General features: G+C 46.8%; 1 protein-coding gene across 1 annotated transcript; it reads right to left on the bottom strand.

Moving 5' to 3' along the window:
• Nucleotides 1-93,556: 93,556 nt before the first annotated feature.
• SH3BGRL2 (SH3 domain binding glutamate rich protein like 2) lies at nucleotides 93,557-281,108 on the bottom strand. Its single transcript, XM_069606297.1, has 4 exons — nucleotides 280,937-281,108; nucleotides 175,925-176,110; nucleotides 106,532-106,612; nucleotides 93,557-97,307 (listed from the first exon to the last, which is right to left on the bottom strand). Exons 1-4 carry the CDS (start codon nucleotides 280,979-280,981, stop codon nucleotides 97,293-97,295), a joined length of 327 nt encoding a protein of 108 aa, XP_069462398.1. The 5' UTR covers nucleotides 280,982-281,108; the 3' UTR covers nucleotides 93,557-97,292.
• Between the last annotated feature and the right edge of the window lie 7,250 nt (nucleotides 281,109-288,358).

Raw genomic sequence — 288,358 nt, 5'->3', positions numbered from 1 at the left:
TATCCCTTTGCGCCCACCTCGTAATGAGGCTCTAAGTGTCAAATCGACACTATTTCTCGACGGATGGCATACATTTGACGGATGAGGAGAATAATTGTTTTAGGCAATATTCTAGTCCTACTTTATGCTTCACAGTAATGTACTGCTTTACTTTTGTTTTCTTATAACATATACTTTCTAATTAATAAATTATAATGTGTTTCCTTGGCTAAATAATGTATTTCCTTGCGCATGATGCGTGTTGTGTGCTAATGTTGGCTGAATACTGTTATTGGAATTGTGGGCTTTCTTGCTTGAGTGTATGTTGGAATGTATACACGCTGGACTTAAGTGCATTTGCTGTGTGTTTATGTTTGAATGTGTACGCTGTGCCAGTGGGTGCATATGTAGTGTGTGTTGCTGCGTATGTTGTGTATGGGTGAGTTGTGGGCGAATTCTATCTTTTCTTGTTGTGTGTGTTGGTGTCTATGTTGTGAGAGGGTTTGTACACCATGTGGGGGGGTGCTTATGTGTCTATTGTGATGATAAATCCTGTGGAGCGATCACTGATCCCCAGCCAAAGATCTCCTCCCATGTGGCCAGGCGACGGCAGTCGCTACCGATCCTGACCCAGGGGGTGGTATTTTGAGGGAGGATCACATGGGAGCAGATGGCCGTCGGGGAGATGTGCTGACCCCATGAGGAGAGTCATGGTATTCTTCCCTTATAAATGAGGAAGACCTTATAATTCCAAAATTCCTAATGGCATGTTGTCACTATACAAAACCCTCCAGATATAAAACCTTAAAACTCCTTCATAACAGACATTCTGGACAGAAACCCATTCATTTCTCAAATACACATAACCCACATTTAACATCTTTTTCCACTGATGCTTTTATTCTTAACAAAAAAATCCTATGAACTCCCATAACATCTCAAGTACTGAGAACAGGACGAAGAAGTTAGTATGGATCAAAAAAAAACAAATCAACCCACAGACTAGTTGTTAAAATGATATGATATGATATGGCATTTATAACGCGCCCATACACAAGTGTTTCAAGGCGCGACGAGGCAAGGGAGGGGGAACAGAAGGAAGACAGACAATGACTACTAGGCCAGGTGTCATTCAGATTGTGCAAGTGCATGGGAAGGTGAAGGAGGAGAAGTGCGGGGGCAATGGAGATCAGAACATTTGAAAATGGCTTGCACTTTCAATTAGGAGTCGGAGAGAAGAGAAGCAGAGCTGGTGAAGCAGGAAGCAGGACCGCAGGAGAATGCAGACACAGGGGAATAGACATGGCAGCAGGAGGCAGGTGCTTTCAAGCTGCTGTTTGTCAGCATTTCTTACCGGAGTGGTGGGAGACCAAGGGAATCATGGCAGGCACCAGGGAAGACCCACTAAATAGAGGTGGTATTTCCCTACCGAAGGAAACTAAGGATAGTCTGTGTCATAAAAGTTCAACTCAAAAGTCTATCTGTATCCAAAACCTATACTTGCCCTCAAAACTAAATATATACAATGTGTAGGGATGTCAGCAACGAAAGAAACTGTTCAAAATAAAGTTTTGAGCTTCTTCGAGCTCTGGGCTTGCTTTCAGCTTCCCCTTCACCTAGTTCAAAACAGTTCAAAAAGGCATCAGGGTTCCCTTCCCCAAGTTCAACACAGTTCACAAACTCTTGGGGTTCCTTTCCCCAAGAAGGCCGCACTAATAGCTTCAAATTCACAGTTAGTTCAACTTTGTCAACTTTCAATATTGCTTCCAAATCCACCTTGTAACCCTTCAGACTTTGCAGCAATTCCCTTAACTTGTTTGACTCTTTAGTTACTTTAACACTTGTTAGGAAAAACAGCTTCAGTATTTTAACTTTCCTTGGTTCACTCCAAGTAGAGGTTACTCGGTTTAAGCGCAGTTATCTGACCACACGGTCCACCCATCACAGGTCATGCAACCAATAACCCTTGGCACTTAATAATGTTCATTGATTCTCATTGGACTTGCTTGCCAACACAGGCTTCCTCTCTGCCTCTGTCAATAGTCCATGTGCACTTCTGTTTCCCTTTGTCAGTGTCTTGACTCTGCCAATATGTGACTTTCACACAACTCATTTGTCCAATAATGCTTATCATTTGCTTTTCACTTGCTTCACAGTCTCTCATTACTGGCTTTCTTTTGGCTTGAATTTTCACTTTGTTGACAAATGCTTCTGACTTATTTTTACTTCGTTCGTAAATGCACACTACTGTGTTTTCATTTATGCTATATTTTCATATGATTTGCATATCTTTCCTTTAGTTTGGTATGCAATAACTCATTACGTACTTTGCAGCTTGTTCGGTATTCAATGTTCTTTCAATACAAACCAAATCCAACCAGAACCAATGTCGTTTTTTGTGGAGTGGATACTAGTGTGGAAACCCCAAAACATATTTTACTACTTTGTCCAGCCCTAATCAGAGAAAGAAGGAAACAACTTGGCCAGCTGATGTCACAATTTATCACACTTGATGCATACGATTGGTGGACTACCCTGATGAATGGAGAAAGGACCTCATATGTAATAGCTGTCGTGGCATTCATTAATCAAATACTTCAATAAACGAAGAGACTTGATGGATAACTTTAAGGAACCACACATTGTTTTTGGGACCATTTTAACTATCACGCAAAAAAACAAAAATTGGATGAAATATAATTCTTTTTGCTAAAAAATTGTAATCAATTAAAGCAAATAAAAAATAAAATAAAAAGTTTATCAATTCGGTCTCCAGACCCATTCATTACATGTTTTCACGATCAGCATCTTCCTTTGCCCACACCAAACCCCTGGAGCACCCTGGCACGAGTGAACCCTCTCCATCACTCACCGTTGTACGGCTACTTCTCCAGGTGCTACCGCTCGCTCTCCTCTCTCTCGTCTAGAGCTCCATCGAGCAGCACTCGCCTCTTCCGAACCTTCTTGCTGCGGTCAGCGGCATAGTGGAGGCTTCTGTGTCCTCCAGCTTTAACTAGAGACACACGGTTCAGGGATCTGCAGTGCTCTCGACCTTCTCGTGGCCTGTCTTGGCCCTGGCGTCTTTCTGACTCTCCTGCTCGCGGCGTCCTTTTCACCGGCCCCTCTCCAGCCTGCTCCACGTCGGGTTGCCACGTCCTGCTACCCTGGCAAATCTCTCCTTCCAGGCGGGTCTCTCTTCCATTTATGCACATGTAGCCTCTCAATTGGCTTCAGCTGCAAGTCATTGCCTGACCACAATTACTTGTATCAATGGGACATGCCTGACCATTATAGTGGTGTTCCACAGTCCTCTTCCTCGTCCCAGTACCAAAGTGGTGCGCAAAGATGGGAGTGTACATTATTCCTAGTTGCCTCTTCCTCGTCCCAGTTTTAAAGGGATAGGAGTGTGGGATCTTTGGTGTGTGTGTAACAATGGGGAAGACTGGTAACCTACAAAGGCAATGGGAGGGTAGGGTGCATTTTGACAAGGGAACGGGAAATACCATGCCTCACCTAATGGCACCTTTCCTCCACTCCCCAAGGCCCCTCCACCCCGGTGATCCTCTCTCGCATATCCACCCCCAGGGTCAGGATCCAAAAGCAATGGCCCTTCCTTGGCAACCTGAGATGAAGACCCAAGGGGAGTAGATGGGAGGATACCCTCCGGTTCTTCATAGTGGGTGTGTATATTGTGTGTGTGCCATGTTTGAATTCTGCATTTCCTTGCGTGAGTGTATGTTGGCATGTGTACGCAGTGTCGGTGGGTGTGTATGTTGTGGGTGGGTGTTATGTGTGAATTCTGTAATGAATGTGTTTTCTTGCTTGAGTGTATGTTAGAATGTGTACACCAGTGAACCCCAACGTGTAGATCAGGAGCAACCAAAACATTTTCCTCACTAGTTGCTTTGGGATACTATGTGGATGCCCAGAATGATGAGGTTCTACAGTGATACAAGAAGAATGGCAGTGTAGCATGGGATGCAAAAGTGAGGAAAAGCTAGCCAATCAGTTTTTCATATACAGGCTTCTTTTTGGCTCATATAATTCTTAGCATCATCACCAGTTTGCCTTGATTCCCTTTTAGGCTTTTTTTTGCCAAGGATTCTCTCTCTGAGGCTGTCTGCTCTTGTATCTTGTTCACTGGCGAGCTTTATCTCGTCTTGCTCATTATGTGTTTCTGGGTTGTACTTTCTCCATCTTGAAGATATAGGGTGGTTGCTCTTCCTCCCAGAATGTTTGCTCCCAGTCTCTATTGGCTCCCCACCTGGGTTGTGTAAGGACGTCAAGAGAAAGACTCTGACACTATTTCATTTTAAGTTTTGGTTATAAGCTTTTATTGTCAAAATAATGAGAGGGGTTGGGGAAATCCTATCTATCCTTAACTCTATGAAGGGTTTCCCTACCTCAAGAAAACGAAGGAACGTCTTTGTCAGGATGTTAAACAAAGCATCTTCAGTCCTGTGTCCAAAACTATAGAAGCTGAAAATAGGGATTTCTTTGAGCTATAAACCTATAACTTATTCTTGAAGTTCCAAACATAAAGTTATAAGATGCACAAACGGAAAGAAAACAAAATTCCACCAGGGAAGGGGTTTCACTACCCCTATATTTCTTCAAGTGCTCTTGATAATATTTTATCATAGCTCTCTTGAATCCACAAAGGGGCATACATCTTCCCTTATCTGATAAACACTTTCACATATAGGGGTGCTGACACCTGAGCTCTCTTAATCATTCTTCCTAACCCAGCTACACTCTACTGTCAGGGTATTGTGATGAATCAGTAATGGTTCCCCCAGAAAACCTGTCCAGCCTTGGGTGTGGCGTTCTGCGGGAGGATCACATGAGGGGGGAAGCAGGTCAGAAGGAAAGAAAACCCATTTGTTCAATTTACCCGAGTTAGAAAAACTAATTTTTTCATTGGGGTCTTCAAGTCCCATACTACCCAAACTACTGGGATGAAGAAGTGGGTTAAAGAGGAACAAGGCTGCAAAGTGCAGCTTGTCAATGGAAATGACCCACACCTGAGGGAGACTGGGAGGCCTAAAAATCCCCCTCAGGTGCAGGCCATAAGAGAGCAGAGAGAGCAGTGTAAGCAGAAACTGTAGGAGGGAATAGACGCCAGGACCTCTGCCAAGCAGAGAACAGTAGCCGGTCCTGAGAGGGTCTTTGCCTCCAGAAACCTTAATTGCAGAGGTCGCGCAGGGAGAAGTGTTCAAGGGGGATGCTTGCCCTCAGAAGACCTGTTTTGCAGAGGATGCACAATGGGAAGCGAAAGTGTGGAAATATTTCTTTCCCACAAGGCTGTCCCCGGTGGCCAGAAAGCACAAGAGAGCCTCCAGAGCAAAGGAAGCTCTGTGTGCAAGTCGTGCGGGCAGAGGCAGACCAAAAGCAGCACACTGCCGGGTCACGAGGAGCCGCTGAAGCAAAGTACATGTGAGCAGCAAGTGCATCGGACGCGCACCTCTTACCCGGTGAGTCCACCAGCTGAGAATGACACCGGAACGCTGTTTGTTTATGGATCACTCTGTGCCCAGGGCCACATGATACAATCTGTGCCAAGGGAAGATAGGGAAAGACTTTTGGGGTAGGAAAGTGTTGCAGCAAGTTGTGCAGCACCCACAAGAAACCAACCTGTGTTCCCTCTATACCCGCCCAAAGACACCTGGAGGTAGAGGGGGCAGGGAACTGAAGACTTCAATTGAGGAAGGACATGTGGCCAGGTGCCACCCACGGATGAACTTCTAGAGCCTATATCAGTGAGGCTTCTTAACGGACACTGATAAACTATGCCCATTTTTGGGTTACACAGAAATGAGGATTTGGACACTTTTGCCACAGAAATGATCAGGTCCAGGAGACCATTGTCAGCAAGAAAGAAATATGTTATACTCGGTCCAATAATAACTGTGGCAATGATAACTGTCTTTTGGGTACTAGAGAATGCACACCATCTCAGAAAACTGTTGCCCATGTACATCCCACCTACTATGCTATGCTGTGCTTGCTTTCTTTTCAAGTACACACATGCTTGATCAAACACACACACACACAAACACACACAATTGATCATCTTCATCTTGAGCACCAGGTTGATATATATATATATATATATCCTGCATTTGTCCACAGCTTTCTTTGCATCCTTAAGAGTAGTGTTTTCAGGTAAATAGAAAAATAGAATGACAGCACCAACATTTTGTCACCATTGCAGTGCTTAACGTAGTCATCGTAGGAGGCTGCCTGTGTATTCAATAATTCCCTGTTTTAGTTTCCATGTTATGTACATGTTCCAGAGATCTGGCACACTTAGAGGCCATCATGGTAAATTGCCAAAGGTTTACCTTCTCTCACCAGGACACTACTAATAGAGTTTCACTATGCTTTTTCAATCGTGGTACTGTCTCAGTATCACTATTCCCCTGCCTATGTTACTACATGAGTGTCTAGCTACAGTTCCTTTTAATCCGTTTTGACTGACCTCCCTGTCATGTAACTTGCCTGATGTCAATGCACTGTCTCCTCCACACTACTGCCCAGCATTACTGTCCTAGAATTGATTAGCTCATGCTAAAAAGGAGTGTTTGTGAATCTGCCTTCTTTGTGGTTTTCATAAAGCTAATCCATTCATTCATTAATGTAATGGACTGTTTAGCAGTATGGTTTGCACTGTGCTATCATGGATCAAGATTTGCTGAGAGCAATACAGAAAAATATAATGTATTATACTTGTTATTTTTTATAGCGCAAATTCTAGTTTCTAAGCGCTTAATGTGTTTGTGTGCCAATGCGAAAATGCTGAACGCAGCTGAACACACTGTAGAGATGTTATTTAGAAGAGTGTGTCTTTTGGCAGACTGTCAGATATTCTCAGCACAGAAAACAGCCTTGGAAAGAGAAAGCATGACAAATGTTTTCATTTTCGGCAGAATTGGAATGTCTTGTTACCGGAGACAAAATGCTCGCACAATAGGTCTTGCTTTCTCAGAATACTTCGGAACTACATATTATGTTCCAACACAGTGCATGCTACAATGAAATATATGTACATAAACAAAAGAATGATGTCTCTCTGAAATGCTTCTATGCATGTAATGTACGTTACTGCCACTATAAAGAGTACATTTCTTTTCTGTAGAAGAGGGGCTTGGCTTGTTAGTACTTAGTTGGCTTAGCTCGAGAGCTCACTTCACTACTTCCCCTTGGGATGTGTTGAACATGTTTTTCGTTTACTATCTCTGTGCCTCTTGTGATCTTATTTTATATTCATAGAGTTATAATTTTGGGACTTACAGGAAGACCACATTGTTTTGAGCAATTGAAACATTTTGTGTATCAAACCTATTCTGAAGGTGGCAGACTTCAACAAACTGTTTATTTTGCAAGCTGACGCCTCACATATTGGTCTTGGGGCAGTATTCTCTCAAAGTCATGATGGTATAGAACATCTTATCATCTATACTAGTAGGAAACTGTTTGCCCAGGAAAAGAACTATGCTTCCCTAGAATTGGAAGCCCTCACCATCAAATGGGCTAGAACATACTTGAAATACTATTTAACAGGTAGAAAGTTCAGATTAATTACTTATCATGATCCCCTTAAATGGTTATGTTTAAGGAAGGATACCAATGCTAGAGTCATGCGGCTATTTTTAGATTTACAGCCCTATCATTTCTCTGTTGCGCATTGGAAAGGAAACGAACAAGGCAACGTTTATTTCCTTTCTCGTTTCCCAATAGATGCTGAAAAAGCCAGTGACATTAGGGAAATGGTATGTCAGTAATGATTCCCCTAGATAAAAGACACTTTCTGGTCTCGACCCTGGGGGTGGTGTTCTTTGGGAAGATCTCTTAAGGGGGGAATAGGGTCAGGAGGAAGGGGACAGACACCCTGTGTTCAACTTCTCCCAAGACCCCAACCTTCTAATGGCTTATTGCAAAACAGACGAAAAACACATTTTTTCATTAGGGAAGTCAAGTCCCATGATTCCTGACGTACAAGATGAAGAAGATGGCTAAAGAGGAACAAGGCTGCAGAGTGCAGCTTGTTAATGGAAATGGCCCACACCTGAGGGAGACTGGGAAGCTTAAAAAGCCCCCTCAGGTGCAGGCCATTAGAGAGCAGGGAGAGCAGTGTAAGCAGCAGAAGCAGAAACTGGAGGAGGGAAAAGACGCCAGGACCACTGTCGAGTAGAGAACAGTAGCCGGTCCTAAGAAGGTCTTTGCCTCCAGAAACCTTAATTGCAGAGTTCGCTAAGTGGGAAGCTTGCCCTCTGAAGACCTATTTTGCAGCGGCTGTGCAGCAGGAAGCAAACGTGTGGAAAGCTTTCTACCCCACAGAGCTGTCTCCGGTGGCCAGCAAGAAGAACAAGAGAGCCTCCAGAGCGAAGGAAGCTCTGTGTGCAAGTCGTGCAGGCAGCGGAAGACCAAAAGCAGCAGATTGCCAGGTCGCAAGGAACCGCTGAAGCAAAGTACCGGTGACCAGCGAGGGCATCGGACATGCACATCTTACCAGATGAGTCCACCCCAACAGCTGAGAGTGACAGCGGAGCGCTCCACGAACGCTTGTGCGCTCGATACATGTGGTGTCAGATTAGAAAACACTTGCGTGTGTGTGAAATCAATACCAAAGGCAATTTTTAATACTGAACGGTCTGAAACCAGAGATAACATTATTTTGCAAAACCAAATGACTACTGCTTTAAACAAGCAAGTTTGTTTAGAACCCAGCAATCAAATGGGGCAACACTATTCAAATCCAATGCATACAACCATTACCCAAGCCAGAAGAAAGCAACAGAAAGGCAATTTAAAACCAAAATATATTGCCAAAGGCTAGAGGGAACTAATGAAAGTTCCAAGGTTGTATAGCGTATTGCCCATATTTGAATTACATAATCAAAGCTGGTATAAACACGCATTGCCAAAGCCAAGGAAAAAGCAGAAGTAAACCATATCCTTGTCAGTATTTGGTTAAGAACGCAGTGCGGGAACAAGAGTCTCAAGAAGGCTGGCCTTCAGGAAGAGGTTCTTCAGAAGGAGAGGAGCATAACTTGCAGAGGTTTTGGAAGGTACAAAAGAGTACTAAAGAGCACCAAAGTGAATCTTGCTTTCCCTGAATAAGTGCATAAAGTGTGATGTTGTCAAGTAATGAACACTACAAAGCTGATTCTAACCACAGAGGCACTTGTTTGTAAATTACTGTACGGGTTGAGGAGTATACCTGAGCAGCGAACCCTTGAAGTAGTAGGCCTGGCATTGAAGTAAATCAGATAGAAATTGACGAAGTGCTGTGAAGTAGTGTTGACAAATTATTCTGACAAACTTTCATTGCTGAAGCAAAAGCTGTTACAGAAGTGTTATGTATCTACAGAAAAGAAAATCAGTTGTTGAAAAAGCATCCCGACAAAGACAATTTATGTAAAAACTGTTGAACTAAGGAAGATAATTTTGAATCATACTATTACAAGAGGAAGAAAAATTTACTTTTTTTGAAACACTGGAATATTGGAACACTTTGTTGTCAAGTTGGAGTTACAAAGCACTGTTAAAACTTTGTTGCAAACCAGGATTTTCTTGTTTATTTTTTAAACTGTGGAGCAGAATCCTGCTTGAATTTGGGGAAGGGGAATTCACCCAGATTATAAGGAGAGACTGTTGTAATATTGTGAACTTAACTGTTATTTTATTTTTGCTTTTGAACTGCCATGCATTACCTTATTAAGTGACTGCATGTATAAGTGTGAGGGACAGAGTGTTTCCTTTAGTTTTTTTTTCAGGCAGGGAAATCCTCGTCAGGATAGGGATAGTGAGGCTTGTATCCAACCGTTTGAGTTAATAAAATGACATCTTTTGAAAAACCTTCACAAGGTTATCCGCCTCACATTTCTGACCCTTCACAGTATTGTTCCTTGTTCGTGATGAACCTTCCATTTTTTCCTTTATACTCGTCACCCCTGGTTTACTCGCATGTCAGGGTGTCGGTACTTTCTTGCTTGGAATTGAGTCCAAGTCTCACTGGTTACTTGGTTCAATAACCTGCCAGGGCTTCTCTGATCTTTGTTTCACTTTCTCTTTTATCCAGTTTACAACAATATTCCAATATCAACACTTTCTTACTTTCAGCAGCTTTATCTAGGCTTTTGCGCTTAACACTGTTCGTACTTGCAATGATGTCACGGTCTTCGCTCAGGTTCCTTCTTTTAAAAATGTTCATGTCAGAAATATTTGCACTGCCTTTACTTAGGCTCTTTCTCTGAACAAAGTTTGTATCGATAGTACTTGCATTGCCTTTACTGAGGCTCTTTCTCTTAAGATTCGTATTGGTAATATGATGTGATATGGCATTTATAACGCGCCTATAAACAAGTGTTTCAAGGTGCGACGAGGTAATGGAGGGGAATCAGACGGAAGCGATCCTACTAGGCCAGGTGACATTGAGATTGCGCAAGTGCAGGGGAGGGTGGGAAGGGTAGAATGCGGGGGAAGGGGAGGGGGCAGTACATAGGATAACAGTAAAATAAATAAAGACAATAAATAAAAGTGCAGCCAGCTGGTGGCAAGTCCAAGGGTAAGAGCAGGCATCAGGGGTGAAGCACTAGTAGGGGCTGTAGGATATAGAAACAGTCCCTGAATGCAAGTGTTGCCAGGGGGCAGTGCAAGTGTGCAACTGGCGGGGAGGGGGCCTGGGCCCGAGGTCAGAGGGTAGCCAGGTAACCAGTGCAGTTTCAGCCAGGAGAATTAGCATGGGAGAGGAGGAGAGAAAGCAGAAGCAAAGAGGAAGGTTTTGATGTGCTTCCGGAACTGGAGATGGTTCTCCTCAAGTTTCAGAGAGGCAGGGAGGCTGTGCCAGAGGGAGGCCCCAGCAGAAGAAAGATCTACCACCAACTCGCTGCTTGGAGAAGCGACTGACCATGAGGGAGTTGGAGGCAGATGAGCGAAGGGCTCGAGAGGCAAGATATTTAGGAAGAGAGTGTTGAAGGTATTGAGGTCCCAGGCCCCAGAAGGCCTTATGGACAATGCAGAGGGATTTGAACTTAATCCTTGCGGCCACTGGGAGCCAGTGCAGAGATTTCAGTCCTGAAGAGATACGATCCCTGGGCTTGAGGCCAAGGACAAGTCTTGCAGTCCTGTTTTGGATGAGTTAAATAGGGCGGAGAGTAGAGGCAGGCAAATTTAGAAAGAGGCTGTTGCAGTAGTCCAGCCAAGAGAGAACCAGAGCTCTGGAGACAGTGAGCTTCTGGGGGAAGGAGAGGAAAGGAAGAATACCTCTGAGGAGGTGCAGCTGGTAATGTGACTTTTTAGAGACTTGCACTGCCTTCAGTTAGGTCTTCCTTTAGCAATGTTCATAGTGGTAACATTCATTCTGACTTTACTTAGGCTTGTTCCTTCAACAATGTTCGTATCAGTAACATTCACTCTGCCCTTACTTAGGCATGTTCCTTCAACAATAGTACAGCATTCACTTAGACGCTCCCCGGTGATCCACTCTCTCTCTCTCTGGGCTTACAGGTCGTGGATGGCATCTTCAGCGTTCGTGTTTCCCCAGTATCTGCGATCCCGGTCCATTGACTGGTCTTGCGTCCGGCGAGTTGTTCGCTTCCTGCTTCACCTTCCTCTGACTTTGGCAGCTCTGGCTACCTGTTGTCAAAAAGCAATGAACTTCTCCCAATCTGGCTCCTCTATACGCCATGCCCGTTGGCATCTGCACTGTGCTCTGCAGCCTGCTTGCCTTCGGCGTCCTCCAGTGTCAGCACAAGTGAGGTGCCTCTCCAGTTTCTGGCTCTCTCGTTCTCTCAGCCATCTCGCTCCCAGCTGCTTCTCTTTCCTACTCCGATCAGCTGTGACACTTTTAAACTTCCCAGCATTGGTCAAAATTCTCCAAAGACTAGACCACAGCATTGGTTTGCCACTCTTGACGATCTTCCTTATGCCATCCCTCTCTTCCTTGTCTCATTGTTTCTATGGAAATAAGCATGGAAGTGATTATTATTCATACTTGTGTGTTGGGTTCTTACATCATAATAAACCATATAAAGGTAGGAAGGTGACAGATTATTATTATTGTCATTGTTGCTCTTTAGGGAAAGGGGGAATTACCATGTCCTATCCAACGTGTCTCCCTTAATCCCATGAGATTGGTCTCCCCCCAAGTGATCCTCCCGCAGATAGCCACCCCAAGGGTTGTGTCTGTTAGTTTCTGCCCTTCTCTGGCCACAGTGAGGGGAGACTCTCCCTGGGAAATCAGTGGTGCTTTCGCTGGATTCATCACAGTTGGTTAAATATCTCTTTTATATGTTGCTCAGATCCTTTGTGAACTGCTTTCTTTAATGCTATCTCGTCCTCCGGACTGGGATGAGTTTCTCTCTTCAAGTGACAACAGTCTTGTTATTTGCTTTCTTGGGTTTTTAAAGTTCCAATCATTCAATTTTATATTGACTTTCTCATCCGTAAGACTGTGACGAGTTTCTTCATGCATATGATTCCCCGGCAGGATCCAGCTATCCCCGATTTCCCCCTGTATCTCTCGTGCAGGGAAAGGTTGCGGGGCACTGTTTTCGCTCAGGTACTGCTTCTTGCACTTCTCACTGCTCGGATTCCCATTCTCGGATCCTCGTCAGGTGCCTGCTTTCTACAGACACTGGCAATCAGAAGTTGCTCAGGCTTCCCGACTTAGTAATCTCAGTGCTGTTCGCAGGCGATCTGCCCACCACTGTGCAAGCGTGGTCGTGCCACGTCACTACCAGGTACATCTTCAGTCTTTCCCTTCTCATACCGCTTCCTTTGTGGTTGTATACACTGGGCCTCCAGCATCTCCCACTGTGTTTCTCTGGCTCGTCAAAAATTGCGGGCTCTGCAACCTGCCTGGACTCCACCTTCACAAGGCATGATGTTGGGGGGCATCTCCTGTGCATAGCACTCTCCTTCTCCCCTTCGGCTCAGACTGCTCCCAGTCTGAAAACACATCTCTGTTTATAGAGACATGTTCCTTTCTTTTTCCGCATGTTTTTCTTTTTGCATTGTCTTCAGGCAAACAAAGTTGCCACACTACTCTTCAAAAAAGATAGTCCCATATATTCGGCTGTGGTAGTTGACTTAGGGAGTTGCTTACAGGAACGTGAGTCCTTGTCCCCAAATGGGGAATCTCTCTCAGTGAGATCCCACTTGCCTCGAACCCTAGGGAGGGTCTTGCGGAGTGGTTTCACCTCCCTAGCCTCACAGGGGGAATGCCTGCAATTCGTCACAATCATCACAGTAGGATGAAGAGCAGGTGTATGGTGGTGACAAGGGTCTGTACAGCATAGGGAGCCTGGTAGGATGGGCCTGTGAAAATTGAGGCTGTACATTCGGGAGGCCTCAAAGATCTAACTATTAAAATTGGATGCAATAAGGTGGCTATTCAGGAAGACCTTGAGGCCAAACACTAGACAAATCTGGCAAGCACTGGGATGATCAGTGCTACTGCTGCTGTAATCATCAGTAAAACCAGCCTGTGAACCCTAATTTCTAATTTACATGTACAGCCTACCTTATTATTAGAGTAGGTATTGAGTGCAGGCCTAGCTTCAGGAAGCAACATAGCAAATCATAGGACGGGAAGAACATGGTGAAGAAAGCAGAGATACAAGGTAATGAGAAGCTAACAACGGGGAATGAGGGGGGCAGGCAGTTTGGCTGCAAGGGTTCTACAAGCAACCAGGGGAGGAAACAAGGGGAGGCAGTTCACCCAGTCTCAGGGTAGGCGTGGAGTAATGTGTGGACCTCAGTGTTGGGGAGGAGCCATTTCTTGAAGAGAAGGGTCATGAGCTCCTTCCTGGAATGTAGAAGCGAAGGGTAAGTCTGCTGTTGTGGGTAGGAGGTCCCACAGTATTTGGGCATGAACAGAAAAAGCCTGTCTTCTGGATGTTTCCTTCCTGCACTGGCAGAGCTCAAGTCTGCACGTGTTCTTACTACTGGTGAATCATAGGCCTCCAGAGATGTTGAGATTCTCAGTGAGGTAGCTTGGGGACTTAAGGTTGAAAGCCTTGTAGATGATGCAGCAGGATTTCAAGATGATACGTTCTTGCAGCGGGAGTGTGAGGGGTCAGAAATTAGAGAAGGGCACAAAGTTGTAATGTTTTCAACATTAGACATTTTATTAAACTAAAAAGGTTTGGTTAAAGGCCTTTCTGTCCCTATCCTAAAGAGTTTCCCTGCCTATGAAAACAAAACTAAAGATCAGCCTGTGTCTCGTCGTCAAAATTAGGCAAAATGGGGGACTGCGCATGTGCGGCACGCTCATGCGGTCGTAAGCTACCTCGCTCTGAGAAGCCGCTGACATCCTGGTGCAATATCCTAGTCTCAAAGCGGAAAACCCCATAAAGGACCGGTGGAACAGTGCAGCTACATGCTGTGACAATCCCGACAGGAATCACTGCCAGGAACCCCATCAAGGACTGAACAACCCCTCTGAGGGCTTGACGGACACCAACTTGGCTGGCTGGGTGCCAGGCCGAACTTGCTGAAGGCTCCCATCCCTCTACATCAGTGTTTTGCAGGCATCTGGCCGCCCACCCTGAGACCGATGGTGGTGGCTGGCGGCTCAAGGAGCCAGCAATGATCGGGTGGCCCCGAAGGTAGGAAGACTTGTGTGGGCTTGTGGGGGGTGTGCGTGGAAGCCAGGCACATCGAGGGGACACAAAGCAGCATGTGTGCAGACCCCTGCTGCGTTGCTGATCGGCGCTGTGCCCTGCTGGAAGGGCAGCAGCCATAAGATCGGGCTGACTGGTGTGCACTGAGCCGGGGGGTGTTGGGGCTGCACATCTGCCGAGGGAGAGACTGCAACTGCGGCCCGGCCACGCACCTCAGCCCTCACGCAGGATGGGAGGGAAGGAGATGCCACGCAGTGGCCAGCAACTAGTGGAGCTTGGGAGGACAAGTGCGTGGTCTCCATAGCCCTATAGGAGCTAAAGAGGAAGTGCTCTAACATCGGGCTGTGCTGGGGATGCCTGCATATTTTGTAATACTATAACAATACCTGGACAAGCAACTAAACTCGTGGTTAAACAATAAGAACCACTGTGTTCACGCAGAGAATACATTACCACAGAGGGCCTGCTGCTTTAGCTTGGGGAGGATTGGCTTCCCACACCAGACCAGACTTTTATGAGTGGGCGTTGAGTATACCCTGCCCTAAGGTGCTCCCGGAACCTGGGGAAGGAACACACTATTATCCAGGAACAGCTCTGGGCATAACACTCACCCCCGCACAATCTCTCCCCACCACCCGCAATCACTCCCAGATATCCAGACATCCCCACTGGTGAACCTGATTTTGTACAGCAGTACGGATCATAATACGCATACTACCCCATGAGTAAATGGGGGGGGGATCCTCCCACACAGCTGAGGGAACCAACGGAGACGGAGCCACTACTGTGGGGTGCCTACGTTGGAGGTTGAAAGACTAAGCGGCAGTGACCAGGACCAGGCCCGCATAATGGTTAAAGAAAAAACCAAGCAGCAGGCCCATCAAAGTAAAACTGACAATTTCACAGTGGGCCCCCTACCCCCCGAAACCTCCCAGCAGCCTATGGCCTAAGCCTCTGAGACGGTAGACATGGGCGACAAACCTCAGGACCCCTCTATCTCTCTCGCTGATGTTATGTTGTCCATTAGGGAATCAGGGTCGTCGCTGGGGGGCAAGATCGGCGGCCTGTCTGCAGAGCTGCCTTCCCTTAGACAAGATCTCTGTAACCTGGCCTCCAGGATGGGGGAGACAGAACAGCAGATCTCAGGCTTGGAAGATGCCATCAAACAAATGGAGAAACAATTGGCTGCAATCACCCAGAAGGTAACCCAACTTGAGAACATAGCAGAAGATAATGAAGGGCAGGCACGCCGCAATAACATATGTATCCTGGGGGTCCCTGAAAAAGAGAAGGGCCCAGTGTGGAACCTTTCCTCGATCAATGGCTCCATTTTTTTTTTTTTGCATTTTTAAAGCGCTCACACAGCCCGGGGGCACCGAGGCGCTGTTACAGAATTTTTGCTGTTGTTGTCTTAGTTGCATATTTATAACGCGCTTAAATACCCAGAGGTTTCTAAGCGCGGATCCGGGGATCAAACCTGTGTTGTTTCGTGCCATCTTGCTTCCAAGGCGAGCACACTTTGCCACTGAGCTATCCTCCCAGGACAATGAATTGTTTGCCCCCAAGAAACTCTCCAAGTTCTTCTCGATTGAACAGGCGCACAGAATCCCGACTGGACGCCCGGTCCCTGCAGCCCCACCACGCACTATAATTGCCAAGCCCATGAAGTTCCAAGATAGGGATGCCATACTCCAGATGGCCCGGACTGCCAGCCCCATCACCTACAATAGTTACCGTATCAGATTTTATCCTGACTACACCAGTGAGGTCCAAAAAGCCCGCCCATCCTTTCACTCTGGGACGAAAAAGCTTCAGTCCTTATCCATAAAATACGCACTGTTTTTCCCAGCACAGTTTATGGTGCATCATGAAGGAGTCACCCATCTGTTATATTCACCCAAAGACGCAAGGGAATGGCTCGAAACTCAGATTCTTAAGGGATCCGCGCCACCGCGGTCACCCAGGGGACTGCATGGGAAACAGGCAAGAGGGGACCAATCCCCACACCTGCCGCACTCCCCAACCATGGAATCATCAGCCCCTGCACAGACAGAAAGAGACGGAGACAGAAATGGATGATCAGAATTGCCCCCCTGCCTCTGCCCCTGAGAGGCCGAGAAAGATGGGCGCCAGTGGGAAAAGTTCTGGATGTTTGTACTTAAAGTTTGTTTTGGTCAGTCGCACGATTTGGTGGAGGGGCTGAACGCAGGGTGCAGATAGGCGCTTCGCGGGCTCCGGTTAAACGTAGGAACAGACAACATTCATATGGCCCGTTGATCGGGCACTGATCTATATGCCACCCGGGGGACCCCTGGGGAGTAGGCAATTGAGAGCGGTGGGGGATCTGCCTCACACCCTACCAGCATTTTCCCTGAACCCCAATGACACATGAGGGTGCTCCAGTTCCTAAATAGACACTCATCGCACTCCTTACGGAGACACGCGGCACAGAATGCAGGTTCTTTAAAAAGTCTAACTGTGCAACTGCCTTCCATGCGGGATTCTCTAGATGGGCAAGGGGGATGATGATCCTTATACACAAAAGGGTTCCATTCCGCTTGGGGGGTCCAGGTGGATCTGAGAGAGTGCTTTGTGGTGGTAACTGGTGACATTGGAGGCAGCATGTGGGGCATTACGGCAGTATATGCACCCCTCCACTCACACTGGAACTCCTGAATGACCTTCAAGCGGCAATGCTAGATAAACAAGCAGACTTCTGGGTGCTGGGGAGTGATTTTAACGAGGTGATGGAAGTGGATAAAGATAGAACGCATAGGAGCTCCTTCGCAACATCGCTTGGATTGGTGGATGATTGACAGAAGCTACACCCCACAGACTCTGGATTCTCTTTCTTTTCTAATGTACATAAGTCCCTGTCCCATACAGATTACTTTTTTTTCCCGCATGTCATGATGCACAAACTACTCACAGCCACGTACCTGGCCTGGGGTATCTCAGACCACTCCCCCCTGAGCATAACGCTAAAACATGGCTGTGCCAAAACTAAACCCACCTGGCATCTCAATTCATTTTACCTTGGTATCCCGGTAGTGGCAGACAGACTCTCCCAAAAAACAGAAGAATACTTCACACTTAACGAAGGCTCGGTCACCAGCCCGATCATGCTATGGGAAGGCTCTAAGGCGGTTCTCTGCGGGCAGGTTCTTTCTTTGGTGTCGGCCCATTGCTGGCAGAAAGCCTACGAAATAGCAGAGGAGCAGGTGGCAAGAGCAGAGGTGGGTTGCCTAACATTAGGGACGGATTCCTCATGCGAAGCCCTTACTACAGTGCAAGAGATCCTAAAGAATCTGGCGTAAGACAATGCGCAGACTGCCCACTGGGCTGTACACAATCAGATATATGAAATGGGGGACAAGGCTGGGAAGACCCTGGCATGGCTGGAAAGAAGGGACAGCAATAAGGGACACGTACGTGCCATACGCTCACCCAGAGGGGAATTATTGACCGATAATGACGAGATCACAGAGGCATTCGCCACCTTCTACGAACATCTCTACTCCCCCTGGGTTGTCTGGGAAATGGGTGGCTCACACTTCCTTGACACAATAACGATCCCCAAGCTCTCAGAGCACCAGGCACAGAAACTGGAAGAAGATATCACAGAAGAATTGGCGGCTGCCCTGTCCCAGCTGCAATCTGGGAAAATGCTGGGACCCAATGGGTTCCCAGTGGAGAAATGGAAGCACCTAGGGGAACCAATATTAGGCCACATGCACCACATGTTTGTGCACTGTCAGGAGGAAGGGTGTCTCCCCCATGATCTCAGAAAGGCAGCCATTGTGGTGATACCAAAGCCAGGGAAAACACCAGAACTCTGTGCCTCCTACAGGCCAATATCACTTATCAATGGTGAAGCCAAGGTCCTTGCTCAGGTCCTGGCCAACATATTGCTGGGGGTCATACACTCCCTAGTACACCCGGACTGATGTGGCTTTCTGCTATCTAGGTCCACTCGTTTGAACCTGCAGAGGGTACAGTTTCCATTGACCGAGTAACTGCAATTCATGATCCGCTTGCACTCTTGGCTGTGGATTTTGGAAAAGCCTTTGATTCGGTGGGTTGGGCGGCATGAGCTTTGGGATTAATTACATGTCCTGAGTGAATTTACTATACAACTCTCCCGAAGCAGTGATACGAGTGAATGGGACGTCATCCAGGCCCTTCATGCTGGGGAGAGGAACCAGACAAGGCTGCCCCTTCTCCCCCCGCTATTCACACTATCTATAGAGCCACTGGCGATTAGACTCAGGGCGGCTATGGACTGGTCAGGATTTGTGTGGCCGTGGGGAGGGGAAGACCGGGTTTTACTCTATGCCGATGACCTACTCATACACATGAGCAACCCAAGGATCTCTTGCGCAATAATATCAAACATCCTCAAAGAATACCAAGACTTCTCTGGCCTCAAGGTGAATAAACAAAAAACTGTACTTTTTCCCCTTCAGGGTGAGGCTGAGGCGATCCCACAACACTGTCCATACTAGATTTCCATCAGGAGCTTCGAATACTTGGGCATCCACATCAACCCCAGCTCGGACGACTTCCTCCATCGTAACCTACAGCCGATAATAGATAGATTCGGGACCAACGTAACCCACTGGCAATCCCTCCCACTAACACGAATGGGCAAAGCGGCTCTTCAAAATACTATCACTCCCCAGATTCTTATATGTTCTCCAAAAAGTCCCACTTCATATCCCACACTCGATCTTTACCTCTGTGGACGTCATCCTTTGGAAGCTCCTGTGGGGTGGGAAACAACCTTGCATAGCCCTCAAAACACTGCAGAGCTCCGTATGGGAAGGGGGAATCGGTCTGCGTTGCCTACGTACATATTACTGGGCTGCACAGCTTAGAGTGGTAAATGAATGGCTCCATGGGGACTTGGGACTCTCACACATATGGGGAGAGATTAGGAGCATGGGCACAATCCCGCCCCTCGAGTGTTGTACAGAAAGTAGAAGGAAACACTTAATATGTCTAGAATGGTAAAACATGTCTGACAAATTTGGTTAGAAACTCACTAGCATATCGGGTGGGTGGTGAGACCAACCATGGACCAACCGCAATGGAACAATATGCACATCCCTGAGGTTTGAAAACTGAGGCACTTCATAAGGTGGGAAGAGCTGGTGATACGCACCCTTGCAAGACGCAGTAAAAGATGGGCACCTCTTGATGTTTGAGGCCGTGCAGGGGAAGTATGCACTACCCCCTGGGAACATTACATAAACATACAATTCGCTCATGCCATTCGTGCCCAATTCCCCACACTGGCCGAGATCCCTTTTGCTCCACATTAGAAGCTAATATCATGCATGCTTGTTTCCCGACAAAGTTCACATCCACGCTGTACCAAGGAACTAACCAGACTTCATGAGAAATGGGAAAGGGTGGTGGGCCTGCCGGAATGGGAGGAATGGGTTGTGGCACTAATGTTCCCTCGGGAAGTGGGTATTGATGTCAGACTCTGCTTGATACAGTATAAAATACTGCACTAGGCGTATTACTCTTGTGCAGCAATGGCTAGCTTGGGGGTGGTGGATAACGGAGAATGCCTACGCTGACGGTGGACCGAAGGGATTTTCTACCACATGGTATGGGACTGTGATACAATACAGGACTTCTTGTGAAAATGCATCCATAAAATCTCTAGTATTATGGGGACCCCAGTTCTGCTAGATCTGAAACTTGTAATACTGGGAATCTTGGGGGAAACAGCTCACTAAGCATGAAAAGACATTTCTATTGGTGGCTTTGGGCCAAGAGGCTTATGGCCTCCAAGTGGGGATCTTCAGACAGACTAAACCTCGGCCGCTGGACTAATGAAATGGACCGATGCGCATCCCCAGAGAAACGCATCTACATCGTCAGGGGCTGTCTGGGAAAGTTCCAGAAGGTCTGGGGGAAATGGACAGGAGCGGGTGAATACTTGGCAAGGGTATGCCCACGGCATAGAATTTATTGGGCCTGTGAACTCCGGTGACTTGGGGCACTCCACCTCCCTCCTCCGCCCGCAATTTATTGTTCTTCTATGTACCTCTAATTCTTTTTTCCAGTGTTGTCCTATAAATGTGTAATGTACCTGAAATGCAACCTTTTTTGTTCTTATTTTGTTTAATTGCTTGCCTGGTTTGCTTGTTTGTATAAACAGATTTCTAAAAAAAATAAAGAAAATAAAAAATAATAATACAAATAAATTGGCAAACTAGAGAGACCACCAGGGGGCGCAGACGACGTGGCTTCCTGAGCCATTATCATCTCTCACACCCACGCAGGAATGGCGGCGTACAGAAGTTAACCCAGCCCATTTAAGAAGTTAAGCAGGTCAAAGCAGAGGGGAAGCGGCCAGCACCCGGCAGGACTTTTGCTGGATGAAATTGGAGGAGCAGTCCCTCCGCACAAGGCACGCACTAGGTGCTCCCCAGTAAGGCCTGCAGAGGCTCTCAAAAGAGTACCCAGGCCCACCCAGCCTGTGGAGCGACGGACCACCAAGGACACACAATAGGAACAGAAGAAGCAGAGGCAAGGGTTTAAAGCCCGCCAGGAGGTTCAAAAAGCTAATCAGGCAAACCGCACTGCCAACATGGGACGGCAAGGAGAGAGGGAGGAGGAGCGAGTACTGCCCGGAGCCAGCGGGCGAGACGTGCCCCACGAGAGGTTAGTGTCGAGGAATAGCATCGGGTGGAAAAGGTGAGAAAGCCAACAGAGGCGTGCGTTTTAGTCGAAGACCGCAAGGCTCACACAGCCTGGGGGTGCTCTCGGGGTCCAGCCACAACATTCCCGCACCTCTCCCTCTGGACCATGCAGTAGAACGAGCCTGCAACATAGGCCCGCCCGACCGTTCTCACGCACTCGTGGAGCTACGGCCACGCAAGTTATCGTGCAATTACAGAGGTCCAGGTGGGGCTGGGCCTGACCCCTTGTGAGTTTGAAGCGGATAACTCAGTAAATAAGAAGCCCTGCATGCTGTCAGCCCCTTTGTACATTGTGGTAAACTAAAAGCAGGCACCATAGTAGTATGGCAACATCATTGCAGAGAGGGCAGAACGGCTCCAAAGGCACACTTCCCCCCCCCCATAATACCTCCCCATAGCCGCCTCCCCCCCGGGACCAGCGGTAGGCAGGAACAGTGCAAGCTCCAAAGTCAGGAAGGCACTGGGTGTGTGGAGCAGTACGCCGCAATAGCCCTCTCGGCACCGGAGAGTTTCTGACTCAAAATAATCGCTGGACTGTGGAGAAAACCCACAGGCGAGACCCAATTGAAGGTGTGCGTCTCAAGACTACCGCAGGCACCTGGGAGAAGGGTCCAAAACGCTGGCTCCCACACGCAGTTAAAAAAGGCAACCATCAGTGCTGTCCGCCAAAAGTGGTGATGCCAGGAGACCTGAACGCTACAACTGCACAGAAGCTACAGGGGTTTCACTGCACAGAAGCAAACATGGCATCTCAACCCCCAACAGAGCTGCCAAGCATTCTGGCTGCAGATGAGGAAGCTACCACTAAGGCAGACATTAGGCTACTCCTGGAGGAAATCACGTCCCTGAAAGGCAGTATGGCAACTATTGTGACAGCCCTGCAAGACAGTCGACAAAATCGAGGACAAAGTCGAAGCCCTGGAAAACTATCAGTTGTCAAGTGACTTGGTGAAAATGAAATCGGAAGCCCGTTTCCAGGACCTGCAACAAAGAAACGCGGACCTGGCAGCCAAGGTTGATGACCTCGAGAATCAGGTGAGAATATCCAATATTTGCATTCAAGGACTCAAGGAAGCTCCAAACAAAACCCCATTGAGGCTCGAAAGGCAGGTGAAGGCCATAGTCAATTCTCTTTTCACCTCCCCCCTTACGCCGGACTTGGAGTTTGAAAGAGTACACCGCGGGGAGGCTCCTCAAATGGGCAGAGACCAGTTCTAGAAAAATGCCACACACTACAAGTACAAGGTCGAAATTGTGCAGAAAGCAAGAGCAGGACCACATCGATTTCGAGGGCACACGTGTAAGAATTTATCAAGACCTCTTGGCCACTACTCTCACCAAAAGGAGGGATTATTGCACACTCACCACTTGGCTACGTGACCAGAGAATTCGCTATATGTGGGGCATTCTCTTTGCATTATCTATTATCTCAAAGAATAGAGGGTGGTATCGGCAGAGGAAGCAAACAGTTTACTTCAAGGTTTAACAGAGGGAGCAGGTGGAGTCGAGATAGAGGAACTTCCGTCCTCCTCAGAACCATCCATGAAGCCAATGGGTCCCTGGCCCAAATGAGGGCGCACTAAGAGTACCAAAAAGTACAAAAGGTTCCGGGAGGGGGAACGACTGGTCAGGCACAGGCATATTGTTTCTTTTTCTTTAAAATGGTAAGGGGTGGGCCAGGGCAAGCGAACAAGTGATCTCTGAAATGCCTGAAAAACCAGCCGTGGACAGACTGGGTTGTTAAGTGTGGATTGTAAAATGGTGGTGCTGACCAAAAGAGCACATGTTAAGATTAACCAATTTGTGGATTCGGGGTGAGTCCCCATTAGTGTGGCTCTATATTTTTTTTAGGGCATCTCCAACCATGAGGGAGTCTTTGTCTCTTTGTTTTTTGGGGTTGAGGGGGGAAGAGAGGTTTAAGGGGAGGTATTCCAGGGAGGATAAAGGGAGGGGGAACAGAAACCGCAGGACTTCAGTATGAATCACACATCCACAAAACAGCATGCAGCACATTCATAGGGACAGCAATCACGAGGAGGGACAGGGCGCCTCAGATCACGGCAAAAGCCACCTCAAAAACACACGCTAAGGCTAGTTCTTTTTGGGTCATTAAAAGTGAAATGTCTGAACTCACCCCAAAAAAGATCCATGCTGTTGAGACCTTTCACCCAGTCCAGCCTAGATGTCCTCTTTGTGAAGGAAACCAAGTTTGGGTGTGGAGAGGAGTTCACCCAAAAAGAGAGACAATTGGGAGGAGCCATTTGGGCATCAGGACCTGTAAAGAAGGCTGGGTGTGGGCATTCTATATTGGGCATCCTTAGGAATGCAGATTACTCAAACCCATAGACTCATAGAAGGGAGGTATCTGGTAATAAATGGGACCATTCGATCTAGAGCAGTCACTTTATGCCCAGCCTATGCGCAAAATAGCCAACAAATCGCCTTCAGTAGAGAGCTTTTAGCCTTCCTAGACAAATGGAGAACAGGGCCACTGGTTTGTGGTGAGGACTTTAATATGTGATGGAGCAGACCCTGGACTGGGTGTCAGAGGGTGGGAGCTGTTCCATCCCCGGGGACAGGGGTTTTCCCATCCCTTGTGCAAGAATACTTCCTGGTGGATATGTGGAGAGCCTGTCACCCACAAACTAGGGCATACACTTTTTACCCTCCCCCACACCAAACGTTCACCCGCATCGATTACATCTTCCTTGAGGCGGCGCATGAACATAACCTTGTGAAGGCGTCAACTGAACTAGTCGGTTGGTCAGATCAAGACATGAGCACCATACACCTAGATCTAGGCTGGGTAAAGTGACAGACAAAAGATAGATATGCAATGACGTGCTATTCAAAGAACAGGTTTTTAGGGAAATCAAAGGATTCTTTACACTAAAATGACATAGACGACCCACCACCCGTCACCCCACAGTTTGGGAAGCAGCAAAAGCCATGGTAAGGGGCCTACTGATAGAGCAGTGGACGTCGACAAAGAGAACTAGGCTGCTTCAGGAAAAATCTCTTCAGAGCGAAACAAAGAAGCAATCCTAGCAAACGAAAAAGGTAACACAGCAAATACACTGGCAGAATAAAAGAGCTCAGCAGGAGCTTAAAGAGCTATGGAGTGGTAAAGCATTAACACACCTCTGGCACATCAAACAAAAGTTTTACAAAAAAGGGGACAAAGCCCACACGCTATTAGCAGCTAGACTCAGGGGGCAAAGGGCTGAAAGAGCAGTGTATAAAGTCAGGGACCAACAGGGTGCAGTGCTGAACAAGCCTACTGAAATCACAGTCCAGTTCACCCAGTTTTATGAACACTTATACTCCTCAGATAGCCCATTGACCCATAAAGACATGGAGAAATTCATAGAAACGTTGACGCTCAAATCACTGCTTACCTCAGACAATGTGCAATTAAGTGCTCCAGTACAGGTAGAGGAGGTAAGTGCTGCTATTTCGAATCTAAAAGCTGGCGCCATGCCAGGGCAGGATGGCTTCAACCCAGCGTTCTATAAAGCCTTTAGTGGAGCTTTGGCCCCCTTCTTAACTCTTCTGGAGACAGGCCAAGCCCCAGATTCTTTCAGGGAAGCCTGCAATATCGTTCTCCCCAAAGAAGGGCGAGACAAACTGGAGTGCGGGTCCTACAGGCCGATATCCCTGTTGAACGTCGATGCTAAAATATATGCTAGCATCCTAGAGAGCAGGCCGAGTGGGGTTCTACTGGGGCTTCTACATAACGACCAAGTTGGCTAGGTGAAGGGGCGACCAGGATCTGAGAACGTCCGCAAAACAGTCAACATAATAGCATTGATTAGCCCCCAGGATGCAGACCCCACCCTAGTTCAGGAGATGCTGAAAAATCATTCGAAAGGGTGGAATGACTGTTCATGTTGCGGGTACTACGAAAAGCCAACCTGGGAGAGCGCTGGATTAGGGGCGCGCAGGCCCTATATTGTAAGATGAGAGCAAACATAGTGGCCAATGGCGTGGCTCCCCCCCTTTGCTCTAAGCCAGGGATCGAGACAGGGCTGTCCCCTATTGCCTTTGATTTTCACATTAGTGATGGAGCCTCTAGCCCAGGACATCCGGGGAAAGGCTTCTATTGCGGGAATCACCAAATTTGGGAAAGAATACAAATTTGTGCTGCTTGCGGACAACGTCCTAGTATATTTGACACACCCATCCCTGTCCATTCCAGTTCTTTTAGCAGCAATCAAGGAATATGGAACCCATTTGGGCTCCTGTATCAATTTAAACAAGACTGTCATCCTCCCACTGAAGGAAAACGGATCCCTTTTAGAAAGTCAATTGAGGGGTTGGGGCTTGTTAAGCCACGGCGACATGCGATATTGGGGGGTAACTGTTAGAAAGCAACTAGGGAACCTGTTCCAGGGTAATTTTGTGCCACTCTGGGCGGAAATAAAAAGATATTCAGAAATGGTCTAAACTAAAACTCTCCTGGGCAGGTAGGTTCACAATTATTAAAATGAACATTCTCCTGCGGCTTCTCTTCTCATTTCAGTGGCTTCCTGTTGTGCTCCAGAGTTCCTTCCACACGGACGTCAAGCACTCTCTATTAACCTTTTTATGGGAAGGGAAGAGGCCCTGGGTGGCCTACAACACGTTAATCCTGTCGAAAGACAAGGGAGGCATGGCATATCCAGACTTTTACGAGTATTATAGAGTAGTGCAATTGCACCTGACCATCTGAGAGAATCAGAAGATAAGCAATGGGTTTAGCTAAAGGAGTATTTTGCTCCAGTCACCTGGGGAGAGTGGTTATGGGTGCCCCAAAAGTCGCTACTGAGGAGAGTGCGTGAACAGCCAATCCTAGGAGTAAAAAAAAGGTTTATAAACCTTTATAAAAAAAGGTTTGGATATGAACGGGGTCACCACATGGCCATCCCACCTAAGCTGCATCTGGGCGCCTCCAGTACGAGATCCAATAGCAGACCCAATCCGTTTCCAACCGCAATATGAGCAGGACTGGTAAGAGTGGGGCTATTGTGGAAGGAGGGGATCTTCCTGACCAAGGAAGAGTTAGACAAGGTCAACATATCCAAACATTGCTATACTTGCAACAAAAGAGTGCACTTGCTGACCCACGGTGGAACAAATTGCCCCAGCAGCGTCTCACCCCTTTTGAAAGCGTGCTCAACACTCACTTGGGCTCTAAAGGGTTAATTACAAAGCTTTATGGCGCTTTGCTCGAAAGGGGATACCTAACAGCACCAAACACTCAGGCGCTGTGGGAGAGGGATCTGGGATGGGAAGGTAACCCAGAGGGATGGGCCGCAATTTATAGAGCCGTCTGGAAGTCCACAATTCCGGTCCAATATAAAATGCATAATGGTAGACTCCACATGCAGTGGCATCTCAACCCCAAAGACTGGCGAAAAAGCACCCGGGGATGAGTCTGTACTGCTGGCGGTGATGCTCACAGATTAGCACCTATTGGCAACAATGGTGGGAGTGTCCCAAAGTGCAAACTTATTGGAAGGAAATCCTGGGCTGGATTCATGACAGACGGAATAGGGAGTGTAGTGACCCTACTCCTGGTCTTGTTCAGAAAGGAGCTCGTAGGAGACCAATATTTGGTATTGCCACACATGCCCATAAACCTACTCCTAGCAGCTCGTGTGTGTCTGACCATATATTGGAGGAATGCAATACTCCAGTCAAAAAAACGGAACGGCTGTGTAAAGCAAAAGAGATATATGACATGGAAAGCCTCACAGCAATGTTTTCTTTTTTTCTTTTTTTTTGCCAAAACAAATATTCTTTTCTTCTTTATTGTGATACGGTTGATCAAAGTCTACCTTACACAGTAACAAGCAAAACAAAACCCTTAGCACATTCATTAGCTCTAAAATAATGATTAACATAGAGATTATATTGTACATAAAATACTAATACAATTATTAAAACGAGAGCACTAAACACAATTTATTTTTAAGTCAAAGAATATCCTACCTAATCTATTTGTTTTAATTATTCTCAGGGATTTTTAAACATTCTCAGAGAGGAATAGTCCTGCGCAAAAAATGTATGAATGCTTTGCCTCATACTTTATAAAAATACTCAGAACTGTTTCATATAAAGTATTCACAATTCAACATTTCATTTTCTTTTTTTTTATAACATATTTTTTATTGTTTTGCATATATAAGATGAACAAATTACGGGACCTCAGGGTCAAACCTGGTCCTAAGTGACCATCTACGAAATATCACTCATGCACATAAAGCATAGGAACATAAAAGGAAAGCATAGAAAAAACATACAAACATAAAGATTGGGTCTCGAAAAGTCTCTCATTGCTTACACCAGAAGTTGATCAGGCTTTCCCCTACGTTCAGTACTTTAGGTCTCTCGCCCAAACAATTGCAATACTCATTGCGTGTCTTCCCACCTCTGCCATCTCTTATCAGCCTTCCTTGGACAACCTCTAGCTGTATATACTCTACGTTCCATCATAATGCACACATTCACGTCTGTAATCCATTGTTCGTATTGGGGACTACCGCTGAAGCCCAGAGCCTCGCAATGTTCCTTTTGATTAGTGCTGTGGTCGTTGATAAAAACAGTTTCTCATATCTAGACAGATTTCCCTCCTCCTCCATCCCAAGCAGCAGTAGTTTCGGGTCTCTGCATATCTCCCTCCAGAGTACACGTGAAAGTTCATTGCAGCATTGCTGCCAGTACCATTGGATGTTGTCGCATTCCCATAGTATGTGAAAAGATGCCTTCTTCCCTTTTACGTCGGAGGCACTGCGGATCAGTAATTTTCCCCCACCTGTAGAGCGCCACTCTAGGGTAATATATCCTATGCAGTATTTTAAACTGTATAAGTCGGAGTCTGGCAGAGATTGTCACCTCCCGATGGGTACATCAGGGCCGTCACCCAATCCTCTGATTGTATTGTTCTGAGATCTCTCTCCCATTTCAGTTTCAGGCTCGATAGTTTGGTCGTGGCAAAGGAGGTTACATTATACATTGTGGATGTGATTTTAGCATCGATTCTTGCCTGAACTATGTTCCTCTCAAGAGGAGGGCTTTCAGGCATATTTGCCAATTCTTGGAGTTGAGACCTCAATGCGTGTTGTAATTGTGTATAGTGGTAGTGTTCGGTGAGTGGGAGGTGGAAACGGGTTACTAGGGATTCGAAAGGCACCAGTTTACCTCCAGTGATGATGTCCCCTACTGTGTTGATCCCAAGGGTCGTCCAACTGTGCCATCTCGGGAGTTTATTCACCTCAGGAAGATTCCTATTACCCCACAGCGGTTGTAGTGGGGAGATTATTACCTCCCAGCCTACGTATTTGTGCGCTGCTTTCCAGACCAGTGAGATATGTAACAGCATGGTTCGAGGGGATGTGAGGATTGTTACATTGTAAAGGTGTTCAATCTGGGGCCTGCCTTGTTCTTCAATGCTTGAGACTCTATTCTGTGGCAGTGATTTTTCTCTGTGTAGCATATCGTTAACCACAGCCATTTTGCTGGCCCAGTAGTAGGACTGTAGGTGTGGGAGACCAATCCCTCCTTCCCATATGGAACGTTGGAGGGTACATAATGCAATATGGTCCACCGCACCACAACAACCTTCTATGCTGTCGATGTTTTGAAATTCCTTCTGAGGGATGTGTAACGGGCGTTTTGTAATATGTATAAGAAACGGGGGAGTGTCATCATTTTGAAGAGCGGTGCTCTACCCAGCAGGGTCAGTGGGAGGGAGACCCAGTGGCGGGTATCCTCTGTGAATCGAGCCGTGATCATGTGGAGGTTTTTGTCCACATAGTCACTCAGGTTACTTGTGACTTGTATACCAAGGTATCGAAATTGGTTCATCACAATTCGGTATGGACAGTTATCTGGTACCACGAATTTTGATTTGTCTACTGGGAATAGTGTTGATTTGGACCAGTTCACCCAGAGTCCACTAAATGCTCCATATCTATTCAGGAGGTTCGTTATCACAGTGCAGGAGTTATGCGGGTCTTTCAAATAGATTAAGAGGTCGTCCGCGTACAAGGAGACCTTATCCTCCCAGTTGTCTGGCCAGCAGAAGCTGGTACATGACGTTGATGTTCGGAACAGCACCGCCAAAGGTTCAATAACCAGTGCGAATATTAATGCAAATAGGGGACACCACTGTTGTTACGCTCACCTGGTTCCCACAGGGGCGTCGATCGGACCCGGACAGCTGCGGTCTCCACCAATGTGATGCATAGTGAAGACTCGTAGAAGTATTCTCCTGCAAGTGGAGAAAGGGATTTAGCCACCCGTGGACTTTAGTGATGGCCCCCCAACAGTTCTCGTTCTCCCCACTAATCACCTCCGATATCCCCTCCTGGCAACCTCACCTTATGTTTTTAAATGATGAGCTCTCCATCCTGCATGGCATGCAGGGGCGCGTAGATACCAGTTACTTCACTGGGTTGAAGGTACTGGAGGAGTTCCGGAGGAATATTGACTCCAGTGTCTATAAAGTTCAAAGAGTTCAATATGCCCGATGTTCACTCTTGTTCCATTCCCTCGTTAGGTTGCAGCTGGGTCCAAAAGAATATCGCCTGGAGGCAGCTGATGGCGTTCAGGTATGAGTCTGTATTACCAAACACTGTCCGGTAAAAGTTGCAGGAGTTTAACTTGCTGTTTTCTCTCCCTTTATAGGTGCGGCATAGGAAGATGCGGCGAATTAAAGGATAATACCTCCGGTGGTAAAGCAGGTAAGCCTATGGTGGCAAAGTGATTGCCTTTGTTGGTTTTCTCGGCTCACCTTGTTATTCCTTTTGTTTTCCCCTCAGGTGCTGGGTTTCACCGAAGAAAATGATGGAGGTAGCGCCGAGTCGAAAGATGCAGTGGACTGGTGAGTATAATGCGGCGCTGCTGCTGGCGAAGCGACGCGTGCTGAAATAATGTCCTTTCCAGGCTCGGAGATGTGCTGGGTCCGGAATCAGGTAAGGAATCAAATAATGTCCATGATCTTACCTCTTCTCCTTTCTTTTCCTTTTGTCTAGGAGCTCCGGATTCGAGGCGGGCGTGGCAGAAGACTGGATGCTGACTTGCAGACACAGTGAGCGTCACGCTGCTGGATGCAGAATAACGCAAAGCATGGGCTGCTGTTCGGGCGTGGTTTAAATAGCCTGCAAAGTAGTCCCAGGTAAGAAGTTCCCCAGAACCACACCCGAGTTAAAAATAGTCCCTGTAATAAAATAGTCCCATCCAGGCCGCACGTTGGCTTGGACTCATTTGCAGCATGGTCTGCATAAGGTAAGTAAAGTCTATGAGCCTGGCGCCTATGGCGCCAGGACTGATTTCTATGATGAGCCTGGCGCCTAAGGCACCAGGACTGAATCCAAACAGCCCCCAGCCGGGGCTGTTGGGGTTTTAATGAGTATCTGGATGCCTGCTCCCGGGGCTGATGGACTCGATCCGGATGCCCGGGGGTAGGTATCATGACACCTGTTTTGTCCCTTTTCCCAGTTTGAAAGTCTTCATGGGCCAACCATTAACTCATTTCTGCTTCAGGAGACTCATACAGCAATTGTACCCAACTCAGATATAGTCGCCCGAATCCCATGCAAAGCATTATTTCCCATATTGCCTCCTAGTGCACCGAATGAAATGCCTTTTCAAAATCTATTGTGAGTAATGCCAGGGGGCCTTTTATGGTGGAAGCCTTTTTTAATGCTGAGTGTAATCTATGGATGTTCATGCGGGTAGACCTTTTCGGCATAAATCTGCATTGGTCAGGGTGAATCAGTGATGTTATAGTCTGTTGCAGTCTATTAGCAAGCACCTTTGCCAAGATTTTGGTCTTGCTATTAATAAGGGAGATTCTTCTATAAGAGCTGCAGTGGTCCGGCGGTTTGTCTGCTTTGGGAATTACTATTATTGTGGCTCTTCGCAGGTCTACGGGGAAGGCGCCCTGGGTTTTAGAGTGTGAGAACATTCACAGCAGATGTGAAGCAATCACATTCGTTCCCAGTTTATGCCACATTTCAATTGGGAAGCCATTTGGTCCAGGAGTTCTCTCGGTTTGAAGCTCAGACATGGCTGCTGTGATTTCCTCTTCTGTGATGTCTTTTTCCAAAAGGATCTGTTGTGCCATGCTGAGGGAGGGAAGTGTGACCCCATCCAGAATGGAAACGTCAATCTGTGTCATAGGGGGTTTGTAGAAGTCTGGAAGTAGGAGGCAAAGCCTTCTGCTATGTCACTGTCAGTTACCAGTGATTCTGAGTTCTCCGTCCTGATCATCCTTAATTGGCGACTACCCTCATCTCTCTTTTCCAACCATGCTAACATTTTGCCCGCTTTGTCGCCCGTTTCATAGATTCTGTCTCCCATCGTTCTATGGGCCTGCCTAGCGCAGTCTAATGCCACATTTTGGAGGTGTTTTTGGGCTTGCATTAGTGTGCGGTGGGTCTCAGGCTGGTCGAGATTCAAGTGATCTGTTTCGGCTTGTGTGACCTGTCGTTCCGCCTCGATCATGTTTTGCAGGTGTTTTTTATTTTTATGTGCCGCGGTCCAAGAAATAATCTCGCCCCGCAGTACCATTTTATATGCCTCCCAGAGCACACCCGGGTCGTCTACTGATCCAGTGTTCAGTTCAAAGTATGTCGTTGTAGCTAGATGTACCTGTTCCATTAGCTCCCGGAAACCCAGATAGTAGTGATTTAGGCACCATGTGGGAGGGAGGGCGTGGTCTGGTCGTAGTCAGCTCAATCATCAAAGGGGAATTATCTGATATGCCTTGGGGTAGTAAGGTCGCCTTGGATGCCCTGTGTATCTCTGGTGCTGGGAGGAAGAAGTAATCCAGACGTGACAGTGAAGCATGCACCCAGAGTGATATGAGTATTCCCTCACGCCCGGGTGCAAGTCCCGCCACACATCGCGTAGTCCTAATGCCGTGGTAAAAGTGGCTAATTTGGTGCGGATGGAGGGGTTTCTCCCCCTTAGGTGTGTACGGTCTGTTTCTACTTCCATAACTTCGTTGAAGTCCCCACCAATAATAATAAAGTCGGACTCATCTCCGGCGATTATGGGCTTAATATCCTCTATTAGCGCAGGTAATAGTGCCGGGGGGGGTAGACCACCAGCATTGCGATGGTCTAGTTCCATAGTGACCCGGTGACATGTGCAAATCTACCGCTAGTATCTTGTGTCACTCCTGTAAGAGTGAAGGGCAGTCTTTTATGTACCTGTACAAGGAGGCCACGGGAACCCATGGTGAAGCCAGCGTGTATTGCCTGTTATGTAATTGGTACGTTTGAATAGATTGCACGTGGTACCAGCCAGGTGCGTCTCGGGCAGGAAGACTACATCTGGTGCGTGTCTATTTAGAAACTGTGTGACAAGTCGTCTTTTGATTGCTCCACCCAGCCCATTAACATTCCAGGTCAGGATTCGGAGGGCTCTAACTTCAGTGTTTATGGGGGCCATTCAGTATGGTGATTGGGACAGTAAGTATCTTCTCACATATTGCACGAGGGTGCATCAACAGTTTTACCATGCGTAGGGTTCTTACAGTGTGCGTGAGAGTCTCCTTCCGGACCAAAGGGGTAACAAAACTATCAACCATTAAACAACCCATCCCCCGCCCTATACTACAGCCAACTAGAAGTATCTGTCGCCCGAATTATTCACAACAATCAATACCGGCCAAAGTGGACAACAGCTAAACAAACCAGTTCTCCTCCTGGCTTGGTGCTCCTAGAACTCAACGCGGGGGGGGGGCCTTCCTAGTGGCCGCCATAATGTCTTCCATCCTTGGTCAACATGCAGCATTGTGTAATCTGTGCCAGATGATTGTCACCCACTGTCACCCCATCTCCTCGTCCTGGGGGTCCACCACTGGTTGCTGTGGCAGCAAACGGCCTCTCTCTTGTCGGGCTTGCGGGTTTCTCCGTCTGTTTCTCAGAGTTCTCCAGTCTCCTTAAATGTGATTCTCTTGCCATCGCCAGGCCTCTTTTGGATCAGTGAAATGGACTGTTGTTCCATTATGATATATTTTAAGATGGGCTGGGAAGAGGAGGACATATTTGACATTGAGGATGTGCAGTTGTTTCTTCAGGTGATCAAAAGACTGTCTTGCTTTCTGGACCTCTCTTGTGTAGTCGGGGAAGAAAGCAATTCTAGCACCGTTGTACGTCAATGTACCCTTGGTTCTCGCTCTCTGAAGCAATGCGTCCTGATCTCTATAATTAAGGAGTTTCGCTATTACAGTATGGGCAGGTGCCCCAGGGATCGGCTTTTCGGATGGTATGCGGCGTGCCCTCTCGATCGAGAAAAACTTGGAGAAGGAGTCAGGTTCAAACATGTCCATGAGCCACTGTTCAAGGAATATCTCCATGCTAGGCCCCTCTGTATTCTCGGGCAAGCCGAGGATCCCGACGTTGTTGCACCTAGATCGGCCTTCGCTTTTGTCCATTCTTTCAGCTATTGTTTTAAGTCCTGTTTTGACACCGGCGAGTTGTTGTTGCATCTCTCGTATAACATAATCGGCATCAGAGATGCGCTGCTCTGCCTCCCCAGTGCGGGACGTCAGCTTTTGTAGGTCATGACGCAGGTGTGACACGTCCATACTTATGCCGTCCGTTTTTTGCTCCATGGAGGCACGCGAGTCAGCTATGGCAGCCATGACGTCTTTCAGGGACAGTGCGATTTCTAGGTTGGAAGCGCTGGTGTTCGGCTCTAGCTCGTCCTGACTTTGTGTGGACAAAGTAGTATATTGGTCCATTTTGTGTTGTACAGCTTGCTTCTTAGCTTTATCCTTGCCCATGGTAGCTGTGCTCACCATCCCTGTTACCAAGGTCGGCTAGTGTTAATTGAGGCCGGTGCACCCAAGGGCACACGTTCTTTCCCACAGCGTCCAGATCCCAGCCGATATGCGCATTGGTTCAGAGTTGTTTGGATCAGCCAGTTATGTATGGTACAGCTGTTTCCTTATCGGGTATAGAGGGGGTACGCAAAGATCATTTTCTCCAGGGTGCTGGGGGCACAATTTTGTAGTTCAGTAGACAATATTGTTAGAAGCGAGGTGGTCTCTGTGTGGTAAACTGTACTCTGCAGGCTTTACGGGCTCCACCCCCCATTGGCCAATCTTTGCCAGATCTTTACATTGGTATCAGTGACGGGAGCTTCGGCTGGGAGCAATCACACTGCTGTCGTAGGAGTGTGTCCGGTTAGGCTGTTAGGGTAGTGCTGGTTCTCATGTCGGCAACGGCTCCATCAACAGCATGTGGCCTTTCCCGGTCCGGTACCTCCTCGAGCTGAGGTGATCGCCGTGTCTGCGTAAGGTTTCAAGAGCTTGAGGCAGTGTCGGTTCAGGTGGGTCCGGCACTTTCAGGGTGCAGGAATCAAATCTATGCCACGAGGGATGTGCGGCCAGGGCTAGATTCAGAACATAGGCCCGTAGCCCCTACTCCAGTGTCTAAAGTTGCAATGGGTGTTGGGTAGCAGCGTCAGGTTGAATGTCTGTGGTACGGAAGGGGCTACCCTTCCGTGCACCGGGCCAAGGCAGCAGCGTTCGGCCAGTGGATCCCGTATGGACCTGGGGCCGGTTTGGCAGGTTTATTGCATCCTTGTGAGGTTAGGGCATCCAGGACCCATCCGCACCCACCGACTTCCCGACCCACTGCAGAAGCTGCTGGAGAAAGGGGTCTTTTGTGTCAGATTCAGTTCCTTCTCCAGGCTATCCTACACTCTATTTGGCCGGACTCAGCAGCAGAATGGGATATCGTTTCTTGAACATGGGTCTGTGCAGTTACATTGCTGTCTGAACAGGTTGTGGGGCTGTTGCAAACAGTTTATACTTTTTGGGTAAAATCCAGTAAGGCGTCTTTTGTAGCTCCACTATGTTCCTTATCCCACGTGTATGCGTATCACAGTGCAATGGGATCAGATTAGTTCATCAGCGCTGGCACTGGTATTCACCAGAGCTCAGTGTGTGAAGCTGTGCCTCTCGCGTTGATGGGAGGGGTGGCCTGTCGCCCACCGGTGCCTAACTCACTAGATGGAAAGGGGCGAGGAGGGGGTGCTTCTCTGGCAGCACAGCTCTGTGGCTGCCCATGTCTGACTATCACAAGCAGACAGGGCAGAGTACAAGTCGGCACAGTCGTGTGTGCAAAGCCCCAGACAATCCCCCACGCCACACTTGCCTTTAGTGTCCGTTCTCTGCCGTCGCACCTCCTCTTCTCCCTCTCGTTCCCCACCGGTGCGGGTGTTGTCACCTGGGCAGAGGGGGGCCTGGATGGGTCGGGTTCGCCTCTCCCTCCAGGCTGTCAGCCTCGCCTCTACAGCAGTGCTCTGCAGGGCCTCAGGGGCCAGCTAGTGGGGTTCCGAACACTGTGGGAGCTCGCTGTCGGATGTTTCCCGCAGTTGTGGCCGTCGGTCCTTCTATCCTGGATCAATCCCACAGCAGGGTTAGATCCAATCAGCAGTGGATCAGTGGTCGATCTGCACGGGTACGAGAGTGTGTTTCAGTGCTTTGCCAGTTAGGATGTGTCTGCTTCAGGGCTGTCAGTTGTCTGCAATTATCGGCTCGCCCCGTCTGCCATTTTGATGGTTTGTGGCTTTGTCGGGCCGGAACTTTCCACTGGTCAATCTCCCTCAGCAGAGCCAATCCTTCAGTTTGCCTCAATCATCTGTCTCTATGCTTTATGTCCCATTGCTGCATGCATTTCTTTTCGTAGTTTGTGCTGCTTGGGCAGGATATTAATCAGGATGTTTAACGGCGGCCGCAGGAGCTCACAGACTTCACGTCCGAATGGTCTGCCTAGCTGGCCACGCCCCCCCTCACAGCAATGTTGATGGAATCACATTCGCACACAGACTCAATGTGGCTCCCATTTCTGGAGTATAGGGAACAGAGCAAACTAGCGTCCCAATGATTCAACTCTGAAAGTCCCTTGTCCATAAAAGTGGTGACATTGCTGCAGGTAAAATAAAAAAAAAAAGAAATCAAAAAATGTGAAAGCAGAGGGTTGAGTGCTGACATGCACTTACCATGCACTGAAGATCTGTTCTCCTGAAGTTTATCATGTGTTAAGGGGAGGGAAAAGGGTGCGGGGAGGGGGAGGCTGTTGGGGGGGGCGCATGAAAACATAAATTAGATTGAAATTGCTGATTGACATTACAGGGGCGGTCTCCGCTAGGGTCGGTGCACGGACTTTTAAGGGGATTCTGGGAAGAGAGTAAACATGTGCAAATGTGACACCTATATGGATGCTGTTTACTTTATGTTTTATAATAGCTGGCAACTGTGATGTAATGTACTTTCGGTTAATTGTTGAATATCTGACAATAAAATCTCATTTCTTTTAAAAAATTGAAAAGAATTGGGCAAACTGTCCTGGAGTCAAAACGTATCTGACCCTCACACTAAAAATGAACAAAAAAAGGTGCAGGGTAAATGCACACATTTTGCTGAGTTCAAAACGGAGACAAAAACCTAAATATGTAAATCTAACAAAACAATCCTTGTATCCAGGGGATGATTCCCTTCCCCTGAACTATTCCAGGTGGAATATTGAAATTGTTCTGTTCAATCAGTGCTTCTTTAAGAGTAGTAGAAAAGTCTCCTTCACATAACACTTTCAATAAGATGACAAAATTCTCTTTTCCAAGCAATGGGGTTTTTACGGATGGCAAAAGTATCTCTTGGCAACTTAAGTAATGGTGTTTTTTTCAAGGATGGATAAAGTATCTCTTAGCAATTTAAGTAATGGTGTTTGTAAAGATGGCAAAGTATCTCTTTTACATAACACTTTAAGAATAGCTTGCAGGCCGCCTGGAGTTGGATCAAAGAGGATGATATCATCCGCAAAGGCGAGCCATTTTAAGCTCATAAGGCCTAAGAATAACAAAGTGTCTCTTTTCCAAGCAATGGCATTTAAGGATGGCAACAGTGTCTCTTCCACACAACAACTTATTAAAGATGGTCTCCTGGAATACTCTCCTGCCAGTGACCTTTCACAATGTTTTTTCCTTTCCAACTCTAGATGGATTACCTGGTGTACTCCCCTGCCAGATATCTTTCGCTCAAAGGCTCACTGCCTAATGTACCTCTTTCACCAGGTCTCCTTACAATCTTTTCTTTTATCTTTCAATTCTCTTTCTCTTTAAGTATAACAAAGTTGCACTATTTCACTGTTTATACTCTATTGGCTTCAGGTATTAATTGTTCCAACAATCCCCATATTGGCAGCTCATATATGCAGATTTGTTCAAGTTTTGTTTGTTAACTTCATTGTTAGTATTCATTGGCTTGTTCCATTCTTCCCCATATTGACTTTTTATATATGAAGATTTGTACAGATCTTGCCTTTCAATTGCTTCATTTAAGGTCAATTGCTTATGACATTTACTCCACCATTCCCCATATCGACATCTCATATATGGAGACTTGTGTAAATTCAGTCTTTCTATATTACTTGGTTGATATTCAAAACAGGTTTTCAATTGTTTGTACGCCTGTCGGTATGCCCCGTGGGTCCCATTACTCCTGGGCAGACTCACCGGTGTAAACTGGCGTTTCTGACCCATGGCGTCTGGCTGCAGTGAAGTCTGTGCTGTGGGAAGTATCACCCACTCTGCAGACCCTCTTGCGGTTCTCCCACCATCTTATCCTTCACTCGCTGGGGGAATTGCTGCTCTTCAACGTGACTGGGTCCCTGACAGCCTCTCTGTTGCTGCCTGCTCCTCAGTGGTCTCCCTTCGGCACCCGCTATACTGTTCCCGGTCTCTCTCCTTTCCAGTAGGAAGCTCCTGCCTCTTCCAGAATAGCCCGCACACGTGTGTCTGCCTTCTGTTCTACAGTCCACTGCGCTCGCTCTGCATCTCTCGTCTCCTCCTTTTATACATTATACATTCTATTTGAAAAGGCACACCATTTTTCTTTCTATTCACATAGATTTTTATTGGCATTTTTCAAACAGATCAACTTTTCCCAGCTCCCCCCTTCCTGTATCCACCCCCCCTCACCCCCTTCCTGATTCCCTTCCACTGAAGTTCTCCAGTCCTTTGGTGTTAAAACGTCAACATTCCACTTCTTCATCTTCACCTTACTCCTACGCCTGTCTCTGTACCTCCTCCTTGTCCCTTCCCTAAGGATGACCCACTGTATTAACTCAGTCCCAGGAGTTTTAATCTTCACTGGGCACCACGCACCTCTAGAGCCCTTCTTTACGAATTGTATCACCAGGTCCCAGTCTGCAAGAAAACTTGCATAGTCTCACTGAAGAGAGTAAGACACCCACTCCAGTGCGGCGAAGTGCCATACCTTTCCCACCCATGTGTGTTCCATCTGTGGCTCTTTCAGTTTCCAGTTTTGTGCAACGACCAATGCCCTGCCATCATTAATATCACGTACACCTTTCGCTGAGCTTTCGTTGCCAATTCCCCAAGTGCTCCTCCTAGTCCCAAGATAGCCAAGCCTCTATTTCCCTTTCCTTTCAGCCCCAACATTTCCTCAATGGCCCCTTCTATGTTGTCCCAAAACCGAGTAGTATGCACACACTCCCACCAAATGTGCTTCCATGTCCCCAACACCCCACACTCCCTCCAACAGTTCTGAGATACCCTCGAGAAACATTTGTTGAGTCGTACCGGGGTGAGATGACATTGGAACATTAACTTTACCCATATCTCTTGCACTTGGATTGACCTCGTGAGTTTAGGGATATTTAACCATAACTGGGCCCATTCCCTCTCATCGATCGGTCCACCAACTGAAACTTCCCACTGCTTCATATTCCGTCTATGGCTTCCCGCCGCATTCTGTTTGATATGTTTGTAAATTGTGCCCACCATATGTTGGTCCCCAGAATCCGATACAAGCAGTTTTTCAAAGGGTACTGGGGACCTAGTCGCTGCTTCCCTAATCGTAGGGTGTAGCACCAAGTGCCTTCATTGTGCATAGTGGAATCTCTCCCCTTCCCTCACCGAAAAATCTAGTTTTCACTGATTGAAAGACTTAATCTCTCCCCTCCTCAAACAAGTCCCGTAGTTTAAGACATCCACCTGTTACCCATTCATTAAATGCCGACCCACTCATTCCCAGAGAGAATTGTGGGTTGTGAAATATCGGGGTGAATGGCAATGGGAATGTTGTGAATCCTGCTCAGTTTACTACTTCATCCCAAGAGTCTCCTGCTAAGGTTCCAATCTTGCTATGGTACATGTTGCTTGGTCTATCCCTTTTGGGTTTCCACAGCACCCCAAGGTGACTCCCCACTATGGCTTCGTCCATTTGTCCCCAGACCTTCTGCCTGTCGTCTTTTAACCAGTCCCTGAGCACCCTTGTTTGTGCCACAAAATGATATGCCCCGACATCTGGCTCTCCCATCCCATCGCTATTTCTTGGCATCATCATCACTATTCATGCTACCCTAGGTTTTTTACTGTTCCATATGAACTTTCCTGTATGCCTCTGAGTAGCTTGAAAAAAGGGATTCGGTACCTTAATTGCCAGTGCTGTTAAGTAATATAGCAGTTTCGATAAAATTACCATTTTCAAAACATTGATCCTACCGATCGAAGGACAGTGGGCTACACTCCTTTCGTTTTTCCCCAATTTCATCTACTATGGGGGGATAGTTTGCCGTGTATAATGAGTCAATGTCTTTTGTGAAATTAACCCCTAAGTATCTTATCGCTTTGATGGCCCATGAGTACCTGAAGGACGTTTTGAGTTCCTGTTCCATCTCCACGGGTACGTAAGGTTTAGTACTTCTCATTTATGAGTATTTATTTTTAACCCTGCTACCAGCTCAAATTTACTCAGTTCCTTGTCCAACGCCCTTATCGATCTTTCCGGTTCTCTCAGTGTTAATAAAAAGTCATCCGCAAATGCAGCTACTTCACGTGTGCATCCCCCAAACAGAACTCCCACTATGTCCCCCAAGTCCCTATAGTGGCCATTAGAGGCTCTAAATGGGCCGCATAGAGTAATGGAGACAGAGGGCACCCTTGTCTAGTACCTCTTGAAACTCTTGCAGCGCCCGGTAGTTGTCCATTAATCAACAGTCGCAGGGTTGGATTTGAATAGTTAGCTTTTATCTTTTTTTTTTTAACTTTTGTTTATTGGCAGACGGCTAAGGCAGGTACAGCACATTTTACACAGAGAGAAACAAGAATCACAAGTTATAAGTAAGCATTACATCATGATCTATTACAAGTGGCTCCGATTGGGGGAGAGGGAAGCATGGTGGGATGGGGGGTCATGAGGTGCTCAGTTCTTATGACGAGTCGGACGGACCAGTCGGGGGGGGGGGTGGAGCTCCACTCCACCTCGTCTCTGCTATTTAAATAACTGCAGAATTCAGTCCACACATTTTTGGGGCAAGATGGCGCGGGTAGTGATCCAATATACTCTACTTCACATGTTTGTACCCAAGTAAGGGCTTTCAGCCACAGCTCCATGGTGGGGGAGGAGGGGGGGAGGGGGGAGCGCTGCTTCCAGCATTGTAATATAATTTTTTTTGCAACACAAGTACTCACATTTAGGAATTTTGACATTTTTTTGGCATTTTCTCCAACCCAAATTCCAAATAGCAAGGCCAGTGGGTCAAGGTCCACCGGGGACCCAATCACCTCTGAGAGCGCTTTCGTCACATCCAGCCAAAACTTACTCAGCGCAGTACAGGACCAAAACATATGTATGTGATCTGCTTCTTCAGATTTACATTTTGAGCATTCATGAGTCAGGGTATGAGAGAATTTCGCAACTCTGAATGGTGTATAAAAAAGTCTGTTAAGAAGTTTGTATTGTATGCAGCAGAATGTAGCGCTTTGCACGTGTGCGCACACATTTTACTCCAGATCTCTTCAGTGATTTCCCTTTCTAGCTCCCTGGCCCAAGCTTCCTGCGGTTTTGGGGATGCTTCCTCTAGTTTCCCTAGTTGCATTTTATACAGAGAGGATATTATACCCCTTCCTCCTGCAGAATTTGATATGTATTGGAGTTCTAGTGAGTCTGGGGGTTCATCTGGGTAGGAGGGCCACATAGCACGGACCGCCGCTCTTAGCCTGAATTATTGTAATAGCTCCAGCGCCGAGTTGGAGTGTGCAGGCCGCCATGTTTGAGGGGTAATGAATTTACCGTCGGGGAATAGATCAGTTAGTGCACAATAGCCCAGGTTTCCCCAGTGTCGGAGGAGGTGTTGGTCGTGTGTGGGGGGGGGAGACCAGGGTATTGCCATATGGCAAGCCATTTGTAATATGGGAAATGCTCTCGTTTTGAGTCCAGAATGCTAGTCCACGCTCTGATCGTGGTGGCCACGGGGTCTGCAGGGGCATCCGTCTGGTACGTACGGTGTAGTACTAAGGTCATGATATTGTTCCCATTGCTAGCGAGTTTCTCTAATTTGACATGTGGGGGCGGATTCTGGTATGCATACCAGTGTGTGGCATGCTGAGCCTGTGCCGCAATCCAGTACATACAATGTTAAGTCAGGGGCTGCGAAACCACCTTTTTCGTAGTGTAGGGTCATATGTTGCCACTTCTTACGGACGGCTCCAGAATGCCAGAGAAATTGGGCGCACGCAGAGTGGAGCCTTTTGAAATAGTGTTTCCCGGGCCACACCGGGACATTGGCAAAGATATAGAGGAGCTTGGGAACCACGATCATTTTAAGTAGGGACAGCCTGCCTGCAAGGGACAATGGGAGATTGCGCCATTTGATCATTCTGGACTCAATGAGCTGTGCCGCGGTCTCATAATTATCCACCAGCAATCAGTGATACTTGCACCCCGAGGTATCTGATGCCCCCTGGGGACCAACGTAGGGGGAATTTGCAGGATTGTTGCTGGGTCGCTGCAGTGAGAGGGAATATTTCTGATTTAGAACAGTTGATGGTGAAGCCAGAGTATGTGCCAATTTTAGTTATGTCTCGGATGATTGGGTCTAGAAATGTAGAGGGGTCCCTCACGTATAGAAGTACATCATTAGCGTACAGTGAGATGATTTCAGGTGTGTCCCGTAGACAAATACCTTTACGAGTATGTCTATTCCTAAAATGATCCGCCATGGGATCGATGGCTAGCGCGAAAAGGATGGGGGAGAACGGACATCCCTGGCGAGTGCCCCTATGTAGCACGAAGGGAGAGAAGACTTTGGAGTTGACCAGCACCCTGGCCATAGGGTCTGTATACAGGAGTTTTATGTAGGAGATCATATTCGGTCCAATATCAATTTTCTCCAACACGGCCCACAAGTATTGCCATGAGACCATGTCAAACTTTTTTTGGGCGTCTAGTGTGACTGCCACTGCGTCCGCCTCTGGGTCGATTCTGGCCATCACATTGAATATACGCGGATATTAAGTGCTGTAGATCGGCCAGGGACAAATCCATTTTGGTCTGCGTGGACCAGATGGGGCATGAATGGAAGGAACCTGTTCGCTATTATTTTAGCAAAAATCTTCGTGTCCGTGTTGATAAGCGATAAAGGCCTGTAGGAACCGCATTCATCTGGGGGTTTACCCGGTTTAGGGAGGACAGTGATCAGGGCTTCTCTTAAGGAGGGAGGGAGAGTGGCTACCCACAATGATTCGGTCCAGACCCCATATAGTACCGGAGCCAGAACGGCCACATGTTCCTGGTAGAACTCAGAAGAGAGGACGTCTGGACCAGGGGCCTTGTTCTTGGGGAGGTCTGAAATTACCCAAACTATCTCATCTACTGTGAACGGGACATCAAGTTGCTCCTTGGTGCTTTGGGAGATGATACTCATGGGAATGCTTTCTAGTAGGTCGTCCAGGTCATGGGCTGTGTGTTCTGGCTGGGGGCCATATAGAGTGGCATAGAAGCTGGCGAAAATGTCTATGATGGTTTGGTCAGACCAGTGTCGTAAGCCCTGTTCATTGAGAATGCTATCCACCCGACCTCTACCCCCTTCTGCACGCACTAGTTTAGCCAGGGTTCTCCCAGGTCTGTCTCCTTCACCGTACCTTTGGGCAGCCACGGGGCGAGCATAGTATTGCACCTCGCTTAGGGCATGAGATTCGAATAGTTCTAATTCCATTCTAATTTTCGCTAGGGTTGCTGGGGCTGGTGTAGAAGCATATTCCTGTTCCAATGCTTTAAGCTTAATTTCCGAGTTGTTCAGGGCCTGCCTTACGGACCTGAGAACCCCTGCTTCCCTGGAGATGCACATCCCCCTAATATATACTTTAAATGCCTCCCAGCGGGTACCCTCAGTGGTGTCTTGTGCATTGTTATTTTCAAAAAAGGCGTTTATGTCCGATAGGATCTCAGCCTTAAAGACGATGTCAGACAGCGCATCAGATTTAAAGCGCCAGGGGGGGTCGGGCGGTCCGAGTCTTACCCAGTTGTATCTGTAGCAATACAGGAGAGTGATCAGAGAGCGTTCGTGGAGGGATCTTAACATCTGTCACCTTACCTACCTGGCACCCTGACAGTAGAAACATGTCAATTCTGGAAGAACTGCTATGTACTGTTGAGTGAAAAGTGTAGTCCCTCTCCTGGGAGTGGAGGACTCTCCACACATCATGTAGATTTAGGGAACCCATATGCTTAAGGAGTTGTTTGGCTGCACGGGAGGTGACCCTGCGTGAGGTGGTCGTTCTATCCAGGACATTGTCGAGTATAAGGTTCATGTCTCCCGCCCATATGATGGGGACCTCTACATATCTTGCTAGGATATCGATTACTGCATCTATGAATTCGGGGGAATCGGTGTTGGGACCATATGAGTTGGCTATCAAGAATTCTACATTATCCAGCGTGCAATGGAGGATCACGTATCTGCCGTCTGTATCAATGTGGGCTGTGTGGAGCGTGAATTTATCCGATTTGTGGATAAGAGTCAAGACCCCCCTGGATTGAGTAGTGTATTGGGTATAGAATCTGTTGGGGCCCCAGGTCTGTGCCAGGTTTGTTGCTAGGAGTTTCAGAGTGTGGGTTTCTTGCAAGAGGAGCACCTTGACCCCGTGTCTTTGTGCATATGCCGTGATCCTGCGGGACTTTGTGTAATTTGTTAATCCCCGAACGTTCCATCTCATCATTCTAATAGCCATTGTGACAGATTATGGAACATCCCAACTAAAGGATCCATCTCTGTCTCCAACCATGTGTGGCACACTTCCCTTCAGAGCATGTCATAACCTTCCTGCTAGTTTTCATGAAACCTTCTCCAACTTCCCCACTCCCCACCCTCACCGCCCAGTCCAAACAAGCAGTGTGATAGTGCCCACCGCCCCAGTGGCCAACTGCGTGTCTCCCCAACTTGGCAACGCTTGACCAGTAGCCCAACAGGGGCTCATACATGAACATTCCGCCTCAAGCGGCATTGCAGCCGCAGTGGGGGCTGCCGCTGTCATCGGACCCACAATATTAATGCATATTGAGCAAGCAAAACTTCAAACCGGCTGATGGAACATAGGTTACGGTAAAGCAAACATATTATTCAGTAGCTAGATCAAAGCAAGTGATGCCGTAGGGCGGCATCTAACAGTGAGGCTCAGTTTCCTAGGAACGGCCAGGAAAAGGACGTTGCAAACAGGCCAAATGGGGATATGTTCCTTTCCACAGGCAGTGTTCCTGAGATGTTGATGCAAGGTATTAGGCCCACAGAGGAGCAAGGAAAGGGGAAATAGTCAGCCCACCGGGGGGCCGTTTGCAGGCTTACCACGGCCTGTAGGGGTTGCCACTAAAGCATGGGAGCCCAGATCTTAGTCATCGTCCATTGGATCCTCCGGGGGATCCACCAGTGGGATTTGTGCCTCGATGAACTTAACTGCCTCGTCCGGAACAGTGAAAAAGTACCGTTTTTTTCGGCGGGTAGGGAAGAGCATCGCGTATTCAATTTTCCTGTCTCTCAACATTTTTTTTACACCGCCAAACTGGCGTCGCTCCATCTGAACCCCCACTGAGAAGTCGGGGAAGATCCTAATAATTTGTGAATCTAGCCTCAGCTCCCCTTTCTCTCTGGCCAGACGTAGTATGAGGTCTCTGTCCTTGTAGCTTAACAATTTAGCGATTATTGGCCTGGGGAAATCTCCAGGCTTAGGCTGGGGTGCCAGCGATCTGTGTGCTCTTTCGACCGTAAAGAATGGTGACATCACAGGACTACCCAGGAGGTCTTTGAGGAGTTGTTCGACCGCCAGTTCCATTCGCCCTTTTAGCGCCGATTCGGGCACCCCTACAATGTGAATGTTATTTCTTTGCGACCTCGATTCGAGGTCATCGCACTTGGCCTTGACCTGTTTCCTGTCGCGGACGAGCTCCGTGACCGTCTTTTGCAGGGCGTGGACATTGTCCTCGTTATTTCCCATTCTTTGCTCTCTCTCGGTGATCCTGGCCCCATGATGATCTAGTTTGGCTCTTAAGGCGGCAACGTTCACATTAATGTCATCCAATTTTTCATGGAAGGCCACAAAGTTTTTGGCCATGGACTCCATCATTGCAGATAAGTCAGGCTGGGGGGGTTCCGGCAAGGCATTCGCATCATCTTGTGGTGTGGAGGGGGATGCTTGGTCCACCCTGGGCGTCGCCTTGGCAAACTTGTCCATAGCACCTACTTTGCTGGTTCCCCGCATCCTATTGGGCATGCTTGTAGTAGGGGGTAGCTCCCAATCTGTCGGATTTGGTGGGGTTCATATGTTAAGAGGCTCAGGGTGAAGGTGACAGTTAGCAAGTGGTTGTGGCGTGTAGAGAAATGCACCCAGTGATGCAAGTGTTTGCCCTGACTAGTTGGGGGTGGGCAGGCCGTGGATGGGCAATGGCGTCAGGGGAGCTGCAGGCCACAGCTGGGCAGAACCGTCATATCCTGGTGGGCTAAGCAAGTGATTGGCAATAGCCACAGGTGCAGCAGACAGTAATAGGGGGGCCTGGAGAACTCCTGGATAGTCATTAGCGCTGTGCATCATGCCGTTGATGGAGTGGACATGGGGGGCCACACAAATGACAAGGTAGTGTGTTTTGAGCTGCTTGCGCTTATATATTGGCGTTAATGCTGACCTAACAGCGCCCGCTCTCTCACAGTTCTACCAGAGCAGACTAGCAGCACATGGATGTGCGGGGCCTCCAGATGCGAAGGTATTCTAGTGTTGAATCCACTTCCTGAGAGGTCGGCACGTAATAGTTCTGACAGCTGCGCCCACTGTATGGGTTTTATTTGCTCCCGTTCAGCGGAGCCCGGACACCAGGAAAAACAGGCAGCCCGCACGCGGGGGAAGCCGGGAGCACCCCGCGTTTGCTTGGTCCTCTGCGCCGAGCCCCCCAGGTAGGGGCCGGCCGCGGCGAGTGCTTCTGAGCTCCGAACCAAGCGGAGCGGCACAAGCTCCCCCTCGTGCCCAGCAAGGTGGCAGGGAACGCCAGGGCCGAGGGAGGAGAAGGGAAAGCCGCGGCCCCCACCGCCGATAAGCTGGGGAGTACAGGGGTTCCAAGCGAGGCCACAGCGGTGATGGCAGCCCCGCAGCCTCTCCCCTATGATGCACCTGCCATCGCCACCCGCCCTTAGGAGGGCCCTGCGGCGGAAAGGCAGAGGCCGTCCCCAGCGGAGGCATAGACCAGAGGCGATATCCCTCCTTACCCACGGCAGCTCCGGGTTCCGGCTGCAGGTCAGTGGGGCACCTCAGCGGGCTGCCACGCCGTCTCGTCAGCGCGACCCTCAGGGCCGCCGAGGCCACACCGCCCTCCGGTTCACAAGGAGTTGGGCCCAGCAGGCCTGTGCTGGCGGTCGGCGTTCTCGGCCGTATCTCAGGAGGCGCAGGGCCAGCAGCAATGTTTTTTTTTTTACAGATTGTGCCCTGTGTAGAGGGGGCAGTCAGGCTTCGTTTTGTAGGGCACAGGTGGCCGGATTGTGCCGTTTATTGCAGATTGTAGCTTGTGGGTCCCGGAGCTTACGAGCTAGGCGGCCATCTTGCTGGTCGCTCAACAGCACCCCCAGTTAGCTTTTATCTTTGACATACATTTGGGGCCGAACCCCATTTTTGCCATGGTCTGGAACAGGAACTGCCACTCCAGTCTATCAAATGCTTTCTCAGCGTCGAGAGTGATCAATAAGGCCAGAATCTTATTTTTATGGACTTTGTCGATTAAATGTGTTATTCTCCTAGTGTTATCCCCAGTTTTTCTGGCCCTTATAAACCCTGCCTGATCGGTGTGAATTAATCTTGGAAAGAAGCTGGTCTATCGGGGAAGTTAGTATTTTCGTATACCTTTTTGCATCTATGTTGATTAGTGCAATGAGTCTATAAAATGTACAACATGCTAGGTCCTTTCCTGGTTTCGGGAGTAAAACCACCTTAGCCTCTTCCATCATGGGGGTGATCCTTCCCACTGCCCCGAAGTTATGGAACATTGTGACCATATGTTGGAGCATTTGTTCCCTGAATGTTTTATAGAAGTCGACCAAAAAGCCGTCCGGCCCTGGGGATTTATTGGTGGGGAGTTGTAATATAGCCCTACAAACCTCCTCCACCATTAGATCTTGCTCCAACTCCGTTCTCTCTTGTACCGTTATTGCGGGAAGGTCGCATCCCTTCAGAGAATTCACTTGCTCCTGCTCTACAGGATTGTCTGACTTCTATAGTTCTGTATAGCATGACGTAAATTCCTGGATAATGTCGTTTGACTCTGAGCTCTCCCCGCCCTTTCTCGGTTTCATTTGCATAATCGCTCTTGCTTCTTCCTCCTCCTTGAGTAGCCGCACTAATAGCCTATCTGCTTTATTCGCAGGCACACTATTTTTAAATGTCCCACACAGCTGATTGGTATTACAACAACTAGTCTGCACATTTAGGTTGGTGTGTTTTTTGCTCCACATTAACTCCTTTCTCCTCTTCCTCGTCCCAGTACTGGAGGTTTTATGGGAGTTGGAGTCCATAAGAGTTTTAGACTTTGTAGAGCTGTTTTGCTTTAGATCTTTGTTCAAATTAAGACGGTCAGAAATAGGAGATGCTAAGTGAACATTATGTACATATGAAGTGTGAATGATATCTTGCCTAGGCTGTCTTGCAAGAAGAGGTCTCAGGGTTTTACCACTGGAAGGATTGGTATAATGACAACATGCCATAAGGAATCTAGGAATTATAGGGTATTCTTCACATGGAGGGGAAGAATACCACAGCTCTCCTGATGGGGTCACCACATCTTCCTGACAGCCATCTCCTCCCATGTGATCCTCCCTCATAATACCAACCCCAGGGTCAGTATCAGGTAGTGGCTGCCATCCCCTGGCCACATGGGAGGAGATCAGGATTCATCACATGAGGCAGTGCAGTTCAATGAGGGTCGGGGTTATGCGGATGTATTTGTGAACTCCTTTGAAGAGCTGTGCTGCAGCATGTAGGACATATTGATATCGATATTGTATTTCTATCACGTTCATACACAAGTGTTTCAGAGTGCGGCAAGGGAGGGGAACAGGGGAGAACAAAACAACGACCTTACTAGGCCCATGGACATTGAGAACGCGCAAGTGCATGGGAGAGGGAGATGGGGAGAAGTGCATGGAAGGGGGGAGAAGTGGAAAGTGCAGAGCAAAGGAGAAACAGATAAATAATAAATAAATAATAAAGGCAACAAACAGTGGTAGTGCAGCCAGCAATTGGCAAAGGGGGAGGGGGCTGTATGGGTACAGATACAGATCCGAGTGCGAGGGGTGGCCCGGAGGTAGTGCGGGAGGGTTGCAGGGTGGGCAGGTACCTGGGAAGGTATCTCGGGTCAGCCAGGGTAGTCCCCTTAAGGCCTTTTTTAAGGGAATTTCCACCATCCAGGTGGGAAAGGATCAAGACTTGGGCAATGTATCAGACATTGTTTTCTGGGATGAAGAGCTTGATTTTCCACAGGCGAGAAAGTTGGCACCAACCATGTGTGTCTTCCTTGATATGTGCTGTTTGAAGTAGAGGTGGCTGTCAATGTCAAACCCAAGTTACTTGGTGCAGGTAGCCAGCTGGGGTGTGACGCCTCCGAGGTTCATAGCAGAGAGCCAGGTCTGAATGTCAGAGTGTTCAATGATGTGGGCAGCAGTAAGAATGCTGTCTATGAAGAGGTTGAGCTTCAGGTAAGCAATGGGCATCCAGGACTGTATCAATGTGCCTACACATTTCTTCAATGGAGGATATCTTGAGTTAGACCTGAAAATCATCTGTGTATTGATGGATGTGGAGGTTGTGTGGAGCCAGGAGAGTTCCAAGCATTCCCATTTAAAGACTCACGGATGATGGGTAAAGTTGATCTTGAAGAATCCATTTTGACGAACTGGTGACAGTTCCAAGGTAGGATTTGAATCAGCTGAGGAAAATCTCGCTGATGCCCATGAGACAATATAGAACGTCAGTGAGTATCTTGTGATCTACTGCATTGAAGGCTGTTGGGATGTCAAGAGAAACCAGGAGGCAAGGATGGCCAGCATTGAGGATTTTAAAGGCATCGTCAAGCACTTTGATGGTAGCTGCTTCTGTGCTGAATTTGGCTCTGAAGCCAGATTGGTAGGACTGAAGGAGGTTGCTGGCTCTTGTGTTGGAGGATTTGTAAGGCTACTGCTTTTGAAAGGATCTTTCCTGGGAAGGGAAGATGGTTGATTGGGTGGTAGTTGCTGGAGCCGTAAGGGTTCAGTTGTTAGGCAGAATCCTGTGCAGTGCCCTTAGGGACCACTACACACAATTAAGACTACAAGTGGTAATACAAGTTCACCTTTGGTACTCGCCTGTACTACACTGTTAAAGTGGTAGCAGTAGCAGAGCAGCCAGACTTATCTCAAGAACAAATGAGCAGTAGTAGAGATTACACAAGGGACCACAATTACTGTGACTCAAGCAAACACTGACTCAAGGTTTTTCGTTGAAAAGTAAAAGTACATTTATTTCTAGACCATCTGTTTGTAAAACACTTCACTTCTATTAATGTAAAACCACATTTCAAATACACTACACACAACCAATTCTCTTTCTGCAGAACAACTCAAGGTAAGTACCTATGATTTGACAGACCAGTGTTATGAAACAAAAGGCATTACCAGGAATACATATGCGATCACTTTTTGACAGTAATGACAGTTCGGTCTTACTAAAGATACGCATACCCGCGGGAAGAAATGTTACCAGAGTTAAAAACACACTTAGCACCTGAGTTAACAAAAGAGAGTTGGGGACAAAAATCATCATAGGCAATACTTTTGTCAAGACAGACAGAATCAGAGAACCCTTTCTGACAGGAAGATAAAAGTCAATAGGCCTGCGCCAGTGTCAAGTGGAACCGGGTTCCTGTTGTCGAGGATCACACAGTCAGATAGTTCATGAATGAGGATTTCCAGGAGAACTTGGATATTGTCAACAGAGGAAGCAAAAGTTATAAGAGGGAAGGAAGACAATGGCAAGCCTTGGATGAGGAGAAAAGGGATTCACCCTAGTTCCTTGAGGTCGGAAACAGTACCTTATTCCCGTGAAGAAGTGCTGGTGCCACGGCAGTTGTTCCTGGTAGTTCCTGCAGACTCACAGTTTCTGTGACTTCAGTCGTGGGGACAAGAAGGACGACGTCTGGAGCAATCTGCACTACCAAGGGATGAGGCCAGCAGCAGCAAAAGCAACAGGGAATAAAAGGAGCGCTCCTTTAAAACAGGAGAGGCCCTTCAGATGGCTATCCGGACCACTACAGCTGTGTGCAGCGATTTCGACCAAGATGAGGATCCTCTGCCTGTGGAAGATGAGCTGGTTAATCTCACCAAGCTCAAGGGAAGAAGACTCCGGACTGGATCTTCTCTTGTCGTCAAAGGGTAGATAGGCCAGGACGGCAGCAGGGCTCCACCGGGACTCAGTAGTTGCAGCAGCCGTCTTCTTCTCTGCTTCTCTTCGGTTCCTTGCAGTTCCAGTGGCGACTGACTTCCAGCCCAAGAGTCCTGCCTTTTATGCGAAAAAAACCCATTTACAGAGCCTGGCTGTCAATCACCCAGCAGGGGGGTTGTCCGGCACAGACAACCACCTTAGCCAATCATGACAAAGTGCGACTTCGGTTTCCAAGGATACCCTGTGCAGGGGGTGACTACACCCCTCCCTCACATACAGCCCACCTAGACACCCAGGCGCCAAGAAGAGGGCTTCTTGAGAGAAGCCGCCAAAAGACGGTGAACAAAGAAGGCAAACCTGGTTTGCCGCGCAAAGTAAAACACAAGAATGACTTTAACAAAAAGAAATGGCGAATAAACCCGACCGGAGTCAAAAGAAAGAGCATTTGGTGAAGCGGGTTTATGTTCAAGGCTACTATGATAGCCTGGAACAGTACCACGTTTATATAATATAATCGCGGTAGAAAAGATAGGGTAGATACCACTGCCACCAGCCAAGTCTGAATGTTAAAAGAGCAAAACAAAGCTCAGAGAGGCACAGACAAAAAGGGATAGGAGTTAACCCCTTTCCAGTACTCCATATAAGATGGGGTGTAATGGGTCTGTAATTTTAAATGACTATGTAAAGTAAATGGCGACTTTACCTGTTTTGTGGGGGACAGTAGTCAGCCCCAGAAAATAGAGTCAGGGGGAAGTCTCAAAGGCAACCCTGTGTTACTGTACGGAAGGTGCTGTGTAACACGAAAAGTGGGGTTCATGGAGTGGTGTCCTCCAGAGCCCACTATTATTTGGTTTCTTGAGAAGTGGGAGGATTTGTCCAGTCTTGAGGGTCGAGAGGAAGATGCCTTGAGCTAGGAAGCTGTTGATGATTGTCAGGGAAGGGAGGCGTTATTTAGTCCGAAGGGTCTGGAGTACGGGGGCAGGGAGGATATCGTCCATGTACAATGTGGGCTTGGGGTAGGCTAAGGTGGAACTGAGGTCTTCCATAGTGATTGTCTTAAAAGTTGTCCAGGTAGTCGTGGTTTTGCAAGGTGGGATGTGTGGAATTGTTAACTATTGGTTGGAGGATCATGCTGATCTTTTTGATGAAGAACAGGCCCAATCGCTACACACACAGTTGTTTCAAGCATGTGCTCAAAACAAGTGATACCAATCTGAAAAGTGGCAGGCAATGCAACGGCATTTTTTTTGATCATGCAATTTGAAGGCACTTTTCAGTTTGGTATCACTTATTTTGAGGACGCACTTGAAAATACATGTGTGATGTATGTGCAATAATAACAAATACAGATGTTATAAGGATATTTTTTGAAAGAGGGATGTATTTAAAATTGAAAATGAGTGCAAATTACCTAATCACCAAGGCTTCATTTATAACTTACTGGACTGTCTAGTGAATCACAGCCTAGACTAGGTATTTGAAGTTTTTTTTGCTGTATTTAACAGGAAGTAAAAACTATAAGTTAACAAAGGGTTGGCGCTGGGATTAATATTCACTCTTCTCTGCCCAAATGCTTCTGTAGTTAAACTGGTCTGCATTGGTACAACCAGCCTGGATATACTTCCATTCTGTGTCATGACATTTTTTACTGCCTGGGGGTTCTTATATGGTAATACTGACATATACTGGTGCACCCTGCATGGGCATGTATGCTCACTGCCAGCATGAACATATTTTTTATTTAGTGTGACAGGGCCGAGAAACAGGCTCTGTCAGAGGAGGGAGGGATGGAGGGAGGAAGGGAGGGAGGAAGCCCTGATTCCCGACACCCCAGCAGGTGCTGATATGCCTGTGAACAGAATCCTCCTCCCAGCCCTCCTTACGTTCATCTGCAGTAGTGGGGATGACGGTGTCGCATCGAGATGCCGGACGAAGGCAGGCAGCGGAATGCGGGGAAATCAAGCTGTGCCAGTTGTCCCAGCGCAACAGTAGCCTGCAGAGCACCGGAGCGGAGAGAAGGCAGAGTCAGCACCGGAAGGACCACCATCGCACAACACAGCAAGAGCGTGGCCCCAGCAAACAGATTCTACTCGAGCCTGTGCTCAGGGAACCATCACTAAGCCACCAGGGACTTCTATTAATGAAAGGCCTTCATGGGGGCTGTGGTAATAACTCCACTAGCCCACCAGGGAGATGCAATAAAAACTAGGCCTGCAAAGAGACATAGGGAACGCAGTTTCCTGTGGATCACTACATGACCTATGTTGGAAAGGCAGCAGGACTACATGAAGTGGTGGGGCTTACAAGCTCATTTAAGTCCTCGGCACAGCCTTCCCCTGTTACACTCCTTCAGCCAGGTAAACTATTAGATGATGTAAGTGGCCAATCCTAGGAAGGGGTGGGGTATTTAAGTAAGCTTGTGTGAGTGGCTTAGTGTTGGTTAGTTGGGTGAGGACAGGAGGTGGAGTATTATGCCCGAGAGACCAGAGGAGGAGAGAGCAACAAGAGTGCAGAAGCTATTGGTGAGAGGGGGTTTGTGGAGTGTTTGTGTGCGAGAGTAAGGAGTGTGTGAAATAGTGATAAAGTAGAAGGGATTAGTAGTTGGGAGTAGTAGGAAGTGTTAGTTGGTAGTAGTGGACAGTAGTGAGCGGTAGCAAAAGTATTGGAAGTGACAGTAGTGAGAGAGTTAGTTAGAGTAGTAGGAACAGTGGAGAGGTAATTGTGGTAGCATGGAAGTTGTAGTAACAGAGTGAGAGTGGAAGGTGGAGTAGGAGTGAGAAAGGAGGAGATATTAGCAGAGGTATTGGTAGTAGAGTGGTGGTTGGAGATAGAGGAATGAGGAGAATGGGTATATCCAAGGGTGGAGGTAGGAAGGTGGAGTGTGAGATCGGAGGGACAGTAGTACTGTGGGAGAACTTCTTGGGGCCTAGTGTAGGGAAGGGTCAGATGTGACCGTGTTTGCATTGGGAACAGGTTGTAACGCTCACCTGACTCCCACGGCGGCGCTGGTCTAGTCTGGGTTGCTGTGGCCTCTTCGAGCATGATGCGCAGAACTCGGAACACCGACTGAACAGAACCCTCAAATCTTGCTTGTCTGGCCAGTAGGAATATCCTTCTGCAGATGAGAAAGGGGATTAACAGTCTGCAGAATAGTGTGCTTGCTCCCCCCTTCCCCCCTTCGTTCTTCTCCAACTTCCTCCGAAATCCCTGGTTGAAGCTCACCTTATGGTTTGAAAGGATGAACTCTCCATCCTGCTTCTGGTGCAGGGGCGCGTGTTTGTCCAGTTACTTCACTGGTTTTCAGATGGCAAAATCCACTTGACTTTTCCGAGCGGAACGCGGTAAATATGAATATTACAAAAGTTCAAGTGTTGAGCCTCCTTTTCTGTTGTCTTCCTAACCTGTGATCTGTCCTTTATTTCAGGTGCAGAATGAAGGCGATGCGTTGAGGGATTGAATTGCCAATGGTAAACTCAGGTGAGTTAGCGATGGGGGCGATCCCTCTTAATGTCTTTATATTCCCCCAGTAATGTCTTTTGTCCTTTCCCCATAGGGGCCGGGGTGCGGTACCTGCCAACGAAGCGGTGCCGACCCGAAATGAGGAATGGTCCACCAACAGAAGACCGGTAAGTGTTATGGCGGAAAATTAGGCTTTCCTCATATGTTCCTTCTGCTCACCTTTTGTCTCTTCTTCTCTCCCCTAGGCGCAGAGATGTGGCGACCGGTGCAGACAGTCGCGGTGGAGCCAGAAGAACTCCCGAGGACAGGTGAGTGAAGCACGGCGCTGCAGCGAGCAACGCAGTGCTTTTAAATGAAAGTCTTTTCTCAGGAACGCTGGCGTGAAGGTTCCGGATGCAGGTAAGAAGTTTGATAAAATTCTTGGTTTTCACCTTTCTCTTCTCTTCTATCCTTACAGGTGTTCCAGGATCGAGGCGGGCGTGGCTGGAGACCAGATGCAGGAGCAGACACGGTGAGCGTTCAGCTGCTTGGATGCAGAACAACGCGAAGCGTGAGCTACTGTCTGGGCGTGGCTTAAATAGCCCCCAAAGTGGTTCCAGGTAAGTATCCTTCCCTGGCCACGCCCGAGTGGCAAAATAGTCCCAATGAAAAAATAGTCCCTTTCAGGTCTCAGGGAGGCCTGAATCTTGCAGCATGGTCTGCATCAGGTAAGTGCACAAAACACCTTCCTTTATGAGCCTGGCGCCTATGGCGCCAGGACTGATGTCCAACATGAGCCTGCTCCCGGGGGTGCTGGGCCTGGCGTGATGCTCCGGGGGTAGGCATCATGACACAGGTGGAAGGGGGTACCATCCCATAACACCCCTACAGTACGAAGCGGGCTAGGTTAGGGACAGCTAGAAGACCCCTAGAGAGACCGGTAGCCATCTTCTTAGGTAACACATCATTAGTTCCAGTCAGAGGACCAAACAGACAGGTGGCACTGTTCACTAGAACAACATCCCCGTTATGGGTGCCTGGGCTAGGGAGGAGAGAAAAGTTTGGGAAGTAGAAGCCAGAGAGGGACAGCCCTAGCGCCCACACCTCCAAGTCCCGAGAACGCCAGAGAACACTCAAATTCTGTGTCTCGTCTGTCTATTGAAAGCCAATAAACACCCTTGACTTGTTTAGTTCGCTTTTACCTCATTTATAAGAGCGCTCCAAGTTCTGTATCAAATGAAAAGTATGTCACCACTTTTTTTTAAAGAAATAAACAAAGTACACATTTGGATTTTGTAACTTATCATATCCGAATTTTTTAATATATGTATCTAAAAAAAAATGTTTATCACAGATTCATGTATAACTTCATAAATAAATGAAGTATCTCAAAATTATAATCTTGTTTAGTACTGTGGTCATATTTATACAATAACACATTTTTGGCTTTGTTCTGTGATTGAACTCGTCCTGTTATAATTCTTAGCCGACACATGTTTCAATCCTTAGGATCTTCTTAAAGGCTAACAAAATAATAGTGACCGAATAATGAAAAATTATATATGTTGTAATTCCAAGTGTTTTAAAAAAAAGTTATGTTACATGATCCATTACAAGCAAAATCAGATCATGGTTAAGAAACAATCTAAACCTAATGTTTCTAAATCCGGCGAACAGCCATTTCTTAGTTCTTAATAACTAACCAAATTAGCCGTAAGCAGTATTCACTTAAATTACTACATGTATCTTGTTTTCAAAAGTATTCCTATATTTCGGTGCGTCTCATTCTATTTCAAATTTGCATTAATTTTTATACGTTCATTTTTCACCCTGTATCACAAAATACTTGTTTAGTGTATTACCCAATAGTATGGTTTTCTCAAAGATAATACAGATTTACCTCAATGAAAAAGTCTTCTGTCCTTTCAGCCTTCTTTGCACAGAGTGTTAGCTGAGTTAGGATATGTGTACAGTGTTTTGGCGTTAACGCAATGGCGTCATATTACACAGTGAGGCCATGACATCAGTCCTTTTTACATGACATTATGGCGCATAGTAATGCGTGAATGACATGTTCATTAATACCATGTTTCTTATTGTGTATTATATATCTCAATTTGATACTGGAAATAGTTTAAGATCCCATGTTTGATTGAGTTAAAACATGTAGTAGACACATTTAAGTATTTCAAAATCTTCTGTCGTCCTAACTTCATTAATTCTTTAGATAATCTCAACATTTTTCAGTGAATGCAATTATTTGTGTGATTTGGTGCACTGCATATTGAACATGGTTAGTCATTTAGATTCTATTTTTCTTTAAACGTATTTGAACAATTTAGGATCCCATATTTAATTAAATGAATTCATAAAACGTTCATTTAAGGGTCTACGTAATCTTTTATTATCCATATTCATATTTTCAATTTTCAGTTAGTGCATTTACTCGTGTGATTTATTGCACCTTACATTCTACATGGTTTCCCATTCTTAATGAAGGTTTCACATTGGTTGCATTTTCAGAAGAGAGCACAAAAGAAAAGGATTACTTCTATGTGAAACACCCAAATACACCATGTATATACTTCTTAATATGTAAAGAAGGCATTGATTTCCCACCATTAAGACCCATATTAAGTGGAATAGGTGGCATGACTGAACATCTATCAGAATACAAAGATGGAATTTTGAATCCGATAGCTATCCAACAACCATATTATCTAAAAGGTACTACCATTTTGAAAATATATAGTCTCCGATAGTCTCTTAAGGTGAAGTTGCCCTTTTCAAAAATCCTCCATCTTAAAATAGTGACAAATTCCCATTAATTTAAATGCGGAGCAATAATTACGCTGCAACCTGATCAAGAATTTGTTTTCTCAACCCTTGGACTTGCGTCTGAGTCAGTGGTTATTTGTTGCGGGCCACCCTCTGTCACAAATGGCCTGTGTGGTTGGCAAAGACATGATGAAATGCAGGAAAATGCTCCTGGGCACTGTGGGTGACTTACATGTATTGCGTTTTTTCATGTACTACCGTAAAAACTGATTGCAAACTGTGTGGCTTTTTGCCCACATTTTCCTAGAAAGTGTGCTGTAAAATGCACTATTTTAACCCATAATTTAAAATAAAAATTAGCGGGGAAAGGCAAGGAAAACCTCCATTCCCTTAGTTGGTTTGGGCTGCCTCGTTCCAATCGGTCACACCTGGGTATTCGGGGCAAACATTTACCACCCTCCAATATAAAAATTCATAAGCATCCACTACTTGGTTGCAGTGCCCTGGTAAGAAATGGTAATCTTCTGATACTTTACCCATCTGGCATTTGGATAATGTGCAAAAAAGCATAATGGTAACCGAATTGTCCATGATTGGATAGATCGCATATGCCAATGAACTTCGTTTATAATTTCTAATTCTAATGCCAATACATTCTTCCAAAGATCAAAGTTAGAACTACTAAACCACTCTGTACACTGGTCTTTCAAGGCTCCACTATGTGACCATTATTATTGGCTTAACATGCTCACAAATGCCTCATTTGCCAAGGTCTAGCAAACTTTCCTTCGACAACATCGCTAAACTCTCAGTAAAGTGCACTTTAAATCTTATATGTTGGACTCGTGTTAATGGTCTTGTGTGATTGGAAATGCCCCAGTTGCCATTTACATTTCTTGTCAACACCAACTAAATCTCAAATTCAGTTAAAAACCTTTGCAAATTCTCTTTGTCTAGATTTGCACCTTGACTTACTGTTAAATTGCTGAACATTAACACAGTATCTGTAAAATTAAATTTACTACCGTTACAATTTGTGTTGCAATCAATTTGCCACCACCTGAACAACAATGTATTCATCAGGGCATGGTTGTTGTTCAATAAACCAATGTTGCTCACTGCCCACAAAAGGTTGGGGGCCCCTGACAGACCATAAGACTGTGCGGCTGCCACCCAGGTATGTATTCAGAACAAGGGTACACAACAAGTAGGGATGTGGACCATCAGTCATCAGAACAAGGGTCAAGCTCGTTCCAAGCACAGCGTGGGTTTCACGTGGGTTAGTGGCTATTCAACAACTTAGTCTTATGTGAGGGGAACAGGTCATGTGGTTAGAGTAAGCCAAGACGTGCTAACTGAAGACGTGGCTCCACTTGTATTGTAAGTGAAAGGATGTTCAATTGTCAATAACTAAATGCATCGCATCCATGCAGGATTTTAAATGTCTAAAACCCTATACAAAGTTGAATTGTCATGTGGGCATACCATTTATTCAGGACAGGTATACTGTGTGTTTTTACCGGTTTGTCACCTGCTGCTGTTGTGAACCGAGTATCTATGTTTTGGTACATCCATAAGACTCTTGAGATTGGCACTGTTCTCCACTGCAGTGCCCCTCGCGCCGGGTGCCCTTCCTCATCCTCCCAGCAGATGATACCCTGTTGCCATTGTGAATCCCTGCAGGCACAAATGGCTACAGTCTAATTGGACTGCTGGGCCCCGGGAGGCTTCTGTTCATTTACTGGGGCTGGGGTCTCTGAAAACTGCAGATGATGCAATTTAACCTATATGCATGCATGTAGAGCAGGGAAGTGAATCACACGGACCATATGTACATGCCGTCTTTCACTGCCAGATTGTGTCTCTCATAGGGTGCTGGCAGTGCCCCTTTTCTCTATGGTGCTACAGAGCCAAAATGGGGTCTGTGTCGAGATCTCCCTTTTTATTGTGGGCCCTTGGCATGTACCAAGCGCACACGTCTAGTTTAGAACTGCAACACTATCGAGCGTGTTACTCTGGTGGCTGTTGTGCTCTTGTAGAGGCCACAGTCATCTGCTGCTGACTGATTTGGGAGATGCTATGGCCCCTTTTGCAGTTCCAGGCAGGGGTGTTGCGAGGTCTGGAAAAGATCTGGGGCTACGCTAATGTTGGGACTCAGGGCTAGCCAGCCTTTTGGTTGTAGCCCCTGAGCTTCTATCCGGGGTTACAGCCAAAAGACCTGGGGCTATATCTCCCCCAACCCTCACACTCCCCTAGTGACGCCTCTGGTTCCAGGTGTTCTTGAATTGTGCATGAGCTGAACACGCCTGGGATGGAAGTCTCCTCTAGCTGTGCTTCTGCATCCCATTCGTGTCTGGTCTCACAGTACTCCTGAATCAACTGACGCTATCTGGCGTGACAGAACACTAGTGGGTGGGTGTGGTAGGTAGTCTTATTCTTGGGATGGTAAGGAACAGTCTGGCCTGGACTTCCCTAAAAAATATGTTGGGATAAAACTGATAATTGCACTAAAGCTAAACTACATGAACCACAACCTGATCCTACGCATGGCTAGGGATGTGGACTGCCTTAAGTAGCAAGAACGGAAATCTTGATCTGACTTCACATCTGCCATGCACTATTTTATTGTTTTTTGTTTTATTTGTAACGCGCACCATCCGGCCCGGAGGCATCAGGGCGCAAGATAAGACTGAGACCTAGGGCTAAAAACCACCATGGTACTCTTAGCACCCTTTAAAGTGATGTTGATCACAATAATCCCTTCCTCATATCCCCTGAGATAACCTGACATCTTAAATTAACTTGAAAGGCATTCCTTGGGCGCACTAAACTCAGGTCTGGTCAAGTGAAGGCTGCAAGGGTTGATGGAAGGTTCCCGTGGTTAATTCACAGCCCAAGATGGAGGTATACAGGTCAGTGCATTGTGCATTGTACTGCTCATTTGATGGTTAAGTCTTTGCATTATTCTGTTGTACTGCCCCTTCCTCATAATACAAATATATTCTTCCAGGCCGATGGGTGGGTTATTGTTGTGATGCTCTGTGCTACGATATACTTTCTAATAATATGAAACAATTAATTTACTCACAAATCTTGCAGCTGCAAGAGGAATTGAGATGTTGGGCCATGGGGTGCACATCTGCTGGCATTCCTGGGCTGCTGTCTACTACACAGGAGGTGCTGATTTATATCCTCCGTTTTTTGTATGCTGGGTTACACTGTACAGTTTGGTGTAGCAGTGAGGTTAAGTTACAGGAGAGAATGGGGGATTCATTGAAAATGCACTGCACGTGCACGACAGGCTCTTACTGGATAGGAGTCATGGACCCCACCATAACCCCAAGGTCTCCCATCACTGCCCACTTAGATCAGGAGCAGCCAAGTGGAAGTGGTGCCAATCCTTCCCATCCTGGGGTCAGGCATAGGCCAGTAGGGCCGTTTGGTGCACTTCTGGCACTAGAAGCAGCTAAGTTGGATACAGTGGCAGGATTTTTAAAAGAATATTGAAAACGGTTCTATGTTCATTCATCTCCAGTTTTATTTCGTATCGTCTTTTGACGCAAATATTTGCCCCTAAAAACACATCAAAAATGTTATTTTTTTTATTTTGTTTGGGTGATCCCCTCCCCTACTATTTATTCCCTATTTCCCCAACCTCACCCTACCCCTTACTTGCCCTTAACCATATTTGGAAGAGTTTTTTCGTCCCAAACCTTTCGGCAAAAAATGTGACAAAACAAAACCTCATGTTGAATGAACATTATACCATTGAAAACAACGTTCCCTAAACTAAGGCGTTGCCTACCTAACCAAACTAACTAGGGTGCTCGTCAGTGAGTCCCAAAGATCGATCTATCCTCTGTCCAAAAACGAATCTCTGCTGACCCTACCATTATCAAAATAACTAAGGCACAAGAGAAGGACTCCCTTCTCATGTGGGCTGCTTTGTTAGCAAGTTTGGTTTATCGAAATATTTGTAATTCCTTTTACAAAGACGTCAATTTCAGATATTGGGCTTTTCCAGTTCTCCTTTTCACTTGTTTTGTTCTCTTATTATCATATTGGTTTTGTTTTACCCCCTGTCCTGGGGCTCTTACTCTTTTCTTGTTATACAAACTTGAGACTCTCTCTTAACTCAATGTGCAATCATTTTCTTGATTATGACAAACAATACTGTTTCAATTACAATTCACACTCTTCTTATGTGTTTCCAACACTTGCTGTTTACTGGCACGAGCATGAATGCTCCAGTAATGATTCACAGTCTTTTTTAAGCTTTGTTCTTTACTGGAACGAGTAGGAATGTTCCGCTAGTAATGCTAAGATTTGTTCTTCACTGGGAAGAGCATGAGTATTCTAGTAATAATTCTCACTCTTCTTCCATGCCTGTTCCTCACTGGGACGAGTATGAGTAAACAATTATCATTCACTTTATTTTTTGGTAGTTGGTCTATTCTGAGAGGAGTATGCACAGTTTAATAATTTTGGGATACTTGGTCTCCACTGATACCAGTATGAACATTCCCAATAACTTTCAGGGTTCTCCTCCCGGGTACCCGTTTTCCTCGGAGGTATCATCCATCACTGGGTTGCCTTCACAACGGGGACCCACTAGTTCCACTGTCAGGATAGATCTCCTTTCTTTCTGGGTTTTCACAGAAGTTCTCTCCTGTGTCCTTTGACGTCCTGGTTGGGCCCTCCTTTGGCCAAACATTATCAGCGTTGTTTATGGACTGCCCAGTCCACCACAACTTGCTCGTCGTTATGCCACCATTACTTCTTCCCTTCGGGTAGGGACCACTTGTGTCCCTCAGCTTGCTTGCTTCTTCCTTGTCCCTCTCCCTCTCTGTGTGGATACAGTTCTCTCCGAGTTCCTGGCTCATTTGGGACACACATCACCCAATCTTCCGTCACTGAGCCTCTGCAGGCCCATTTGAAACTCCCGGGCAACCTTCTCTCTCCGTGTCTCTTTGTCTTCTATTTTTATTACACTCTTTTAGGGCTTCCCCAGCGTAACATAGGTGTCCTTTCTTGCCCTTTTTGTCATAATCGTTATGCTTCCACCTGGTTTCTTGGCCTCAGTACTTTTCAGGTGCATATTCATTTTGTAACCATTGATTTTCTCCGTCTCAGTACATGGTGAGTTTTCATTCCTAGGTAACAGTACTTGATTGACGGCTTTCTCCTCCTCTTCACAGGGTATCTTAGAGGGACGGTGCTGGGGATGTGACTAAGGGAGTTCTTCGCCAGAACAGGAGTTCTTGCCCCCAATGGTGGAGTCTTTCCCAGTGAGCTCCTGCCTGCCTCTAATCCCAGGAAGGGTATCGCACAGCCGACTCACCTTCCCAGCCTCACAAGGAAAGGCTACCCTTTGGGGAGAAGTGACAGAATCCTGCGATGTGGCACAATACTGAACTATAATAACCAACATTCTTTGTAATCCTGTGGTAGCTTGAGTCTCTAAGCAGCCATATTGGTGTTTACACTAAAAAAAGCCTCACCCCACCAATCCTCATGCTTGGCATTCTTGAGCATCTACTGGTGCCTTACCTGTCCCGCACTCCTGCATCTGGACCGGGTTATCTTCCACCTCAGTCCGATTTACTCCTTCATCCACATTTGCCCCTATGGGCCAGGAAACTGTCAGACTGGGTGGGATCATAGTTTATGTGATAGCACATAGCACCAGGACACTCCGGGCGAGCCGCCAACAATTCTGAAGATGCTAATAAACACTGCATGCCTCAATGTGCGAGTGCACTTATTTGTACGATGCATGACTTCCTTTGGGACTAAGTCCATGGACTCGGCTGAATTAAGAAAACCAATGTATGAATCCTCAAGAACAGCATAAGCATGAAGAGTAAGCACATAAGTGTTTTCGAACTCTACCCAAAAGTAAACTGCACATAACAGTGACGGTTCACCAAGACATGAGCAACCTAAAACACAAGAATCCGGATACAGCCATACAGCCATAGGCCCTAAAGAGTGAAGGAACAAACAGCTCAACACATCAATCCCCTCCACAAATACTAAGGGGGTATCATGGGTTTGGGGATAAGGCAGCTCAAACCCCTCATTACGTGCAAAGGGAACAATGCCTGTAGGCATTCATGAAGGCCAAGCTACCCTGTAGGAACAATCACTGTTTCCCCCAAATAATGCTTTTCCCACACCATATTCTCTATTGGATCGGGAGCATTCACACTGGTATTGAGGGACTTCAATGCAACAGAGTGAACTCCAAATCACCCTCACACATTTTCATGTAAGGCGTCACAGAACACCAAGCACACAGATAGCACCCTTCAGCACCACAGATTGGCCAATGACTTGAGACCTAGTAGTCCTGATTTACTACTTACAAGCTGAAGTTAGGGATAGTCGCTCTGAGGTGCAATGTACCAGGATGAAGTGACCACTTGATCATCGTATGCATATACTCTACAGGCTAAACAAACACCTTTGCCACAGAAGAACACTTGTCCTTAATCTCATGGGGAGACAGGAGCCTCCGCTAATCCCACACTCATCTAGGTCTCAACCACACCAACTAGACCACTAGCCTAGCTCCATCATAGTACTCCACAAAGGATCTGTTAAAATACAGTTTTCATTAATCCTGCCAGCAACACTTCATTTGAAAACCACAGGCATTTCCATACTGATAGTTCACAAGTATTTTTGTATTATCTCCCATTTGATCAAGCCCTTAGTGGAAAGGGATAATCCAATATTATATTTTCAGGAATTTAGAAAAAAGATTTTTGAGAAGCTACTATTGAAAAATGCACATTCAGTCATTAGACAATGAGCTAGCTTTCAGGGAACCAAAACATGATCTCCAACATCACTACCATTAACAGGTTGTTTGTCAAGACAAACTGGCCCGAAGAAAAGCAAATGTTCCTTTTTTTACCAAGAGTTGAAGGTGTGGAACTAAATGATGTTGACAAAATGTTGATAAAGGGTTAACCTACCGGAGTCTTAAGCAGAGTACATCAACCCTGTAGTCCAGAGAGACCACAGATTAAGCAAGAGGCAATGAACGGTGCAGGGAACCATTGTGTAATATTTAAGGTCAAGACGGATAAATCACTACGACGACTAAATGAAGGTTCCAGAGAGGACAACTTCCTGGCCATTTAACGGTAGAAAAGAGGGAACACCAAAGAAAAGACAGCAACAGCCGTGTATGTACTGTAGTTGTTGTGGACATTTTGTATGTGAATGCCCCCCAAGACCAACGAGTCTGTAAAGCTTTGAGGGAAGTTACCAAAGAAAAGCTGCTCATTCGCCCAAAGCAGGGAAACAGACGCCTGGCAGGAAAAGGGTGACTGGCCAAACAGGTCCAATTCAGGCTTCTGGTAACAGTAATCTTCATGAACATTCCCGGCTGTTCGTGGCCGATATGTCACAGTTCCATACAATAACTAGAGATGCTTTAACATACGTAAATAGTGGAGTCAAAGACATTTATTTGGACTGGTTACCCACAAACATATGATATACTCATTGCCATCTCCATTCATGCAAATTTGGGAGAAACATCCTTTGTTACCATGTTGGGAGTAAGGGGGTTTTGTAAAGTGGAAGGGGGCGCTTCTGAAAATTGGGGGACCCATTTGTGAGAGGATAAATAAGAAGCTTTCAGGAATGCAAGGTAGCATTTGGACTGGAGGGAACTGACAGAATGCAATATTTGCCGGTAAAACATTGGGCGAGTCGATGCAGCACGAAACCAGAACAGGTGGGACTAGAAAGATCGCTCCCTTTGAAAAGGTACTGCCACAAGCTACGGGTACAAGGCGTTTAATATCAACAATTTGCAAACTACTGTTATGTGAGAACAAATGCAGCTCAGAAAGTTACGAAAAAAAGATTGGCAAAGAGGCCTAAACAGAGAGATTAGTGAGGAAACATGGTAAGAGATACATGAAACAAACAGGCCGATTCATGGATTTTTTTTTTTTTTTTGCTTTTATCATTTTTATGATTTTGCAAAATAATTGTTACGTTTCATTTCTTTTCACTTAATTTCCTTTTTTCGTTTGTTTTTTTCTTGTTAGCCTGTCCGTTTGTGGGTATTTTCAGTTAGCAGTTCGTTTCAGTTCGATTCAGTACTATTCCCCGACGTTGACCAAACCTTTCTTTGCGCATTCGTCCAGCGCAGCATTAAGAATTTTGGCTGTTGCTATAGACCACGTGGTCCGTGAGCCACTCATTAAACGGGACCACCACACTTCTTCATCATACTGTGAAAAGGGTTTCAGTAGAGGACCTAAAAACGCTCTTCTCCATTTGATGGTCTTAGGGCATCTCATGAGAAGGTGTTTCACTGACTCCTTTTCGGATTGTGTGTTACACAGTCGACAGAGGTTTGAGTCAGAAAGGCCTCTTATGGCCCGTATTTCGTTGGTAGGCAAAAGATTCAATCTCGCCCTTAGAAGGGTTAAGCGGAGAGCTCTGTCCGGAAATCTTTTGATTATTTCAGGAATCGCATCCAATTTTTTAGGTTGAGACGGGAGATGTTTTAGAGGTTTGTTCTTTTTGGCCATTGTGTGGGTTTCAACCCAGTCCTCTTGGTCCATTTTTTTTTTACTTTGACTCGGTTACCAATCAATGTCTCTTCTGTGCATGCGATGTTCTCAAGAATAGCTCTTTGTTTAGACGCCCATGTGGTCAGCATTTTACAGGTGTTGATGCTCATTTCTGTATTTAACAGGTTGTATAGCGGAGGTGACTCGGGCATAAGTATTTTCCTAAATAGTGACATTTCTCCTGCCTCTTTAGCTGCTTTCAGCGATCGAAGACCTAGCTCCCTTCTGATACCTGCAATCGGTGCCGAGTTCGGAAGCTGGAGGACCTTCCGCCAGAAGTACCCCTCTTTTTTTTTTTTTTTTTTTTTTATTTATTATTTGTTTTAGCTGGTAAACCAACTTTTCAAATATTTACACTTATTATCATTTTTGTAGTTACATTTCCATACTTACAACGTTAAAAGAAAGTCAATCATTCTTTGTATCTCATTACAAATCATTACAAAGCAGCATAAAACAATAAAATGTATAATGTTATGACTACCAGATTGCCTTTTACTTCACATAGATACAAGCAGTCTTCGTATCAGGAAATATTTGATTAAGAAATTGCACAATTGCAAGCTGTATTGTTAATCTTGGGTTAGAAAATAAGAGATTCCATAACTGTCTGTGACTAGTACCACTCTGGACCAACAATTTATTTCCAAAGCATTTTGCTCTTATGTTATATAGGGCGGGGCATTCAGTTATAAGATGTTGCAATGTTTCGCATTGTCCTTTGTCATTACAGTGCCGACAGAAATTCTGATCCTTTGATATTACTCTCCTTCTATATAAAATCTCATTAGTTTCATATTGATTTAGTCTGAATCTTAGATATTTCTGACGGCATGTAGGTGATGGATATTTTAGTAGATACTCTGATATTACCCCATGCCTTTTAACACCAAATGCTTCGGGGTTAAAATCCTTAAGTTTTGAGCAGATTGACATGTTGAATATCCAGTCTGCTTGGTGAATTTTGTTTTTGGCACGATCAGGATTTGTCAATAGAAGCTCAATCGTTACTGAAGCATCAGAAATCGCATTTAGCGTATGATTTCTCCACTTCAACGACATACCAATTTTGGTGGTTAATAAATTTTGGGCCAATACATGTAGAAGGCTGCGTTTCCCCATACCATCCAACATTTTTCGGAGAAGAGCGCATTGCTTCCATAATACATGGGTATATAGGGAGATCAGACCCAATTCATGTCGCAATATGGCCAAAGGTGTTCCTGGCGAAAGTGTTAAAACTTTTTTCCAATATCTAGCTTCTATGCTATCCCAAAATTTACGATTTTGTGGGACCAGGGCCTCAACACCATATAGCAGAATTGGAATTGCTTTGGCCTTATAGAATTGCACAACATGTTTCACTGTGAATTTCCCATATCTTCGGAGAATGATTTTTGATTGTGAAATCAAGGAGTTTAACTTTACCCTAGTTTCAGTTGTCGTGGTACTTAGGGTTTTTTTTATGTTCAATATAAACTCCAAGATATTTATATTTGACGACTTTGGTTAATACACAGTTTTGAAGAGACCACTCAAGGTGATATTTTTTTGTGAAGTTGTTCTTGCACACTAATATTTGAGATTTAGCTGTGTTGATCACAAGGTTGTTTGATGTTGCATATGTGCCTAATTGATTTAACATGTTTTGTAAGCCTATAGGTGTACAGGATAATAGTACCAGATCATCTGCGTATAGTAGATAGGGAACCCTTTGAGAGCCTATACGAGGCGCATCTGTTACACAGTTCATTAGGACAGGGCCTATATCCAGAATATAGAAGTTGAATAGGAAAGAGGCAAGAGCACAACCCTGCTTCACTCCTCTGTGGGTCTGGATGGCAGGTGATAGTCTTATTCCCATGTTTCATTTAACTCGCATAGATGTAGAGGTGTGTAGTAATGCCACTAGATTTGTGAGAGAAATTGGACATCGATGTTGTCTGAGTTTGGTTATTAACATGTTTCTGTCAATGTAGTCGAAGGCAGATTTGAAATCAATGAACCCCAGATATAAGGGGAGCCCACCATCTGCTTGCTCCGATTGAATCATCGAAAGTGCTAAAATGTTCGGTATTGTGCCCATGCCTTTGACAAAGCCTGACTGAAATAAGTCTCTTAGACTGTTTTGATCTACCCACTCATTAAGCTCTTTTAGTATTATTCTACAAAATATTTTCGCCGGAGCGTCCAATAAAGAGATTGGGCGATAACTCGTTGGCAACTGGCGGTCGCCTTTTTTATAGATCGGAACTGTAACGGCTTCCGTCCAAGTTTTGGGTAATTTCTGATACTTATTTATTGTGGCGAATATCTTGTAGAGAATTGAGCTCCAAACTTCAGGATGTTTTTTCATTAGGGCATTTGAAATCCCATCGGGGCCTGCTGCACGCGAGTTGCTAGAGGTCATAATTAGATGTTTAATTTCCTTCTGATCAATGTTCAACCAAAACCTCATCACTTCTTGTTCATTTGGGGTCGAGATCGTGTTTATAGGTAAGGCATATAGGGATTGGAAATGATCTACCCACTGATGTGCCTCAACTACTGTGGATTGCAGATCTAACTGTCGGGTATTAGTGGTTTGATTTAATATTGCCCACATTTTTGAGATGTTTTTATCAGCCAGAGTCGACAACATAATGGCTCCATCTTTTTGATAAAGATTTGCTCGATGTCCTTTGACCCAGTTGTTGTAACTCAAACGTGCTTTTTTAGTTAGATCCAGTCTAATGTCGAGAGGAAGCCTTGCTAAACTTCTTACCTCGGCACGATAAGCCCTTTTCCTAGTGAGTATAGAACTGTCAAAAACATGGATATGGCTCACTCTTTTGGAATGACCCGCCTTCTGTTGGCTAAATAGTTGCATTGTGTTGTTATATGTCAATCCTATGTCTGAGGTTTGGTAATTAATGGAGTTAGTTGAATCGTGTAAAATTTGATTGAAGTGCCATAAGGCGTTCTCTGACCATCAGAGTCGATTCTTACCACCATTTACCACAATGCAGCCGCCACCTATTGGCTCTGGTTTACTAACCTTAGTTTTGGCCCTGGCCTGCCAACTAGCACACAACATATTATGGTCACTTAACGCAGACGAGGACACACAAAAGGAGCACATTGCTGACCATAGGGCACAGTTTACATATGTATAATCAATTGTAGATGTAGAGTTTCCTCTCTTCCAAGTTGGTGCGGGGGGCATGTCAGTGTTAAATGCACCATTCAGCATTTGCAGATTTCTGTGAGTAACCATTGTGTTCCATTGTATCAGTTTCTCACTCTTATGTGACCCATTTGCTGCCAAGCAGTTCATATTCAAATCCCCTGCTAAAATGAAGTACAGAATCTTATCATCCGCAGACACAATGTCAAATATCAAATTCAGGTCCCTAAAGAAGCACTCCGTAGTAATAGCTGCTGGATTCCAATATATGTTCAGAATTGCGTAGGTGTCATCGTTGATCACCGCCCTTATAAGGAGCATATGAGTATTCGGCATAGCCCATATCTGTGACATTGTTCCTGGTTCATCCTTTACCGCCACCAGCAGGCCCGCAGTGGGTCTGCCTATAATGGGCTTCCTAGCTGGGTTCAAGTGTGTTTGATATCCTGACCAGAGTATGGGACTTCGTAACCAGGTTTCTTGCAGCAAAATTATGTCGAATTTGTTTAGGCCACTCTCATTGTTATTCAGCAAATGTTTGAATCCCCGCGAGTTCCAGCTCACCAAAGTGAGGGGGGATAACTTTGTCAGATTAGATAGCTAATTTGAGTTACTGATACAATTACATACACACATATTCCTGTCATTTGACAATTGATTTGAATCTTGGCCATTTGCAACGTCAGTTTTTACCCTTGACATGAGTTCTGCAATGTTTGACGCATTAGGTTCTGATGTGTCCTCCATTTCTGTATCCAGCTGAAAACCTAGGTCGAATAATGAGTTCTTCGCCTGCCATACCAGATTACGAATTGCTCTGGATTGAAACCATACTCGTACTGCATTTAAGTTCTGATTTGAGATAAATTCCACCAAGGTTAAATCAGCTGAGTTTATGTCTTCGAGCAGCGGTATGTCTGAGAAGATTGCTAGTATCGCTCTTCTATTCAAGTCATATTGCGTGCATGGTGCTGGTCTGCATTTCACAATCATAGAGCACGGTGCCACTCGAGGAGTGACTTTTCCCATTCCCAACATATCATGTGTTTTTACAGTTTTTGTAGGGATCACATTGTTCGTTTTCTCTTTTGTGTTCACAACCAAGTCCCCTAGTGCATTTTTGATCAGCGTTAATACATCTTTTGAAAAGTCTGTAGGTAAGCCCAATGATGGATGGGAAGTTAAGTCAGAATCGGGTGTAGGAGTGGGGATCCTTAAAGTGTTTGCATTTAGGTTTGTGGCGCTGGTCACTGATATTGCTGCTCCTTGGATCATTGGGACAGACCCTCCAATTTCAATTCCCTTCTGTGCTTGGTTCCCAATTTCCACGATTTTATCAACATCATTATGTGATTTATGGTGATTAGTTAATGAAGTAGGATTTGTGAGTGGAGGAATGGAGAGACCTTGCATGTAAGCATCTACTGCTTTCCTGATTTCAGATCTGTGGACCTTTGCATCCTCCCCACTATTCCATCTTGCTTCCATGATGTCATTTGTATTTCTCGTTCTCACTGTCGGCTCTGCCTCCAAACGCTGTAAGCTCTGTGACTCCCTATGTGAGATTACTTTTACCAGAGCGTCCAATGGTGAGTATGGTTGGGCTCTGGCTCGCGAGCTCGCATCTGCACTATTATTTGGTTCACAGTCACTCGGTACAATAAGAATCTGTCGGGCACTATTTTTCTTTTTCTTCAAGAAGATTGGCGCAATCTTCACGCTAGACTTTTCCACCACCACATTTTCACCAGCATTTAGTGACACATTTGCTCAACTTTTGTTTGCCTTTCAAAAATATGGGGGCCCAAGGAATTGACTTCTTTGGTTTAGATGGTACATGAGCTATAGCTGGTTTATCCGGCGGGTTTTCTGTTTGGGATCCCTTCGTAAGCATATTGCGTTCAGCCATGTCTTTAGTGGTGTTCGATAGTTCTTTGTCATGAGCAGATTGAGGAGGATTTGTGTGGTAATATTTGCTCTGTGAATCCCCCCCCTTAATGAACAGATGGGGGGTGTTAGATCGCCAGACTTCTTCTCCTCCTCTGTGGGTGCCAAATGATTGTTTCCAATTCTCTTAACAAAAAGGTTGGTGACCGATTTGTTTTGTTTTGCCTTACTCTGGTTCTTTGTTTTTTTTTGTGAGTTGTCTCTTTTCCGTTGTGCGGATTTTTCTTTGTTTCTTTTGGTCCTTCTTGCTGCCCTCTTCCTCATTTTCTTTCTATCTTGATGTGAGCTTGCAGGTGCCACTTCTTCTGTTGCAACCTCTTGAGAGTCCAGCTGACTGGCGATATTGGTTTTTGAGGGTTTTTCCATTGAGACCACTTGAAAGAGGTCCTCATTCATGTTTGCCAGTCTCATAAATTCTTCCAATGTGGACGCTGAAAGAGATGATTCGCCATCATTTGTGGGGTCTGCCTCCGTAGACTCTGTTCCCACGTGTCCCTGTGAGTTTCGATTATACATTTGGAGTTGGTTTAGTAGTTCCTGTGTTAAGGATCTATCGGCCTCTTTGGATTTATGAATATCTGCAATGGACCTGTGTATTGCAGTGATATCCAGACCTTGTTTGGTGGATTCCAGTTGTATCAGTTGTAACTTCGGCAAAACACATGAATTAACGGCATTGCAGCAACCTGCTATGGAACCATCCAAAGTGGCTACCTCTTTCGTTAATTCCATCATGGACCCAGATTGAATTTGGACTTCGGATTTCAGGAGCTCAAAAACAGAGACCAAAGAATTCAGCACGTAGCTGAGAGCAGTTAATGTGTTGATATTCGACTCTGTCTTCTCAGCTACAGTTTCTTCCTGTGTTGCATTTGGGCTAAATACAGCAGGTGTTTCAGCCAGTTGGAGAACCTGCGCTGGGCTTTCAAGTATTTGGATGTCTTCAGTGCTTGAGAGATTTAGAGTGCTCAGTCTTGGAGCATTCATGTCCAGAGCAGAGTGGCAATTGTCAAACATCCTGCTGGCAGGCATCCTCTGAGGGGATTGATAATATATCATTTAGTTCACGAGTGGCTTTCTCAGGCACTATTTCAGTGGCCCCAAAATGGTCTTTTATTTTTTTGTGAATTTTGTTTGTTGTTATCGTGTATTCTAGCCCTTTTTTCCACTTATCAGTTAGGGAGGGTTCAGAGTTCAAGGTCTCTACACATCTGGCAGGCGTAGAGGCAAGGGAGAAGCATGGATTTACATGCACAAGCGCTTGGATTCGTGTTTGCGATTCCCCAACCTCTGCCATTTTGTCCGTACTGTTTTCATCAGTAGGGCATTTAGCTCCACTTTCCAATTGAGGTTTCCTCAATTGCGGATCCTCCCATTCTAGGGGTCCCGTCTCATCCTGAGATGGAGTGCTCCTTAGTTTCATGAGGCGGTTTCACAAATAGAGAGCAAAAATGAGATTAGATGTCAGAAATTTCAAAGGTCCGCCAGCAGGGGGAAATGTAAGGCACAGAGCAGCTGCGTCTTTTGCGTGTGTTAGAACCAAGCCCACGCGTGGACGCAGAGCACAGTGAAACTGTGAGAGCACACTTCTGCGGCTGCAATGTTTAGAGGCGCCGCTCTACTCCACCCCCGCTTTGACAGTTAAGGATCAAGCCGCAATGGAGCCGATCGGCTCAGTTGTTAGGGGGCCCAGCCGACGCCAAATGACGCTCCTCCCACGGCCTGCACGTAGAGTAATCGCAATACTACAGCCGGCGGCTCAAAGGCTTCAAAGCCCGCAGTCGCCGCTCAGCCCCTCTCCTGCGTCCCGCGCTGAGATGGAATGGAATGGAGGTTGTATTCGAACGGGAATGTATCCCGTAACAGTTCTACAAGGTATCTCTAACTCCTCACGCACGCCGGCTCATTCAGATGTTTTAAACGTGTAAAGGAAACACCGACACGTTTCAATTACTCAAGCAATTACAGTGGACACTCGCTGAGTTTAAAAGACGGACAATAACAAAATCCACCAGTTCCACTGCACTAATTCGTAGATATCGCAAAAATGTCAATAGGGCAGTGCTAGTTTAAGGCAATGCAGATTTTACCTGGAAGTTATGGGTGGGTGGATAGTCCAACGGAGTTCCCCGCCTTGCCTCCGCCGACTGCACAGACTGCAGTGACTGCTTCCACTTACACACCACTTCGCTCCGCTTCGCGGTCCTGGGAGTTTTTAACTCCTGCACAGCCAGTAGTGGTGAACAGAGAGGTAGGACTCCAACCAAGTTGCTGCACAGATTTCCAAACGAAAAAGCTGGAGACTGCAGTGACTGCTTCCACTTACACACCACTTCGCTCCGCTTCGCGGTCCTGGGAGTTTTTAACTCCTGCACAGCCAGTAGTGGTGAACAGAGAGGTAGGACTCCAACCAAGTTGCTGCACAGATTTCCAAACGAAAAAGCTGGAGACTGCAGTGACTGCTTCCACTTACACACCACTTCGCTCCGCTTCGCGGTCCTGGGAGTTTTTAACTCCTGCACAGCCAGTAGTGGTGAACAGAGAGGTAGGACTCCAACCAAGTTGCTGCACAGATTTCCAAACGAAAAAGCTGGAGACTGCAGTGACTGCTTCCACTTACACACCACCCCTCCAGTTTTCCCCATAAAGCCATCAGGAGGGTGGGAAGGGCTTCGCCTCCGTAGACCAGGCAAGGAACTACCTTACCCTTGTAGAATATGAGCACCGGCATCAACGAGAAGCGTCCGAACTTCCTATCTATGATCCTCGCCTGTGTTGTTAGTTTTCGGGTTTTGTCCCACAGATGGTGCTGCATGGCGAGTTCAGATTTGGAGCTGTCAATCATTACGCCGAGATATTTGTAGGTTTTAATACTCTCCAAGGGTACTTTGTCAATGTTCCAGCTTGGTTTTTTTCTTTGCTTCTTCCCCTGGCATTTTTCTATTATCAATATTTTCGTCTTCTCCTTATTGATTTCCAAGTTGTTAGCGGATATATACGAGGCCAAGTTGTTAAGTTGCCTTTGTAGGCCAATTTCTGTTTGATCGAGAAGGATAATATCGTCGGCGTAGAGAAGCCTGGCTAAAGGTGTTTGGCCAATTTTAGGTGGAAAAGATCTTATTTGGCTTGCGCTTTCTTTGAAGTCCCCCATAAAGGAGATAAACAGGGCCGGTGCAAGGGGGCAGCCCTGCTTTACCCCTCTGAAGGTCGATATGGCTTCAGAAAGTAACCCTTGACGGTTCAATTTTACTCTCATAGAAGTTGCTGTATGGAGAGCTTTAATCGGTGCCAATGATGATGCCGGGCAGTTCCAGGCAGATAGTTTGGTCCATAGCAGCTCTCGATCGACTTGGTCAAAAGCCTGGGTAAGGTCTATGAAGGCTAAAAAGATCTTCCCGGACCCTTCGATGACTTTGCTCTTCAAAATGCTGAGAATCAATATGTTGACTTGGGTTCCGCAGTTTTTCATAAAGCCCGCTTGGAAGGGATCGTTACATTCTGCTGATTTGGACCACGATTGAAAGCTTTTTTGGAGAAGCGACCCGTAGATCTTTCCAATAGTGTCCAACAAGGCGATTGGGCGGTAATTGACCGGGGCCGACCTGTCCCCTTTCTTATATATGGGGGCAACAACTGAAGTAGACCAGGACTCCGGAATTGATCTAGACAGAGTACAGTTCTTGAACACTTTGCTAATAAACAAGGCCCATTCTGCGGGATGGTTTTTTAGGTCGATGTTAGTAATTCCGTCGGGGCCCGGCGCTCTGGATGGTTTTAGCCTTTTTATGGCTAGCCTGATGTCGTCAATGTCAGAAAGATCCTCCCAGGCGTTGTTTGCAACTGGCGATATTCTGTTCTTAACTTTCGTCTCAGGGGGTTTGAAAATGGACGAGAAGTGGGATATCCATGCTGCCTCTCCAACACAATTTGAGGTTGTAGATGACATATCGGTGCCGTCGTTTTTTTTTATCAGTTGCCAAAACGCACCCGAATTTTTGTCTGCTAATTTCTTAAGCATTTCTTTGGCGTCCTTTTGGTATAAAGCAAATCGATGGAATCGTAACCAGGCTTTGTAGATTTTTTGCTCTTGGATATAAAGTTTCACAGCGTCAATCGTTCTTAAGTTTGTCTTTTCAATTTCCGGAGCTCTCGTCTTTTAAGTACTAATTGTCGGTTGTACTCGTGAAAAGGATTAATTGCAGTTCTTTTTGTTTGAGTTTTAGAATAATATGGAATTAGCAGAGGTTGGTAGTCTGCTAGATGGTTTAGAGGATCCACTTGTCTGTACTGCTGCCTTTCATACGCACTCATCAGTTCTCTAATCCTTTCGCTCGTGAGTTTGAGTCGGTTTCCTTGCAGGGTAGGTTCCGAGGCTTCAGATAGAAAAAGTCTTGCGTCTCGCTTGGATGGCCAGCTGGATTTTTAAGATGTTATGGTCGCTCGCCCCAGAGCGCAAAGTTTCAAACGAGGTCATCCGGGCTAACAGGGCCTCTGAGGAAAAAATGTAATCTATTGTCCCCTTTTGCTTGCCTCTTTCCCAAGACGGGATCGGGTTCGTTGGGAGGAGTGCTTTCTCAATGTTGTGAAGGTTTCTGGTGTTCATAAGTGACTGCCATTTATCCCCTCGAGAATCTGCCTTGATTTTTTCTTTTGTGGAGATGTTGTCTTGTCCCTTTCTTGGGCATCTTGCATTCAGGTCTCCCGTTATTATAATCAGCGTATCTTCTTGGGTTGTTAGAATTCGATTTATCTCAGCTTCAATGATGTTAAGGAATTTCTCGTCCGTAATGGACTGTGGGTTCCAGTACGTCGTGATAATGGCGAGGCAATGTGTCTCTTTTTGTTTGTTTTTTCTATTTTTATTTTCATCAGTCGTTGCTTCAGAGGATTGTGACCATTCGACAAGCACAGCTAGATGATTTTGAGTGGCTCCCAAACGCTTCTTGATTGTGAGACCTACTCTGTTTCGTACTGCTATCGGCAGACCGGAAGAGGGGCGTCCCACACGACCCTTTCTAGCTGGTGCTACCATGACTGAGAATCCATCGATTCCTGGTTTTTCTAGGAGCCATGTTTCTTGCAGGGTGATAATGTCATAATCTGCAAGATTAACCTCACCAGGTTTTGTAAGGTGGTTAAATCCTCTTGTGTTCCAAGACATCAGCATAATATCCGGGCGTTCTTCGGGCGTTAAGGCTTGTGAGTCTCTCGAGAGTAGTTGAGAGATGGAGTCATTATTTCTCAGACTCACTGATGATGATTGATATTTTTTCGTTGATGGCTTTGGTGCCTGAGGGAGCCACACAAGAAGTTGTTTTAAAGGGGCAAATGATGATTTGGTGTTTCCTGCTTGTTGGGGCCTTGACCTTGACTTTTCAGCTGTCGTGTTTATCTCGGTACTTGATGTCGCCGATAAATCTTTTGGAACTGGGCTTGTACTGTGTTCTTCTCTTTTATCGCTTACTACTGCCACAGGTGTTTGGTTTACTTTCTCTTTTGGGCCTCCCCCCTCTTTATCGTTGTTAAGTCTGAAGAGTGTCTGTTGACCTGAAGGTTTACTGTAGTCACCGGTACTCCTGTTTCTTTCTCTTTCTGATTTGCTTTGAGTAGCTCGTCGGTGTTGCCCAGTCTTGGTTTCTTTATCTGCTGTGCATAACCATTCAGTGATGGTATACCCGCATTTGCGGAGATCGCTGGAATCGTCACTATTACTCCTCCTTACCGCTTGGTGTTTGACATGAAAAAAAGCCTTAGCTTTGTTTCCTTTATGATAGGGTTCCACTAGGGTTAAGTCTGCCGTTGTCAGGTGTTTTAAAATCTTGGAATGCTTCAGAATTTTTAGGATTGTACCTCTGTTCAATGTTATTACTTCTGAGTTTTGTGGGATTTGTTCAATTTTGAAGATAGTAGATGGAAGTTTTTTTTTCGGATCTATGGACTCTTGAAAAGACTTTTTGTCTAATTGGGCTATTTTGTTTTTTTGAAGTGCGGTATCTTCTAGGACTAGTAGAAGATCTTCTCCTGTTTGAGTCGCGGCAATTGTCTTCCTTTGAATCTGGTTCTTTCCGGCGGTGTTTTGTTGGAGATGGAACTTGACCTCCTTCCTTCGGACCTCTTGGGTATCTTCGCGGATAGTCATCAATGCATGTACCACTCCGTCTTCTTCGTTTTAGCGGTAGGGAAGAGGCAGGTTTGTTCTTTTCAAGTGACAAATACTGTTTTTCCTGGTGCCAATTTTGTAGTTCCACTTCACTTGCCGGTGATGAATGAATGGTGAGGTTCATGAAATGGTCGTCTCTCATGAAATCTTCCGTTGTGATTGGGGACTTTCTTTGATTAGATGGAATTGCTGGGTTTTCTACAGCTGAATTTCGAAATGGAAGTTCTTTGACCTTAAGGTGATTATTTTTGGGCCTGGTCGAAGGTCCCGTTAAAGGTGATTGCGGAGTAGTGGTCTCTTGTTCTCTGGAATCTGTATTTTTATCTCTGTGTACCAGGACCTTCGCTGTGTCCCTCCTTGTTGAAGGGAGTGACAGGTTGTTCAGAGTATCCATAGGTTTTTTGGGGATGTTCGTTTTCACTGGACGTTCTTTAGGAAGTGGTTGAATGGTGGAGGGACCCCTCCCCCCGTTTGCCGACGAAAATGAATTAGTTGTACCCACCAAAACAGAGAAGGACTTGTTCTTTTTATGTTTAAGCTGGGACACGAGAGAATTGGCATCGGGTAGGTTACTGGCCGCCCCACAGAGGCTAGTTGTCAACTGATGCGTCGGCTGAAGAACAGGTTCAGCTTGTGAGCCTTGGTCTGTAGAGTCTTTAATTTCAATCGGTCTCTGGCTTGGTTGTTTTGGCGTCGAGACAGTTTTAGATGATGTCAGCAGGATTTTATTAAAGAGTTCAGAATCCAGTTTTTCCTTTGCTGCGATATAACCTTCCAGGTAAATCAGTTTTGTGTGGATCATTGCTAATAGGGTAGTATGGTCTTTTGATGAATCACTTAATGCCTCGTAGAGTTTGCCAAACGGGGCTAGGGCAATAGTGATTGCAGACATCAGCGTTGCTAGATCCAGCCGCTTAGGATGCAAGTCTTCCTGATTTTCTTGTTGAGGCTGTTCTCCTGATTTACTTTTTCTTCTTGGGGTTGTTAAGTGGGGAATTGAGGGAAGCTGAGGGTTTTGCTCCTGACTCTTTTTCCCCGCTCTACAACTCGGGGCCTTAGCTATCGGGGATACAGTCCCTTGATGTGGGGAGCAAGTTCTTGGGGAACTGGTCTGGTTTCTCTTAGCGTTTCCTTGAAGTAGGGTTCCGTTGTAAAGATCTGTTGGACTTTCTGGATCCGTCACGCTTTCCAATTGAGATGTGTTTGGCAAAAGGGATTGCGGTTTCAGCAATATTGTTGAAGTAAGCGATAACGGAATCTGTGGTAAAAAATTTGGACAAACAAGACCACAGGTTTTGTCATTGGTGTTAACCGTAGGGTTAACATTAAGAACTGGACTTGCCGGGGCCGGTAAGGTAATCGAGCACACTGTCTTCAGGGGAACCTCTACTACACTTGAAAAATTAAACGGCCCAAGGACTTTATTATAGTTGTTGAAGCCAATTGAATCAGCCACGCTCTGAGATGGTTCTGTTAGATGCTCACAAGAGACTTCTAGTATCTCTGAGTCCGTAAGTTCTTTTAGGACGTCGTATTTCCTTTTCCCTTGGCTGGTGAAGTATTCCTTCAGGGAGTTGCATAGCACTGCTTTCGACACAGTCTTTAGTGCAGGTGGTTTCTTTTTTGTATTGTTTTTTTTTTTTGGGCGTTTTGCTGCATGCTTTTAGATTTTTTTAGCACTGCTGAATTAGACACTTTTGGCCCTGGCTTTCCTTTGTTGATTTTTTTCTTTGGAGGAGGGGTCACAATGGAGGAGGTAGAGTCCTCCGTGGTATTCATTTCAACAATGGAGTCATCTATTTGGACGCTGGACTCTGAGATCAAAGTACGGTGCTTTTGCCCTTCCGGCGCTGACCAAAACATTTTCTTTTGTTTTTTCTCTCTCTCTCCTCCTCTTTCATTTTCCTCTTCTTCTAAGTGGCTCTTGACTCCACCTTCCCCTGGGGGCGGGGCAGCATTTTCCGCAGCGTGGAATAACACGGCAATCCGCCGCAGCTCTGATGAAGAATTTGGCTCCTCCACCGTATCCGGCACCCGCGGCTCCTCTATAGAGTTCATCGGCGGGATGTCGGCCGTGGGGAGCACCACCTCCACCGTCGAGACACTCGATTCCGCGGGTCCCAGCCGAGGTACCCTGAGTGGGGACCCAGCGCCTCTCCGAGGGCGACAGTCTTGCCCCTCAGCAGTGCAACTCGAACCGGCAGGCCAGTCCCTCGCAGTCAGCCCTTCGGCAGACTGCACTGGGGGCGAGCCGGGAGTATATGCTGCTGCGGGCAGTGGTAGCTGTGAGAGCTCGGCTTCGCCGCTTGGAGATGCTGGAGACGCTGTAAGCGCAGGAACATCCTCCGGTGCCATCTTCACGTAAGTGTCGTCGGCCACAGGCTTAGGCGAGATAGCTTGCGGAAAAGTGAACTTATTAACTGGGGTAGGAGACCCCAGTTGTGTAAATGTTTTGTCTGCCGACGAGATTTCTCCAGAAGAGTTAGATTGACGAGCGTATCTGGAGTCTTTGGTGAGGGATAGGGTATGGGGCGGGCAGCCTCGGGATAAGGAACCCCTGGCTGGCTCTAATTTGCTTAGCGATACACTCACACTCCTCGTCAGTCTTCGTCCATCTTCCCGATCCCGGCCCGACGGTGGTTTAGGTACCATCCTGCTGGGCTGCTCATCCTGTCCACGGACTGCCACAGACTGCAGCTTCAACTCTGCTGCCAAACTCCGCGGCCACTCCGCGGTTGTGGTGGGGTTTTATGCACCTCCCACTCACACTGGAAATGCTGGTGACTGCAACTGCAGAGAGACTCAGTTCTGACAGGGTAGACTGCCACAGACTGCAGCTTCAACTCTGCTGCCAAACTCTGCGGCCGCTCTGCGGTTGTGGTGGGGTTTTATGCACCTCCCACTCACACTGGAAATGCTGGTGACTGCAACTGCAGAGAGACTCAGTTCTGACAGGGTAGACTGCCACAGACTGCAGCTTCAACTCTGCTGCCAAACTCCGCGGCCGCTCCGCGGTTGTGGTGGGGTTTTATGCACCTCCCACTCACACTGGAAATGCTGGTGACTGCAACTGCAGAGAGACTCAGTTCTGACAGGGTAGACTGCCACAGACTGCAGCTTCAACTCTGCTGCCAAATTCCGCGGCCGCTCCGCGGTTGTGGTGGGGTTTTATGCACCTCCCACTCACACTGGAAATGCTGGTGACTGCAACTGCAGAGAGACTCAGTTCTGACAGGGTAGACTGCCACAGACTGCAGCTTCAACTCTGCTGCCAACTTCATGGAATTAATGTGCGCTGAAAATATTGGTGCAAGCGTGCGAAAACGTGCGATTCGCAGTGAAAGAGCGAAAATCGCAGTGCAAGTGCGAATATCGCAGGGAAACCAGCGCACATCTATTCATGGAAGTCCGTTCGCGAATAAAATCTGGGATGTGCGCTGAAAAAGTGCGCGGCGCAAGCCGGCGCACAGGTCATCTAACGACGTGCGCTAAGGCCACAGCGAAAGTGCACATAGCACGGCGCACATAACAAAAGTAGGCGGAACACGGGGCGGGACACGCGGAATGGGGAACAACTCGTGAAAATGTGGGTGTCACGGGGGAAGTACAGGAGGCAAGTGCGTGGAACGCCCACACACTCGCCTACAACACCTATTCATGGAATCGAATAGGGTAAAACAGCGCACAGGCAAAGACGCGCACAGGCCTAAACACGTACGCCACACGAAGGCAGGCGGTTGCGTCCATGCGCATGAAAAAAATGTGCGCCAAAATGTGCGCCCACAAAAAGCAGGTATATACAGCTATGTAGAATGTCCCATACTGTGGGCCTCTAGGACAAATGACGTGCAATGGGGTACGCGACAAACACGGACACCCGCTGTGTGAAAAATAGCGTGTGCGTGTATTTCAGGGGGTGCGCGGGAAGTTCTACATGCTATTTGCCCTGTGGGAGCGGGGTACGTGTATTACAGGGGTGCGCGTGAAGTTTCACACGCGAATTGCCTGTGTACGTGTATTTCCGGGGTGCGCGTGAAGTTTCACACGCGATTGGCCTGGGTACGTGTATTTCAGGGGTGCGCGTGAAGTTTCACAAGCGATTGGGCCTGGGCGAGCGAGGTAGCACTCACCGTCTGCTTGCGTGTAGAAGAACGCGTAACCAACACCCACCCGCTGTGAAATAATAGCGTGTGAACCCCAACGCCTGGAAAACACACACACCGCACCCTACAAAAAGCACGTACAGGCCTGTGCATGATACTTCACAGACGCGCTTACGCGCTGAGGACCTTTGGACCAATGAAATCGCGTATGCGTGCTGATGCGCCTACGCGCTAAGGGACTTTCCTCGAATTACACGCTGACGTGCAAGAATTTCACGTGCCACATCACTCCGTATCAAGCTGGCCACGTGAAAACACACGGAAGACCACGCTCCTGCCCAAAAGGCCGAATTATTGCCCCCCAGAGCCCCGACCAGCCTCCCATGAGCCATCTGCTGCTGCCTGCCTGCTGCCATCGTGCCCTGCCATTTTGTGCCTGCACATCTGCATCTGCAGGGGTCCAGTTGCTGTGTCCACCCCTGCTGGAACAGAAGACTCCCGACTGGTATACCATCGCTCCACAGCCCAGCCCCAGGACCCAGTTGCCCACCCACGCCTGCCTCGGGGGTCGCCATGTCGGGGCAAACACCATCTGAGACCACTGGCGACCCCCAGCCAGAGGGGCAGAGGGCCACCAGCTTCAGTCAGAAGGATGTTGGTGTCCTGGTGGAGCTTGTCCTGGGGCATTATGATGCCCTCTTCGGATCATCACGCGCCAACAAGGAAGGACGGGACAGGATCTGGGACGACTTTGTGGTTGCCATCAACGTGGAGGGGGTGGCAACCCGCAACATCAAGCAAGTCAAGAAGCGCTAGGAGGACTTGAGGTCCAGGACCCTCTAAAAGGCATGGCGCCTCGTGGAGGGGGGCCTGGGCCGCATGAGTACCATCCAGCTGAGGGCCCTGGAACGCATACGCCCAGCGCTCCACGCCCAGATCCTTGAGAGGCAGACCCGTCTGGAGTTGAGCGGTAAGTGGCCAAGCATTGCTGTGTGAGACAGGGCATGTCGCAGTGTGCTGGTTGTCTGATACTTGCCTGTATGTGTGACATAGGCCATGTACGTATGTGTGTGTGCAGGGACATCATGGTCATGCATGTGAGACCAGTAATGTGTGAACCACATGGTTGGTGCATATGTTTAAATGCAACATTGGGAGCTCTATGCGGAATGGACACATGAGAGAATGCCAGTCTCTGTTCCCAGACATGGGTGGGGGTGAGGGATGGGTGCTGATGCCATGTACATGTATGGTGTCCATGTCTGTGTGTCTGACCTGCGTGTCTGTGACTTGTGAATGCCATGGATGCATGACACATGTCTGTGACAATGTTCAGATTCACTGATGCAGCCTAGTCATCCTTGTATCCACTGTGCCTGGGGTGTACGAGGCCAGATGGATGAAACTACGGTGAAGTGTGTGCATGCGATAGGCATGACCCATGATGCATGTGAGTTTCAAACCAACATTGTATATTTCAAGAGTCCCTTGGGCATGTATGCCAATGTCCATAGCATGCGCCATGCCTGTTACTGATTGTGTTTTGCCTGCACTGACCCATGTGTTGTGGAGGGACATGATGGAAGTGATGTTTGACAGTGCCACTCATCTGCCATTGCTTCCTGTCTAGGGGACCATTGTCCAGTACCCTGATGCTTGTGTTCTATGTCTCCCTCTACACAGCGGCAAGTGAAGAAGAGGGCGGAGACGGCGCTGTGGAGCAAAGCGGCGGGGATGCCCCCACGGCTGCAGCGGAAGGGGTGGGTGAGCCCCCACAGGGGCTTGCAACGGCGGAAGACGGTGTGGAGCCATCCAGGTTGGTGGTTTCCACAGAGGAGGAGGAGGCCGCTACTGAGCTGCACATAGGGCCTGGTGGGGGTGGTACCACTGGTGCAAGTGGTGCAGTCCAGGGGCAGGAGGCAGCACAGGTCGCCGTGGAGGAGCCTGTGCATGTCACTGTCCCTGACACTGTGACTGCACCACCATGCACCAGCAGGGATGCCCCATCCCAGGCACGTCCGCAGGTAGGGGGGATGTCCATGTCATCTGACACTCCTCTACCTGCGGACGAGGGGACCCCTGGCCGTATGGAGAAGGTCCTGATAGGTGTCGCGTTGCGCACGGGTGTCATTCGTGATAACGTGCGTGCTTTCCGGGGGGAGCACGCACGTCATCACGAAGAGCAGGGTGCCAACGTGGCCCAGTTGGGAGCGACCATGGTCGGGGTTTCGTACATATGTCGGCCACTCTGGCGACCCTCTCCTCCTCTGTGGAGGCTATGCGCCATTCGTTCTCCATGCCGTCCTCTGGCCCAGATGCCACCAGGGCCCCCTGTGGACCTGCCCCGACCAACGCAGCCAGCTATGTGGGGCTCCCATCCCTGCCACAGTCGGGAGTCGGAGGTCCAGCAGGGGTGGACACACGAGCAACTGGACCCCAGCAGATGGAGGATGTGCCGGCATTATTGGGCAGGGCACGTGAACAACGACGTCGGTGGATTCCATCAGCCTGGATGCCGTTGTGCTGGCAGAGGCAGTTGCGTCAGAGGCAGCGGCAGGCTCGACGTGGGAGGCATCATGGCTCGGGGCCATCTACATCAGAGGGGCAGGCATAGGCCGGAGGGCAGGAGAACCCTGGAATGGGAGTGTCTTCCGTGTGGCAGCGGTTGGGCCAGCTGTAACGCTCACCTGACTCCCACAGAGGCGCTGACCAGGCCTGGAATGAAGTTGCTTCTTCTGGGGAGGCGCTGGACTCAGAGTATGGCAGGGCCAGTTCTTCTGTATGTGAAAAGGGAGGGGCGTTAATGATCTGCGGGGCAATGTGCAGCTTCCCACTCCCTTCACCTCCTGAACGAACCCCCTTTCTGTAATTCCCCTAGAATCTCACCTTTGGTTTTGTGATGGCGAGCTCTCCTTCCTGCTTCTGGTGCAGGGGCGCGTTGAAACCCATTTAATTCACTGGATTCACTCTCATACATCCATGTTGGTTCTGCTAATGTCCGAGAATAAAAAGTCTCTATTGTCTTTCTTTCAGGAGCAGAACGTGGATCCCGAGAAGAGCGATGAAAACGATGAAGAATGCTCAGGTTAGTGTTCAAAGAATGTTTTTCCTCTGAGTGCAATATTAAACGCTAATGCAGATGTCTTTTTCCCCATAGGGGCCGGGGTCAGAATGCTGAACGAGCATAGACCCGAAACGAGAGGTAAGTTCCAGTAAGTCTTTAATGAGAGTCTTTATTATGTCTTTTCATTCTCTCTTAATTCCGCTGTCTTTCTTTTCCCCTTAGGGGCCGGGGTCTGCAGGTGCCTGTATGCGGCAGAGACCCGAAATGAAGTATGACCCAAACATGTAAGTCTAAATGGAAGCTCTGGCTTTCCTTATGCTCTTCTCACTCTCACCTTTGTTTTCTGTCTTTTTCCCCCAGGTGCCGGGTTGATGCAGCGAATCCGGACGAGCGCCGCTGGCAATGGAGGCTGGCAGCAAGGTGAGTGAAATGCGGCGCGGCAGCGACGGGTGAGTTGACCTTTTAAAATGAAAGTCTTTCCTTTTCAGGATCGCCGACGGGACGACTCTTGGACGAGGTTGAAACAGGTAAGGGCTCTTCTTTTGTCCAATTATTTCTCCTTCTCCACATGCAGGTGTTTCAGGATGCAGGCGGGCGTGGCAGAAGTCCAGAAGCAGGAGCAGGCACGGTGAGCGTCCAGCTGCTAGATGCAGAACAACGCAAAGCGTGAGTTATTGATCGGGTGTGGTTTAAATAGCCTTTCAAGAAGTCCCAGGTATGTATCCTTCCACTCAGGCATGTATTCTTCCTCAGGCCACACCCGTGTGGTTAAGTAGTTCTAGAGACAAAATAGTCCCATCCAGGCCTCAAGGGGGCCTGGATGTTGCAGCAAGGTCTGCATCAGGTAAGTGTACACCCAAGCACTTAAACACATGTCCTCGATTATGAGCCTGGGCGCCAGGATTCAGTCCAAAGGGTCCCGACTTGGGCCCGCTGAGACCTTCCTGGGGGAAATGATGGCTGCCTCTGGGGTTGCTGGGCCCGGCCTGGTTCCTTAGAGGTAGGCATCATGACACCAGCAGATAGGTGCGGAGCGGCGGCGGGCGGAGGAGGAACGGCTCACAATGGTCAGGGCGGAGAACTCCATGCGCAGGGCGCTGAGGTGAGCCGAGTGCCTCGAGGGTATTTGCAGGGAGTTGGAGCTGGACACTGCATTATCCCTGCAAGACCTCAGGGCCAGTGAACATGCCCGCCTCCAAGCCATTGAACAGGAGTTCGATGATGCCCTGGCCCATGACATCAACCAGTGAGCCATTGGACTTGCCCTTTCTTTTTTTCTTCCCTTTGGGGCGCATGGACTATGCCCCACATTTTTGTTGTTTATTCTGTAGGCTTTTTTGTAGGTTTCCTTTGGACAGTTGGGCTCATGGACCCAGGATTTCATCCTTGTAAATAGTTGGAGTGTGCATTTGTCGTCTTTTTCTTTTTTGATTTTTCCATGGAGCAATGGAATTTACTTTTTCATTTCGGTTTGGATTTGCTTTGTTGGAAGGAGACTTGAGACATTTTTGATTTCATATATTTTTGATTCCGATTTCCTTTTTTTATCATTATGTGACATTCTGCATTGTTTTCCTAATGTTCATTGTTTGGTATTTGATTTTCTTTCACCACATTTTTTGTTCAATACATTTGTTCCCGTACTTCAATGTGTGGTATTCTCTCATTGGTTTCATGCATGTCACGATGTGGGTGTTCACATTCACTGGCACCCATTGTGTGTGTGTGTGTGACGGAAATGTGCTGATGTACATACATGCCATTTGGCTTGTTTCATGTAATGGGCATTTCAATGTGGGGTGTATGTTATGCTTGGTTGGTTATTTGGGCAGGGGTGGGGTGGCGTGCCGTGGGATTTTGGTGGACACGAGGGCCATGATTGTGGGTCATGTTGACATGTTGGGGGCGGGGGGGACATGAGTGGGACATGAGTGGGGGCCTGCTGGCAGGTGCCCCTGACTGCTGGGGGGTGGGGGTGCTGGGGGACATGAGTGGGGGCCTGCTGGCAGGTGCCCCTGACTGCTGAGGGGTGGGGGTGCTGGAGGACATGAGTGGGACATGTGTGGGGGCCTGCTGGCAGGTGCCCCAGACTGCTGGGGGGGGTGCTGGGGGACATGAGTAGGGGCCTGCTGGCAGGTGCCCCTGACTGCTGGGGGTGCTGGGGGACGAGTGGGGGCCTGCTGGCAGGTGCCCCTGACTGCTGGGGGGTGGGGGTGCTGGGGGACATGAGTGGACATGAGTGGGGGCCTGCTGTCAGGTGCCCCTGACTGCTGCGGGGTGGGGGTGCTGGGAGACATGAGTTGGTGATCATATTGCAACGTGACATGTGGCTTGACTGAGGGGCATGCCCATGGTGGATGGGCTGCCTGCGGGACATGACCAGGGGTGCAGGGTAGTCCTCTGTGGTGTGGGCTGCCTGCAGGGGCCGTGGAGGGGGTAGAGGGGACACCTGGGAGGACCCGCACTGCCAATTCACGTGTGAAACTTCCCGCGCACCCCTGAAATACACGTACCCATGCCAATTGCGTGTGAAACTTCCCGCGCACCCCTGAAATACACGTACCCAGGCCAATCGCGTGTGAAACTTCCCGCGCACCCCTGAAATACATGTACCCAGGCCAATCGCGTGTGAAACTTCCTGCGCACCTCTGAAATACACGTACCTAGGCCAATCACGTGTGAAACTACCCACGCACCCAGGCCAATCGCGTGTGAAACTTCCCGCGCACCCCTGAAATACACGTACCCAGGCCAAACACGTGTGAAACTTCCAGCGCACCCCTGAAATACACCTACCCAGGCCAATCGCATGTGAAACTACCCGCGAGCCCCTGAAATACACGTACCCCGCTCCCCCAGGCCCAATCGCATGTGAAACTTCCCGCGCACCCCTGAAATACACATATCCAGGCCAATCGTGTGTGAAACTACCCGCGAGCCCCTGAAATACACGTATCCCGCTCCCCCAGGCCCAATCGCGTGTGAAACTTCCCGCGCACCCCTGAAATACACATACCCAAGCCAATCGCGTGTGAAACATTCCGCGCACCCCTGAAATACACGTACCCCGCTCCCCCAGGCCCAATCACGTGTGAAACTTCCTGCACACCCCTGAAATACACGTACCCAGGCCAATCGCATGTGATACTACCCACGCACCCCTGAAATACACGTACCCAGGCCAATTGTGTGAAACTTCCCGCGCACCCCTGAAATACACATACCCAGGCCAATCGCGTGTGAAACTTCCCACGCACCCCTGAAATACACGTACCCAGGCCAATCGCGTGTGAAACTACCCGAGCACCCCTGAAATACACGTACCCCGCTCCCCCAGGCCCAATCGCGTGGGAAACTACCCGCGAGCCCCTGAAATACACGTACCCAGGCCAATCGCGTGTATAAATTCACACGAACAACAGTTATACACGTACCCCGCTCGCACAGGCCCTTTCGCGTGTGGAAGTTACCGCGAAACCCATAATGCATGTTCCCCGCTTGGCGTTTGCTGTTTGGCAGTCCGGTAAACTGGTCCAGGGTTGGCGCAGCCCTTTGCGCTGGATTGGGTATTTTGATGGCTTTTTCTTGCGCGAGGGTGTTCTTGGGGGCGTAACTAGCGCTGCTGCAGGGTCGCTGTGCCACTCTGCGCCACGGCTGCTTTTGGAGGCTAAAATCCATGAACACGCTGTGCGCGGAAATCGATTTTAGCGCACGCGGCTGGCGCAGACATTCGGACGGGAACACTGTGCGCCAGCCACGTGCGCCACTTTTGTGCGAATTTCTATAAATTACCCCCAATATCTGCACAAGCCCCAGATCTGACCACAAATATGCTAAATGAAAAATACCCTAACTGGACCAGCTTATGCTTGAGGAAACATGAAAGGGAGGGAACCTTGGATCATACATGGTGGAAGTGCCATGCATTCTTGGGGTTCCGGCTTGCAGTCCTGTGAAGCATTGCTGAAATAATAGGTTGTGTGATTGGGGAAGAGCAGACAGCATTGCTGCTAGGTGGTGATCTGGCACCCAGACCATATGGATATGCTAGTTCACAAGGGACATATATCCAAGCTGCAGCTGGCCGCGAGTGAAGTGGCCAACGGGAGTATGGGAACTGCTAACAATGGAAAACATTACAGGTGATATACATAACACAGCCAGAGACTTGTATTTGACAAAGTATCCATTTTTAATTTTTGCTGCCAAAATCGACAAGTCTAATCGGCTCTACTAGAGTAAGAGCTCTTGGGAGGCTTCATTTTTAAATTCACATCCATCACGCTATTTTCAAATGCACATCAAAATATCTATACATGTTCTCAGTTGTAAATGTTTATGAATAATGCTGTAGTTAAAGTGCTGTTGTCAAATCTCTATGAGACTGTAAGCTATGTATAAATATGTTGACGATGAAATGCGTCTTGATCTCAAACGTTGGTTGGAAAAGGTTTGTTTGAGGAAGCATCTCAAAAGTTTGAGCCTTCTGTAACTAGATCAGTGTGGGAAGGAGAGATGCTTTTTTGTTTTGGGAAGTAGGTCTGGAAGCCAGGGCCAGCCATGCACTGGGAGAAACGAGAGTGGCTGGTGCATGGCGGTGGCAAAGCTATTTTACTGCATTGATTTATTTGTTTTAGCTCCTTCAGAAACAACAGAGGAATTGAAATCTCTACATCAGCGCTGTTGTGTTCTTCCAATCATAGTGACCAAAGGTCAGCGTGGGGTACTCCTAGGGCAATGAAACTGGCGGAAGCATCAGGTGAACTAGTGCTAAGATCACTGCACACTAAAGTAGATGCTACAGAACCTCAATACCAATCCCAATGTCGGGTATTTCTGGCATCTTAAGGTCAAGTCTGGCATTGGCATCCAGCCAATGAAGATGCTCTGCCAGCAAAGAGGACTGGTCTAGCAAGCGTAAAGCTAGAAAGACATGATAATCAGGACCCAGAAACTGTACGAAGTGGATTTGAGTGTTCCAAAAAGGTGCGCGACTCCTGTAAGTAGTACATTCCTGGAAAATGGGGGTATGTTGACAGGGTATGGCGGAGGATTTCCCAGCTGACATGTATAAGGCATCTGCTGCGTTTCTTCCACATAGCCACTATCATGCATCGCTTCATCTTCCAGACATCGTGCAACACAGGAATCCCATTTACCATCATGGATTGAATGAATACCTGCAGATGAATATACATTCCAGATCTCCTATGTCCTGCGATCCAGACATCGTGCAACACAGGAATCCCATTTACCATCATGGATTGAATGAATACCTGCAGATAAATATACATTCCAGATCTCCTATGTCCTGCGACAAACGTTGCTCCTGTGAACATCCTTTACTCAATTATGAGCTCCAGCTCCTTAATGGAAGACGTTCCTCTCAGACATTTCACCTGTTGGGACCACTCAAGCCAATCTACAGGAAACAAGTTTGAACCAATCTCACATTAAAACCCAGCTGAACTTCACAAACATGCCTGCATGAAAAACGTAAGTGACTTTAACGTGGGATGTCACATGATTTGCTGCCCAGCACGGAGTAAAATTGCACTTGTACAACAAAGCTGCATTGTTCTGAATACCAACCACATCCCACATCTTTTCCAACCCTCTGGCCACAGAAAATTAACTGCACATCTTTTTACTCCTGAAGATACTCTGAATTCGCCCCCTTTTGCAACAGACAGATTATGCTATTCGGGCAGGTTACTTGCTAATAATCTTGTGGAGAAGGGATAGTACCTACTACTTCAGGCTGAACTGACACTCCGGAATTGGTAGCAACCCTGATTTGCATATGGCAGGTGGAAGAACAGTGGTCTGGAGGGTTGTTCAGAGCAATGTCAGAGGTTATGGGACATGAAGAGAACTGGGCACAGCAGAATCGGTATGGATCTTCAATCGGAGAACCCCACAGCCATCACATCCTGGGTCACCAACTGCTGTTAGGGACTTCACTGCGTTCCAGTTCACCTGGCCATGATGTCCTAAGGGTCTAATGCAGTGCTCTATATAAGATTTTGGAGTGAGTATGTTACTCTGTATTTTTTTAAGTTGGGAGTAAAAATATTCTTTAGGGAGTAAAAAAGTCACATTTCCAATGGGAGTATTTAATAAGCAAGTAAAATATGTTTTAACTGTAAAATAGAAACGTTTTGAAATAAATATTTCTTTCCACCCAGTTATTCCTGCACATTAAAGGATACATGGTTACCTTTTCAGATTGCGCAGTGATAATAGTAGAGTTTCTTCCTGTGGCACTATGTACACTACTCATCCAAACAGCTATGTAGGTGAAATCAGAATGCTAGGCTCCTATGTGTCCGTTTCCTCTTTTTGTTGGGAGTACTTTTACTCCCTAATTACATTTTTTAGGAGTATTTCCCTATTTTAAGGGAGTAGAAGTGGCCAATACACGCCTCACCTGCAGGGCTGGTCTAAGGTGAAACACACAACTGTACATACGATTGTATGCATACATAGGATGTAAACTCCAGCTGGAATAACACATTGAGTCCAGCTACAACATTATGATTCACTCGAAACCGCCCAGCTATCACCTTTGTTTTGCCAGAGATACTTATAATAGACATGATAACATTAAAAAGTTCAGTCACTACCTAAACATTTAACAGGACTGCAGATTATATGAGATGCATGACAGTAGAGGATGTAATATTAGAAAATAAATATGCGCCGTTTTACCACTAGGCAACATTATTTATAAAATACAGCTTTTACTATTCATCCTTCAATGAAAGAAGTACTGCAGTGCACACACAATGCTTTGGATTTCATTCTGCTTGGAGTCATCAGATTCCTGCTTTTTCTCCAGTTTGGTTTTGTTCTACACATCATAAATGTGGCAAGATGCTTAAAAATGCATTCTTTTCGCTAAACAAAGGATTACATTTCAAGTGTTCGGTTAGGCAAATGCGTGCAATCGTTTTACCGCTACAAGATGAGTTCACAAGGACTGTTTCCCCCAAATGGCCTGTGGACAATCAGGCAGTGCGTTGAAGAGCCAAGACACCTTACCTGAATCCAACAATTCCACTGTCTCCACAGAATTCAAAGGATACAGGACAAGGTTAGCAATCAAGAGTAATAAAACAGGGGTTTAATACCCAGTATGTGTCCTCCACAGGGCGGCCCTCATTGTAAAGGCAATCAAGCCGGGTCACACTCAACCAATATTTTGGCCTAAATAACATAATAGAATCTGAAAGAAGTATGCAAACAAAAAGGTGATCCTGACAGTGCGCATGCTCACATATCATTAGTGTCAATGGAAGTGAAAGCAAACCTCGAAAATAAACAAGCAGAAATAAAATGACTAGGCACGAACACCATTAACAGTATCATTCAACCCCCCACCCTCAGCAGTATAGGAAAGGTAGAGCGGTGGAGATTCTGAACTGTGAGGACATATGGACTGAACTGTGAGGACATATGGACTGTGTTTTATCTATAGTGACAACTCTTTGAAAAACTATTTTACATAAAAAACCATCAGCAGGTTCCCTTTTCTAAATGTCATATCCCCCTGTTGTAGCTTCACAACAGAGATGTATGGCATTCATAATCCACTGATTGTGTCACGGCAGAAGGAGATGGCATTTTCTCTTCTCCCTCCTAATACCAAAGCAAAGCAGAGAAAGCCCAGCCTCATGAATCGGCAGCTGCCTCGGACCTCCCACCACATGCAATCCTGGTCTGAAGGGACGGCACCTTGGGGTGGGAAAAAGAGACAGCGGGATGTGGGGCACGTCAATAATTGCATGCGTTTTTACATCAGTTTCCTAGCTGACTGAGAAGTAACTGGGGGAGCACTGGGACACCGTAACATGCAGTTCTCCATTCCAATTCATAGCGTTTCATTTTTCCTCATTGGTTTTTCATGGTGGGTGCACGGTGCCGTTGACTGCTGAGCTAGAATCAGCCCAGTGTTCCAGAGGGTTCAGGCCTCGTGCTCTCATCAGGAGGCAGGCCAGGTTTGAGGGCAAGTACCACTCGGAAGATCTTCACTGCAGTAGCTTTGCAGTACATTTGCTCATCAACACCATATCACTGGAATGTCAGACCAGCTGCCCACATCACAAGGATACAAGAAAACAATACTGCACCAGGTTTCCATAACTTTGGTTAAAAAAGACCTTCATGAAAATGTACATGAAGCCATCATATGCATATATTTCACACATTTGCTTCCATCGGCCCTTCTTTTGATCCAGTCATTTTCTTTTAACTCGTCCTCTCAGATCATTGTCACCAGTGAATCTATACTCTTTACTGCAGTTTTTTTAATTTATTTTTTTACAAAATCTTATTTACGCTGGTACACAGTCTTTACCTATTGCTCTTTCTCACTGGCCAACCTTTGTGGACTTTCGTACCATCACAAATCACTCAGTTATCTTTGCCTGATTCAATGATCTACGCACAAATTTGGACTTCTATATGGTTTTAGGACCTCGGTTTTCGTATCCTTTTATTTACAAATGCACTTTGGGAAGATTTTTGCCAATTTTTCCACCAGTAGCAAAAACCCAAGCCCTGGTGTTCATTTAAACATTTTAAAAAAGTGGATTAACCCCTCATTACCCCACCCTCCTCCTTATACCCAACCCCATCATGGCTAGGGAAAGAAGGGACTTGCATTTTTACTGATAACATTTGAAAACGTGCAAAAATACCTTGCACCCAGTCACAGACCCTGCCCCACCAACCTTCTCGACCAACTGATGCCCAGCCTAATTTTCCAGATTATCTATGATGGCCTTAAAACCCTTAATGCTCAAGGTTCATCCGTCTGCCCTTGAGCATGTTCTGCCACATAGCACGTCACTTGCTTTCTCAAATTCACCTCTCACTCAATTCTGTACAGATGTGTATTTTTTGCAAAGTAGTTTGCACGAGCACAATCCAGGTCCAAATAAAATAAGCCTGGCATGTGCCAAGAGGGAATCGACATACACTGCCACGTACCATTCTATGGGACTTTAAGTGTGCCATGTTGCCTGGAAGACTTCTTGCATGATTCACTGACATCCAGCCTTTGCTCAAATGTAACAATGCACATTTTTGGAAATGGGGCTCGAGAACAGGTTAACAGAATCAAGGCAAGAAGGCTAAATGACGTCAACAACTATGCATGAAAAACTTCCCATATTAGGGAATATATTTACACACCGAGGACATATGGACGAATGCAATTTTATCACAATTTATTGTTATTGAACATATAAAATACAAACACAAGACAGATGCGTGGGTGAAACATGCTCTAACAACTTCCCCTTGGTGCAATATTACAAAATATACACATTTGAACACTGGTGACGAGCAGATGGCAGCTTGAACACTCCAGAGACACGTGGAAGAGTATCTTAAAAGGGCCGACGAGCAGGGACTGTAAAGATGCTGAAAATACACATGGTCGAGGTTTGCTATGGCAGTGTTACTGACTGACTGTGCTTATTGAAAACTTTCAGTTTCTATACTTCGCTGCGCATTTGTTCATCGAAAGCATGAAGAACCATGCTTTTGTTGCCCCCGGAATATCAAGCTTGACCACTGCTGATCAACCAGGATGGTCGTCCATTTTGTCAGTGCTTCTAATGCAGGTTGTGCCATTAGCTTTAGTGGTCTACCCAAGAAGTTCATTTGAGGAAGCGCTCTAGAGTTAGAGAGACCCATCAATCCTAATTGGTCACCAACATGCAGGACACCATTTCTTTCGCAATGTAAATGGGTATCAAAAGTTTGAGCACCAATGGTAAGGAAGGGATGTAAAGTAAAAGGACCCAAGAAACACCAACGAACATTCTCTGGGACATCCTAGCATTGCTCTTCATCATCAAACTCTGAATGGAAAACATTGTGCCTCGACTGCTGTGGAAAGGGTCAAGTTCATGTAAATTGGTGAAAATGTAGGATTGCCACAACCCGCATTGTGGTGCGATTTTAAATGTATGGCTACCAAACACACCAAGTAACAGGACATCTGCCTCGATAGGATGAAGGCAGAACTGTCCTCAAGGGATTCAAACCCTTGGCACAGGTACACGCAGACCTCTACAGAAGGTGCATAACCCATAGAGGCGTTTTACCAGAATGCAGCAGTGGGTTTAAGCTTAAACTGCTATTGCGATGTGGCAGAACAATGTTAAAACAAACCCAAAACACAGAACTTGCTATTAAAACAAGGGGATTTTACAACTCCCTCCATTTGTGTGTGCTTTAAAACCAAGACATGGCTGATCTTCTGTAGACATGCACAGAGAAGCTAATATTATAACTACTTGGTTTCCTTCTGAATTGTGAGAAGCACTGGGAAGGGAATGTCTGTGAGCGACCACTACTGATGAACTTTCCAAAGGAAAGGTTTTGGCCGCTAGGTTACAAGAACACCACAAAGATCAAAAAGAAAACCAGATGGTTCTGATGAGGTGGCTTTGCTTTGGCTGAACGCTGCCCCTTGATGACAACTCCAATATTAAGACATTAAAACAGGAATGGTTTCATCATTCGCAGAGAACATGGCCAAGGACTGTCTTCCCAAAGTTAGGAACCACAGCCATTAAAAAAAATGGAAAAAACGACAACAATAAATTCATAATATGTTCTTTGCGCAAAAACTAAAACTGACACAGGAGAGTTGAACAGGCACACAGCATATGGCACAGTTGCATCATCACTTCAAATGACTCCAGGATCACAGTGAGTAAACAAATGGGCTTGTTTTGAGGTAAGGAAAGGCCATGATTTGGGAAGGGTGTTGGAGGGGGTGGCGGTGGACCTAAAAGAGGACTCAAACCAAGAACAACTAGTATGTTAAATGCCAGACTATCAAAGCCGATGTCAAAATCTGGCCTTGTGAGAGCCAACTAAAACTGCTGAGCAGTCTACCCAGTTCAAATCAGTCGCTTGGTTCTATTCAGCAAACAATTCGTGAAGTTGCCATTGCTGCTTTCACAAACAGCAGAGAATGAGAAGTACTCATCCCATATACACAATGCTTTCCAAACATAAATGTCTTTCCTCTTTGTCGATATTCTACTTAAAGCTCAGTTATGCATCCAACAAATCTCTCGGTTCACTAACAAGGCAGGAATACCAGAAAAGGTTTTTTACGTACCAGGAATATCAAACCATAAAGGTATTCTTTCAGTACCAACGAATTGAAGAATCATACGCTATATGCCACTTTATGGACTGTGTGAAAAAAAAACCTACCCGAAGAGAAGAAACCGGATTGTAGTGGTTCTGAAAGAAAAAGTCCTTGCACCAAAGAAACCAGGAACCTCATGGCTGCTTTATGCCACGGCAAGACAAACTAGCAAATGGCCAAACGGTCAGCGCTATAGACTGGAATGATAATGCACGTCATCATTAGTCACATGATGAGACGAATAAGTCCGTGTTTGGCACAGACATGAGGATTGCTTTTGTGACACCCAATTAACCACTCCAGTAAGAAGCCCGGTCTAGATATAAGCTGTTTGGCTCTTGGAAACAGAATTACCATTGGGGGTATTCTGCCCAACATATTCCAAGATGGGGCAAGAGATATGAAAAAATATAACTTGAGCTCACCCCACTGCTGTTTGGATCTCCAGGATGAGAGAGGAGATAAATATCTGCAATCTTATGGGACATCGTACTAGGCCATGCCCAGAAAATCACGAGGCCACACTTTGGTTTAAACCAGAAAACTCTAAGCACCACAAAGTGGAACTGAAGGCAAGCTAAAACCAATATAAGTGGAAGCTCTTCCTGTGCTTGCTGATCGTGGTTCATTTTAGGTCCACAATTTTTCTCTGCAAAATTAGGCAGGTTTGAGCAGATATGCTTTAGGTTACATATATGTTTTAGGTTACAGAGCTTTTTAGCACTGCAAGTCTGCCTTTGGTGCAAGATATTTAAAAAAAAAAGTTAGTATTTTAAGGTCTGAAAACTGGATGTTGTACACGAAACTTGAAAGGAGATAAGCCACGATGAATCAGTTTATGCAATGTGCTACTTTGTAAAGGGGCGAAACACTACATTTGGTCCACAAAAAGGTAAGTGATGGTAAGATCATGTGGGTACACAAGTCTTCTGCGAGACAGGCCAACAGGCTGCATTATACAAACAATGGCAGACCCCCAGGGAGTAACAAGCCACACTTTAAAACCAGACTCAAACATTTTGTGCAAACATTCTCTTTAGCAGGAGTATCAATATATGCATTTAAGTATATGCTACATTTGAAAAATCACCTGAAAAAACCACCAATATTATGGCAAACAAAAACTTTCAGTGTTCGTGTGAAAAATGATCTTGTCATTAAGCACAGCAATCCACCAAAATCCCTGCAAAAAGTGGTTTTCCTGTAATTATTTGTAGAAGTGTTGACCAACTAAATCAACTAGCTAGCCCACCCTACAAGGCCTCTGAATGATTAACAAGATCCCCATCAAAACAGCTACTTACTACCCCAATAACGAATAGCCATAGCAAACATTTTCTTAACACCTGTTTCAGATGGTCCGGATTCCTCAAGTACTCAAGTATACAATTAAATCTGTCGCACAATGAACAGGAGACAATAACACATGGGGTGGGTGATTGACAAGACTGAATTGGCCCAAAAACTTCAGTTGGGAGATAGGACTCCACGCCAATGCAGGTGCCATTGGTCACAGACTTGCACATTACTCAATACAAGACCTCCGTGGAACATCCATGAACCAGATCTGCAAAAAGCATCACAGCCGCCATTTTGTCCATGTGCCACACTGTTCCCTCACAGTCTACAGTCTTAAGAAAACTCCTCTTCTGTAGCAAGCAGCACATATTCGACGCATGTTGACTTAAATCACAGTGATCCGATTAGGAAGAGTGGTTTGTTCTGCGTAATAGCGACCATTAGCACGTGATCGGCGTAAACTCCCAGGTGTTGTTCTAGAGCTCAGCAGCCTGCAGAAAAATAAAAAGGCGAGAGGAGCATTAGCGTCCAAGAACACTGCAGACTACAAAATAAGGAGTAAAAAGGACATATTTTTGGGGAACAATATTGAAATAATTGGTTTTGTGCTTCAGCAAGGTAAGTTGTTTGTTTATTATTTGCCAGCATCTTTTTAAACGGCAACACAGGTCCCCTCACTTTTTTTATTTATTTTTTATACACTTCGATTCACAGTTGGTCTCGGGGCTCTTTGAAGGGCTCAACAGAAAGGAAAACGTATGCACTCCCAACTGTTGCGAGACTAGTCCAAATAACTCCGTTTGATGGAGCTATTCTAACAGCGGTTGCAAACAAGTTGGGTTCATACACATACTGAAAGGTTTTATATTGCTCTAAATTAATGTAATCGATTCCTTTGTTAATATGTTTAACAAATGGATGCGATCAGAATGTGACAAGTCTTTCTGGATTACATTAGATCTCCTGCCAGCACGTATCTGTTGAGTCTGAACAAAGGCTTAACTAATGGACAACTACCAAAACAGCCAATTCCGCCTTCATCTACAGCAACATACTCGTTAACACCCTAATTGATCATGAACTATGATAAGCAAGTCTTCAACCTCGGAATGCTGACCAAAATCTGGGACTCAGCCTTTGTCTAGAGAAGGGTAGGTGATTGTTATGCCCTTGCTGTTCAAATGGCACTGTTTTTTGAGAGGTAATGTTTACATTCGTGATCAAATTAATATTATTTACAAGCCCTGGATGTGATCCCTAGCATACTGTTATTTAAGCTATTTATTATAGACGCTATTCTGGCACAATGTAAATCATTCAGTATTTATAAACCATCACACTTCGAAACGAGAGCTACAGCTACAAAGACCTTTTCTGGGGACACCACAGACTATGCCCATAGGAAGAAAAAAAATACATTTAAAAAAGTCAGACCGAGTCCGAGCACAGAAGTAAGTGTGAGTGTGAGTGTGTGTGTTTATTTTTTAAGGTTTTACACAAAGAGGCTTATAGCGAAAGGTTAGTCAGTTGCAGGTAAATCCTCCTCCCTTGGAAGGCATGATAAGTTCATTCTCCGTGCATAGAAGGCATGGATTTGGGGCGTGGCCTAGGCTCATGTAAGGAGGGTGTAAACTGCTAGGGCTCGCACTGGGATTCCAATAAATGAACCTTTTGGAGTGTGAAACGGCGAAAAGAATACCACTGCAGATCCCTGCTAGTAGGGCATAACTGAATAGTTATTGGTGTTTTCTTGCTGGAAGGAAACCGAGGCTTGAAGACTCTGGGAGGAGCGGCGGCGAGCACCCGAACACGGAGCCCCAAAATGGCAGATGGAACACTCCCGAGACACTTAGAGAACTGCTGTCCCTGCTCGCGCCTGTTGGGCTAGAAAAGCTGATGGAACGTGGTTTGCGGGGGATCCGAGGTGCAGACGGTGGCACGAGTGCTCTGGTGCCGGTGTCATTTGGGCAGATACCCTTGTGGCGCCTGCGCAGAGTTCTGTAGCAGTGATTGCTGGAATTCGGGGGACGGTGCATCGATGGAGCCGGAGATTTGAGATCTCCCGTGGAGATGCCCTTGGGCCAGGCGCGCTATACAAATAAAGAAATACAAATACAAATACATTGTATTGTAGCAGCTGGGGACACAGTGGTGGGATTGCCGCGGCTGGCCCTTGCATGGCCCAGATTGGAGGCGAGAGGCCCCCACTGCTCTTGAAACGGTGAGATTCATTGTATGCGAGGGACATACACCGGGAGCAGCGCTGCCCTTGCCGGGACTCACTAATACAGTACACTGAATAAATCAACCACTTGGGGGCTGCCCTTGATGCCTGCATCTGATAAGAACTTCTCTATAGGTGGGCCGTCGCTGTGAACTCAATTGTACTTTGCTCTGGCAGGTAGGAACTTGACTCGTGGGCGCGCTAACCGAGACCTGGCGCTGGGCAACCCATCCATCCATGTGGACTCTACAACTAGAACGCAATTACCTGGCAAAAGCGTGCATGGCTGTGGTCGCAGAGGGCCCCACAACAGATGTCGCTTTTTGCGCTGGATCACTGTAGATAACGTTTACTTGGGTGATACATGCTCTGTTCCCACTTGGGGGTTTAGTGACAGTCACATCTGGGACATACAACCTGGAGCCTTAGTCCAAGAGGTTTGGCTAACGGTATATTATTACTGTCCAGATCTTGTGGCCAGATCTTGTGTTGCCTGAGAAGTGGGGGTGGTGCATTCCACAAACATTGCTGAAATTGTCATTACCATACATTTTGGCACGTTCAGAGAAATTGCACTAATTTGAGTGACATAGGTCAGTACTGGCAAACGACTTTGATATGTCACCCACCAAGAATAAACACAATGACACAATTATGGAGTATTTTGCCAGTCAGGGAAAGCCTCGAACGCCAGACCCAAACGCAGACACACCACAAGCTGCGGTACAGGCATCATAACCAGACCCTCGGGAAGACAAAGTGCGTATGGGCATAGCTGCTCTGAGATCCTCTTTGGAGAACAAGATTGAGGAGGTGAAAGTAGATTGTCCAACTACTTCACCAGGATGTGCGGTCACTTGTGGAGAGAGAGACCACAAAGCAATTATTATTAAAAGACACTGCCACAACTACAGAAGATCTGGACGCCCAGATGAAATCACTGCAGTCGAGAAATGCTATCCTGGAATGGAGGGTGGAGGATTCAGAGGGCTGATCCCGGAGAAACAATGTACAGGTGCTGGGACTACTGAGAGGCACTGAGGGACGGGACCCTATGGCCTACATCGAAAATCTACTTCAGGATGTGGGAACTGGGAAATTGTCACAGGGATTCACAGTTGAGCAAGCTCACCTATCTCTCCAAAAGAGACCCCCCCACCTGAATCCCACCCTTGACCAATCATAGCTATTATACTGAACTTGAGAGACCGGGAAGTGGTTCTCTAGTTCTCAAGAGAGGGTAGGAAAATACAGAGAGGTTGCTCCAATATCGACATGTACCTGGATTACACCCCCTTAGAACAACAAAGGAACAGGTTTGTGCCAGTCAAGGCACGGCTCCGCCAAGCAGGACACATGCTTATGTATCCAGCACGACTGAAGGTGCTATATAATGGGAAGGCACACTTCTTTGGAAGCCCAGAGGCTGTGAGCATGTGGATGGAACATAATCTAAAAATTAAGGGAAATACAGAGGCTTCGAGCAGCAGGTCTCCGACACATTCGGTCATGGGTCAAATCAGACAACAGAGTCCCAGTAAGGAACTTTAAATGCTATCAGGTGCCACTGTAGTCTGGACAACCGAGCTGCATAACCAATCCTGGGTGTCACTTCGAAATACCACCGACATAAGTTAAGACAGACTTGAGCGGGGACACACAGGAAGATGAGCACCGGTAATTGGGTCTGCAGTGACTATGTTATTTACTGCCAGGATAAGCGGCACATCAGTGGGGGCGGTCAAGGTCGTCCACTGGATGAAGCTCAGACAATCCCAGTCCACAGGGACAGTCGACAGCAAATTGTTGCCGACTCACTACACTGGTCCCTGCTAGCAATGCCATACTTGGAAGGTACTGGGGGTGTCTGAACGGAGGATCTCTGTTGGGCACTGTTTGTAAACCGCGTTTAGGGGTCTGTTTTTGTTTTGTTTGATGCACCCAATTTGGAGTGGGATGCTTGAAATGTATTTTATTGGCCACGGGGGTAATTGGGGAGTTGAAAACACTCTGTCCCTGGCAAATATGGTAGCAACATGTATGCTGGTTATGTGAACGTGGGCGCCTGTTCCGCCGGATGGCAAATTGCATTAGTTGTCTCCTTTACTATGACCACATAGAAACGCATAACAGGCTACGACACAAATTAAATTATCGACTTCGAATGTGAGGGGTCTTGGAAGATATATGCGCAGGAACAGGGTGAAATGCTACTTACACCATAAAAAGATTTCTATTGCTCTGCCTCAGGAATCCCACTTAATGGCAGAGGATCAAGAGGCTCTTCAGAACTGCTGGGGTGGGACAGGCTATGGGGCCACATATTCTAAATTTGCTAGGGGAGTCCTTATATGGATAGCTGACCATGTGCCATGCCATGTATTGGACTTGGATAGAGATCAGGAGGTCTGATATATAATCCTGAGGGGTTATCTTGGTAACAAAGAAATATCCATAGTGAATTCTTATTTCCCCGAATCATACCATACCCTGCCACATTCGGAAACTGTGCACCCACATTGTCTCAAAGTGTGATGCTTACTTCATATGGGGTGGCGATTTTAATTGTGTATATGAGGCAATGCAGGACAGACCTGTACCACCCCAAGGTGCCCCTCCCAAGCCACTAAAGCCTTGAATAATGCAATAACTCATTTAATTTGGTGGATATTTGGAGGGAACATGCATCCAGGAGTTAGAGGGTACTCATTTTACCCATCCCCACATAAACTGCACACCATAATTGACTACATTTTCATGGGGGCTGGAGCACTAGCTGATTTTGTCAGTACAGAATAAATGGGCCGCTCAATATCTGATCATTCCACCTTGGTGGTTACATGGAATAACGGTACACCCAGAACCCCTATGCCTGCATGGAGAATGCCCACGGACGCACTGCTGGATCCCCTTTTTAGAGAACAGCTTCGAACAAAATTGGTCTCCTTTTTTAATATAATATTGAATGTGTAGATAGTTTGGGAACTGTTTGGGAAACATTGAAAGTGGTTACCAGGGGAGAAATCATTGCTGGTGCTGGAGGTATTTGCAGGAAGCCGAGGGAGGAGCTGGATATTTTGGAGGGCAAAATATGCAGGCTTGAGAGACTGCACCCTGAGCCAAAGACAGCAGAGGGGGAGCTAAAGGGACTAGGTCCCATTGTTTACAGGCATGGGAGAGACTGTCAAGGTTTGACTACGCCACGTGAACGGCTTGGGCACACACCGACAGTGACAAAGCAGGGAGGCTATTAGCTTGGCTTTGCAGGCGCGAACAGCCCAGACCACGTTACTATGAGTGTGGGACTCAGTGGAAGGCTCAGGGAGAAATTAATGATATATTTGCTACTTATGCTAAATTATACAAACACGACATTCAAATACCTCAAGGACATTGCGGAGGTCTCTGCACTGATCCGACTCGTGAAACTCGCTGCTAACCAAAGGGATCTTCTGGATCAACCCATCACATTAAGAAGAGCTGGGTGAGGCGATATCTTCCATCGCCACAAAAAAACGCCAGGAAGCGATGGCTTCCCGGAAGAATTTTATAAAATGTATCACACCACTTTGACCCCTATACTACTTAGGATGTTTAATGAGGCTTTCAATAAAGGTATGCTACCGGCCACCATGCAGGAACCATTGATAATACCTATACTCAAGCCCAGAAAACCCGCAGAGATGTGCGACTCATACCAGCCTGTAGCCATGCTGAATTATGATGTAAAACTACTCACTACCATATTAGCTGCACACCTCCGTAGATGCATTTCAACTCTGATACACACTGACCAAAACCAGTTTATACATGGTCGAAACACTAGCCTGAATCTGCATAGACTGCAGCACATTGTCGACAAAACTAACTATTGCACTGAATCTTGCGTAGCGGCGTTGTTGGATGCTGTCAAAGCTTTCGATTCACTATATTGGGAGTGGATAACCGCAGCACTACATGGTTTTGGATTTGGAGGGAACTTTAGTCATTGGGTGAAACTCTTATATACCACCCCAACAGCAAGGGTTACGTCTGGCAAACCGATATTGAGACAATGGACCATACAAAGGGGAACACGACAGAGGTGCCCACACTCGCCCATGCTCTATATATTAGCTTTAAAGCCAGTGGTTGTGTACTTGAGAAAATAATATTTGGAGGCAGGCATCAAACTTTGGGGATACACACATCTTATTTTGTTATATGTAGACAACGTGCTGCTCCACTTGTGTGAACCACAGTAGAATTTACAGATAGTATTGGATGTGGTGGAGGACTTTGCCAGGCTATCAGGGATTTCCTTTAACAGACAGAAATCATGTATTTTTTCTCTGGCAGGACTAAGTGAGAAAGACATATCGTTACCTGAATGGGGGCTGAAATGGGAAACGCATTCCTTTAAATATCTGGGAATACAAACTGCACATACCCCCAGGGAAATGCACGTATTCAACACGAAGAGGGCGGTGGAGAGTGTCAAGAAGTCGATAACATTCTGTTCTCGGCTACCCCACTTTCTCATGGGTAGGGTGGCCATCACTAAAATGATTATTCTTCCAAGATTGTTGTATGGTTTCAACCATTGTACATTACTACATAGAAGCTGCTTTCTTTCGCAACCTTGAAAGCATACTTCAGGACTTTTTGTGGGGCCCCAAAAGGCATAGACTGGCATTCAATGTTCTATCCCTGCCCTACGGGGATGGGAGGGCACAATTTCCACGGCTGGAACTTTATTATCTGGCCGCTCAACTAAGTTTTACTGTAAAGTGGTTGTCAGATGAGTTCACATCAGAGCATGAGTTACTCCATACACTGGCGAGACCCGCGTGGCTCAGGGAGGCCTTGTGTGCCCTGACAGATTGGACTGACCCTCGGCCCTGACACTACAGGGAGGCAGACAGATTTGGTCCAGGACACTGAAGTTACTTCGGCTTCAATACCCCTACTCTTCTAATGCTCTGATACTAGCAGGTACATGTGTTAACCCAGAAGAGTTGAAGGCTACCTAATGCTGGAAAAAGGTGGGCATAACCACATGGGGTAGTATGTAAAAAGAAAATAGGTCATTCAAGGATCTGGCCAGTCTCACGCAATGGGAGGGATTACCTAGAGGACAATTCCTGAGGTACATGAGAGTGGCAAAGGTTGCTAGACATAACTGGAGTGACTGGCCTGCTGAGCCACCAGAGAATACTTTTATCACTCTAGTGTACGATTTGGGAGATGGCTGGAGGACGGTATCCAGACTGTATTAACGGTTGTTAGATGGAGCTAGCGTTAAACCTACAAAATTGAGAGCACATTAGGTGGCTAAACTTGGTTCAGAAGTCACAGATAAGCAAATGGGAATTAGCGCTGAGCTTTGTTAAGAATGTGTCCTGTAATGCTAGAATCAGGTTAATCCAAATTAATGCACTTCACCGCACATATGACCCACAGCTGAGTGGCTAGATTTAGAGTTGGTGCGACTTCTGCCTGCCCTTGTCATGGGGATGATGCTCACCTTATGCATGTGCTGTGGAAATGTATAATGGTGCACTGCTTCTGGTCCCAAATTAGTTGGGTTTGCAAGGATGCTGAAATTAACAGATATTATTGGAATCCACTTGAATGTCTACTGCGCATATACCCTAGACCGTGCAAACACAAACATGCCACTAAATTAATGGATCTAGCATGCATACTAGCTAAACGGTGGCTGGATATGTCATGGAAATCTAAAAAGGGCCCGCAGTTTGATGTATGGTTTAGAGAACTTGGTGTGAGGCTGAAACAAAAGCATGGTTTAGGGCGTTACAGACATATGATGATGATCTAGCAGTTAGTTTTGAGGCATGGAAAATCCTCACTGAATCTGTCTTTTATCGCTCGGATAACAAACCACCCTGAATGCCACCCACTTGTATTTGTATATCCATTTTTTTTTTACTACTGTATAAACTGGAACGTTGGGTTTTTAGAACCCCTTCACAGGCATGACCACCGCGGAGCACCTGACTGGCCTATATTAGATTCACTGAACTACTCACTAACAGCCAGCAATTATTTGTACCAGACATGCAAGCGTTAGTTAATTGTTTGAAATGTTTATGTTTATTGGTTGAACTGACTGTAACATCAAACACTGGCTGCTATACTGCACATTGACTAATGATCAGTGTGTAATGTAACAACAAAAATTTCACCAATAAATAAAAAAATAATTTTAAAAATGGAAATCATGGCTTTACAGCACCATTCGAGACCTGTACACTAACGCTCGGCCTACCCATGTGACATGACCATGGCCTCTAATAGGGATTTTCCATTACTTGTATAAAGCGTGATCCGGCACCTAGTGCCAGGTGACTTTCGTTCTGGGTTCTCAGGTGTGGTATGTACCTCTTTGAATAAGGACACTTGAGCCAGGAAGTAGGCGTACCTGCCCCCTGGAAAGACGGACGTTACAATTGCATGGCCTTATGGGCTCCTGTGTGCGTGCCAAACAATCTGATCCCTGTCCAAGCCACCTCCCTAAACATGGTTATGGATGCAACATCATCTAGTGTCATGGCTGCAGTTCTGCTCCGTCCATAAGTCCTGTAAGTCCATGGGTCATGCAGAAATAAAACGGTGTTGGCTTCGGCATCCAACACTTGTCAACCTGATGATTATCTGTATTGGTTTAGAACTTTTAATGAAAAATATGTAGCTGCGTTTGTTGTTGGCACAGAGACTTCATGCACAGACCAGGAGAAAAGAAAAAAACAGTATAGTGTCCGCGCCCCAGTTTCTTTGTGAGTGGGGACAAAGGGACTACGTAGCTGTGTAATGTTGAATACTAAATCGCAATTAATTTGGCATCACATACAGAAAGAACTAGGAAGGTGGTGTAGGGACAATCACCATTCAAAAAGAGCCAGGTTGTGGAACAGTTACAACATTCCTACAGAGTTAGTTGTGCCTGCAAGTTCTGACAATTCCTGGGGGTACGCTGACAAGTAAGTTCCTTGGCTCTAACTCTGTTAACCAGGAAAGGGGGATCGACAACCAATATGGAACACCAGGCACATTCAGCCTGCCTACGTCTAGTCTACTCCTGGCACCCAGGCCCTTAGGCGTTCTATCAAACCTGCCCTCTACTGCCTTTGGCCAACCTTCATAAGAAAACTACGTTCTTGAGGTATTGGTAGTGCATGTTATTGTACTGCATGGTACTCAATGTCCTAGGTGTGTCGGTGAGTGACTTCATGGGATATAAAGCAACGGGTTAAGATGAGAATGAAGAGTTAGTTTAAATCTGCCGCTTCGCCAGGAGACCTGTTCCAGAGGCCGCTGCCCCTCTATCCAGTAAAGTGGGCCGGTGTAGGAAACTGCACCCTTTTGCATCGTCACAGTTCGATCATATTTTTACCAATTGGTAAAGTGCAGATTGTTATCAATGACAGGAAATGCAATCCATGAAATATATTTTTTTAAATGGTATACAAAAAAAAAGGGGGAAATCACCTTTGTAGCTGGCCGAGGTTTCAGACCTAGGAATGAAAATACAGTGTTGCTCTCCTTGGCATCGAAAAAGCAATCGTAATCCTAAAGACAACAAAAACAAGGGAAACATGAATTAGATCAAGTCTTTACTTAATCACAAAATATTAGATTAATTCTCAAGACATCTCAGGGAAGAAAGTGGATAATGTTGTGTTGATGTGAATAGGTCAATCGTTTCCTGTGTATTGCCGCAGCGGCAGCTACCAGATCTGGCTGGAAAGCCAACACAATGGAAACACCATCTCAATTGCAAGTAACGCAAGGATCTTCACATACAAAATCCAGAAAGCAGACATGTTAAAATAGATTAATTTGATGAAAACGAGTGACGGAGCACAAGGAGGGAACGCACGCTTAAGCCTCAGGATACTGAATAGTTGAACAGACGTCACAAAGACAGCATATATAGACAGGGTATGCTCGGCAACTGTATGCAGAAGAGACAGCTTTAGAGTTCTGAAAATGTACGCCTGATTCTTGAAAGCGGAAAAGGTCTGTGTGATACCGGGACATGAAGGGGAGAAGAGAGATTGACTATCCCTGAATGGGTAGTCTTATCCTCAATGAGGCTCATGAGTGAGCCGGTCTGGTAAAAATGCCGAATAAATGCTGGTTCTGGCATTTTTAATGGACCGGCTCACTCCAAGTCTACCAGTAGGGTCTGTGAACTACCGGCAGGCCTGATCTGCTGGGAGCTCAGGCCCCTACCAGCAGATAATTACTGCGATCACTGTCACCGGTATCACAGGTGCCCGTGATTGCGGCAATCCATTCCCATGAAGTCCTGGAATGGGAATTTACCGTTACTCCGCCAGCCACATTATCCCAGACAGCAAGGCAGGTTTGATGGTAGGCTGTCGGATTTACCGGCGGGTTACCAGCAAACCCGTACTGAGGGCCAATGTCTGGCTTAACTTCCTAGGGCACACAATGGAATATCTACCTAAAGTTCAGATGAGAGGCCAGCTAGGAGACTTCAAAGTTTTTGCTGGGGACTGGGTGGACTCTTCAGGGCCTTCTAGGATTTCACTAGCGCTCATTGTTGTTCAGGCATACGCCTTTTGAAATACTAGACCGAAAGGATTGCTAAGTGTGTCCTATTTTATTGGTGCCATCTGTTTGCTGGTAGGCGGGTAGAATATAAGGAGGGGGAAATCGCACATGCTCTGACAGCAATTGCCTTGGAAGGTGGGGTGGCCGGCGGACATGGAGCGGCATGGTTTTATGGCAGTAATCTACCTTGTCTGAGGGCTCTATGTGTGGGCAGTAAGCATTGTACCAGCCCTGCCTGCCTGCCTACACCAGCTCAGTTAACCTGCTTTGAGGGAGGAGCGCTCCAAAATCATGGGATGAGAGGCTACATGGGTTTTGGTGCGTAGGTATCTTTTTCTGAGGTCAAAGACTTCTGTAGCATGGAGTGAGGACTGGACATTGCCACCAGCCCCACATCTGGAGCACAGAGCCCAACCAACAAGAAGCACCAGTGCAGAGAGCCTTGTAAACTGCCGTTTCAAGTATCTACTTACCAAAGTGTGCTCTCTGCATACTCTTTTCACCCTGGCCATGCCATTTGCCACTGGTGGGCACTTCCCTACTAGCCTTGCAGCACCAGAAACTAGGGCTTACTAAAACAGTTTAAGCAAAAGAACCAGATATTGAAGAGAGCCAACAGCCTCCCTTCCTCTGTTGTCCATCCTCACTCCTCACATGCTAGTCGTTGTACATCCTCGGAATCGCCTGCCTCTGGACTTGAAAAAAATCAGCTACATAGTAGCTACACTACCAGTGCCACTTGAGTGTGGGGATGGGGAGGGAGGACTTGTTTTAGCTGTGCCACAGTATGAAGTGCATGGTTATGTGCCTGTGTGTCTATATGTTTGTATGCGAGTGCCTGTGCCCCGTTCTGTGTCCAGGAGGCATGCACACCTACTGCCAGTACTGCACGGGTGTATGTGAAGGTCTGTGAAGTTGCGTTGCCTGTTGTGTGTGTTTGCTGCTTCCTATCCTGCACCTACCCTGTATATGAGAGGGAACCTTCAATGTATCAGACTGATGTACATATAATCTTGTGAAGGCATACACTGATGTTGCAAGTACTGTACAGTTGTCTACATGTAAGACTTTGTCCTGCACCTACCAGTGCTGCAGTTGGTAGGCATTTATGTAAAGCTTGCATTGTTGCTATCCATACGTTACCTTGTCTATGTAAGTTATAGGCGTGCTCTTCAGCTGACACCAATGCCCCAGGGAACGGTTGACTCTGAAAAATCAGTGTCATGCACTGACACCACCGTTTTCAATTAGCTTCCTCTTTGTCCAAGCCTTCTGCACGAACACTACGGATTGAATCAAATGGAGGCTTACCTAATGCATAGTCCTCTGGCTCTGGCCTCATACTTTAAGATACTGAGAACATACCTGTGTCCAACAGGAATCCCGTTTTAGCACAGCCCTTTCGAAGGGTTACAAAGGTTTTCAGAAAAATAGCAATATGCTGCCTATTTTCTAGAATGCAGGACCACCGATGTCCTGCTAGCATGACGCTCCACTTGGGGCAAATGGGGGGGGGGGAGCCTCCTGAGTAAACCCATCTAGTGAATGTGCTAATGGTCTAAAGGAGCTAGATTGCCAGAATGGCTTGACTACTTGGGAGTGATGCACTGATGCAGTTCATGAGGTCTCGATAGATTTGCTGCAAATGATGCCTAAAACACTTTCGCAAAACATCACCAATCATCTGTTCACTTAAGGCAACTCATGTAAAAATGGTACAGGCAAACACCCCTTGATCCAGACAGAATCAACGCTTAGATGATAGTCTAGGGAACCTAAGTTGGTAATTTGAAGCATCAACAGCAAGCGGCGATCCACTTCACGGGCCCCTTGCACTCATACTGGCATCAATCAGAAGCCCGCCCAGCCTCAGTCTTTCAAACGCACCAGAGAAAAAGTCTCAATAGTCTCTGTCAGAATCTTTGCACAATGAAGATCCTGATGAGAAAAGCACTGAATCAACACTTCAGCACCAGCCAAGAGGGCTCTAACCAGCAAGGGATAAACACCAGCTGCTTCCAGCAGCTATATCCAACCAAATGAAGCTCATTGTGTGTGCTGCTTTTTACCACAATCTTTTTCATCTGTGCCAGAGATGAAGCTCCATTCCAGTGGATGCCAAAATGTATGCCGCCCCCCTCCACCCCTGCCCCCAATGGAGTAAAAATGTTGTCCGGGCCGCACCAAAAGATAGAACTGCTCACATTTTTTATTAAATGCAGACACCAACCATCCTTCCGAAAGAGCCTGAGATCCCCCCTTAGGGAGGTGAGCCCTACAATTGACAGCACAGACTTCGCAGCACTGGTTTCCAAACTGTTTACAAAAAGTAAGTCTGGGAATGTTGACCAAGGGCTAGACTGCATCAGATTGTGAGCCAAATCCATTCTTCCGTGCTATATGACAGTATAACAAAAAAGGAAATCCCTCCAACCCACAAAAATGCAGGGGGTGGTGGAGGCAACATGGATCTCCCTAAAATGAATTACGTACAGCATGAAAGATCTGTCTCACTGCTTCCCCCAGGGGGCATACTACGGTTCCAGAGGTAGCGGCATGCACATAAAAGAGGAAGTGCGCATCAAGCATATGTGGAGGAAAACTCTGCTCCCCTCCATCGTACACAGTGGAAATACCACCTGTGGCAAGATAACCCGGATCGCCTAATGGCCGCCCACTGAGGAAGATACAGTGTACGCCTGATTGGCCTCAGCTGTTGCTCTCTCAAAACTGTAAAGTTCTATCTCACTGCTTTTTTTGTGCCTGAACACTTATTTTCAATCTTACACCTTTCAGCCCTGAACCACTTCGCCCATTCGGTTCCTTCCAAGAGTGGTTAGTTTACTGTATTACTGGAGTAGTCCCCACTTTTGCAGAATGGCAATGTCATCGGATTCTTTTTTGCCTAACTTTTTTCCACCACAAACTTGCAGATGTTAAGTTTGGGTAAGGCATACAGTACGGAGGCGGGGGGGGGGGTGAGGAATGAGGGGTATCGCAGGGGCCGACCCCTCCCCCCTCTGCTTGTGGTAAAAAATAAAAAATGTTTAAAAAATCAGCAAAGTTGACAAAAAACAAATTGATGATTGCCATTTGCCAACACAAAAATAAAAGAAAAATAAAAGACACCAACAGTTATAGAACCTTACTGCCTATGTTAGATTAATACAATGTTGCCCGTTTTTAAAGAATATGTCTGGTTTTTCATTCCTCATTGCTTTAATTTGACTGTTAATCACTGTGGAGGGTAAACCTTGTACTCGTTCTTTCTTTCTGCACCCAAATAGTCCATTTTGACTTGGTCATCTTGATATTAGTGGGCACATTTTGCGCTCTCGTCTAGGTTATTCACCTTTCACCCATCTGACCTCTTATGGAGGAAAATAAAAATCACCACATTAGATTCGATTTTTACAAAGTGTGGTACGTTTTACATTTCAATCCTCCATAACCTGCTACTTGGGATATGGATGGCTCCTCTTATACCCTGCATTCAAGAATTCAAAGATCTGCTGTGGCTGGCACTAGAGCACGTAAAACATAACATTCATGCAATTCAATTCTAATGGGTCACATCTCGAGAAGAAAGCATGGCTTCACTTTACAGGTCCTATAAATTCAATTCATTTTGCTCCTCTGTCTCCTTAAAAACAACTTACTATTGATCGTGCTCTAAAAGGAAGCCATTATAGGAGGAATTGGCGCGGCTCGCATTAAGCGGTTCATCTACTGGAGCACTGGCAGGCGAGGCTTCCAAATGATCAGAACATAATACATGGCAGCCTGCAATTCCCGCATAATTGCCTGTGAACAGGTGTCTTATTACAGGCTAGTTTTGACATCACTACTGACCTGTAAGAGGAATATTACATCTTTACTACAGAATTTCAGCTACCAATGCAGCATTTGACGCCATAACTAGCTTTTCAAATTTCTTTCTTGTAAAATAGTTCCATAGGACCATTTTACTACACATCACACCATAAAAAACATACACCACTCCAAGATGGCATTACATGTGAGGAGGAGGTTCTCTATGGCAGTCACATGACAGAGTAAACATGGGAGTGACGTACAGAGCATTAAACACGGAAGAAGCATTTGAAACGGTTTATTTAAACGACCTGATCCGCATTGATTGTGCATCTGTTTTGCCAATCTTCTGTTTTGTGATATGTAATGCACCATTAATACTTTTTACTTTTACATCTAATCTGGCCCCGGGCTGGGCTACAGCTGACACAGCCCGTGGTTGCCTGGACTGTTGTCTTCGTGCAGCCTGGACCAACGGTAGGTAAAGGGGGTCACTAGCACACAAGGCCTGGCTCAAAAGTTCAGGCCCCAGGGGGGCCGCTCGAGACAGCGCCCCCCCACAGAGTAGTTTCTTTCTTCTATCTCCCTTGCTCTTGCCCTTTCTTTTCTAACTGTTCTCGCCAATGGCTCTAGTTGTTCAAAATTGTATAATCTTTACTCCCCTGCCGAGCCCATTCTTGGGCAGGAGAGTGCTGTACTTTTGTTTGTCCTCATCTTAGATTCCATTCAGGCCCATGGTCGGTTGGACGGATTCGTCCAAAAAACACACACAAAACACATAAAAAACGACATTAAATAAACTATTTTATTATAACCCTGGCGTCTGCCTTTATTTTGTACGTTTCTCTTAGGGGACACGCATGTAGTCGATCCAGCTGGGCCCCACGGGGGTCAAGTTAAACAAAACCCACACGAAGAATTATTTTATTAATGCACATCTGGAGAAAGGGAAATGCATGCACTTGCACTATGCAAAGAGATCATACGGACAAACAAGTAAAAGTGAACTTTTTTTTTTTACTTTGCCCTGAGCTGAGAGGGAAGGAAGGATGGGGGACAGGGCTCCTTTTGGTCAAAAGCAGTATTTTCTTAAATAGTCATTTAACCAAATGGGCCCATTTGGATTGTACCCTAGCAGGGCACACCCGAACTTTATTTTCTGCCACACTAGTCACCCCATTGGTGACCAAGACAAAGATTGAGGTCCTCTGAGGACTTGGGGATTTGGGCACCAAACCTGGGCAAGAGTCCAGCTGTGGAGGAAAAGGGAAATAGGACCTCTGCCCCTGGCAATGCTGTGGGGAGTTTGTGAGGCTGCTTTACTCTCTGGATTATGCCACTTTTCTTTGGTACACTCTTTCTCCTATGGGATTTGTGGCTCTTCGATGTGTGCAGTTTCGAAGACCGCCCTTTTAGCAGTGTTTCAGGCATATGTTTCTTTACAAGATGAGCCAATTTCGAAGTCTGCTGGGATTCAGCCGATTTCGACGTGACTGTAGATTGTAGTTTTTCGGCGGCTGGGCGAGCCGGAGCCACGTCGCTCGACGTTCGGTCTTCGGCAGCAGTATTGGACACAGCGCCTGAATCGGATCTATCTCTCGACTTCGGAGCCTGTTGCGACGCAAACGCGATTGCAAATGCCCAGAGGATAGGGAACTGGTGAACCTTCCCCTCAACGTCGTGTGTAGCCGGAGTCGACTTCGACTTATGTCCTTGGGTTGTGTGCTTTGTGTAGGATTACTTGTTTGTGACGATGCCGCCAGGTGTCGTCCCTGTAACAGGGCCGCCGGCCTGTCTGTTGGGGTCGGGGGCTTGCACGTGGGAATTCGATGGTTCCCTTTCGCCTTAGTCGTCACTGAAGACCCGATGCTGCCGTCGCTAGAAGCACCCTCCACATCTATGGCAGCCTCGGCCTGCATCGCGTGGTGAGCCCAGGGCTTTGTTTTTCTGTCCTTTAGGGTGTTGGGCTTAAAAACCTTGCAAGCTTTACAGTGGTCCTCGTTGTGATCCCTCGGAAGACAGAGGTTGCACACCCAGTGAGAGTCCTTCCAGGGAAAGTATTTGTTACAATTTGGACAAAATTTAAAAAGGTGCATTTTCCGTGTCTAATTGGAAGGCCAGCTTGGCGATTAGAAGGCGAGAAGGGGAAATATGCATCCTCTTAGCTCGCTAAAATATGTACCACCCCCCCTCCCCACTCTCCCTACTGTATGGGCTGAGGGCTGGAGCGGCCTTCCAAGGCCGTGTGGAGGTTCGACAAGGCAAATTCTGCTTCTGACTAAGGTTGACCTCGAAACCGTCGTCGAAGTTGTTGTCGAGGAACAGCTATAAAGGACAGAAAGAATAGCTAGCTCTAATTTCTTAGTTAATAAATGGCGTTAGCCGGAAAGGAACTCCGTGTTTAGTTTCCGACAATGATGGTGGAAAAAAACAATCTGAGGGACCTCGACAAGTGAATGACCATGGGTACAGTGGACGTTACACTAGGGGTGCCCTGTCGATGTCCCTTTTCGAATTTCGCAAATCTATAATACTCTGCAGCTTCCAGTAGATGTCGGCCTATGCAAAGCATGTGATCTAAGCAGATTCCACAAGCCTCAGATATAGATATATATATTTATAGTAAGCTTGCAGCAACAAAAACCTCTAGGATGTCGAAACTGATTCTGACTATTTAGGTCTAAATGTCATGGGGCAAGAGAGAAGTACAAAGAAGCACTAGGGAGATACACCCCATCATGACATGGAAACATACATTGGGCCAATGCAAAGAGGGTGAATGGTAGGTGTGAGCATGAAATGGGGACCCATCAGAGGCCCTGTCCAATCAGAAATAGCCACATCAAAGGATGTTGCATGGGTGGAGTTGTTAAAGTTAAATGCATGGCAAGTTGAGAGCGGTCTTGGGAAAGCAGCAGAGGAAGAGGGCTTGTCCAACATGAGAAGAGCCGATTGGGCGTTTCTCCTGGATATAGCGAACGGAAAACCTCCTTAAGAAGACTTTTACAGAGGGAGCCAAATACTCCCAAGATATAATGGGATTGGCCAAGAGGGATTTGGGGAACGGAAGACGGATTGAAAGTAAAAGCACCTGGCGGAGTTGCTTTGAGCCATTAATGACCTTACCTATTGTGAGCCTTTAAAAAGGCAAACCAAAAATCAGAACAAGAACCACAGTACACTTTGATACATGTTCCATGAATTAACTAAATCCCAGATATCAATTGCAAGTATTTTGGGGGAGCCATGTTTACAGGTTAGGTCACTAGAGGGAGCATGGCCTTTAAGGGAACCTTTGTGGAAGCATGTTTAAAATAGAATGCCCTTGAATTGAAAATTGAGCAGAGCATATTGGTCTCTGATAGTAGTCCAGTATGTATTAATTCCCAAAGTTTTCACAGAAGCAATTTAGATCTGGGTTTGTGAGCATGGTGTAAAACGTGACTCAGATTCAAGGGACGACATACTTATTGATCTGTGAAAACCATAGTTTACATAAAATAAAATCCCGAATAGTGTTTTCTACTCCTCAAGTGTAATAGAAAATAATGTCAATTGGGGGGAGAGGTTAGGGGGCGCGCAATACCTCTCTAAACTCCTGCATATATATCTTGTGTCTGGCAATGGTGGTGCGATGTGTCCCAATGCGCTAAATGCTGAACGCCTTCTGAAGCTGGCAACCCGGTTAGTTTTCGCTGGGGCCAACCATTTGGCTGACCGGCACCCTCCGTCCCCGCAGTGGAATTCAATGCTGGAAACTGACCCACTGAGAGGCCCAGAGCAGTGGGGGCGGGCCATCTACTCGGTTGGCCCGCTGTGAGTGAAAGAGCAGAGAGTGCAGAGGTGTCGGCCTGCAGAGGTGTCAGCCTGGCCGGCCCTAGTCACTGAGGGATAGCAGAGCGCTTGACTGCAACCTCACTGTGGCTGTCCAGGTCCATCATGCGTTCCTGATGCCGGAAAGTAGAAGGAGCACGACAGGCCAAGGCAGAGAGCGCACCACAATCTGCAGGATGGGCAGCTCCACCTGGTGCCAGGGTCAGCTGACACTTGGGGAGGCCCATGAGTTTGGCGCTCCCCGTGGGTGGGACTCCCACACTTAGAAACCTTCCTCTTGTATTAAGCGCATCATAAAAGAACAATTATAATTATATCCAAGCTAGTGGTGTAAAACATTTTAGAGCTAAATCAGCCGAGTAAAAGAAGATCATATGTGAAACCAATATTTTCCTCTGATGCCAACAATGGTCAATGGTGTCAGAGAAAATGAAGTGATGATATTATATATAATATGGCATTTATAAAACACGCCTATACACAAGTGTTTCAAGGCGCATAAATTGAATAAATATTGCAAAGGTTATTGGTTATTTTATTTTTTAAATATGGTGTATGTTTATATTGGGGAAGATTGCATTCTTTTCTCTAGAATAGTTATCCTGATTTGCTTTTAAACAAAAGGATGTTTGGGTGCCTTGTAAATGTAAACATTAGGGGTGTAATGGCAGGTAGGCTAGCTTTCTTTTCTGCAGACAAGCCACCTGTTTTTATGGGATTTTACTGAGTGACTTCCCCAGACCTGAAGGTTAGGAGACCACCATTAATTTTTTGATTATTTAAAGAAAACAGGTTATTCAAATTAACAAAAGCATGTTTCTTGTACCATATTCTGGGGTGGGATTGTCATGGCGTGTGAGCTGAATAGGAGATATTGCTCTATACAAATACCAAAAATATAATTTGAAATATATTCTACAGTTTGAAGTCATTACAGCATCAAGCGTAGTTTCCAGACAAAGCTAATACAAAATGTAACTGCAAGTTTAAAGAAAATGCCACAAAACAGCAAATGCCACACATTTTAAAATACTAGGTTAGGTGACTCAAACTTGATTCCAGAGTTTTGAAATCAGTTCAAGATTTCATGTGATACATAGGGCATGTGTGACCCTGTACAGAGGCTAGGACAGTAGACTGATTTCAGAAAACGTGCATGGCACCATTACACCAGGTTTAAAATTAAACAATAGTCCATTGTGTACTTACAGATGTATCACATTTTCACCAACAAGTACAGGTCAGACTCACCATGGGCGGTTGGTTCTTTCCGTTACCTTGGAATAGATGTGTATCACACGGCAGAAGAGGAACATAGACACAATACCGAGATAGCCCTTGAGAAAATCCGTAAATGTATGAAGTTTTGGGAGAAGTTGCCCTTAGCAATGATGGGACGAGGGGCAATGCTTAAGATGGTGGTCCTGCCTAGGCTTCTGCATTATTTTAGTAATATTCCACATGTGATACCCAAGAAGTTTTTTGCTAAACTGAACAGTTTATGTAGGGACTTCCTGTGGCATGGTGCCCGGAATAGAGTGGCGCTATGGAAGTTACAGAACCGCTATGAGGAGGGGGGTATCAAACTGCCTAATTTTGAGGTTTACTATGTAGCGAGTCAACTACAATATGTGGCCAAATGGCTCTCTGATGAAGCGATCCCAGAACTTAGGTTGTTTGGGCAGGACTGTGCCACGTTTTACTTAAGGGAAATTATTTGGTTGCCTGAGACAGAAATGAAGGAGCGCCCTGGAATGATGGTGCTTGGGTGGAAAATGTGGCGTCGAGCATGCCGTATGATGGAAGACCCATTCCCGTGCTCCCCGCAGGTGCCGCTGGTTGCTTTAGCAGGGGGAGATAGGCAGCTGAGGGTGATTATTAGAACCTATTGGGAATCAGTTGGGTTGGTAACGTTGGGGGATATTTGGCAAGAGGGGACATCAGGGATTTTGAAGGACTGGGGGAGGAGGTGGGATTGCATATGGGCCAATATGTTACGTATCATAGGTTGGTGCAGACAATTCGGAAAACATGGCCTGAACAGTGTTGACAGAGGAACCAGACGCTATTATGGGGACAATATATGACATATCGGAAGTGGGGCATGAGATCTCTAGATTGTATGAGATGCTGATGGCTAAGGTTGGGAAAGAATTGACGAATTTGAGACTGGACTGGGAAGCAGAGGCGGGAGGGCAGATGGAGGATGGGATGTGGGAGCGTGCCCTGGGATATCATAAGAAAGTGTCAAGAAATGCCAGACTAAAACAAATACAGCTGTACATAACGCATAGAGCATATATGACTCCTCTGAGGATATCCAAGTTTGGAAATGCTAGCGACAGGCGTGTCCCAAGTGCGACAAGGAAAACGCTGACATGACACATGTTTTGGTCATGCCCAGTAATTGAGTGTTTCTGGGGAGAAGAAGCACAAAAACTAGCAGAGAAGGGGGTCACGCTCGTTATAGACACGGCCTGGGCCTGCCTGCTGGGAGGGTTTCCCAGATTGCGGAAGCTTAAACATGTTGGGAAAGTAAAGATTTAGCATATGTGCTTGCAAAGCGGAGGATTGTCATGGGATGGAAAAAGTGTCACAAGCTACAGGTGGAGGTGTGGTGGAGGGAGTTGCAAAAATGGGCGGAGGCTGAAACGGTGGTGTGGCAAGAGGCAAGTAACACGAGTGGGGAAGAAGAAGCGGGTACCCCGATGGCATGGAAATCATTAATAGCAGAACTCTTTGGAACAATATCGGATCCAGCAGAATCCAAGGGAAGTGAGACCCTGCCACATGTAGCAGATACTGAATGCGAAGCACAAATAGGCTCATAAAGGGAGGTGGTACTGAGGGAGCAGTGTTTAGACACTAAATGATGTTTAATGTAACGATTGTAACTTGTACTGCGTGTTTGGTTTGTATTGTTGGTTGGTTTGAATAAAATTAATAACATTTAAAAAAAAAAAAAAAAAAAAACACAGGTCAGACTAAAATTTGGTGTGTTTTTTTCCAAACGGATCATCTTTGCATTGTGCCAAAAGGAACAGACCAAAATCCTTTCACGTGTCAAATGGGGGTGCAAAAACACCCTGTATCAATCTACTCCACAATAGCAGTTCCTATTCTAAAGTAAGGTGAGGGATGGTGGGGAATCTTAGCTTGGCATTTCAAGGGCACTGTTAGACTAAGCCTTCGCCGATGCAACCGTTTGCATGGGATGGAAGACTCCTCTGGATGGGCGTTACATGCAGCAAATGCCCCACCCCAAAACCCACAGCGATGTCAAGGGCAGCACAAACATCATGCATACGGCCAGCAGCTTCCCCTTTGAAAGATAGATTTTTAATATTAGTGAGGGGCACCTGCCCAGGTACTACAAAATTAACATCCTACCTCTTCACCCTGTCTTTCTTGCCTATCGCTGGGTTTGATGGACACTCACCAATTTCATTACATGCCCCAACCTGATACAAGTTAATTCTGCCTCCTCCAACCTACCTCCAAAATGTTACCTAGAAAGTAAATGAATATTCCATCATTTGAGGCAAACCATACTTGTTAGTTTACATTTGTAAATGCACAATTAAATGGGAAAAAGTGACCTTAAACAAAAAAAAAACAATATATATTCCTATTAGGTAATCAAATATATTTTTGGGAAGTTGTTACACCTTATTTTCACACTGCGAAAAGCAGTCTGAAATTAGTCGAGCATTATTGCTTTGACTCAAACACCCAACATATGTTTAATCTGGTAACAAAATGTAGTTTTTTCCGAAATATTTGCACCACAACAAACCGCACCATGCCAGGGTGAGGCGACAGGTGGGAAGAGGGCACATGAGGTCTCAGTTTGCAGTAGCACACCAACTCTTGCCTCCCCCCAACGTCTGCTCCGGGTTATGTCAGCCAGCCACACACACACCCATTCTCAGTGCAGTTTGCAGTTAAGCGATTAGCAAATCAGAACAGCGACCTACAGGATCACTCTTTTTCAACAATTGATCAGTGTTCTCATGTCGGTCTACAGAACCCATTCGTAGAACGGGTACTTTTGCTAGTAAACTATAAATAACTAAACACACCCTAACATTCCTATTCCATTTCAATTCTTACCCCGTCATTATACCCCCCCCCCTCTTTTAGGGATCTGACCCTCCAGCTCGTCCTCCCTTAGCAGGGTCAAAAAAAGACTCTTAGGGTTGAACTGATGGGACAGAACCCTTCTACCTACCTGACAACACAAACTATGGATAAGAGGCCAAGATCTGGCCCCCAGTGTTCTGTCCCCCCTGACCCATCATAGGCGGCGATTGGCAGACCGACACTTTCCCGTCCTGCCTCACGCCTGAATATAACTCTTTGTCCAACTACTGAACACGCCATCTATATAAATAAGTAACTATCTACATACCCAAATACTTAACTGTAATGAAAACAAACATGCACACAAAGAAATACATACTTATCTACTTTTCAAACTGTATACAATATATACATGGGTCTAACCGCTGCAGTCAGTCACACCCCTTTGCAATACTCTTCTCCTGTCCTGATGTTATGGGGTTGGACCAGCCCTTACTTGATGGTTTTCCCGAGGGCTACCCCGCCCCAAGCACAGTTCCTTTCATTGCAGTGCCCAGTACACCACGTGGGGTACTGCCACATCACAGGATCCAGTGAGGGAGGTCCCTTTATTTCTGCAGTACCTGGACTACCACGTGGGGTGGTGCTGACACTGCTGGCAGCCTGTGCCACACCAAAGTCTCAATGGTGGCCGGTGTGATAACCACTGCTGCCCATATTCAAGATATTCCTTTGCCACCCCAGAGCAGGGGGTGCAGAGTACACTGCTGTCGGCCCTAGCGGTCAATCTCAAGCTTCATGGCAGCCGTGTGCACTCAGGGAGCTGCCACACACTGCCATGCCAATCGTGCATTGATTTTTTCAGGCAACGTCCCCGTAGCCATGGGAAAGCTCCCTTTACTGCTGCACCTGGCAAAGGGCAAAGACTGCCATCTAAATCTTTTGTGCCTGTGGCATCGGGAGGAGAGCCCGCCGTTGCCTCTCCATGCTCCGGCAAGGCTGCTGGAGTTCTTCCAGGGCCACATAGTCCTTGAACTTCAATGCTTTCACCGCCCTGCCTGTTGGCCACAGCAAATTAGCCTCCGGCTCTCCACCAATCTCTCAGGCTCCTCCTGGCATACGTGGCCAGGGAGAGCTGCTCATTTAGGACCCATCACATCTGGCTCCAGGGCAGGCAGACAAGGGTGAGGTGGCGTTGCCTGGTCCTAGGCCGACTGCTGGATGGTCCTGATTTTCTCCTCAGGCCACGCTCACACAGCCAGAGATCTTTTGTTCAGAACCCGCCGGGCCTGACAGGCTGACATGGAAGCAGGCCCTGTGGGTGTTCGGGAACGCATGAAAATGTACTAATAAATAAAATGCCATTCCGCACTTGTGTCTGTGTCTCTATTAATTTCCCTCAGGAGACAATCGATGTAGCCCGCACTAGCCAGCCGAAGGGCTACACACAGCTCAACTGAGGATTGTATTTTGTTTTGCTTGATTACGTGGTGGAGCCCTATAAAAAAAAAAGCAAAGTAAACTAAAGTTAGAAAAGCCAACGTGTGGCTTCCAGCATTTCAAGTCAACAAAGAAAATGAAGTCTACAAATGCCAGCATTGCCAACATTAATCTTACCACCAACTTCCATGGGAAATAAATATTTCTCAAACATACTCCCTCACACTACAAATTAATTCAGTCTCAATAGCATACTTGGCAGTTGTGATGAATCCAGCAGAGTCATCACTGAACCTCAGCCTAACGTCTCCTCCCTTGTGGCCACGGTAAGCCAGCCGCTATATATAAAATTAATCTGCACACTTCCCTTTACTAATTGCTCCCTTAGTACTTAAATGGCTCTTCTGCTACCCGATCTTCACCTCCCCTTGAGGTTACCCAACATTACCACCGCAGCCCACTTCTCCTCCTCTGCCATCAAATGGATACAATCCTTCCTGGCAAACGGAACCATGCGAGTCTTTTCCACTACAGCTCTAGCTGATCCCATCCCCATCACATGCGGGGTCCCACAAGGATCCTGTGTATCCCCCACTTTGTACAACATATTTACAAAGCCTCTATTTGACCAACTGGACCGTCTGGGTGTCACCTACACAAACTACGCAGATGACACCCAGGTACTCCTCACCATCTCTGGTAATTACCAAGAAGACTCCGACCGGATCAACAAAATATTCTCCATCATTCAGGCATGGATGGCCTCCCATGGTCTCTGCCTGAATGATGAGAAGACAGAGCTCCTAATCGTCGGCTCCCCCAACACTAACTAAACTTGACCCTAGCTACAACAACATCACCATCGATGGCTATGCCATCCCCATAGCCAAAAGCGTAAAAACCCTGGGTTTCTATCTAGATGCCAACACCAAATCAGCAAACACACCAATATGACCGCCTCAGCCGCTGCCTATACCTGCAAGCTCATTAGGGCCAGCAGACCTTTCCTATCACCCAACAGCTGCCTCACCCTTGCCAGGGCCCTAATACAATCCAAACTGGATTACTGTAACAGCCTGTACCTAGGTGCTAATCAATCCGTACTCAACAAGCTGCAGGTTATACAAAATAACGCCTTGCGTGCAGCCCTCAACATTCCCAGACAAGGGCATATCTCTGCTACTAGGAAAGCCTGCAAATGGCTCTGCATACGCCAAAGAAATTGATCTAAAAACCATCTGCCTCACGCACAAATCCCTCAATCACCTAGCACCACCATATCTAGCTAATAAATTCACCCTGAAACCTGCCACCAGATCCACCAGGTCCTCCAACACTCTTTGCTTATCAGTGCCCAGGTTCCACCTAAAAAGAGCCGGAGGGGTAAGTTTCACAGTGCTTGCCCCCCAACTCTGGAACTCCCTACCGCTTAACATCAAAACTGTCGAATCCTTCCAGATCTTTAGGAAGCAGCTGGCTTCTAAACAAAGAATAACGCCATTAAAACCAGACCCGTGCGGTAACTGGCTTAGACACTGTATTTATATTGAAAATTGTATATTGTACGTACTGCATATGCCCCGTTTATTGTTCACTGTATATATATATATATATATATATATATATATATATGTATATATTATAAACTTGTACGAAGTATGCAACACAATGATACTTCTCAACGCTGTAACCAAATTCTTAAGCGCCCTTCTACCTCTGGGTTTGGAGCGCCATACAAATAAATAAAAACAAAAACAAAACATACCCTTTCACTTCTTTCATCTCCTCCAATCCAGCTTCTCATTCCTCCATCTCCTGCTCTCATCACCGTCAGTGTATTTTGCAGCCATCTACTGTCATCCAAAATTATTCACAAGTTCGACCCTTCTCATATGACAGTCAGGGTCCCCTAATTCTCCACTATCTCTCCCCCTTTTGGGCCTTTCTTTCCCCAGACCGCTGGGTCTTAAATACCCACCTTCTGGGTTGGTCTTTCTCTAGTCTCCTAGAACTCCTCTGCATCCTTGTTTCTCTCTTAACCCAATCTTCTGAGTCAGCCTATTCTCTACTGCTCCCAGTAGGCTCAGGAAACTCTCATCCAGCCTTCCATGTCTAGCGTCTTCTGTTCACATCTTCAGCCAGATCCAAATGCGCTCTTCCTCCTAACTCTGACTGAGCATTTGGGCTTTTATAGAGTTTGGGGCCTCCCTCTGTTGCAACGGGACTCGTGTAGGTAGAAGGGATAGGGATTGGCTGGTGCGCCTCACTTCTGAAAATAGTTTACAGCCACGGTGCAGGCTTTAGGATTGACTTGCTCCCCTCCTGGATGGTGGTCGTTGTGCCTGACAAATCATGGCCCTGGCTTGCATCCTCCCTCTCGTTTAAGGGAACTCAGGTTTGCAATTTTGGGATAGTTAACTTGGGAGTTAGTTCTCTAAAAGGTGGGTGGACCTCATGAACCCTGCGCGGCAGCTTCAAGAACCACGACCATGTGGAGTACCAACCACCCTCTTCCTCTCCAGGTTCCATAAGAACCAGCTGTTCGGTCCAAAATTTGAGGAGGGCTTACAGGTCGGTGGTGGGACTTTGGGTTGGGCTAGTCCCTCCTTGTGGGTCGTCCCCCATCTAGTTGTTGCCTGCATTCTGGGGTAGAGTCACTAAGGAACAAGTTGCTTACCTGTAACTGTTTTTCTCCAGCATGGGTCTGGCATGGACTCACATGCTCATGAATATTCCCCGTCGTCAGGCCGGGAATCCTCGGTAAAGAAAAAAATCAGTATCAGTTTTGTTTCTGATCTGTCTTTCTTAGTAGTAACCAAACACTGATCTCTGGGTCATACTGCCCCCAGCCAATGACTGCCCTCTACATAAGCCCCTCCCCTGGCAGCCATCCTCAGATTTGGTAGCACGTAAAGTGTCAGTATGACCAAGTGAAGAGCCACAGAGGGGAAGGAGGGAGGGATCGCATGTGAATCCATGCCAGACCCATGCTGGAGAACAGTTACAGTAACTTGTTCCTTCTCCAGCATGGGGTCTGGCATGGATTCACATGCTCATGAATATAAGAATACATAGCAGTATAAACATGAACAACCACAGGAGGTGGCAACAGGCTCAACATTAAGCAATACAACAACTCAACATTAAGCATCTCTTACCTCCTCACCAGGCTCACCTTAAGCGAACAGGTTGCGCAGCACTGCTTGGCCGACCCTGGACTCCCCTCTGGAGTCCCGATCAACGCAGTAGAATCTCACGAAGGTGTGCGTCGACCTCCACGTAGCAGCCCTGCAGATGTCCAGCAGGGGCACACCAGACAGGAACGCCGTGGTAGCAGCGATCGCTCTGGTCGAATGGGCTCTGACGGCTGGGCAGCGGTCAGTTTGCCAACCAGTGACAGTGCATGATGCAGCCGGACAGCCATCTAGAAATGGAAGCCTTCGAGAGAGCCTTCCCTTGATTTACAGGTCCAAAGTTCACTAACAGCTGTGACGTCTTCCGAAAACTTTGTGCGGTCCACGTAGAACTTCAGCGCTCTAGGCACATCCAGCGAGTGCAAAGTCCTCTCGGCCGGAGACGAAGGCGACGGGAAGAAAACTGGTAACATCAAGGGCTCGTTGAGGTGGAAGTCCGACGGCACCTTGGGCATAAAGGTGGGGTGCGTCCTCAGCACCACCCTCGTGTCGTGAAAAGTCAAGTATGGAGGCTTGCAAGATAGGGCCTGGATCTCTCCCACTCGTCGTGCAGAGGTGATGGCCACAAGAAATGCTGTCTTCCACGACAGGAACTTCAACGCGCCGAATGCATAGGCTCAAATGGGGCCCCCATGAGCCTGGTATCGGGAAATGGCAGCCAGATGTATTTTGATGGAGGCGTGAGCCAGTCCAGCTTTGGCCAGCGACAGTAGGTACGGCAATACTTGAGGGGCCGTAATCCACAGAGGGTTAATCTTCTGTGCACGGCACCAGACCGAGAACCTCTTCCACTTATGTCCATAGCATTTGAGAGTTGAGGACGCCATGGCTTTTGCAAGAACCTCTCTGCAGTTAGCCGGGATATCGTATACTCCAAACTCTAGTGCTGTAGGAGCCAAGCCTGCAAGTTCAGCGACTCCGGGTCGTGATGGAGAATGGCGCCTCCTTCTCTGGAGAGAAGATCCGCGTCCGTCGCCAGCTTGATAGGTGGGGACGCTGACAAGTCCAGAAGGTCCGGGAACCAGATCTGTCTCGGCCACGCCGGTGCGACGAGGATCATCCTGCACCTGGACCTCTTGAGCTGTTTGATGAGACGGAGCAGCAACGGCAACGGAGGGAACACGTACAGGAACAGGCCGTCCCAAGGGAACGAGAAAGCATCGCCCATGCTCCTCGGCTGGGCGAACCTGCTGGCGAACCTCTGGCACTTGGAGTTCGTCGCCGTCGCGAACATGTCGATCTGGGGTTTGGTGAACACCCTGGGTGCCGACTTTAATCCGAACGGCAGGTCTCTGAATTGGTAGTGACGCCCCTAGACTACGAATCTGAGGAACTTTGTGACCTTTTAGAATGGGGATGTGGAAATAAGCATCCTCCAGGTCCAGTGACGATAGGAAGTCGGCCTCCTCCAGCTGTCCCAGCACGTGCTGGAGGGTGACCATCCTGAATTTCTGTGCCTTGATGTACTTGTTCAACCGATGCAGGTCCAGGATGGGGCGCCAACCGCCTGTCTTCTTTCGGACGAGGAAGTATCTTGAGTATACTCCGGAGCCTCTTGGGGACGAGCACGATGGCACCCTTCCTGAGCATCGCCCTTACCTCCAACAGCAGTTGAGGGACGCGATTCTCCTTCCTGGCCACGGGAGGAATGCGAGGACACTTCTTTTGAAATTCCAGCGAGTGTCCACGGGCCAGGGTGTCCAGCACCCAACGGTCGGTGGAGATGGACTCCCACACGCTGACGAACTTCGTCAGCCGGCCTCCCACCGGGGTGCTTCGGTGGGGGCCCGACACTACGGCCGGTTCAGTCCTGCTTGGAAGAGGCCTTGGCCTCCTTGCCGACAGCAGCGAGACCCTCCTTGCTTGCCGCAGCCTTTGTAGACCTCCTGGGACGAGGAGCGGGCCGCCTGGCGGTAAGTAGAAGAGCCGCCGCTGGATCCCTTGGAGGCTCCCCGTCTGCCTCCAGAGCTCCGAAAGAGCTGCCGTTGCTGAAGGACTCCTAGGACTCGGGCTGTTTCCGTGTCTGTCTTGATGGCCTGGAGGGACTCATCCACCGTCTTTCCAAACAGGTTGTTGCCGTCTAACGGCATGTCCAAAACTCTGGTCTGGACGTCCTGGCGAAAGTCTGTCGCCTTGAGCCATCCTCATCGCCGGAGGCAAACCCCGTTGCCCAGTTGGCGAAATCCGGTATCGGCAATGTCCATTGCCACCGTTCTGGCATGATCCGACGCCATCTCTCCTTCCTGCAGAATCTGCAGGGCCTTCGCCCACTTGTCGTCCGGTAGGAAGTCTAGCAGAGGAGCTATCTTGAACCAAAGCTCCCTGTCGTAACGGGCCACAATCGCTAAGGTATTGGCCACCTTAATCTTCGTCGCCGCCGACGAGATGACTAGTCGTCCCATGGAGTCCAACTTCTTGCCCTCGCTGTCCGGCGGGGAAGTGGAAGTTGAAGCCGCCGCACCCGCTGCTTTCTTCTTGGCCGCTGCCGAGACGACAAAGTCCGGTGTGGGCTGGGCCCTGAGGCACAAGGGGGTGGCATCGGGGACCCGGTACTTCTTCTCGTACCTGTCCCTCTTGGCAGGTGTCGTGGAAGGGTTCTTGAGGATAGCTAGCCCCTCGTCCCAGATGTCGAGCAATGGCACCGCAAGGAGCGTCTTTCTCTTGGCCTCCCGTCGTTGGTAAAGAAAACCTTCCTTTTTCTGTTCCTCAGGGCAGAGCTGGAAGAGCTCGGGTGCCCTGGTTATCATGGCGTGAAAAGAGCCAATTTCGTTGGGCGGAGAAGCCCGAGGGGGCAAGGGGGTGATGCCGGGATGTCCATTGTGTCATCGCTGCCATCGTCGTCCGTCCCCGTTGCTGTATCCATCGCCGTATCCTCCCTAGGGTCCGGCGAGGGGGGTGAGGGGTCCACAGGCCTCGCGGGCACAAAGGGCGGAGCGGGGTGGACTCTCCTCCGCTTGTTCGGAGGGCTTCCCGACAGGCCTGGTTCTGGATCCTCCGTCAGGGTCCGTGGTAACCTCCTCCATATCTCAGTACATAAGGATTGGATCGCCAACAAAATGGCCACCGAGCTATCCTGGGGCTCGGGTAATGGCTGCGACGGATGGGGTGGCTGCTCCACTGGGCTCTCGTCGTCGCCATCGTCGCTATCATCGATCACATCAGCGGGAACCGTCCCCTGGGATCGAACCTTCTCGAACCTCTCGTTGAGGCCTTTCACGGTTTCCACCAGACCCTCCTCGGAGGCTGAATCCGAGTCCGTAATGGCCACCGCGCCCCCCCCTCTTTTTCTGCCGGGGTCTTCACGGGGGTCTTAACGATGGTCTGGAAAGAGGATTCCCTCTGCGGCGGCAGGGAAACTCTGGGCCCCGAGGCCGCCTCAACTGGCGTAGCCTCTGCCGGCTTCGCCAGGGCCGCTGTGACAACCTCGATAGAGGCCTTTGCCGGGTGGATCAAGGCCCTCACCACCTTAGGTGCGTCCTGGGCCTTCGTTTTGGGGGGGGGGGGTCATCGCCTCGCTCCCCCCCGGCTCCCTTCGAGATCGACCAGGGCCTCTCCAGAAGCTTACCCGGGTTCTCGGACTTCCTCTTCCCCGAACCAGAGCGCTGGCTCGTGGTTGATCGTGCCGGGGAAGTTGCGCCCTGCCTGGCAGCCGAGGAGCCCGACCTTTCAGCGCTCCCGGTGCCCGTGGACTCGCAGTGCTTAGCCTTCTGTTGGGCCCCCGTCGCCGGGGCGCCCTCACAGGACTTAGAAGACCGCTCAGACTTTTTCTTCGCCTTCTCACCTGCTGTGCCGTTCTCCAGCCAGGCGGCGAGGCGGGAACCACGATTTTGCTTGGTCCGTTCCGACAGGTTCTTGCAGAATGCACACAGTCCTTCTCCACGTGCGTCTTGTCCTCATGAAAGCAGTAGAGACATCTCGAATGCTCGTCCTCCTTGAAAACATTTTGCAATCCGCATCCTGGGCAGCTCCTAAACAGCTTGGATCCGGGCGTCGAGCTTCCCTTGTCCTGGGCCATGTCCGTTGAGGTAGGCCACAGATCTTCAGGAAACCTCCAAGAAGCGTAACTTGCCGAAAACTTCACCCTTGAGGGGCATAGAATAATTCCAAAACGGGTCCCCGTTATTGGAAGTAGAAACGGTGGAGCTTGAGGCTCGATTAACCGGAAAAATGAGAAAAATCTCCTGAAAAACGTGAAAACGCAGTAAAAGTCCGAGAGCTAAACACGAGGACTCCCAACACTTGAACATGCAGTAAAAATATGAGGATGGCTGCCAGGGGAGGGGCTTAGGTAGACAGCAGTCATTGGCTGGGGGCAGTATGACCCAGAGATCAGTGATTGGTTACTACTAAGAAAGACAGATCAGAAACAAAACTGAAACTGATTTTTTTCTTTACTGAGGATTCCCGGCCTGACGACGGGGAATATTCATGAGCATGTGAATCCATGCCAGACCCCATGCTGGAGAAGTGTATCAACTCTCTAAAGTATGAGTGTTAAGGTCTTGTGTAAGAGCCAACTGTCTAGGGGGGTTCCCTGACCCAGCGCAGGTCCCCTTCTTTTGCTGGTACATTTAGGAGGGGTTTCTGTATCTGCTTGAGGGAACACTACCACACAGTCACAAGTGCAACTACAACATTTATTCCGTTATCTAGGACGCATTATTCTTTAAACCCTTTAGGGATGTACCCCAATGCTCATTCGCATTTGACAAAACAGAGGTTTGTTGCTCAAAATTTTGTATGGCACCAGTTACCCTTTCTGGCAGACGACAGGCCCTTAAAAAACGTTAGCTCCCCCACCCCCTGGAACATATCCCATGGGGTGAGGGGGCTAGTGTTGAGTACAAATAGACAGTTGAAACTCCCTAAAAAGAGCCCCCCTTGTTTTCGATTGAAATCTCACGCAAATCTATGTTTAAATGCATCAGTTGATTGAAAGTTTCACGCACATTTATGTTTAGGTCAGTGAAAATAGTGTCCTCCGGAACAGAATTACATTTTGTTTTCATATTTAGAAGGAATTTGGAACTCAAACACCAAAGAAGCAATGTCTTATAAAATTATTACTTTTTCTCTCAGTCTTTCCTTTTCGTTTCCCTACCTTTCCTGCCTGTGATATCAGATGACCCACGCTAGGAAGCCGGTTAGGTGGACCCTTTATTTTAATCATAGGTTACTACTTTGCACATATTTTTTATTGACTCACATTGGTTTGGATTGTTTTGTCACTTTGTTTCAAGTTTCTGACTCGATTTATCTTGGTTTTCCTTGTGTATTTTAGCAACACATGTCACTGTTGAAAATAAAGTCACATTTATATGATATCAGTATCACCACTCTTTGAAACAATATTTGCTGATTCCCCTTGTTTTCCTCTCTAAATCATATGGATGCTTACAGTGCGGGTAGCTAGGACAGCTCACAACCTACTATTTTTCTTACTACTTGATTATATTCATTTTCCCCGTGGTGCACCCGTTTGTTGTTACTCTTTCTGGTAGCGAACTGAATCAAGCTAACCAAGCTCTTCCAAGCTACGAAAAGGAGCTAAGTAGCCACCAGCAATGTCCATCCCTCTTCACGAACACGGTTATTTGGCTGGTGTCACCCGCCATGGAGTCAGTCAACTCGCCTGACAAGCAGCTTACTGTTCCATATACTTCAACGGGCTCTCGCGTGCCAAAAACGATATATTGGTTTTCACCCACCTTGGCAACTCAAAAGGTTGATACATGGTTGTGTGGTGCAATAACATAATCAACTTTCCATGGCAAATTGTGCTTCCTTAAAAAGACAAAATTAATAGAGATTAGCAGGAAAATAATAGATTTAGGAATCCACTGGGACCAGAATGGGTCGACTACAGGTGCTTTAAAATGAAGAATGAAGCCCATTTCAACAGAGAAAGAAGCAGGTTAAAAGGAGTGGGGACAACACATTTTTGGGGTGGAGCTCATTAAAACCCTCAAACACAGCCCACAGAAAAATAAAGATCTTGAAACAAGTTTCGACCAAAGTATAGACATTTCATACAAATATTTTGACCTCTGTATAGTCATGCATTTAATATGTGTAAATAGTAACCAAACAGCCTGACACTTCTTAAAGAATCTAAAAAAAGGTTTGGCGTTTGACGACCACATGCATCTCATTAGAAAATTATTACATGCCAACTATCACGGGATCGATAAGGAAATGATTCAGGGAGATACCAGAACAAGATCATCTGTGAGGAAATGACTACTGTTCGGCACAAGTACAGGCATCATTTGCGGATACAGTGCCTAGTCAGCCCTACGCTACTACTAAACCAGAAGTGATCCCAATCACAAAGGTGAAACAGACACAACCTGACCGGTGTACTTCATTCTCCTATTGTGGTAATGTGGGCCAAGGGCAGGCTATATGCTCAAGAAGGGTCTGAAGTGATATGGAACAAAGACTGCAAAATAACATTCATTTCCAATCAAGGGTCTATACAAATATATACTTTAATTAAACAATGCAAATACCCATCTAGAAAACACACAGAAAATACCATGTAAGAGAACATAGAACTGGTATAGAATAGCACCCAGGGTACTTGAGCAGGGGTGATCAGGTAAAACATTTCAGAAATGTCACTTAAAAGGATATAGCTTTCAAGACAAAGGATTAAAGGCTCTATGGTCCCAAAAGTCGATCTAGATGATGTGGCCTCTTCATAGTACCTTGTTTTTTGGGGGCTCAACAGTATTCTAGAAGCTTCCAGAAGTAGTTATTCGGTGTTAGGTTGGCAACCTGGACAAAGGGGTCCAGCAAGGAATAATAGCATGAGGCACAAAATCTGGACAGGCAGGCGATGTCTGGGTCAGTGTAGCTCAAAAGCAGTTCAACGTTGGAATCGGGGAACAGAGCGGTTCCTTTCCTTCCGTGTTACTGGTAGGCCCAATCCAGGGACCAGTTAAGTCCTTTTGTTGCACTCCCCCACCAGGGAGCTTGACTGGCTCCTTCAATGACTACTTCACCTTCAGGGAACAGGGTCCTTGTTTCAGGGCAGCCAGCAGTGAAGCCTTGGTCGAACAGCAGTCATCCCCACCGTTTAATGGGTATGTTCAGGGAACAGAGTTCTCCTCTGCCTCGAATGCCTTTGGTCTTCACCTCTATGGTAGACGACTTTGGAATGGACTGTACTCCCAACAGCAGTCCAAAACTGTCTCCTTTACTTTAGAGTCCAAGGTTAAATCCCTTTTGCAGTAACAAGTGACCATTGCATTATTACAATCACAGGGTGCCTTTTCCTGTAGGAAATGGAGGAGGGTTGGGGGGGAGGGCAAGATGTTGGAACCCCCTTACCAGGTCTATCTTTTATCTTCTGCCTACTGCGACTCCCAACTCTGTCTCTTTCCCATGCCTGCTGACTTCAAAGGCACTTCGTAGTGCAACACCCTGTATGAGGCAGGCTTTTGTTATGCAAGTGCCCCTTTGAAGCAGGTTTCCCAAGAGATCTTCTGGTGAGAGCTCCAATGGCGTGAGGGGAGGTGATACCCTTCCTCCCATGGATTGAAATGTAGACAGTTCCCTGGTTTTTCTCTCACTTGGAGCATTGGAGACATCATGCTAACCATGAATATACATTTTGCAAAAGCTTCAGCATCATTCTGGTCACATTTAGAACTACCAAAAGAACTTCTGGAATTTTCCCTAACACTGTCTTTCTATTCAATCAACAATATTACAGACAAACGAAAGGCATAGCCATGGGGGCCACATATGCACCATCAATGGCTAACGTATTTATGCATCACTACGAACAGGTGCATGCCTTTGCCAACATTGATTTCAACAAACTGATTCATACCTGGATGCACTACATAGACGACATCTTGATGATCTGGTGCGGAACTATGGAAGAACTGGACTTATTCAAACAATATCTGAATGAGAATAATTTTGGCATCGAACTGACAGGAACCTCAAGTAGCACTACCATTGACTTTCAGGACATAACCATCATGTCAGTAGGAACAGAGCTAACGACAACAACCTACAGGAAACCCACTGAAGTGAATTCAGTATTACATGTATCAAGTTGCCACAAGAAATCAGTAATTAACAATATTCCCAAAGGAGAATTCCTACGAGCAAAAAGGAACTGCAGCTTGCTGCCTGCCTATGGAGAAGAATGCACAGTACTCACCAGATGCTTCTCGGAAAGGGGCTAGCCGGAGCAAGCAATACAAGCAGCAAAAACAATGTCAAACAAAAGAGAACGCAGCACTTTACTGACTCCAAAGGAACACACCAGAGATCTTGCTGTGAATGACAACAAAATAAGATATATCACCCAATACTGTAGTGACAGCTACCAAGTACAGAGGGTCCTGAAGAGACATCGGCATATCCTATCAATAGATGAAGACATCAGAGCATGGATACCAGACAAACCCAGTATGACCTATAATAAGGACAGAACACTCAAGACCATCTTAAGCCCATCCTTCATGGCACCAATTCCAAAAATAAAGGACAACTGGCTCACGAGTAACAAACCAGTGGGAATTTACATATGTGACATATGTTCCATGTGTAAATTCGCCACAACTTCAAAGAACCTAAAATTCAGTGAAACCAACACACATGCAATCAAACAATATATCAATTGCAAAACCAAATATGTAATCTATGCTATCATATGTGTATGTAATAGAAAATACATTGGAAGTACCAAGAGGGAATTCAAAACAAGAATTAGGGAACACCTCAGCTCCCTTCACTCGCAAGACACTAGATACCCACTGGCTCTCCACTGGCAAGAAGAACACCAGCTGGACAACAAAGAAAATATCACCTTCGTGGGACTTGAATCAATACCATCAGACGCAAGAGGAGGTGACAGGGAATTGCAGCTTCGCCAGAGAGAAGCTTGGCTAATATGCAAATACTGGGCCGTCACCATTGGATTAAACAGTGACCATGATTTTCATGTTTTCTTGTGAATATACTTGTGCACTTTTCTATGTGAACTCTGAACTTAGCTTTCCATGAAGTACGCTCATATAGTGTCAAAACTATAGGCCTTGACCCAATCACCCCTGAATACTTGCTCACCACCAACTGGGGGCGCAACACCAACCTGACCACCCCCCAACCACATCCCGGACCAATTGGTTGCCCCACATCCCAACAGTCCCTACTCCCCACACCCATCCCATAACTGGGACCCCTTCTCTCCCCTCCTCCCCCTCATTTTTCTTGTGAGACTTACATCCCATGGAATCATCCATCCTCTATTTTCCACTCTTGTCCCTGCTGCTCATATATCTCGACGACTCCTATTCCTCTATTAGGGGCATTGGGCACATGCACCCCCTACCAGCCATCAAGTTTTACTCTGCGCTTTGCACTCCATGTCCCATTGCGACCACGAATCCAGCAACTCCAATTTTTTATTATTACTCTTATTCATACATTTTTATCAAGACTACTTCTTCTAATCGCACGGAGAGTAGCCTTTTCCTCAACAGCATCAGACACGACATGTCTCCCTAACTCCCCAACAACATGCACCTTGAGGCTACCCAATCAGGGCTTTGCGCTCAGCAGCCTATCAGCTTATTCCACACCGCTACCAATCAGATCGAGCATTACTCTTACTCAGGAAGTGTTCATTAACATGCATCGAGGTCTCGCTTCCTGACACGAGAACAACGGCTTTCTCCGCCGACTCCGGCACTAGGTAAGATTACCAGGGGATCTTTCCTGGCCCAAACGTCCGTCCCCCCACGGCACCAGCGCCATGCCCCGACACTGTAGTGGCTACTCCCACCCAACCCACAACCTGGGACCACACAGGCCATCCACTCGCGCTCCCCAGACGGCACAAACCATGCCTCTTTAGTACTTAACCGGCGCCACATGCCCAGCCCACCGATACCTGGCTGCCTCTATTGCCTGGCCGGCCACATGCCCGCAATCCCACCTCACCACTCATTTAGGCCACCCCGCCTCCACGCTCAACACGATCAACTTAGCAAGCTACGGGTCCCGAATTAGATGCCACTACCCCATCTGAGGCACCTGCGCTGACACCCAGCATTAGCCCAATGTAAACTGCTTAACAGCCGCTGCTGGCTACCGCCACAATCCCTTTGCCCCTGCGCCCCCACTCGCCTTTTCGTCGCCAGGGTGCCTGTGCCTCCACCACAGCCCCCTGGCGCCAACCCCTAATTCTACTCTACCTACCAGCCATACCTGCCGAAACCTCTACACCCACTCCGACCTTCTTTACTAAGGCACCCTCACAAGCACCCTCAATCCCGGTGCGTGCTTACCGTACCTGACCCAATCTACACATTTTTAAATATATTCCCCTGTATTTTCACAGACCAGGCTACCCAGCCCCACTGCAACCTGGACTTGGGAGGACCAGATACCAGCTCTATCTAGAGCCAACTACCATACTCACTTGGGTAAGATTTAACCACCCCTTCCTCCACACCTCATTGCCTAACAACCAAGCTTGGCCTTCACCTGTAACTAACTGATCTTATTTTCCTCTCTCTCCCTTGGTACTTTGCTCGTGCTCTATCTGAACTAATGGTACAATCTGTCATTAATGTTAATACGCATCAATTTGAACATAAATGTCTTGCTAATTGTAACCACTACCACCACCACTCACTGTCACCACTTACTAATTCAACCCACATGCTACTGTTCATTTATCATGACTGCAATTACACTTACCTCATGCAAAACCTGATAATAACATGTGATCATATTTGGAATACCTTATCCATGTTTGACTATGTCACATCTACTTGCTGTCTCAAATAATGTCACTGCGCCGTGTACTTCACTTATCCACCCAATCAATTCACAAATCACAGCCTTGAAAAAGACTTAGGTCGAAACACGCGTCGGCTGTTTGCACTCACTAAGGTTGACTAACTGGCATTAATTGCCACTCTGATGATCTTTTGTTCTGGTAAATCAACAAAAATAAAAAACCACATGCACCAACAACTCTTGACTTGACTATGACTTAAATCCAAAGGCAAAACTGCTATTTCTTGGACTATTGAATCCATCCAGCGCCCACAATCATCCAAAGGTTTGTCATCCCATCAAAACATGAATATACATCACCTTGACACCACTAACCTGGGCTCACAGGGTTGACACTTTTATATCATCAAATGTGTGTGGCTTTAATAATTGTGTGTTCTTATCAGTCACCATACCATAACTAGGTATACCCTATTCTTAAAGATAAACCTTCCACCAGACGGATAAGGCAACAAGCATTACATTTTAGTTCAGAGGTACAGAAGTTAAAATGCTACCTCTCACTGTAATTACTTTGGGTCACAGCAGCTATTAGGGATGTACATGTGATCTTTGAAACCTGCCCTGTGCCACAGGGGAGCAGGGGCTGCAGATGTTAGGAGACTGGTGCAGCAAAGTAACAGATGCACTACACTTTTGGTATGGAGCTGTCTGAAAGGGGTTTGGGGTCTGATTAGCAGACTCCTTCAAGAAACAGAATTACATTTTATTTATAAATACAAAATTTAAAAACAGATGATTTCACACCCTTGCGGATGGCAATCAGTCACACCGTCCTCCTAGAGTAGGGTGCAATACATTCTTGCTTGAGTAGCTGTTTTGAGTGTGGAGGATGTCTGGCATCACATTCTAAAGGACAGAACAGTGTATTTATTTATTAACATTTGTATAACGCAGAGCAGCCCTGAGGCATTGTGGCGCTGTTACATTGAAGCATAGCTGGTTACAGGATAAAGTATACTTAGTTACATGTCAAAGTGTTAGGAGAAATGTACATAGTTACAGGCATTACATAGGCATTCCGTGAAAGTGTGAATTGATATGCGTGTACCAATGCAGGCATAACATCAGAAGCGGGGTTCAGGCTAGCTTGAGGTGGAGTGGTTAGTTAAATAAGGTAGTGTTGAGGGCTTTGCGGAAAAGCTGCGAGGAAGGTCTCGGCGAGCATCAGGCAAGGCATTCCAAAGTTTAGGTGCTCGGTGAGGGAAACCAATCCCCCCCCCGCGTTGGCCCTCTTGATAGGTGGGATGCGCAGTTGGTTGGTGTAGCGAGTTCTCTTGGAACGCGAGGTGTCCCTAATGATTGTTTAAGATAAGTAGGGGAGAGGGGAGGGGGCGAGAGGCTTAAACATTTATGTGTTAGTGTGAGTGTCTTAAATGTGATTCTTCCCTTAACCGGGATCCAGTGGGCATCCAGTCAGGCCTGTGTGATATGGTTTCTTTTGTATCCATAACATGTATAGATCACATGGAGAATCTTAGATATAGATTTCCATTTTTTGTCAGGAACTCATGACTTGGTGTCAGCAACTTATGAAAACGACAATAATTTTGCATGGTATTAAGGCAGTTGAACAATCTTAAGGTATAGCGGAGACATCAAGAAAGCATTTTATTTAGTAGCCAAAAAATTGGAACCAATAAAGAACTGGGCAGGAACCGGATTTAAAGCAGAAAAATAAATGTTACTCAAATGAGAACATACAAGTATGCTGTTTAAGACTTTCAATTAACATAAACTTTGTTTCAAAGTATCTCTGCACATTTAGAACAGTAAATAAAATGTTTGATCAGTTCTCTATAGCTATCTTTGACGATGCAAGGTCCATCTGTTAAACCTTCAATGGTCTCATCTCAATGCAAGTGAACTAAAATCAGCAATTCAGTCAGTCTGCATTAGAAATGTGCAGAAACCTCCTAGATGCTAGAGAATGTTGTGTAAAATATGCCACCTCTTTGTCCATCAAACCAATCTCTGGACTTTCCCATAAGCAGTATTCTTCCACAGGGAACGACAACTTCCTGCACTTTGCCCTTTCCTATGACCTAGGCCATGCCGTTTTGCGGCCGCCAGGTTCTGTAAAGAACGTGCAGAGGTGAACTAAAGGACCATTTGAGTTCATCACTTTGAAATAATTTTCAAGTAATGTATTCAAAGTATTCCACTGTTCTAAAATGTCTCGGGAGGATAGCTCAGTGGCAACGCAGTCGCCTTGGAAGCAAGACGACGTGGAGCAACACAGGTTCGATCCCCGGGTCCACGCTTAGAAACCTCTGGGTATTAAGCATGTTATAAATAACCAACAACAATTCCCAGTTTCCTCAGAGTTCCCCAAGGCTCCTTCCTCACGGATCCTTTCTAATCTTTACATGGAGACTCTGGGTACACGGTTTGAAGACCCTTATATAGCCATCCACCAATATGCTGATGATTGTACATCTCTGTTGTATGCTTTGTTGTACATGAGATTAAAAAACTCACATCACATCAGTCTCTGTGATTACCTAGCCACCATCTAGTCATGTATGTCAACTGCCTACCTCAAACTTAAACTCCGCCAAGACCAAATTCGTCCTCATTGGACCCCTGTTAAACGACAACTTGTCTAAAAATGGCTCAATGGGTATGTGTCTAGAAGGATTTAATCCGCAATTCTCGGATTCAGCAAAATCTTTAGGCTTCACCATTGAAAGCAGCCTGCCTTCCAGAAACCCATACCCAAGAAGGTTGAAACAGCCTTGCTCCAAATCACCATTAGCAAAATCAAACGCTTCATCCAGCTGCAGGACTTCCGTAGTGCAGGGCCTTGTGGTGCCACACATCGATGGGGAAATGCCCTCCTGACATGGCTCCCAGCCACTCACTTGGCTCCCCTAAAAACAGTCCACCACACTGCAGCACATCTTATTACGGGTGCATGGAAATGTGACAGAATCACCCCGTCCTATGCAAACCACATTGGCTTCCTCCCCAGGACAGGATACTGTTCAAGACTGCATGTATCATCTTCAAAAACAGTCACGAGTAGCACACGAGCGTACAGGGAAGCTAATCCCCAAATATCTGGTGGCACATACTCCTTGCGCAGCAAATAGACCAACATGCTTGAATCACATATAGTTCACAAAGAGAGGGGCCGCAAACAATCCTATTGCGAGGCGCCCCGCATCTGGCACTCAATCCCAGTATTAACTCGGAATGCCCCCACAGTTCTCCAATTTCACAAATCTCTCAAAACGTGGCTTTTTCAACAGCACCTGACCCTGGACTAATCCCAATGGACGCACAGAACGCTACTCACAGTACTGTGCTACTGTTAAAAGATGCCAGCCCAAACGCTGGTTACCCAAATCTTGCACAGCGCTTTCTGCTCTCGAGCTAGGTCCGCACTTTAAACAAGAAAATTAAATAAAAATAAAATGTGGATTGTTTCTTCCAACCTGATTAAAACTTTGGGTAGGCTTTGCCGTACACAAGCTAGAAATGTGTGCTGGTTTAAACAATCTAGATCTCTGTGTAGCTAACAGTTGCAAGACTGATCTAGATTTTCCTTGACAACTCAGGGACTAGCCATCTAGGAAGCCCTGGAGGCATTACAAACAATGATTGAGAACAGATTATGTTTCTACATTTGAAGCATGACTTCCTTGTTTTTAATGGCGGTTCTACTTCACACCTTTGGAAGAATTTGTAAAGAGATATTCTGTTCCATCTTTGCCAAACAATGCAGCTACATTTTTCTGAAAAAAACTCCAGCAGGCCTGAAAGGCAGCTGCAACTGCTACAGCATTACTATAAAAGAGCTTGTATGGGCATTACAGGTATGTGATGCCTTTCCGGGGTCTTAAAAAACAACAATATACATAGATGTGAAGCTTCACTGCCTTACAGTCCTTTCATATTCCCCACAAGATTGCAGCCTTCACATACCGACCTGAGAGCTCCTTTTCCAGATATTTCAATTATTATTATTATTTGTTTTCATTTGTATGGCGCACTAAGCCCCCTGGGCATCAAGGCACTCTTTTTATTTATTTGTAACGCGCCGTAGTCCGCAGGCATCAGGGCACCCACAAAACTCTGACACAAGCCATAAAAGACTTGACACTAAGCGCAATCAGAGAACCAAGGAAAAGTGGACAGATTATCGGAATAGGAGTGTCTTTAGCTTTCGGCAAAATTTGCTCTGTTCTTTTCAAGCCTTAATTTGGAAGGAAGGTCATTCCTCACCTTGGCTGAGATTGTAGGGAAGGATTTACCTAGACCTTTTAAAGCAAGTCGCTTTGATAAGGCTTTTGTCCAGTGAACGCAGTGCTCTGGAAGGGACATGAAGGCGGATCATGGATTTCAGATAGGACGGGGCAATACCATAAAGGCAATTGTGAACCAAGACTGCAGCTTTGAACGAAATACGGGTGACAACTGGGAGCCAATGGAGATCCCGTCTGTACTTGGAGATGTGTTCCTGCTTTAATTTTCTTTTTGCTACATGCACTGCATCATTCTGAATGGTTTACAGTTTTGTTGGTGACTACTTTGTGGCTCCAATCAGGAGAGAGTTGCAATAGTCCAGTCTAGACAGCACAATAGCTCGAGCTATGGAGGCACAGTTTTCCTCATTAAGAAAAGGCTGTATTTTCCTTAGCACGTGAAGGAAATAAGCACCGTTTTTTGCTACCTGTGGTTAGTATGGGGTTCTGATGAGAGCGTAGCATCATGGGAGAACCCTAGCGTTTTGACTTTGTTCGAGACAGGGAAGTTATTGTCATCTAATAAGAATGATTGAAATTTAGGGTCTAAATTAGCCTTTGTGTGAGGTAAACAAAAGACCAGTAGTTCGGTTGTATTGCCATTCAAACACAACCAATTGGTATTCATCCAAGATTCAATAAAGTAATAAGTCTGGGTAACTTTATGTGAGTCAGCAGTGTAATCACCAGACAGTTCCAATACCAATTGGGTGTCGCCAGCATAGTTGGTAAAGTAAATCCCCAAATTGTCCAATTTGTATATCCGCCCTCTCTGACATCTTGAACAGTAGTGGGGACATGCAGGCTCCCTGTGAGACACTGCATGTAATAGGGGGATGAAGGGAAGCAGCTCAACATACTCTAGCCACCCGATTGGAAAGAAAAGATTGGGTCCAATGGATTACATTTTGATTACAAAATCCCACATCTTCCAGGGTCTGAATCAGGCGATCATGGTCTAACCGATCAATTGCTGCTGATATGTCCAGGAGGATCAGAATACCAGTATGCCCTCTGTCCATAATACTCGACATGCGAGTTTGGAGATCTAAAAGGGCTGTTTCAGTGCTCTAGTAAGATCTGAAGCCCGATTGTCTTGGGTGTAAGATACCAGCCCCGCCCACAAATTCCTGTAATTCTGTGGTGGCGATCTTATCCAACACATTGCAGTTTGTGATTGGCCGTAAGTTGTTTGCATCTAGAGTGTCCAGCTCAGGTTTCTTTAAGAGGCGGCGATGGGGTCACAGTGACTGATTCAATACTTTCTGGCACTATGTTGTAATCAAATGAAAAATTGACCAATCTAGTAAGAAAGGGGACACAATTGTCTGTTATCAAGGATAATCTTGGGTGGGGGAATTATGTTTTCGGGGAAGAAAGGACGCCTTGCGACTCGACGTTTGACCATGTTGCCATCTTAGATGTAGTGGAATTCAAAGTGCTCTGACCCTATTGTTGGAGGGGTTGACTCCTGGAGAGGATCCAGATGTTGTGTGAGCAGAGTAGCCTTTATCTTGTCGCGGGCCTTTGAGACCTTGTCTTCAAAAGCCTGCTGGACTATAGAGCAATCTAGGCCCATGGGGTAGATAGAAGTTTGATGAGCTTTAGGGTTTTTAAGGAGCTTTAGAATCTCAGAGTTTCTTGATACTGTTATTTGCCCCTGTGATTTGGTTGTTAGAAAGGTTTTTCTTAGCCTCAATGATAGCTGTTCGATAGAGTTTATCAAGGGCTTTCCAATTAGTGTTTAGTATTAGAGGCATCTTTCCACCATCTGGCTTCTACCTTCCTTTTATCCTTTTTTAAACAGTTTAGTTATGAGGTGAACCATTTGTGATGAGAAACATTCCCTCCGATTGATTTAGACTTGAGTGGAGCTACCTTGTTGAGCATGTCACTTACAATAGCATTGTAAATCGTGACTAAAGAGGAGGGCTGGTCTAGGTCGTCTGAAGAGAGCATGACCTGGCTCATACAGCTTTATAGATTGATGGTGCTAATCTTATTAAAGTTCTGAGAAATGAGTTTGGCTAGTGGTTTTTTTATTCTGGGGAAGAGCATAGAAAGCACAATATGGAAAGCAATAGAAAAGTGGTCTGACCAAATACATGGGGAAGTGCTATTGATACATATTTCAAGATTCCTGGCAGCAACCCAGTCAAGCGTGTTACCTTGAGGGGTAGTCGGGTCATGGTTCAGCACAGTAATATCAATGTTGCTCAAGACCGAGACTAGTGCAAGGGCCTCTTTAGCCTGATCATTGCCTAACCAGCGTGCGTTTGAAATTACCAGCCAGCCGAATTGAACAGTTTGGACCATTCATCTCACTGAGAATTGATACCAGATTGGAGTTAAAGTTGGGCATAGAAGTGGGAGGGCAATAGATGAGCACAAAGTTAATGCAGGAACAGAGTCGGATTAATTTTTAAATGAAGGATTTCACAATCAGAGTTCGAGATGGGAGACCAAAAGAGCTTCAAGTTGTTTTTGGCAATAATTGCAACCCCAGTCCCCTCTCCACTTGACCTAAAGCCCTGTTTTGGCACATGATAAAGTATCCATCAGGGGTTGCCAGAGATATCATGGGTCCACTATCAGTGTTCCAAGTTTCAGTTAGAAATAATAGGCCGATATCTAATTCCAAGATGTAGTCATGGATGTCGGAGGCATGTGTATTGAGAGACCTCGTATTCCACAAAGCACATTTTATGATGGAAGGATGGGAAGCATCTAGAGGCTTTGGTAGTATTTCATTGATTGAATTTAGATCCTCTAGTAGACAGAGGCAGCACTATTGGCATGAAGGCTAGAGGTAATAGACGTTGTAGTGTTATCCCCAGTGAAGGAGTCATGTGGATCATTGTGTAAAGGTAAGGAAGACTTAGCCTTAAGTAAGGAATTCGTCATGACTTCTAATGATAGAAGTGGAGTCACGTTGCCCAACGTCGTTTCTACTTAGGGGTGTGTAGAATTAACATTCAAGTTGGGATTGGCAGCTTGCGTTGGAGGATCTAGGGTACCTGTAACTATAAAGCAGCTGGAATCTATCTCCGCAGCTGATGCCCGATCTTTTTTAAAGTGAGTAATTTCTGCACCATTGCCATGAGTCTTGTCTTTTGAGCTGCTAGCAAGAGGTTGAGCTCGTGTGAATAGCCCATGTTGACAGGAGGCGCAAAGAGTAGACTGAGCATGCTGACTTGGAGGCAGCAGAGACAAGATGGAATGTTGGACAAATGTGAGTCCTGTAACGTACCTAGATACCATAGAGGTTTATCACAGGACAGGCATGACTGGCCAGTAACCAGGGCCACACCAGCACGGACTGGCACAGACTGGTTTGTCGCAGAAGTGCCGGCGTTGAAGCGCCTGATGTTTTCTAATGAGCAGCCCAAGGGATCCTGGGAGATGTCGTTTCTGAGCAGAGCGTTCTGCTCCAGTTCAAATATAATACAAAAAGAAACGAGTGCTTTATCTCTCTGCGTGTTTAGTCAGTTCAGAACAAATCAACTGGCTTTACAGTCAATTCAAGAACGGTTACAGATGGTAAATGCTCAAGTGAGCAGTTCGTTATTTTAGAAGACACAACATGTGTTCATACACACGAGTGCAACGTACCTAACCAATAGTGGCCAGTTCCTTGCACAAAACAGAGCATGAATAGTGTATCACAAAATACAGGATCAGCAGTAGGACAAGACCATGCAAAGCCAGTTCAGACATTTTGCAAATAGTAACGTTTTTAGATATTTCCAGAAGGCACAGTAGGAGCATGCACTCGCATGGTTGGCAGGGTCAAGTTCCACTTTGGCTGCAATGGTTGGGAAACTTGAGCCTCCAGCTCTGGCCAGTTTAAATTTGGGCTGAATGTGGCGATGGGCATAGGCCGATCTAGTGGGTCTGGGTGAGATTGCTTTAGAGATTTTCTGAGAGGTATGGGGGCCTCCGGAGATAGTGTGAGTGATGGATAGTGTTTTGAATCTAATCCTCTCGCAGATGGGGAGCCAATGGGCGTTTCTCCTTGCTGCAGTGATGTGTTCGAGTTTGGGGATGTTCAGCGCTGCTCAGGGGGCATTGTTCTGAATGACCTGTATCTTCCTAAAGTTATGTTCCGAGGTACCTGCAAAGAGCGCATTACAATAGTAAAGTCTTGAGCCTATAGTGGCTCAGGCGATTGTTTAAAGCTCGGAGCTAGCTCGCGAGTAGCAGAGCGCTGTACAGGGTGTGGATGGCCAGCGTTTGGGCTGGCATCTATTAACCCGCTGCGCAGTACTGTGATTTGCTGTCTCTACGTCAGGCTTTGTGTCCATTGGGATTAGTCCTTGGCCAGGTTTCGTTGCAAAAGCCACGTTTTTGAGAAATGTGTGAAATTAAAGAATTGTTGGAGCATTTCGAGCAGATACTGGGGTCCAGTTTCAGAGGGTGGGTGCTTGACAAAAGGAGGATTGTTTGCTGGTCCTCTCTTTGAAGAGGAGTTGTGATTCGAGCAGGTTGGTCGATTTGCTGCGTGAGGAGCGTGTGCCACTAGATCTGTGGAGCTTAGTCGCCAGGTGCGCTGTTGTACTACTCGTGACACCTTTGTACACGGTGTATGAACAGTATCCTGGTCTGGAGAAAAAGTCACTGTAATTGGCGTAGCATGGGGGTGATTCAGTCGAATTTCCACACCCGTAATAAAACATGTTACACTGCTTTTAGGGGAGTCAAGCGAACGGCTGGGAGCCCCGTCAGGACAGCATTTCCCCATCAATGTGCCAGACAATAAGGGCATGTACTGCGTTCCAGAAGTCCTGCAGTGGGATGAAGGGTCCGATATTGCAAACGGTTGATATTTGGAACCTGGGCGTTTTGGCCTTCTTGGCCATGCTTTTCTGGAAGGACAAGCTGCTGCCAATGTTAATGCCTAAGGATTTGGCTGAATCCAAAAATTGCAGATCAAACCCTAGGTGCCCATCACTGAACACGTTGTTTAGCAGGGGTGGGGGGATGGCAATGAGTACGAATTCAGCCTTGGATGGCCTTTGAGGTAGGGAGTCGGCATCGAGGACTGGAAAACACAAAGGACTGGGAGTCCGTTAAAATACAATGTGTTCATCTGGATGGCCTGGTGTCTGCCAGAGAGGTAAGAGCTAAGCCAATTTAGGACAGTCCCACAGAATCCCATCCTGTGAACGAGGAGGGAGAGGAGCATGCAGCGATCGACTGTTTCAAATTCAGCAGAGGGATCAATGAGGACAAGGAGGCATGAGTCAGCCTCATCTATGATTTGGAGGTTATCATCCAACCCCCTGGATGGTGGATGGCTCGACACTACACTTGGGGCAGAACCCAGACCGACAGCCATTTAGGATGTGTAGTTATTCGATTCTAGCAAGTAGTTGTGTAGCGACTACATTTTCCAAGAATTTTCCAATAAAACGTGAGATTCGTAAGGGGCCGGAAGTTGACCAAGTCGTCTGGGTCTTGGGACGGTTTTTTAAAAAGAGTTCTACGAGACCAGTTTTGCAGCAGTCCGGTAATACCCTTCTGTGAGGGAGGTATTAATGATGCTGAGGAGGGTTGTTGAGAGCCGGGCCCATCAATTATTTAACTAATTTAACAAAGGAGGCAGGAATCAGATCGTCAGAGTAGGAAGTGGGTTTCAGGGAAGCCGTTTTTATGAGGTTGAGGAGAGGAACTCCGTCCAGAGGGGCCATGTGAGTGCAGGGGCGAGGGGCTATTGCTGTGGACGGTGTATTCTTTGATCTGACAGATTTTGTCTATTTGTTTCTATAAACAAGTTGTTGATTCCGTCTAATTTTTCCTATTTTCTAGTTGAGTGGCTGGCACCTCAGGGTCTGGTGAGGGTTTGGTACAATTACAATGCTTTACTACTTCACAGGGGGCTTTGCATGGTTAGTGGCTGCTGCAATGGTGGTGGTCTACTAAGCGCTTTGGTCTAGGTAATCTGAATCCTACGGTTGACGCGAAGAGATTTGAGATTGGTAAAATCTCCAGGGTTAAGTTTTTTTACACCACTGTTTCTCTAGGGCCCTGATTCAGTGTTTATTAGAGTCAGGTTCGGGGGTGTACCAATGAGAGGGAGGTTTCATCTTAGTGAGGCTGGTTATTAGAAGGGCATAAGTGTCCACCAGCTTCATAGCTGAGTTTCTGAATAATTCTAGGAGGACCGAGGCATTCCCTGTTGGGGCTACGTCTGCAAACTTTGCTGCTAGCTCATTCACCAGAAAGGTTTCAAATAAGCCCTGCTAAGTGAGTAAGTGAGGGAGTTGGGGGGAGGCGCGCCTGACCTTAGGCCGTGGTCTAGTAGGTGATAGACAGTGGGATCACACTGCACTGTACATGTATACTAGAAATAACTCTGGAATGCTCTAGGCAGCAATTCTGTCCACTTCACTAAAACAGGTTTACAGGCAAACTATCATTGCATCTGCCGTAAAAAGCGTTTTTACGTTGTGTCTAATCAAAGGTATTTTGCAAAGAGCTTTCTGCATTCACAGCTCTTCAATTTAGCAAGAAACGCTGAACAGATATTGGCAGGCTTTAGGAATTATCTTTGTAGATTTTCTGTGATTGGAACTGATTTTCGAATGATTGTATGAACAATCGTGTTTGGTAAGGTGCTCAGGTGCCTTCAGGAACATAGTTGGTGCATATTGAAAACACGAATGAAATGCATTTCACTCCATCAACCCTTGACAAGACTATGGGAAATCTGTGGCAAATTCAAAAGCAGAGATACTTAGATGGACTCTGGACCCAACAGCGTATGTGCTGCTTTTCAGATTAACTGCACAAGGAACCATTCACAAGTGCAATTCCACATATTTAAAAACGAATTTGCTATTCCATTACATTTTGTTTTTCTCATGCTTGATTATATGTACAATCTGAGATTTTGTTTAAAATTAAAACAGTCCCTCGCGATTGTGCCACCTGCTTTATCAAAAGTTGCCATGGTCTGGCATGAATTCTGTTTTGGCTATGAGAAGTAAAGCACCAAAGGAAAGCTTTATTCCATAGGGCTGACTCACAAAGGTTCAGGGTCATTTCTGTAATTGATACTTAGTTGCTTATTGTTGTTAGCACATATTGTTGCACCCTAGCTAGCGCCATTTTCCACCCAAAACAAGGTACAGAGAGGAGATAGGGGAAAGGTGTACAGGAGCAGAATATTGTGCTGGTATGGCAACTAGCAATGCTTTGGCTCCAACACAGACTGATCTTATTTTGTGTCCCGTCATTCACTGCGTTTTCTGCCAACCTGTCTCAGCCCAGGCACAAACAAATGAAATGACTGCAAAGCCTGGGAATTCATGGAGTCTGAGTCACACTCTTAGTGCCTCGTCCCCCTTTCCTATTTCCCACCACAGTGCCCCCATATTGCTTCGTATATTTTTTCTTTTCCCCTCTTTAGGTCTCGTTTTTTTCTTGCCTTCTCTGCTGCACTACATCTCAGTGTAGAGTCTGGTGCTTGTCTATTTTATTTAAGAGTGATATGGCCCTATTTTCTGTCCCGCTAGTACATAGATTCTGAGGGGTTAAACCATGCTGTTGGAAAATGTTTATGGCCCTCTGTATCTGGGGCTTAAAGGCTTGTTTTAACTTTGATGATGTCATGCCATATGGTGCAGCGATCAACTGTATGTGCTGGGCCATCATCGCTGTGGCAAATTGACTTCTGCCCTGTGGGAATAGAAGGATGAGTAGAGGCTCAAGCGCCTACTCAGCCCCTCAACAGTTCAACAAACGAAGATTGAACCCAATCAAAGATGAAACGGGCAGAGTCAACAGATACCTCCTTTGCATTTTGTGGTAACATGGCCCAAGATAGGGTTCTAATCTCAAGCGGGCATGAATATGATTCAGTAGCAACCCAAACAATGAAGTATAACAGTCCAAAAGAAAAGAACGGCCAATAAAGGTTCTAATAAGATACATATGCTTTAATTAAACACACTGTATCCAACATTAACTAGATAGAAATAAAAGCACCTCAGAGGAAAGAACTTTCAATTTGTGTGATAACCGCTGGGTAGGGTCGTCAAGTGATGCTCCAGTGGTTTGAGTCGAAGGTCTGCGACGTTTCGATGGTCGATCCTGATGCTCCGATGTGTGGTTCGACAAAGCGGCACTTCAAGGTCGAGCCAGGTTGAGCTGTTTGGTAACTGTTGGTTTGAGTCTGCGAGTGACAATCCAAAAATTCAAGTCGAGTCTGGTGATGAGCAGTTCATTCAAGACAAGCAGGTGACAGGCTCTGAGAGGTGCAAGGCAGCGTTGAGCTGGCTCAAGATGCAAGCACCCTGGTTTTAAGATTTTGGTTGATTGCCAAAGGCAGCATCAGCGGGGAAATTAAGTGAACATGGTTCAAAAGCAGTTAGACTGGTTCGAGGTGATGAAAATAGGGCTCCTGGCTGTCTTGGCTCTCAGGATCTTGATCTCCCAAACATGTTATGGTTACAAACTGTATAGCACGCACATCCACACAAGGGCATCTTGGCGCGAAGACAGGACACAGTGGACAAGCTACTGTACAGCGAAAGGAGATGGCCTAGAACAGAAGGGTTTTAAGAAGTCGACGAAAAAGGAGATGGTTCTCAATAAGTCTCAAAAATACAGATAACTTGTTCCAAAGTTTGGCAGCAGAGACTGAAAAAGCTCAGCCACCTACTTTAGAGAGCAAAATTTAGGTATCACCACTAGGAATGCTTTTCCAGAGTGACCCAGAATGTAGCGATTAAATTTACTTCACAGATAATCGGCTCCTAGGTGAGAGAGCTCTGTGGGCTAGGCACAGGGACTTGAATTCAACCCTTTTGGCCACAGGGAGCCAGTGCAAGGAACGGAGCACAGGGCTAATGTGAGATCCATAGGGAATGGACATAGCTACCTTGGCAGCCAGATTCTGGAGGAGCTGTAGCCGATGTATGAGCCCGAGAGGTTGAGCCAGGAACAGAGCATTGCAGTAGTCAATCCGGCTGATGACCACCGAGGCAACCACCCGTGGACGCAGATGGAGAGGAAGAAAGGGCAGCACCTTGCGCAGCACCTGCAGCGAAAAGTGGCCCGCTTTGCATGCTGCACTCACCTGAGTTGCCATAGAAAGTGAGGCAGAAAGATAGACTCCCAAGTTCTTGACCACTGCGACAGGGAAAGGTAGATCACCCAAAGTCGTGGGCCAGAAAGATGGGGACCACAGAGAGGGATCCGCAGGAGAGCCCACCACCAGAATCTTCATCTTGTCCCTGTTGATCGTCAACCAATTGCGGCCCATCCATTCTCCCACGACCCTCAGGCACTCACTCAACCGCAAAGACACATCAGTTCAGTCGAGATCTAAATGCAGCAGTATCTGAGTGTTATCAGCGTAGGAGTAGCACTGAAAACCATAATAGCAGATGTGCCCAATCAGTGGCCTGATAAAGATATTAAACAACATTGGGGACAAGGAGGAGCCCTGAGGAACACCACAGGAAAGTGGTGCCTCAAGAGCAAAAAGGAGGAAGAGAGATTGGCCCCTTTCAGGCAGAAAAGATGAAAACCAAGCTAAGACCAGCCCAGAGGCCTGCCGAAGCCATGCCGAAGAATATGATGGAGTGGTTGACAGTGTCGAATGCTGCAGAAAGATCGAATAATATCAGAGCACCCACTCCACCCTGGTCAACCAGCATGGTAAAATCATCAACTACTGAGACCAGGACACGCTCTGTAACCTATAACAAGAGCAAGACGGACACAAAAGCAGAGGTCCTTCAGCATGGGGAAGTCCTGGGTACCGTTGTGGCTGGCAGAGAGGTAGGTCTTGCTCCAGCAGCAGTCACCCCAATCGTGTGCAGAGGATGTTAGGGAGCAGAGCTTGCCTCTGCTTTGGTCATTCAGCCTTCACCTAACTGATGGAGGACTTTGGAAAGATCAACTCCACCAACAGAGGTCCAATACTTTCTTCCTTAAGTATTTGTCCAAAAGCGAATCAATGAAGGAGTGGGAAACCCCTTTTTTAAAGGCAAAAGGTAATTGGACAAAAGCAAGCCTGCTTTGAGGGTCCAACCCCTGTTCTTGAAACAAGTGGACTTTACCTTCTGACATCACAACCAAATTGCTTTGTACTACAAGAAGTGGAGGGGACAGGAAGGAAAGAGCTGAAGGAAGGTTACAGCACCTTGCTTCTCTCCGTCTCCATCAGGAGATCCCTCTATCTACACTAACCCTGCCCTACCCTTCCCTTCTCAATAGATTGAAAGGCCCTTTTGGTATTCAGCACCCTGGCATGAGGCTACTCCTTTTAGGAATCGGTGTGCCCTTTGATTCCTGTTCCCAAGGCAGCTTCCGGTGGAATGGCTATCCCTCTGCAGAGGGGGTTACCTTCCCTCATAAAGTAACACATAGGCCACCCCCAGGGCTACAGTGTTGCTGACAGCAGCAAGGACAGCCTGGCCAGAGGGAATACACAATCCGTTCACAGCCGAGCTGGCTGGCTGGCATGTAACTTATCAAACTGCTGTGGCCGTGACAATCATCAGAGATTCTAGCCACTGTACCCTAATCTCAGGTATGGCTTAGATTTACAGTTTACCGTGACACCACTATAGCATTCTCATAGATAGGCATCTGTTCCAAAAGCTACATATCTTAAATGCAGTCCCTATACTGCAGAGACTTGGCAGGCACTGCAGGCATCAGATGAGTACCTGTGACCTCTGAACCGGCCCTGTGCCTCTGGAGAGCAGGCGCTGCAGATCAGACTACTGGTGTACACTATGCTTTTGGTATGGTGCTTATGAAATGGGACTGGATTAGCCGATTACCCTTTCAGAGATGGAATTCCTACATCATTTTATTGATTAATAATTCTTTAAAAAGCCAGGGCTTGTACATCTGTGCGAGATGACAGGCTTTGTGCCTCAACCGCTGCTGCAAAAGTGTTTATTCAGCCAGTAGAAACCAATTGCTCCTCTAATAAACATCACGTGATGACCAGCCCTTCAACTTGCATGCTCATTGAGCAAGGCCCATCCTTTATTAGGCAGACAAATTCATACTACAATGGTAAAATGCAATGAAAAACTGCAAAAGCCAAAACAACTGGCTTTGCCCATGCTTCTTGTGACTTGAATGATTTTTATCGAGGAATAAAGCTCATGTTTTACAGGAGTGTTTTGGGAGTATTGGCTCCTTCTGGCCGTCGCTCTTAGGGCTAAGTATATTTGCTTCTCTTTTCCTCCTCATTCTGTGTGGACATTCTCCAGTTAACATCTAGATGGCAGCCCCTGCACTCCGGAGTTGGGGAGAATGCCCTTCACCAAACAAAAAAATAAAATCACACGCCATATCTGCAACCGTAATATGCCACGCCTACTGTTTCGCAGACCAGCCTTAACTCGGTTGTACAGCTCCAGCCCCCACCCACGCCCCACACAATTTCCAAAGCAATTGAAACGTGTCCCAAAGGAAACTGTAAATATAATGCGTAAATTTTTTTTTTTTTTTTTTATCTGGAGCACCCAATTTTAATCATTTGCCATTACCTACATTTATTTTGAAAGCCCTGTATTGAAAAGTGCGCACATACACACTCGGTATATGTCAGGACTACAAAGATGTCAGATTCTAACAGGCACCGAAAACACAATTTAAAACGTATTCAAATATTGTGACATGCCCTTTGCAAAGTATCACTACTAAGAATTCCACCTCTTTGAATTGCACAATCCTTCTGATGATGCTAGAACATTGAACATACAGTATGGTGAGGAGATGTAAATATGCCAGAGTCTCATACAAGCATTAGCAAAACCAACTGCCAGGTGGCATCCTTCAGCAACTGAACCAAAACCACTTCCCCTGGAGCCGGAGAGCCAATGCTTCAATAATTCTGTATTTCAGGCAATACCCAATTTGTTAACATCGATTCTGGGCTTAGATCCTGACAGCCCACAATTTCTTTACTATGCTATCACTTTAATAACAGCTTCCAAGTTTGCGATTTCTCTGCCCGTCACAACGATATCCCATATCCCCATCTGTGTGCGATTGTTTTGCTGGTTCCCCCAAACACCTCCCTCCGCACTTACCTGTGGACCAGGACGTTCTGCTCTGGTCGCAATGGCATACATGCCTCAATGCAAAACATTCTCCCGATTTCTGTGTTCAAATCTCCCTCTCAGGGCCTCCAGAATGTTGGCATGTTTGCAGTGTTCCATCCTAGTCCTCTGCATCCTCCATAGAAAGTAAGCCCCTTTTCTATGCGCTATGGCAGGGCCATTTTTTATGGGAGACTGGGCTTGCGCAATATATGCTCAGAGCCCATCTCCTGTATAAAAAAATTAAAAAACAAAACTATTTGGAAATTGGATAGGTGCAAATAGCCATCTCCCACCCATGTTTTAAACAATCAACAGCAGAATGTTAATTTCACCTATCGTCTGTTTTAAAACAAGCACTGGCAAAGACAATAGATTTAATGCTTAAAGGCACTTATTAGTAAGAAAAAAATACTTCAATTTATGGGGGTGTACAAAGTATTTTACTATATCCATTGGCTTTGCCAATGCTTGTTTTTAATGTCTGCCTAAAAACGCATTCTTTGTTTTTGCAACTATACTTTCAATAGTTAAGGGCATAGAACAAAATTACTTGGACCAAGCATGTTAATTAAACCAACACACAAATCAAAAAAGGGAGACTTACTTTTTCCCTCATCCTGAATGGAAGTCTGCAAGTAGCAGACTGCAAAATAATATCACCCTACAAAACTCCTTTGGGTTTTGCAATTATAAATCCACAAACTGATGAAACAAAAATGTCTGTCAAATGGTTACTGATCAGTATCTCCAAGGACTTGGTAGGAATGGACCCGAGTCAGACATGTGTAATAGTGAGCTAGTTGGGGTGCTAGTGAGAGCTAGGATGGGTGTGGCATTGAGAGCAAAAGAGATGTAAATTAGATGTGTCCTTGCTGAAGAGCCAGGGACCCAAAGTCAAGAGGGTGAGAGAAAGAGCCAAGGTACGAGGAAAGGGGTGTGTGCAGGGCTGTAAGATACAGGGAGCAAGAAGCCAATGATAGAGGGTGCGGAAGAGAGACCAAGGGTGTGTGCGCAGGAATGTAGATGCTGCGGAGAAAGGGTGCGCGAATGTGGATTGTTGGTAGGATGAAAATAAGTTCAAGATGTTAGAGAGAGAGGGAGGTGAGGTGATAAAGCTTGGTATGAAGAGAAAGATGGTTGAGAGTGTGTGGCGAAGAAAATTAGAGATTGTGGTGTCGAGAGAGTGGCAGAAGGTAGACAGAAGGGGAGGGATACAGTGTGGTAGAGACTGATGGTGTGTCAAAGAGAGGGGGGCATAGCAGAGAGAAAGGGTGTGCAAAGAGAGGGGAAGAGTAGTAGACATAGGCGGATTGTAGTAGAGAGTGGAAATATATTGGGGAGATGGAGTGATAGAAAGAGATGGAGTGCAGTAGAGAGAATGAGTGTGGTGTAAAATGATGGTGTGAGGTAGCTCGATAGGGTATATGGTACAACGAGAGAGGAGTCGTCTGGTAGAGTGAATGGGTGCAGTAGAAGTGGAGAGGGGTACACCGATTGTCCCAATGTAAACATCCATCACCTCTTGGCTCACTTGAATAAGTTAGGGCCGATCACACAAACCGATTCACCCATGAGTGCATGGGTCAGCCTACTGTCTTTGTTAAACTTTAACGAAAGCTACCACAAATGGGTAAACTTTGTTTTAATTTAAACTATGCGCTGAGAAAACCCAAATCTATCAGCAGACCGGACTTTCATGTTCAAAAAGGTTCTGGCACATCTGTATGGAGGTCTTTAGGTAATACTTGACAGTTCGCTCCTCTCACATGCAAACAACGAAGAGCCATTGCTCCCTTGTGGCGAGGTGGAGCCAGCGCCCTCAGTGTGCACCCACTTAGCTGACAGTGCTGTGGCCCAGGTCCCCCTCCCATACACGGTTTTCTTGGCAGTGAACACAAGGCCATCTACTCCTTTGAAGATGGCGAAGCCTCTATTCAGGGCTTCGCTGGGACACTGGACACGTTGTCTAGTTTGCGCTATTCCAATATCGGCCACTTTCATAGTCCTAGCGATCTACTCGCACGCATACTCCTCTAGTGGCATCATCAAGCACTCGTACAGAGCTGCAACCCTCACTTGCTTGATACACTTCTTCGGGGCTGCATCACTTCTGCACTCCCATTGGAGCTGGAGTGCAGCACTCCCCCACACCCCTTCCGGCAGGAGCTCACGGGCACACAATGTTCACCTTCTCACTCCCTCGCAGGCAGGGGTTGTTGGCCTGTTACTGAAGGCTCTTTCCCTCCCCCAGGCAGTAGTATTATTGGCATGGGAGGGCGCAGAAGCACTCATGAGAGTTGCAACCCAATCACTTTTACACTCCTCCCCCTCCCCCATTGCCTTCTTACAGTTCTTGTAGGGGTTACACGCGCACTTTCATCATTTCATCACTTTCTTTTCTTTCTTTTTCACTTAACCACCCAGCTGGCCGGGGATTTGCAGGGGGCCATTATTACTTTCATGCTCATGCCGCTGACATGGAGCACTACATCTTTTCACCAGAGGGCGGCCCGGGATCTGTTGCGGGTGGCACGGCCTTTTATTCCCTAGCTCCGACGCGGAGCTCTGTATGCGTCACCCTTTGGGCCTCGGAATTTACATTCCTTTGCTCCGATGACAGGAGCACGCACATCATCACCGCCGGAGCCCCGGGATCACTATTAAAGCAGAGGGACCCCCATTTGTTTTCCGCCGACATGGAGCTGCTGCGCCTCTGACATTGGTCATGGTCCATGGTTCACCGCCAGGTCAGCCCAGCATCATACAAGGCCCATTCGCAATTAATATTCATAGCGCCGGCATGGATCGCTTTATTGCTTTCACCACCAGGCGGCCCAGGACTACTGCTGATGGTGCTGCTGGCACAGCAGAATGTTGCCTGGTGTGGTTAGTTGGCGCGAGCAGCCTCTTTCCGCCTAGTTTCTTCGCTCCCCCAGGAGCACTGTAAGCTCCTCTTCTACAGGAGCTCCAATGGCAGGAACACGTGTTTCTCTTTTCTCCTACATGGAGCAATGTGCAATTCCCCGCTCAGCGCCCCCGGTATGCGGTTGGGGGTGGTGGACAGCCTCTTTACCGCCCGTGGGCTTAGCTGCGACTCGCAGTCTCATCCAACCACTAACATAGGGTGTAGGTGGGCCGTGTTGCATTGTGACCCCTCCTGGGAGCATGGTAGCTCCCAGGATGTTGTAAGGGGTCACGTGGCAGCAGCCACGTGACCAAGATAATAAAAGAAGCGAGCCGCTTCCGGCTCGTCAGTCTCACCACCATCTGGCTGACTCCAGCGTCGTTCTTTGTCAGGCACCATGTTGGTCCTGCGCCGCATGCGCTGGGCCCAAGGACGGGGCCCAGCTTGAGGACGGTGCTCCTGCCGGGCACCGCCGTTCCTGTGGGTCCCCCAACCATGTGAGGCGGGTTGGGGAGGCGACCCCGGCCTGGGTACCCCCAGAGCCGGGGCCGCGGTAAGCCGGTTGCCACCCGGCCATGTGCAGAGATCCGGTGATCCGGATTGGGTGGGGTGACCCCCCCTTTGTGTCCGCGGTTTGATCGCCGCCCCTGTTGGGTCCCGTCGGGTGCCCCCGACATGAGTATGGGGCTGCCCCCAACAGGCCGCACACTCGCCTCACCTCACAGGAGCTGCTCGACCTTCTCCATTGCGGTAGGCGCTTCCGACTGCAGAGTTGGGTATTTTCAACCTCAGCAGGAGCAGATGGACACTATGTACAAGATGTCAGCCCCAGGGGCTGCGGGTGCCTCAGGGGCTGAGGGCTGACCCTCACCCTGGCTGCACGAGCCCTCTGTTCAGAGTGTGGCCAGACAGGTGTCCGCTGGCAGGGTGCTGGGCATCCCCTCTTCTTCCGGGGAACACTGCGACAGTGGCAGAGCCCAGCTCTCGGTTCCCTTCTTCATTTTCTTAAAAATGCAGGACAGCAGGGGACGGGGCACATCGCAGGGTTTCCCCTCCCTCGTCGCCATTATTGTGGGGTAGGCGGTAGTCACAGGGCCGGCTTCACAGGTGCTGGGGGGCCCAGCACGGTGTTGGTTTGCCCGGGTCACCCAGACTTACATGTGGTCTCAGGGCGGGACCCTGATAAGCGTGAGGACACAGCCTTGGTGCCAGGGGCACCATGGATGCCGGGAGCATCCAGATGGATGGTGCCTGGGCTGGACCCAGAACACCAGGATGGTCTGGGGCGCCCAGACCAGCCGGGACCTGCAGGACCGTGATCACAAAGTGAGAGACAGAGACAACAGGACTTCCATATCACCGGCATCCGTCCATTTGTAACCAACACATACCCATGCTCATTCCCTTTTCCCCAAGAAAGCGTAGAATGAGACCCGCTTTGTTTGTTGGCATAAAAAGGCCGCAGAATTTATTCCACAATAACAAAAACCAAACTGCACACATTTGTGGAAAATTCGCAAGATGCGGCGACTGCTCCGTGTCCCAAGAACCTGCTTCCCCCTTTTCTTTCCCAAGAGTCCCTTAGTAGGCCCAACTCTCCCCACCTTGGTGTCCGAGCCTCTCCTGCCCCTGCAGGCGCTCCTGGGCGGGGAGAGTGCCGTTTCCTTGGGGGAAGCTGAGCCGTAATTGTTCCTCCCCGACGCCCCTGCCGCTTAGGCTCCCAAGGGGCGCTGTGTCTGAGAAGAGCGAAGACCCTTCCTGCTTTCCCTTGGCTCCTCCGGAGTCTGTCTCCTGTGTTTGTCCGGCCAAACACCGCCACACCGCCACACCGCCTAGTCATCCTGCGACGCCGACAACCAGGTGCTCATGCTTGTTCTGTTCGTAGGGGTGGTGGGTGGGAAAACGAGAACCTCCTTCCGATGTACCACGAGCGGGTGTCCCATGGGTGCAGCTGGATGCCGTCTTCCGTGCGGACCCCGCTCGTTACAAAGGGGGAAACCCCTCCCCTTTCTTTTGTTAGCCCTTCGCGGGCTTCTCTTGGTTTCTGCTGCGCTTTCTGCTTCGCAGGCTTTCTCTGGCTTTGCCGCGCTCCATTTCGCGGTCTTTTCCTCCCTTGCTTCCACTTTGCCCAGGTGCCTCCCCCTCCTTCCCACAAAGGTGGGGTGGAGCGGGGGATCACCAGGGAGGACACTGCCCGGGTTATTGGGGTGCCTCCTCCATTTCGCTGCGTTTTCGTGTCGTCGACACTGGCATAACCCCGGCATCCGTCCATTTGTAACCAACACATACCCATGCTCATTCCCCTTTCCCCAAGAAAGCGTAGAATGAGACCTGCTTTGTTTGTTGGCATAAAAAGGCAGCAGAATTTATTCCACAATAACAAAAACCAAACTGCACACATTTGTGGAAAATTCGCAAGATGCGGCGACTGCTCCGTGTCCCAAGAACCTGCTTCCCCCTTTTCTTTCCCAAGAGTCCCTTAGTAGGCCCAACTCTCCCCACCTTGGTGTCCGAGCCTCTCCTGGCCCTGCAGGCGCTCCTGGGCGGGGAGAATGCCGTTTCCTTGGGGGAAGCTGAGCCGTAATTGTTCCTCCCCGACGCCCCTGCCGCTTAGGCTCCCAAGGGGCGCTGGGTCTGAGAAGAGCGAAGACCCTTCCTGCTTTCCCTTGGCTCCTCCGGAGTCTGTCTCATGTGTTTGTCCGGCCAAACACCGCCACGCCACGCGTGGGTTTCTGCCCACCGTGGCTCCTCCCTTTGCTCATCCTCTTACATTTCCGAAATCTTTGTGCAAATATTCCAGAAAAACAACTCCATACCTATTGGTGACAGGTGTACCCCATCTTTCAAAATATATTCAGGATATTTTAAATTAATCAGACCATGTCTAAGCTGCCCAAATCCCCTGCCCCTGCAGAACTTGGACATAGCACAATTAAGCTTGCACCTAGATTTCTCCACCGCAGCATGGTTATCTGCCCCTCTCCAATCTAATCTACGAATGATCTCCGACCAGACTATCTCAGTCTCCCCCAGCTGTCCAGCCAGCTCCTGCAATGAAAACATCATCTCCCGCATGAGAGCCCCTCTTCCTAAGCTAGTTAAATCATTCCCCCCTAAATGGATGATCAGGACGTCAGTTTTTAACCTGCTGGTTAACAGTTTGCACACTTGTCCTTGCAGCTGCGCCCATTTCATGCCCGGCACCCCATGCCACCCAATCCTGAATTCGCCTGCCGGCAACTTTTCTTGCTCCGCTGTCCAGCTGGACCCAGCCCTAGACACAAATGAGTGTCCTACCACCCATACCGATATCTTCTTCCTTCGGGCTGGTGCTAAAGGAGGAAAAGAAGAAGGTATGTCATCCTTACATTTTTTCAGGCCTAATGTATCTCCTAAAACAACCAGATTTCGATCTGCCTATCTGCTTGATTGCCACTTCACTCATCCCTGCGTCCGCCGCTGATGTCGCGGCCCCGATCCGAAATGAATGTGTTCCGAACACACTTTCCTTCTCCCAGATTCTTTCCAGTGCCAGTTCCATCACTCTCTTAAATTGGAAGCGACTTAGCGCAGACCCATCATGATGAAGGAGTGGGGCATCCATCCCCGATGCAGGTCTCACCCTGAGAAACCCTGCTATGGCCATGACTGGGCACACTGAGCTACCCGTGATGGGCCATAAGAACACCGTACACCCTTTTCCTGCCTGATCCGTTTTTGACCTCTTTAGCCATAGGGTTACCTGCCCTTCAGAGTAATGTACGTCCCGCATCTGTAAAATACTTTGCGCCTTTCACCCCCTTGTTCTCTGGGATCAGCTCGCTTACCCTGAAAGCCCTGAAGAAAGCCAAGGTAAATGCTGCTCTGAACAAGGCTACCTCGAAACCCCCGTGACAGACCTGCTCTAGACTGGCCACCACCCTCTGTAATTTGACAAAATCAATGGGCCGCCTCTCGTCCCCTTGGGGTTTCGCTTGCCTGGCCCACCCTTTCATGGCCATACAAATATAATGCTCTTGGTGGGATCGCACAACCCCTCCAACTTTGAAAAATGGGCGATGGCTGCCAGGTGATGTGCCATCCATGACCTGGTTTTCCCTTCTTGCCATCCCCAGCCCACAAAGGCCCTTAAAGGCGTCTACTGATCGCTTCCTCCGAGCTCCTCTTGCTTGAATTTCAGATACCGTTCCCAGCACGCTTGGTATCTTTTAGTCGTGCCCGGTGCTAATGTCGTCTGAATTAGGGAACTCAGATTCCCCCAATCATGTCCCACCACATTGCTCTGAACGGCGTCATCCCTTTTTCTGCTTCCGGGCAACACTCTCGAAATTTCTCCCACTGTAAACGAGAGAGAGCATCAGCTGCTGTCTTCTGTACTCCGGGAATGTGCCTATCTCGCACTTCAATATTCAATTTTAGCATGCATTTGTTGAGTTCTCTTAGCAATCGCAACACCCTAATGCCGCTGGCAGATCCTTGGTTAATTATCTGAACCACCGCTAAATTGTCTGACCATAACATAACTCTGCTGTTCATCAGCTGCTCCCCCCACAGTTTAAATGCCACCACAATGGGAAATGGCTCCAACAGTGCGATATCCTTGGTGACCCCTAGCCGATGCCACTCTTCTGGCCATGCTGCGCCGCACCACTGGTTGTCAAGGATTGCCCCAAACCCTAGCGCCCCGGATGCATCAGTGAATAACCTACGCCTGTCTTCGCTGTTGGTTCTAGTTCTCCACATGCCAACCCCATTAAAACTGTCCAAGAATTCATCCCACATTGCCAGGTCTTCCCGTACTTCAGCCCCCAACCTGACATGTTGCCCTGCATGCTTTAGTCCAACCATTTTCAGCTCAATACTCCTAGCAAATGCCTTACCCACCGGGATGACTTTGGATGCAAAATTGAGATTCCCCGCCATGAGTTGAAGCTCATTCAGGGTTGCCTTCCTTTTGGACTTTAGGACCTTGATGCAAGCCTTCAGCTTGGCTACCTTGTCCTGTGGTAGCCTGCAAACCCCTTCCACTGAATCAATTTCAATTCCCAGGAAAGTCAGGCAGGTTGCTGGGCCCACCGTTTTCCCTTCAGCCAGTGGTACCCCCATTACCTTCATCAACCTTTGAAAGACATGCATGATGTCCTGGCATTCTGCTGTTCCCGCTTTCCCGATGAACAAAAAGTCATCGAGGTAATGCAGCACTGTACCTCTCTGGTATTCTTGTCTCACCGTGAATTCTAAAAAGGTGCTAAATGCCTCAAAATAAGCACAAGAAATGGCACACCCCATTGGCAGACATTTATCAAAGTAATACAGATCTTGAACCTTAAAACCCAACAAATGCTGACTGTCGCGATGTATGGGTAGTAACCTGAATGCAGACTCCATGTCTGACTTCCCCATGAGTGCCCCTTTTCCAGCCGCCCTCACCATTTCCACAGCATCCTCCAAGGAGGCATAATGCACCCTGCATTTATCATCTCCTATCCCATCATTGACCGACTCCCCCACTGGAAATGATAAGTGATGTATCAGGCGGTATTGACCTTTCTCCTGTTTGGGAACCAGCCCTAACAGTGATATTACCAGGTTGGAGAATGGAGGGTGCGTGAATGGGCCAGCCACCCGGCCCAAGTCTACCTCTTTGGCAACCTTCTGCCCCACCACCTCCGGCATCTCCAATGCCGACCGCAAGTTGCGCTCCTCGGTGCCCCTTTTCCTGTCTGAACATGGGATCTTGAACCCCCACCTGAAGCCCTCCCACAACAACCTGGCATCCTCAATCTTATGATACGTATTCAACCATGGAGTCATAGCTTGTATATTAACCGGGGTTGGTAGCCCACTTTTAATCAATTCATTACACATTTTTTGTAGGGTAACTTCTGACAGCACATTGTTGACTTCATTCTTTCTTAACCTTGCTTTTGCTTTTAGGGCTGCCTCTGAGTCTCCCTTCGCTGTTTGAGGAGCTGTGCTCCTTGCTGTTTCCTCCCTTTGGGTGTTTAAATCGGCAAGCTTTCCTCTGAATTGACCCTCCAGCATTCGGCTTGCTCCCCCTGGTAGCTGGTTCTGTTACTCCAGGAGGAGTGCCCGCAAAAGGACGACCTTCCCCGCCTGGTGTAACCACCTCTGCCCCTCCATACAACCTGCGTCTTTTCCCCGGTGGGTTTCTCACTCCCTTCGCTCGTGAGGACAAGTTTATCCACCACACCTCCTACATCCATCTCATCCCACGCTAGTGCTGGCCATACTTGCCTTTTTAAGCGAAATGCCCGATCATTTTGAAGCCAGCCTTCGCTTCCTCTTTTTAGATAAATGTCCTGTATGTAGTGGCAGTAAGCTAGCATTGCTGAGGCGTCTTGTGGGTGTTTTTCCATCATTATAGAGGTATAGATTAAAAAGGTTTTGATCCAATTGTGTATGGTTGTGTCAGTTTTGGGTGTCTCCTCCCTTTTCTCCTTCTCTTTCTCTGATAATTCCTTCAGCCCGTTACCTAACGGTTCCATGCCCACAAACCCTAAAATCTCTATGAATTCTTTCTTCCACACCCTTTCCTTAACTGACATTGGTATGTGCCATGACAACGAATTCACTGACACCCTAACTGGTGCAAAACCGGGCATTGTCCTCCCATATTGAGTCATAGTACTCCCTATTCCCCCTTGCCCAGCAATGGTGACCTGGGGTACTCCCATGTCGGCTACCCCTTGCCCCCACCAGATGGCTGGCTGAGTAACCCCTCCAGTGGTTGAAACCCACTGATTCCCTGTGCCAGCCCCAACCGATGGGGTTACGGTGTTTAACACTGAAGGCTGCTGGCCCTGCGGGACCTGTACTGCTGTGACATTCCCAAAGGCCCTGTTACTTGTCATGCCAGGCCCTTGACTCATAGGTCGGTCATTCCCCCCCATTTCAAAGACAGTGTATTAGGCCATCCCCCCCGTCCCTTGCACCCCTGTCCCAGGACCCCCAATTCTAGAGGGGCTTCCAGTTGGCTGGCAATTCCCAAATGCCCCCCCCCCCCGGGACAGGTGTTACATCATTCTGCTGAAAAAAGTAGCCCCATTCCCCATTTGATTAAATGCATTAACATTCCCACTCAAGAGTGGCCCATTGCCCCGACTCCCCAAGGCTTGCATACATTGCAACACCATACCTTTCACCACCTCCATGGAAGGTGGTCCATTCTCCCTCACCGCCACCGGTCTGGCTTCAGGCGTGTTGGGTGGTCCCTGGTTCATGGGTGCTGGCACAGGTGCAGGTGCCCGTATGGCTACAACCTCATGCGCCCGTCCTTTGGTCTTAGCGGGCACAGCCCTCCCCTTCTTGTTGCTCGCCGCTTGTTCTTTACTTGCTTTGGCCCTCTCTGTCATCACCCTTTTCCTTTTTCCTGTTGTTTATTCCTCTTCTTCCAACAGTTCTTCCTCTTCTTGGTCCCTTAAATCTTCATCCTCTTGAAACATTAATGGTGATTCGGGCCTTTCACTGGTGCCAGCCTGGCTTCCACCTGGTTGACTGACCAGTAATTCCATCCAGTTGCTGCCGTGCTTTGCCACCACCAACTTGGCCATTGCAATAAAGGCATCCATGTCCATGTTCCTATGGGTCCTCTTAGTCTCTGGAGTAAGCTAGCTCTTCCTGACGAGTTTGTTGCTCTGTTGTTGATCCGCGAGCCACCGGCAACGTTTGCCCTCCCGCCGCTTGAACCCTTTGCAGGGGGCTGCTGCCTGTGTGTTCCCGTTCCACTGTGCTTTCTTGAAGAAGCACGTAGCTGTGTTCCTCAGGGCGGTAACCGGCAAGGCCAGGCGGCACCTTCTGCTTCCTGTTGCGGTAACGCACACTCGTCGTGCCCTGCTTGGTGGGCGGCAACCGTGCACCAGCTGATCCCCTTTAGGGCGCCGCGGCCACTGTGCACCAGCTGATCCCTTTGTCGGAGCTGCGATGCTGCGCCGACTCCCCTCAGCGATCTCCTTCCTTGATGCACCGCAGCTGATTCGAGTGGCGCTGCTCCAGAACGAAAACAAGCTGCTTGCTTCCGATGACACGGTGATGTCGACGCAGACTTCCGCACGGGCGCCGCGCACAAGTCTGCTCTCTTTCTCCCTCACCCGAGATTCCCGCTGCCGGTAGGCGGTACCGCACCCTCGCCGAGGTCTACCTGGTCGGCTGCAATGTCCACCGGCTGCTCCCCTCGTTGGTGCCGCGCTGCTTAAGGCTATCACTTCCGCTACCTCCTTCTTCTATGAAGCGCCGCAGCTGCTCGCAACGCGGAGCCGATGTTCATACAGCTTATCTAGGCGGCGCGGCCACAGCGACACGGCTCCCGGGATGCAGCCTTCCTCTGAGTGAGCTCCTCTTCTTCAAAGCAAACAACGAAACGTCTGACGAAACCTCCAAAACGAGAACCTCCATCCGATGTACCACGAGCGGGTGTCCCACGGGTGCAGCTGGATGCTGTCTTCCATGCGGACCCCACTCGTTATAAAGGGGGAAACCCCTCCCCTTTTTTTTTTAGCCCTTCGCGGGCTTCTCTTGGTTTCTGCCGCGCTTTCTGCTTCACGGGCTTTCTCTGGCTTTGCCGTGCTCCGTTTCGCGGTCTTTTCCTCCCTTGCCGCCACTTTGCCCCAGTGCCTCCCCCTCCTTCCCACAAAGGTTGGGGGGGGGGGGAGGGCAGGGGATCCCCAGGGAGGACACTGCCCGGATTATCGGGGTGCCTCCTCCATTTCGCTGCGTTTTCGTGTCGTCGACACTGGCATTGTTGGAGTCTGCAGCCGTTCTGTTGCATGTGCATGCAGGGGCTCCTTTTATTAGCTCGGGCCATCGGGCCAGGACGCAGTACACTGGGGAGGGTCACACACAACACTCCCCGTATTAAAAAGGCAATACATTTGGGAGGGTCACACATAACAAAGATGTATTGTGTACCCAACCCAAAATGATCCTGCGTATGTGCCCCAGCTGTTGAACTGTCGACCAACACACATCACTGTGCTCCCCGAGAGCGCAGTTTACATTTGCAAATTAGCAATAGTTAAATATGACATAACGAATGCCATCTCTCCATATTTAAAGCGTAAAATCCTTTGCAGTTGCTCCTTTGTGGCATACGAGCAAACAACACATGCTTCCAAAGCTTTAATAATCCCCATTTAATTTTCCAAAACAGTGCTCTCCACCTCAGTGCCAGTGTTTCCAGGTCTGGTAGCCGAGGAGAGCCAGCCTTCATGCACAGACTAAAAGGGAAGCAAAAAGCTGAAAACAGGAATATGCCGACCATCCTATAATAGCAGAGAACGGCCTAGATTCAAGTCTGTACTCACGTGGGACACCTCGCCCCGACAACATTTAAACTGCAGAAAGTAAAGCTGCAAGGGTGCCCGGCTGGATCTAACTGTCACAGAATCCTTCTGCCCACAATGATGCAAATGCGGGTGCTCCACTGACCTCAGGCTGCCACCTGGACCCCTTTTGGAATGGCGTAGACGGCATAAAACACAGTGGTGTGGAAGGTTGCCCAGAGCAATGCTAGTGGTTCAGATTAATTCAAAACCTTCCACAACACTTTTTTGGTTTTATCCCATCCCACTGAGACAACTCACAAACGAGGATTAAACTAATACTTTCAAAGCGCATGGACAAATCACAAACACACTCACAGTTAACATGCACTGTCGATTACCGGGAGAAGGGAATCGAAGGGGATAGGCCTCTGCATGGCTAGGGTCCAGGTGCCCCTCGATTACCATAAACAAATCCTGTGTGTACGTTTACATGCCCAGAGCTAATCCTAGAGAAGATCATTGCACACACAACAGCCCTACGAATAGAAGGCATGAGATCCCACGTCACATTTGCCCAACCACAGGTCAAGAAGGAAACATCATGAAGTAAATCCTTCAAGCTATCACGGGTTAAAAATGTAATGCATAAAATGCCTGCACTTTCCCCCACAGAGGTCACCACGATCGCCATAAAACTAAAGGAAAAATCGCTGTGTACATAGAACCTGCCCCAACCCACTCTGGAGTAATAACACATTGCCAACATAAGGATTGCTTTTAACTTCCTTCATGGACAGAGGCCGCACAGTCAGAATCATAAAAACAAACAATTCACTAAGCAAGCATTTTCAGCCCTCAATACCCATATGAGCAAGGAACGCAGTAAAACAAAATACTTTCCGGCCCCCAAACAACTGCCATCAAAATTCTCATTTCTTCCGCCCAACCCAGCCTAATTTTCAAGAGTTACGCAAGAAGGTTGCACACAACGCCGAAGCCTTCCCCCACACTGAACTACATAGATCTACAGGGGGCATGGAACTGGAACGGTAAGTCGGTAGGTGACAGCATGGCAGTTGCGGCCTACGAGGAGAGCAGGGAACAAACGTCACGGATCCTGGAAGTGGGGGGGGGGGGGCAGGGAAGCAACCTTTCATACCAAACACTCTGGATGACACAGAATTTCATGTGGGTCAACTGTAAATAACTCGCCTGCTATCTTGATCCCACGCCCTCCATTTGTTATCCCAGACATCCCACTGTCTCCTGTGGTGTGTGCCACTGCTAACAACAATGAACAATAAAAGACACCAAGATGGCGCATTCACTGGCTGTCTGCAACAGGCTGAAGTCAGTGTCATTCTGAATCATGAGCTCATTGGGTTAAACTGCACAAAATAGTGCTTATATTGGAAAAGATGGCTTTAAAGTCCACAGCTTTCAAAACCATGCCAACCGGCTCATTGGCCTTACAGAATACCAAAACATTAACACATATATGAAAACAATTAATTCATCAACTCCCTTTTAGCACCCCCATCCCTCTCTTCCCCTTGCAACTCCCCTCACCACCATTCCTACCTTTATCCCCATCCTCTCTCCTAGCCAAAGCCTGTCCTTCTTCCATACCTTTTCCGCATTCTTGTACCCCGGGCTAGCCTGTCCGTCCAAACAGTGCTAACCCCCTCCTTTACCACACCAATAACCCTGTCGGATTCCCCAACCATCCTTCAAAAGACTGTTCTCGGCATACAGAAAAACCCTCCTCAGATGTGTTTTTTCTACCCCTTCACCTCAAACTCTTCACTACTTCCTCTACCGCCATTCTAATGTCCAACATGTAGTATGTGTTCCCCATCATGGTCAGGGGAACACCATCCTCTCTGAACATGTCAAATTCTTCATCTCCGATACCCAGATGTTTCAATGTGCGCACTCTCCACACCGCGCAGAAGTAAAAATAACTGTTTGGCATTGCTATCTTTCATAGATTCACATGTTGTGAATATTCCCCATCATTAGGCTGGGAATCCTCAGTAACAGAGCAGTTTATATTTAAATTGAAAAACGTCAGTCACTTTAGTGCTCCATTACAGTCATTTTTGGTCTTAGTGCCCACAGCCGATAGATACAACTCCCTTAACTCCTCCCCTGTCAGCCATCTTCAGATTTGGCAAGCGCACGTGAGTGGCAGTAAGTGCCAAAAGATGAGCCATGCGGAGTAGGTGGGAGGGTCGCATGTGAATCTGTGAAATATACCAATGCTGGAGAACCAGAGTTACAGGTATGTAACCAATTCCTTCTCCAGCATTGGATCTTTCATAGATTCACATGCTGTGAATAGATTACAAAGTAGTATTACAACAATACATATGGGCAGAGGCAAGCTCCCAGCATAACTTAACACTGGAGACTTACTAACCTCATGCAAAAAGATTCTGCAGAACCGACTGGCCAACTCTAGACTCTTCTGCGGAATCTGTCGACACAGTAGAACCTGGTGAACGTATGCACTGAACTCCAGGTGGCTGCACGGCAGATGTCAGGCAGCGGGATTCCAGAGAGGAAAGCAGTGGTTGCCGCCACTGCTCTGGTGGAGCGCACTCAGGGTCTGCCGGGAAGCAGCCTGCCGGCCTACTGATGGCAGAATGAGATGCAGGCTACAATCCATCTTGAAATAGAGGACTTTGAGAGAGCCTCCCGGGTCCCGAAGGTCGAAATGAAACAACAACTGATCTGTTGTACAGAATGACTTAATACAAGCCACATAGTACTTGAGGGCGCGCACTACATCCAGCGTGTGCAGGGCCTGCTCCACTGGAGACTGTGCCATAAAATATGGGAAAAACCACCCGCTGATTGAGATGGAAAAAGAATGGCACCTTAGGCATGAAGGTCGGGTTAGTACATAGAATAGCCTTGTCCTCGTGAAACGTCAAATAGGGCAGTTTTGAGGAAAACGCCTGGATTTCACCTACTCGCGTAGCCAAAGTTATTGCCACCAAGAATGCTGTTTCCCAAGAGAGATGTTTAATGGATTCTTGGTGCATGGGCTCAAAAGGCAGCTTCTTGTGTTTTGCGAGTAACACATTTAGCTCCCAAGCTGGTGCTGGGCGACAGACAGGTAGAAAAGATCGGAACAGCCCATGCATGAACTCCTTCACCAGCCGGTGAGACCACAGGGATGGCGCCCCTGTGGAGCAGTTGTACCTGGAGATCACCGGCAGGTGCACCTTAATGGAGGAATGAGTCAAGCCAGACTGAGCCAGAGACAACAGATCCTCTGGCCGGATGGTCCGAGGTCGCAGTTGATGGCTCCTGCACCATACCTGAAAAAGTTTTCACTTGCTCTTGTAGCACTTCAAGCTGGACGTAGCTCTTACCTGGGCCACGACCTCCTGGCAGTCTTGCAGAAGGGACGAAGCTCTGAATTTGAAGAACAAAGGAGCCAGGCCATCAGATTGAGTGAGACCGGGTTGTGGTGCAGAAATGTCCCCTGGTTCCTGGACAGGAGCGATTGGTGCGGGCGCAGCTTGATTGGCGCTGCTGACGAGAGGGCAAGGTGGTCTGAGTACCAAAACGGTCTTGGCCACCCTGAAGCCACTAATATCAGTTTGCACTGATACAGTCTGAAGGTGTGTACAACTCGAGGCACCAGAGGAATTGGAGGGGAATGCATACAGAAACGTCCTTTCCTGTGGAAGCACAAAGGCGTCCCCCAAGCTCTCCGGATGGGGGAAGCGCCTGCCAAAGGTCTTGCAGCAAATGTTGTCGTAGGTGGCAACAAGGTTAATCTCTGGAGTGTCCCACGTCTGAAACAGGTGAAGCTGGTCGTTTTGTAGTTCCCACTTGTGACAAGAGCGCAACTCCCTGCTGAGTGAGTCTGCCAGAGTGTTCTGAATCCCCGGTAGATGAAGGGGAATGAGAAACACATAGTGCTGTAGATGCCATAGGGCTTGGGCCTCCCTTGGAAAGCTGCGGGGACCTTGTTCCTCCCTGCTTGCGGACATAGAACATAGATGGTGTGTTGTCAGTGTAAATCCGTATCACCTTCGCCCTCAGCAGGGGGGAGGAAAGACTTCAGGGCCCAAAAAAGAAATCACCAGTAGCTCCAGCAGGTTGATGTGCTGGCCCTTTTCCTCCTCAGACAAAAGGCCTCTGGTATGTTGGTCCTGCCGTGGGCTTCCCAGCCCTCCAATGAAGCATCCATTGTGGCAGTGGTCTGGCAACCTAAAGGGGGCGCCTTGCACCAGATGTTCCCTCACTGACCACCAGCAAAGGCTATGCCTGAACACCGGTGTCATAGAAATGCAGTCGTCCCAGGACCCGGAGGCTTGGATCCAGCGGGCATCCAGGAATTACTGCACCGGCCTCAAGTGTAACCGGCATTTGGTGATCAATGGGATGCATGACGACAACATCCCCAGCAGGGATTTGTAGTTGCGGACTGGTGCTACCTGGGCGCTGCTTAGACAGTGCACCTTTTCCAGAAGAACTGTCCCCCTTTCGTCCGAGGGCCTGGCGGTGCAGGTCTGGGTGTTGAGTCATGCTCAGAGTGCCTGTTGTGATGGAACCAGGCATGACTTCGGGAAGTTGATGCAGAAACCCAGCCATTGTAGACACTGGATGATGGTGGCGGTGGTGTTGGTTTCTGCCGGCAGATAGGAGGGGCTCTCACCAACCAGTCGTCTAGATACAGGTAGACATGAACTGTCCTCCGTCACAAGTGCACCACCACTGGTGCAAGGCATTTGGTAAACCCCTACAGAGCAGACCGCAGGCTGAATGGAAGGGCCTTGAATTGATAATGTACTCCTGCCACCACGAAGCGTAGGTAGTGCTGGTGTGAGTGGCGAATATGGATGTGAAAGTAGGCGTCCGAGGTCAACGGACACAAATAAGTCTCCTTGTTGTAGCTGGGACAATACCTGCTGCAGTGTGACCTTGTGCGTTTGTGCCTTTAGGAACTTGTTGACCACCCTTAGATCTAATATGGGCCTCCAACCCCCTGACTTGTTGTGCAGAGACTTTTTCCTTACCAGGAAGTAGCGTGAGGGGACTCTTCTGCCCAGCCCATCCTCCGGAACCTTCTCCACTGCTCCTTTTAGCTGCAGAGCTCGTACTTTCTGTAGCAGGAGATGCCACAACTTTCTGGTTTGTGTGCGGGAGGAATGTATGGTGGATAGTCCACGAACTCCAGGGGGTTGCCCTGCTGGAGGAGGGATAGCACCCATTTGTCGATTGTGATGTTCGCCCATTTGTCGATGAACCTAGACAGTCGTCCTCCCATGGGGTTGCTGAAGCTGGCCATGTCTATTTGCCGGACTGGCCCCTAAATTGGGAGGTGCCGCGGCGCTGCTGTGATCCACTGTAGAACTGGGACTTTTTCCTGTACTGGTCCACGGACGTGTATGGGGTCTTGTAAGAGAAGGAAGATTGGTACGTGGGGTGGTTATCTCACACAGTCCTGCCATAGCGCCCTTTTCCCCGAACGAAAAGACTGGCGTCTTTGCTGTAGCATGCCAAAGGAGCGACCAGTCTCTGCGCCCATTTTTATGGACTAACGCTTCATCCACCTTCTTCTCAAAATGGGCAGATCCGTCAAAGGGCATATCAACGACCCTGGAGTGGACATCAGGTCTAAAGTCTGTGGCCTTGAACCAACCCTACATGCATAGAACCACTCCATTTCCAAGCTGTTAAAAACTAGTGTCGCAATGTCCACAGAGACCGTGATAGCATGGTCCGACGCCAATTCGCCCTCATGAAAGATGCCCATGGCCTCTTGTTTCTTGTCATACGGCAGAAGCATTAGCAGGGTACCCATCTTGTACCACAGCTCTCGATCGTAGCGTGCAAGTATGGCCATTGCATTTGCCGCCTCGATAGTCGTGGCCGCAGTGGTAATATCTGGAGGGACAGCAGGATGACAATGGGTTAGCTGACCTTTTCCTGGCAGCAGCAGGGAAAACAGTCTGGCGTGGGTTGGGTGCGGAGGCAGTGCTTTCTGGGGCTCTGTTTTTTGTCAAACCGGTTTTTCTTAGCCTGGGCAGCTGCAGGGTGCAGCAAGGTGACCAGACCATCCTCCCAGAAGTCTTCCAACAGAGGGATGGAAATGACAGATTTCCTGTACTGTTCTCTGCGCTGGTATAGCACACTCTTTGCGCTGCTCTTCCGGTGCAAGGCCGAACATCTTGGCCGTCCTGGACATTAGCGCGTGGAAGGCCCCTACCTCATCAGGGGGTGAGTCCCTGAGTGGAATGTCATCTAGGCCCCCATCACCTACGATGAAATTGTCAAACTCGTCAGTGTGGAAAACCCGCCATCCAACTGGTCAGGATCAGTGTCTATTCCAGTACCAGATAGCCTCCGAGGTACTGACAGGTGTTTGCCCCTTCTGGGAGGGAGAGGGGTGTCATCTATCTCCCTGGAGGGCCCGGAGACATCAGGGTGATGTTGCCTAGGAGGCTCCAGAACCAGGGCTGGTGCAGGCAGCCGTTGTTGCAAGCTTACCAGCAGAGTGGTTAATGTGGATAAAATTACCAGCGACAGGTTTCCCTGTGGATGCAGCAATGGAGCCGGCTGCATTAAAAGGCAAACTGTCCTGTGCCTAAGATGAATGCAGAGCAGGTAATGGTGGTAGTGTGATTAGGCTTGCCTCACCCCAGGGTGAGCTGGATTACCATCTGGAAGGCGATGTCCTGCGTGCTGGAGATGACGGCGGTGAAAAGATGACCTCCTCATGTGCTTCCTCTACCTCTTCAGATTAGGAAGGACTTGGCTCCGAGACAACAATACCTCCCGGTAGCAGGGCCACTCCAAGGTTGGGGAATGATGCCCGTGGACGGGTCATCAATGCAGACAGTGTGCTGGTCTGGGTGTTGGTGAAGCCAGTTACAATCGGGGTGGTAACAATCTTATGGGAAGATGCACTTTTTCCCCGTCGACTGGTTCATCGGCGGTGCCGTCGATGAGGGTATCGCAGCCGTCAATGAGGTTCTCGATGACGCAGCATTCGTGGCTGTTTCGACGATGACACCATAGTCATTGTCGTGGCAGACTGCTTCGTTTCTGGGGCACCGCTGCACAGTGTCGACGGCCTTGGGTTAGACGACATGGATGAAGTCTTGGTCGTCGAAGAGGATGCACCAGTCGCCGATCTGGACGAGCAATTTTTTGATGTTGAAGGCAAAGAGTGACCACCAGATTTAGACGTGGATTTAGATGAAGACGTCTCCCTGGGGCGAAGGAAAAGGCCTTGACTAGCCTTCCCTGCCGACCCCTCTGTACCTATACAGAGTCAGAGGCCCCACTCGCATCCTTGAGCCACACGATGAGACGACGATGTCGATCCTTCTGCGTCTTGCTGAAGAACGGCTGGCATATTTTACAGTCTTTGATGCCATGGTGAGGGCAAAGGCAGTAGAGGAAGTCGTTGTGATGATACTCTACATAGACATTCTTCAGTCCATATCGGGCGCAGGCCTTGAACAGGCTCTTCTTCGTGGATTAAGCCATGAGGTAGGCCCAACTGCATCGGTCTACAGAGCCAACACTGTTGCCGCCAATGCTGGTCGCTGAGTAGACATCGAAAAATATCAATTTTTTGAGGAAATGATGTTAAAAACCAAAATGATTCGTAGAAATGTTTAAGAGATGATTTTTGAGGACTCCTTAGACTAACGTGTGGTATGAAATCTTAAGATGGCACACAGGGGAGGTGTTCCTATTGGCTGTGAGCAGTGTGACCCAAAATGACTAAGAGCACAAAAGTGACTGAAAGTGTTCAGTTTAGTTTTAAACTGCTCCATGTTGCCGAGGATTCCCGGCCTGACAACGAGGAATATTCACAGCATGTAAATCTATGAAAGATCCACTGCTGGAGAATGAAGGGGCCTTGTAGGAAGACTACCAATAGAACCTGTAGTTGTGTGTAGTTCTTGAAAAACACGACTTCCCTGAGCGAAAGGGCTGGTGCCTCTATTGTAAAGTTCCAATGTGACTGTCACATTCCGTATATGTGACAGTCTGTATATGTGGTGGTCTTGATGGTTTGTAATGTTTTGTCAACCTCCTTTCAGAACAGATCAATGCCATTGAACGGCATGTCGACCATCATCGCCTGGACCTCTGGCTGGAAATTGGTAGCTTTGGGCCAGCCACGTCTACAAAACAAAGCACCATTCCCCAGTTGTCTAAAACCAGTGTCAGCTATGCCCACCAAGACAGATATTGCGTGGTCTGAAGCTACTTCTCCTTCAGGAAGGAGTGGGAATGCCTCCCGTTTCTTATCGTCTGGGAGGAATGAGCAGATGGAAACCATCTTAAAATCAGAGCTCCTGGTCATATCTGGACATGACAGCTATGGCAATAGCTGCCTTGATGGAAGTGGCAGCTGTCGCGATGACCCTCTTCCCGAAGGCATCTGGGTGCTTTCCTTCGTTGTCCGAGGGTACCGAGCAGGAAGACCAGAGGTTGGTGGAACCCTTGTGGGCCGCTGCTGACACCACCAAATCTGGAGTTGGTTGTGTCCTTGGGCATGTGGGTGCCGTGTCTGAGACTCTATACTTTATGCGAAACCTCTCCTTGGGAAGCGCAGAGTAGGGGTTGATCATGGTTAATAAGCCCTGTTCCTAGATGTGACAGATTTCCTGTGCAGTTCTCGCTTTTGGTAAAGCAAAATATCTTTCCTTTGCTCCTCGGGGATTAAGCCGTACATATTTGTGGCGCTAGTCATCAAGGCGTGAAAAAAGCCAATTTCGTCTGGCGAGGAATCCTTGGCAGGATCCCGTCATGTTCGCCAGGATAATGTCACAGAATTAATCCATCCATGTGTCTGTGGTGTGGACCGAGACCTGATTACCTGTGGCTTCCTACTCCAACTCAGTATTTGTCTGCTGAAGTGGCTTTGAAGCCTGTGTTGCCTCATAGGACTGGGGGAAGCAGCTGTCACACTTACGCCCAGCTGTGGTGCTTGCTACATTTGAGGTGTCTGTGGTACTGAAAGGTTGTGTAACCTGTGATGAAGCTCAGTTACTAGAGCTTTTAGAGTGGCTAGGATGTCCAATGAGATGTCTCTAGGTCCTGATAGAAGCACCAAACTTGCTGATAGAATTGGCTGGTGAGGAGGCAAGAGAGCAGGTGTTGCCATAGATGGAGGCATGTCTTACTTGGGGTTGAATGAGAAGTGCACTAAAACATAACTCTTTGTCTCAAAAAACAGACAAGAGGCTTACCAGCTCGATATCCAGATTGAGGGGTGTTCCCTTGGGTGCCAGTCGACAGACCAGCTCTCTGCGGGGTTATCCCAAGAGCCACTGGAAGAGCCGATGTCGTTGACTGAGTCGTGCAGGGTCATTTGGTATTGCTCTTTCGACAAGGTCTTCGTAGTTGTTGACAGTGTAGTCTTCGTAGAGGTTGTCAGCGCCTGTTATTAATTCTATTCTTGTATTGACCTGTGTATTGGGGATAAATGCATTTTGATGGGATAGGAGAGGATTACATGTGGGGTTTGCCCTGAAGACAGACAATGTCCGAAATGCACAAGCAAACCCAACACATATGTGTACAGTCTTCCTCATTTGGGAGTATTAAACAGTTGTCTTTAATACAGTTGTACTTTATGAATAATCTTCTGGTGTGAATTATTATAGATCATGGATAAAGTGAACAGATTGGAATATACATTTGTGGCTCCTTTGAGCAGATTTGCGAGCAGACTGTTTTGTAGAGTTTAGACTCCAGAAAATTTAGACAGTATATTTCTGGTTATCCCACAACAGACGCTTGTCCCCAAACCTTCCCTGGCCCTTCATATAGGGAGAGGGCACTCTAAATCCCGGGACCAGCTCACTGTTTAAGTGGTGCAGGACCCAAAACCCCCACTGCTCCCCAACGGGAGAATGGGTCCCGGATGCCCCCTGCACACCCTTTGGCCAGTGCAAGGACCACCAACATATATATATCACTACGCTGCCCAAGCCATGAAACCTGGGCATGTGACATGTTATAACACTGATGATTGAAATTCACATTGTGAACCAAACCATTGTTGGTCGATATGGCGGAGGGCATCTTCATCTGAAATAAATAAATAATATTTTGGCAGATTAATACCACCGCATTGCCAGTTGCTACAACCATATTCCCTGTTGAGAACACATGTTCACACATCCTCAAATCATGGCCCTTCACAGCGTAACAACAAAAGCGACGCACAAGAATGCCCACCCGCTAAACAACGATGAATAAAGATACCAACCTCGGTCACTCCCAAAAATGGACATACACAGAACCCAAAGAACGGACCCCACAACAGACCATAAGACATTATGAGAAATAGCCACAAAAGGAGGACACTATAGACTGATCACATACTCAGACCGAGACGAAAGCACTTAAACGACTCCCAGCCGTACCATATCCAAACTCCCAGCAGACACATTAAGACAGAAAGTTTGTAAGAGGAGACCACAACACCTGCTCCAACACCCAAGGAGAAGAATAGACACCCAACCCACATTACTTACTCCATCAGAATTAGAACACTTACAGAGCTCGTTAGAATAGAACGGGGAGCGCGATGCACCAACCTAGAACCCAACCCCACAATACTTATTCCATCAGAATTAGAATACTTACAGAGCGCGTTAGAATAGCACAGGGAGCGTGTCACACAAACCTAAACCCCTGCCCGGCGTAACCCCTTTGCCCATCCTGATGGGATTGGGAAGATTAGCGAGCACCACACTCTGACAGAGTTCTGAATGTTAGCATGTTAAACTCACTAACAAAAAAACTCAGCATTTCTGCAGACTTATCTCACTCAAAAAGCTCACACAACCATCTCTCGCACAACAACCTGAACGCACTTCACAACACCGCAACAACACAAGCCGCACCAACAGCACATGAGGACTGACATCGATCCGATACTCGCACCAAAGCTCAGCACCAGTGTATACCGAGTTGAAGCTGCCAACAGAACACCACTCCTCACACTATCCTACTCCCGCTTCACCTACTAACCCATCCCACTTTCTTGTTTGCAGCTCCACCAGAGCACCTGGGGACCAACTCAGTTGGTGACGGTGTGCGGTACAAATAACTAACATTAACGTCCCTTCTCTTTTACCAGTAGTAATAGTTTTGGCCTTATGGTGACGTTTTGCCTCCAAATGCAGCCACATTTTTTGGTTTTGGCCCATCAAAGTCCAGACAACTAGACAGCAGAAGGCAGAGTGGACAGTAGTTTGGTTGAAGGTATGGGAGTGTCCAGGTAAAAGTAATAGCACTTTTTTGACAGCACCTTCAGAATGATTAACATATACTGCTCACGAAATACAGATGGATTTGAACTACATCTACCAGTAAATGTTAGGTTGCTTTTGTCTTGTTCTTTGATATTTTGTCTATGTGGATATACATTTAAATGTATTTTAGGATGTTATTGTGTGAATGTAATAAATATTTTTATGCTATTATGATGCTCTTGATAAATATTAAAATATGATGTTATAATTTGGTTATCTGACTGAGCCTCTTCCCTCTCCACACTCTGAATCAATTGGGATTTGAATAATTTTTGTATTTACCCGTGTGACCTTTACTCTGTTCCCCTTTAAAAGTAATAGTAAAACACCTTTTAAAAGGAAGTCTTAATTTTATGCAGACTTTCTTAAAATCCTAGTTTCACTCCCATCTGTATGTCTGCAATCGGATTACTATGCCAATAAACGATTATTTCAAAGTCCAGAGTGGGTACTGCCTCAGCTAGCCTCATCAGAATATCAACATTTAGATGGCCAAAGGACCCTCCCATGTTTTGGTTTTATTCAGACAACATGAGCTGTCATGCCTCGCCACTAAATATAGTACTGTATGAACTGGATTTGTGGAAAGAACGGTTATCCAAGTTATTACATGGCTATAATCACCAAACAAACCAAATCAAGACTAGGCACTGGTCATTCTATTGCTGTGCTGTCCCGAGATGGTACTTTAACAATGCACAGCGCGGGAAGGGAAGCCATGTAATGGTAGGAATTACTCAACGCTAGGTCACATGATATTTTGGCACCTTGATAAGGAAAGGAGGAGCTCACATTTCTATAGTTGATACTATGTGTGGGCATGTCAGACTGAAAACTGCACGCCATTAACATGTCTGAGATAGGCAGGGCGTTGTCAGTTAAACATTGAAAGCAGATACGGGCCTTGAACTGAATACTTCTGTGTTCTGGCACGAAAACAAGTTTCTCCTGGCCTCCAAAACTATGAACAAAACGTCACAGGCAAGTGGCAAGCAAGCCTCACAGGTTTGTTAGGGCCTCTGTAGTTTGGCCACCGGATGTTTAACTATCTCCCCCCAGGTAAGGTGTCTGAATAATCCAAGTGTGCACATGCGCAGGAGAAGTGCATAAACACAAACTGCTCATCTGGTGGGCATTAACTGCTCGGGAACTGCTGTAACATTCCAGTGTGTTGGTCTATCCAATTGGATGATGTGGAAGCAATACAACAGTAGGGATACCTTAACACGGACGGCTCGTGTGATGAGCAGTTACAATACAAAGAATGAGCAGTACTCACCCCGCAATAACGATCACCATTAAATATCTGCGGAGGCATGGGGTTGCCTTTTTCAGGGCGATTTTCTTGAGGAATATTTCGGTACATCCACTGCCTCTGCTCCTCCGACATGGTAATATCCACCTGCTCGAACTCTATCTTGTTACCTTCGAGAAACCTCACCAATTCCTGCTGTCTCTTCTTTATCTAGACGAACAAACCGAAATATCACATTGACTTTTTCCCTACTGTATTTCAATAACTTTTTTTTAAAGAAACCACCATCTTCGTCAACTAAATAAGAAAACGTGCATGCTCAAGATCGCAAACTGCTTGTACCGTGCTCCTTGCCAGCAGAGGAAAACAAAATGGTAGATAGCTAGGAGGAAGAACCATGGATGCAATCAAAGTGCTATCAAAACTTCTGTAGTGTTAAATGAACAGACCAGATTAATTGCAATCGCAATTTCACACAAAAAATATTCAGTAAAGAGATGGTTGTATGTTGCAGTTTTATCCAAAATTATAAATAAATATTACATGTGTTTATTATAATATATACACATTTTCAGGATGCCTGGTACACCATTATGTAAACACCACAACTAAGGTTGGTGACAGTGAAAAGGAACACACGAAAATGAGAGAAAGAAGTCTGCCCAAAAATGATTATGATCATTTTTTCTTAAGGCACATCCAGGCAGTGTACCGCGCACACTGCCTTAGTTTACGATTCATGAGCTAAATACAGGGCGCCTTTACACACTAATCAGAACCGAATAATCGGCGACAACAAATCATTTTGACAGTTAACCATGTCCTCCACGCATGTGTCACATTTGTGGGAGATCCATCAATCCAGGCGCAAACGAGCATGGCATTTCTGCAAATTATGCTATTGTAATTCATAAATGTAGCCTACGTTTAGTTGGTGAAAGTGAACTGAAGCAGTGTATGTGGCTTACCACCTGGATATGCTTTAAGAAATAATAGTGAATTGGTTCTTTGTCAAATGCCTGCGATTAAATGTCCCGAGCGTTCGGGCATGTGGTTTTAAGCAAATTGATCAATCGTAAAAACATTTCCTATGCACCTTACCTTAGTTTTCCGCACTTTTACAGCTGCAATATTAATGAGCGGGTGTGGCCATCTTGTGCTAATCTTATCCGTGGATCGATCGCCCTAAGCTCAAGTGCCCCTGCGGCACTAAATCATATCACCCGCCCCTGAAGCTGACATCACTAGACGTGTATGGCCCATTTCACAACGCGAATGAACATCTCGTGTCAACGTTCAATGTGCGCCAGCTAATGACGTGTCTCCATGGAAATGGCAGGACGCCTTTCCTCAATAAGTATAAACAGACTGTTTCACATTAGACAACATCAGAGTTGCTTTTTCAATCATTTCACTGTTTTCTTTGTGTAGCCTGTGACTCGTGTCTGCTCTGTTCAGCTATCTTCGTTGCTCGGAGCCCGTGCGAACAGATACTTGTACTAGCATTAGCATTACTATAAATTTTAATTTGGTCGTATAGTGTTAACAATACAGCCCTACCACTACGAGCCAGAGTATTCCAAGGCAGAATTAGTTGATAGAGAAAGATGCGGAAACGATGGTGCATCGGATGACAGTTGGGAAGACAAATCACTGGATCCTGAGCCAGAGCCTAGTCGCATGGAAGACGTTTCCACCTGGTGTCCCTGCAATCGGTGCAAGGTCATGCCAACTGAGGAGAACTGCTGCTGCAGAGAAAACTCTGGATGCTTGACTACATATCGGAAGAAGAGACACCGCCGCTATGCGTTACCGAGCTGCATGACTTCAGGGCAGCCTGCCTCACAAGGTCCGTGTTGAGGATTATGATGGTGCTTATGCACGAACTTCGTGCAACAGTTTGCCCTCGCAATCCAATTAACAAGTAAGTGTACTCTAGAACTGATGTCACTTTGACCACTGAGGCCACTAACATTTCTTGTTTGTCTCCTATATTGTCGTAACTTTGATCTATCACTGCCAAATGAATGTAGTTTGGCAATTCAATACATCTCTCGCACTTTGGGGAAATCATAGTGGCCATCTTACGTGTCTTTCAATTTCAACTAAGAAACAATATTTCTCTGTGCCCCAAACTTTATGGATTGCATGGGTGTTCACTTTTGTAATGTGTCTACACTTTAAAGCCCAAGTTGATTGATCCATGAAGTAAGATTTGATCGGGCAACTATGCCATCGGATACAGGATGCATTTTCAACTAAGGTTTGTACACTTATCAGGTTCATTTAAATACAGTATGCATGTTTCTCTTCCACAGGTGGTACAGGCCGGTGGCCAATAGTTTACATGGTGGCTTCATGGGAGGCTTGGATACAGTGTTCGACGAGTAATACCCGCCTGTGTCGTTGGAGCCATTTGCGCCAAATTCCCCAGTGACAGTGGCCAGTACAGGGGATTTTCCCACACTGTGCTGCAACCCTAATTATACAATGTGTAGTATATTTGTGCCATCAACATCAGCAACAAAATAAAATAGAAAAGAGCTTTTATGAATAGTTGTTTCCATTTTTCAGTGAATCAAGGACACGCGCACTTGTCTATGAAGGACATGAAATAATCGTTGGTGCCCTTTTACGCTCACCTCCTCTTCAAATATCCATCCCCCCCTCAATTATAAACGGCTAAGGTGCCAAACACCATGTAGACGTCAAAGGTATCTTCCGCACAGGGGCCATTGTTCACATGGCTTCCCCAGACCCAGTGTCTCCGGGCTCCCTTGAAGCAGACCGCATCCCTGAAATCCACATAATTGTGTCTCCCTTCAGCAGTGTTCTGGCCCCAAAACCACATGCCCGAATGCTTGTGACAATACAATATTTGAGCGCACTATTCCTTTAAGATGTTGCAATGGGCACTGCCTTGTGTGTGGGCCTTTTTTTTTTTTTTTTAAACAGCGGGTTCGGGGGGCTCATTGCTGCAACTACCATACCCCTTCCATGCCAACCATCTGCACCCTGGCACTAAACTCCACTGTATAATTATATTAGAGATAATGTAATACTGCAGCTTCCATTTTTAACATAGGCCCAGCCTGTGTCATCTTTGAAGACAACATTTTGATCTTTAGGCAATTTTTGGACCTCAAAGTTCTGAAAAAGAAACAATAAAGCCTATAAAACAGACGCCGAGCAGTCACGACTTCCTTACACGGTTTAAAACCGGATTTCCGGTTGTGAACTCAGAGGGATTTTTTTTCTTTTGAACACGATGGTATTTTGGTTTTCCTTAATAGTCTCCTCTGGGTTCCTCCATCCAGATTGTTAAGAATGTTAGAGCTCCAATCTTTTTTAACTACACCTTCAACGTGACAGGAAACATCCGATTTAAGGCATCAAAGTGAAAGCTAAAACATGAAACAATGCTTTAACTTTCATGCAGAGAAACCACGGGCTTTACCATTACACCCAAAGTTTGATCATGCTAAAAATGTCCCAGTAACAATTGAAATCCTTACATTATAAATGCAACAAAACAAAGCTACATTTAATTTACTAACACATTTTGTGTATTTACTTTATTCACCATGGAAAGGTTCTCAACCTACATTGCCATTACCACTGTGTTCCAATAGACTTAAAGTCTTCAGGAGAGGTCATTATGCCCCTGAATAATGACCCCTTCCAAACTGAATGTGGTTCAGTATCTTGTGATCAGAGGCGTTGTTGGTAGGTGGGGGTGGGGAGAGGGGGTCTTTGGTTGTAGCCCTGGATAGAAGCTCAGGGGATACAGCCAAAAGGCTAGCTAGCCCCGAGTCCTGACATTAGCATAGCCCCGGATATTCTTCACACCTAGCAACGCCAAACACCCCTGCTTGTGATTGGTCATTAAGGCTATATTATTTTTGTCATGGAATACGTTTACAGCCAAAATGTCATGAAAGTGTTTGGACTGCTCAAAACATGGAATGACAAACATTAGGTTTGGAATTTCAGGACTCTCATGAAACACTGAGAATAGGGAGAAGAACAAGTTACTTCTTACCTTGTAACTTTCTTTCGATGGGATGTTCCTTCGACGTATTCCTTATCTTTGATAATTCGTCCCCAGCTTGCTGGCCTCGGAAATCTTTTCTCTGTAGAGGGCGCTGCGTGTCGACGTCCGCCGAGTCGATGTCCCTCGACAGCCACCGTATCGGCGCCGACGTCAACATGCCCATAAATAGCCACACACGGTGTCCGTTGCTCCGTTCTGTTTTGTAGCATAAGATAAGTCATGCCTGAATTGGTTATCGACCTTGAAGGAGCGTAAGCTGCAACCACAAGGGGAGTATTACTGCGGGGATGGATGGGAGGGGCGATAAGGAATACGTCAGAGGAACATCCCATCGAAAGAACGTTACAAGGTAAGAAGTAACTTGTTCTTCAAAGGGATTGTGTCCTCCGACGTATTCCTCATCTTTGATAGACTCCCATAGCAGTGGCATGTTATTGGAGGTGGGAGTAATAATGTCATGTATCCCTTTTAGGAAGGAACCGAATGTAATACGGCTTTGCCAAATCAGGTCTCTTGACTAGTGGAGGAATCCAGGTTGTAACATTTTGTGAATGTTTGTGCGGACGACCATGTGGCAGCCGCACATATGTCTCGGACCGGTACCCCTCTTTGGAGGGCCGAAGAGGCTGCGATACCCCTGGTTGAATGAGCCCTAAGATGTTGGGGTGGCTCTTTCTCTGCCAGTTTGTAATATTCCAGAATGGCCAAAATAATCCACCTGGAAATGGTCTGTTTTGTTATGGGTAGTCCCAACTTGTGACCTGAGTATCCTACAAACAGTTGGTCTGCTTGCCTAATCCTAGCCAGTCTGCTGATGTAAAAGCTCAGAGCTCACCTTGGGTCCAGCCTATGTAGCCTTTCTTCCTCTTTCCCCGGATGGGGAGGAGGGTAGAACGAAGGTAAGGTAATTTTCTGAGTGATATGAAATTCAGAAACCACCTTTTGGGAGGAAATTAGGCTTCACCTGTAGGACAACTTTGTCCTTATGGAAAATTGTATTGGGGGGTTTACAAGAGAGAGCTTGTAATTCGCTCACCCTCCTAGAAGATGTTAGCGCTACCAATAGGACAGTTTTAAGAGTGAGAAATCTCACCGAACAAGAGTGGAGTGGTTCGAATGGAGTACCCATTAGGAAATTTAAGCCTAAATCTAAGTCCCATAAGGGAACTTGGAATGGTCTTGGAGGATAAACATTAGTTAATCCCTTGAGAAATTGCATTACTTGAGGTAGTTTGAAATACGATGGTTCCTCCGCAGTGCGCTTGAAGATTGAAAGCGCTGTGAGATAGCCTTTTACAGTGCCAACGTGAAGGCCCGAGTTTGCCAAGTAGAGTAGAAACGATAACACCGTTGGTGTACCACATGAAAAAGGGTCGATATTCCCTTCTCTACACCAGCTGCAAAATGTGTTCCAACGGCAGCGGTATAAAGACTTTGTGCTGGCCTTCTGGCCGAAAGCAACACCTCCATGACGTCATCAGGGAGATCCCAATCCTTGTACCTCAGCCTTTCAGAAGCCAAGCGTGAAGGTTGAGGGTTCTGATGTCTGGATGGAGAACCTGACCTCCCTTCTGTGAGAGAAGATTCTCTTTGAGTGGAAGACAGATTGGAGGACAGATGGACATATCTAGAAGGTCCGGGTACCACGTTCTCCTGGTCCAGTCCGGGGCAATTAGGATCATGGTTTTCCGGAATCTTCTCAACCTCCTGATCCTTTGAGGAATAACAGGGACTGGTGGAAACACGTGAAGGAGTGGGAACTCCCAGTCCACTACGAACGCGTCCCCTAGAGCTCCTCTCGGGAGAAATTCCCTTGAACAGAACAGATCGCACTTCCCGTTGGTGCTGGTGGCGAACAGATCCACCTGAGGGGTTCCCCAAAGGGCGAAGATCTCTTGAAGGACTTCCTGAGCTAGCTCCCACTTGTGGGAGACTGTGCTCTGCCTGCTCAGAGCGTCCGCTGTCAAGTTCTTCTCTCCGGCTAGGTGAACTGCCGATAGAGAGATTCCTTCCTGAATTGCCCAAAACCAGAGCTGTGTTGCCTCTCTGCACAGTGGCAGTGATCCTACGCCTCCTCTTTTGTTGAGGTAGTGCATGGCCACCGTGTTGTCCGTCATTATCAGGACATTTCTCCCCTGTACTGATGGCAGGAAAGCTTTCAGCGCTAGTCTGATCGCTCTCAACTCTAACAGGTTGATATGTAGTCTGGACTCCGATGGAGACCAACGACCGCTAATGGTCAAGTCGTTGGCATGGGCTCCCCAGCCCGTAAGTGAGGCGTCTGACTACTGTTATCTCCGGCCATGGTTGCCAAAACAGTTCTCCTTTCAAGATGTTCTCTGGATAGGCCCACCATTGAAGGTCGTGGGCTACCTTGTCCGGAATCCGGAGGAGATCTGTCATTCTCCCTGAGAATTTCGACCACCAAGTTCTCAGTGCCCACTGAAGAGATCTCATTCTCAGGCGTGCCTCTGGCTAAAAGAAGATGCAGGATGCCATGAGGCCTAGCAACCTCAAAAAGTCGAAGGCTGGGAGACGTTGGGCATTTTGAAACTTGTTGACCATCTGCAGAATATCTTGAGCCCACCTCTGGTGGCGAGGCTTTTCCCAGGGAAGTATCCAGGACCGCTCTGGAGTCCCTGTGATGGTATCATCTGTGACTTCTTTAAATTGAGGGAGAAGCCCAGTTTGTGAAGGAAGTGGCAGACATAATCTAGCTGGATCTGAGCTTGTTCTGAAGATACAGCTCTGATCAGCCAATCGTCCAGGTAGGGGTAGACGTGGATCCCTTCGCTCCTTAGACTCGCAGCCACTACCGACATTAGCTTGGTGAAGACCCTCGGGGCGGAGGTCAGCCCAAATGGCAGAACTCGAAATTGATAATGAGAGTCGCCAATTGCGAACCTCAGGTATTTCCTGTGTTTGAGATGGATTGGCACATGGAAATAAGCATCCTGAAGGTCCAGAGATACCAGCCAGTCCTGGAGCTGGAGGGCCTGAAGGATCTGAGAGAGAGTTACCATCTTGAATTTGTCCTTCCGGAGGAACTTGTTCAATTCTCGTAAGTCCAGGATGGGTCGCAGTCCTCCGTCCTTCTTTGGTATGAGAAAGTAGGGGGGAGTACCAACCCTTGTTCCTGTCCGCTACAGCTACCGGTTCTATGGCACCTTTCTCTAGCAGGTCTATAATTTCCTGCAAGAGGAGCGGATCTGGAACTTTTAGAGAGCTGTGCCCCAGCGGATGACTCTGAGGGATGTGTAGAAAGGGTAGGCAGTAACTCTGGGCACTGTCTCCAATGCCCAAGCATCTGACGTAATAGCCTGCCATTCCGTCAGATGGTGAGTTAACCTGCCCCCTACAGGTGTTGTGTGGAAAGACCTCAGAGTGGTTTGGGGGCGGCTGATGCAGATGCCGAGGGTAAAGAGGCACCTGCTGCTGCTGCGGCTTTAGTACTTTTGACCCGTCCACCTTGGGTGGATCTCCTTTGGCCTCTTTGAGCCGGCTGTCCTCTGCCTTTCCCGAATGCGGAATAATAGTGAAAGGACTTTCCTCTCCCAGAGGTTCCTGAGGGGCGAAAAGGAGTTTGGCGGATTGCAGCTCCTAAAGATTTTGCCGCTGCTTTAGAGGTCTGCAACTTTTCCAGACTGTCATCAGCCTTTTTACCGAATAAAGAAGAGCCGTTGAAGGGCATATTCAAAAGTCTGGCCTGTACATCTGGAGCAAAGCCAGACTTTTGCAACCACGCATGCCTGCGGATTGTCGTACTTGCCGCCATGGCCCTGCTGATACTGTCAGCAGAATCGATGCCAGTTTGAAGTGACTCGCACATGGCATCTTTGATGATGTTAAGGAAGGCTTCCCTTTCCTCTCCTTCCGGTATGCAGTCAGCCGTTGATGAAGCACACTCCCACAGTGTGTGACTGAACCTGGCGAGCGTACAGGTGGCGTTGATGGACTTCAACGCCATACTACAAGCAGAAAATACTTTTTTTGCCATAGAATCGTACCTTTTGCCATCTCTATCCTGTGGGACAGTAGGGTAAGCGGATCTGCTGCTTGATGAAGTTGCCGCTTGAACCACCAGGCTCTCTGGAGTCGGGTGTTTTGATAAGTATTCAGGGTCAGCCGCAGCTACCCTATACTTGGCTGACAATCTTGTATTGACTGCAGGGATAAACTTAGGAGTTTCCCAATTAGATGAAATCTTCCTTTGCAAGGCTGCATGGAAGGGGACCACAGGATCCCCCTGTGGACCTTTGTCTAGTATGTCTGTCAGGTCATCCGGTTGAAAAACAGGTGAAGGCGCAGACCAACACATAAATTCAATAATCCTTGCCATCAGGGTTCTATAGGCTGTTTCGGCATGTTCCCCTGGGTCTGGTTTGACAAATTCCACTTCTGGAGAAGTGTCCAACCCACTTGCCTCATGTAATGATTCCTGTAGGTCTTTCAACCTTTTTTCCTCAGAGGTAAAATCCTCCGAAACAGGTAGTGTGGTCCTCTGCAACCCAAACCCGTCATTATTGGGCGAGAAAACGTCGATGTCGTTGATGCCGATGTGACAGACTTCGAAGGCGCCGAGAAAGGAGTCGAGAAAACTGGAAAAGGCCTCTAAGAACTCGAGAGGATCAGGATCCTACTAGAGGATGTCGACGACGGTCTCAGCGTTGTGCCGGAGGCTCTTGGTATCACCGTTGGCTGTGAAGTAGCCGTGCTTTTCTCTTTCATCGGTGTCGATGTCGGCATCGACTATGGCGTCGATTCGATCGACCAATGCGTCGAAGAACCCTTAGACAACGGCGTCGATGGCGCTGATCCATGCTTCGAAGGGATCTTCGACAACGGCGTCGAAGATGGTGCCTTCTTACCCGACGGCCCGTGGCGCTCTCGGGTGGATTCTTTCGCCGGGTACAGCGACTCGCGGCGTTTCAATTTTTTGGGTTTTTCTCCCGGGGTATCACCCTCAGCTGTCTTCGAGGGGGTCGACGCCGCTTTCTCGAAGACACTTAGCATTTTCTTCCTGAATTCCTCCCACTCAGCCTGAGAGCTGTGTTTTGTGGGGCAGGAGACCCTGTCTGGTGAAACAGAAGATGACGAGGAAGGGGATCTTCGACGTCTCTTCTTTGAGTGTCTAGATCTCGACGAATGGTGGGAGCTACTTCGAGACCTAGAATGGGAATGCTTTCGACGGCGAGGAGACTAATGCCTCAACCGAAGAAATTCAAGGAGGTTTTGACTGACTTACCTCTCTCGAGCTTCCCCTTGCGCTCCTTCAAGGCTTTCGCCGTCATGGGCATGCAGTCCTCACACTCAGAACAATGGTGCTCGACTCCCAAGCACCACAAGCAGATCCTGTGTGGATCCGTTATCGACATTTTCTTACCACAGTCTTGACATTTTTTGAAGCCGGACCGCGGAGTCGTCGGTTCCGATGAAGAAGCCATCGAGAACCATTTATCTGACTGAACTGAGCAACGATATTCCAAGGCCCCACGAAGCGCAGAAAAACGGAACTGAGCAACGGACTGTTACGCCATCCACTGGTCACCTTACGCACATGAATACCCGTGCAGCCACTAAGCCCTCCCTCTCAGGTCCTGATTTGCCTTCCACTTCTAACCTCAGGTCATCACTCCCTCAAGTAGCACGGCAGCGGCTATGCAACAAGAACACACAAGGGTGTCCAATGCGTTATGGTCATTCTCACGTATTGTGACATTGGCAGCTGCCCTGGCATCTTGGAGATAGTCGACGGAGACGCCAGCCTTTTTCTTTGCTTCATCACGCCTCCAGGAAGACCCGGCAGCGTCTTTGAAATCTTGGGTCATGTGATACAGAAACGTGCTATTTCATCAGTCACGTGATGGGGCCATGTGACACTCCTAGGCCCCTTCAAAACTGGAGAAGGAACGCTCATTCAGTGCTTCACAGCTGACCCAATCAGGCACTGTTCGGCGTCTTCCTGTCTCCACATCTCGATTCTGGACTACGGACTGTTCTTCTTGGATTCCTCTGTCAAGCTCACGGATACTGTTTCAGGACCTTTTGAACTGCGTTTTGGATTCCTTTGGATTACCCCTGGTTTTGACGAACTTGGTTGGCTTTTGACCTTGGAACTCTTAACGGACTGTTTTTGGATTACCCCTGCCATTCAGGTTTTGCTGTGCCAAACTGAACAACTATCTACGCCCCTCCTGCGGTTCTCCCACCGGCTTCTCCTTCATCCGTTGGTGGTACTGCTGCTCTTCACTGTGACCGCCCCGACAGCCTCTCCACTGTTGCCGGCTCATCAGCGGTTCACCTGCAGCACCTGCTGTGCTTCTCCCGGTCTCTCGCCTGGCCAGTAGGAAGCACCTGCCTCCTTCCACACAGTCTGCTCTTGTGTGTCTATGGTTCTGCTTCCCCCTACGCCCGCTCTTCATCTCGCATTTCCACCTTCTTCTCCTTCAACTTGAAAAGGAACAGCATTTTTAAATGTCCTGCACAGCTGATTTCCATCGCAGTAACCAGTCTTCACATTTAGCTTGGTGTTTCTTCTGCTCCACATTGACTGCTTTTTTCCTCTTCCTAGTCCCAGTACTGGAGGGGTTATGGTAATTGGAGTCCACAGGAGTTTTAGACTTTTTAAAACTGCATCACTATGAATACTTGTTTGAAACAAAAATATTAGAAGCAGGAGCTGTTAAGTGAGCATTATGTGTAATGGTATTTTGGTTTGGGACCCTTACTTTGGACAAAACCATCAAAGACAAAGGATGTTAAATGTGAGTCATGTGTACCTGAGGTGTGATTGTTATTCTGCCTAAAGTATGTTGCAGAAAGGGTTCTTTGGGTCCTACAATCGGAGGGACTTGTAAAGTGACAACATGCCGTTAGGAATCATAGGGTCTTCCTCATTAAGAGAAGAATACCACGTCTGTTCTGATGGGGTCACCACATCTCCCCGATGGCCATCAACTCCCATGTGATCATCCCTCATAATACCACCCACAGGGTCAGGATCTGGTAGCAGCTGCCTTCAACTGGCCACATGGGAGGAGATCTTAGTGTGGGGGGAGCCCTATGACAAAAAAAGATTTTTTTTTTTCAAGTCACCCTGCCTTCATAAAGACATTTTTTATCTTACAGTTCGGTCCTTTAACGGAAATAATTTCTTTATGAAGTCAGAGCGACCTCAAAAAGAAACCATTTTTTTTTTGAGTAATATGACTCCACTCCGCCGCATGACATGGAGGCCTCAATATCCTCTGCAGATGACAGGAACACGCATTCCTGGCTGCTGCAGGGAGCTGAAGGCCTCGTTCCCTGGACCAACAGATTAAGGTAAGAATATTTATTTTCTTTAAGAGTGTGTGTGTGTGTGTGCGCGCGCGCATAAGTGTGTGCGCATAAGTGTGTGCGCGCATAAGTGTGTGCGCGCATAAGTGTGTGCGCGCATAAGTGTGTGCGCGCATAAGTGTGTGCGCGCATAAGTGTGTGCGCGCATAAGTGTGTGCGCGCATAAGTGTGTGTGCGCGCATAAGTGTGCGTGCCTAAGTGTGCGTGCCTAAGTGTGCGTGCCTAAGTGTGCGTGCCTAAGTGTGCGTGCAAGTGTGTATGTGTGTGTAAGTGTGTATGTGTGTATGTGTGTGTGCGTGTGCAAGTGCGTAAGTGCGTGCACAAGTGCGCAAGTGCGTGCGCAAGTGCGTGCGCAAGTGCGTGCGCGTAAGTGCGTGCGCGTAAGTGCGTGCGCGTAAGTGCGTGCGCGTATGTGTGTGTGCGTATGTGTGTGTGCGTAAGTGCGTGCGTAAGTGCGTGCGCAAGTGCGTGCGCAAGTGGGTGCGCAAGTGTGTGCGCGCTACATTTTGGGGGAGGGGGCCCAACCGTTAAAATGTTCAGAGAGGTGCTAACATCAAAGGCGGTGGGGCAGGGGCAAATCTATTTGTGTGGGGGCATCTAACTTTTTACGCATTCTAATGAGACTATTATAGTGCAGCTTCAATGTTAAAAGCAGTTAACTCTCTCCTTTAAGTCTGAAAGCACCCACTTATGGACTGCTGTGGGAATGAGCAGTCGTCTGTCCCCTCTCTACCCTTCGAATCACTCCCCTGGTATGCAAGTACTAAACCCAAATCAGGACTTCAACTGCCTGAAAAAAATTAAGCATTTGAATGCGGGTACTAACCGTGTAAAGCTTTACGCTAATAATTGCCAGGCCTTTGATTACAGCGAAACCCAGGCGCCGTTTAACATCTGTGTCCTGTTCTGTCCGGCAATGGCTCCGTAGGTCAGCCAGGTCGAGTCAACATAGCCCAGCATTTGGGGGGAGGAGGGGAGGCGATGAAGCCCAGTCAGCTCAATGGTGTTGCACTATTGCTTGTGTTTAATTCCTTGATTACTTATTGGTAATCTTCATTACTCCTAGCCCTATTCTTCCTCATCACAGTACTTGTGTATGAGGCACTTTTCCTCACACACATACTGGGAAGAGGTAGAGAGACATGGAGGTAATGCCTGGCTTAGTTACTGTAATTTTCATTACTCCTAGTCCCACTCTTACTCGTGCCAGTATGTACCTATGAGGCAAGGTGCCTTGGGGCATGGCCAGCGCGCATGGCATAAAGACGGAACCTGCCAGTGCTCCTGCAACGGACCGAATGGTTCATTTAATACTTGACATATGGCCATAAATTTGGAAGCAGCGTGGAGGGGAACCGTTTCCCTACACTCCGTGCTGCTTCCACGAGAAAATCGGATCGATACAACAGGCAGTCGGGGAGAGTAAAGCGAAGCCCCCCGACTCACAAGATGGCGGTGCCTGCGGCTATGCTGTAGACCGCAACGACACGGAACAGACTGCCCGCCAAGAGAAGAAAACACAGACTGACACCCCCTACCTTGCACACTGAAGGCACTGCGGAGGGCACCAGCTCCCACCGCTGGATACAGCCTGCGACCCTGCTCCCTGACACACGAATCGAGGCAGAGACGGCTCCGGCGGGCGGGAAGCCCAGAAACAGAAGGCGGCGAATGCGGTAAGCGACCGCACGGAATGGCCACTGCCCAGCCAGACCCCTATCAGCGAGGCGAGGAAGGAGAGCCTGCACCGCACCCACTCGAAGCGAGTGGGTAGGCGAATCCCGCCGGGACCCGCTGAAGGTCACCAGAGAACGAGGAGGCGGACTGCATCGGAGACCCAGACGGAGACCCACGGAGGACCGCTGCCATTTACAGACAACTGAGCCCGGGCACTGACATAGCTCCACTGGAAACGGAGTGGCCACTCGAGCAGCAAGACAGAGGGGCCCAAGAGCAACTCGGAGGGCCCGGGGTGGCACTGATATAACATCGCAAAATACAAACAGAAGGTAAACTCCACATACGGCTAAACCTGAACATTACCTGAACTGCCGCAGTTTGCACCCTAAATCCCATGATCAAGGCCACCAATCAATGAACGGCCTAACAACACCAGTACTAAGACTGCCCATGAGCAAGAAGGGACAGGCAACACAATCACCAACCACGAGCAGAAAGGAAGCTGCGCCATAACAGGCAGGACATGACGGTAACCAACCCTTCTTATGGTGCTCTGGGCCCCGGGAAAAGTCTACTGGTCAACACGCCTCAGACCCACAGAAATAAGGACTGAACCATCAGGGGGTTGACGTCACGATTGACCAGCCACGTAAAAACAAATAGGGCCGCCACTATTTCGAATTAACATTGCTGCAGGCATGCACAATAACGAGGAGACGATACACCCTTCTGCGGCCAACAAGCTAACAACCACTCAATCCTGAAAAGATTGCCATTGAACTTGCAGCCAGCGACCGGGCAACTACCCCCGACACAAGGTGGCGAACTGAATGCCCCGTGACAAGAGATATCACCCCCAAGGGCAAATCGAAAACCGTAACAATGGACTCCTTCACAACGGTCAGGCCCAAACAACAGCAGGACGCAGGGGCTACAGAAGAACTGACCCAAGAAGGCGACCCTACAAATACGCAAGTACTGCAAGCCATAGCAGCGCGACGCACGTCTATTGAAACTAAAATAGATGAAGTCAAATCGGACATGCAGCTGATGAGACAAGATGCCTGCAATCTCACTGAAAGAGTGACCACAGCGGAGGCCACCCTAACGGACAATGTTGAAAGCACGACGGATCTCAAGTCTAAGGTCCAGGACCTTGAACTGAAGGTAGCGCGGCTGGAGGCGAGGTCAGAAGATGCGGAAGGACGAGCCCGCCGCACCAATATCCGAATCCTGGGGGTCCCGGAAGGCATGCAGGGCCTGGACCCAGCAGAGTTCATAGAGACAATGCTACAGCAGGAAATTGGGCCGGCAAACTGTCCCAGGGATTTTCGATAGAACGAGCCCACAGGTCCCTGCAGAAAAGACCACCCCGGGCTTGCACCCACGTCCAATGGTTGCAAAAGTCCTAAATTTACGCGACAGAGACAATATTGCGATTCTCGAGAGAAGGAGGGGAAATCAAGAGACAGGATGCCAAAATAGTCATGTATCCAGACTACACTCCCACCGTGCAACGGGCAAGGAATTCATTTATCCCGGTGAAAGCAAGATTACGTGAACTTAACCTCAAGTACATGCTAATGTACCCGTCGCGCCTCAAAGTACTGTATAAAGGAAAAGCCATCTTCCTAGAAACTCCTGCGGCCGCAAATATGTGGCTCGAACACAACAATCTCGCAGATAAGGAAGGAACAGCGAAGGAGATCACAGGCCACTGAACATTTAAAGTAACAGGAAACGACCGATGCTTGCACAATTTAAGAAAGAACCATTGGACCGCATCAAGAACTATAGTACTACGAAAGCAACATCGGGCAGGAGCGCACCGACCCATACATGCGCCGACGACGTCGACGCACCCTTCCAGAAAACGTGTGGGCCAACTGCCAACACATTACCCGCACCGGGAGGCCTGGAAAGGTCCAAAAGGCTCGGGAACCCCGGAGCGCTGCAAGTTGGAAGCAACTGCTGGGGGCAGTTCAAAGTTGAATAGTTTGCTGTTCTCATTCATTAGAATGAACGTTACTACTGTTGGTAAGTCTCCAGGCGGTACCGGGGGGAGGGGAGGAGGTGAGTGGAAGGCGGGGGAGCCCGTGCCCTAATTCAGACACAGGCGGGGTCCTCAATATCCGAACCACGAGCACGAGCAATCAAGATGGGGAAGCAGGACAACCGTAATATCCTCTTCGAACCACCACAACAGCAATACAAATAATGACATGGAAATGAGGGGCCTGAGCACGTACCTCCGCAGAAACAAAATTAAGGCCTACTTACACACTGCTACAGGAGACCCACTGCACGGCAGACTCCAAGACCAAACTCCAAACACATTGGGGGGGGATTCGGCACCACTTATTCTAAATATGCTAGAGGAGTCTACACCTGGATCCACCCACAGCTCCCATTCCGCTTGGCCAAGTCAGAGATAGATCCGGAAGGCAGATTCGTAATGCTATGGGGACACATTGAGCAGACAGCAATATGCATCATGAATTCTTACCTCCCTAATAACAACATACCGACTTACCTGAACTCACTGTACCCCAGAATTGCACAACACAGAAGCGCCCTGTTTATCTGGGGGGGTGATTTAAATTGCGTACGTGACCCAACGCTGGACAGATCCATACCCCAACCGAAAGGCCCATCGGCAGCCACAACAGCCCTGGCCGCCATGATAGATAGGCTGGACCTGGCGGATGCATGGCGAGAAACACACCCAGCAATGCGAGGTTATTCATACTTCTCGTCCCCGCATAATCTACACATGAGATTAGATTATATCCTCATAGGCAGGGAACACTTACCCCAGGTGGAAGGAGCACAATACTTAGGAAGAACCATCTCTGACCACGCCCCACTCTTAGTGACATGGAACTACAATGGCCCCAGACCCCCGATCCCCATGTGGAAAATGCCTGTAGAAGCCCTGAAGGACCCAGCCTTTAGATGGAATGACAAGATTCTATTGACAACTATATAGAAGTCAACACGGGCAGTGTAGAATACTTAAGCACAGTGTGGGACGCTCTAAAAATAGTGATATGGGGGAAACCATTGCAAAGGCTCGGAGGATCAGGAAATTACTCAGAAAAGAATTAGACCAAGTGGGGAGGGAGATTGAAGGGCTGGAGGCCATCCCCACAAGCACCCAGCAGGGGGAAGCTGAACTCAAGAAACTCAGAGAGAACTATGCAATTGCGTGGAGCAGGCTGGAAACATTCGACTACATTGCCAAAGCAAACAGAGCACATGTAGAGGCGGACAGACCGGGCAGGCTACTGGCCTGGCTCTGCCAAAAGGAACACCCCCAGACACCCTACCACCTCACTGCGAGATGAAGAGGGGAACATACACCACACACAGCAGAACATAAATGACACTTTTAAACGTTTTTATGCACACCTATACTCCCACAAAGACCAGGTCCCCCAAGAAGCTGTGTCAGAGGCCTGGGACATATGCAGAGGGACCAGACAGGGCTGTCCACCATCCCCAATGCTGTACATATTGGGACTGGAGCCCATAGCCATCTACTTTAGGGAAGCAATTTTTCGACGCAGGCGGCTGGGAGGCGTAGACCACACCATTTCACTCTACGCAGATGTCCTTATATAGGTCAGAAACCCACACCTCAATGTGCCCACCATGCTCGAAGTTTTGGACAATTACTCAAGGGTCTCTGGAATCCGATTCAGCAAGTTGAAATCCTGCCTGTTCCCCCTAGCGGCCCTGAAACATGAGGACATGCAGGTACTCCCGGCAGTGGGGATAAAATTGCAGACCACTTCATTCTGATACCTCGGACGGAGTCCAAATAATGCACACCCCTGCACTGATGCATGAACACAACACAAAGGCAGCACTTCCAGCTCTGCGCAAATCAATGAGCTTTTGGGCGAAACTCCCCCTATCGATGATGGGCAGGGCCTCAATAGTCAAAATGATTGTTCTCCCACGATTTCTCTACGGGTTCCAGAATGTACACTACTATATCAACAAACCCTTTTTCTGACTGCTTGAGACTATAATAAGAGTTCTTATGGTGGAAAAACAGACACAGGATAGCGCTGTTGGCGTTAGTTCTACCATACAAACAGGGCGGAATTCAACTTCCAAATCTGGAAAAATATTACCTGGCAGCCCAGCTCAGCATCGTGACCAAATGGTTAGCCGACGAGCCGACATCTGAAACGCTGTTGCTGCAAGCCATGATCCTCCCGTTTCAACTGAAGGAACTGGTCTGGGCACCCTCACAACTACTGGGAAACATACCTTCCCTAGCTGCTCTGGGGAGGAAGGTTTGGCGCAGAGCGAAAATGCTTACCCACTCGCAGAACCCCTATGCTCCAGAAGTACCACTGATCGCAGACCTATGCACAACGGTCACGGACCTGAAACAAATCAGAATATGGGAAAGGGACGGGGTCTACACCTGGGGAGACCTGTTCGATGAGGGCACTGTCAAAGAGTTTGCCTCACTACAAGAAAAGGAAGGCATCCACACAGGCCAATTCCTGTGGTATCAAAGAGTCTGCACCACAGCACGACACAAATGGGACACATGGCCTGAAGAACCGGATACGGATCCATTCTTAATGCTGCTATACAATCTAGGGGAGGGCTGCAGACCAATATCCCGAATATACAACCACCTGAGCGATACACCCAATACCCGAAGCATGGAAATGAAAAATAAATGGGAAGTGGACATAGGCAGAGAAATGACAGAGGGGGAGTGGAACAGAGCGCTCACATTCCCCAAAGAGGTGTCCAGAAACCACAGATTCCGACAGATACAGATGAACGTACTACACCGAACTTACCTAACCCCAAGTCGAATAGCTAAATTTAACAAGCAAGCACAACCAAACTGTACCTGGTACATGTGGGGGAAAAAGCTGATCTGATCCATATGCTGTGGGAATGCCCCAAAACAAGGTCACTGTGGGACAAAGTAAAACAGACGTGCGAGAAAGTAGGCATGATCAAATATAAATGGAGACCCGAGGAGTGCCTATCAGGAATTTACCTCAGACTAGCCAAGCTCAAGCACACGGTAAGACTCATGGACATATCGTGCATACTGGCCAAAAGAAGCATTGTAATGTCTTGGAAAAAACCTGCGGGACCACAGTACAAAGTATGGTACAGCGAAACGGAACAATGGGTGTTAGCTGAGACCAAGGCTTGGGAGGAATGCGTCGCCAGGTGCACTGACGACTCCAGCAGGGCGCTCGAGGCATGGAAAGAACTCACCAGACACATGTTCCACCCCTCTGATAAGCCCCCATGAACTAAGGACCTCATACCAAGCATACCCACAGAACAAACGAGGGCAACCAAGGTGAAGCTACCGAGGACCCCCCCCCCCCCGCTTCTTTGATACTACCCGATCGTTCCCCTCCCACCCCCCCGGGACATGTGATACTGAAACACACGAACAAAACAAGGAGACAGTTATTGTTGTTTATTATAATGTTAATATTAAGTTAAAAATGCATTGTTATTTTTACATGTGTAAGGCACATTTGAATGTCATGTAACTGATACCACTATAAAATGCCAATAAACAAATTTAAAAATAAATGAGACAAGGTGCCTCACACGTAAGCACTAGAACAAGGAAGAGGGACATGGAGGTAATTCTGGGCCGAGGAGCAAATTTTGGGGGTTGGAGGAGGGGGTGGGAGGGAGAGGGGATGGGTGGGGTGCGGGGGGTGAGGATTGTGCGATAAATCCTAATGGTCATCCATGTCCAGGCTAAACATGCATGATATGTGGCATTAGTGGCTAGAGAGGCATTTTGGTGCAGCCAGTCTAATCTTCTCTTAATTTGGCTTGATTTCGTTTAACTGGGCATCTGTGATAAAGCAGTCCTGCTAAGCGCAATTACCTGGCTAGACCGGCATTTAAGGGCTACCAGTCTGGATGTTTCTTAATGTGACATTATTTTCTCACAGATGCCTAGAAAATAAAACAATCATAAGTGTTATTTTTTCAACTGGAATTTTGGTTCAACCAGTCTAGGTGTGTCTTAATGTGGCCTGGCATGCTTTACTGTAATATGTTATTACGTGTCTAGACTGGTCTACATTGTGCAGCCAGTTGGACATGTTTTCATTGGGGCATGCCATTTTTAAAAGCAAAGCATTCATGTTCCTGTGCGCTGTTGGTGACTTGCATGTATTGGATTTTTGGATTGGTGTTAACCTACAAAACAATAGCAAACACTGGCTTTTTCCCCCAATTTTTCTCAGAAAATGTGTGCTGTATAATTCTTTAAAACACATATATATCTTTCTCCTAGTGCAGTGTGCGGCATACCCCTGCAGCAGTATGTTTGTGCGTATTGCGTACGTGTGGTAATCCTAGCCGGCCCAGAGTGTGGTGCGACACGTGACTTGTTTCCGAACTGGTGGAGGAGGCGGCCCTCAGCATGGCTCGCAGGGGGACCCCCAAATGTTGTGCTACGCCATTGCTTCAAGGAGTACACATATGCTCAGAACGGCAAAGTTGCTTACCATCCTGTACATATCCGACACATTCTGACTTTAGGTGGTGTGTCAATTCTGCTGGGCATGGTAGAGGGTTGGGGGCTTGGGCGGAGCCACTACGGGCCTACATACATCTTCAGCTGGCCATGAAATCTTAAATGAGGAAGCTACTGGCTGCTTTGCATAATATCAAAAGGTAGTCTGGGAGAACAAGAATAATCATAACATTTTAAATAGGACCCATCATTGCTTCAACCCTGCAAACCCCTTCTTAGCGCATAATGCACACTGACCTTCCTGCTTATTCCATCGATAATAATACCCTTAATGGTAAAACCAGGCGCGATATACTAGTTTGACACACGCAAACATTTGGAGTCAAGTGCTGGCTTTCATGCACGGATTTCTGTCACAACCTATCTGTCTGCTCGTAACTCTATTCACCTGTGTGCAATCTCAGATGCCGGGTGATTACTCGCAGGTGGGTTGGGGGTTGTCCCCCGTGCACACCCTCAGTTTCCAGGTGTTTATTCGCTGGAGAGCTAGGTGCTGGGTCTATCCCGCCTAGCCCCGGCCCCCTTAAAGCAATTGTGGGGGCCCCATTTCAACATGTTTTGGGGGAAGGAGTTGCCTAGATTGGGAAAAACAGTCTCAAGCACCCATGGAGTGCATACATTTTAATGGATACAGCTAGGAAACTGGTTTGAATGGTGCAGATTATCATGGGGCGTGCACCCGGCGGGAGCTGAAACACCAAATGTCCACTGCCATTAACCAGTCTTTGTCATCAAGGGGTTAATGTAGACTAAACCAGAGTAAAAAGGCAGTGAGGTGATAAGAGCGTTGCTGGATACACCAGGGGTCATAGGGAGGTGACAGCCCCTAAAGGGCTACATCAACTACAGTCTGTAATGTGCGCACGACAAAGCGCACATTTTAAGTCCGAAAGAAAGGCGTAACTTGTAGTTTCATAGGACTGCCAACATGGTGGCGGATACAGTGGTCCCACTAAGGCTTGGGGCCTATTCCAATTCCCTGACTGCGCACCTACATGGAGGCAGGGCCGGCAGCTGGTGCATGCTCTAAATAATAACAAAAGAAGAACGTGAATCTGTAATACCTGTGCCACTCCTTTATCTGTCTGTGTGGCCTTTTTGTATGTGTAATAAACATATGGAAGGGTTTTAGTATGTGTTCCTAACTCTGCACTTCATATTGCAGGACCTGTTCTCACCTTCCTAGGTGGAAGTTCTCACAGTCTCTAGCTGCCACACGTTCGCCAATTTGTGTCACCAATTAGCAGCTAAATTAAGATCAGCAAAACAAAATGCGTCTGGAACGAGAAGACTATGCATGTGAATACATACTAATACAAGTGTGTGTGTTCATGCGCAACCACATATACATACTGCTGTCTTTTTTTCGTGATACAGTAGTTTGTGTCCTATTGTTAAATGAAGCCTCCACAGACTTTAGTAATAGATCAGCGGGGTTGCCTTTTTGCGGTAGTGACTGAAGGGCTCAAGACTGAAGGGACTGAATTATCTCCCTTTCCCCTGTTAGGTCCACAAATGACAGAAAGGCACCACTTATCATTTTTGTTGTGGCTTCAATTACAGTGGCCTTCGTGTAAGCTCCATCATAGCTTAGGTGCCCCATTGCTTACAGCTGGAAAAAAAACTGCCTGAGGCACCCGTGGGGTGCTTATTGTAATAGGCGCACGAGCAAGTTCACGGCTAAGTTCCGCTTTACCGCTCGTGAGGACTTTGTAGCTGCTGCTTCTCTGCATTTTGCCTTTGGATTGGACTACCTCTCGCCTAGCCAGTGTTCCTTCTCAAATTGAAGCGGATTGCTTTACTGGTTACTCCAGCCTCCTGATTGACACTTCCTGCTAGCCCTGCCCAGGAAAAGGCGGGTTTTCTCACTCCCTCATTTCCTACTAAAGACAGCCCTACGCGCACAGCGCGCGCGCACGAGCAAGTTCACGGCTAAGTTCCGCTTTACCGCTCATGAGGACTTTGTAGCTGCTGCTTCTCTGCATTTTGCCTTTGGATTGGACTACCTCTCGCCTAGCCAGGTGACTGCTTTGGCTAGAGGACTTGGACCTTTAAGCCCACTAGAGGGAGTTTTCAGCTCCTCAGCATTTTTGCAACTTTTTGACATATGTTTGTTTGTTTGTTTGCTTCATAGTGTTCCTTCTCAAATTGAAGCGGATTGCTTTACTGGTTACTCCAGCCTTCTGATTGACACTTCCTGCTAGCCCTGCCCAGGAAAAGGTGGGTTTTCTCACTCCCTCATTTCCTACTAAAGACAGGCCTACGCGCACAGCGCGCGCGCACGAGCAAGTTCACGGCTAAGTTCCGCTTTACCGCTTCACCGCGTTACTGCGGTTGCGGCTTGTCTCTCTAGCGCTGGTGTTACCCTACCCAGTCCTTATCTAGCTCCCCCAGGTCAGTACAAGTCTCATCCCATAACGAATGTCTTTTGTGCCGTACTCTCTGAAATCAAATATGCCAGATTTTGCTTTACATTCGAAGCCTAGTTGTCCAAGCACTGGGCTTATTCAGACGAAATTTCCAGCATTCATTCTGTCCCCGAGAACCCCTGTCGGTGCCACTCTTGTTACTTCTAACATGGGCCCGTCGGTTGGGCCCCCCAAGACCATTCTCTCTCTGCCACAAGAGTCTGCTGGGTCCCACACTCCGACTATGGGTCAGCAACCTGTCCCGTGTGTGTCGCCCTCCGGTCCATCTATTGCTCTGACGAGTTCTGTTCGCACTCGGGCATTTCCGACAAAACGATGCTTGCCTCATTGAATGTACGGAACGTGAAGAGGAAATTTAGCACTAACTCTAACCAAACCCTCTCGCCTATCATTCCAGGTTCTCCTATAATACTAGATAGTACCAGCATTTCATTATATGCTAGTCACCATGAAACTTTGCAGTCAGTACACTCCCAGTGTGATATGGCCCAATTCAGCCCCTCTCCACCACATCCCAACCCTACTCCGATAGACTCTGCAATTGCTTCCTTCGCTCTTCCTACGCCTCGTGCTGTTGTTCCTGCCCGCAATACGTTTGCTACAGGCTCCAGCATTGGTGTTGAAGCAGCTTTGCAAGCCATCAATACCTCTATTCTTGGAATGCATAAATTGTTTGACATTATGAACACAAAAATTAGCACCCAAGGCTTACAGCTGGAGGAACTCCTACACTGGAGTCGTCACAATGATCAGTTGCTTCCCGCTCCACCTTTACCATCTACACGGCCAATAGAGAGTTGTGTGGCCTCCATTATTACCTGTGGTAGCTTTACTACTCTAGACAGACAGACAGACAGGCACAGCTGCGCCTCCCGCGAATTGCGCCTCACATGTGAAAAGTGCGAATGTTCCATCTTCCTTGCCACATTTTCACAATGTTATCTGTGCACTTGACACCTCTTCTAGCTCTGTGACACCTGTTCCTGTACCCCACACTCAGCCAGTCACAAATAACATTGCCTCGGTGCCTGTCCCTGAGGTGCCTCTACAGTCTGTTGCCTTTGCTCCCACTGACATATTGCCCTCCTCTGAGGGCTCCTCGCCTGCAAATCCCATTTTGGCAGTAACGCCGGCAGCCCTTACCGGAAAGTTCAGGTCCACAACGATCTTAAAAAATACCCATGCCGTATTGAAAAAAACAAAGAAACAGATGCCTCGTCGAGGCAACAAAAACACTCTGAATGCCTTTTTTAAAGCCATTGGTGGGTCTTTGGAAGCGGGGTCGAAAGCTCCCCCCCAGACTCTTCCCCCCACAAAACCCCTAGCCACCCCTGCCCCTGCACTGGTGCAAGCGAATATTTCAATGGCTGTAAGCCCAAAGGAGACGGCTTTTGCTGTGCCTGTTACTTCGGCACGGATAGCTCCCCACCCCCCTTTGGACGACTTGGTTGCATCACTTGAGACGTCAGATCAAGATGCTGATCGAGTACTAATCGATATGCCACCCAAAAAAACTGTCTCCTTTGCCCCAAGTGTTAGTCGGCCCGCCGCTGTGTCATCTGCCTTAAATCTAGACCCTTTAAATGAGTTGAAGCAAGCTGTTGACAAATTTCTGGAGGAAAGGTTCTCCGCAATTCCCATGCCTCAACTCACGTCTGTTATGCCAGACACCCCCCGTTCTGTTTCTAAATCCCCTGTTACGACCAACTCCTCTAGTCTTGAGCAGTACAATCTTGAGTCTCAAGTGTCTGGGCTCAAAGACTTGCATTCGCAACACGCGCACCAGCTCAGCCAGTCTAAGCCCCCCCAGTCTGAAATAAGACGTCTTCCTCCCCAATCCGCTCAAGCCTCCGCCTCTCTCTCGCCCTGCACATTTATTTTAAAATGTCGAGATGGCCCATACCCTGCTTATAACTTGAATAGAAGGAGTGTCTTAAATATCTTTAGTGACATTGAAGCATTAAGGGATATCACTACCTTTGATATAGCACAAATTGAATTTATCTCTGCCTCTTCCAACTCTGTTATCAGACTATGGATTCCATCGACCATTGTTGCCAATACCATTTGGCGAGCGAGAATGACTCTGTTTGAAATGGGATTTCTATTGGCACTTGAGCCGACTGTCACCACACCCCAAACTAGTGTCCCCATCCCACATCCACGCATTTATGAAAGACAACAACTTGATAGAAATGACATCAATACAATGCATGATTCTCGGATCTTTTCTCAGAATTAACCATCATTGTGCCAGAATACCAATCTTCTGAATCTTGCATGTTGGAATACCAGGGGGCACAATCACTTACATGTTTCCATTAAATCCATGCCTGATATCTATCACATTTTCACCTTACAAGAGACTTGGCTTTTAGTCCCCCCGGTGTGGGACGGGTATGAAATCTCTTTGCTACCGGCCATTCGAACTAAAGGCAGACCTACTTCTGGCTTACTGGTTGCTGTGCTCCAAAAGGCTGGTCTTCATGTACACGCATGGGCTTCCTTTGGGGCCTACCTACAACTAGTCAAAATTGATTTGAAAACTGCCTCGCTCGCCTTGTTGAATGTGTACAGAAACCCTGCTGCTTGCTCTGATGATGATTTTTACTCTGGTCTTATTTCATTGTTGGATATTATCAATATGGCGAACATCACCAATTTCACCATCATACTTGGGGATCTCAACATGAATTGTATTACTAATAACCCATATTCAAAAGACAGCTCCCGGTGGATCCACCTCATGAACGAACGCAATTTTATTATGATCAATGGAGCCCTTAAAAGTGATTCACCTCCGCAATCAACTTGGTATCGCAATAACAGTGCAAGTACAATTGATTACATTTTTGTAGATTCTCCTCTGTTCAAATTTTGTCAGGATCTCTCAATCACTGCCTATCCTGGTAGTGATCATAAGCTACTTTTCCTGACTATCTCATGGCAATTTTCTGCTTCTAAATTTTCCTCAGCCAGTTCTGGATTTGCCATCAACTCAGCCAGATCTAGACTGACATGGACAGATCATCGACTAAATGAATTTGAGTCACTAATTCAAAAGAATTTGCATTCAGTGGGTGTTCAATACACTGATATACTTGCACCGTTTGCGCACACCATTTCTACTCCCAGGCAACTTCAAACTAAACACCCCCACATCCATGATCAATCGGTTAAAGAACGTAAGACAGAGTTTAGGCGTCTAAAGCGCCAGATACAAAACTCCACTTCCTGCGATCGTTCGCAAGCGCTAACTCATTTGAAAACACAATACAAAAACTGGCTCAAGGGTCATAAATCATTGATGTTTCAACGCGACAGTGAATTAATGCTAAAATCCCTCGCCAACAAAAACTCGGCTCAAATGTGGCATCTTCTACACAATCATGCATATAATAGAGATGCTGACGCACAATTAAATGCTGTAAACGAATCACAATGGATTGTGTATTTCACAAATTTTTATGCTGATGTCACCTTTGACCCAGACTCCTTTCGCTCTGTTAGAGCCCCTTATTGGAACCTGATTTTTACAATAGAGGACATTGCCTCAATCATTAAAAAAGCCAGTCCCTCTCGAGCTGTTGGCCCAGATGGCATTTCCAATGCTATGTTGAAATTAAATCCTGGCAGATGGGCTCGCATACTTTACTGCATCTTTCAAGATATAATGCATTCATGTTCCATACCTTTATCCTGGAAATCCTCTATTATCATCCCGATATTTAAAAAAGGTGATAGGTGCTCCCCTCAGAACTATCGTCCAATTGCACTCTTAGATTCACCGAGTAAAATTTTCACTAAACTTGTATTGAGTGAATTTAATAAGTGGACGCTTCAGAATTCATATAGAGACCCGTTCCAGACTGGTTTTATTACGGGTATGGGTACCCAGGTTAATCTCTTCGCACTGAACTCTATTAAAGCCCAATGTCAAGAGTCGAAACAGTCCTTATTTCTGGCGTTCATTGATTTACATTCTGCTTTCGACTCCATTTCTCGCTCTCTTCTTTTTAAAAAATTAAAACGTGACCATTGTCCGCAAACATTGTTTGATATCCTCTTGGCTCTCCACTCTGATATGTGTATTTACGTTCGACTAAGCCTCGATGGAGCTTTGTCTTCCTCTATCCCTACGGCTCGTGGGCTCAAACAGGGCTGTCTTCTGGCGTCCTCTATTTTTAACTATTTTCTTCATGATATAGCCTTCGCATTTCAAAATCTTGGTTCAGACTCTCCAAAAATTAATAATAAACATGTTCAAAGTTTAATGTATGCTGACAATTTGGTATTACTGTCAAAAACTCAGATTGGCTTGCAGAAACTGTTGACAGCTTTTGACTCTTATATTTCTCAGAATGATTTAAAAATCAATACCAACAAATCTCAGATAATGTTGCATCAACCTACCAAAAGAAACAAATCATTCATGTGGAACATTAATCAGGTAAATCTGCTGATTGTCCCTCAATACACCTATTTAGGTATGATATTCGAACTGCGGGGTTCCTTTAAGGCACACTTGGAAGGAGTTTTGAAAAAGGTGACAACGGCCTCGTCACAAGCTTGTTTGATTATGTCCAGATATGGCAAATTTTCTATTCTACCAGCTGTTGCCTATTGGAACCAGAAAGCGGTGCCTTCAATATTGTATGGTCTTGAAACTCTTGCATGCCAATCTAAACTCGCCTTCCACATATGGGAAAGTCAATTCTGGAAAAAGATATTACGTTTACCAGCTTGTATCCCCATTTCGTGGATTAGATACGAGTTGGGCCTTATTTCACTCGAAACCTTATATTTTTGGCGTCTGTGTGCACTTTTCAGAAAATGTCTATTAGCATCCAGAGATCGTACACTACTATCAGAACTTGCATCTCATATGTTTCATACTACTCAAAAATTCTTTGCCTCATGGGTGACTACTGCATACTCAGCATTAAGTAGGGCAGAAGTCTCTCTTGATACATTAATTAATAATCCTGATAAGGCAAAGCAACAGCTGTATGAATTTGATTGGATTAATACAAACAAATTGTGCCTAACTTATTGTGATGGTAATGTTCTCCGCTTTCCTCCAAAAAAGATGAAAACACTCCCTTTCTATCTAGTTAAAGCTCCAGCAGTCCATATCCGCTATGCAATCATGCGTCTACGTTTTAACCTTTGGCCAACCAAAGCCATTCTTTACAGACGCAAGATAATATCAGTTAATGATAACTTTTGCCGTTTTTGCAGGAACACTTGCCAACCGGAGACTTTAGAGCATCTGATCATTGAGTGTCCTGCTCTTACTTCTCATAGACTCAAGTTTATGGGACGTCATTGCCGGCACTTGGGTTTTTTAGAATATGAGGCATGTTGGCACACAATTTTGAATTCTGCGTACTTGCCTATTCAAATTGCAGTTGTCAAATTTATTGAAAGCCTGTCCCTGACAAGTCCAGATGTTTGATTAACAAATTCATTTGAATTATCATTTTCTCACACTCATTGAGATCTAGTTGTTGGCCTTTTAATTTTATGTTTAAATAACTATGAGATGAAACAATGAATGGTCTGTCAGAGATAATTCGTCATCATGTTTATGTTTCCTTATGCGTTTTTTTTTTTTTTGTGTGTGCTTATTCAGTCAGACAGTTCTCTCTCAATCATATGACCAGATGTGGTGTTCTGCTGTACACTATTCAACTGTTATGTCATTTTTATCTTTTGTATAATATTTTATCTGTGTTCTGTAATTTTGTTGAAAGGTTGATTTGTTTCAACCAAATCAATGAGAGAAAAAAAAAAAAAAAAAATTGTAATAGAAACAAGAGAATGCAGCAAAGGGGTTCATCGCTGCAGATTATAAAGGGGCAGGCAGCCAGCAGGGAGCTGGAATACTAAATGTTCACTGAAAAGCTATGTATCACTTTTTGACAGCAAAATATAGAGGAAACCAGAGTAAAAAAGGCAACAAAGTGATAAAACCATTGCTGTATATTGCAAGAGGCTTGAAGGAGGTGTTGGCCTTAGAGTACAAGTAAAAGGTGCCTATAACAGGCATCCTGCAGAGTGCATATTTAATGTCCTGAATTAAAGGAGTATATCACTGTGTCATAAAACTGCCAACATGGGGCAGCTGCTCGGTCCCATTTCAACTAATAAGGTTAAAAGGCCCCGACTCGGTCCCTACAAACAGGAGAGATAAATGTATGTATTTTTAAGAGGTTCCAAAAAAAATAGAACTGATTTTTTTTATTGACATTTACTGGCATAGATTGATTTTGCAGCATCAAGAGAAATTTACAGTCACCACACTAGCATATATTGTGTCCGCATGTTCATGAAAGTGATTTGGAATTCCCCATAGATTGTGTCTCCAGGTTTATAAACTCCAGGTTTATAAACTTTATTTACAGTTACCATTACAGGCATGAATAGATTGTGAACACGCTTTATAGAGGTAGCTTAAAGTGGCAATGATAGCATGTGTTGTGGAGAATGGCATTGTGAAAATGTAAAGTGCTCCTACCCACTGTTGGTGAAACAGTATGTACTCTATTTTATTTCATGGTTTACCTTAGAGAACCATATATATTGTACAGCTTTTTATTCAATTTTCTTTCAAATACGATACTGTAAAATGGACCATTTTATTACATTATTTTAAAGATTTTCTTGGAAGAGAACCTCCCCCATACCGGCTACATTATTAGGTCTCCCGCACTATGCTCGGCTGCTCACACTAATTAGTTGGAGATGTTAATGCCCCTCCAGTAAAAATTATTCACCGGTCACCACAGACCTTGAATGGTTTACAATGCCAGCGCGCCCCCTCAGGATTAACCCATTCTCTTGCCACCAAAAAGCTACCTTTACCATTAGCATGTGCATAATAATTTTACTAGTTCATGTACAGAGGCGGCTGGTACTTTTGGGCAACAGGGGACCAACGCTTCCACTCACTTGTTCTTACACTAGGTGAATGATGTAGAGTTTGATTTCAAAATGTACCTCCTTCATCTACTGCAATGCTCAGCTCCTACCGTGGACAGCAAGGTCATTGCGCATCATGCCTGGTGGCCATGCGAGTCTGTGGTGCAGCCTGTGGTTCTTTGTGAAGTTTGGGGAGGGCCCCCTCAGCACAGCTCGCCGGAGGGGTGCCACATGTTGTGTTACACCACTGAGGGTGATCAAGGTGAGAGAGAAGAGAGACAGACAGCAAAAGGACTGCTGCGAATTAAAGGTTGAATTATGTTAGGGAATGAATCAAAACCTTTTAAAACGTCTGTGACAAAATAGACCTTTTAAAAGAATGTTACTTTTTCTCTTATTTTTCCAATCTCTTTCTGCATGAACATCTACATTTGGGACTGTATTCTTAAGTGAAATGGGTATCAAACCCACTAACAGTCATACTACATGAAGGTATTCTATTTCTGCGATTTAGTGTTGCTTTTGATGTTGAAACACAACAAAGACTTCAAATGCAACAGCTGGCTTTATTTTATACAAAAATATGATATCTAGTGTAATCAAAATTGTACAGATGAGCACAAGACCCATTAAAGATGTGATACAGATTATTCAACACCAGGCTCGGACTGGCCTATACAGAAATAGGACAATGGCCAAATCAAAAACGCAAAATGCTAATATGGGCCAGTGTGGGGCACTTTGATGAGTTACTTCACTATGCGGCTAGTAGTTTTGACCATTGTTGCTGAGTAAATATTCTTGAAATTGCACAATTTGCATCACATTTCATCAAAAAATCCCCCTTGGGTATTCAAACAGTCTGTCACAAAAGAAATGAATTGAAATGTGCAATTGTGGGTCACTTTCATTGGTGCCCGAGACAATTTTAAGCCCCAGTCCGACCCTGTTCAACACGCTTGACTTTATTTCCTGCTCGGCTGCCTCGCTTAGTGCTCTAACTTTAGGACGACAAGCCCGCTGGGTGTGTTACATACATAAACACAGAACCATAATTAAATATATCGCCAGAGATTCACAGTTCACACCTAAAAGGTTTGGCTCAATAATAACACTGTGATTCTGCTAAAATAAGCGATCCGTTTGTGGTGTGCACGCTATATAAAATTGGTCACCTGCTTTTAATTTCCTCCACTAAACTATGCAGGCCCAAAGAAAACGCATGTTTTTTTCTGGAAACATTGGTCTGTGGGGCAGCTCAAGGAAACAGAAACGGTCACGGTAATGTTGACAATGTTAAGTTACAGCAGGTAAACGAAACCAAAGATCTGAGATGTTGAGAGTGCCACCATCTAAGGGGGCACGAGTCACTCTTGAATTTAAGTACAGTGCAGCAAGATCAGCAGTACTGGGAGCAAACATGCAGAGCACTGGCAAGTGTAACAAATAAGGAATGTAACCTCTGCACAAAAAGGCAGGCACAATCATCTCCTTTCTTCTTATATCCCAGTCATTGTCTCCTTTTGCCGTTCAGTCTCATTCCCTCACATCCTTCTCGTGTGGTTATCCTTTCCTTTGCCCATTTTCCATACTTTACATTTAAAAGCACCAGTGTTAAAAACATATAGCTTCCATTTCATGATGTTATGCACATTAGCACACAGAATCCATAATGCCTCCGTTACAACACATGCAGTAGTAGTCATCATTTATACAGTGCCTTTTCCCATTAACATGGTCCCAACGCGCTTGTGGTGTGAACGCCCTCGGTGACGGAAGTCCAGAGTATGAGAAAATGGTCAGCAAACGCTTTGAATGTGTGAGTGCGTGCATTTGGCCAAGATAAAGCATTAGATGGGCTGGCTGGGGTCCAGTAAGCAACCTAGGAGATCAGGGATGTAGAAGGTTGCTGAGGGAGAACCAGAGATTGCGTGAGTGCAAGAGGCTGTTTATGTGTCCAGCTGGACCGAATCTGTGTCATAGGTCGTCGCTGTATTCTGATGGAAGAGGTGTTGAGGCTTAGTCTGGTGTAACAGTGGCAGAGTCAACCAAGCACATATGGCTTATATATCTAGAACGTAATGCACATTAATGCAGTTAGCTCTGCTGATGGCAGTTTTCATAATTTCGCAGCCAGCATCCGTAGCACAGCCATTTTTATAATGTTAACAGTTACGCTGCTTCCAACAATGAGTCCATGCACTCATTGTGCCATTTCCTGGTCTGTCTTATTGTTGGGCCTGCTCCTTTTCCTCACTGGCAGCTTGTGGTAGTCTAAGCACCACATAGCCCATTCCCACTACTGAAAGACCATTCAAATGCACCCAGCCATGTGCAGCACATACTTTAGTTAAAAGGAGAAACTATTCTCAACTTGGCATTATGGAGGGGGTACTGAAGGATCTTATTGCAGCAGTCCAAAAACTGCAACTATGCAAGAGAAGGCCGTTCTTTTTCGAACCATGACTGTTTACAGAAAACAGTAAATCAATTAGACAAACGTCCTGTTACCCCAGGAGACATTCCTCGCCCTGAGTGTGTTATTCCAACACCGGCTATGGCACCTTCTCCAGGCTAAAAAGGGGCCAATATGCTCTCTCCACCTAGGTCAGAGAAATATTGGAGAGCCCCAAAAGAATTAAAGCCATTTTTTACCCAGTGTAAAATTAATTTTCTGAATCGACCCAACTTTGTTTGTATCCGACCAAGCCATGGTGGCTTTTTTTTGTTTGAGTTGGACAAGGCGTCCAGACTAGTGTGGACTATAAAAGATTCAATGCCATCACGATAAAATAATCTGTTCTAACTGCCGTTGATCCAAGTTCTGATGGATCAAGCTAAAAACAGTAAGGTATATACCAAAGTAGATCTCAAAGGGGCATATAAATGTATACGTGTGGCCGCAGGAGAGAGGAAAACTGCATTCCAGACCAGGCATGGGCATTACGAGTATCTGGTGATGTCCTTTGGCCTTTGTAATGCGTATGGCATCATTTCAATATTTCTTAAACAATATATTTAGGGAAATACCACTGTATATGCAGTGATCTATTTAGATGACATTTTGATCTTTTCTTCATCCTATGAAGATCACGTTTGTCATGTTCGCGAAGTGCTCCAGAGACTTTGCATCAATCAACTCTATGCTAAATTGTCACAATGTTCTTTTAACTAGGAAAGGATTGCTTATTTGGATTATATTTTAAACACCACAAGGCATTAAAATGGATCCTCAAAAGATTTTGGTCGTTCTGAATTGGCCTATACCTTGTACTATAAACGAGTTGCAACGATTTTTGGGATTTGCCAATTTTTATCAGTGATTTATACCAAACTATTTCCAAGTGGTGCCTTCTTTGACAACGCTTCTTAAAAAAAAGGGACCCCTTATGTATGGACTGATGTCTCAGATGCTACCGTTAACATCTGAAAGGAGTAACTCATGTTGACCTGTGTGCTACATCTCCCAGATCCATCATTGCCATACACAGTGGAAGCCGACGCCTCAAATCAAGCCATGGGAGCCCTATTGTTGCAACTACATCCTTTCACCGAAGCACCTCATCCAGTGGCTTACAATTCTCACGCCGTCTCTGCATCCGAACGCTATTGCAGCATATTTGAAAAGTAGCTATTAGCCATGAAGGAGGCCTTTGATTTTTGGCGACTGCTGTTGGAAGGAGTCCGCCATCCTATCACAGTCATCACAGACCACCGGAATGTGTGCTTCTTAAAACAGTCAAAGCTATCAAACAGAGACAAACCCGGTGGATACACTTCTTTTCTCGATTTGACGTGGTCGTCATCTTTGAACCGGAAATACTGAACATCACAGCTGATGCCATCTCCAGGGCATACAAAACAGAAGTAGAGGATCTGAAGGTATTCCCTTTGTGTCTCCAGAGAAGATCATAAGCCTCATTGAACATCTGCTTTTCACTAAGAAAAGCTACTCTAGAAGACCTACTTATCAGCTCTGAAGGAGTTCATCAAAACAATCAGTTACATCAGGAAGACAGCAGCCTTTTGTTTGATCAAGACAAGCAATGGCTCCCTACAAGAGCTAGCCAGCACAGCATATTTTATTGGTGCCATGATTCCACAGGGGCAGGACACTTCAGTATCCGAAAGACCTACAATAAGGTGCAACGATTCGCATGGTGGGGTACCATGAAGAAAGATGTCCAAGAATATGTATAAGTATGTGAAATTTGTGCCAGAGCCAAAACGCCTCAGCAAAGGAAGTAAGGTACCGCTGGGTCTACCCTAATACCTCAACAACCCTGGAACACTGCTCTATGGCTTTTTATAACAGAGCTTCCTAAAGAGAAGGGACATACCGTAATCTGGACCATAGTGGATTCCTTTACCAAAATAGCATTAGCATCCATCCCCTCTGCACCTGTTTTGGCACAAACGTTTCTACATCATGTATTCCGAGTGCATGGTCTCCCTGAAGCCATCATTACAGACAGGGGATGGTTGGGGGAAAAGAGGGTCACAATTAATGTCTGCCTTTTTGAGAGAACTCCAGACTCTTGGGTGTCCAGTTAAACTTCCCTTCTCTATACCATTCACAAAGTGACGGGCATAGTGAACGCATTAATCAGACTATTGGACAATACCTTCATAGCTATGTCACAGAACAAGATCAAGATCAGCATAGAATGCTACCTCTACCTATAGCCGAATTCACTTAGGAGGACTCATTTCATACTGCTTTTCAAGACACCCCTTTTTATGTATTCCATGGACATTATCCATGTTCGCTTCCTATAGGAAGGGCTCGGAAAACTAAGGCACCTGGTGTACCCAAATGGCTTTCTCAGATACAAGCAGGAATGGATTCTGCACATATTCATTTGAGCATCACCCAAGAACAAGCTTGCAAATACGCAAATCGAAGAGGAAACCAGCCCCAGATCATCACGCCCATGATAAAAGTCTGGTTGTCCACCAAACAAAGATGCCAGCTTGTAGTCAAAAGCTCAAATCACGGTGCATTGGACCCCCTCCCCCCCAATCACCATAGTCATTAATCCCATAGTTGTGGAATTACAATTTCCCAATATTTACAAAATACACACAGTTCTTTATGCGTCTTCTTAAACTAGTACAGATATCCCTTCTTTATCCAAGGAGATTAGAGCAACTCCCTGCAACTGTAGATCCACAAGAGGAGCATGAACTCCAGAAAATAGTGGATTCCAGATATGTCTGAAATGTCATGCAATACCTGGTACATTAGAAAGGGTATGGTCCCGATGATAGGTCCTAGGTCTCTGTAAAAGTTATCACTGCTCATCACCTTATTTCCAAGTTTCATAGACCTAAACCCGATAAACCTGGTCCCCTAAAGACCACCCTTCCATCTGTAAGGATGGGCACATGATGTTAGGACTCATGTCGCCCCTTTCCCGGGTATTATTCCAGAAACTACCTGCGGCCCTGGAAGATGACTTAATGACGGAACAGTGTAGAAAGTGCTGAGTTAAGGTTGGAGGGTTGACAGAAACGTGATGTAGGGTTGTTCATGAATGGTAGGGATGGTAGGGAGAGAGGAAAACAGGGTGGTGCAGTAGCTAGGAAACATGTTCTTCAGAAAGAAGGAAAGTTTTTAGGTTGGATTTAAATAGTTGTAGAGTTGGAGTAGTTTGGAAAGGGCGAGGAAGAGCATTCGATAATGGGGGAGTGGAAGTGAGAGGGCGCACAGGGTGCTTGAGTGGTGGCAAGGAGGTAAGCTGTGGATGATCTTAACGAGCGAGGAGGAGTAGGGAATGAGATGAGCAGATAGGTAGGGTGGTGCGAGGCCATGGATAGTTTTGAAGATTATCAGAAGTTTATACTTGGAGCTTTGTTTTTATAGATAGCCTGTCACTCTGGTGATGGGCAGAGGAGGTAGAGGTAAAGCGAGAAAGGTTGAAAAGTGTGCGGACCACGACATTGTGGACTTTGCCCAGAGATGAAAAAGCATTGTTGGGAAGGCCATAGAGGAGACTGCCAAAGTAATCAGATCTAGAAAGGACTAAGGAGGAGATTAGCTGTTTAGTAGTATTGAAAGGAAGAAGCTGATGTATTTTTCTGATATTGAGGGGGGTGGGTCAAGCTGTAGTGCATATTTGGAGATGAAGAGTGATGTTGTGCGATAGGTCAAAGATGACACTAAGGTTATGAACGGAAGCAGAGTAAGGAAGGTAGTCAGGAGGAAAGAGAAGAGGAGGAGAGGAAGAGAACCTGTTTGGCTGGCCAGTAGAGATGCAAACTCCTGCATGGCTGAGGTTTGGCTTCCTATTTTTTTAAATATACATTTAGGATAGTCAGGAAATAGGATTAAAAGTGTAGGGGGAAATAGTAGGATCATCTACAGTTAATAAGTATGTTTGGTATTCATGTTGAGCTCCGTGCAAGGGCTCTGACAAATCCTGAATATATCAGTTTTGAGGCAGGCACAATCTAAAACGGACGTGTGCGGAGAGGCAGAGTATTGCGCCCCTCCCCCCGGATTGCATAGCTGGCAGTAACCAGAGACCTGGACACGGCTGGCCCATAGAAGTGGCTGTGTGGGAAAGGGGTGGGCCTTGCAGGCAGAGTCTGGTGTGTGTCCCGTGGTTGGTTGCCCGGACTGTGAGGACAGCTGGATGATCTCTGTCCGGGTCAGCTGAACAATCCACTCTGGGGGGACCCTTGGAGCAATCCAGCAAAGTGCTGCAGCCCTGTACACTACTTGCCGGAGGTGGAGGCAGTCTGGAGCCCACCTCCGGCACCAAAAACTTGATTGGCGCTGCTGATGCGGTTGGGGGGCAGCCGGATATTCTGGGGGCAAGCCGGCTCGTACGTGTAGGAGCCGCGAGCCGCCCCTGGAGAACATCTGGACAGTGTCTTGCCTCCTCAACTCAGCTGGCAGGCGGCTGCAGGAATCCGGTGTGCCGCGGCGAGCTGTCAGCAGTGCCGTGGTGTGACGCTGCTCGGCAGGGGTGCAGAGGTGGTGTAGAGCCCAACCCTGGAGCAAAGAGCATAATTGGACTACGGGGTGTGATTGGGGCCAAGCCCATTACCCGCTTCTGGTTCCCCTCTCTCTCCCCTGGGCAGCGGTGAGCCCGGGAGACCTTGGCAAATATTGGAATAGCCAGGAAGAAATTCAGTCCTTTTTTCTACACAAGGGCTCCGTCTCCTCAGTTGGGGTGCTCTGGGAAAGTTTTAAATGCTACATCAGCGGGGTGTGTAAAGAAGATGGGATCATCCGGGGCATTAGGAAGGACCTTGCTGATGGGGAATCCTGGATTAAAGATTAAGGATCTTGAAGTAGACTATGCATCTTTGGCAGACTCCCAGACCCTGGCGAAGCTCCGAGAGGAGCTGGACACGTTCAGGACCAACGCCGAATGGGAAGTCCGGTTCCTGAGCCGTGGCCACCAGTTACGCCAGTACAGAGGGGGACAGAAACCAGGGGCCCTACTGGCCCGACTACTGGCGGCCGATAAATGGAGCTCACATGTGGAGTACATCAGACTCCCAGGGCGAACCAGTGCATACACAGCTGGGCACAGCCATGATATTCAGAGTGTTCTACAGCGACCTGTAGGGATCCAAAAACGTGCAGGATTCAGAGGCCCTACAGCGCTATCTGGGCGAGGTTGAGTTGTACTTGGTCAAGGCTCATCTCAGCAAACCTCTCAATCGAGAGATTTCACTCGAAGAAATCCTAACCGTAATTCAAGAGCTCTCGGGATCGAAATCACATTGGCCCGGATGGCTTAACCAGAGATTTCTATAAACGTATGCCCCCATTCTGCCCCCAGGTGCTTCTACAGGTGTATGAGGAATTGCTGGTAACCGGGTCACTCCTCCCCATGCTCTGCGAGGCAAACATATTACTTCTGCATAAACAGGGGACACCTCCCTAGGACTGCACCTTATATCGACCGATTTTCTCTGATCAATGTCGACAGTAAAATCCTTGCAAATCAGCTGCTCCTGCTGATGCCCGGCTTGGTGCTGGCAGATCAGGCAGGGTTTATCCCTGGGAGGAACATCACATACGTTCTTCGTTGCCTTTTTGGGGTTATTGAGGGGCAAATGACCGATGCGACTGCTGTTTTTTTTAGATGCTGAAAAGGCCTTTGACTCTGTCGAATGGCCTTTTATATTTGCAGTGCTCCAGAAACTGGGACTCTGCCCTTACTTTATCCGTTTGGTTGCTCTCTTATATGACAACTGCTTGGCCAAAATTGTCAATGGGCGAGCGAGAGGAGATGCTTTTGAGATGGGAAGGAGGACTGGGCTGGGATGCCCCCTGACCCCACTTCCGTTTGACCTCGTAATGGAGCCATTGGCGGCAATCCTGCAAGAACATTGCATGCAGAGAGGGTTAGACCTTGGCCCACACAGGCCGATTATCTCGCTATACGCCGACTAGGTGGCCTCCATATTGGCAATCTGGTGGATAACCTTGGGCCCGTGATGCAAGAGGTGCTGAGGTTTGGGGGATTTTTGGGCCTGGGGATAAATCGTAGCATGTATGTGGTGTTCACCCTCACAGAGGAGACCGGAAGATTTGTTGACGAGTTAGGTCTTAGATGGGAGACGACTGGAGTCCGCTACCTGGGGGTGCTGGTGTCTCGTAATCGAGATAACCTGTATCACGACAACTATTGGAGGACAATCGGGAAACTTCAGGAGGTAGTGGCGAGATGTTGGTCGCTCCCACTTACATTACTTGGGTGGGTTTCCATCGTCAAGATGATTATACTCCCCTAAATTTCAATACCCAAGGTTCCCTTGCTGTTGTCAAGCAGCTTTTTCCAGCGTTTACCCAGGCTTATCCTAGATCGGTTATGGGCCAGGAAGCCAGCGAGGGTGGCATATACCACATTGATACAACCAATGGCAAAGGGGGCAGGGGAGTCTGGCTCTACTAGATTTTGAGCAGTACTATTGAGCGGCACAGGTGCACTTTCTCAGACACTGGTATGCTACATGTTCTGTAAGGCCGCATGTACAAGTGGAGAGAGCACATACTGCCCCAGACACGCTGCTTTCAATGATTCTTGGGACATCCCAAGCATCGCCCAATACCCTGAATATTGTTAGGATTACCTGCACGGTTTGGAAAAATAATGGCTGGGAAATTGGGTTTCCACACTGTGTACTCACCTCTCTTTCCAGCACGATATGTGCCAGGATTGACCATAACTAGTGAATGGATCTACCTCCTGTGGGCAAATAAACTAGGTATTGAAACCCTTGGGGATTGGTTTGTTAATGATATATTTCTCTCGGTTCTGCACGTAAGGGAGCGGGGGGTGACTTGGTGCTGGATATTTACCTGTACTCGCTTAAGACACGGTCTTCAAACCCTATTCCCCTCCCTCCTCACTCCATCCCCGTGTGGCCACTGTTGCATGGGGTGATCCAGGCTCAGGCGGGGGGTGCTTGGTCTCGCAAATTTACAGTACTATTATGTCGGAAACATCCTGGCACGCAGAAGCCCAAAGGAGATGGTGGGTAGCAGCCCTGGGGAAAACCATATAAGATGAAGACTGGGTATTTGTGCTGAGACAAACTCAGAAAGTATCCCTAAACTCTAAAGTTGATACACTAACTTCCTGCATCAGGTATATCACACTCCGGCCAGACTCCACAGACACTTTCCTACTACCCCAGCTGCCTGCGCCAGGTGCGATTTTGCCCCAGCAGGATTTCTACATTTGGCCTGGGAGTGCCCACGGGTTTCTGATCAGAGGTATTGCCTAAAATCTCCTTGATTGTTTATTTATAAAGCGCACCCAACCCTGGGGTATCTGGGCGCATCGCATAGTACAAGGTTGCTTATGATTTACACAGTGACAGATAATGAACAATTTACAATAGTCACAAGCATGTAAATGGCTTAACAAACGCAGTGATAAATAAGAAGTTATTACAGTGATTAGTCACAAACATGTGACTGAATTGACAAGATAAGAGAATTGCATGCTTAGAGATGACAGTACTATAGATATTTCCACAATATGTATAAACGAGTATAAAGTGCAGGAGATGGAGAACTGGAAAGCGGTCGTCTTCCTAATTATTGGGGAACTGTTGGAGCCGGATCCTGTCTTGGCTTTATTGGGATGCACCAGGGCCATACAGCCTGCAATGAGGCACCTTGCGGGCCTGTTATTTGTGGTAGCTCTCAGAAGAGTGGCTATGGTTTGGGGACAGGGTCAGCCTCCCAAAGCACACGGATGGCTTTGGAACGTTGCTATTTCAAGAGGTTGAAACTGCCTTCATTCGAACTCTGCCATTGCATGCCCGTCCGCCAGAGGTCTGGGCCCAGTTTATTCAATATTTGATCACATTAGCGAATTTACGATGCTAAGAGAAGTGATGACAGAATCAATGTTATGTGTGATGTTAATGTATCCTGCCATAGTGGGTGGGTGGCGGGTGAAAATCAGACTCAATTTATGTATGTTCTTGTTCTTGATAAACAATAAAATACGTTTGGTACACAGAAGGGTGCAACCTTTTAACAAGGTAGGATTTTATAAACTTGGACGCACACAAGTTTACTTCATGTAGCCATTTCAAATGCACCCTCAAGCATAAAACATTTTGGTATGAAAAGGCTGAAAATGCACACCATTTCCTCTATGAAGATGTATGCAAGCCTCCTCATGAATGCGGGGCAAGGAAGAAAATTGTGCAAAATCAAATCTGCATTGTGTCCCAGACTGGTATCGAGGACTTGCCTGCACATGCTGCCTTTAAATGAGCGAATGAAAAGGGGCAAGAGATGTTTTTGTAAAATGAGAGTCCCCGAAGATCCGGGTCATTTTTTTTATTTATCTGAAAACATTATGCTGATTTACAAGGTAAATGTCTAAAGCCCCATGTTATGTCACTTACCATCAGGCTCCATTTGGATGCACTGTTCCTTATAATGAATTGTAACAAGATGAAGATCATTTATAGTGTTGGGGTGGTCAGAAAAGTTCCCAACGATGAAGAGGGGCCCATGTTGTGTGCGACATATTGGTGACTGGGGGTGCCACAAAATGGACGCAATGTTGCAATTTCATATGTATCTAGTGTAGTTAAATTTGAATAGGATATTTTAAATGTTATGTTGCGTTCAAGATCAATACATATTAGATTTGCATGTGCATAGAAAGAGAAATGTCAAAACCGCCAAACAATATATAAAACATGATCCAGAGATGGTGTACGATGAAGAGCAGAGAGGCTGGGCAGCGTGGAGTTTTTATAATGCGCATGCAAGGACGAAACATGACAGTTATAAAAACATGCATGCACAATGATATACATACACAGGAAATTATCAATCTAAATGTAGTGGGCTTTTTATTAAAATTGATTAAACTCAGCAGCCAGGGTTTCGCAACATGAATTTTAAGTGACTTCGAGAAACTGGTTTTGCAGAGTTTGAGGCCACAGGAAGGGTAAATGAGTAACTACGACCTTCACAGATGGTCAGCCCAGCTAACAAACCAGCCTGGGTCTTTATGGCCTGGCAGCATCACGAAAGCAGAAGTAATCTCTTAAGTGCATGGGAGCTTGCAGAAGGGTTTCGATCATTTGTTTTGACCAGCAATACATACAGGGTGAAGCGATGCAAGGCCAAAGGGATCAATACTCAGGGGTTTTGATTGTATTCTCAGGATGGGTCATGCATGCTGAAATGGGAGTTATTTAGATTAGAGTGGTCCGGGATGCCAGTAAAGTTGGGGTGGATGAGATAGTTCTCGCCAGTTCAAAGGGGACCTGTTTATTCTGCTTTCCTCATGTCATTTGAAGTATCCATTTCATCCATGTGCAATTATGTGTAGGGTTAAAAGGTTTCAGGCCAGTTGTGACCTGTAATGAATGTTTGCATATGCATGTCTAACCATGTGCGGATGTCATTACCTACCATGGACGAATCACAAAGAGGGGTGTACTATGAATACGATCTGAAGATGGTAGTAAAGATATCTGACCAATGAGAATGGATGAATTGCAGAAAGATGGGCTTTCTTTGTATAGGTTTTGACCAATCACATGTGGGGGGTGGATTGTAATAAAATAATAAAATATATGAGAGTGTTTTAACTGTTGTAAAAATGTATATAATGTGTCAACTTATGTGGTTCGGCGAGACTTGGGTTAGTTTGACCTGACCGGATCATCTAGATCCTCACCGGATGATTGTACAATACACTTACTTTACGTACAAGTGTGCATTTGTTCCTTAAGTGGTGGGCCTGCTTGGTTAAGGTGATTAAGAGCCAGTAGTGTAGGGGGGGGGCCCTTTTCATGCACATAAAAATATTGACAGGTGGGAACGCTCCCTTTGTGACCTTTGTCCTGCCCTCTTTTGATATGGATTGGATAAAAAAAAGTGAACATACATTTTATATAAAAATTATATTGATTTGATATACAGTGTATATTTCATATAAGGGGGGTATAAAAGAGTTATTAAAATGTTTAGATATTATGTTGGGATGATTTGATATAAAGTGAATATAGATTTTATATAAAATGTGTATAAAAACATTGGAGCAGGCGGTGATAGTGATGCTTGGATGACCATTGAGGGCAAAGTGAGCTCTGAAGACAAGGACTGTGAACTTAGATTTTTTGCAGAGTGACATGGCGATGATGCCGGAGCGAGGTTTAGCCTTTAATGTTATATGAAGCGTACACAAATTCTATAGATAACATTATTTTATAATTTAAAGACATGGGCTAGAGAGTTAGCTTTAACAGCGAGGATAGACTTGATTTAGATTGTAAAGAGAGGCTGGCACAGCAGCCTTGTGTGAATTTGATTTATAAGCAAAATGTGTTTCACAGAGCCTATATAAAAGTCCAAACTATTGCCTTTGACAAAGCATGCTTCTTTTAAATAATTAAAGCAGTGCCAGGGTTACACCAAAGTCCAAACTATTGCTATCACAAAATATAAATGACAGAGCACAAAGTGTCTTCACCACACAAAAGACAACTGATCTGGACAAAGCGTTTCTGGACAATTTTTAAATGAAGAGTGAAAGTTTTGCATAAAACTATTGGCTTTTTCAATGCTTGTTTCTTAATAATTTTCAGGTGTATTTTAACACAGAGATGTTGAACCACGTTTGTTGAACCATGTTGATACAGCGTCAACACTCACCATTAAACTTTTACTTTATTTTATGTATATAAAAATACCTTCTATTGGCTTTGTCAATGCGTGGTTTCTTTCTAAATTAACACACTGCAAAGGTCTTGTAGAATGATTGCTGTTTGAAAGGGCTGCAGGGTCACATGCTGTGTCTGCCAGAGAAAAATGACAGAGCTGATCATCTGCGAAACAGCGCTATGGTGGGGTGGGGTTTTTTAGCTGCCAAACTCAAGACTTTCGCATTTTCGGAGACCGTAGCAGAAAAACACAGATGACAGGCATGTTAGAATGAAATACACACAAAAGTCTTAGATATGACTGGCCAGGTGGAGCTAGGTAATTTTACATTTGTTACATGGGTTCAGGAAACCTGAGTGTGTGGATTAGAAAACTGTTCAGGGAGCGGTCTGTGTTTTCACGCCTTAAAGGAAGATGCTGACTGCATAGGGGTATCTCTTGTCTGGGCTTGGATATTCTGGCAGAGCTCTGGCCTGGTGTTTTTACTGCTGCATGACAAATTGAATGGAACAGCTGATGGTAACGCTGCAAGGAAACCTTGCTATCCGAGTTAATTGGATTTAATCGTGGCTCTGGGGCAGAGGGCTGCGACTGGGAACTCCTGCAAGCCTTTTTGATAGTAAACAGGCCTGGTCTTTTATTCGGATAATACTCAAAAAAAGGGGAGTTGTATTTACTTTTAATTAAATTAAACAACTGTGTGTATTTTAATTGTTTTAAAATGTACAATTTCTGTGGGCTTTCAATACTGAAGGATTGACAAAACCTTTGTTTAAAAGGCGTTTGCAGACTTGTGTGACAGTGTATTTATTGATATTTAGGCCTTTTTGAGGCAGGCTGGTTATATAGGATTCTAGTGTTTAAAGGGCTCTGTGGATTTACATGTTGGGTAGGATAATGTGTAAAGGGGTTTGTAAGTATAAACTATTTAGATTGTATTCAAATGCAAAGAGCACAGACTTGTGCAATACTGTATTTCACTGATAATGCACACCCTTTTCTGGGGCAGGTTGATTAAATACTAGTGTTTAAAGGACACTCAAAGGCGCTAGCCTGTGTTCTGTGGATTTACATATTGGCTAGGATAATGGGTAGAGGTGTTTGTAAGTATTTATGGGGGGGGTCACAAAATTAATTCAGCTCTTAAATATTAAAGTTTGAAAGGTATGAGGTCAAAATTATAGGAGGGGGTAAAATCCCTTTCTTATACCCCTGTACAATTATTTAAGCCTACACTGCTCTATGCACGAAGTATAAATGAGTATAAATAATGGGTATGTGGGTTTATTTAGGTAATGCCTCAAATGTAGGCCTTTCAAGCCTATAAACTTACATCCTGCAGAGATGACATTTTAGAACACAAATGTAATCTTCAGCAGCCAGAGTGGCTCGCATGACAAAAACTGTGCAAGTTTGAAAATGTGTTTTATATTTTACATGCCAATAAACCTTAATATTTAATCATCCGTCTTGATTGTGGAGTGCTAAATGGCCTGTAATATCGTGCCATTTTTCCAAACTTTGCAGATTCACAGGTTGTCCTCGTTACAAAGAGCCAGACTATAGTAAGGCAAAAAAGTCAGTAATGTAATATAGCAACAATTAACCTTTAAAAATGGCACGTGCCGATAAACTTGGTAAAATTTTGATTATGATCAGATTTGGCAATGCGTGCAATGTAAAGTTAGCATTCGAGTTTCGTCAAAGATTACACATGTTGCGGAAATGGTGTCACCGAAACGTAGTTGCATAGAGTGCTGAGCGCAAGACATTTTTTAAGGTGACAAGTGTCAGCTGTTACATGTAAATGGATATTTGGATTTTTCAAAGAAGTGTTTGGTAATGTGTAAAAGCTGTCTAAGTTTTCATGACTGTCAGTTCATGTTCTAGATTGTGTTGAATTAATTGTATACTTTTAAGTATGCGTTACAATTTATTTTACTTTGCATGCAAAGTGGCACAAAAGTAAAACTAAATGTGTATTCTCTTTGTCTAAGGGAAACGCAGATTGTTGGGGGCAAGTGCAGCAATGTTATATTGGACTTGATATGCTATGTAAGACGTGTTATGTATTGATGGGAATTGTCATTGTGTAAAAAGATCTATTATGTTTTTATATTCTTTTTTGTATTTCTTTAGAGACAGTGTGTATTTTAACGGCAGGATGATACATTATGCAGGCTGTTGGATTTATGGAGATTAGTGCATCTGATTCAACAAATCCTGGATGTTTTGAGGGGCAGGTGATGGTGTTGGATGTTCTCACCGGATCTGCAATGGGCACAAATGAATTGTAACCCCAGCAAGGGCCAATGGAATGTCTGGGGGACCTAAACAGTGACAAAGGAACGTATAAGACCTGAGTGGGCTATTATGGTTTCTGTGCTGTTCCCACATTGGACCAAGGCAACCAGTATCTTGGGAATGGGGCAACAAATGGACACCAAACTGGCGTTCTGGCAAATTAAGCTACCCCCCTGTGTTCTACCAGTTCAAAGGGTCGGGCAATGGCGATAGCACATATAACACGTTGTCAGCCCTGGAGCGATGTAGGGGGTAGCCTGGTTTCAAACTGGAGTTGCCCCCTCACCACCGGTGCACTCAATGGCTCTGACGGATATCACAGGGCATTTAAACTCCCAAACCTCTTTTGCCCGTTCGGAAGGGAGGGCCTCTATTACCAGCGTCTTCAGGCACAACTTTCACTGGTTTAGGAGTGAAATGTTTTAAAAGTGCACAGCCGCAGGCCAGACTGGCTCTAAAGGGGGGAGTTGCGGTGTGGTGATGTACATTTTGGATGCTCCAAGCAGCAAAGGTCACGGCACAATGTTGAGAATGATTTTGATGTTGTGAGAGAGCCACAGTGTCATGGGTCCCGACTGCAGCTCAGGAAAAATGGGTCCAAGGATAAGACACAGGGTAGACTGATGAGTGTGTAGACAGGATGGGCGTGTAGACAGGATGAGCGTACAGAGCTGATGAGTGAAACGTCTGATCTCGAACGCCTGAAACAAATAAAAGTGCATAGAACAGACTTGAATTGCGTGACGTACATGATATGCCTTGGAATGCAGGGAACATTTGAAAGAGCATACATCCCATCATACCACACCCCACGCTAACTCTCTTATTTACACCACCACTCAACTAGAACACAGAGATACCATGACACCATTCGGTATAACTGTTCTCATATCAACATCTCGCGCTCACTCCGCATCACTATGTAAACACTGCTGGTTTCACACCCCCCAGCCAGGCGTTCTCCTCAGGCCTAACGCAGCCACACTCGGTCTGGATAAATCCTGCCAGAGCGAACACATACTCCTGATCTCAACCACCACACGCTATCAAGCAGCTACTACACGAATTCCGCACCAGCTGCACACATACCTGGTGCGCACACGCACCTTTGGACTCTCTACTTTCTCTACTGACACGAACTTCGGTTCCCAAGGGCGTTCAACCTACCAGCGCCTTCAGACCATACCAATGGTATATAAGGCGCTATATAAATGCAAAATAACATACCTGAGAAGGAGGGAGCGATAACTACAAACAGGTGTGTTCAGCTGGGGGCTGTCACAAGCAATGTGGTTGTAATTTGCGACAACGAAGGCTGTGCACCAATAACTAATTCTGAGAAGGTAACTGTTGGCAGATTTGGAGGCGAAAATAATATTGTCAGCTCTGAAGTTGTCAAAATGTTAGATAACATAGCTGATACAACAATGAAACCTGTCGGCAACTCGACTGTCCATTCTTCATCTATGCACAAGGGGGAGACTGCACAACCTCTGCAGAAGACAGTCGGATGGTGGTGAATGAGGGGTTGTGGGGTATGTACAACCGGGTGTTACTCTTATTACCCATATTGACACAGTGAATGAGTTAGATGCGTTAATGACCGCTTTGCAGGATTATGGGGTACAATTCAGTACAAGGCAGCCGCCCCTGGAGTTTTCAGACACTGCACCTGCTAGCTGTGATATATACTTCAGGCGCTTCTTAAGGGTGTTGGCATTGTTAATATTGTCAGTGAAACAGGTGCATGTATCGATACTGCTGACACCAAAGATGCTGGTGTCATTAATATTGTTTCTGTTGATACTCAAGTGGGGGAGAATTACGATGTGGTGGGGTACAATGCTGGTGTTGTTAAGATGGCAAATTACTGTATTATAAGTATAAGTATTCCAACCATTGTGTTTGATGCCCCCCTGAGCTTGCATCTATATCACACACTAACAGTGATACAGCTTTCGAAACACCTCATAACGAATAGTGATGGTACAGCTGCACAGTTGGGTTATGTTACAGTGCCTATATTTGATGGTCAAGAGCAGGGTGTCAGTAATATGGTCAGCGAACAGGTGCATGTATGTTTGCCAATGCAAAAACTCAGAATGGCTGTGGTAATGATGTGGGGACGGGTTACAATGTTGGTGTCATTAACATTTCCAATGACCTTGGCGCTAGTATTATTATAGATGACACTGTGGATACTTGCGTGTATACAACAGTTATTAAAAAGAATACAAATTTAAAAACAGAATGCGCAAGTGTCATAAAATCCAGACAGGGGGGCCTACTTTAAAACAAAGTTATAAGAAAATGTTGGCTACAAGGAGGCGGGGGGGGCTTGTGATGCACCTTGTGGAACATTCATGGGGGCAACACGCTAGACACATCCCCAAAGGTTGAACACAGCACACTAGCCCCAAACCCCTCATATTCAGAAAATCACAGCACAACCGATATCCCACAGAGACCTGTTCCTAGTACCGCCACCCACTGTCAATACCATGCCCAAGCGTTGTCCTATTATCAAACATCCCAGATGAGTGCAAAGACTTGTGACTAGTAACTAACGACACCCCCTCAAACCAGAATTATTAGAAAACGGAAGAAAAAAAAACACTCAAACACGAGCACACATCCCCTGTGCCTCTAGGGCACTGGTAAAATAAAAAAAAACATTGGTATTGTTACAGATGGGATAATTATTCAGAGCAGGAGTGGTAATCCATTTCAGTGGAGCGAAACTTAAAATGGGGAAGGGCTCGAACTCGGAGGCGTCGGCTATTTACAATCTTTAAAAAAAGCACCCTTGTTTATATCGACGCGATCGGCCTTGCACACCACAGGCACCAACCACCCACCCCCTGCCACGGGAGGCTCCAGCTTATTTGGAAAGGGTGCAGACCTATCAAAGCAGTTCTAAAACATTCTCAGCCATGGAGCATTATAAAGAATTCAGATTCATGAACTTGGATCAATTGCGCTCCCTGGGGCATGGACTAACGGTCATAACGAAAGCCGTTGAAACACTGGTCTGTCAGATATTGAAAACTGTCGACCCCTTGTTTACAAGACGATTTCCTCGTGATACTTTCTGCGCTTTGCAGTTTCTGGAGAATTTGCGGAAGCTCCTCCAAAGTAAGACCGAGATCATGTGTTTTGCACCACTACAAATCGTGGCGCTAGTTGTCAGGCCACGCTACTGCGGTGCCTATAAACCTTCAAGCAAATTTCTTCCCAGCCACATCATAAAATCCAAAGGCAGATTGTTGCTTTTCCATCACGGCCGTTAAATCTCCGCCTGGCGTCTGGTCTTATAGGTCTGAGCCGCGAAGCGTAACAGATGCCGATATACATGCAAAAGCTTTGCAAGTACACGAGAGGCTGGGGCTTCCGACAAACACTTGTGTAGGGTTTGGAGGACAGCTGGGTCTCCGAGGAGTTTTTTGGTAGACCCATCAAGATACTCTACTTTAACAATGTGTCATGGCCACTTGCCCAGGATCACAGGAGCGGCACCATCAAGTGGGGGAGCAGGGGGCATCATGGTTGGCGCACGTCCCTTTCGGACATTAATACATGGGGGCCTGGTTGGACAAAGTCCTGACGCCTTTGGGCATTATGGGCAGAAGTGCTTGGAATGGAACAGGAACTCTTACTATGGGCAGGAATACTCTCAAGAACTCGTGTGTTTAATTAGTCCGGGTGTGGTCTCCATCTGCATCTGCACGTGCAACTTCTAGGAGAGGCAGGGTGTGGCAAGCAGGACTGTGCTAGGGGGTGTGGCCTTAAGAGCTCAGCTATAAAAGCCAGCCCAACCCCAAGGCACACGCTTCACATTATTCTGCACCTCGGTGCAGCGTAACGCTTACTGTCGCCTGGGATTCATCTTATCCGGAGAGGTCCTGTCATTTTCATCTGTACTTACCATCTGGAGGATCCTGCTCTCACCTGTACGCTTCTTCCTGACACCACGGCTCACCTGCAAACATCTCGGAGCGCAGACATTTTCTTCCTGGAACGTGGCTCAACGGCAAACATCTCGGAACGCAGACAGCATCATCTAGGCACCGCGGCACGACGCACTCCATCCGAACTCGTAGCACCTGCAAAAGACAAGGTTTGACACTTAACAGACAATACTTTAAGTGCGCGCTCAATGAAGGAACTCTATTCCATCAACAAGCGCCCCTGCCAGAAGTAGCAGGACGGAGAGCTCATCATTCACATTTACCAGTTGAGCCTTATGGGCCGGTACGTGCCCACAGAAATCGCACCTTGGGTCGAAGGGGTTGGGAGATACCACAGTCCCCCCCTAGCAGCGCATTCACGTTTTCCCAAATCCACGCAGGAACAGTGCCACCGATTGTCGCCGCCCATAGCTGATTTGCAGGGAACGAAACCAGAAGGGGGTGAACCAACTCCAGGGAGGGCTGCAACCGTGCCCCCAACACCTCCGCAGAGACCAGGTGAGCGTAACAGAATGCAAAGCCTCAACAACTCTCTGCCTGGGCGTTATGGAAACTTCTGAAACAGATATGTTGGCCCAACTATTAGGGGAATTACAGGCTGAAGTACACACCTCATGACAAGAGACCAGTGCATTAAGGCGGGATCTTATCGTAACTCGGGAAAGAACTGATGATATAGCAAGACAGGTGTTACTGTCACGACCCGTGACCCAAAACCCCACTGGCATGGTCAAATGCCGGGTAGGGTTAGGACTCGGGGTTCACTTGGGGCCCCTAGGTCCTTCCATTATCATCATAGACTCTCCTGGAGTCAGTCTTTGGCGCCAGGCTCATGTTCAGATTGGGACATTGGGCCTCATTACGAGGTTGAAGGTAGCCATGGTGCTATTAGCGCCATGGCTGCCTCCAAACTCATTCCGACTCCGCCCTGGTGAATGGAGCAATTACTGGTCCATTCCAAGGTTGGCGGGACCGGTAATTCCCCATTCACCAGGGCCATTCCCCATTCCCATTTGTGCCCCCATTGGGCTCAATAGGAATGGGGAAGGCACTAATAACGGTACCGCAAATTGCGGTACCGTTATCTCTAGAGTCCCTTTGTGGGTCCCGTCCTTAACGCCTGAAAAAAAACAGGCGTTAAGGAAGGACCCGCAAAGGGAACTCGTAGTAGGGCGCTAAGGGATTACCAGCACCGGTACCCTTACCGGTGCTGGTAATCCCTTACAGCCCACCTCGTAATGAGGCCCATTGTCTTGAAGGGACTACTTTTTCTGTGAAGGCCTGCAGCCAACGTGGAGGCACCCACACAGTCTAGTACCTAAGAACCAGACTGAGTTGCAGTGTTTTAGGGTGTGGTAGCCCGGACTACTTTACCTGGACTACTTTACAGAGGGCTATATAAACCACACCCAAGCTACAGAACGTGCTTCGCGTTATTCTGCAGCCAGCAGCGTGACGCTCATCGTGTTCCGAGACCAGCACCCGGCGATCCTTGAATAGCGGACCTGCAGAGGAGACAAAAGAACATCATTAGCAGTCTCTGCTTACCTGCAACTTTCCATCTGTCGATTCCTGCTGCTCGCGGTCTTCCATCCAGTCGGCAGCATCATCAGGACACCACGCACGCACCGGAACGAAGCACCTGGAGGGAGAGCGAAAGAAGGACAACGTTAAAACAGGTTACTCACGGCATTCACGGCAGTAATCACAAAATCCTCACCTGGCTGGGCATTTCTTGACCCATTCCGCTCTGGAAATCTTCACACGACCAGAAAGACCATCGCGATCTTAAAAGGAATAAAGAATACAGGTTAGCAAGAAAAGACATTACCGCGCCACACTTCGCGCTTAACCTACCATCCATCCATCCATCCATCATACGCTCCTGCGTCCATCATGCTGGCAGGAACCTGATCCAAGTAGCGCACCCACCAAACCTTCGTGCACTTAAGGGGAAACAAACAAAGAAAAGACATTAATAGCAAGAAAGGAAAGCAAGGACATTTTAACACTGCTATAACCAGACTTACCTCCTTAAAGACACTTAAATGGGTTAGCACCAGTGAAGTTAACTCGGTCGCTTCAACCCGCAGAAAACTACACACCCCTGCACAGAAGGCAGGACGGATAGCACGCCAGACATCATAACATGTGTGGAGTGGGCCATCAGGTCAAGTCCAGGGGGCTGGTGGGAGGAAACGAAATCGGTTCCCAAGTCCAGTCCTCCTGTGTTTTCAGACCAGACCGCCATAGAAGGTATTGTCCAGAATCGGGAAGGTCCAGGATGAATCCGGCAACCAGGGCATAAGGGCGTCCCCGTGGATACCAGGTGAGCGTAACAGAACGCAAAGCCTCATAACATTATCCACCTGGGCGCCATGGAGGACAATTACACGCCGAAGTGCATTCGACTAGGCAAGAGACTAATACCCTGCGAAGGGATCTTGTCGTCACCAAGAATTGCACCGAAGAAATCAACAGGTAACTACTGCAATCACAGGCCGGGCAAGCTCCATTACCCGGGACAAATCCACCGGCACAGACAACCACGTCGTCTGCCGATCCAGTACATATCACCTTACCCGGAACAATACCATTAGCACTGCCAGAAAGGTTTTCAGGTGATCCAAGGAAGTATGCTGCATTTATGAATCAATGTCGCCTTCACTTCCTCTGCAGACAGAGCGCATTCCCTAACGATCAGGCACAAGTAGCATTTATTTTGTCATATCTGTATCTGAGCGGTAGTGCAGCAGACTGCTCAGTGCCACTTGTGAGCTATGATGATCCGTTACTACGTGACTTTGGGGGCTTCCAAAGAGAAATGGAAAAGCTCTTTGCTCGACACACCCATGAACAAGCTGTAGTCAACAAACTCTTACCGCTCTGGCAGGGGAATCAGGACTTACTAACATACATAGCAACCTTCAATAGGTTAGTGGCCGAAAACCAGGTTGCCTGAAGACAAGAGAACCACATTGTTTCAGCAAGGCCTTCAATGGGAATTAAAGGACGTCTTGGCTCAGGTAGTTGATCCACCTAGAGACTGTAGTGAATTTATCAACCTGGTGATGCAACTAGATTATCGACTACAAGATCGGAAAGCAGATCGGTCCAGATCAGATACACGGGCTGTGCATCTACGAACCAAGGATGCTACTCCGCACACGTCAGAGAATACAACAGAGCCAATGCAAATCGGAGGCATACGACCACCGTTAACAAAAGCTGAAAGAGACAAGAGAAGGCAACAGCAGTTATGTTTGTACTGCGGACAATCCGGGCACTTCCTAAAAGACTGTCCGATAAAACGCCCCAAGCGAATTGTGGGAGCTACAGAAAGGGATGAGAGTAAGGAGTTGGAAAGCTGCCTAGCTCGACAAAAGTAGGTCAGTTTGTCGGGTGAGAAGAATGAGCCACCGACCTCACATTTTGCAATACCAGTGATCCTAATCAATCACCAACAACCTCCAAGGATGCATTCCGTTGAAGCTTACATAGACAGCGGAGCAGTTGGGAATTATATTGATCGAGATCTGGCCGCACAGAGGGGGCTTCCCTTATGTTTTAAGCCGAACACAGAAAAGGTAACCACGGTGGATGGGACTGAAACTGCTTCCGGACCAGTAACCCAATGTACAGCAGGAACAACCCTGCTGTACCAGGATGGACACCGGGAATCAATTTCCTTTGATCTCATCAAGGCGCCTCAGTTTCAGCTAATATTAGGGATGCCATGGTTAGTTGCTCATAACCCTCGGATAGATTGGCGTGCAAGAAAATTGACTTTTCCTCATGATTGCGCTTCCACCTGTTATTTCCAAGAAAACAAATCCAGTTTCAAGGTTCCTACGAGTCCTAGAATCGGCATATCTACACTTGGCACAACTAGTACTCTCCCTGAAGAATATCAAGATTTCCAGGATGTGTTCCAGAAGGAACAAGCTAATACACTACCACCGCATAGGTCCTATGACTGTCAGATTTACCTCATACCTGGTGCACAGATCCCTTGTGGCAGAATCTATGCGCTCGCAGAACCAGAAAACCAGCATCTAAATTCCCATCTGGACCAGTACTTGGCAAATGGGTTCATTCGCCCAAACAAAAAAAACGGCAGCCAGTCCCCTATTCTTCGGACCAAAGAAGGAAGGGGACTTGAGAACCTGTGTTGACTATCGCGCATTGAACCAGATCACTGTGAAGAACCGTTACCCCCTGCCACTTATTCCCGAGATGCTGGATTAAGTCAAGGATGCCCAGATTTATACTAAGTTAGACCTCAGAGGTGCGTACCACCTGGACCGAGTTAAAAAAGCAGAGGAATGGAAAACGGCCTTCCATACCAAATATGGGTTGTTTAAGTACCAGGTAATGCCTTTCGGACTTTGTAATGCCCCGGCGGCGTTCCAATATTTTACGAACAACGTCTTAAGTGAATTGATCGATGTTTGCGTTCTGTTCTACATAGACGACATCCTAGTGTATTCAACCTCAAAACAAGACCATGACAAGCATGTCCGCACTGTCCTTGCCACACTGCGCCAACATAGACTATAGGCAAAACTTGAAAAATGCTTTTTCCACGTAGCCCAAGTAGAATTTCTTGGTTTCGTTCTTACTCCGAAAGGCATTCGAATGGATGCACACAAGGTGGATGCCATTCTTAAAGGGCCCTCTCCGACCGTGTTAAAAGGGGTCCAGAGCATGCTGGGCTTTGCAAACTTCTACCGTCGGTTCATCCCAGACTTCTCTCAGATTGTGCATTCGATCACGTTACTTCTACGAAAAAACAATAAAAAAATTCATGTGGACCGAAGACGCCGAAAAGGCCTTCCAAGAACTTAAGGAAAGGTTCACCTCAGCCCCGATTTTACCGCTCTGGCAGGGGAATCAGGACTTACTAACACCCTCGTCCGAATCTTCGTTACATTGTGGAAACGGATGCTTCCAGCATGGCTATGGGAGCGGTTCTTTCTCAGAAAGACCCAGAAACTGGCCAATTGCGCCCCAAGGACTTCTGGTCACGAAAATTCACACCCCCTGAACTCAATTATGCCATCACCGGTAAGGAACTGCTTGCTATAAAATCCGACTTTTAGGCATGGCAACATTACCTCTTGGGGGCCAGGCATACAGTCACTGTAATCACAGATCATCGGAACATACAATATTTAAAAACAGCGAAAGCACAATCCTCGCGCCAATTACGATGGGCCCTTTTCTTCGCCAAGTAGGACTACGTAATCACTTATCGACCAGGCGTAAGAAACGGGAAAGCTGACGCACTATCTCGCATGAGCATCGATGAAAAAGAATATGCAACCCCAGATCCAGTGGCCATTATACCTGAGGACAAGCTTTTAGGCATCACCACAGCTTTAACACAAACTGAGCTTAGAAACGTGATCCAACGTGAAATAACCCCGAGCGAGTTACTGGAATGGCCTACCAAAGGAAAACAATACACCGTTGAAAATCAACTGCAATATTTTGATGAACGCCTGTACGTGCCCAAAACCGAGCTACAAAAACAAATCATTTCGGACTATCACGATTCTTTGATGGAGGGTCACCCCGGAATTGCCAAAACTCTAGCCAAAGTGAAATGCAATTATTGGTCACCCACTTGCCATCGAGACGTCATCCAATACGTTCAGTCATGTGGAGTGTGTGCACAAAACAAGTCATTGAAGCAAAAACGAGCTGGCCTCCTGCAACCATTAGAAATACCTCTGGCACCATGCACACACTTTCTCTCGACTTCATTACCGATTTACTTCCCAGCCAAGGGTTCAATACCATTGGAGTAGCAGTAGACTTCTTTTCTAAAATGGCACACTTTATCCCTTTCAAAGGCCTTTCGGATGCATCCCATCTAGCAAAGGTGTTTGTGGAATACATTATCAAACTGCAGGGATTCCCTTCAGTCCTGGTCTCTGATCGAGGTAGCCAATTCGTATCCAACTTCTGGAAAAAGTGATGCGCTATGGCTCACATCGACATCCGGCTATCCACCAGCCATCACCCCCAAACGGATGGTCAAACAGAGGACCAACCAGACTCTCGAACAATACCTACAGTGCATGCTGCACCAAGTCGGGGGAACCTGGAGAGATCTATTATGGATAGCCGAATATGATTACAACAATTCATTGCATTCCAGTACTGGTCAAACACCTTTCTACACCCTCTATGGCAGACATCCACGTACTTCCGAACTAGACAGCCCTCCCAGTCTAGAAATGCCGGCTGTAAAGACTCTTCATGCAAACATCACTCAGGCCTTTAAAAAGGCAACAGAACAGTTAATCCAAGCCAAGAACAAGCAAAAAAGGTTTGCTGACCAACATCGGAAAAAGGCCCCTGACTATCAGGTAGGAGACAGTTTGGCTAGCCGTAAAATACAACCAAAGGAACCCAGACTTTTCGCCCTCGCTATTTGGGACATAATCCTGTTCAAGCCATCATCAACCCAGCAGCAGTTAAACTAGCATTACCAGCCAACATGCGAATTCACCCAGTATTCCACGTCTCACTGCTAAAATCAGTACAACCCGGTACACGAGTTAAACCACCACCTGAACCCATAATGATCGCTGGAGAACCCGAATTCGAAGTGAAAGAAATCCTGGATTCCAAATATACCAGATCCAAACTATACTATCTAGTCGATTGGAACAAGACAGATCTTGGGAACCTAGTGAGAACATTCATGCACCGCGTTTAATTAGAACGTTTCATCGAAACTTTCCAGACAAGCCTGGACCAGGCAGGAGAATCACCTTAGGAGGGGTCACATGCCAGTTAGGGTTAAGACTCAGGGTTCACTTGGGGCCCCTAGGGCCTTGCATTATCATCAGACTCTCCTGGAGTCAGTCCTGGCGCCTTTGGTGTCAGGCTCATGTTCAGATTGGGACATTGTCTTGAAGGGACTACTTTTTCTGTGAAGGCCTGCAGCCAACATGGAGGCACCCACATAGTCTAGTTCCTAAGAACCAGACTGTGCGGTGCAGTGTTTTAGGGTGTGGTAGCCCCGACTACTTTACCTGGACTACTTTACAGAGGGCTACATAAACCACACCCAAGCTACAGAACGTGCTTCGCGCTATTCTGCAGCCAGCAGTGTGACGCTCATCGTGTTCAGAGACCAGCACCCGGCGATCCTTGAATAGCGGACCTGCAGAGGAGACAAAAGAACATCATTAGCAGTCTACTTACTTGCAACTTTTCATCCATCGATTCCTGCTGTTCGCGGTCTTCCATCCAGTCAGCAGCATCATCATCAAGACACCACACACGCACCGGAACTAAGCACCTGGAGGGAGAGAGAAAGAAGGACAACGTTAAAACAGGTTACACACGGCATTCACGGCAGTAATCACAAAATCCTCACCTGGCTGGGCATTTCTTGACCTGTTCCGCTCCGGAAATCTTCACACAACCAGAAAGACTATCGCGATCTGAAAAGGAATAAAGAATACAGGTTAGCGGGGGGCGTGGCCTGGAGCGCGAACGATGCAGCCGCTCCTGGAATGGCCTCCCTACGAGACCCGCGGCGATGATGAATAAACAAGCCCTAATGGATCGATTCGCGGCATCCCCCGGCTCATAAGCAAGGCGAATCCCTGAGGCATAGACTGCTGCCTGGCGAGGCGACAGCATCATCCCTGAAGTCCGATTTCGGCCCGTTGTTCCGAGGCCCCCTTCCTCCTCACACAGCTCCCAAGATGGCGGCCAGAGAGTAATCATCCTGCCGTCCCCGCAGCGGAACACAGGGAGCAGTGGAGCGGATCCCCTGCGGCTGGACCCGAGCTGACGTCTCCGCAGTGAAGAGGCGGCCCCCCTCCTCCCATCTCGGTGGTCCCGCTGCCCACACAGCTTTGTGGAGCCGCGGCGGCTCCCTCCTGAGGAGTCGGGCGAGAGCGGTGGTAAGGCCGGCATCCGCCCACCCGGATCAGCAGCGGGAGTGGACCCGCCGAGATTCGGCAGGGCAGCTGGCCTCGCTTCCAGGGACGGCCCGAACAACACACTGAGGTGGCGTCTCTGGAACTTCCAGTCCGGCCTTCACTAGCGACCGGCCTCGCTTTGCCCCGCCACCCCACGCCAGGATTCCGACACGAGAGTCGAGGCCCGCTTCCATCAGACGGCCCGGCTCCTTCCAGAGGCACCCCGGCCCACTTCCTTTGTCAGGCCTCCCATAAGCCGGGCCCACGGACCTCCCTGAAGTTCCTATGCAGAAGCGGCTGCTGATCTACTGCTCCTGAGCCCGACTCAGCGAACCCGGACGTGGTAGGAACCTTCCTAAGTTTTGAAGGGGCTATATCCACCCGCTCCTACCGAGAAAACCTGACGGCGCCCTTTGTCCAACCGGAGCTCTCTCGGTGCCCCGCTTTGAACCCCCTCCACCCGTCTATGGGACTTCCTGGGGCGCCCCGGCCCACTCCCGCTGCCCATATTGTATCCTGAGTCCCGACATTGGCCGCGCCGACACTGCGGCCCTCTTTCTAATGCCACAGAGGCAAAGCCTGATGATCCTAATCCCGTCTAACGCTCTGCCTGTTCTCCCGAGTCTCTCTACCCCCTCTGACCTCGGGCCCTCTGGCTCAGTAAGCCTCACCTCGAGAACCCTAAGCATTGCAATCACTGCCGCCCGGATCTCCTAAGCCCGACACAATGTCGAAGCCAACGAAAGCAGCCAAACCTTCGGACATCTCCACCATGCTCTTAGCGGCGGACAGGACGAAGAAGTTAACTCCACAAAAAGCTCCTGAGGAGCAGGGAAAGTTAGCCACCAAGGAAGACATCCAGGCCTTCATGCAGGACATTAAGACGGAGTTCCGGTCTTGTATGTCGGAATTTACCACGCGGATGGATCAGACGGATCACAGACTGACCGAGGTGGAACAGAGGCTGGGCGAGGTCGAGGACCTGACCCAGAGCCATGACGCCGCGAACCTAGACATGAGATGAGAGGTCCTGGCGCTGCAGACCAAGAATGAAGTGATGGAATTCAAACAAGGAGACCTACAAAACAGGGCACGACGAAATAATCTGTGCATCAGAGTCCCATCAACTATCTCAGACAAAGAGTTGCCAGAATACATTGGCAATTTCTTTCAAGCCCTTCTTCCAAACATGGATACATCCCAACTTATCCAGGATCGCACTCACAGGCTACGACCAAGACGGAGGGTGGACTCAGACGGCCCCCCCGGACGTAATTACCAGGGTCCATTTCTACGCTACTAAAGAGGCCATCTCCGCCATTAGCCGCACCAAAGATGAACTCTCATTCATGAGCTCCCTACTGCAAATTTTCCAGGATCTCTTGTTAACAACCTTACAGAAAAGAAGATCCCTTAGACCCCTAACACTATTTCTACAGAGCCAGCAAATCCGCTACAGATGGCTTTTCCCCTCCACTCTCCAATTCACGTTCCAGGGAACCCAGCGCAGAATCAGCCACCTAGAGGACGCCGAGTCCATTCTGCACCCACGCTCGCCGGAGGCCTCGTCCGCTCAGTCTCCGCAGCGGCTACCCCAGGAACAGCAACCTTGGTCGAGGACTCAGACGCCGAAAGATGAAAATGATACAGCCGAGTCCGGGGCTCTAACGCAGGTTGATCCAGAGAAGAAATCAAGATCCAGTAAAGCTGCGGGTCCCGAGCGGCCTATACCCCACTCCAAGGAGTATGCCACCAACTCACCCTCGGAGACCAACCCCACATAGTGGTTGGACCCCAGCCCTGTTGGCTAGGGGAACAGTTGGGGCCCAGTTGGCCCATCCATCGAAAAGTTTACCCTCCCGTTGGAGGATACAGGAAACCCAGCCACAGGAAAGCTTTGTTGACCCTGAGCCACGAGATGAAGAATGAATACCACCATCCCCCCCGCGGAGAGCAGAACCCCATCCCGGAGGACACCCAGGAGTCCCCCCCCCCCACACCAGAAACTAAGATTCCTGACCCTGAATGTCAGAGGCCTCAACGCCCCACAGAAGCGGAAAGCGATTCTGAGACGGATTCAGAATGATAAGGCTTCCATTGTCTTCCTACAGGAGACACATCTGATTCCAGCTGACTACACAAGGCTCCGAGACCAACAATTCCCACTACAGTTCCTGGCGTAACGAAGAAGGGTGGCACAGCGATCCTAATCGCCAAAGGCCTTAAGCCGCAAATTCTGGACACTAAGCAGTGCCATGAGGGCCGCTTTGTAGCAGTTAAGTGCCGAATACTTGGCCAACTATACACTTTGATCTCAGCATATGCCCCGAATGACGACCACGAGGCATTCTACTTGGTCCTGGAAAGCTCCCTCCTGCCGTTCGCTGAGGGCCATACCATCATCGGGGGAGATTTCAACTGAGTCACCGATCCCTTAGCAGACAGATCACACCCTCTGGCCCGCAGAGACTTTGGCCTGGCAACGGCTTTACTCAAAATGTTCCAAACCTTAGACGTGGTGGATACCTTGAGGGTCCACCACCCAGAGGAGCGAGACTACTCGTGCTATTCCTATGTACATAGATCCTATTCACGGATCGACCTCCTGTTGGCATCCCCGCAGATCCTGGCACAGATGGAGTCCTCATAGGTCTCAGAATCCACTCAGATCATGCACCCATAATGTTAACGCTAAGAGCTCATGACCCTGACCCGTCCCCAAGACGCAGATGGTCCCTCTATGACCCGATCCTAAATGATCCTAAATGATATGGCCACCAGAGACATAGTGGCTAAAACAATAAAGCAGTTCTTTGAAGAAAATAAAAACGAAGATACCTCCCCGGCGAATACAGGGGACGCGATGAAGGCCGTGGTGAGGGGTGCTAATCTCCCGAGGTGCGGCCTATCACAAACAAAAACAACAGTCCCGCCGCATCCTAGAGGACAAGGTCCTGGAGGCGGAGTCGACACGTAAGGCCAGAAACTGGTCCCCAAGAACTTACCGTGCCTTGCAGACAGCTCGAAAGAAATTAGAGGCCCATTACGCGGAGGACACAGCCCAGCTTCTAACCAAAACAAAGTTACTATGCCAGAGGAAACAAGGCGGATAAATTCCAAGTGGAAAAATTGGTAAGAGTCAAGAGGAGGAATACTATTATAGGCCTCAGAGACCCCCATGGTGCTGTCCAGTTCGCAGATCGGGGTAAGTTGAGGATTGCAGAGGTCCACTTGACGGAGACAATGACGGCTACCCCAAGACCCGGTGGAGAGCAGCAGTCCTACCTGCAGGAAGCCGCCTTACCCAAGCTCTCAACTTCAAGGAGAGAAGAGTTGGAGATCCCGATCACCAGCGAGGAGATTGACGATGCTATTAAAAGCCTAAAATCAAGAGCCCCGGGGCCGGATGGTTTCTCTCCTCGATTTTTTTTTTAACTCTTTCGACCCCAGCTCCTAGCCCCAATGAAGACTCTTCAATTCCTTCGCCACCTCGGGATCAACCACCCCATCGATGAAAGAGTCGATCACAGTACTAGCGCTGAAACCAGGAAAAGACCCCAGAGAGATCACGGCGTATCGACCCATTTCTTTATTAAACTTAGACGCAAACATTTACTCAAAGGTCTTGGCAACCCGATTAGCGAAGATTCTTCCGGACATTGTAGACCCAGACCAGACAGGATTTATTCTAAACAGAGCCACCACGGATAACACTCGTAGAGCCCTCAACCTGGTCGAGATAACCAGGCGATACTCACAGAAACTCGCCCTGCTAGCCTTGGACGCGACCAAGGCTTTTGACAAAGTGGACTGGTCATTCCTCCGCCTTACCCTGGAATCGTTCCGCTTTGGGCCCACCTTCATAAAGCTAGCCTTAGCGAACTATCCGACCCCCTCCACCCTTCTCTGTGTGAATGACCTACTGACCAGCCCTATCTCCCTGACATGCGGCACCAGACAGGGCTGTCCTCTCTCTCCCCTACTTTTTGCTATGGTTATGGAACCCCTGGCCCAACGGATACGCCTCAGCGCTAGAATCAAAGGCCTCCAAGTAGGCCCCACCCAGCATAAGATCGCGCTCTATACCGATGAAGTGATGCTAACCATTACAGACACCTCCCAGTCCTTGAGAGCCGCCCTAGCTGAAATCCATAGATTCGGAAAGGTGTCAGGATTCGCCATCAATTTCGTGAAATCTTCAGCATTGGGGATAGGCTTAGTCCAGAGAGATAAGGAATCCGTCAGTTCCCAGTGCGTGATCCCACTAAGTGACAAATCCATCCCCTATCTCAGGGTTTGGATTCCCACTAATCCTGAAGACACCTATCGGATAAACTTCCCACCACTGATTAAAACCTTAGAAAGAGACCTGAACTCCTGGCTTACGCAGGAAATATCATTAATAGGTCGCATCACGGCCTGTAAAATGAACTTATTGCCATGATTCCTGTACGCCTGCTCGGCCCTTCCCATCATAGTCCCTCGCCACCAGCTGCAGAGACTTCAGAGGAAGATATTTGAATTCATATGGAGGGGGAAGAAAGCCAGCATTCCACGAAAGACCATGCTGTGTGCCCCGAACCAGGGAGGTCTGGGGGTCCCGGACCTCCAAAAATACCAAATGGCGGTGCAGATAGCGCACACCCGGGCCTGGACCATAGCGCCGGGGCGCCCCAAATGGATGGACATAGAACAATCCCGGATACCTCTCCCCCTGCGCTTTCTCTTGCACCTACCGACTCCTCTGCGGCAGTCGTGGCCAGCCATCTTATCCTCGACCAAGCAGACGTTGAAGGCATGGGATTGGGCATGCAAATTCAGAGGCATCCCGAGAGACCTGGGCCTCTCAGCTCCAGTCTTCCACAACCCGGCCTTCTATCCTGGAACTTCCCCCGCGAACTTCAGAAACTGGATAGCCGGAGGCCTTAGCTCCCTAGGCCAACTATTCGAAGGAACCCAGCCGCTGACTTTCGCCCAATGCAAAAGAGCTTTTAATCTCTCACAGTCAGACAGGTCCTCTTACTGCCAAATCAGACACTGGTGCTCACAACCCCAGACTTGTATGGCCGCTGCCCGAGACCTCGACGCCCTGGAATTAAATGTGGCAGACCGTCCTGCCCGAGGGCGTATCTCGACGCTGCATCAACTACTCCAGGTGAACCTATTATCAGCTAGAGCAACTTATACGTCGCAGTGGGAGAGAGATCTAGGGCATCCGATCCAGGATCAGGCATGGACCGATATCTGGTCACACACTCATACTCTTTCTGCATTACCAATCTGGAATGTGCGCATAAACTTCTCCTGAGATGGTATTTCCCACCGCTTCAACTACACACTTCAATCAGTCGCTGGACCCACAGTGCTGGCGCTGCTGCGGCTCGCCAGGCTCCTACCTACACATGTGGTGGACATGCCCGAAGGTGACAGTTTTTTGGACCGAATGCATGCATCGCTACCATCGCAGACATTGCCCAATTCACCCTGCCACTAGAACCGGAACCACTCCTGCTGGGGTCCCCGATTCCAGGCATTTACCCAAGATCAGGCGCGCTTGCGGCCCTCATCACACAATTGCTCTTGGCCGCGAAAATCACAATTGCCCGGACGTGGAAGTCCCCGGATGGCCCCGTAGCGGTGCTGTGGTGGTTGAAAGTCTGGGACATTTTCATCGCTGAGAAGATCATGGCGGCAAATGGAGGCCGCCTCCACTGCTTCACAAACATTTGGTCTCCGGTGATAGACTACGACCTGCGCTTCCCAGCGCTGACATACAAACCACGTCTGGTGGAAAATGCCCAGCGGGCTGCAGACGGGGAACAGGCTGGGTCGGCAGGGGAGCAGGCCCCGGGAGACAGCCAGAATCAGGACACGGAGATGGAAGCTCGGGGATAGAGGTGGAAGACTCTTTGGTGTAAGATATGACAGGGGATGAGAAGTCGGGGATCGAACTTAATGGGCGAAGAGACAGTCCACAAGAGGCAGACTGAACTAAAGGGTGGTAATGGGTATTGGGGGATATTCAACTATGTGTTAATGCTGCTAAAAAGTGCTGAATGTATAAGCAAATTTTGTTTTCCTGTGTGTTAACCAAAAATAAACAAGTTAAAAAAAAAAGAATACAGGTTAGCAAGAAAAGACATTACCGCGCCACACTTCGCGCTTAACCTACCATCCACCCATCCATCCATCCATCATACGCTCCTGCGTCCATCATCCTGGCAGGAGCCTGATCCAAGTAGGGCACCCACCGAACCTCTGTGCACCTAAGGGGAAACAAACAAAGAAAAGACATTAATAGCAAGAAAGGAAAGCAAGGACATTTTAAGACTGCTATAACCAGACTTACCTCCTTAAAGACACTTGAATGGGTTAGCACCAGTGAAGTTAACTCAGTCGCTTCAACCCGCAGAAAACTACGCGCCCCTGCACAGAAGGCAGGACGGAGAGCACGCCAGACATCATAACAAGGTGAGGAGTGGGCCATCAGGCCAAGCCCAGGGGGCTGGTGGGAGGAAACAAAATCTGTTCCTAAATCCATAGAAGGCATCGTCCAGAATCGGGAAGGTCCAGGGTGAATCTGGCAACCAGGGCATTAGGGCGTCCCCGTGGATACCAGGTGAGCGTTACAGCTACAGGCACAAGCAGGACAGGTTCCCTTGCCTGGGATAAGCCACGCTGCTCCGTCACAACAACCCACAACGGTTCAGGTAGTACTTCTAGGGGCAGTGCCTAAACGCTTCATTGGCGACCCAAACAAGTTCACCATATTCATGAACCAATGTCGCCTACATTTCTTATGCAGACCGGGAGCCTTTCCTAATGATCAAGCCAAAGTGGCATTTCTACTCTCATATCTAGGGGGGGTAATGCGGCAGACTGGTCAATACCATTAGTAATCCAAGATGATCCTTTGCTTCTGAACTTTGGGGGTTTCCAACATGAGATGGAGAAATTGTTTGCCTGACAGGCTCAGGGAAAAGCCCTGGACAACAAGCTGTCGCTCAGACAGGGAAATCATGATCTATTAACCTACATTGCAGCTTTCAATCATCTCGTAGCTCAAACCAACTGGCCAGAAGAGAAAAGGACTACACTTCTATCGAGGGCTACGTGGGGAATTTAAGGATGTGTTGGCGTAAGTTGTGAACCCACGTGAGGGGTGTGCAGACTACATAGACCTCACAGTGCAACTTGATCATAGGTTGCAGAATAGGAAAATGGATAGAGCCGAAACAGAAGGGAGGACCTTTTTTTGTGCGACACAGCGAGACCCACACCAAACCACATGAAAACTCAGAACCAATACAAATCGGTGGGTTACGGAGTCCGCTGACCAAGGCAGAAAGAGAAAAAGACGACAACAACTTTGTCTATATTTTGGGAAAGCAGGCCAATTCCTCTGTGATTGCCTGGTGAAACCTACCAAGAAAATGGTTAGGGCAAACGATAAAAACAACGACGAAGCAGCAGTGGACTCGGGGAAACTCCAATGCCCGACAAGCGTTAGGGGTCCACTTGTCGAACGAGAAAAAGGAATGCGCACAGATCTCACATCTAGTTCTTCCGGTACTTTTGGTAAATCACAAGCAGCCGTCAAAGATACATGCCTTGGAGGCATACATAGACAGTGGGGCAGTAGGAAACTACATTGACCAAGATCTGGCAATACGAATAGGCCTTCCTCTTCAACAAAAGCAGAAATCGGATAATGTCATTGCAGTGGATGGATATCAGTTATCATCCGGCCCGGTGACACAATGCACCGAGAAAGTCGAGCTTATGTTGCAGGATGGGCACCAAGAAGACATCATCTTTGATCTCATTGGTGCTCCCCAGTTCCAGATCATATTAGGAATGCCCTGGCTAGAGACCCATAATCCTAAAATCGACTGGCAAAACAGAGTTCTGACCTTTTCTCAAGACTGCGCCGACACCTGCTACAACAAAGACGTCATCAACCAAAAACCCAAGAAGAGTATCATGCTGGGCCTCACTGGCACCTTAGCACCTGAATAGCACTGTTACCAGGATGTCTTCCAAAAAGAACAAGCTAACATTTTGCCCCCGCATAGACCCTATGATTGCCAAATAGACCCGGTACCCAGAGCCCAAATTCCCTGCAGCCAGATTTATGCCTTAACGGTGCAAGAAAACCAACATCTTTAAACTTACCTGGATCAGTATCTGGCAAATGGTTTTATCCGCCCATCCAAGTCTCCTGTCTCCTCGGCCCTCTTCTTCGTGCCTAAGAAGGAGGGGGACTTGAGGACCTGCATTGATTACAGAGCCATCAACCAGATTACCTTGAAAAACCGATACCCTTTGCTACTTATACCCGAGCTCCTGGATCAAGTGAAACACGCTCAGATTTACACCAAGTTTGATTTGCAAGGGGCCTACCACCTTGTGAGTAAAAAAAGGAGACAAATGGAAGACGGCTTCTTCGAATACCAAATCATGCCTTTTGGGTTATGAAACACCCCTGCAGCGTTTCAATTCTTTATGAATGATGTACTCGTGAGTTGTTGGACATTTGCGCACTTGTCTACATAGATGACATTCTCATCTACTCCAATTCCAATGAAGAACATGTGGGTCATGTCCGAGCAGTTTTGGAAAAACTTCAACACCACCAATTAAATGCCAATCTGGAAAAATGTCTCGGTTTCATGCTCACACCGCAGGGAGTGCATATGGACACACGGAAAGTTCACGCAATCCTCCAGTGGCCCTCACCAACCTCCACGAAAGGCGTACAAAGTGTGCTTGGCTTTGTTAATTTCTACTGTTGATTAATTCCTGGGTTTTCGCAAATTGGTCACCCAATCACTTCTTTGCTGAGGAAGAACAAGAAATTCCATTGGTCCACAGAAGCTGAAAAAGCCTTCCAGAAACTGAAACTAGCATTTACCACAGCACTGGTTCTTCGACATCCTCGTCCAGACCTACCATACGTAGTAGAAACAGACGCTTCAAACATAGCCATGGGAGCGGTGTCATCCCAAAGAGACCCGGAAACTGGACAGTTACATCCCGTCGCATTCTGGTCCCGCAAATTCTCGGCTCCCAAACTGAACTACGCAATCACGGATGAGGAATTACTGGCAATCAAGGCTGCATTTAAGGCGTAGAGACATTATCTCCTTGGGGCACGACACACAGTCACCGGCATCACAGATCATCGTAACTTACAGTATTTAAAGACCGCCAAAGCGCAATCCTCACGCCAACTTCGTTGGGCGTTCTTTTTCGTAGAATACGACTATTATTACCTACAGACTGGAATACGGAATGGAAAAGCAGACGCATTATCACGCATGAGTGAGGAAAAAGAGGCCTTTACAGCATCTGATCCCGTGGCCATCATTCCTGAAGAACGAATTCAAACCACGATCGCTGCAACCATGGGTTTAGAGGACTTAAAAACCAGTTTACAATCCCAGATGACTCAGGTAAAACAGGAATGGCTGTTAAAGGGAGACTGGTACACCATCGAAAACAATCTACCATATTTCCAAGGACGGTTATATATCCAGGACAAGAAACTGCAAACTCAAATCATCACAAACTACCATGATTCATTAGTGGAAGGACATCCTGGAATAGCCAAGACACAGGCTAAGGTAAAACAGAACTATTGGTGGCCCACTTGGAGATAAGACATTGTCCAATTTGTTACAACCTGTGGTGTCTGTGCACAGCACAAATCTCAGAAGCAAAATCCTGCTGGGTTACTACGTCCGTTAATGATTCCACCAGCACCCTGGCATACACCATCGATGGACTTTATCACGGATCTTCCTCCCTGCAATGGTTACAACACCATCTTAGTCATTATGGATTTATTCTCCAAAATGGCCCATTTCATCCCTCTGAAAGGACTTCCAACTGCATCAACTCTCGCCACTGTGTTCTTGGAACAAATTGTCCAGTTACATGGATTTCCATCAATATTGATTTCGGATCGTAGGACTCAATTTGTTTCTGCCTCTTGAAGACTTTCACCAAGTGTTAAGGGCTTACTGCCAAGAAGATGTCAACATTTACAGACAAGCTTGTAATTTTTTCAGGGATGGGATCATTCAAATGACTTGTCGTGAACCACATATAAAGGGTGGGCTACATGTGTCATACGTCAATCCTTTTAAAAGCATCACGCTGGCTGGTTGTTCTATGCAAATATACAAACAACTATCTAAAACCTGAAAAAAGTGCGCTGCTTCAACAGGATTCATACCATAGGCAGCAAAAACATTCTACGCTGCCTAGTCAGCGGCTCTTATACATCTCAGGGATCGACAACATCTCTATACAACAAGCCCTAACTGGCGTAAGTCAGAAACTATACAGCCACTATTGGTTGGAAGGCTACGCATGTGGTGGTTCAGAGAGCGGAAACCGCCTACGAATTCAATGGCTGCTTTTATCACGATTGTCCTGATTGCCACCCCGCCATAGGTTTCAAGACTTTGCTGGGCACTACTTATGAATAGCTATATAGACGCACTCTGTTAAAGCAAACATTCCTAGTCAGTCGGGGTGTTCGTGTCATCAGTATTTGGGAACACAAGTGGCGCGATGGTGCAGAAGAATTCTGATGTGTGGTGTTTTCTTAAAGAGAGAGACCTGTCCGACCCCCAAACCCTGATGTGTTATATAGCAGCCGCACAAATGCTTTAAAGTTACATCATCGCATCCCAGAGGGGGGAACAAATACACTACCTAGATTTTACCAGTCTATAGCCCTCTGTAAATAATGACAAACCCTATCTTGTGGGACATCCAGAGATCATCTGTAATCATTTTGGTGATAAAGAACAATATTTCTGCCTAATCAGTTGCGAGGTCTACCCACATAGATGTCTTTACATACCCGTGTTACCCCTATAGATGTAAACTAATATGTCTGCTCTGCCGCACATCTGACGAGACAAAACAGGGCAGTTTCGGCCACACAAATAAAGAGCAACGGCTGACCAGGACTTTGTGCACGATTCAGCTCGAGGAGGCTTTGAAACAGGGATATCGCCTGGGGCGCATACATGAAATAAAGTATTTTAAAACAGTCAACCTCAAGCTCTTCTGTGATCATATCTGCATGTTCCTACAGCAGAAACAAGAGACCACTGGGTTTCCTTTCTGGTGTGTGAACGATGACGCTAAACAGTCCTACATAGATGATTATTATAAACATTAGGGCACACACCTGCGTATGAAACACATCTTGAACAACCCCGCTCGGCAATGGTTGGCAAAACTATGCCTTATTTCATTGTGGGGTAAATTTGCGCAAAGAATTCGTTTGCCAAACACAACCATCATCACAGATCCCGATGTGCTTCACGCCTATCTGATCAGTCTTACGGACAACAGGGACATATTCATAGCCGCTTTCACAACTACTCGCACTCGCTTAAAATTGTTTGCTGTAATGGAACAATTACAAGAGCGGGTTCTGTACCACGACACCAATAGCATTTTTATCAGCCGCCCCAGAGATGTCAACCCGCCCACCTGCGATTATCTAGGGGATTAACTTAAGAGTTAGCTCTCGGCAAGTATAATGTGGAGTTTTTATTTGCAAAGCCTAAAACATACGACTATCGCACATCTCTAGGAACCGCCAATATGAAAGTGAGAGAGGTATAACGCTGAATGTTCACAACAATTTTGCAACACATTTTGACAGTTTGAAAGATCTGGTGCAGAGCTTTGTACAGAAAGATGTGTGTAACATCTATCGTCGTTACACATCGTGGTATAGTGCGCGATAAAAATAACTGTGGGAAATTAGCACAATCACTCTACAAAAGACGCTTAGTGTTGTGTTTGTTAAAAGAATGCTGGCACCGGGCGGCTTCACGCATTTTGCCCACTCCCTCATTATTCCAGTGTGCCCTTGCTGCTCATACCTCTGAATCATTTATGTCCCCACATACAATGTGCCCCTTCGTAGCTGTCAGATTTGGTTGTTTATTTTTCCTTTGCATTAAAACTTTTCCTCTCTGCATTTAACTGACTGTGCATAACCCTTATTCCTTCCAGTAAATGTCTTTAATATAAAGAAATTGTTTTTGATTTCATAAATGGCTTGGCTCTTTATTACATGGTCCTAGTTATGTATAATAACACCCATCGCTTGTTGATTTTTTTTAAAGTTATTGTATTCAGTGGTGTAACACTAGAATGTGGTGGGGCCCAACAATCAGATATGGGCTAAAGAAACAGTTTCTATTTTTTTAACCACATGATCTAAATTTAGACACAAAGTAGAACTCTGTTGTTGTACCATATGTTGGCTTTTTTATTTTCGAGATTATGGTACAAGCTCTTAACACCCTTCCATACCGGTCAACGTCCCTTTGTATTAATATATTCGAGAACTTCCTGCCCGGACATGTTCGCCCCATAACCAATGAACATAAAAATACAAACAGATTTTTCATTAAAATTTAAAATAGCTATTTTCATTCAGATTTTATTCACATTGAATATTTTGGGTTATCAGATGCTGCACGACGATCGTTTCGGCTACAGATTCATGGTATCAGCAATTACTTCATACACAGACTGTCTTTCACTGCGTCGCTAAGCAAACGTACACAAACTCGAGACGGTTGACAAACATTCATAAAGATCCCTGTCAAACAGCCAGTGTCCTCGAACACATCAGAAACTCTGTTGCAGTTTGGCCACCTTCAATCGCAATGAGGGCCCCACCAGCGACCTTAAATCGCCCAAGCCTCCTTTGTAGTGCTTTTGCCAGTAGTTGTCCATTAGCAGATGGCTTTTGTTGGCGCATATGTTTGTGATACATGAAAGATTGCTACATTCACATCTGTATATCTCTGCTGGTGCTTCCAGTTAACACAACAGACTTGGACATACAGTACTCAAATGCTCTTTAAGTAAATCCAGCAATAATTGTTGTACACATCAAATGGCGAATTTCACATTAAATTGATTGCTTTCCAGCAGATGCTCATTTTTTTATTTCCTGTAAATAAGGGCAAATACATATGAACACATCTACAGTCTCAATCCTCGTAGGTCTGTTTACGGGGTCACATGCACGTTGCTCAACCATACTGTTTTTGATATACTTTATCCCCCACTTGTGAACTGTTTTCTCAACAATGCTTCTAAGACACATTGGGCACCCCGGTCTAAACTGCTTAATTTTCAGAAGGCGGTTAAGCGCCGATTGTATAGCCCACAATGTTTAGGCGTTCATCGTTCTGCCCCATTTACAATCCTTAGCTGTGTGAGCGACTGTATCACTCGCATCATTTGTACAATGTGTTCAGAGCTCAAAATGCGACACATTTTAGGTAGCGAATTATCCGCATAAGATATTGCCAAACATTCGTGAGCATCCTGCTGGGGTCATCAATTTTGTGCCCCGATCACCATCTGTGAAAGTGTTGTTTTAAACACATTTTCACCACTATGGTCGTAAAACCCTGAATGGCCAGAATATCAATCCAGGTCACAGCTGATGCAAGCTTATCTTTAATGCTATCAGTCGCCATTAGCGGAACACAGGCCTTACACATGCCATCATTGCGTCTCCTGGATTTTCAATCAAGCACAATAAATATTAATAATCTCTAGTACAGCTTGGTTCTCCTCACCAGTGTCCACTTTATCAGCTACAGGCTGTAAGCAAAAAACAGACGCATAGTTTTAACTACGATTAGTTCTTACGCCTTACAAAATACAAACACTTGCTTTAAAACATACCAACCGGATAACAAGCCATCCGATAGCCAAGGCTCTTAAACCCGTGTTTTTACTGAGGCCCCAGAAAGACGAGGTTACTCTCCGGCATCATGGCCACATCTGCCTGCAGAACCATACATTCATATCCACTATCTTAAGAGCACACATAGGCCAACGAATGGTCACCCAGACCAAACACCCAGCAGCTGGTCCAGAACCACGTTGTCACCATCCTAGGTAGCCATTTCCTGATAAGCAGCTGCTATGGGCACATGCTCCTTAATGTTTTGAATGCAATCTCCAACAGACCACCCCATAACCATAACATTGCATGCATCTCGCTGCCAACAGAGTGTAGCCATGTTCTTGCAGAGTTCAACGGCCTCGCAATCCACAATCAAGCCCTGAGCGGCCTCCAACTCATTATTCTCCATAAGATAATAAGGGGTAGAACTATCCTTGGAAGCCCTGAAAGTCCCAGGGGGTGTTTTCCCCTCGTCGTAACTAACTATTCATAATCCTTGTTTCCTGAATATCACACCCAACATCCACTGGGTAGCTGCAAAGGCACCCGTGTTTCCCCAGGCATACCACAAAGGCTATATAGCAGCGTTATAAACCCCTGTCCCTACGCATGCCTTAGTACCGGTCGAGACCTATTCATAGCTTAATAATTGTATATCAAAGCTATATCCACGTTTAAATGTTACTAGCCGTTGAAGCTAACTCTCTAGCCTGTGTCATTAAAATTATAAAATCATAACTTCATCTATACTATATAAAATTTGTATACGCTTCCTACAACATTAAAGGCCAACCCCGCTACAACATTGCCTCATCACTCTGCAAAACCCTAAATTCACTGTCCCCGTCTTCAGAGCCAATTTCGCCCTCCATAGTCATCCAGGCAGCACCATCACAGGATGCTCCAATGTTTATACACTTTTTATATCAAATTTATATTCACACTTTATATCAAATCATCTCAACCTAATATCAAAACATTTTGATGACCGTTTTATACCCACTTTATATAAAATATACGTTTTATATCCAATCAATATTTTTATTATCATTTTATATCAAATGTATATTCATTTTATATCAAAACCATATCAAAAGGGGGACTGACCAAGGCCAGAAATAGGGGGCATTCCCACCTGTCAAAATGTTGATGTGCGTAAAAGGGGGCCCAATACGCTACTGGGGCCCATCCATAGAACAGTTTATTAATTTGTTAGAGGAGCACTTTTACAGCTGTTTAAATAAAATGTTATCTTTCAGATTTTATGAATGTTGATGGGAATGGGCGCTTATATTTTTATTTATTTAGGTATTAATATAGTCAAATGTATTTACCTTTTTGTGTAATAACTGATTTTTAGAGAGCTTTTTTCTGTTAATGGAGAAATCGGATTTTAATTCAAAGGTTGAACTGAATGACTCAAAGCGTGTTTTACAGGTCACTTCTGGCACAACCCTCCAGACCATCATTTTTCAGCCCATCATGCCATTAAACAATGGGAAAAACCATTTACTAATCAGGCTTGGAGCAAAATCAGCATTTCTCATGTTTTCCCCTACAGAACAGATTGTAAATTGTATGCTGTTTAACCCAATTATTCTCTAACTTGCGCTGGCAAATGTGTACTTTAACCCATTATTTAAAAAAAATCTCAGGAAAAAAAACATTCACATGAAGGAATACTGATACATTGGGATCATAATCAAATATTGCACGTTTTAATTAATTACATTTTTAACATACACCCCGATCTATTATATAATGGATCTACAGAAGCACACCAGTATAAAAAAACAGTTCCTACTAAGCAAGGTTTAAAATAGCGTATTTATTATTATGACAGCGATAATCGCTAGCCTACTATATTAACGTGTATAGATATCGTAAACAGATGATCAAGTGGCAAGAAAATCTAATGTGCTGTAAAGAAAAGGCCTCAGATGGGAGTCAATGTTTCCGCTCTGGGTGCTCTGTGAGGAGACATTGTTCGTGGCCGAGACGTTCAATGTGTACCCACTGTCGCCTACTGCAGAGGATAATTGGTGCTTAGGGGATGCTTGCATGCAAACACAGCTTTCAGAAAGGTTTACGCCAAGCCGTAGAACCGAACAAGCTGGTCATAACATGAAAGGACTGGAAAAGCACACGCACGCAGCGAATTATACAGAGCTAAAACAAATCTCTGCGACACTAATCTTTCCCGCCATGCACTCTACCCCCTGCACTCACACGTACAAAAGGACCGCCACTCGCAACAAACACAATGGCCCATTCTCGTGGGAAACGGGAGCGTTCATAAATAATGTCATAACGCCGAACTATTTATAAATCCCACAGCGTTGCTCGAAAGAAACGATTAGCATTGTGGACTGACAGTCATTCAACCCTTAACTGGCTGCAACACAAAGAGGCATGGACAGCGAAAAGCATGCACTGAAAAACTAAAATAAATAACCAGCCAACCCACTGCTACTGATAGTCTGCCACTTCAGCAGAAAGCGTGTTCAAATGGGCTTTAGTCCCCCCACTTTGACATTTTGGGTTATGTTGGCGTGACCTGGCTCGCCTACAGGGCCTGTACAATTAATCCAATGCAACTTGCTTTAAAACATTTTTAAAAAAAATAAAAAAGTCAATTGGGAGACTGGAGGATTACAAAATCTTTGTGAATAAACGGCTACTACCCTGCAGGAGTACACGGATCAGTAGTGGTTTCTAAACTCATACTCAGCCACACACCGTTTCTACAACAGGAGTGGTCACACTTCAAGAGGGTGTGAGGCGGTATGGAAGCATCCAAAACAAGAACACGCTAAATAACGAAATAAAAAGAAATCAAGGTCTATAAAACTTTCATTAAACAAAAACATGAAAAACCCACTGCTGTAATGAAATGCAGAGAGAATGCAGACTTTACAGGAAAATGGCTCCATGGGTATAAAGGACAGGAGTCTGCAGGTAACCGGCCCTGTAGACCGGTCACCTAGTTCAAGAATGTGTGTTTTAAAAAGGTATGAAGTGGGGTCTTAATGTCACTATGGCCCCAAGAACAAGGTCAGGGGGATTCAAGCCCGTGTTTCAGATAATATTTGGAAGTAGCAGCATTTTACTACCCGTTTTAAAGTTGGGAGTAAAATTATTTTTTTTAGGGAGTCAAAATGTAAGTCTGATTCCCAGTGGCAGTGTTTTATAAGCAAGTCAAAATATGTTTTAACTGGAGAATGGAAATATTTTTCTAATAATTGTTTCTTTGCACCTAGTTATTCATGCCCATTAAAAGATACATGTCTACTTCTTTCGATAAGGCAGTTGTTTCTTCCTGTGGTACTACGTGCACTACTGGTCCAAACATATCCATAAGGCTGTATGAGTGAAAACAGGGGCACAAGGTCATAAGTGTCCGTTTCCCATTTTTTGCTGGGAGTATTTTTCCCCCAAAAAAGTTTTAGGGAGTAAAAGTAGCCAATACACCACTTATCTGTAGGGCTGGACTCAACCACTATTTGATACCTTAATGTATTCTTTCACAAGTTTGACAGCCTCGAGCCAGGGTTTCTGGCACTTTGGGATGCGTTGAATTCATTTAAAGTCAGTCAAGCTAGCTCGACATGATGCCATTTGACAAGCAGCAACCACTAGAAAAACGTAGTGCAGACAAGCAATATTCAGAACAGTGCAGCTCAAAAGCTGTTTCAAGTGGTTCGAAGTATAGAGAGTGTCAAAGGCAGCTCTGCTGGTTCTTTGCAGTGGTTTGAAGCCATTAGGATTGTTTGCAACAGCTCAAAATGCCAGAGCGCCAAAGGCAGCTTCTTTTGGTTCGTGGGTTGCTACAATACACTCCACTGGGCATCTGAAGAAAGGTAAGGTCATCTTCTGCTCTTCCCTGCCAGGAAGGTTTATAGTTTGACTTGCAGAGCTTGCCCCTTCAGCAGGCAGAAGCATGGGTACCAGTGTCCTGCTGCAGTCAAGCCTTTTTTAAAAACAGTAGGTCACTTCAAATGTTCCCCTCATAACCATGGTCTGCACCCTCCCTGGAAATCCACACCTTCACCGCAATAGCTGGAGACTTGGGCAGTCCTTACACTAACATGTTTCCAGCCAAATCTAGTTCATCAAAGGAGGATTCAAATGAAGAGGGGGCTCTCACCCACTTACAGAATTATTTTGCCATAGCAGGTTTGTCCATTCCAAGGCTTCTGTAGGTGTCCAATACTCGCTGTTGTACAATGGTCATTCCTTTTGATGTCAGCTCCTAGAGTGCGTTGTCTGTCGAAATTAGGGAAGAGGTCCCAGGAAGGAGCTTGGTCTGTGCACATTCAAGATGGCTCGACTCTTTCCTGTGTACAGGTACTCCCAACTAGCTGCACTACACACCCCTTTCTGCAAGGGATCAAAAGGACACCAGTAATTATCTCCTTGGTGTGACTTCCTCATTGTGCTGCATAGGCCCCTTTGAAGCCCCAGCCCTCTGCCCACGCATGGGGAGGTATGTCCTGCTCTCTCAAGGTGAGGGATATCAAGAGAGATAAGAGTCAAAGGCTACCCGTGTCATTGACGCACAGGAGGTCACTGTGTTTGCAGTGAGGCTAGATTCTTATATATACTAGCTCATAAAGGATCACCAAAATCAAAATTAAACTTTGTTTTAAGATATTCCTGATTTTGGTGATCCTTTATGAGCTCGTATATATAAGAATCTAGCCTCACTGCAAACACAAAGTGACCTCCCCTGCGTCAATGACACGGGTAGCCTTTGACTCTCTTCTCTCTCTTGATAGTCCTGCTTAACACTCTAGAGTCAGGCCCCCATACATATTTCTCGCACTCCCAAAGTGAGGTCAAGTCTTCCCAGCAGAGAACAAAGGGCTTGGTGCATCATCTGGTGTGGGTGGGCATTCCCCCCCCCCCCCCCCAAGACCAGATGCAATACACAATTGGCACTGTTGCTGAAGGGGTCACAGGAAACCAGTTAACTAAAATGACATCAAGTTGTGTTTTGGCACTTTGAAGTCTATCTCCTCATGTGCCACTATAGCATTACATAAACCATTATATTTGTATTTAACCAAAGTTCTTCCACTAGCCCAGGAGGACGTGCAGGCAAATGGAGTTTGAATGAAGGATGCCCACTGTTAAAAGCAGCCTGTTGGAATGGATTTGATTCCAGCAGGTTCTTTCAGGAAGGCACATGGTACTCTGGTAGCTCCTATTTTGGCAAATCACATTGTAGATGCTGGTGTTACCGTAGACCGGGCCCACCAAAATACATGTGTCAACTATACTTTTTTTATGCATAGATCTTTGGAAAGTGTGATCTGTTCAGTAGGGCTCAAGGAAAGAGAATAACAGTATCTTTTTGCATAGGATAAGTCAAAAAAGCTCCGTATTGCACATCATTGCTGATGGATTTCTGTCGCAAGCTTTACAAAGCTAATTCGGATTACAATAAAACGGCATGTTATTTTTATTGTCATTGCTGGAGCAGAGTTAGCGGACGTCTTCCATACCAGCGGTTTCCTACTCAAGAGCAACAGTTAAAAAAAAAAAAGCCATCCGAGTTACAGTGGAACCAACGGTTAGCTGCTGGGTCCTGTGGCGGCCTCAGCCCAGACGCCAATCGGGGCCTGCCTGGCATGGCAGCCATGTCTTGTTGACGGCTTAAGAAATATCCGCCTTTGCGGTGCATACAAAACTGGGCTTGCCGGGGTGTGTCATCCCCGAATCGCTGTCACACCAGCTTCCTGAGGAGAACCCCAGTGACATTAGGGATTTTGGGGCATGCTTTGCCCGTGTGCTGCAGGGACTTCCCCCGGGACCAGCATCTGCAGATGCTGCAGTATCCCATCGAGCTGAGCGCTGGAGCGGGGCTGGAGGGGAGCAAGGCCTCGCGGGTGCTCTTCTGGCTGCAGAGAGCTTGCCGATCCTCGCTCGACGCTCGAGCTGCCCTGTTACTGCGGGTTCTGGGTGGCTCCTGGCATAATGCAGAGAGGTGCACAATGTAGATGTACCTCGCCTGCTCGTGTGCGGCTCCCGGAGTCTCAGTGGCTGGACGGCGTGTCAGAGTCCAGATGGGTGGCGCATGAACCACTCCTCCGTGCCTGGAGGGGCTCCTGTGCACTGGCCTGCCTTTCTCTGCAGCACAATGCACCTCTGCAGGTCGGTGAGCAGGCTGGGGCTTGGAGTGCCCTGCTAAATCTCTGTGACTGTGCTAGAGCGGACTCTTATTCTAGTTAGAGGCCAGGGCCTGAGCAGCCCGTTTTCCTCTCCTTGGGGCTGTACTGATGGCGTCTTCTTGGCTTGGAATACTCTTTCTGCATGCTGCCATTATACCCCACCCCTCCCCTGCATGGTGGAAAGTTTACAGCTTGACTGAGGGTAAGTTGAAGCACAGGTCCCCAGCTGTTCCTGGAATTGCACTACTGGCTTATCCTTGGAGGAGTCCTCTTCTTTCTGATTAGCGGTTTGTATGCTTTTGGTTTGGACTGGTGTAAGGTGGAATACCTCACCATGAAGACCAGCAAGTCTGCGACCTCCATTAAGGATTTGCGGCATCCCTTCAAATCAGCCCCATCCTGGTCAGCAGGCATTGACCAGAGATACCTGCACTGGAATATAGTCAGTCAGCTACTAAGGGGGATTTTGCGCAACTACTCCAATCAATCTAAAAAAAAAAAGGGCATTTACCCTGCAAGAACTGAAAGGCTCTTTCCAGGAGCAAACTCACAACGTGCAACACGCATAACATTGGCTGGGTGACCTGGAAACCGCTTTCTGTGATCAGGCCCATTCCTTCGATCAGCTTGAACACAAGAGTGGCTGCGTTGGAGATGCATAAAGCTGTCACAGATGAGCGGTTTGCAAATAGCGACAACCGCTCTAGAAAAAATAATGTCCAGATTTGTGGGATCCCGATGGACGTCTTAGATCGGGACTTGGAGGCATACGTGCGCAATCTCTTTCGCAGCATATTTAGGGAGGATGAGCAAGTGAATCTAGCATTAGATCACACGTATAGAGTTTATTAGAACTTTCCAACAACGCCAAAATCTCATCCCGGATGTGCTGCCCACGATCCACTTCTTCCAGATTGCTTATCTTTCAGAAAATCAGGGCGCAGCCCAGCATATCGTTGAGGAGTTGAATTGCAGATATTCCAGCATCTGGCGCAGCGGACAATCCAGAGGCACCGTCAGATGAGAACGCTCACTCAATGGTTGGAGAGGTATATCCAGTACAGTTGGGGGTACCCATTCCGCATTATGTTCAACTACAAAAGGTGTCCAGAACCAATTTCTGTCCCTTGCTGCGGCGCTAGAAGTGCTAAAGATTCCCTGAGCTGATCTTCAACTGCCAGAAAAGCTTTGAACAGAATGCCCCTCAAAAGGGTTGGTCTAAAGTGCACTCTAAGAAGAGCAGGCACAAGGACCGCAGGTGGCCTTCTTTGGACAGGCGAGAGAGAAGTGGAGACTGAGGAATCCGCTAATTTCCGGCGCAATTGCTTAAAGACCAGGAACCGAAGCCCGCTGCGGCAAAGCCCACGCAGGCAAAGGGCACAGTGTTGTCCACCGCAGGTGCGCAAGAATCTGGCCGACCATCTGTCGGGCCTACACTTCCGCCACACAGACGCAACGTATGCTTATTTCCAGCTACGATCGCATAAAGACCAGGCAGCAAAACCTGCGCAGTCAAAGGGCGTGGTGTTGTGCGCCGGTGTTAAGTGCAGTGATGTGGTGCCCCTAGGACTGAGTAGCTAACATCTTCTTGCTGTTCCCACTCCAGATATCTGTCCTCACCCGCAACTCTTTTCATCATGTAAGCCCTACTGTTTTCACTTTTCTGCAGGCGCCACGGCAACCCCCTCCTCTCAACCCCACTTTATCTTTTAGAAACTATCGCTTCCAGCTCCACACCAAGAGATTGTTCACCTTCAAACAGCTGACTCCTCCCTCCACAGCACCAGTCCCACATCTACAAGAGAAACAAGCTCCTCCGCTTACGCACCTGCCCCCTCAAACGCACCCACATCAACGCTAGATCAGTCCCTGCCCATGCCCCTGAAATACATGATGATCTCACCACCAACAACAACCTCGGCCTCCTGGCCATATCCGAAACTTGGCTTCACCCAGCAGCAGGCTCTGCATTATCTACTGCCATCCCCCAAGGATATGCCCTCCTGTGCATGACAGAAATCATAGCAGAGGCGGTTGTGTCGCACTAATCTATCGCCATCAGGTTCACTAACTCTTGGCCCATCTCAAACTGAAATTCTCTCTACTAAGCATACTTTTTCACATACCAACACTGTCAGTCTCCACCTCATCTACCGACCTCCAAGCCCATTCTATCCTTTGAGGAAGACCTCATGCAAATAATCAATCCAACCATTAAACCAAGCTCTACAAATTTTAATCTGAAGAGCCCTCAAACTTGGCCTCAGTGACCCCAGAGACACACACGTTGAAAGCCTAGCCACAGCCCTCGATCACGGCGGCTTCGCTCAACGAACAGCTGAACCTACCCACATCCAGGGTCGAATCCTCGACAGGATTGCTGATCTTAATTGCAACTTGGCCAGCCATCCCACAAAAATTTACCCGTGGTCTGACCATCACATTTGGCATCCTCACCAGCAAACAGCCAGGCCCCCCAGTGAAACCAGAAGCCCTAGCACCCTGCACATAAAATCTTAACAAGGACCGCCTCATACCCCTCCTCTCAGACCGCAAGGTCCTGACCAACATTGCAACTAACTCAGGTCTATCACAACGGCAGGGCTTGATGTAACCAGGTCTAAATCCCTTAAGCAAGCGAGGTTAGATTTACAATTGTCAGATGTTGGAGGTTTCCACACCCTCTAGAAAGGGATTATACCTACTTACATGCACATCGCAGTTATTCCCAGCTTGATTTCTTTCTGGTCTCCCTTTCTGCAGTCCCAAATGTCACTGAAACTACTATAGATAGAGTTGGCAGTAGTTTCTGATCACGCTCATATTATGCTTTGGGTAGGTGCGTTTGCTCTGGGGGCCAGGAAAACCTGCTTTGTGGAAAATAAATGACTCTTTGCTTACTGATGTAGCTTATAGTACTGCCATTTCAGAGCGAATAGCTTTATATTTCCAAGAACAACAACAACAAAAGAATCACAGGGATACACCAATTGTGATGGTTTGGGATGCTCTTAAGCCCACGTTGTGTGCCAAGCGTATTCGTTTGGACTCTGCAAGGAAGCAGAGGTATGTCCCAAAGGTAGAAAGCCGAGAGGTGGTTACAAGAATTAAAGCTGTAATATAAGAGGGGGGTGCACAAAGGGTCTGTAGGCAGCTTCAAATAGCCAGCTCTGAATTTAAAGCACTCTGGGCGTATGATGTCTCCCATAAAGTACTCCAAACCAAGCAATTTTACTTTAGCACTTCCAATAAAGCTTAGCAAATCGTGGCCCACAAATTGAAGGCCCAGAAAGCTAAAAACACTATTACTAAACAACAGGACAACAACAGGCAGCTGAGGGATGATGAAGCCTCTAAAATGCGCATTCTCGTGTAGTATTATGCATCCTTAGGCGCTGATAGTTGGGATATTGCGGCCCAGAAGCAATTCATTAGAAAGGCGAATTTACCTTCAATTTCTGCAGAGGACCGACAGACCGATACTATTTAAAGAGGTTACTCAAGTCATTTGTACACTCCCTAACAGCAGGGCCCCAGGGCCTGATGGCTATTCAGATCTATTTTACAAGAAATCGTTTATCTCCTCGCCTCTCCCCCCCCCCCATTTGGTCACCTTCTTTAATAGCGTCACTGACACAGGGGCAATCAGGCTTACAATGGGCAAGTCCTTATTTTCATTATTTAGCAAACCAGATAAGGATCCTACCCTTAGTACATCATATAGACCCATCGTGGTCTTAAATTACGACTGTCAAATCTACTGAAAGGTTCTGGCGGCCCGTTTGGCAGACATTCTCCAGCGCATTGTCCAAATGGACCAGGCAGGTTTTATCCCTGGGCGTCAGGCATTTGACAATATTTGTAGGACTTTAAATGCGATAGAGTACGCGAAGCGGCATAACCAAGAATTAGCTGTGTTGTCCGTCGATGCTGAAAAAGCATTTGACCGCATTGGATTAGGCGTATCTTTTTGAAGTGCTGAGTAGTTTTGGGTTCGGTTCCACTTTTATTAAAAGAAAACAGGCTAATTGTATCCACCCAACCAATTACATAAAATTAAATGGAGCCTTGTCTGAACAGCTTGCCCTGTCCAGGGGGACCCGTCAAGGGTGTCTGCTGTCCCATCTCGTTTGCATGGTCAGTGGAGCCCCTGGTAAAGAAGGTTCGGCTGGAGGATAATATACGTGGGGTCGACACAGCGGGGTACCAGCATAAAGTCGCACTCTATGCCGACAACCTTCTCTTTTTCATGCACCACTTGCTGACGACCCTACCCCAAATAGCTTCTCTATTAGAATAATTCTATCCGATCTCTGGCTTCAAGATTAATTATATCAAATCCATAATTCTTAATATCTCAGAGAAACCAGAAACCAGTGCAATTACTTCAGGGGGCACTTGAATTTCAATGGACTGCGGTCTCAAAATACTTGGGGTTCAGATCACACCTACTCACTCTCAGCTTTATACTAAAAATATCCCGACCTTTTTTCCTCAGCCAAAGCCGACCTGCTACGGTGAACGCAATCCGATATTTCATGGCTTGGGAGGGTGACGGCCCTTAAGATGACCCAGTTATCACGATTGTTACACACCTTCCAAGCCCTTGCTGTCTGCAGGTCCTTATGCATCTGTTTGGGAATTCAAACTCATATCTTTCATTTTATCTGGGCTAAAAAATCCATGAGGGTTTCCCCATCAAGCTTAACATGAAACCACCCCATTTGAAGATCCCCTTGTTGGGGATCCTCCCTCTCGTAAGGCTTCTTCGCTGTATCTTGTTCTCAATGCCCGTCATTTTAAGCCCCCTCATGCCTACAAGTCAAAATGGGGGGTTGGGGGAGGAGGGGATTTGAATATCCCGATAGGGGACCTCACCTGGTGCAATGTGTGGACTAGGGCTGGTAAATCATTCAGGTGTGTGCAGCTGATAGTAGTTCTAAACTGTTGTTCTGGTGGTATCTCACCCCTGCAAGACCCCATAAAATGGACCCTACTATTTCTGTTTGTTGCTCGAGGGGCGTGCAGGCCCCAGGGACACTCTTTAATATATGGAGGTCCTGTACACTGATTCAATCTTATTAGAAGTAATTTCTGGCTTAAATTAAGAGGATCAGTGGAATACATCTTCCAATGTAACCTTTGGTGCCATTGCTGGTTGATGAGGACCTAGAGGGGCGTTACAAGCTAGCAGTAAAATTGGGCAGATATCTTACTCATTTTTTGGTAGCTGCCAGAGTAGTAGTAGCGTGTAATTGGAGGGCTCCGACCACACCTGACAAAGGAATGGTGGGTGAAAATATGTTTTGTGGTGGCTATGAGGCGAGATGCCCAAGTTCCTTGTAGAATGGGAACCTTTCATTCAATGTTGTTGATGTTACTGAATTGTTAATCACCAGTGCTGCAAAATCTGCAATATTCAGATCGTTGATTTTATTTTTCCCGTTTTTTTTGTCTCACTTTATTTTGTCTAGTGCTGTAACAGACTGGATATCCATGGTAATGGCAAAATGCTATCGAAACAGGAGCTGTTTGATTGTTCGCTGGTGTCCGAGTTATTCCGGCATATGTGTCAGTGTATCATTATTCTCTTTTTCATTAAAATTTAAATGGCAAAAAAATAATTTCACGAAGATGTTCAGCCCTATTACTATCAAAGGAGCCCAAATAACAACGTATAAGTAGAAAAACTAAAATAAGCAAGCAAATGACCCAATAAATACTTATGACCACATTACCACATTTTTCTACTATAATGTAATTGCACAAAGCAGGAATTGCCATTTAAAAATCATTCAATTTAAATCATGCTTATCTGCAGTTCGTGGAAAAGGTCAGTTTTCTATGGTCCTCTGACCCCAGAAGAGGTCCAGTGGCTAAGTCAAAAGCCCAACTGCAGTGTGGAAAGGAGTCAAAGTAATCCTACTGTAAAGAGCCTGGCCAAGGGTGGAGAGCAGGGCCAGCAACAACACTGGCCAATGAGCGGAGTCTGCAGGAAAACGTAGCCTGCAAGCGAATGATACTGAGAGCATCCAGAGTGCTGACAGAGAGTAGGCCCTGGGCTGAGTGGAGAACCCCCGACCACCAACTAAGCAACTGCAAACGAGGCAAGGTCACTGCACCACACAGGCCACATTCTGTTGAAAGCAAGGATCCGCTTTTCTTGAGGGAGATGGGGTGACTAGTGTGCCGCTAGGCATGGAAGCCTCACCATACTGCAGAGCCAGCAGAAAAAGCACCTGCAAGTGGAGCTGCGAAGTCCATGAAATAGCAGAGTATGATGGAAATCTCAAAGCAATGGAAGACTTTGAGAGTCCAGGAAGTCAAGGGAATATGAGAGAAGTCACAATGGTAGGCCAGCCAAGCTCAAGTACAGCGTAGACAAGCTGTATGCAAACCCTGCCTGCTGGAAAAAGTGATTACCTAAGAACTGAAGGGAGGCAGAAGCTGCCAATGGCAAAGTAAAGCAGATTAACCTTGGCAACCACAGCGTACACAAGCTGTGTGTCTGTAATGCTGGCTGATGGTAAAGGGAGTTCTAAAAATATGAAGAAAATGAGGTGCGCAACTGAAAGCGCGCTCAAGAGCAACAAAGCCAGAGACCATGTACGAGAGCAACCGAATCAGAAAGCACACAAGACACAGAGAGACGGAGACAAAAGTATCCTGAGGGCCAACGAAGTAAAAGACACTGGATTGGAAATATCAAAGCACTTTGAACAGGCGGGACACAGGTTAATCGTTGCCAAACTGTGCATGCACAACATTTCCTGCCAGAACTAAGTCTTGAGAAGTATCAAACAATTCATTGTGACTTGGCCAACGTTGTATGATGGGAAAAATAATGCTAATATAAATACTGTTTGAACGCTGCCTGTGGGTAAAGAGTTCTAAAAGTCCAGAATGGCCACGGTTCTTGGTTTGGACATAACAGAATTGTGGCTGCTGCAAAGGAGAGTCCCAACGTTGGCGAACTGGGTTCAGAAACCATGGTGCCTGCTGAGAAAGTGCCCCAAAGTCTAAGAACTGCGTTCTTATGCGGAGAAAAAGGCCCAGAAACACCCTTTTGTCAAAGAACACTAGAAACGGGGGAAGACGAGCTTGTTGCCCAGAGAAAGAACTGGGCAGCTTACCGCAGGTTCTCCCAAGAGGTTTACAGACTCTTTACAAAACCAGAGCCAACCCGACATAAAAAAATAAAGTGTTCAAAACAGAAGAAAACAATGTCATTGTTTTATTTAATTCAACTAGTCTTATTTGTTTATCATCAAGTCTGTCACACCAACCATCACAGACATAACGCAAATACATCAGTTAGCAAGACACCAATGGGAAAAACGTTTTTCAACTGTAACAGCAGGTATCATCAATCTTGTGGTTTAGGGGGGTTTCCCAATATAGGGGATGTGTAATTAAAAACACACCTTTCATTCCCAAAGATGGGTACATTTTTAACCTTTATGCATTTGTAGAGCACTTACTGAATATCTTGCACTCACCACCCTACCCGAGATCAGGTGATCTGCTCCCCACGGTCTCCTCCCGTGGTTGCTTTTAGATCCCTTACTGCCAATTGCCCATCCTCGCCCTCCCGTTAGCTCCCCCGTTCGTTTTTTCTCTGCTTCCGTCACTGTGTTCTTCCCCCTGTGATTGCAAAGCGCTCCGTTGCTTCCCGGAGCTAGGCCCGTGATCAATAAATTCCCTAATAACAATAATAATAATAACTTAATTGCTTCTCACTGCTTTTGGCAGATATTAGTGGTAGAGTTACCTGGTGTGTCTTACTGGAACAAATGGGTCTTGAGCTGCGTCATACAATGTATCAGGATTGAAAGTGCCAACTATTCTGGGAGGTTAGTCCAGAGGCATGGGGTGATTTAAGCAAGTAGTAGGTCCCCTTGAGTCTTGCATGCTAATTTTGGGATTAGCAGCCAGATGGTCTGTGTGGAGAGTAAGAAAGGTGAGTGGTCAGCCATTGTATAAGCCGATCCCTGGCGCCTCCTCTGGCTTTCTGATGAAAAAAGCGGATCCAATAGAGAACCTTCTACAGCTATTCAGGGACTATATCATTCCAGAGGCCTTTTTCTCAAATGTATTCAGATACTAGCTGTATCCCCCGGCGTTGCCCAGGTCTGTAGCTGACATGCACCTGGTGGTCGGCTATAGCCTTGTGTATGTTATGGTGTGTCCTAATTTCCTATTTTTGAAAATAAATAAATGCAAATTGCTAAAATCGGCAAGCTCCCGAATCCGCCTATACTGATAGCACAGGGCGGACCCAGCCCCACCTCTGTGCAGGGCGAGTGGATGGGGTTGGTCAAATGTCACTATCGCCAGTACACCTCAGACTGGTATGTCAACCTCGGGCTGAGATGTCAGCCCACCAACTGTTATGGGGCTGGAGTCAAGCCCGAACATGCAAACACAATTTCACAAATATATCTAGATAATAGTTCTGGCTACACTCTCATTATCCAGCACAAAACATTGAAAGCAACGACAGACTTCAGCTAAGAGAAAAATTAGTACAACAAAATAATGTTCTATAAATCACAGAGAAATTGTATCCCAGTCACCACAGGAAGCGAGATTAGCCCGAGCACAGCATATGTGGATACATAACCGAAAGAAAATCCTACATGGAGACATAGTGCCTATAACTAGTAGCCGGATTCAATAACTTCGTCAACACTTGAAAATTCCCCACAGCACCCACAAAGATGGCTGCCCTATATAATCTATTCCCTTTGTGCTCCGGTGGTCACCAAGAGGCACGCTTATTTTTGTCAAAGGCCTCGGGTGTGCTTATATAGGGCAGACATTCTGTCTAATACACAGTGGCATTTAGCTATTCAGGACTTCCTTCCACTGTACTTTGGTAAGGCCTGCATGGGGACTCCAGTCCCTTCCAACATACATTTGAGATATTACATTGCTGCAAAATACTCCATTCTACGATGATGCCTAAAATAATAATAATGGGAGAGATCCAACCAGGTTCAAAAACACACTTATGTACACTTACAGATGAAAGGATTTTGGCAAATGTACACCATGGGTAGGGGTGGAACCTCAGATGCATACCAGGCTGACTAAATGTACTCGTTTCTGAATGGATTCGGAGCATTGGTACCAGACTCTGGGAACAAGCAGACTCCTGTGAAAAGTCCAAAGAGCAACAAGGAACATGCAGAATATCTACCAATTATCAGGCGGCCACATCAAGAGGAAAAGGGGTGCACGTCCATTGGCCGCAGTTTAAAAAAAACAAAAGTAGGTAAAAGGGCAGAATGCATTTGGCAAAACGCTCTGCTTTGGGAAAACAATGTCTAGTTCTGCACAATGGTCCTAGGTCCCCGGAGATACAAAAAGGACTGCCGTTCCATGCCAGTCATGCATTGCAAACACCAGAAATTGTCTGCAGATGTGCAAGGTTATCAAGGACTGAGCATGATGGCAACAACCAACAACAAAGGCAATCGTGTTTGCTTAACCTTATCTCCAAGTAGTTCCACTTTGTTTCGTGCCTTTGCCAACAAGTGCCATGATGCTAGAGCATCTCCTACATCACCACCCATTCTAGGTGGGGAGGAGGTACAGGTCATCACACAGCAACTTCTGCAGGGCCTACAACCGTGCTCCTGATGCTGGCTTCTAGTTTTGCTGCGAACCCTACTCCCCCCGACCCCCACCACACTTCAATGGCTGCATCATGCTCTCCCGCCACCATACAGCATCCTGTGGATGGATTTTGGATGCAGTGTAGTAATGGCTTTGGGCCCATGGTCCCCAAAGACATCTTCCCATTTGGCAACTCCAGCCACACTGCAATAGGTGGTTGTCTAAAATGAAAACCGCATTCACTAAAAGCACGGCTCTCCATCAATGGCAGAAGGTACTGGCTTAGAACGTGTCAAACCCTGGACTTCAAGATGCCCCCAAATCCTGCCAGCAGCATAGAAACGTATCATGTACTGTATATTAGCAGGCATCGTGGGCTCTAAGAATGGTAAGAGTTTGCAGATTGATTGTTGCGTCACACAGCGCTTACTGCCATTTCTCGCCTTCAGGCTTGTTACTGCTCAGCAATGCCTTGAAACGTCGCATGCCAGATCTTCCGCCACATTGCTCCGTCTGTTGTCCCTGGGCACAGTGTCACTGCCAGCATGTTCATGTCTCACCGGCACACCAGCAACCACTCGTATGTCATGACACACATTTGCTTCTTTCCACTCAGATACCAACTCCTAGAGAAATTGACAATACTGATCCTCCCCCACCACCTGCAGCAACATGTTTTTGATTTAAAAAAATATACACACAAATACACCTGCAGGTTATAATTTTGTCATTAAAAATACTTAAATTTGTCTTCCATTGGTTGTTGAGACTGTCGGGACTCGAGGATAGCTAGTCTTTTGGTTGTAGCCCCTGAGCTTCTATCCGGGGCTACAACCAAAAGACCCGGGCTATAGCCCCATAACCCCCCCACCATCCCTAGCAACGCCTCTGTAGAAGGTCCATACCACGCTTTATGGTCTTTATACCTCGTTAATCTTCCACGCTGCACTCTGGTATTTAAATCTGTCTTCGGGGCCCAGAACACCTGGTAGGATCTTTTATTGTGCATTTGTAAAGCGCTTATACATCGAAATTGTGTTTCAAAGCGCCCACAGGGCAAAGGGGAGGAAACATGGTAACAAAGGCAAAAAGAATAAACAGATGATCAGGGGAAAGGGGTGGTCCTACTAGGTCTTGTGAGCATTCAGCACATGCATGTGCAGGGCGGGGGGGAGCGAGAGCAAGAGACGGGGAAGGGGGTAAGTGCTAGGAGTTCCCCAGAGGGAGGTGCCAAGTAGTCAGGTGTGCAACAGTAAGTTCCTGGTGGAGATCGCTTGGTTCAGAGTCATCACCTGCCATTAATAGGTGCAGGCCTGTGAGGGTGCATGAAGGCAAGTGCTTGGATGGTGCGGAAGGCTGAAGGCGATGGGTGGAAGACCGAGACCCAGGAGGACACATAAGGTCGCGGGCCACCAATCTCACCAACTGTGGGGTGTGGGGTGTGGAGTGAGAGGGGGAAGGAGGTGGTGAAGAGGAAAGTCTTGAGGAGCTTCCGGAATTTAAGGCGATCCAGCTCAAGATGCAGAGGCGAGGGTGGGCTGTTCCAGAGGAGGAAGCCAGTCGAGGAGAGGGGTCTGCTAGCAGCTCGCTGCTTAGAAAAGCACCTCACACGCAGAGAGTTGGAGCCGGAGGAGCTTAAGGATCTGGAAAGAAGGTATTTAGTGAGAGCAAGTTGTCCAAGATTAAACAACGAGGACCCCTTTTCCCACAAAATACTGTTTGTGGTTGAATACACTCACTGTAGCTGCTGCTGTGGCATTCATGTGAAGTCTGTAAGTTTGATGATACTTTTTACGCATATGTTGGACTTGTTTTTCCTGGTGGTGTCAACGTCTGTACATTCAGGTGCAGACGTAGCCTAGCATAGCATGCTCTTGCAGCGTTCCCGTAGAGAAATGACTTGGCAGGGGCTGGGAATATGGTAAAAGAGCTGGTGAGGAGTATTCATCCATTTAGGATATGCTAGATGATACCTCGCCAGGCAAAACTTCATTGGCTGGCAAGGTAGCCATTAGGATATGCCCACCGCTGCCAGGCCAGGCAAAACCGTATGCATAACCGTTCAAGAGGACTGAAAAGGCGGGCCAAACTGGATGTATCCACATGATTCGGGAAAAGGCGCACTACAGGTTTCATTTGGCCTCAGGTAAAAAATTAGCTATCGGTCCAATGTGCACAAGGAAATGCAAAGCTAAATCTTAAAGGCCAGGTCAGGCAGATTTACAAACCAAGGTACGTCAGGTGACTGAGCTCAGGGATTAAAATTAACACGTGCCACCCCTCCTCCAGCAGCATCATTAGTTCTTGTGAAACAGATGCTCATCGAGCCCCCCCAGAAATAGGAACAAATACCAAATGTGTATACAAACGAAAGAGAAAAAAAAAAACAGTTGAGCAGTGCTACCAGACGAGTGAACAAAATCGACAACTACTTGACAATCTAGAAAAACGTGTTTGCAAAGTCTACAAGTGTGCATACTCGCAAGTACAATGTAAATGGACTTCCACGAAACAAGATGAATTCGAACAGTGTCTTGGCAGATCCTTAATTCTGCCAAAAGATTAACTGTTTTTTTTGGGGGGGTTGGGGGGAGAACTAAATATGGGTTAACAAAACCCGACCTGTTTAATAAAATCACTGCTCTGTAAAGTTCAGCATCATTTGGATTCCAATGAATGCAGCAGATTCAAATCAGAAGCAGGCGACAGAAAACGTTGTGACTAACTCCAAGGTGGGAAACACAAGAGCCCAGCTACAACACGTTCTTGCATTTGTGCGCCCCTTCTAAACCTTGAGGCCTTGATTCACAGAACATTTTCCAATGGGGTTTGCTGTTACAAAACGCTTCTGTGAATTAGGCCCCAAATAGCTTTCTTGAAACACATCACACGTTTAACGAGTTCGATTTAAACTAACAGTTGAAATGTCCCATTTAATCACTGGATTGCCCTTAAGGGGTGGGCAGGGTCTATGTAAACAACAAACCCAAGCCATCCCTGGTAAGGTTTTGAGAATACCCCACACACTCTTCCTGATTAAAAGAAACCGAGCCTGTCAGCATAAAACCCCTTTGGTCTTAAGACACAATATGGCGGAGGATTAGATGATGACCAATCGCACGAACCTTTAGAGGCTCGCTCCGCAAACACTGTGAACCATGGAGCATCTGTGCAATCCAGTCTTAATCTTGGAAGAAAAGTACAGGACTGGCTAGCCTCATCATATGTTAGGCGACTATGCTTTTGTAGTGTGCCAAATCACCACCATATTAATTTCAAAGCACCAATCCTTGTCGCTGGTGCATTGTGCTCCTGCTCATGGGTCATCAGACCTTAACCTGCAGGAAGTAAAGCGAGAGTGACGCAAGAGGGAGGGAGATTGCAGACGTCAGGAGGGGGTAAGGTGGGGGAAATGCTTTGCATTAGTGTGCATGTGTGTGTATATATGGGCTATCAGCTAGAGAGATGAGACACAGAAAAGTAGGAGTTGGGTAAATGGATATCCAGTGATTTCCTCGAATAGAAAGCATGGATTGCAAAAGCATCGAAAAAATGCATTTTTAAAAAAGGTTTTATTTTTATTATAATGGGTTTTAAGGGGTAAAAAAACAGGGGCTTGGGGGGACCCCCCCATTAAAAACAAAATGTTTTAAAAAATGCATTTTTTTGATGCTTTTGCATTCAATGCTATCACTAAGAACCGGGTAAATGTGCTCATTAGGATTCCACGGCAGTTTTACAAGAAATGTAGAATAGACATCAAATTGTGTTGGGTGTCTGAGGGGCTCAAGAGTGCGCTCAGGCAATCCTGAGAGATATATAGGCTTAAAATTCCTGCAGTATCCATTTATCATCCCGGAGGTAAATCCCCGCATATCATTTTGGGACTGCCAAACTGACTCCAGAAGGAGGCTTAGTCCAAGATTAGGACGTGTGAGAAGGAGACTGTTGCTGGGTTGGCATAGACAGAAGCAACAAAGCAAAGTGTACGATCCCTGTTCCCTAAATGTAAGGTTAAGCAAGGTTAGCGTGCTCCTTGTTCTCAGTTGACTTATGGGGCAATGACTTAATGCAGAGGGCCACAGGTTGGCAGGATTAGGAACACCGTGTGCAGGCTCTGACTTGCATACTGCGTATGATCCAGAGATTGGCATAAGGGAACCAACTCAGAGGGTATTTAATGATAACCACCATGTTCCAGATTGACATTATTGCCTGCGTTTCCATTACCTAGAGGCATACGATGCTCTTGCAGAGCTAGGTGGCACGGAGAATGGTTTTTTCACACTGAAAGGAATGGCTGCATTCAGAAAGTATAACTTCAGTCTAAAATGTAGACCCTAACCGGATTTGGCTTGCAAGGAGTGGATGGTCTATGTGAAGCATTTTAGGAGGGGCAATGGATACTTAGTAGTGTTTGGGTGAGTGATGGGCTTGATGTGTGGCAACCACCCAGTTAAGGTGTGGTGGCTTTTTACTGGGCAAACTCTCGAATAGTAATTCGAAACTGCAAAATTGGGAGGCTAGGTTTCCAGTTTAACAGGATAAGAAAATGTATGAAGAGACTAAGCCCATATGATTCCACCTGCCCGTTATTTACGGGGGATACAGTACCCAACAATCATACACTAAGCTGTTAAGTCCACACATGTTTACAAGGGAGAAAATATCTGATTGACCCAACGCATTTCAAATCAGATTTCCCATTGTGTTAAATGATTCTTTCCTGCCCTCAGATGAGTCAATTCCTATCCCATGTCGTGTAATATGAGCATCCTTAATTCAGCAGCTGAAATAATAGGATTGCCTGCATTTTTGTGCAAATCCTGCTCAATCCGATAGCTACCTTTAGGGAGAAGAACTATCAGAAGCCATTAAAACCAATGTATGTGTATAGTGGGCAAACCTGTATTCAAATCGGTATCACAGACCCCCTCCCCCCCACAATTAGACTTCATCAGGACTCAAAAGGGTTCACATTTACAAACAATTACATTTTATTTGTATTATATTGTTCAAAGTGCAGCCCCAGCTCGAGAACAGTGGAGTGCTGTACAGAGTGTAGGTAGCCAGCAGACTGAGCGGAGGTCTGTGAGTCAGCATGTGTGTCCATTGTAATTAGTCATGTGTGTCCACTGGAATTAGTCCTTGGTCAGGTGTTGTGGAAAAAGTCATGTTTTGAGAGATTTGCAAAACTCGAGAATTGTGGGGGTAGTCCGAGCCGACAGCAGGATCCCGTTTCAGAGGGTATGTGTGTGACAAGAGTGGGTTTGTTTACTGGTCGTCTCTGTGTACAAGTTGCGATTTAAGCCGGTTGGCCGATTTACTGCACTAGGAGCGTGCAAAGCCAGATATGTGCATGTGCTAGTTGCGACTGCTTTGTAGATGAGACATGCAGTCTTGAACAGTATCCTGGCCTGGAACGGAAGCCAACCTAGTTCGCGTAGGACAGGGCGAGTTGGTCAAATTTCTGTGCACCTGTAATAAGACATGCTGAAGTGTTGTGGACTGCTTTTAGGGGAGCCAAGTGAGCAGCTGGGAGACCCGTCAGGAGGGCATTTCCCCCATCGATGTGCAAGACCACAAGGGCCTGCACTACAGTCCAGAAAGTCCTGAGGTGGGATGAAGAGTTTGATTTTGCGAAGGGTGGAGGTTCGGAGCCAGGCTGTTTGGGCCTTCTTGGCTATGTGTTTCTGGAAGGACAGGCTGCTGTCAACGGTGAAGTCTAAGGATTTTGCTGAGTCCGGGAGTTGTCGATCAAATCCTTCTAGGTGCATATCTTGAGCCATTGTTGGCCCAAGTTGTTTAGCGGGGGACCGATGAAGACGATTTCACTCAATTCACTACTTTTTTCACCTTTCACATCACCGCCACCAGACAGGCTACGATCACTGGAAGTCCCCTCAGCCCCCTTTTGAGAAAGGCCAACATCCGCGAGTCGATCAGACTTATTCATACTGGGGAACTCACCAACCCCATCCTGCATCAACATACCATTTGAAGTTTTATTTAAGCCCACAACCTTTGAGTATTAACACAGACGCTCATGATAACTAATGACAGACCGATCAATGCACCACAGCTTCAAACTGAGGATGACTGCAATGAAACTCATGCGGGTACCTTGGACTTGCTCGTTTTCCTGACACTGCAGTACCCAGGGCCTGAAAACCCATCTCCGACCTTCTGTGTGACAGGCATCAGCTATCATAGTTCAGGGAAAACACGTAACGGAATTCCAGCACTTAGCGACAAGCCATGCTTTCAAATATGTTCTCCTAATCTTCCTGCTATAAAACTGTCCTGTCTCGTGCCACACCAATTTGCAACACAATTTCTAAGTCGAGCACTAAAAATAATGCTCAGCCTGTGTCATGTAACAAACAAATAAGAACTTCACTGAAACAAAGAGGAGAAGGTGGAAAGCTATTGCCAACCAAATGCTTGGCAAAGCATTTTATCGGTTAAGAAAACCTCAATAAAAGAGTTGAATAAATATAAAATGAAAGGCTAGACATTCTGCGTATGACCTTCTCTGTCCATGGCATTAAACAGGGTACCACGGCACATCTCCAGCCATCTCAAACACACGCTTGGATGCCTCGACACATCAGATGCACAAAGACCCACAATCTAGGCTCTCCATTGACATGCAGCCATACTCATGCTGATCTAACACATTTTCAAGCGTACCAGAAAATTGTACATTCGACCTTGGGGCCAACAGAAAATTGTTTGAACGCTAATAAAAACAGGCTTCTCAGTGAGTCAGCCATTCCAACATGTCTGTATAATGCATATGGAATTTTGTTTTCAAACATTATACAAGATTAACATCAAGGGCAGGCCTCAAAACGTGCACCCACCACTAGCCATTGGCGAGTAATAAACGAATGGTGTGCTGGGTACCTGTGGAGAACGGAGCTGACGAGTGGCCAGGGGTAAAAATGTCAGGTTGCAAAACGGCAAATCTAGGAACTGTGCTTAATTGCTAGGACAATGTCCTTTCCACACAAGTCACCATCTATAGGTTGTCCCGCGGGAGCTCTATTAATCACGGTCAAGGCCAGTGACGTGAAAGCTCAAGTCTACTGCAGTTCCCAGCCCATTTCCACCTGGACATGAATCATCATTCTTCTCCTCTACACAAAAAGTGGCCCTTCCACCATTAACATCCACTGCATCAAAGAAGCAAGCAGATCACGGTGCTCGAGGATGGAAGCGCCGATTCAGGTTTAGCTGTGGTTTAACTACTGCAGAGGAAAACGTGTGAGCAGTTTAGAGTCTGAATTGTCATCATTGCTTGTGTATCTTCACTATATGAATGAACCTCAACAGCTTTGTGAGACAGTGGAGTGGTAAGGGAAGCCACATCACATGCCGGCAAGTTTGCTGCTTATTCAAAAGAAGACAACAAAATCAAGAAGCTCGCTAGTGTATAGTAGATCACGTGAGCAAGAAGTGGACTATGAAGAAGCGCGTGACGTTTCAGAGGTAAAGGGAGCGTCCTGGCATCCCATTCTCATTGGTTTGTTATTTACAGGCAGCATTTGATGAGAAAGAAGTCCAACATACATAACAAGGCCTTAAGGCATGCGGGCCACAACATTTTAATCACTTTTCGTGAAATATTGCACACCAACTCATAAAATGATCTCGGTGTATAACACAACGCAGACTTAAAGGCCTGCACACAATATATCTTTCTGGTCTCTACGAAGGTCACTATGCCGAGCAACGGGAGACGTTTCTAGTTAAAAGCAGATATGTAAAACAAGAGAACAGCATGTACTGTGTGGGCCACAGTTCATTTGCAACATCAGAGCAAATGCAATGAAACAAACTCTATCCTGCTTAGAGCTGGCAGGCCGACTCATCTCCCTGACCTTGTGATCGCTGCATTTTTGCTTAAGTACTGAATGTTTTTGCACTCAACTCCCTCTGCGCTCCCACCCACCCTGCTCAAAAGTAGACAGTGTGGCAAAAACTGGAATACTTCCCCGCTCTATTGAATTAGAAGCACTGATAAGAACAAATACTAAAGAAGGTCAAATACGATGGTTTGCTAGCGAATGGACTATCCCACCCCTGCATCTCATCGCACCTACTTTTGCCATACCTAAAACAGTGAACCAGCACCGAGGGCGAGCCGGGGAGATTTGGAGGGAAAGCTTGTGTTACCATGCAAACACGAACTGGTCGAATGCTGTAAAAGGACGAAATGTACTGGGGTAACCCCCTGTCCCCAGACCATCACCACCACCACCCACCTCCCACATCCCACTTTGGGCGCGTGGCAGGAGTGTGTGGATTGTCAGTGGTGAGGGTGGGATTGAAGGGCGGAGCTAGGTGTTGAATAATGTGGGTGCCCTGAATATAGGATGCTGGCTGTTTGGCATTAATACAAAGTGCATTTTGGGAACATAAGAATGACCACCAATTTATCAAACCTCTCTGTGATAGCAATTCAAACGTGCATTCCTTTTGAGCATGCAATGCACACTGGGTACGGTGCTCATTTCATCTGTCAGAATAGTCACCATGACAGCAAAACGTGTGCCAAGCCTGAGACATATATACCTTTGGACCGTTTCACTGTTTGAGTTTGGGCAATCCTGGTGAGCAAAGGACTTTCGGGTGCAGCTTGTTAAGTCGCCAATGAGACTCCAACCGCAGTGTTCCGGAGACTGGAGGCAGTCGGAGGCAGAGAGCTTCCTCAACTTGGGGAGGTTTGGGCCTCGGATCTACAAGGAAAGGCGCTCCGGCAAGACCATTTTTGCCAGAGCACAGCTCCATCTTGTGCCGGCCGAATTCCTTCCCTGGTCTGGTCCAAGCCACAGCAAGAAACACACAGATGTCCTTATCAGTGAATTAATTAGGTTTTCGATTCCCTGGCCTTATACCAAGCTATCCCTGCACACCATTCCTGCCTAAAAACTGGCACAGAACCACTGTCTCTCGTCACCTGCCCCCTCCCTTTCTCCCACAAGCGGCTCAGGCTAATCACTTGGGGAGTGGGCTCAAGACTGATGTGGCCCTGTCCAGAAGTGGCTCCATAGTTAATATCCCCGCAAAAATATTGTGATACAAAAATATTGCCATATTTCTGCAGCAATATTGACCCATGGACCCTGCGCGGGACACCCCGCAACACCCGCTCCCACAAATTATCCCCCCCCCAAAAAATATCGCCTATGGCGAGACAAACAGCCATATGTACGGCGATATTTTTGGTGGGGATATTTTGTAGGGATACCATGCAAGTTGGCCAAAGCAATGGAATGATCTAGCCAAATGCAAGTGTTAGGAAATGCACCAGAACGGTGTTGGATCCCGGTGATGGCATCAAGGGTTTGGAAGAACCAGCCGGAATTAATATATGTGCAAGTCATTTGGTGCTCCGTGGACTGAATCGCTGTGTTCAAAATTGTGCTGCATGCACATAATAGCTAAACCTCATCCAGGCTGGGGAGAAGTAGAGTGCAAAAAAAAATTATAATAATCCCTGGAGGATTAAGAGGGCATGAAATAGGAGTACCATGGATGATACCTGTGGCTTGTTAAGGTTGGAGCCACTCAACAAACGCTTTTGTTAGAATGTACACATTGTAATGCCTGGCGTTGTAATTGCAGGCGATGAAAGAACATGGAACCATACCGCTAGCCTTTTGTGGTAACGGGGGCCAAGGACTGACTATACTCTCAGAAGGCATGTGGGGAGATAACAGTAGCAACCCAAACAGCAATAGTACAACTAAAGACTCAAAAATTAAAGAATGTCCAATCGAGATTATATATATATATATATATATATATATATATATATATATATATATATATATATATACACACACACTTTAATCAGGGGTCAAAATGTGCACTTGCCAGTGGTGATTAGGACTCTTGGCGAGTAAGAAATGGGACGATGTGTGTATATTTAGAACTGAGGTGGCTAGTGACTTTATGGTTAGCAATTTTTCATTTTCACCTCTGCTTCAAGAAAACAATGAAAATGAAAAACAACTAAATACAGACAAGCAAACACCTCTGTAAAGAGAACTCCAAAAATGCAGACTGTTGTATAGTATGGCACTCTGGGCACTTGAGCTGGGGTGTTCGGGCACGAACTTGCGCCAATGTCACTGCTGAAAAGGATATGCTTGAAACATCAAGGTGGAAAAGGGGGCTTACATGTCACTAAAGTCCCATAGTGTGGATTAAGGCAATAGGGCCTCTGAGCAATACCTTCTTCTTGCCTTTAGGAGGCTTGACAACACCGGGCTAGGCTTCTTGGCGCTTTAACTTAAGTTGAGCCGATGTCGAGAGAGTTTGAGTCAGCTGAAAGTGCAGGCTTCTTCTGGGTCGAGTCGGCATTCATGACGGCGAGTACGATGACATCCGACACGTCGATTCCGTGCTCAAGCCAGGTACTCCTTGAAAGGTCAAGACTCTGGTTTGGGTTGTTCAATGTGGTCTGAAGAAATAGGTCGAGCTGGCGTCTGTGTGGCTAAAGATGCAGAAAGAGGTTTGAAGTTGTTTTAGAGTGTCAAAAGCGGCACCACTGGTCTTTTGGTGGTTCAAAGACACCTTGAAATGACAAAACAAGATTGCAGCTTCTTCTAGGACGCATGGGTGCTGTGAGGCCCAATCCGGGTGTCTAGGGCAAAGCGAGTCCTTCTGATGCACTCCCAATTCAGGGTCCTTGACTGGCACCAGCAGGCAGTTCTTTCACCTCCAGCGAGTGTCCTGGATCCCGTTCAGCCAGCAAATGAGGCCTCAGTCCAGCAGCTGTTCACAGCAGTTCACCCCAATGTGCCCTGGTGATGGTTTAAGGAGCAGAGCTTTTCTCTGCCATGGATGCTTTCTGTTTTTACCACTATGACAAAAGACTTTGGAACGGACTAAGCTCCTAACAGAGGTCTAAAGGTATATTCCTCTTCTTACCGATGTCCCAAGTTCAATCTGGGAAGAGGTGGGAGACCCCCTCCAGATAAAGGAAAAATGTCACAGGGGATTGGTGCCAAGCAAACCTGCTGCAACGGATCCTATCCCTGTTGCTGCAACAAGCGATCCATGCCTTCTCACCCACAGTGCCTTGTTCTATAAGAAATGGAAGGGACAGGAAGGGAGCCTCAACAGAAAAACCAAGCTGGTGGAACCCCTTCTCAGATTCACCTGCCCACAGTGGCTACTCTAACCACACTCTCCTTCAAAGGTCCCCTGGTGTACAACACCATGCAATTAGGCTTTTTTTTCTGCGCGTGCCAATTTGATGCAGGGTACCCAGGAAATGTTCTGGTGAGAGCAGATGCTTCCCTTACTCAAGCGAATAAAAAGGAAGGCAGCTTTTTGGCTACTCCCTTACTTTGAATATTGGAGACCGCCAAGCTAAGCTAGCCCGTAATAAACATCACCTTAACATCAGTGATCATGGCTCACTAGCATGATATCAAATTGGGGCAGCGACAAATTGAGGAATTCTGTCACTTCTCCCCAGGGGGGAGCCTTTCCCTGTGAGGCTAAGGAGGTGAGCCCGCTCAGCAATACCCTGCCTAGGGGTAGAGGCAAATGGGACCTCACCGGGAGAGACTCCCCCTCCAATAACAAGGACTCTCGTTCTTATGAGGAACTCCCTAAGCAACATATCCCTGCCCCCCAACCCCTCAATAACATGCAGTGAAGAAAGATGTGAAGTACCCCAACTGTGCCTGCACAGGAAAACATATTGTACTGAGAAGAAAACCACTGGAAGAATACAGAGCATGAATCAAACAGAGAAGAGGGACTTGGACATTGTGCCGGGAAGGCCCCATGGCAACGTCATAAAAAGTTAGAGACAGAGACATTGTGGGAGGGGAAAACCTGTCAGCTTGCAGTGTTATGCTGAAGGAAACTTTGACATGCCATGTCCGATGCAAATGTGAAGCCCATGGGCAGCTTGCAATGTGCCACGTTGTAAGAGGGGAGACGTGAAAAGCTGAGGTGGACGAAACGCGTCCCGAGTCAGAGAGAGATAAGTGGAGGCATGACCGCAAGTTGTGATGGACCAGTGGGTCCACGAACAACGCTACCACTTCCATTGAGGAACCGAGCGAAGAACGAACAGAGAAGCCATATGCGAGATAATGGAAGAAAAGATAAGTCAACCTGACAAGTGAAAGAGAGGATCCCAGCACGTTAAGAAACACAGTGACGTTATCTCTGAACAATCCATGAAACGGGGACAGTGGGAGACCTGGCAGGAGGACCCGAGAATCATTACTGGAACGCTCCCAGTCAAGATAAAGTGTTAAGAAGAAGTGAAAAGAGCGAGAATCACTACTGGAACACGAATACTCGCCCCAGTCAAGATAAAAAGAGACATTGAATAAGGGGTACTTTTTAAATCTGTGAAGAGAAAGGAATAAACTTGTCCCATGAAAGGAAAGAGACAAACAATTACAATACGACAAGAAGAGAACAAGAAGGAAAGAGTGATCAAGTGATTGAAGAACCCAGCATCAGAACTGTGGGATTCGATAAAAAGTAGTTAACAAGAACGGTGTGCAGTCATAATGTCGACATCAATAATGTCGACAGTCAAAATGTCGACAAAATAATGTCGAAAATGTATAATGTCGACATACAAAAATGTCGACACAATACATTTTCGACATTATTTTGTCGACATTTAATAAAAGCATAAATACATTCTCTATATATATACACACAAATACGTTGTTGATGGTAAGTTTGATATATCAGTATGTTTATTAAATTGAAAGTAGTATGTGTAAGTAAACGTAACTGTACAACATAATAAATAAATAAAATTAACAATACTTTTACTTTAATAAATATATAATTAAATACAACACCTTTTTGTAATTCAGTTTAACTTGTTATATAATAAAGAACCAGTAGATGGCGCTCGAGAGCTAAAAATGTATGTCTATAATTATTAACTTATAATTGTTTTGACTTTCTACGTAAGGTACGTAGCACAACGTAAACGTGAGCGCCATTTTTAAAGCTCACTTTCGACTTGTTTTTACCGCGGTCGCGTCCTCGTCCCTTCGCTCCATGGATTTGTTTTTTTTTTGGGCATTTCACTATTTTTTTCATGGTTTTTCATCTGACGGACCGGGTCTATGTGGATTTCAAGGATTTTGTCGTACGGATGGTGGATTTTTTTTTTCGGATATGGCTTTTTTGGAAGTTTTTATTTTCATGGAGTAGCGAGATTACCCGGAACTGATTATTGGACTTTCGAGTAATATGGATTTTGGACACTTTTCGGTGAGTTTGGATACCTTTTTTTACTGAAGCTGTGGATTTCAACAAGAAAACGGTACTTTTTCACGATTAATGCAACGTCATTTTGCACCTGGATCCATGGATTTTATGGGGGATTCTTCACCTTTTTAACACGGAATCTTGGCCACCATGAACTGTAAGTACTCTTTTTAGCATTTTAAGTTAAAAGCTATGGAATCTAAGTAAATGTCCTTGTTCTCTACTGTGAATGCTTGTACTAATTGCACTAATTTACTATCATAGTCTCTGTATTTTTTGGTTTTCGGTGCCTGATTTGCCAAAGAAATTGTTTGCGAAATTCTCATTTCTTGGTGTTGTTCTTCTAACTTTAAGTCTCGCAAGAAATGCCACAAACTTGGATTTTGGGTATTGAAATTTTTACTTATGCGGCTATGCCAGCCTTCTAATGCGTTATTTGTTCGGGGTTTGTTCTCCATGGTGTTGCGGTAGCAGTTCCATAACTCAATTGTGTATTTTGGTCGGCGTCTGTTGCCACTCCGTGTTAACTGGCCTATCCATGTATTTTCGAAGTAGTCTAGTAAATTTGTTAATTCATTCTCATGATTTTTATAGTATTCACTGTCAATTAAATGTTCGTAATAATTAATAACATGATTCTCCGGTACAAAAGCCAATGCAAAAAGTTTTTTTACGTTAATCTGAAAGTAACTGTCCTCCGTATATTTTGCTGACAAACCTAATTTCTGTATTTTTCTCCAAACACTTTGAGTGAAATGAAAAAAACAACCCTTTATTGTAGTGTCTTTGTACACGCATGAAAAACCCTTGATTTGTGCTGTTTCAAAATCCATGATTATTGTCTCTGGTTGTGAATCTGGTGTAGTTTCCTTAATTTTATTGTATACGATTTTGTAAGCGTCCTCTGTTTTTTTTGGCATCAAAAAGTAAATCAGTGGTAATGTTTTGTCATTGATTGTTCCATGGACAGTATAAAATTGAAAAAACGGGTGGGGGCATACTTTAAACGTGGCGTCACTTTGCCAATATTTGCTTTGACTTAGATGGCGAAAGTTTTCAGAGGTAGCGAACACCAAGATTTTTTCATTGTTTATTCCCATTTCGCCACAATAAAAATGTTCTCCTCTCGCTGTAATCTTAAAAATATCCGGAATACGTATATGTTCAAAGGATGTAGGTGGAGGGGGTAGGTTTTCATTGGTATGTTTTGCTCGGTTCATAGTGCGTTGCATCAACTTTTCAGCTGGTAATTGCGCTGTTACATGCGTTGGTAATTGGCCACAAACTTCCCTGAGTACCGATCCACTAGTTTCCCCCTCATGTTCTACTGCTTTTCTTTTAAGTTCCGTTAATGTTTTCCTGATGATTATATTTGTTTGATCAGGCATATGATTGTGTTCAGCGTTTCCCTTTACATCTGTTCCCACTGTTACTGCGCGGGCTGAACATTTATTTTTTTTATATTCTGTGCAGCGCCAGTATATTCTCTCTTTTCGCTGAAGTTCTTTACAGAATATGTATCCATTCCATACCAGCTGCTTACTTCCTTTTTGGCTTTCTATAAATTCTATTTTGTTTTCCATTTTATCACCTGAAACGACACGTAAAAATAATTTTTTTGAGGTACTGTATACTATTTCCTTTATTGTAGACGTAATTTTTCATAATGGTAGTGCGTCTTACCTTTTCGCTAGAAAAAAGTACGAAAAAAATGCTGTCAATTGCCCGAAGTAACCTCTCAAGAGATGTTCTGTCAGGTAATGACGGTTTTTTCACAGCCGTTACCCGTTTCCTGCTATCAAAAAACAAGGTGCTTTACTCAGGAATGTCATCTAGCGTGTTAACCATTTCGTAACCTATCTTTATCCAGTGTCACAGACAAGTGGGTGATTACGGACGAAGGGAAGGGGAGGGGGTGCTGGGATGGTTCGTGATGGAGGGTGAGGTTGGGTGGTTGGGGGGGGGACCCCCCCAATGATTATTTCTGGTTATTGTCTATGATAATCGACCTTTTTTTGTCGACATTTTTTTTTCGATAAATTGACTTCTTCCATTCTATGTATAGGATGTCGACATTATTGTTTTCGACATTTTTTTTTCGACTTTTTTGCATGTCGACATTTTTTTGTCGACATTTTGACTATAAACCAACAAGAACTACTCAAGGATACTTTATTGAACTGCACTTGGCAAACGACCAGCTCACAGGAGAAGGGAGTCATTCTCCTGTGCTTTTTTTGTTCTAATAGTGGTAGGGTTAGAATAGGTTAATTTGGACATTGAACTGCTTGGCTTCCTTCACCAAGCACTTGTTTCTTGCCTGGACTATGAATAGGCCACACCAAGGTACCCAAAGATCTATCTATCCATCTATCTGCATTTGTGTAGCGCAAACAAAAATCATCAAAGGCATCAAGCTGCAGCAGAGGCGTAGACAGGGTAGGGCCTGAGCGGGCAAGGCCCAACCAAAATCTGTAAATGCCTAGTCAGCGGCACTGTGTGGGCATTTACAGCTGTTAATGTCACCGAGGTGGGCCCAACTACTCAAGCTTCAAGCCAAGATGTTGGAAAATTCTGGGTACGGCTCTGAGCTGCAGATAAACACAGAGTCTGGATGTATTTAAGCAAACAGGTGAGTCTTGAGTCTGGCCCTAAATAGATCAAAGTCTGAAATACCTCGCAAGGAGAAAGGGAGAGCATTCCAAAGTTTAAAGCCGGCTACCGAAAAAGGCCCCGCCGCCACAGCATTCCAACCCGATAAGCTGGTACTGCCATTAAAAACAGCAGAGGCGGAATGCAGTGTCTGTCTTGGTAGGTAAGGCAGACATTTCTCCTGCAAAGACAAACAGCCCTATCCACGGTAAACTCGGATAATAATACATAATGGCTTAAACCAGGGGTGCACAACTGATTTCGCTGGAGGGCTGAATGTGCCACACAAGTCGCATACAGTGGGCAGCACTTTCCATTGGAATGAGCAAGGTTGTAGGGGCATCAGTGTGTGGATTTGAGAGAAAAAACATGGATTTTGAAAATGACTTTATTTATTACTTTCTTAATATAAACACATACATATCCTTTTAATGCCATTTACGTTTTGATTTATTTGTATTATGCGACTGAGATATTTTAAATCGAAATAAAACTGTGCATGACATGATGCAAAGACAAACAATGGACCACAGAGTCTTAACACACATGACATGACAGACTTAGGACTGACTGACTTTAGGCAGGTAACAATTTATCATTCAACTCGGTCACTTGGAGGGCCATAAATAATGTCCGAAAGGACCGCATTCGGCCCACGACGGCCGCATGTTATGCACTCCTGGTTAAACTGAATCTGCGATGAAATAGGGAGCCAGTTAAGATCCCGCCGAGCTGATGAAACAGGCCGGCCAAAGGCAATACTTCTGGCTAGACGAACTTCTGCAAACGGTTAAGAAGCTATGCCGGTTGGACCAATAAAGTGGCATTACAATAATCCAGACAACCCGTGAATAGAAGCGCTATGAAAGCAATCTGGAATAAAATATAGTACCTTTTTTAGTAGCTTTACTGCAGACAGCACTAATCTGAGCCTAGACATCTGCACCTGAAACCACAGCATCTGTGGAACTCAGCAGCCAGGCAACTGTTCCATGTGGACCTTGGACACCACATCTCTGCAGCACTGTGCGTGCTCGCTACCAGTTACCCGTCAAACCTCGGTCAATGTCCTAATCATCATGGCATTGCACCCATGTTTTCATAACGCAAACTCTGCTGAGACAACCTTCACTTTCAAACCAAAAACAAAAAGGAGATGTGTCTTGAAGGTTGAGAATAAATCTTAATCTCTGGAATAACTCTTGGCAATTGACCCAGTGTTTCATGCAGCAAACAACTTTCGCGCCTAAAGAAGTACACATTAGATGCAGTAAGAAGAACACTGCAGTAATTTCCAAGCCTCATACACGGTACCCGACATAATCCTTTTAGGGCACATTATAACCAACCACACATAAACACAGGCACTTACAATCCCCCAGACATGTCAACAGCACTTCGAGACAACAACGATAGCAATTAACTGTAACATAACTCATCACAATTCACTACGAGGCTACCCCAAAAGTGCACATCAATTCAAAATAGACTGATTGGCACTTAAGACAAATTTCAGGTAAAAATTATTTTTCCATATTTATTTATATAGAGCACTTAAGCCTATGGGCGTTGAAGCGCTATATATTTTAGCCAGCGCTGCGGAGGTGGAATCCTTCAGGAAAAAAAAAGCGGGGGGGAAGTAACCTGTGCCCAAGAAGGGCATGATAAGCAAGGAGAGGTAGCAGGGCAAAGAGCAAAAGGGCTGGCAGAGCTCAGCCACAGGTTAGGAAAAACAGAAAAACCACAACTCCCTCTTCCCCCACCCCCCAGACTCCTGGAGCCAGGCAGGATGAAGGGCTAGGTGGGAGCAACCTCTGGACCTTGTGCCTAAAGTACACATTATGTATTGTTATTATGATTGTTTATTTGTGTTATTACATAATGATGTGCAATAAAATACCAGCCTTTTATTGCCAACACTCAATGTTTCGTGTGATACATGGGGGAGGGTACAACGGGCTCAGCCACCATCCTCTTGGTCCACCGGTTATGGCTACCCTCACATGCAGAACGGGAATATTGTAAAGCAGTTTACAAGGGGGTTATTAAGCATTGCCTTTATCCGTGTTCCCTCGATTTTGTGATATGACAACAAATGGCAAAATCCACAGCAAATATGAAATCATTGTTGCATTATCGATTGTTTGGACTGCATTTGGGACACCGATCCAAGCCTCTAAATATAGTACTGCTAGCAGTGTAATAATGCACGTCACGGGTTGAAACAGCAAACAAAAAAGCCCAATTAAATTAGAACTTCCGGCAAATTGCATACGCAGTAACTCGTCACTGCCCTGATGGCGTCCAGACTCTGGAGCAGAGGGCAAAGGGGCTGAGGATGACAGCTAGCCAGAGGGCAAAGGGGCTGAGGGTGACAGCTAGCCAGAGGGCAAAGGGGCTGAGGGTGACAGCTAGGCAGAGGGCAAAGGGCAAAGGGGCTGAGGGTGGCAACGGCTACAGCCAGACCAAGCAAGACCTTGTGTTTGCGGTTACCGCTTATCGCTATCGCCACCTACCGGGCAAAATGTCAAGACGCGTCGCTATGTAAACCACGGAAATATAAATATTAGTTAGGTGTGGAAATGCGACACGGAAACGGAAAATATAATGTCCACGAGACAGAAAAAAAAGGCATGAACATCCGCGTTCCACATGGAACAATATCCATATACTTAGACTTGTGGAAATCTCCGATCCCACGTCAGAAGAAAGCACATGGAAATTGCTGGAAACCTATTCCATGAACAACGAGTGTAGCTCCGCGAATTGAGGCCATTTGAAAGAGCGCTATTTTCAAACATTGGTTCGAATCAATCTAGGCTCCGTCAAGCTTATCCTTGAGAAAAGCATCCACCGAGAACAGCTGAATGGCACAACTTTTATCGTTTAAGCTCAAAGAGCGATTGGCTGTGTTGGTCGTGCTTTAAAGGTGCGCTGGTTATTCATCTTTCTAATTTAACGGCGAAGAATTCAAACAAAAACAAACGAGGATAAACGTAGCCACGCCACTAAAGCCTAGCACCCCACACCCATCTTTAAGCATTGTGATGAACAGCTAGTGGGGTGACAGCGAGGGGCTGCTTTTTGCCCGGGCAGGCTCATCCTCGCACACCCGCGGCAGCAGCAGGTGGCTGGCAGCTAGTGGCACTGTGCACAGCCTTCCCTCGCCCCTGCAGCAGCGCCACTCACCAGCACGGAGCAGGAAGACGAGGCCACGAACACCCTGATGCCCATCGTGAGCTACACCTTGCTGCGTGCGAGGCTGAGACCAGCGTGCCCTTTCCCCTCCTGAGCCGACAGAGGCTGGTGACAGACAGTGGAGACTTGGGAGGCCACCCTCGGACTGCAAGCTGAGCAACGCACGCCCTCAGTGCCGGGGCGGGACCGGAGGACTTGTGGGAGGTGTAGTTCTTGCCGCTTCAGGTTACCAAGTCTGTCAGACTCTTTTACCACAAAATATAACGTTTTGTTTCAATTTCCCATTATAGAAATCCTATTTCTCCAAACACATACTTGACCACATTTCTTTGGGGATATATATTCAAATATGGATTTAAATTGTGTTCTTTTGCGTTTTCTGATCATTTCATGACAATTGGTGTATCTCAAATCCCAAACTCACCAATGAGCGTTCGTAAGTGCTTGCTTATAAAAGTTTAGACGTGGGTCGTGTACATTTTTCAGTTCAGTCAAGATGTTTTTAATAAGTGGGTGACTGGGTTTTAATACAATTCCTCGTCTGCCCTTTTCTACATTTCTAACACACGTGCAGTCAAATGTATGAAACCGAAATTTCCAGTGCTTAATTTGTAGGGTGTTTGTCAGGGCTCAGCCCTTGCACTTATTTCTGAGCCCTGGCACTTATTATCTCAGACTTAGTTTGATTATGATGTAGTGCAGGGGTCTACAACCTTTGGCTTCCAGATGTTTTGGACTACAAATCCGACCACTCCTAGCCAGCATAGTCAATGGTGAGAGATCATGGGCATCGTAGCCCAAAACATCTGGAGAGCCACAGGTGGCAGACCCCTGATGTAGTGTTTTGGCAACTTTTTTATTTTAGCCACCAGTCAGTCGTAGTCACATGTAGTATCGGGGATGGTAAGAAGACATCTGGATTCAGGTAAGGCACAGGAGACCAGTATATATAAAAGGAGTATATTTATTTATAAGTTACAGAGTTACAGGGCTAGTTATATAGAAAGGGGCAGGGAGCTAAACAGATGACATCCTTTCAGTAAGGTTCTCCCATCCTGTGTTCCCAACTGTAGTTCTTGGAACCTTCAGGTCCCATCACATTCCATATGACATAGCTGTGTTCTACCATCAGCAGCACTGTGTGCACCCAGTGCAAATAGATAAGTACAACACTACATCACACAACAAGAAACAACATCATGGGCCGGCGCATTCCTATTCATGAACCAGATGGGCAGGGCAGTGCTAGTTCTCTATTTTCATGGATAACCATGAATTGAAAAGTGGCAGTCAATGCTGGGTGCTTTTGCTAGCCATGCCAATACAGCAGCCTGCATGCCATTGATGCAGCTCAGGTACTGTAATAACCAGCAGGACTGCCACAGCGGTGTGGGTTGAAAACAGGAAATCCTTGCCCCCGTGAGTGTGATTGTGCCCCCACCCACCCCCTTGCCCCCCTTGAGTGTGATTGTTCCCCTCACCCAACCCCCTTTCCCCCTGCGACTGTATTTTGTGCCCCTCACCCACCCCCATTCTCCTGTGATCGTCTTGGTTGCCCCATACTTCCCCTGACCTTCCCCCTTCCTGTTAATTTCAGGCATTACCCCAATTGCCGTCAGGTATAGTAATCCTACCCGCATGTGTTTCGCAGCCACCTGCCATCTCCCCCCTTCTCTATCTTGTTAAAGTCTGGCATTATCCCAATTGCAGTCAGGCATAGTAATTCCCCCTCCCCTCTCCTCCTCCCCCTCTTTTATGTTCATTAGCACTTACTCCTATCATTTGTCCCATGACCTCTGATAGCAGCTTGTCAGTCCCCCCTTCCCTTCTTGTCTTCTCCTCCCACTCCCCCCAGCACTATTATACATTTTTTTTGACTTAGTTTGAAAATAAAAAAAACAAACTTTTTGTCAATCATCAACAGTATCAATTCTTTGTCAATTCTTTGTCTATGTAACTTTGTTCATAGTTACTGCACATGAGCAACTGTGTGTGCTTTTTAGTGTCAATCACATGTAGCAGTCATTAGTTAGAGCAAGAACAAGTGGTTGAGTAGAAGTTATAGTTTCATGGTTGATTGGGCAGGATTTTATCCATGAAGTTTATTACTCCACACGTCAGTTGCTCATTCGTTCCAGAGATCAGGTAGCTCCACCATTCTTCCATGTTATTGTTCCTTGGTGCATATTTCCCTATATGTATTGTCCGTTCTGCAAGACATTTCAGGGCAGATGGTTATCAGATGTTTTATCAATTCAACATCTTTATTGCAAAATCGGCATCGATTGTCCGATGTTTTTAGATCTCGTTTCAGTGTCAATATCTCTTTTGATTTATATAGGTTCAGTTGCAATCTGATAAATTGGTCTCTGTGGTATCGAGATGGAAATTTGAGTAGGTATTTTGGGAGCACGCCAATTTCATGTGTCGATAGACCAGAGTTACAGGTTGTCTTCATATTCGAGCGTTTTTCCTCGTTGATGATCCAGTTCCTTCGACACATCCGTTTTTTTTACGATTTGAGGCATCTCTAGTACTTGCTCCAAAGTTATGTCCGCTTCTTTTAATATCTTTAAGAGTTTGTCTTCCCAAGATCTAAGCAAATCGTTCACAGGATGTGTTGCTCTTCTATTTAGGATCTCATATGGTTTAGCTGACGGTTGTTGACGCATCTTGCGCAGCATTGTTATTGATTTCCACACCACTGTACAATGTAGGGCTTCTATGCTTAGTTCGTGTCGGATTGCAATAACCGATACATTTCGAGGTAATTTCAAAACTTTGCGCCAAAATATAGCTTCTATTTGATCCCAAAATTGAGCGTTTATATTCCAGCCTGCCTCGCTGCCAAAGGTAATCGCTGGAAATACTTTATGTAGATAAAAAGTTTTTTTGTTTTTTTTAAACCATTTTATTGATTTTATTCAAACAACAAATAACAAACCCAACTCAACATACAGTGGTTACATATCTTGCTCTTAAATACACATACATTTTACTTTATCGCCCACTGTTTTCCCCGTCCTGCCCCCCTCCCAACCCTACTGTCTCCCATTGTTAGTCTCCACCTCCTGCGGTGGGGGAGGCCTCTCCCGCCATGTTTATTGAATCATCATCACTTGGTCCATCATACGTGGGGGCCAAAATAGCTCTGCTATTAGTTGTCTCCAACCCTCTAGGGCTCTGGCTTCACCCTCTATGTCTCCTTTGCACGCTTCCTGCCATGCCACTGTTTCTGCCTCCGCCCACTTCTGCAAGTCCCTCCACCACGTCTCCACTTTGGGCTTGTGGCACGCTTTCCATCCCATTGCAATCCTTCTCTTCGCCAATATATATGCCAGATCTTTCAATTTTCTCACATGTTTAAGCTTCCGTGGTCTGGGAAACCCTCCCAACAAACAAGCCCACGCCCTATCCACCTTCATGCGGATTCCCTTATCTTCCATTTTCTGTGCTATATCTCCCCAATATTTCGCTATCTGTGGACATGCCCAGAACATATGCACCATTCCTGCGTTTTCTTCATTGCATTTGGGACACACCTGGCTTCCAGCATTCTTAAATTTAGCTACCTTTAATGGCATCAGATATGCTCTGTGCGTTATATACAACTGTATTTGTTGCAGCCTAGCGTTTCTCGACACTTTCTTATGATACCCCTGAGCCCTTTTCCACATCCCGTCACTCATCACATCTCCTACTTCCTCCTCCCAGGCCAGTCTAAGCTGCACCACTTCCTTGCCCACTTGGGTCATCATCATCTCGTACACTCTAGACGTTTCATGCCACCCTCTGCTATATCATATATCACATCTAGTGTGGTGTCCGGTTCCTCTGCAAGTTCCACTTCGGACCAGGTATCTTTAATTTGTTGCACCATCATATGATATGTAATATATTGCCCAGTGCTCAACCCCGTTTGTTCCACCAGATCCTCAAATTCCAGTATTGTCCCCTCTTGCCACACATCCCCCAATGTTGCTATTCCCACCTGTTCCCAATACTTCCTAATCATTAACCTAAGTTGCTCTTCTGTTCCCATCATTGTAACCAGTGGGATTTGCGGGGTGCACAGGGCCGGCTTATCCATCAACCGGCACGCCCTCTGCCACATCCCCCACCCAAGACCCAACATCCCTGGGCGACCTTTTAGCTCCCGCTTGGGTAACCATATAATTTCTCTCAAAAAATATGGGGTGCAATCTCCTTGATGCAGCCTATGTTCTAAGGTGGGCTCAGCAGAGAGCCATTTGGCTACATGTTGCAACTGGCTTGCTACATAATATATTTCCCAGTTAGGTCATTTGATGCCTCCTTTCTCATGTGGGTTTTGGAGTTTCCATAGGGCTACCCAGTTCCTGATCCCATGCCATAGGAATTACCTGCATATGCTGCATAGTTTAGTAAAGAATTGCCGGGGTACGGAGTATGGGATGTTCACAAAGCAATGCAATAGTCTGGGCAATGCCACCATCTTGAGCATCGCCCCCCGTCCCCTCATTGCTAAGGGGAGTTTTGCCCAGAACTTCATGCTGTTTTCTAGTTTCTGAACCGTTCTTTCTGTATTATGCCTATGTTCGGCTTCTGCTGTATGATGTATATCTATCCCAAGATACCTAAAGGTTGTGGTCGCCCACGGTATCTGGAGTACCGTCAAATTCTCCGCCGAGAGCCCTCTATATCTGCCCAGCGGAAACACACAGGATTTAATTGGGTTCACGGCTATACCTGAGAGTTCAGCAAACCTATCTATCACTTCTAATATATACTGCAGATTTTCCTCTGGGTAGCGCAAATACAATAACATGTCGTCTGCGTATAGAGAAATTAAATGTGATGTTTCCCCAACAACAATGCCTATTTCTTCATATTGCTGTCTCAGATAAATCGCCAGGGGTTCTAAAGTCAGAATATATAACATGGGGGACCAGGGGCATCCCTGTCTGGTCCCCCTACCAAGTTGCCACCTTTCAGAAATCACAGTTCCTGTCTTCACTCTCGCTAATGGCTCGCTATATAGAAGTTCTACCCAGTGAAGATATCCTGGTCCCATACCATAGCTGGCTAGGGACACCTCCAGCCAGGGCCACTTGACCGAGTCAAATGCCTTGATCGCATCCAGCGACACTATCACCATTTCACTAGTGTTCCTTTCAGTATGTTCAATCACTCGATGGAGTCGCCTCAAATTGTTCGAAATATTCCTATTTGGGACATATCCTGTTTGATCAGGGTGGATTAATTTGGTTATGACCTTTTTCAATCTGTTTGCCAACACCGCTGTTAAAATCTTACTATCTTGGTTTAACATTGATAGGGGTCTATAGGAACCACAGTCACTCCCAGGTCTGTCGGGCTTGGGGAGTGGTATAATAACTGCTTCGCGCAGCGATTCCGGTAGTCTCCCAACTTCATATGCTTCGTTAAGCATTTCCAGCAGTCGGGGGAGAATCTCTGCCTTATATGCCTTATAAAATTCACTCGGGAGTCCATCAGTTCCCGGGGTTTTACACTTGGGCAGCTGCCTCACCACTTCTTCTAACTCTTCTAGAGTAATCGGGGCATCTAGCACCTCCCTCTCTTCTACACTAATTTGGGGTAGCCCAATATCTTCCAATACGTCTCTTATTTCCCCTCTCTCGCTTCCCGTCTCGTCTCCGTACAAGCGTCTATAGTAGTCTACAAATTCTTGGTTAACCCCCTCCTGTGTATCCACTACATCGCCATTATCTCTCACCATTGTTCTAATTGGGGGCCTAGGAGTCTCGTTTTTGTAAAGCCATGCCAGGAGTCTTCCTGGTTTGTCGCCTCCAGCATGTTGTCTTTCTATGTACTTTTTATAATTAAGGTTACATAACCTCTCCCAACATCCTGCACATTTCTGCTGCAGGCCCAGAGCCTTTTCTATATCTGCCTTAGTGTTACTGCCTCGTTCTAATACCCTCTCCAATTCCTTCTCAGAGTCCTGTAATTCGGTCAGAATCCCATCCTGCAGTCCTTTAGACTTGGCTATGGCGATTCCTCTCACCACCACTTTGAAAGCTTCCCAGAGTGCGCCCGCTGTCTTTACACTGCCAGTATTTATCTCGAAATAACTTATTATTTCCTCCCGCATATCCTCCCTAAATACGCTGTCTTTAAGAGCTTCTGCACGCAATCACCATGTGGGTATCCTTCCCCTAGGGGGTCGGTATTGCCATATTAGCAACAGTGGCGAGTGGTCCGAGAGCACTCTAGCTTTGTATACCGCCTGCGGTATTTCGGTCAGCAACTCCTGAGTGACAAATACATAGTCCAATCTTGTATGTAGGCCCTGCGGGGCCGCATAATGTGAATAGTGTCTGTCCTGCGGATGGCATGTTCTCCATACATCTGTAAGTCCAAACTCCGCCAATAGAGCATGTAGTGCCTTTGCAGCCGGGGTGGGTCTAACTATTTTAGTGTCTGATCTATCTATGGTGGGGTTCAACACACAATTGAAGTCTCCCTCCCCCACAATATGGCTCCCCCACGCTGCCACTGAGTTTACTATACAGGGTCCTAAAATACGCAGCTGTATCTTGGTTCGGAGCACAAGTATTCACAATGCAGATCTCTCTGTTTTCCACCATCCCTCTCATAATCACCATCCTATCGTCCACCTCTACCTGCAAGCTCAGCAACTGAAACGGAACACGTGGGGCCACCCATGTGATTACCCTTCTTGCGTAGGCGGAGTATGTTGCCCCCACCATTGTCCCTCTCCATTTTTTCCGTATCACTTCTAGTTTGTCTTTCGTTAAATGAGTTTCTTGTAACAGGGCTATTTCCACTGTCTGTCTGCATAGGTACATCATTACCTTGTTCCGCTTGAGATAACTATTGAGCCCCCTAACGTTCCAAGTGACTATCTTAAGTACTCCCATGGTTCATTTAATTTCCCGTGAGGTGTAGGCTTACCCCATAACTCTACCCCAACTATAACAAACCACAGCACACAACCCCTTCCCTCCCTCCTCTCCACCCTACACCAACCCCAAAAGTTGCCCAGCTCCATCCCTGGATCGCAGGCTCCCCCGCGTTTGGGCCTACCCTGGTACCCCGGGCAAGACCCCAGTAGGGCGTCACCGCACTATCGGTAACCTAACCAAACTATAAATGGGGGATGTACAGGTTGGTCCTGCAAGGCTCCTAGTTAAAGCCTAAATCGCAATATTTGCGGATCATGAATGTATCTCATCCCGACAACACCATTCCGCTGGCTACTTTAGTGACTATATTCAAGTCCCATAGTCTTAAGTTCTGAGACCCCCTGGTGCCCCTCTCGTACGTTACTTGTAGATAAAAAGTTAGTACCGGAGACAATGTGAACTTGCCAAACTTTGCGTGCAATTTCACGCCTTGTACAGCAAACATCAACATCCTTGATCGCAG

This window comes from Ambystoma mexicanum, chromosome 4p, assembly GCF_040938575.1.
Source record: "Ambystoma mexicanum isolate Mex_15411 chromosome 4p, UKY_AmexF1_1, whole genome shotgun sequence".
In the NCBI taxonomy this organism is placed as follows: Eukaryota; Metazoa; Chordata; class Amphibia; order Caudata; family Ambystomatidae; genus Ambystoma; species Ambystoma mexicanum.
The sequence above is the reverse complement of the archived record's forward strand: the minus strand, read 5'-3'. Positions and strand labels throughout refer to the sequence as shown.

Excerpts from the sequence above, each read along its gene's own strand:
- SH3BGRL2 (XM_069606297.1), bottom strand. The coding sequence starts at position 280,981 with ATGGGCATCAGGGTGTTCGTGGCCTCGTCTTCCTGCTCCGTGCTG. Across the intron at positions 176,111-280,936 it reads CGTCTTCCTGCTCCGTGCTG|ATAAAGAAGAGACAGCAGGA; the intron begins GTGAGTGGCGCT and ends TTGTTCGTCTAG. Across the intron at positions 106,613-175,924 it reads ATGGTGATCGTTATTGCGGG|GATTACGATTGCTTTTTCGA; the intron begins GTGAGTACTGCT and ends TGTTGTCTTTAG.